General features: G+C 38.5%; 28 protein-coding genes, 10 long non-coding RNA genes and 1 pseudogene across 95 annotated transcripts; 16 read left to right on the top strand and 23 right to left on the bottom strand.

The window, feature by feature from the left end:
- Positions 1 to 8,209: 8,209 nt before the first annotated feature.
- On the top strand, positions 8,210 to 11,685 carry LOC112164997 (putative wall-associated receptor kinase-like 16). The gene is made up of 3 exons (XM_024301375.2): positions 8,210 to 9,194; positions 9,303 to 9,482; positions 10,062 to 11,685. The coding sequence occupies exons 1-3, from the start codon at positions 8,303 to 8,305 to the stop codon at positions 11,267 to 11,269; spliced, it is 2,280 nt and encodes a 759-aa protein (XP_024157143.1). The 5' UTR covers positions 8,210 to 8,302; the 3' UTR covers positions 11,270 to 11,685.
- Positions 11,686 to 19,067: 7,382 nt separating this feature from the next.
- On the top strand, positions 19,068 to 20,626 carry LOC121048807 (wall-associated receptor kinase 2-like). Its single transcript, XM_024301376.2, has 2 exons — positions 19,068 to 19,981; positions 20,193 to 20,626. Exons 1-2 carry the CDS (start codon positions 19,100 to 19,102, stop codon positions 20,214 to 20,216), a joined length of 906 nt encoding a protein of 301 aa, XP_024157144.1. The 5' UTR covers positions 19,068 to 19,099; the 3' UTR covers positions 20,217 to 20,626.
- Positions 19,976 to 21,747, top strand: LOC112164998 (wall-associated receptor kinase 3; the record flags this gene model as incomplete). Its single annotated transcript, XM_040505720.1, has 2 exons — positions 19,976 to 20,366; positions 20,582 to 21,747. A coding segment is annotated over exon 2 (1,119 nt), but the record flags the coding sequence as incomplete, so codon positions are not given.
- Positions 21,748 to 54,075: 32,328 nt separating this feature from the next.
- On the top strand, positions 54,076 to 58,091 carry LOC112166645 (wall-associated receptor kinase 1). Of its 2 annotated transcripts, XM_024303518.2 has the most exons (3): positions 54,076 to 55,187; positions 55,320 to 55,491; positions 55,984 to 58,091. In XM_024303518.2, the coding sequence occupies exons 2-3, from the start codon at positions 55,431 to 55,433 to the stop codon at positions 57,177 to 57,179; spliced, it is 1,257 nt and encodes a 418-aa protein (XP_024159286.1). In that variant the 5' UTR covers positions 54,076 to 55,187; positions 55,320 to 55,430; the 3' UTR covers positions 57,180 to 58,091. The 2 variants fall into 2 exon arrangements, with proteins under 2 accessions (XP_024159286.1, XP_024159287.1); XM_024303519.2 differs by having other exon boundaries at positions 54,076 to 55,491.
- Positions 54,299 to 55,198, top strand: LOC112203142 (wall-associated receptor kinase 2-like). The gene has a single exon (XM_024344154.1). The coding sequence runs from the start codon at positions 54,299 to 54,301 to the stop codon at positions 55,196 to 55,198; it is 900 nt and encodes a 299-aa protein (XP_024199922.1).
- On the bottom strand, positions 56,425 to 58,859 carry LOC121049027. Its single transcript, XR_005799153.1, has 3 exons — positions 58,614 to 58,859; positions 56,957 to 57,129; positions 56,425 to 56,702 (listed from the first exon to the last, which is right to left on the bottom strand). It is a non-coding gene; the product is annotated as an uncharacterized LOC121049027 (long non-coding RNA).
- Positions 58,860 to 62,130: 3,271 nt separating this feature from the next.
- On the bottom strand, positions 62,131 to 67,400 carry LOC121049578. 5 transcript variants are annotated; one of them, XR_005800808.1, is made up of 5 exons: positions 66,792 to 67,400; positions 66,059 to 66,176; positions 63,641 to 64,058; positions 62,562 to 63,540; positions 62,131 to 62,375 (listed from the first exon to the last, which is right to left on the bottom strand). It is a non-coding gene; the product is annotated as an uncharacterized LOC121049578 (long non-coding RNA). The 5 variants fall into 5 exon arrangements; XR_005800805.1 differs by having other exon boundaries at positions 62,562 to 63,693; positions 63,788 to 64,058; XR_005800804.1 differs by having other exon boundaries at positions 62,562 to 64,058.
- Positions 64,065 to 65,847, top strand: LOC112201449 (wall-associated receptor kinase 5-like). The gene has a single exon (XM_024342325.2). It carries the CDS (start codon positions 64,503 to 64,505, stop codon positions 65,640 to 65,642), a length of 1,140 nt encoding a protein of 379 aa, XP_024198093.1. The 5' UTR covers positions 64,065 to 64,502; the 3' UTR covers positions 65,643 to 65,847.
- A 5,815-nt stretch (positions 67,401 to 73,215) lies between the features above and the next one.
- LOC112166393 lies at positions 73,216 to 82,201 on the top strand. The gene is made up of 6 exons (XM_040505719.1): positions 73,216 to 74,183; positions 74,307 to 74,489; positions 74,882 to 75,991; positions 79,774 to 80,577; positions 80,702 to 80,884; positions 80,982 to 82,201. The coding sequence occupies exons 1-6, from the start codon at positions 73,244 to 73,246 to the stop codon at positions 82,199 to 82,201; spliced, it is 4,440 nt and encodes a 1,479-aa protein (XP_040361653.1). The 5' UTR covers positions 73,216 to 73,243.
- Positions 82,202 to 82,384: 183 nt separating this feature from the next.
- On the bottom strand, positions 82,385 to 88,263 carry LOC112166392 (coatomer subunit alpha-1). Its single transcript, XM_024303234.2, has 4 exons — positions 87,968 to 88,263; positions 87,631 to 87,838; positions 86,356 to 86,850; positions 82,385 to 85,672 (listed from the first exon to the last, which is right to left on the bottom strand). The coding sequence occupies exons 2-4, from the start codon at positions 87,836 to 87,838 to the stop codon at positions 82,722 to 82,724; spliced, it is 3,654 nt and encodes a 1,217-aa protein (XP_024159002.1). The 5' UTR covers positions 87,968 to 88,263; the 3' UTR covers positions 82,385 to 82,721.
- Positions 88,264 to 89,076: 813 nt separating this feature from the next.
- Positions 89,077 to 93,799, bottom strand: LOC112165486 (histidinol dehydrogenase, chloroplastic). Of its 2 annotated transcripts, none has more exons than XM_024302008.2 (14): positions 93,662 to 93,799; positions 92,981 to 93,102; positions 92,819 to 92,871; positions 92,596 to 92,668; positions 92,360 to 92,461; positions 92,191 to 92,292; positions 92,008 to 92,079; positions 91,870 to 91,932; positions 91,747 to 91,788; positions 91,416 to 91,475; positions 91,199 to 91,309; positions 90,683 to 90,853; positions 90,066 to 90,156; positions 89,077 to 89,663 (listed from the first exon to the last, which is right to left on the bottom strand). In XM_024302008.2, the coding sequence occupies exons 2-14, from the start codon at positions 93,071 to 93,073 to the stop codon at positions 89,380 to 89,382; spliced, it is 1,317 nt and encodes a 438-aa protein (XP_024157776.1). In that variant the 5' UTR covers positions 93,074 to 93,102; positions 93,662 to 93,799; the 3' UTR covers positions 89,077 to 89,379. The 2 variants fall into 2 exon arrangements, with proteins under 2 accessions (XP_024157776.1, XP_024157775.1); XM_024302007.2 differs by having other exon boundaries at positions 93,567 to 93,793.
- Positions 93,800 to 94,521: 722 nt separating this feature from the next.
- LOC112166621 lies at positions 94,522 to 98,771 on the bottom strand. Its single transcript, XM_024303499.2, has 5 exons — positions 98,308 to 98,771; positions 97,645 to 97,857; positions 96,538 to 96,686; positions 96,389 to 96,457; positions 94,522 to 96,260 (listed from the first exon to the last, which is right to left on the bottom strand). Exons 1-5 carry the CDS (start codon positions 98,509 to 98,511, stop codon positions 94,694 to 94,696), a joined length of 2,202 nt encoding a protein of 733 aa, XP_024159267.1. The 5' UTR covers positions 98,512 to 98,771; the 3' UTR covers positions 94,522 to 94,693.
- Positions 98,772 to 98,812: 41 nt separating this feature from the next.
- On the top strand, positions 98,813 to 100,094 carry LOC112201659. The gene is made up of 3 exons (XM_024342569.2): positions 98,813 to 99,615; positions 99,712 to 99,789; positions 99,884 to 100,094. The coding sequence occupies exons 1-2, from the start codon at positions 99,096 to 99,098 to the stop codon at positions 99,783 to 99,785; spliced, it is 594 nt and encodes a 197-aa protein (XP_024198337.1). The 5' UTR covers positions 98,813 to 99,095; the 3' UTR covers positions 99,786 to 99,789; positions 99,884 to 100,094.
- Positions 100,095 to 100,444: 350 nt separating this feature from the next.
- LOC112165894 (probable indole-3-pyruvate monooxygenase YUCCA10) lies at positions 100,445 to 103,362 on the bottom strand. 13 transcript variants are annotated; one of them, XM_040506854.1, is made up of 8 exons: positions 103,046 to 103,362; positions 102,691 to 102,818; positions 102,373 to 102,607; positions 102,103 to 102,228; positions 101,834 to 102,016; positions 101,285 to 101,369; positions 101,033 to 101,089; positions 100,445 to 100,930 (listed from the first exon to the last, which is right to left on the bottom strand). In XM_040506854.1, exons 3-8 carry the CDS (start codon positions 102,445 to 102,447, stop codon positions 100,887 to 100,889), a joined length of 570 nt encoding a protein of 189 aa, XP_040362788.1. In that variant the 5' UTR covers positions 102,448 to 102,607; positions 102,691 to 102,818; positions 103,046 to 103,362; the 3' UTR covers positions 100,445 to 100,886. The 13 variants fall into 13 exon arrangements, 9 of the variants coding, with proteins under 9 accessions (XP_040362788.1, XP_040362789.1, XP_024158360.1 ...); XM_040506855.1 differs by having other exon boundaries at positions 102,373 to 102,512; XM_024302592.1 differs by having other exon boundaries at positions 102,696 to 102,818.
- Positions 103,363 to 117,004: 13,642 nt separating this feature from the next.
- LOC112167649 (putative germin-like protein 2-2) lies at positions 117,005 to 117,821 on the bottom strand. The gene is made up of 2 exons (XM_024304700.2): positions 117,710 to 117,821; positions 117,005 to 117,543 (listed from the first exon to the last, which is right to left on the bottom strand). Exons 1-2 carry the CDS (start codon positions 117,819 to 117,821, stop codon positions 117,005 to 117,007), a joined length of 651 nt encoding a protein of 216 aa, XP_024160468.1.
- A 2,816-nt stretch (positions 117,822 to 120,637) lies between these two features.
- LOC112203141 lies at positions 120,638 to 125,038 on the bottom strand. Its single transcript, XM_024344153.2, has 5 exons — positions 123,832 to 125,038; positions 123,592 to 123,738; positions 123,445 to 123,515; positions 122,443 to 122,538; positions 120,638 to 121,963 (listed from the first exon to the last, which is right to left on the bottom strand). The coding sequence occupies exons 1-5, from the start codon at positions 125,036 to 125,038 to the stop codon at positions 121,061 to 121,063; spliced, it is 2,424 nt and encodes an 807-aa protein (XP_024199921.2). The 3' UTR covers positions 120,638 to 121,060.
- Positions 125,039 to 126,289: 1,251 nt separating this feature from the next.
- Positions 126,290 to 132,743, bottom strand: LOC112201437 (small RNA 2'-O-methyltransferase). Of its 2 annotated transcripts, none has more exons than XM_024342318.2 (10): positions 132,517 to 132,743; positions 131,385 to 131,707; positions 131,030 to 131,119; positions 130,304 to 130,806; positions 129,956 to 130,201; positions 128,850 to 129,799; positions 128,262 to 128,413; positions 128,058 to 128,174; positions 127,507 to 127,644; positions 126,290 to 126,974 (listed from the first exon to the last, which is right to left on the bottom strand). In XM_024342318.2, exons 2-10 carry the CDS (start codon positions 131,655 to 131,657, stop codon positions 126,498 to 126,500), a joined length of 2,946 nt encoding a protein of 981 aa, XP_024198086.1. In that variant the 5' UTR covers positions 131,658 to 131,707; positions 132,517 to 132,743; the 3' UTR covers positions 126,290 to 126,497. The 2 variants fall into 2 exon arrangements, with proteins under 2 accessions (XP_024198086.1, XP_024198087.1); XM_024342319.2 differs by having other exon boundaries at positions 131,385 to 131,672.
- Positions 132,744 to 133,770: 1,027 nt separating this feature from the next.
- LOC112203140 (MADS-box protein defh21) lies at positions 133,771 to 134,951 on the bottom strand. The gene is made up of 3 exons (XM_024344152.1): positions 134,460 to 134,951; positions 134,219 to 134,278; positions 133,771 to 134,004 (listed from the first exon to the last, which is right to left on the bottom strand). The coding sequence occupies exons 1-3, from the start codon at positions 134,949 to 134,951 to the stop codon at positions 133,771 to 133,773; spliced, it is 786 nt and encodes a 261-aa protein (XP_024199920.1).
- Positions 134,952 to 137,182: 2,231 nt separating this feature from the next.
- On the top strand, positions 137,183 to 140,994 carry LOC112203139 (F-box protein SKIP19). Its single transcript, XM_024344151.1, has 3 exons — positions 137,183 to 137,912; positions 140,639 to 140,710; positions 140,798 to 140,994. The coding sequence occupies exons 1-3, from the start codon at positions 137,183 to 137,185 to the stop codon at positions 140,992 to 140,994; spliced, it is 999 nt and encodes a 332-aa protein (XP_024199919.1).
- A 5,922-nt stretch (positions 140,995 to 146,916) lies between these two features.
- Positions 146,917 to 150,600, bottom strand: LOC112166404 (probable 3-hydroxyisobutyrate dehydrogenase, mitochondrial). 2 transcript variants are annotated; one of them, XM_024303245.2, is made up of 10 exons: positions 150,275 to 150,599; positions 149,785 to 149,873; positions 149,470 to 149,584; positions 149,047 to 149,197; positions 148,792 to 148,874; positions 148,526 to 148,621; positions 148,256 to 148,398; positions 147,998 to 148,082; positions 147,722 to 147,801; positions 146,917 to 147,143 (listed from the first exon to the last, which is right to left on the bottom strand). In XM_024303245.2, exons 1-10 carry the CDS (start codon positions 150,380 to 150,382, stop codon positions 147,056 to 147,058), a joined length of 1,038 nt encoding a protein of 345 aa, XP_024159013.1. In that variant the 5' UTR covers positions 150,383 to 150,599; the 3' UTR covers positions 146,917 to 147,055. The 2 variants fall into 2 exon arrangements, with proteins under 2 accessions (XP_024159013.1, XP_024159014.1); XM_024303246.2 differs by lacking the exon at positions 149,785 to 149,873 and having other exon boundaries at positions 150,275 to 150,600.
- Positions 150,601 to 151,345: 745 nt separating this feature from the next.
- LOC112201363 (LRR receptor-like serine/threonine-protein kinase GHR1) lies at positions 151,346 to 155,996 on the bottom strand. The gene is made up of 5 exons (XM_040506454.1): positions 155,794 to 155,996; positions 155,559 to 155,653; positions 153,906 to 154,975; positions 152,217 to 153,767; positions 151,346 to 151,999 (listed from the first exon to the last, which is right to left on the bottom strand). The coding sequence occupies exons 2-5, from the start codon at positions 155,570 to 155,572 to the stop codon at positions 151,416 to 151,418; spliced, it is 3,219 nt and encodes a 1,072-aa protein (XP_040362388.1). The 5' UTR covers positions 155,573 to 155,653; positions 155,794 to 155,996; the 3' UTR covers positions 151,346 to 151,415.
- Positions 155,997 to 156,970: 974 nt separating this feature from the next.
- On the bottom strand, positions 156,971 to 163,542 carry LOC112166576 (obg-like ATPase 1). Its single transcript, XM_024303450.2, has 12 exons — positions 163,310 to 163,542; positions 162,840 to 163,007; positions 162,309 to 162,432; positions 161,899 to 161,990; positions 161,547 to 161,645; positions 160,860 to 160,973; positions 160,367 to 160,431; positions 159,892 to 160,008; positions 159,484 to 159,559; positions 158,520 to 158,612; positions 157,949 to 157,999; positions 156,971 to 157,327 (listed from the first exon to the last, which is right to left on the bottom strand). Exons 1-12 carry the CDS (start codon positions 163,394 to 163,396, stop codon positions 157,229 to 157,231), a joined length of 1,185 nt encoding a protein of 394 aa, XP_024159218.1. The 5' UTR covers positions 163,397 to 163,542; the 3' UTR covers positions 156,971 to 157,228.
- A 1,897-nt stretch (positions 163,543 to 165,439) lies between these two features.
- LOC112167903 (GDP-L-galactose phosphorylase 1) lies at positions 165,440 to 167,976 on the top strand. The gene is made up of 7 exons (XM_024305003.2): positions 165,440 to 165,880; positions 165,960 to 166,087; positions 166,176 to 166,235; positions 166,320 to 166,544; positions 166,922 to 167,098; positions 167,212 to 167,460; positions 167,599 to 167,976. The coding sequence occupies exons 1-7, from the start codon at positions 165,814 to 165,816 to the stop codon at positions 167,794 to 167,796; spliced, it is 1,104 nt and encodes a 367-aa protein (XP_024160771.1). The 5' UTR covers positions 165,440 to 165,813; the 3' UTR covers positions 167,797 to 167,976.
- LOC112203138 lies at positions 167,869 to 169,236 on the top strand (annotated as a pseudogene).
- A 104-nt stretch (positions 169,237 to 169,340) lies between these two features.
- On the bottom strand, positions 169,341 to 172,740 carry LOC112167901 (probable receptor-like protein kinase At1g30570). Its single transcript, XM_024305002.2, has one exon. The coding sequence runs from the start codon at positions 172,056 to 172,058 to the stop codon at positions 169,512 to 169,514; it is 2,547 nt and encodes an 848-aa protein (XP_024160770.1). The 5' UTR covers positions 172,059 to 172,740; the 3' UTR covers positions 169,341 to 169,511.
- A 2,400-nt stretch (positions 172,741 to 175,140) lies between these two features.
- Positions 175,141 to 191,306, bottom strand: LOC112167900. The gene is given in 16 exon segments (XM_024305001.2): positions 175,141 to 175,599; positions 175,706 to 175,798; positions 176,006 to 176,864; positions 177,699 to 178,190; positions 178,318 to 178,763; positions 179,018 to 179,464; positions 179,720 to 180,166; positions 180,420 to 180,866; positions 181,120 to 181,566; positions 181,828 to 182,274; positions 182,532 to 182,978; positions 183,229 to 183,675; positions 184,682 to 186,307; positions 186,310 to 187,058; positions 187,152 to 187,263; positions 191,104 to 191,306. Coding segments are annotated over 11 exon segments (5,952 nt in total). The 5' UTR covers positions 187,057 to 187,058; positions 187,152 to 187,263; positions 191,104 to 191,306; the 3' UTR covers positions 175,141 to 175,599; positions 175,706 to 175,798; positions 176,006 to 176,864; positions 177,699 to 178,186.
- Positions 191,307 to 195,626: 4,320 nt separating this feature from the next.
- LOC112166630 lies at positions 195,627 to 196,865 on the bottom strand. The gene is made up of 2 exons (XR_002923347.2): positions 196,327 to 196,865; positions 195,627 to 196,084 (listed from the first exon to the last, which is right to left on the bottom strand). It is a non-coding gene; the product is annotated as an uncharacterized LOC112166630 (long non-coding RNA).
- Positions 196,866 to 198,378: 1,513 nt separating this feature from the next.
- LOC112166987 lies at positions 198,379 to 200,893 on the bottom strand. 3 transcript variants are annotated; one of them, XR_005800251.1, is made up of 4 exons: positions 200,232 to 200,893; positions 199,039 to 199,083; positions 198,697 to 198,801; positions 198,379 to 198,583 (listed from the first exon to the last, which is right to left on the bottom strand). It is a non-coding gene; the product is annotated as an uncharacterized LOC112166987 (long non-coding RNA). The 3 variants fall into 3 exon arrangements; XR_002923539.2 differs by having other exon boundaries at positions 198,379 to 198,801; XR_002923538.2 differs by having other exon boundaries at positions 198,379 to 198,796.
- A 202-nt stretch (positions 200,894 to 201,095) lies between these two features.
- LOC112203136 (zinc finger BED domain-containing protein RICESLEEPER 2) lies at positions 201,096 to 205,498 on the top strand. Of its 2 annotated transcripts, XM_040507190.1 has the most exons (4): positions 201,096 to 201,432; positions 202,062 to 204,305; positions 204,432 to 204,623; positions 205,001 to 205,498. In XM_040507190.1, the coding sequence occupies exon 2, from the start codon at positions 203,018 to 203,020 to the stop codon at positions 204,110 to 204,112; it is 1,095 nt and encodes a 364-aa protein (XP_040363124.1). In that variant the 5' UTR covers positions 201,096 to 201,432; positions 202,062 to 203,017; the 3' UTR covers positions 204,113 to 204,305; positions 204,432 to 204,623; positions 205,001 to 205,498. The 2 variants fall into 2 exon arrangements, with proteins under 2 accessions (XP_040363124.1, XP_040363123.1); XM_040507189.1 differs by lacking the exon at positions 205,001 to 205,498 and having other exon boundaries at positions 204,432 to 204,789.
- A 2,138-nt stretch (positions 205,499 to 207,636) lies between these two features.
- Positions 207,637 to 213,971, bottom strand: LOC112167868 (WPP domain-associated protein). The gene is made up of 3 exons (XM_024304960.2): positions 212,035 to 213,971; positions 211,026 to 211,152; positions 207,637 to 210,911 (listed from the first exon to the last, which is right to left on the bottom strand). The coding sequence occupies exons 1-3, from the start codon at positions 213,969 to 213,971 to the stop codon at positions 210,660 to 210,662; spliced, it is 2,316 nt and encodes a 771-aa protein (XP_024160728.1). The 3' UTR covers positions 207,637 to 210,659.
- A 6,951-nt stretch (positions 213,972 to 220,922) lies between these two features.
- On the top strand, positions 220,923 to 224,352 carry LOC112167869. Of its 10 annotated transcripts, none has more exons than XR_005800206.1 (9): positions 220,923 to 221,235; positions 221,962 to 222,084; positions 222,202 to 222,298; positions 222,441 to 222,474; positions 222,687 to 222,793; positions 222,892 to 222,994; positions 223,287 to 223,530; positions 223,609 to 223,702; positions 223,788 to 224,352. XR_005800206.1 is itself a non-coding variant. In XM_024304961.2 (8 exons), the coding sequence occupies exons 6-8, from the start codon at positions 223,474 to 223,476 to the stop codon at positions 224,162 to 224,164; spliced, it is 528 nt and encodes a 175-aa protein (XP_024160729.1). In that variant the 5' UTR covers positions 220,928 to 221,235; positions 221,962 to 222,084; positions 222,202 to 222,298; positions 222,441 to 222,474; positions 222,892 to 222,994; positions 223,436 to 223,473; the 3' UTR covers positions 224,165 to 224,352. The 10 variants fall into 10 exon arrangements, 3 of the variants coding, with proteins under 3 accessions (XP_040362717.1, XP_024160729.1, XP_040362716.1); XR_005800205.1 differs by having other exon boundaries at positions 220,925 to 221,235; positions 222,628 to 222,793; positions 223,436 to 223,530; XR_005800204.1 differs by having other exon boundaries at positions 220,928 to 221,235; positions 221,962 to 222,105; positions 222,628 to 222,793.
- A 132-nt stretch (positions 224,353 to 224,484) lies between these two features.
- LOC112167871 lies at positions 224,485 to 226,588 on the bottom strand. Of its 4 annotated transcripts, XR_005800213.1 has the most exons (6): positions 226,243 to 226,588; positions 226,016 to 226,153; positions 225,782 to 225,873; positions 225,061 to 225,564; positions 224,808 to 224,914; positions 224,485 to 224,739 (listed from the first exon to the last, which is right to left on the bottom strand). It is a non-coding gene; the product is annotated as an uncharacterized LOC112167871 (long non-coding RNA). The 4 variants fall into 4 exon arrangements; XR_005800212.1 differs by lacking the exon at positions 226,016 to 226,153; XR_005800215.1 differs by lacking the exon at positions 226,016 to 226,153 and having other exon boundaries at positions 225,352 to 225,564.
- A 3,640-nt stretch (positions 226,589 to 230,228) lies between these two features.
- Positions 230,229 to 234,211, bottom strand: LOC112167870. 5 transcript variants are annotated; one of them, XR_005800208.1, is made up of 5 exons: positions 233,842 to 234,211; positions 231,415 to 233,730; positions 230,926 to 231,266; positions 230,697 to 230,748; positions 230,229 to 230,606 (listed from the first exon to the last, which is right to left on the bottom strand). It is a non-coding gene; the product is annotated as an uncharacterized LOC112167870 (long non-coding RNA). The 5 variants fall into 5 exon arrangements; XR_005800210.1 differs by having other exon boundaries at positions 230,229 to 230,748; positions 231,415 to 232,900; positions 233,526 to 233,730; positions 233,842 to 234,210; XR_005800211.1 differs by having other exon boundaries at positions 230,229 to 230,748; positions 231,415 to 231,510; positions 233,526 to 233,730; positions 233,842 to 234,203.
- An 842-nt stretch (positions 234,212 to 235,053) lies between these two features.
- LOC112166663 (WPP domain-associated protein) lies at positions 235,054 to 250,114 on the top strand. Its single transcript, XM_024303535.2, has 6 exons — positions 235,054 to 235,381; positions 244,605 to 247,337; positions 248,199 to 248,325; positions 248,832 to 248,933; positions 249,510 to 249,585; positions 249,711 to 250,114. The coding sequence occupies exons 2-5, from the start codon at positions 244,723 to 244,725 to the stop codon at positions 249,567 to 249,569; spliced, it is 2,904 nt and encodes a 967-aa protein (XP_024159303.1). The 5' UTR covers positions 235,054 to 235,381; positions 244,605 to 244,722; the 3' UTR covers positions 249,570 to 249,585; positions 249,711 to 250,114.
- LOC112166664 lies at positions 238,353 to 241,201 on the bottom strand. Of its 3 annotated transcripts, none has more exons than XR_005800163.1 (3): positions 240,929 to 241,201; positions 239,540 to 239,734; positions 238,353 to 238,552 (listed from the first exon to the last, which is right to left on the bottom strand). It is a non-coding gene; the product is annotated as an uncharacterized LOC112166664 (long non-coding RNA). The 3 variants fall into 3 exon arrangements; XR_002923374.2 differs by having other exon boundaries at positions 238,353 to 238,597; positions 240,929 to 241,200; XR_002923373.2 differs by lacking the exon at positions 238,353 to 238,552 and having other exon boundaries at positions 239,404 to 239,734; positions 240,929 to 241,199.
- Positions 250,115 to 252,124: 2,010 nt separating the features above from the next.
- LOC112166662 lies at positions 252,125 to 254,126 on the bottom strand. The gene is made up of 2 exons (XR_002923372.2): positions 253,665 to 254,126; positions 252,125 to 252,336 (listed from the first exon to the last, which is right to left on the bottom strand). It is a non-coding gene; the product is annotated as an uncharacterized LOC112166662 (long non-coding RNA).
- A 5,550-nt stretch (positions 254,127 to 259,676) lies between these two features.
- Positions 259,677 to 263,725, top strand: LOC112166660. Of its 5 annotated transcripts, none has more exons than XR_005800156.1 (5): positions 259,677 to 260,131; positions 260,243 to 262,557; positions 262,688 to 263,028; positions 263,206 to 263,257; positions 263,348 to 263,725. It is a non-coding gene; the product is annotated as an uncharacterized LOC112166660 (long non-coding RNA). The 5 variants fall into 5 exon arrangements; XR_005800158.1 differs by having other exon boundaries at positions 259,681 to 260,131; positions 260,243 to 260,447; positions 261,073 to 262,557; positions 263,206 to 263,725; XR_002923364.2 differs by having other exon boundaries at positions 259,746 to 260,131; positions 260,243 to 260,447; positions 262,462 to 262,557; positions 263,206 to 263,725.
- An 8,767-nt stretch (positions 263,726 to 272,492) lies between these two features.
- LOC112166661 lies at positions 272,493 to 274,596 on the top strand. 4 transcript variants are annotated; one of them, XR_005800160.1, is made up of 6 exons: positions 272,493 to 272,838; positions 272,928 to 273,065; positions 273,208 to 273,299; positions 273,517 to 274,020; positions 274,167 to 274,273; positions 274,342 to 274,596. It is a non-coding gene; the product is annotated as an uncharacterized LOC112166661 (long non-coding RNA). The 4 variants fall into 4 exon arrangements; XR_005800162.1 differs by lacking the exon at positions 272,928 to 273,065 and having other exon boundaries at positions 273,562 to 274,020; XR_005800161.1 differs by lacking the exon at positions 272,928 to 273,065 and having other exon boundaries at positions 273,517 to 273,729.
- A 132-nt stretch (positions 274,597 to 274,728) lies between these two features.
- Positions 274,729 to 278,199, bottom strand: LOC112166659. 10 transcript variants are annotated; one of them, XR_005800153.1, is made up of 9 exons: positions 277,847 to 278,198; positions 276,997 to 277,119; positions 276,783 to 276,879; positions 276,607 to 276,640; positions 276,288 to 276,394; positions 276,087 to 276,189; positions 275,551 to 275,794; positions 275,379 to 275,472; positions 274,729 to 275,293 (listed from the first exon to the last, which is right to left on the bottom strand). XR_005800153.1 is itself a non-coding variant. In XM_024303533.2 (8 exons), the coding sequence occupies exons 6-8, from the start codon at positions 275,605 to 275,607 to the stop codon at positions 274,917 to 274,919; spliced, it is 528 nt and encodes a 175-aa protein (XP_024159301.1). In that variant the 5' UTR covers positions 275,608 to 275,645; positions 276,087 to 276,189; positions 276,607 to 276,640; positions 276,783 to 276,879; positions 276,997 to 277,119; positions 277,847 to 278,192; the 3' UTR covers positions 274,729 to 274,916. The 10 variants fall into 10 exon arrangements, 2 of the variants coding, with proteins under 2 accessions (XP_024159301.1, XP_040362693.1); XR_005800152.1 differs by having other exon boundaries at positions 275,551 to 275,645; positions 276,288 to 276,453; positions 277,847 to 278,197; XR_005800151.1 differs by having other exon boundaries at positions 276,288 to 276,453; positions 276,976 to 277,119; positions 277,847 to 278,193.
- Positions 278,200 to 278,510: the final 311 nt, after the last annotated feature.

The raw sequence follows: 278,510 nt of genomic DNA, 5'->3' as shown, positions 1-278,510 counted from the left end.
CGCCGTCGCAAAACAATAACTTATGCGACGGCAAGAGAATACAGTCGCAACAATCTTTTGCGATGGCATTTTACCGTCGCAAATAGATCTTGTGATGCCACCTATTGCAACGCCAACATTTCCGTTGCAAAAGGCTCAATTTTTCGTCGCAAAAGCTCAATTTGCCGTCTCAAAATAGGCGTTGCAAAAGCAATTGTTTTTAGTAGTGATACCCAGTAACCATCTGGGATGCAGAAAAGGGTTGAGTGTCAGTAGGCCTCAGACGAATGAGCACAGCTGCATGCAATATTGCATAGCCCCAAGCAGAAACAGGGAGATTAGTGCGCATAACCAATACTCTAGCAACCATTTGAAGTCTTTTAATGGTGGCTTCTGCGAGACCATTTTGGGTGTGAATGTGAGGAACAGGGTGTTCAACCTCAATCCCAATGGACATGCAATAGTCATCAAAAGTTTTTGATGTAAACTCTCCAGCATTGTCAAGACGAATTGACTTAATGGGATGATCAGGGTGGTGAGCCCTTAACTTAATGATTTGTGTGAGGAGTTTAGCAAATGCAGCATTTCTGGTGGACAAAAGCATGACATGTGACCAACGTGTCGATGCATCAACCAACACCATAAAATATCTAAATGGTCCGCAAGTTGGTTGGATAGGTCCACAAATATCACCTTGGATTCGTTGCAAGAAGGGAATATTTTGTTTAGTGTCCTTTGCATAGGATGGTCTCGATCCTAATTTTGCTGAAGAGCAGGCTTTGCAAAACGAAAGATGGACTTTAGAAGCAACCATGGAAGAATCTGGTTGAGCCACGAAGTCACAATTGACTTTATAAGTAGAGAAAGGAACCAAGGAGGCATTAGTGGTGTCAATACCACTGTTGGGCCGCAGGGGGTAGGCTGCTCTGGCCCTACCTTGGACCGAATTTTTGTTCTGACTTCTTTTCGTTTTGAAAAATGGATGTCCGGGTGAAGTATTTAGTATACGGATCATCATATCACAACCTGGGTGTCCCAGACGATCGTGCCAAAGCCTATATGTGTCAGAATCCCATAAGTCATCTCTCATGATATGGTTGGATTCAATGACTCGAATAGTGGTTGCATACAACCCACTAGAGCGACACATAAGTTTTTTCAATACTCGTTTATGTCCGTAGTCATTAGAGGTGATGCAAAGGAACTCTTGTCCATTCTCACAATGTGTTTCCACATGAAAACCATTGGCTCTTATATCTTTAAAACTCAATAGGGTCCTTCCAGCCCTAGGAGAATATAGAGATTTGGTGACATTAATACTTGTGCCATTTTGCAACATAAAATGAGCTAGTCCTCAACCATGAATCAATTGTGATGGTCCAGCCATCGTAGTCACAGAAGGTCGACTAGGAGTCATGCATAGAAATAGTTGCCTATGTCGCAATATAGTATGTGTGGTGCCACTATCAACAAGGCATTCCAACTCTCCAGGAAACATACTGAAAAATAATAAAGTTTGAAATTAAAAGCATGTCCATGACATTGAATAATACGATACTTTATTAATAAATGTAGCCAATGATTACATCAAATGGTCCAAAAAGGTCTAATCCAAAATAAAGAAAATCAAACTGAGACACATTGTAGTCACTCTATTCGTTTGGCAACTCCAATCAAATATGACCAGGAAAGTGGAGAGAGAGGTTGGTGGAGCGAGGCTCGCTTAAGTACCAATTATCTCAATGGCTTTCCTAGACATCATATATTATTGGGTACGCCACATAAGAAAGAGTTAATACAATTGCCATTTATTGACTATTACATGATTCTTGAAAAATAAAAAGGACTATTTCTAATCAAAGTCTGTAGCATCCTTGTGCACTTCATCTTCAGCTTCGAAGTCCTCTATGGTGAGATTAACGTCTCCACCATTTTCTTCTTCTTCTTCTGCAAGGTACACTTCTTGCTCCCTCAGGTCCCTGTATGCCCTGTATCTTGAAGCTAGTTGCTCGCTTGCCTTGCATTGCTTGAACCAATGCTCACTAGATCCACATCGATGACACATACCATTGTGGTTGCCTCCCTTCAATTGAGGTGCACGTTGTGGGCTTTCCCTAAGAGGATTGGCGCCTCCACCACGACCCATGGCAGCACCACCACGAGCCATGGCTCCAGTACCACGGATAGGGTTGCCACGATCCCCTCTCCCACGTGTGGCATTGCAACCACGTGTATCCGCTCCAAACTTGCGGTTTCCTTCCTGATTAGGGCAGTTATATGGACCTATACGTCCCTCATGTCCCTTATTCCTAGGGTTTCGCTCCTTGCGCCCTCTTTTGGGTGCATTATAATTCGCTTCATGAACGCTCTTAATTCCAATGGGCCTTGAATTATAATTTCTCACGAATATGTTATCATGTTTCTCAGCTACAGCTATGATATTAATAAGCTGATGAAACCTCGTGATTCGTCCAGCATTGACTTCAGTACGATATTGCTTTGATACCCCAATGGCTGAAACGGGGAAGGTGGAGAGAGTCTTCTCAATTAGCTCTTGCTCTGTGATAGGTTGTCAACAGAATCTCAACATGGATTGTAAGCGAAGAGCCTCTGAATTATATTCAGCAACAGACTTGAAGTCAGCAAAGCGCAGATTGTTCCATTGAACCTTCAAGTCAGGGAGGAGGGAATCTTGGACATTGCCAAAACGCTCTTCTAGAGCTACCCATAGCTCTCTTGCATCCTTGATCGACATATACTCCAATCTGAGTGTCTTGTCCATATGGCGTCGCATCAAGATAACTGCTTGAGCATGCTTTGAAGATGTTCGGATGAACACAAGATCCGGGTTAGGTGCCTGAATTATGGGTAATATTCCCTTGGAAGTGAGATGGTTCTCAACATCGGTTACCCAACTGTGGTAATCCGAGCCTGTTGAGTCAAGCATGGGAAAGTCGAGCCTAGGTTCATTCGACATCCTGAAAATAAGAAGAGAAAATATATTAGTTTCGGAGTTAAACTTCCACGAAAACTAAAATAATGAGATTTCCGAGCTATGCTACCAAGAAATCAATTTCCAAGAATCTCTTTTGGATTAGACCAAACAATAATGTTTTAATATGGTCACAATTTGATGCTTATGGACGCTCTTAGTCCAAGCATTGTGAACGCTCTTAGTTCACACGAACACTCTTAGTTCGTTTAATTACGAACACTCTTAGTTCATACGAACACTCTTAGTTCGTTAAGCGTGAATCCCCAGAATTCTAAGGAATAATCCCAAGGAATAATTGCCTATGTCAAGGTATGATGTGTGTAGCAGCAGTATCTGCGAGGCATTCTAGCTCTCTGGGAAACATACCTAAGTGAATAATGCTCGAAATTAAAAGAATCGACACTTTATTAATAATAGCCAACGATTACATCAAAGTTTCTTGATCAAATCTAATCCAAATAAAATGAAATATAGACAAATTATAGTCACTCAATCCTTTTGGTAATTCCAATTAAATATGACCAGGAAACTAAGAGGAGAGATCGGTGGAGCGAGGCTCGCTTAAGTACCACTAATCTCAACTTAGTTTCCTAGACATCATGTTTAATTGAGTACGCCTAGTGAGAAAGAGTTAAAACCAAATGTCATTTATTCATTAAGGCACAATTGCCATTACATAATTCTTGGAAAATGAAAGACTATTTAATCAAAATCTGCGGTATCAACATTGTTGTTTTCCTCGCCAAATTTGAAGTCCGTAATAATGAGATTGACGTCATTGTCATCTCCATCATCTCCTTTAGCTGCGAGATGAGCCTCATGCTCTCTCATATCTTTTATATACCTTGTATTGTGTAGCTTTGTTTTTCCACTCGCATTAGCGCTTAAACCAATGCTCTGAAGATCCACATCCATAGCATTACCTCACCCATTAATTGAGATGCACCTTGTGCATTTGGACATCTTCTAGGGATGTTGGTGGCGGTACCACCACTAACGGCGGCACCGGTTTTGCCTCTCCCACGTTAGCCAAAGTTGCCACGTGTTCGCGTATCTCCCGGTTTTTCTTCCTTTGTAGGGCTGTTCTTTGGACCCACACGTCCATTTTGTTGTCTCCTAACTTTTAGGGTTCCATTCCTTGCGCCATTCTTTCAGTGGGCTATTATAATTTGCCTCGTGAACGCTCTTAGTTCCAACGGGCCTTTGAATTATGGTTTTTCACGAGTATGCTGTCAACTTACTCAGTAACTGACATAAGTTGATGAAACCTCGTAATCCATCTAGCATTGCACACAAGCTTATATTGCTTTGCAACTAATAGTGCTGAGATAGGGAAGGTTGAGAGGATTTCTCAATTAATTCATATTCTGTGAGCTCTACTCCATAGAATCTCATTAGTAGTGAGGTGATTCTTGACGTTATTCACCCATCGGTGATAACAAATGTCATTTGAATCTGGTTTAGTGAAGTTGGGTTTTTGCATGTTTGCATTCGACATTCAAAGATGAAGGAGAATAGATTAGTTTCGGAGTAAAAACTTCCACGACAACTAATATAACGTTTTCGAGACTTAATGCTACCAAGAAACTGATTTCCAAGAATATTTGGATTAGACCGAAACAATGATGTTGATATGGTCAAATTCTCATGCTCACGGACGCTCTTAGTCTGTAGCTTACGAACGCTCTTAGTCCGTAATATTTTTATGCTCACGAACGCTCTTAGTTCGTAAAGCGTGAATCCCCACAATTCCACTTATTTAAATAATCGAACCATGTTCGTATTATACAAATCCTGCAGCAAAATAAAGGAATTTAAAAGACAAGAAAGTAGGAACTTTAATCTTAAAAACTTACTTGGTAATTTGAAGCTTTGCTTCACGATTCTTTATACACGCGCGTGTTGATGCAGGCGTGTAGCTAAAATAGGATTGCTGGAATCTGGTCGGAAATTGGTAGTTGGTGGGCTGCCCTTCTCCCTTCCTTTTCCTTTTTTTTTCTTTTTTTTTTCGCGGCCCAGGCCTGCTTCCTTTTTTTTTCTTTTCTTCTTCTAGGCTCACTCCTTCTCCCTCCTCCTTCTGTTTTTTGGGGTTTTTTTTTTCTTTCGACAGTAGGAGTTGCTGCTGCTTCTGGACTGCTACGTTTGGGAGTTGCTGCTGGTGGGGCAGACTGCAGGGGCTACGGGTGCGTAGGGGATGCAAGTGCGTGGCAGGGGCTGCTGTGCAAAGGCAGCAGCAGAGGTTAGCTGCTACGGGGGCATCATTGAAGGATTGCAGGCGCACGGGGCAAGCTGGGCAAGGTTGCAGGATTGTGGGCTGCAGCGCGGGGGGCAGCAAGCGGGCTGGGCAGGGTGGTGAGGCTTGCGGCAAAAGTCGAGCAGCAGCAGGGACTCAGCGCTGCGGTGAGGCTACAGGACTGCAACAGGTTGTAGGCGGATGCGTGCGGAGGCAACAGCGGAGGCAGGCAGCGGCAGGGCGTAGGGCTTAAGCTTGCAGCAGGGAGCAGCAGTGTGTGTGACTAGGGACTGCAGGGCTTGTGGCAGGACTGCAGCTCGGGGCAGTAGGCTCGGAAGGAGGTTGGGTCAACAAGGGCTGCAGGCTTGCGGCAATTTTGGTGAATAGGGTTTTTTTTTTTTTTTTTTTCCAGTTAGGGTTAGAGCTTGTGCTGATAACGTGTTTAAGGAAATTGGGATGCAGAGAATTGTATTGTATTATTGATAATAGGAGCCCTTTATATAAGGAGTTACAGAGTACATGAAAGGTAATAGAATCCGAACATAACTAGAATCTAGAACCTTCTCTTATTACAATTCTAAGACTAAAACCCTAATTTGAAGAGACACACATCATGTCAACATCCTTCAACAATATATATGTTGGTATGAATTCTTTCCCTACATTTTGTACGCAATGCAATAAAACAAGCAGGCATATAACAGTATTGATTTTTACGCTTAATTTTGAACTATACATCCTAATCAAGGGTGTAGTCTATCATCATGAACGGGCAGTCCTATGATTAATTTACTCTCAACATAGTTATCATTCTAGTAATAGTGAGGGACTTTCTGATCAAATAGTAGCCATTTGAAGGACTGGAACCAAATTAACAGACAAGTAAGTTGGACCGCCCCCTTCATCTAGAACCTTGCCTTGGGAAATCTCATACAATATGAGTCAGCGTGCCTGCAAAAGGTAATCCTTGTCAAAATATCATCTTTCCGACAACGAAGATGGTATGACAATATAGAAGCCATGCAATTTACAGATTTAAAGCTTCCCCATTCAATCTAATGAAGAATCACGGACCAACGAGAAAGCAAAAGTATGTATTTACATATAATCAAAAAGCTGAACTCAGCGAGAAGCTGAAGTGCATACTGCAATGTAGCTGACTACATTGAAACCAAAAACAGAGTGGGATAGCCTGCAAAGTTCCGGTTTAGTTTCCGGTTATCAGTTTCCTCAGAAACTCGCATCATACTAACAAAAACACTGCTGTATAGAAATTACAAACCTTTGATATTAGGAGATGGGATTTGGCTGCGAGACTCAGGGAGGAGGAGACGAAAGGACGACGGTTGTGGTCTCCCGCTTGTTTTGTTCCTCCGTACGGGAAGGAAGTATCGGAGGCGGTCTCTGTTCAGATATATCAGGCCCATCGGTATTGAGTTTGGGCGTTTGGGCCTTAATATTGGTATTCGATTGGGTAGCTCTTTTAGTTTTTGACTTGTTTTTTTTTCACTTTTGTTGTTTTAAGATGAAGAGACCTGTTCATTCTCAAAAAAGATGAAGAGACGTGTGGTTTCAAAAGATAGAGCCCAAAGCCAAGTGGATCCGGATTGTGTTTATTGTAGGCATGACAGAAGTTGCCATGAAGTTGCAGAGTACATTAATGAATCGAAACGTCACCAGCTCCTTACAGTTGCAAGCTAACTTGAAATAAGAATATTAATTTATCGAATTGGTCTATATCAATGTAGTAAGTACACAAATCTATCTAACGTAGGAGTCTATCGGAAAGCAAACACAGCTGAAAAACAAAACACACCAATTGTGAAAAGATTCATCTTAGGCACGTTAATTTCAGTAAAAATTGGGGACAACATAGCAAGTTCAACTAGTACATATTTCATAAAATAGGTGTTTTAAAGTTTTAAACAATGTAGAGAGGAAAAGAAACTTCTACTACTAGGTATTTCTTTACTGTAGGAAATCCTGTGGGCTGCATTCTGCAACCCTATTGAAAACCTACTGAATCTTCTTCCTTATTCTTTGTTTTGGCCAAGTCAACTAATGATTCTTCATTCTTCATTCTTCCATGAGATGTTTCGATACATGTATAATGAGAATATTAATCACCTCATCTTGACCACGCGATTAATTTTGGTTTAAGTCTTATTACAATTTATTTGTTTTCACTTTTCTAACCATTTATATATAGAGGATTGAAATTTTCATCTCCTTTTTTACAAATCACATCATTCTTCATTAGTAATTTTTTAAGAATATGATGGGGTGGTTGTGGTGTGTAGAAAAGAGGGTGTCAATTACACTAAAGGAAATATCTCTAAAGTTGTCTTTACGATCAACCCCGATAGAAAGGGAGGGTTAGGATCAGTCTAACTAATTATTGCAATAACTTTCGAAATAAATCCGTGATTGAATATACTATCTTGAAAGACAGAAATTTTAGTGAATTGAATATTAGAATTCTCCGAATCAATGCCCTCAATGCTCATCATTTCGTCTATCTATAGACAATTTGATAAAGCTCGTTTTGTTAACTATTGCATTTTGTATGCATTCATATTCTTTATATAGATTAGCAAAGTCATTTTTTTTTCTTTTTTAGATAATTCGACCAATATCAATACTTTTCGAAAAATTTCTTACATGATAAATCTACCTATATCTGCCATTACCTATATTTAAAACCTTGATTTTCTAGAAATCAGTAAGATCATAAACTTGTTGCTCTCATAAGAAGCAATACCTGGCTGATGTTGGAACCAATTTACCACACGTCCATGTATGCTGGTTCTGCACAACTTGTATTTATTTATTAAAGTTGGCTGCTCGTGTCTCGCCGTCCCTATTGACTCATCCTTTACCAAGTTGGATGTCCTGTCCTCTTGTATTTGCTTCTGGGAAATAACAGGACATTGCTGGTGTACGCACACAAATCAGTGCTACGAGGTAGAAGACTTCCATTAGCTGCACGGATACTACCAAGTCTTCCTTCCATATGCCTACAAAAAGACCTTGCTTGAATTTACTTTACTCGTAAGCAATACATTATTTTCCAGCTTTCCTCTGCGAGTGGTATCATGGCGACCTTTCAGGGTATCTTGCTCATCATCCAATTCTCATTCGTAATCATCGGAGTACTGATTGTATCAACAACAGCAGCAGCACCTCAAGCGCTGCCTAACTGCCCTGACAAATGTGGTAATCTTACAGTTCCTTACCCATTTGGCATGGCGGAAGGTTGTTACCGAGGAAATGCCTTCTTTGTCAATTGTAGTCAAGCAACCGATCCCCCAGTAGCATATTTGACCAAAAATGGCACCGTCATCATTACCAACATATCCTTTGCTGCGGGAGAGTTGCAAATATCAACTTTTATAGCTCGAGATTGCTATAGTTCCTCAGCTCTGAGAACCAGAAGGAACAGCCCTGTGCTACGGCTGCCTTCTCCTTACACCATCTCTGATACCAAAAACAAATTCATTGCCGTTGGTTGTGACACTTACGCAATTTTCAAAGGATTCCGGGGCACAGAACAGTCCATAACTGGGTGCATGTCAGTATGTAACAGCCTAGAAAGCGTTGATCAGAATTCTTGCTCCGGGGTTGGGTGTTGCCAAACAAACATTCCCAGTGGACTGCACAACCGTACTGTGACACTGGATAGCTATAGCAATCATTCAGGTATTTGGGACTTTAACCCTTGCAGCTTTGCATTCATTGTTGAAGAGACACAGTTCAAGTTCTCCGGGAACACAAGTTTTCAACAACTGAACAGCACTACACGGCTTCCAATGATTCTTAATTGGGCAATTGGGGATGAGCCAGACCCATGTGATGTAGCTCAAAAGAGGCAGGATTTCGTATGCAAGCAAAATAGCAAGTGTGTGAATCCCACAAATAGGAATGGTTACATTTGCCAGTGCTTGGAAGGTTATGAAGGGAACCCATACCACCCAGATGGGTGCCAAGGTGATCTTTACATATACACAACAAATGGGAAATAAAGCTCAAATTGCGATTTAACCTGAATTACCTGATCAACTAATCTGGTATATGTGTGTTTTCATTTGTTTTCAGATATTGATGAGTGCAAGGATCCAAATCTCTGCAACCACGGAGAGTGCAAAAATTTGGCGGGAAGTTACACTTGTTTGTGCTCAAAAGGATACAAGCTCGACAGCATGAATGACAAGAGTTGCATCAAAGAGAATCCCAAAAATAACTCAAAGATGACTCTCCTGCTTATTATTTCATTGAGTAAGTATACTTACATAGTAAAATGCATGCCCCTATCCTAGAATTCTAACATAAACTCATTCAACAGTAACTATGCATCCAAACTTAGTAACCTTAAGCCAATTTGAATCGTAGCCCAGGATTTCCATAATTTTTTTTTTAAAAAAAAGACAGTACGTAGTATAAACTGCTATGAGGTACACACTTGTTCCAATTTCAGTCACTTTCTTTCATATATTTCTCTCCAATTTCAGCACCAACCATTTTTAACAATTATATGGTTGAACTTTTTAAGAGAGAGAGAGGGAAAAAAGAAAGAAAGAGGGGATCTACTTCGCTGTGAAAAACATTTCTGCTCAAATAGGTAGAAACCAGAGTCTTTCTTTTGTCAAGAACATATTCCACTAGAAAAAACAGAATTTTAAGTTTTAACAAAAGGGGAAGGTAAAACCTACAAATCCTAAGCTCAATAGGCAAAGCCCAGCTAAACCAGACAGAAAATACTAAAACAAGAAGATAAACTATCTTTATGTCTCTTTAAAGTATACCACACAGACAAAATATTAAATCCAATTTGGCCGTGATCTCAATTACATGCAGGCGTAAGTATAGACTTATTGGTTTTATTTGTGGGGATTTCGTGGATATGTTGCGGGATAAAGAGAAGACAATACACAAAACTCAAAGAAAAGTACTTCAAAGAGAATGGTGGCTTATTGTTACTACAACAACTTGCTAGTCATGGAGGCACTGTGGAGACAACAAAAATCTTTTCCACAGAAGAACTTGAGAAGGGAACAAACAATTACCACGAAAGTAGAATCCTTGGAGAAGGAGGCTATGGAACAGTTTACAAAGGAATACTACCAGATGACAAAGTGGTGGCCATAAAGAAGTCAAAAGGTGGTGCCCCAACCCAAAGTGATCAGTTTGTTAACGAGGTGATTGTTCTTTCTCAAATAAACCACAGAAATGTGGTGAAGCTACTAGGTTGTTGTTTAGAGACAGAAGTGCCTTTACTAGTATATGAGTTCATCACCCATGGAACTCTCTATGAGCATATTCATAAAAAAAGATCATCACTGTCATTTGAATTACGAATGAAGATAGCAGTTGAAACGGCAGAAGCACTAGCATACTTACACTCCTCAACTTCAAATCCAATCATACATCGAGATGTGAAAGCAGAAAATATACTCTTAGATGATGCTTATACAGCAAAAGTATCAGACTTTGGAGCTTCAAGATTGATTCCATCAGGTCAAACTGAAATACAGACTTTAGTGCTAGGGACATTTGGTTACTTGGACCCTGAATATCTGCAATCGAACCAACTAACAGAAAAGAGTGACGTCTACAGCTTTGGTGTTGTCCTAGTGGAGCTACTAACAAGCAAAATGGCACTTTCTAAGGACAGTTGCTTAACAAGCATCTTTCTTTCTTCCATGGATGAAGATTGCTTGAATCAAATTCTTGATGATGACATTGTGAACGAGGGAAACATTGAGACAGTAAAGAATGTGGCCAGTCTTGCAAAAAGATGCTTGAGGGTAAAAGGGGAGGAAAGGCCTACCATGAAAGAAGTAGCAATGGAGCTAGAGGGAATGAGGATTACAGCAAAGCACCCATGGGGAACTAATGTTGGTTTCTGTCCAGAGGAAAATGAGTACTTGCTTGGGTCACTTGATTCAGATGCTTATGTTTTGGATGTTAGAGGAGGTGGTGGTAGTTCTAGTGGTTTAACTACTGGTACAGGGTATGACAGCATGCAAATACAAATGCTAATGCCTTATGGTGATGGACGATAGTTGATTGGCATGTCGCTCATTGTGTATTTATTCTGTATTATTTAGGAATGGTTTTTTGAATTAAAGCAGTCTCCATACAATAAAATCATATGTAAGCACACTGTAATGTGAAATGTAAGTTAATGTGACCCTGCGTTTTCATTCCCTGGTTTTGTACTTGGTGCAAAAGCAAGAAGGCATATATAGTAGTGTACACTATAGGAATTAAGATTTCAAACAAACACCCTACATCAAAAGATTTCTTCCATCTCAAGCCGGAATTCATATGAATCAGCAGAATCAAGGCAATGAACATAGTGTTGTGTTTTTGGTTCATTGATACAATCTGAAAATTAGGATGCAGAATTCAAATCCAAGTCTAGAAAGGAAAGAGGTTTGCGCGCAGCTTTTCTATAAGTTCTAGGAAAGTTAGTCTTTCAAGTTCTATTAGGATTTGTATTAAAAGCTTAGTCTATTAGGATTAGGAATCCTAATCCCATGTTGTATCAGCAGCCTCTATGACCTATAAATAGGAGCTGCAGTCAGTTTTCTGGAATTAAGACAGAAAGTGCAGAAAACTGAGAGTCAAGGTGATAGAGAGATAAGAACTAGTCAGAGGGGTTTGAGGGATCTGCAATAAGTACTTGTAAACACCTAAATTCTTCATAGTGCTAGTGAATCTCTCAAGAGAGATCACGAAGTGGACGTAGGCTAACGTTTTGGCTGACGTTTTGGCTGAACCACTATAAAATCTGCTGTGTTGTTTCTGTTTTCAGTTCATCTATTATTCTGATTTTGCTTAAGTAGTAAAACACAAAGATCCTAAAGGGGGGCTTACACAATAAGTGGTATCAAAGCTTAGGCTCAAGGTGTTTTGCGATGGTGAACGGCAAAGTCATTGTCGAAGCAGGAGATGTGAAACCGTCCATTAAGCCCTTTAATGGCAAGGACAACTTCACGCTTTGGCAAAGGAAGATGAAGAACGTTCTGGTTCAGCAAGAGGTTGATGAGGCAATTGGAGATAAGCCTGCAACAATGACTGAAGCAGATTATACGAAGAAGAATAAGAAAGCAAAGAGCTCCATCGAGCTGCATCTTGCCGATAATGTCTTGCTTCATATTGGTGAGAATATGACTGCAAAGGAAGCATGGGAGAAGCTTGAAAGCGTCTACAGGGGTAAAACTATTAGCAGCAAGTTGCTCTTGAAGGAACAGCTCTTTGGCCTCAAGATGGAGGAAGGGGATGATCTTAACGATCACATATGTAAGTTTCAGAATTGCATATCAAACTTGGAGAAGGTTGGGGCAAAGATGGATGACGAAGACACGGCTGTCATGTTACTTCATTCGCTTCCTCCTTCATTCAAGCACTTCAAAACCACCATGATATTCAAAGATACTATCACACTTTCTAAAGTGTGTGAGAACTTGGAATCATATGTCAAAATGGACAAAGATGAAGAAAGTTCTCAAGCACGGGGACTTCATGTCAGAGGCAAGGAGAGAGGAAGGTCCAGGAATAGAGGTGGTGGATTTGAAGAAAGAGGCAGGTCAAAATCCAAGGGAAAAGGAAAAGAAAAGAAGAATGGTTGCTTCGAATGTGGTTCACTCGACCACTGGAAGAGGAATTGCAAACAATGGAAGGAGAAAAAGGCGCAGATGTTAGGAGAAAGCTCCAAGTCAGCCAATGTCGTTACTGGAAATTATAGTGACGATGGAGAACTTCTAGCAGTAACAACCAGCTCCAGCGCGCTTAAATATTGGACCTTGGATACAGCCTGCACATTTCATATGTGTGCACACAGAGATTGGTACGACACATATGAAGAGAGGAACACCGGGGAAGTGTTGATGGGAGATGATTCACCTTGTAGGATTATGGGAATCGGAACAGTAAAGATCAAGATGCATGATGGAATTATCCGAACGCTGGAAAACGTCCGACATGTCCCAAAATTGAGCAGAAATCTGATTTCATTGAGCACTTTGGATAGGGCTGGATTTTGGTATAAATCTGAAAAAGGACAACTCAAGGTAGGAAAGGGACAAATGGTCTACATGAGGAGTGTGATGCAACCAGATAACATGTATAAACTTACGGGTTCTACGATGGTTGGTGGAGCTGCAGTTTGTACAGAGGAAGACAAGACTGAGCTTTGGCATAAACGGCTAGGGCACATGAGTCAGAGAGGGTTGCAGGAATTACACAAAAGGGATCAGCTGGAAGGTGTAATGAGCTGCAAACTTGAATTTTGCAAGTATTGCACACTCGGAAAGCAGACCAAGGTGACGTTCAATGTGGGCAGCAGTGAGAACAAATCCAAAGGAGTATTGGACTATATTCACACAGATGTTTGGGGGCCTACACCAACAAAATCAAAGGGTGGAGCCAGATACTTTGTCTCTTTCATAGATGATTTTTCAAGGAAGGTTTGGGTATACTTTATGAAAACTAAAGACCAAGTTTTCACTAAGTTCAAGGAGTGGAAAGCTGAGGTTGAAAACCAAACAGGCAGAAAAATCAAGTGTTTGAGAAGCGACAATGGAGGTGAATATAGAGATAATCAGTTCTTATAGCTGTGCAAGGATGCAGGCATCACAAGACACTTTACTGTTAAGAAGACTCCTCAACAAAACGGTGTTGCAGAAAGGATGAACAGAACTCTCATGGAGAGAGAAAGAAGCATGAGACTTCATGCAGGGTTGCCTGAAACTTTTTGGGCAGAAGCGGTTAATCATGCATGTTATTTGATTAATCGATCACCTTCTAGGGCTATTAACTTCAAGTGTGCAGAGGAGGTATGGTCTGGAAAGCTAGTTGATTATTCCAACTTGAGAGTGTTTGGTTGCAGTGCTTATGCACATATTCCCAGCGATGAAAGAACCAAACTGAAACCAAAGTCCCATGAGTGCTTGTTCATCGGCTTTGAGAAAGGGGTGAAAGGTTATAAGTTGTGGGATATAGTCAACGACAAAAGAGTGATCAGCAGGGATGTAATCTTTGATGAGAAGACTATGCCATTAAATGAGGAGGTTAATAGCAAGAAGGAGAAGATGGCTGTTGTTGAAGAAGAAGCAATCAAGATTTCATTAGCTAAACCATCAGATGAAGATTCCCAAGTTCAGGTGGAGCAAATTGAGCAAGTAGGGAATGATCAAGGAGCTATTGAAGAAACAGAGCAGCAACAACAGTCACCAGTTAGGGCTCAGGTGGAGCAATCCCCACAGAGGGGTCGAAATTCCCCTATCCCACAAGCACCTGAGTCATTTAAAAGAAGCATAGCACTTGACAAACCTAAGAGGAATCCAAGAAAAATACAAAGGTTTGGGTTCGAACCGGAAGAAGATGTGAGTCATGCTCTGAGTATAAGTCAAGGAGATCCAACTACTTATCAAGATGCCATAGAAAGCGAAGAACGGGCAGGTTGGATTGGTGCTATGATAGAAGAGATGGAATCTTTGCATAAGAATTCTGTGTGGGAGTTGGTTCCTAAACCCAAAGAAAGAAAACTTGTTGGCTGCAAGTGGGTGTTTAGGAAGAAAGAAGGAATACATGATGCTGATGCCATAAAGTATAAAGCACGTTTGGTGGCAAAAGGGTATTCGCAGAAAGAGGGAGTGGATTATGACGAGATTTTCTCTCCGGTCGTCAAACACACTTCAATTCGGTTATTGTTGTCTATAGCAGCTCAGTATGATATGGAGATTGAGCAGATGGATGTGAAAACTGCGTTTCTTCATGGGGACCTCAAAGAAGACATTTATATGTCGCAGCCGGAGGGTTTTGTCGAAACAGGAAAAGAGGATCTGGTTTGTCGGTTAAGGAAGTCCCTATATGGACTTAAGCAATCACCGAGGCAGTGGTATAAGCGTTTCGACACATACATGCTGAAAATAGGCTACACAAGGTGCCTATATGACTGCTGCGTTTACTACCATGTATTCGAAGATGGGGAAATTATTCTACTACTTTTGTATGTAGATGACATGCTAATTGCATGCAAGGATATGTCGAAAATTCAAGAGCTTAAGAAGAAATTGGGAGCTGAATTCAACATGAAGGATCTAGGAGCTGCACAAAAGATCCTTGGAATTGAAATAAGGCGGGATAGAAAAGCTGGGAAAATTTGGCAGTCACAAGAAAAGTACATTCTGAGAGTACTTGAACGCTTCAACATGGATGGAGCTAAGGTTGTTTCTATCCCATTAGCTGCACATCATCAGTTAAGTGCAAAGCAAAGGCCATCAAGTCAAAAAGAGATTGATGCGATGAAGGATGTTCCATATGCAAGTGCAGTAGGGTGTCTCATGTATGCGATGATTTGCACAAGACCAGATTTAGCTCAAGCATTGAGTGTTGTCTCTAAGTACATGTCAAATCCGGGTAAGCCCCATTGGGAAGCAGTGAAGTGGATTTTGAGGTATTTAAAAGGAACTAGGCAGCTTGGAATCATGTTTGAGAGGAAACAAGAAGTAGCATGCGTGGCTGGTTTTGTGGATGCAGATTATGCAGGAGACTTAGATAAAAGGAGGTCCACAACAGGTTATGTTTTTACTCGTGGAGGAGGACCTGTGAGCTGGAAATCAACTCTTCAAGCAGTCACAGCTCTATCTACTACTGAGGCAGAATATATGGCGTTAACAGAAGCTTCAAAGGAAGCTATTTGGTTGAATGGGCTAGCAAGTGAATTTGGAATTCACCAAGAAGGCGTGGTAGTGAAGTGTGACAGTCAAAGTGCCATTCACTTGGCAAAGAATCAAGTGTTTCATGTAAGGACGAAACACATTGATGTTCGCTATCACAGGATTCGAGATTGGGTAGAATCTGGAAATATCTTTGTGGAGAAGGTTCACACAAATGACAATGCTGCAGATTGTCTTACCAAGCCCGTTGCTGTAGAGAAGTTCAAGCATTGCTTGAACTTGCTCAGTGTCACAACATGCTGAGTTGTGGTGGAGCACCTCCTCACTTGAGGTGCGTTGAGGCAAGAAGAGTCTTGCCAAGGTGAAGGTTCTTGAAGGTTTGTTCGGGATTACTTCAAGAAGTTCAAGACATCCTGAAGGTTGCAGCAATCGTTTTGGTATCAACTCACCAAGGTAGAGATTGTTGTGTTTTTGGTTCATTGATACAATCTGAAAATTAGGATGCAGAATTCAAATCCAAGTCTAGAAAGGAAAGAGGTTTGCGCGCAGCTTTTCTATAAGTTCTAGGAAAGTTAGTCTTTCAAGTTCTATTAGGATTTGTATTAAAAGCTTAGTCTATTAGGATTAGGAATCCTAATCCCATGTTGTATCAGCAGCCTCTATGACCTATAAATAGGAGCTGCAGTCAGTTTTCTGGAATTAAGACAGAAAGTGCAGAAAACTGAGAGTCAAGGTGATAGAGAGATAAGAACTAGTCAGAGGGGTTTGAGGGATCTGCAATAAGTACTTGTAAACACCTAAATTCTTCATAGTGCTAGTGAATCTCTCAAGAGAGATCACAAAGTGGACGTAGGCTAAAGTTTTGGCTGAACCACTATAAAATTTGCTGTGTTGTTTCTGTTTTCAGTTCATCTATTATTCTGATTTTGCTTAAGTAGTAAAACACAAAGATCCTAAAGGGGGGCTTACACAATACATAGTTTCTAGTGATAGTGAAGAACTTACAGATCGTTGCCACTTGAATTGGGACACATTTTATTGGTAGCAAAGCACATATGCAAGCAATAAGGCATAGCATGCAGTGTATAAGATTTTAAACAAACACCTCACATTTAATAGATTTCTTTCATCACAAGCAGGAATTCCTATGAAACAGTAGACTCAAGTCACTCAACATAGTTTCTAGTTAGTGATAGTGAAGGACTTACAGATAGTTGCCACTCGAATTGGGACACATTTTATTGGAAGCACAGCTCATATGTAAGTAGCACCCAGATGACTGCGATCTTTCTGAGCCTGCAAACTGCCCAAGGTAATCCTTGTCAAAAAAATATCATCTTTTTGACAACCAAGATGTCATTACATGCAATTTATAAATTTTAAAGTTTCTGAGTTGCCCTCTTTGCATTCAATGTAATGGAGAATTCAAAGAAATGGACTTTCATGTAATCCAAATGGACATTATAGACCAACAAGAAAGCAAACAATGTACTTACATTTAATCAAAAAGCTTTGAATTAATTCTTGCCAACTGAAAAAGAAACCCAATTGCAAACTGCAATAAATGCAATTTTAGTCAGGGTTGGGGAAATTTTCTATCCATGTACTGAAACAGAATCAGATTGAGATCGAAAACATACTAATATAGCAAACAGCAAAATAGAAAGTTCAAACCTTTTTCTCTAAGGAGACGCCGAGACACGGAGAGGAAAGGACGACGGTTGTGGTCTCCCGCTTGTTTGTTAAGGAGATTTCAGAAGCAGTCTCTGTTCGTACTGGGCTGATTGTGGCATTGTGCGGAATTGGGTTTGGGCTTTCACACACGAGGAAACAGTGCTTATGAATTGTTAAATGTTTGATACAGCGAAAAAACCCAATCTTTATCCATACCTGAGGGTAAGTCCACCCGTAGTCAAGAAATGTCAAGGTCGAGAAGTCAAGAATTCGACCGGTCAAGTTACTATTTACTGCCACTGGACATGGGTTTGCACCCGTTGTTTTTCTTGCCCGGTCAATACTGTTCACCTTTTCACTGTTCACGCTACTGTTCATCTTTTCACTGTTCACCTTTTCACTGTTCAAGACAGATCGCGTCTGGCCACCACCTGCATCAGCCCTCTACCAGCTTCGGAGTATCCTCTGAATCGGATCAAGACCTGCAAAAGATAGTCCCCGACCACTGCTCCGCCATACCAATTGTCCCAAGACGCTGTACTACTAGCCACCACGCCCCGATCGGAACTGGAAATTCTCCCATCTCTGAACCACTGTAGATCAACTCGCATCCACCATCTTCGTGCAACCACTGCAGAGCACCACCTCGGATCTGGCCTTCCATTCGACCCGCCACATCGTTCTGCCAGAACGATACAGTACCCACCCCACCACAGCAACAATCCCTGCCACCGGACACCGAAACCTTCGATCTGGAGAAAAAACTCCCCCATCAACAATTGCGGCGCCACGCGTCAATGGGTTGTCCCTCACTTCCCAAGCTGGCGCGTCTCCTTCTCCCCTGTTTTGTTGACGTAGCCCACGTTCCCTTGCAGACTTCCTTCTCCAAACCGCTGGCCTGTTTGTTGCCTGGTCATGAAATTAGTCATGGGAATGACTAATTTCTTGGCTGTAGTCAAGAAGGAGTCAGTTTTGCCCGGGCAAAAAACCACCGGTGCAAGTATGAAAATTGCTCTCAAGGTCACCACATAGGATTTTTCTTGACTATGACCAGGCAAGGGCAAACCGCTGCACTTGCTCTAATACCTCTAATCTATACCTGCATGTCATAAATATCTGTGGGTTGTTATCCCAAAAAAAAAAAAAAAAATACAACATGTTTTTCGCGTGTTGATATTTACAGGACGACCACACGAACAACTTCCGGGAAATCGAAATTGCAGCATAATTGAGCAACAGTAACTTCAGTTTCCATTTGCACGTGTGAAAAATGGCTGGACGGAAATAGCGGAAAGTAAATCCCGCGCTGTGGTTATTGAACCGCCGACTTCCGGGCTGAATATGACAAATGGAGTTGCATGGTAATTGCACCTACTCGATGGAAATAAAAGGGACAACGACCTCGATCAACCTTCATGGACTTGAACCAATTACAATCAATTTCAGTTGCAATCACTTCAGCACACCTGAATTTCTACATTCTAAACCGAGCTCCGACCCTAGCCTGCTTGATTTGGGGTCGTAGATCAGATCATGGCGTTGCGACTCTCATTGGTGGCAGTCCTACTCCTGTTATTGGTGGCTAGTACTACTACAACAACAGCAGCTGCTGCTCAAGCCCTGCCTGGTTGCTCAGACAAGTGCGGCAATCTCACAATTCCATACCCATTTGGCATGGAGGAGGGTTGTTACCTGCGAGAAGAATTCTTTATCAATTGTAGCAATACCACCCAACCACCAACAGCATATTTAAGAGCCAGCAATATCATTGTTACTAACATTTCCCTTGATGAAGGTGAGTTGCAAATATCCAACAACGTGGCTGAAGCTTGCTATAACGAGCAGGGCAATGTGACATCCAGCAAGGATTATTCGCTCGACCTGCCCTTTCCTTATACGATATCCGATACCAAAAACAAGTTCTACACTGTTGGTTGTGACACTTATTCAATTTTACAAGGCTTCCTAGGGGAAGATGAGTTCGATACGGGGTGCATTTCCATATGCAACGGGCTTGACATTGTTGATCAATATTCTTGCTCTGGCGCTGGGTGTTGCCAGACCAACATCCCCAGAGGGTTGAAAAATACGACGGCTTCGTTGTATACCATCAACGGTCATGAGGATATATGGGAATTTAACCCCTGCAGCTACGCCTTTATTGCAGAGCAAGGACAGTTCAATTTCTCTGCTGCAAGTGTAAAGAAACAGGACAAAAACTACCGGCTTCCAGCGGTTCTTAATTGGGCTATTGGGAATGACACAGACTCCTGTGCTGAAGCTCAAAAGAGGAAGGGTTTTGCTTGCACGGCTAATAGCAGGTGCGCCAACGCGCCTATCAATGGGTCTGTAGGTACTTGTGCCAGTGCTTATCTGGTTATGAAGGAAACCCCTACCATCCAAATGGTTGCCAAGGTGTGATGATGATCAAAGATTTCATTTTCATATATAGTTGATAGATCAGTTTATTAGCATTGCAGTTTTACCAAATTAATTGATTCGTGACATATGTCTTTGCCTTTCCTAACTTACATATAGTTTGTTGCATTTGGAAACTAAAGCTGAAAATCGGGAATTTACATTATAGATATGTGATATAAATATCATATGATATAATTCTTTGCAGATATTGATGAGTGCACGGCTTTAAACCCCTGCAATGGACTGAATGAAGTATGTATTAATTCACTAGGGAATTACTCTTGTTTATGTCGCAATGGCTACAAAAACAATGGCCCGAATGGAAAGTGCATCAAAGACAATTCCAGCGACCGTCTCCTGCTCATAATTCTTTCATTGGGTATGCACTTAATATACTCTTTCTAGTTTTGTAAGACTTATTTTTTATTTTTTAGGGGCATCACCTAATAACCCCTTAATCTATTGACCTCTGTGATTTGCACATTCCTAATCCCTCCCGTAGTTATTCCTCATCATTACCAATTGAACTTTTACCTCAGGAAATTGTGGTATGCAAAAATAAATTATAATGACTGTTGAACTATATATGTGCAGGAATTTCTGTAGGCCTATTTGTGATTTTATTAGTTGGAAGTTTATGGATGTATTGGGGACTGAAGAAAAGGAAGTTCATAAAACTCAAAGAGAAGTACTTTACAGAAAATGGTGGTTTATTGTTAAAACAAAAACTCACTAGTCAAGGAGGATCTGTTGAGACAACCAAACTATTTACTGCAGAAGAACTTGAGAAGGCCACAAACAATTACCATGAAAGTAGAATCCTTGGTGAAGGAGGGTATGGAACAGTTTACAGAGGCATATTACCAGATAACCAAGTGGTTGCAATAAAAAAGTCCAAAGTTGGTGCCCCGACTCAAACTGATCAGTTTGTTAATGAGGTGATTGTTCTTTCTCAAGTCAACCATAGAAATGTAGTAAGGCTATTAGGTTGTTGTTTAGAGACAGAAGTCCCTTTACTAGTATACGAGTTCATCACCCAGGGCACTCTCTTTGAGCACATTCACAAGAAAAAGGGTAAAGGGTCATCACTTTCATGGGAACTCCGATTGAAGATAGCATCAGAAACTGCAGGAGCACTAGCATACTTGCACTCCTCCACTTCCACACCAATCATACACCGAGATGTGAAAACAATGAATATACTATTAGATGACAATTACACAGCCAAAGTGTCAGATTTTGGAGCTTCACGTTTCATTCCTATTGATCAAACTCAACTAGCAACAATGGTGCAAGGCACATTTGGATACTTGGACCCTGGATACTTCCATTCAAATCAACTAACAGAAAAGAGTGACGTCTATAGCTTTGGAGTGGTTCTAGCAGAGCTACTCACAAGTAAAGTGGCATTTTCTTTTGCAAGGGCTGAGGCAGAGAGATGCCTTGCACACTTTTTTGTTTGTTCGGTGGAAGATGGTCACTTGAACCAAATTCTATATGATGGCATTATTAAGGAAGGAGATATTGACCAGAGAGTAATAGAAAATGTGGCCCATCTTGCAAGAAGATGTTTGAGGGTAAAAGGGGAGGAAAGGCCTACCATGAGAGAAGTAGCCATGGAGCTAGAAGGAATGATTATGACAAAGCATCCACGGGGTTCTGCAGATCATTACTTCCCAGAAGAGACTACGCACTTGCTCGGATCACCTAATACTTCCAAGGATTATGTTGTGAATTTTGACGGTGATGGTGGTCCTGGTACAACCAGTGGGTGTGACAGCATGCAAATCGAAATGTTAATGTCATATGCTGATGGGCGATAGAGTTAGTAGACTTTTTAATAGTAATGCAGTGTTTGAAATGTAAACCTATATCAGTTTGTGTGGTGTTTAATTATATTGTATGCAACTTTTCTCTGTGTGTATGTGTACAAATACAAGTTTAACGTGGTCTTCTCCATAACTTCAGGTTTTTTAAGCATGCACTCTCCAAAAGAATTTACCCAACACCCAGATCCACATTCCACATAAGTGCAGATATTGAACCGATTACCATCCCATTATAATCAAGTGGAATAAGTAGACATCAATACAAGCAAAGATTTGATGGAACTATTTGTACAGGTTACTTTGTTCTGCCTCAGTGAGTTATATGACTATTTGTTCTTTATGCGAAAGCAAGAAGGCATAACTGTATTGATTCCGGGAAGGAAATTATAATTAGATTTCAAAAACGTCCAAAATTAAAGATATAGACTTTCATAACAAGGAGAAATTCCAATCAAGGTTATAATTCTAGCGATAGTGAAGGACTTACAGATATCAAGTAGTTGCCAGTCGAATTGGGAACACAGCAAAAGACACAAATAAAGTTGTAGCCTTTGTAAATTTCAAACAACATGAGTGGCAGCTTTTCGAGCCTGCAAATTTCAAAAGGTAATCCTTGTTAAGAGAATCAACAATAGTTGAATAACTCCAGAAGATAAGTGGAGCACATTTGGAATGGATCAAATGATACTGCAAATAGTATAACCAAAGAAGCTACTCGAATAATGCTTTTTTAACACTTTTTCAAGTTCATGAAATTGAAATGGAGAATAAAGTGACCACCTTCGAATTCAGCTGAATTTAAACCGTAAGCATTCAATCAGTGTTTACCAACTTGATAGTACAAATGAAGCCCAAAAACACACAATACAATTTTGGTCGTGTTCAGGAAATGAAGTAGGATATACAGAGAAGGGAAAAGATATACAAAGTGAGTAGACAAATCGAACCTGTTTCTGAAGAGATTGGCGGCTGCCGGAGATGAGAACAGAGAAGAATGTGGAGGGTTTAATCGGGTTGGTTGACCGTTGATGCTCTCCCGCTTTTTTTGGGAAAAGATATTTTCCTTTTCCAAGAGGATTTAATCACGACTCATGTCGGCCCGGCCCAGTATTGGTCCTCTTTAACATTTTCGTTCTTCACTCAGATACTCCGATACTCCCGGCGCCCATGATTGACAATGTTGAAAACAGAGAGTGATGGTAGAGTGATCCTGGTGGGAAAGAAGATGAGGTAGAGACCGTGTTGGGTATGGGTAGGAATATGGATCCAATTGGTGGCAGAAGAGAAGTTCCTTCAGATGTTTGGGGAAAAAAAATTGACACGTGTGGAGCTGTGGGAGAGACACATCATAATTGGTTAGTAGTGGCTAACCACATATAATCAGCCAATATTATCCCTCTTGGAGTCTTGGGTGGCCATGGAAAGCATTACTTTACTCTTGGGTTTATGTTGTAGGTGAGATTCAGTTCTTGGTCTGTTTGCTAATTAGTTGCATATATAGTCCATGGGGTTCGGCTTGCTCTGTTACATTTGGGATTTGTATTATCAAATAAATGATATCTCTGATATTTAGCCGTTGCCTGGGCTCTAGTTGAACTTGGGATATATAAATTGGAAGAGAAATCACCAAGAACCAATTATATTCTTGAAAAACACCATCGCTGAGGTAATGACAATAATTAAAGTTATTGAATTGCTTGAGTTCGCGACTGAAAGTATGCGTGGTTATTAGGTGATTTATCTCTTGTTCTCACATTCCTTTATTCTTCTTTTATGACACCTTGGCAGCCTAGAGTGGATGCAATGATTGTATTCTTGAGATTTCTTAATTGCATTAATTTTCTTAGAGCTAGAGCAATTAATCATGTTGTTGATGCTTTAGCTAATTTTAGTTCTTCATTTTGTACTTTCTGCAAATTTTGATCATTGCTCGAAGTTGTTATACTTACATTTGATGTCAAATTAACAACATCCTAATCAAAAGGAGTTAGACTTCCATCACGAACATGCATTTCTATGGAATAACGACACTACATTGTTTATCATTCTAGCGATAGTTATCGAAGGACATACAAATATCATGTAGTAGCAGCCATTTGAACTAGTACGGGCACCTCCAACCCTTTAGTCAAAAGCCAAAGTCATTTGGAAAATTTGACACCCCTATTCATTCATATTTTGCATCTCCAACCCCTTTTAATCAAAAGTCATAGCCATTTCATAATTTTAATCATTTTATATAATTATTTAGCTACAATATGAATTTATATATCATACATAATAATCTTATATAATATATCGTCGTTTAAAATTTTTTTAGAAACTTTTATTTTATTTTTTCAAGTGTTTTTTTGTTTAAAACTACATTACTTTATTATTAGCCGTTGAATTTAATTCATCGCATTTTTCTTACCGTCAGATTAGAAATTTAGTAATTATATATTTATTTTTTAATTTTTGTTATCAATTAATCTTGGCCTTCCATTTTGAATCGAGTTATTGAGGAGTGAATCAGAGCTGCTCATTTCCTAACTGTAGGAAGCCTACAACGGCTTCTGGAGCATGCGGCGCCAAGTGTCGGCCAACACCAACGTGCGACTCCATCTTGTCATTTGGGCATCTGGACCTTCTTTTCTCCCTTTGGCGCGTAATTGATCACGGCTACAAATTAGATAGTGGAAGGTGGGGCCCAGCCTTCTCCCCTAAGCCATTTTGGCTTTCTAGTTTCTACCTTCATTCCTTCGTCATTTTGACTCAAGGTATGACTTGTGCGGCTGCTCTCAAATCTTGATTAATGAAACTGCCAAATACAAGGGGTGGACATTAAGTCTAAACCCTTGATTAGATTAAGTATCTAGAGAACATTCCTGAATGATATCAGTAGTCTTTACAAAATATATGTATTTAACATGCACCTATTAGTAAAGAGCGCTCTATTGGATTCTATTTTCTTAGAGATAGTGGTGACATAATGAAAAGATAACTCGATTACAACGAAACATAATTACCAATCTCACGGCTTTCCTACTATGTTGCCACAGAAGAATAAATCCGACGACACTTATAGTTTCATCCTACCACTAGAAAGTTGCGACCATTTAACCAAAATGAATCGTCGCCTCGCTAAGCCCGGCAAGACACCTAGAGTGCATGCACATACATTCATTACTAAAAAAAATTGCAATTGCTTTGCCTTTTTACTTCGGCAACAGTTGCCGTCGCAATTGACACCTTATTGCCACGGAAATTGTTTCGTCGCGATTAAGCCTTATCATTTGCGACGGAAAATCTTTGCCGTAGTAATTTTGTGCTCAATTGTGACGCTTTCACTCCTTGCAATCACAAAACTTATATGTATATGTACTTTACAAAAAAAAAAAAAAAGGGAAAGAAACCGTGGCAACACAATAATGTCACTGTATTACTCTTTTTTAATACTGGTATGAGTGTGCTTGGACATAAAATAAAATTTTCAATTTTAATTATAAAGACATTGACCTATACCAATTTGCCTCCAAAAGTTGTTTGACTTATACATTGCATTTAAATTGTTGGTGTTCATTCTAAAGCAACCATGAAGTGGAAAATAAATTTGGAGAAATCAACCACTCGATGGAAAGATTGTAATGTTTTATAGTGCTTGTAAAAAATCCAGCAAATTTGGTTCTTGTTTCGAACTCGATCAACTAGGTCAAACTTAATTATTTTTATAAACCTATATTTATATATCATACACTCCAAAGGGCAACATCTATCAATTCAAAGAAAATAGGAAAACCGACTGTTGGATGAGATTATTACAATAAATTATGAGTGTGGTAAAAAATGTAGCCAATTTCACCATATTTTCGAATCCAATCGAATTGGTCAATTGTAGTCACTTGTATGTCTTCTTAGATGACCGATGGCGTGACGACCGTGAAACGTGCTTGTTTTTTCACATCATGTTTGTAAATATTCTATTAATACATGTGCGTGGACATAAGATAAAAATTTCAATTTTAATTACAAAGACATTGGCCTATACTAATTTGCCTCTTAAAGTTGTATGACCTAAACATTGCATTTAAATTGTTGAGGCTCATTCTAAAGTAACTATGAAGTGGAAAATGAATTTGGAGAAACCAACCACTTGATGGAGAGATTATAATGTTTTATGGTGGTTGTAAAAAATCCAGCTAATTTGGTTCTCGTTTCTAACTTGATCAACTAGGTCAAATTTAGTTACTTTTATAAACCTATATTTATATATTATACACTCCAAATGGCAACCTCTATCAATTCAAAGAAAATTGGAAAACCGACCGTTGAATGAGATCATTACAACAAATTATGAGTGTGGTAAAAAATTGAGCCAATTTTACCATATTTTTGAATCCGATCTAATTAGTCAACGGTAGTCTTAGCGCTAGATCAAAAACTTGCAATATTATTTCCAATTAAAGGCGTGCTCCCCTTCTATGCTGTGACTATGCTAAAAGCGCCAAAATTTTTGGCCAAATATTAAACTTCCCTCTCAAATGAAAAAGAAAGAGATTGAAGGCCGGTCAAATTCTGCTCACTCTTTCCCTCTCTCTCTCTCTCTCTCAAAATCCCCTCTGCTCCCAAAACCCTAACCATTGCCACTACTCCTTCTCCACTCGCAGCTCTATCCCCGCCGCCTAGCCTTCCTCCTCTTCTTCTCAGGCGGGACCTCCTGCAACGGCGTCGTCGAGGAGCTCAAGAATTTCCCCCTCGCTCCCCCACGTGCTTCACGTTTCCGCCGACGGAGGAAGCACCGCCAAGATTCTCTGCGCCCTCGGTAATTTCTAGTGTAATTTGTTTATGGGTTGGGATATTTTACGGATTGATTAAGGATTTGGTGTCTTGGTAGCTTGATCTGCTAAGAAGTGTGATCAATTTCATGACTGGGTTTAATGATTTGGATGTCGGAATTACTGTACGTTGCTGAGTTAGAATTGCTATATATTTTCAATTCCTTACTCCTTATAAATTGGGACAGTTCAATCTTCTCACGTTTCACATTGTATTGGGTCATTTCTTTGGTATAGGAATCAACCATAGAACAAATGGCCTTGTTCTGCTGAAAGTAAAGTTCCTCCACTTAGAACAAATGGCCAGTGTTATAGTGCAATTGGAGTTTTTCTTGTTTATTTCTTTAGTTTCTGTTTTCGTAGTTTTCTGTCCTTTGTTTTCTTTTAATTAATTAGCATAGCAAATGATCCCCAAAATCCCTAAAAATTTACCAGTATCCAGATTATTGTGTTAGCTTAGTGTCTATGAAATTTCATTGAAATCAGAGTAGTTTAGGTTAGGTTTTCTTTTCCGTTTTTGTTTCTGGTCAGAAGTTCCTTGGCAGTTATCTTGAGGTGCTTGAGAGTAACCCAGACATTGACCGGAATGAAACCTTGGGCCAGTTTATTGAGTCACATCACTACTCTAAACTATTTCTGAAGGCTTACCTTGTGAGTTATGCATGAATCACTAAAACATAGCTGTCTTAATCTGTAATATCTTTTTCTAAGTCACTACCTAATATTGCAGTTAAATTTATTAGTTACTTGGTGTTCACATTATTATGTGAAGAAGGTGCTAATCTTTTACTTTTGAGATAATTGATATTGCCTATAAGCTTATATACCTGATGCCTATAAGCTTACTCTTACTTCCAATATGTGTACTGGTATACATTTGTTTTCTCACTTGCACCTATTCAAATTAGTACCTCTATTGGCAGTGATATCTTCCTTCATCGTGACAAAACTTTAATGCCCCTAAATCTAGTAGCATGGAGTGCATTAAACTATCTTGGAAGTACTGACAACGAAGTATTGAAAGTGGAATACAACATGTTTGGCACTCCTAGAAGCAAAGCCAGCAACTCCGCATGCCGAGTAGAACTAGACATCATTACTGTGTGTCGAAAGCCCCCCAAAACAACTCCAACAAGCACACCTCCCAAACCTATTGGAACATGAAACTAGTTTGGAGAGCACAGCATCCAAAGGAATATATTCCAACAAGGACAATAAGCATCAGAATGTTGAGGACATAGAGCTCCTTTTTCGAAAAGCACATCATCAAATGGAAAATAATCCAAGGAGGACAACAGGCATCAAAATGTTGAGGACAGAGAGCTTGTGTCGGTCCCTTTTGATAATTCCAAGCACAGGTGCCTTGCATGAATCACACTTGTAGCATCACAAGTAGTTCTAAGGTACTTCTATTTTTCTGAGTTTCAAAGTTAATAGCTATCACAAGTAGTTCTTGTTCCATTGTGGATGTGCGCTTTGTTATTGCTATAGGTTCTGGAGCATGCTTCTGTATGTCTCTGTGAATTTTTCATATTGGCTCCTTATAACTGAAGTTCATTCCATGTTTTCTTTGTGTATATGTACACAAAACAGGTGCTATAATAAGACTTCACCTCTGCGTCTAGCTGAAATAGGTAAACGCCAAGTTGACTTCTTTGATTGATTGTGTCATATTTATCTTGAACATGTATAAGATGTCATATTTATCTGGTATCATTAACTCTGGATACACTGGTTATATGAATTTGAACCAAGTAGCAAGTAAGATGAGTGAATTTGCTGGAAATCTGCAGAAACTGTCCTGCAGTACAGCCTTCTTTGGTATTTCTTTTTCCTGACTTATTGACCTCCAAATGACTTGAAATTTTTATATGTTTTACTTCTGTTAGTTAGCAAAGGATTTGGAAAGTTTCATTACATTTTGACATAAAGTAAATGTTTTGTGAATTTTCCAAGTTTGGTCTGTAATAGAGAAAGTTCTAGAATTTTAAATGTTCCTCTGATTTTCTGTTTTGATTTGAACTTCTATTTGAATCATTTAACTTCTAGTTTTTCTGTGTATTGAACTAGACATCCCAGAGTTTTAAATGTTTGACAGGACCCGACCCAGATTTCACCCTGAAATCCGAGATGGCCATGCGGGGCCCACCTTAGAAGAAATTCTTCAAAAAATTTGGCAGAACTTCCCCTAAAATGGACTACCCAAAACCTGTAGAAAGGAAATTTACACTTCTAAGTCATTCCTCCTTATTCTCCTGGAGCCACCCTGCTCCCCAAATCACAACATCGTCCAATTCACATAACACAAAACACAACTTGAATAACATTAATCCCACAGGTAATCAGAGCAATTCTAATAGAAAGGTAAATCAGGGAAAACCTAATTCAAAGGCAAACGCGGAAGCCGTGCAGTTGACTATGCCTCAACTCCATGTACGCCCGACCTCAACTAATTTTGCCTGCAAACTGGGCATTTGAAACCGAAGGGCCCAGGGGAAAGTACACGAAAAACGTTAGCGTGAGTGGACAAAAATAAACAATTTTAAAAGGAAAAGAAATTCATACTTTCCCACATTTATTTCATTAAAAACCGATGCATGCAACAATTAGAAAACACAATTAGCTTTAAATCTGAGGATTTCAAACGATAAACCGACTAGCCTCGCTAGTCACAACATTCGAAAAGATATATCGTAAAACTGAAATCTCATTTCTCAAGAAATAAGACCAGCCCCGCTGGTTAAACAGAAAATCGGACTAGCCCCGCTAGTCAAGAATATAATGAGTAGGGGAAGATGATAGCCATACGAGTGAGCCTCCCCAGGCTCGGGTGATAGCCTCCCAGGCTAAAGTACTCCCATTACTCCTATAATATACCCTTACGCCACTATGTGTAGTGATAGGATACTGGGCTTGAGAATTACTGTCACAGAGACAGTAACCAGCGCCACAAAGGCGGAGGGCTTCGGTGATCCCATCACCTCGCCACAAAGGTGGAAGATCAATGCTAGCAATGATAATAGTCACCCAAAGTATGGCAACAGAAATCCGAAAACCAAGTAAATCCATAAATACATAAGGCTTCCCCATCTCTCGTAAAAGAATTTCCAATGACGTGTCCCACACGCCAAGATAATCTCAAATTCAAATAAATAGGAAGAAAATAATAATAAGCATGTTTTCCGTAAACCGAAACAAAACCAATTTCAAAATCATCATCAAGGCATTCCCAATGCCAAAACCGAAGTCGATAAATAAATAAGGAATATAACTCCATCGAAATCCCATTTCGAAAATCCTTTAAAAGTCTCAAATCGAAATAGATTATAATTAAGGGTATAATTCCGGAAATCACCTCGGAAATAAATAATTCGTCAAATAAGATTATAAATCATAATCAACTTCGGAAACAAATCATTATCGAAAGCACTTATATGAGATAAAGCGAAATCAATCTCTGAGATTAAAATCACACGCTCGAAATGTAAATTGATAAATAAATAGAGCATATTCAAAGAAATAAATGCATGCAACATTTACTTAAAAACAAAAGTCCACTCACAGTACTATTCCGACGATCACGTATACGAGTTCCTTCATCGAGCCAGAGCTCGGTACGTCGCCCTGCACACGATTATATTCCGTAAGCGTTAATTCGACAATTTAATACGAATCCCATAATCAAACCCTCACCGATCAACTCTCCACTTGTTCTCGGATTCAACCCAAATTTTACCTCTAATACAAATTCATTATCTTAAAGGTTCCAAGTCAGAACCGAGAGATATCCGATGGTCGGATTCTCGTAATTCGATAATCGAAACCCTAAACTTCAAAATTCATAATTAATTCCAAGTTTCTCCAAAAATTACCAAACTTCACATACAAGCCCTACACAATTTATAGGATTTAATGGGCTAAAAACCAGAATTAAAACACTGCCCTACACACCTCCACGCGCCACCAACAGTGGCAGCGCGTGGGCCCCACGAGCCACCGGCAACCACCTCCGATGGCCACCAAAATTTGGCAGCACCATCTACTCAACAAACCCAACCTCTTTCTCAACTACAACAAGTTCCAATTTTACCTGGAAGAGCTCCAATTTGGCCATTGAACACAAGCCCAGAAAACCCAAGAACCCTAGAATCGGGTTCTCCTTGATTCTCCTTCTACACTGCAAATCATGGCTCAAGGCTAGGGGCAAAACGATCCTTGGCAAAAACCGCGCCTTCGACAGTGGTTTGGTGGCCAGAAATGGCCGAAATCGCCGGAAATTGGGGGAAAACGTCAACTGCTACAGTAAATTTCCAAGCTTCAAATCGTGCTTCTCCGGCCAAATCGTGACAACCCACGACCACCAGCATGTAGAGGAGGAGGAGACGAGTCGGCAGCCACCAGGGTCTCGCCGATTGATGGCCGGACGACGGCAAATCGAAGAAGAAAGGGAAGAGGGCCGACGCGGGGAGAAAGAGGAAAGAGAGAGAAAATCTCGGGGGGGGGGGGGTTTCCGAAAATGGAAACCTACCACAGTAACTTTCCATATATATAGAAAGTTACCCTGAACAGTAACCGTGAACAGTAACTTTAATCTTTCGCTTATAACTTTCACGTACGAACTCCGATTTTTACGTACCACATATGCACGCGCTCGGTTTAATGTCCTCTACAACTTTCATGAAGAAAACCTTCTCAAATTTTGACCCGAACAAAAGGTCAACAATTTAGGGCCACTAAAGCTACCGAAAAAAAAAAAGTAAAGTAAAACAAATTGTCGTTTACTGTCCAAATGACTAGTAAACGGGTGAATTTAGATTCGGGACGTTATAATCTCCCCTCCTTATAAAAATTTCGTCCTCGAAATTTCATACCGCTGAGGAGTACACACCAACTCGAAGTACACATTATTAACACACCAATCTCACTACAGTGGGGATGGTAAGACTTTAACAATCCATAGAGTCTCCGACCATCCCAACTACTCCAGCAAGTCACAATAGGTATATAGCTCAGATAGCACAAGATATTGACATCACAAGTCATTTGGTTGGAAAGAGGTATCCATAATCTTTTCATATAACTTGTATGGTGAAGATCCACTCTGTTCACCAATAATGTGGTGATAACCACTAGGTGATCACTGTTAACCACAAGCCCAAGACAAGTAGTTCCTTAGCTACCACAAAAACAACACTTATTTAATATAATTACTGCTTCAACAATAACAATTTCAAAGACCATACTACGCGAACAAATATTGCACCACAATTTCTCAAACGCTGCCTACCTCACAAATTAAATCATAGGAAACTGAGGGTTCACACTCCTGCTGTCAATTTAATTTCCAATAAATCGTGGGTATATGCTCAGGCATGGAATTCGAGGAATATTGGGTTGTGTGCAATTCACCCCAAATCTTTCCTTGAAAAACAATTCAAGCTAAACAAGAAATAATGAGATCTGAAATTTCAACCTTGACCACTCCTCCTTTAAATACTCATAACCTGAGAAACCAAAGTCTGAAAGGAGTGTAAACTAGAAAATTCATTTCAATGGTTAGCTCAGATAACACATGGTACTGGCGTCACAAACCACCCTATTAAAATTATAGCATTCAAAACTTCCTCATAAAAATCGCTTAGTGAAAAACCAACCCATTCACCATCAATATTGTGATAACCACAAGATGGTCATTGCTAGTCAACAATTCCAAAACAAATGACTTCCTTGTTTGTTTGTGCCTGAATTCCTAATCGAAGGTCGTTCACATAAAGGTCCCCTAGTTGTCAACACACAAAAGTTAACCTCGAACGAACCCACAAGTTCTTAATCAAGTAGGTTATGGGGCCACTACACTTCCGCTGCGCAACTCTGACACTTGACAAAAATCATTGGTCCAGCCATAAGATGATGTTCTGAGTCGACTAGGAAAACTTATTTGATAGCTACCTTGCTAGCCACATTTATAACACCTCACTCGAAAACTTTTATAGATACAATAATGTGAAAAACTTTTCTAAATCAAAGGTGTCTCAAAAGATTTACTGGTTACCAATGTCTCCATTCAAAACTGCTACTATTTCTCACCAATTAGTACTCACTTAACTACCACGTCATGTACCAAGTCTTCAGAAATCCAGTGCAAGCAAGAATTATAACTACCAACTCTACTCCAGCTTAACGAATTAAATCCAGAAGAAGATGCATCACACTCAAGTTGTTCTTAGCCGAGACTACACTTCTTTAATAGTCATAGATCTGAAGTATAGTTAAGTCCATGTCGTTCTCGTTGATCTCTATTGCCCCCAAATTTTAATCTTAATTCATATACTCAGGTAATTCTAACTACCGAGGGCACCACAATCTGAATTATCAGATACTAGACTCGAATTTGATCAGTCCAACATAAAATAGCTTTCTTAATCAGCTAGGAAGGCACTCTCTTTTATAACTACTCCACCCCGCTCAGGTAGAACGTCTCTAACCAACTGTCTGACAAAACCTCATGACAATCTCATTATAGATACGACATTGCGGAATTTTCCAAACCTTGTATGTATCAAATCCTTTAAGGACTACGATGTCTCCAACAACATTAGTAGATGTTCCAAATATGATCCAAGAGTTGACCAACTAGATTAGAAAATCAATACTTGAAATGAACGATTCTCAAACTGAAACCTTGCCGGTCATAATAATTTGATCGATTCCATAACAACCCCGCCAAACTCAATCATTCCATAAGAACGGTTTACCTCCATTCGTGGCTGAAAAACCTTATGTTTGAAGCAACCTGTAAATGGTTCGATAAGTAAGCAAAAGTGCATCGTGTTACGTGAGCGTAGAGCACCTCAAATACTACAGAGAAGAAAATCGACTCGTGAATTAAGAAAAAGAGATATTGAAGCAATGACGTAATCCACAAACAGGAAAGAAATTCTTTCATAGTCCCCAAAAGACTTATCGAGAAATCCGTCATTGAATGCTACCGGAATCCCGAAACTTGTTGACTAGCGTCGCCTCGCACGGAAAACTACTACCAACCTTCGCCATAACTTATAGATTTTAAACTAAGATCATAACCATATCGCATAGTACTTCCACTTGAATTACTATGGACACCCCGTGGGGTCCCTACGACCATTTCTTGATCCCAAGTTCAACAATTTCGCCCAAATGGATATCCAATGACACTTAATAGTACCCTCATGCGCAAAAAAACGAGCGCAGCCGTCGTAAGACGATCCGAATGTCCTTGATTTCTGAATCCTTTCAAAACCTCAATACTCCCTTTTGTGCTTTTAATCGGTTCCAACTTCCAACTTTCGCTACATAGTTCATCCTCCGCTGACAACAACACTAGTTTTTTAAGATGAAGGACACCCGTCCAACATCTCGTATCACCTCCAGCGATACCAAGATCCGAAAGTGGTCCCACCACCTAACAATCAAAATCCAAGTTCAACCCATAAGGGGTTTAACTCAAAATGTAACTTAGGACTCTAGTCAAATATGACTTGAAAAACTTCCTGAACCAGCTGGGAAAACCCACGTCCTTAGAGTTACCCTACTTACTACTCTTATAAAATCTCAACCATTCAATCCATCAATTGCTCCATCAAAAACTTACTACATTTCAATTCCAATAACTCCCCGATTCGGAAATCGAATCAAACTCCATATCACATGTTAATTCCGTTTGGACTTCTAAGAACACCCAACTATGTCACTATCACTATTCCCCAAATTTATGTACAACCGTTTCACTCATAAATGGATAAGCAAAGGCATCCATTTGCATAATACCACGTACGAGGAGTTGATTTCAACTCTCCCAATTATTTACCGACCAAAGTCGTAACTCTACTATAAAACCTTAAGCATTCTTCCGATTTCTCGAACTTCAAGCACATGTCAACTTCAAAAGCCCACTCTTGTTCATCTCCCTACTCGTTACCATCCAAGACTCAGGAAGACAAAATTATAAGTTGTGGTATCTAAAATCAATTTCTTTTATTCCGAGCAAAACTATGCTCATACACCCTGGTTAGATCAACGACCCAAACCAACAATTTTTTTTTTAAAAAAATCTCCTTCTACTTACAATTCTCATTTACTGTTATCACTTCCCACTTATCAACATCAGTGACCATAGCCACTTGAAAACGTAGCTTCTAGCCATAACAACCCAGAATATTTCTTCAATTTTCCCTATTGTCTACCGGAGGGTGATGCGTACATGACGCCAACATAAGGTGTCCAGTTATGATACATTTCAATCTGGATTCTCTATAATTGATTTCCAACAATGAGATTCACAAAAAATCTCATTAATATTCCATATGCCGCTTACAGGGCCGATCGTACCAAGTAACACATTCTCCAAAACTCGGTTCAAGGTCAGAACCATCATTATTACTAATTTCAATTCTAACAACAATCCTGATTCTGAAAGAATTATAGTACTCAGCGACAGCCCAAAACAATGGTCGCTTATCTCTAACCATCGGGTACAAAATCAAACTCCAATCTCGCACCATAACCCTTGCCCCAACAAACTTGTTGGCATCGAGGAAGATATACCCACAACATTTCCTCGAATCATATTTCATAGTACAACTCGAATCTGTAGAGTAGCCTTACTCTACCATTACTAGGGGAAGGTGCATGACATGTACTCAATCCGATACGTAGTGAAATCCTGATGAGGTCGGCGTACAGGAGGCATAGATCCTAAAGGAAAACCACTAGACATGTACCGTACACACTTGATGAGTACAACAGCACCGAAGAGCATATGATGGGGAACCGCTGCAGTCGGGCCATCACTCGGGAGGTACTGAGTAACGTCAAGCATATACGGTAACAAGATATGAACAAGTCTAAAGAATCTGACAACCTAATGCTCTGATACCAACTGACAGGACCCGACCCAGATTTCACCCTGAAATCCAAGGTGGGCCCCGCAAATTTCACCTTAGAAGAAATTCTTCTAAAAATTTGGCAGAACTTCCCCTAAAATGGACTACCCAAAACCTGTAGAAAGGAAATTTACACTTCTAAGTCATTCATCCTTATTCTCCTGGAGCCACCCAGCTCCCCAAATCACAACATCGTCCAATTCAGATAACACAAAACACAACTTGAATAACATTAATCCCACAGGTAATCAGAGCAATTCTAATAGAAAGGTAAATCAGGGAAAACCTAATTCAAAGGCAAACGCGGAAGCCGTGCAGTTGACTATGCCTCAACTCCATGTACGCCCGACCTCAACTAATTTTGCCTGCAAACTGGGCATTTGAAACCAAAGGGCCTAGGGGAAAGTAGACGAAAAACGTTAGCGTGAGTGGACAAAAATAAACAATTTTAAAGGAAAAGAAATTCATACTTTCCCACATTTATTTCATTAAAAACCGATGCATGCAACAATTAGAAAACACAATTAGCTTTAAATCTGAGGATTTCAAACGATAAACCGACTAGCCTCACTAGTCACAACATTCGAAAAGATATATCGTAAAACTGAAATCTCATTTCTTAAGAAATAAGACCAGCCCCGCTGGTTAAACGGAAAATCGGACTAGCCCCGCTAGTCAAGAATATAATGAGTAGGGGAAGATGATAGCCATACGAGTGAGCCTCCCCAGGCTCGGGTGATAGCCTCCCAGGCTAAAGTACTCCCATTACTCCCGTAATATACCCTTACGCCACTATGTGTAGTGATAGGATACTGGGCTTGAGAATTACTGTCACAGAGACAGTAACCAGCGCCACAAAGGCGGAGGGCTTCGGTGATCCCATCACCTCGCCACAAAGGTGGAAGATCAATGCTAGCAATGATAATAGTCACCCAAAGTATGGCAACAAAAATCCGAAAACCAAGTAAATCCATAAATACATAAGGCTTCCCCATCTCTCGTAAAAGAATTTCCAATGACGTGTCCCACACGCTAAGATAATCTCAAATTCAAATAAATAGGAAGAAAATAATAATAAGCATGTTTTCCGTAAACCGAAACAAAACCAATTTCAAAATCATCATCAAGGCATTCCCAATGCCAAAACCGAAGTCGATAAATAAATAAGGAATATAACTCCATCGAAATCCCATTTCGAAAATCCTTTAAAAGTCTCAAATCGAAATAGATTATAATTAAGGATATAATTCCGGAAATCACCTCGGAAATAAATAATTCGTCAAATAAGATTATAAATCATAATCAACTTCGGAAACAAATCATTATCGAAAGCACTTATATGAGATAAAGCGAAATCAATCTCTGAGATTAAAATCACACGCTCGAAATGTAAATTGATAAATAAATAGAGCATATTCAAAGAAATAAATGCATGCATCATTTACTTAAAAACAAAAGTCCACTCACAGTACTATTCCGACGATCACGTATACGAGTTCCTTCATCGAGCCAGAGCTCGGTACGTCGCCCTGTACACGATTATATTCCGTAAGCGTTAATTCGACAATTTAATACGAATCCCATAATCAAACCCTCACCAATCAACTCTCCACTTGTTCTCGAATTCAACCCAAATTTTACCTCTAATACAAATTCATTATCTTAAAGGTTCCAAGTCAGAACCGAGAGATATCCGATGGTCGGATTCTCGTAATTCGATAATCGAAACCCTAAACTTCAAAATTCATAATTAATTCCAAGTTTCTCCAAAAATTACAAAACTTCACATACAAGCCCTACACAATTTATAGGATTTAATGGGCTAAAAACCGGAATTAAAACACTGCCCTACACGCCTCCACGCGCTGCCACTCCACGCGCCACCAACAGTGGCAGCGCGTGGGCCCCACGCGCCACCGGTAACCACCTACGATGGCCACCAAAATTTGGCAGCACCATCTACTCAACAAACCCAACCTCTTTCTCAACTACAACAAGTTCCAATTTTACCTGGAAGAGCTCCAATTTGGCCATTGAACACAAGCCCAGAAAACCCAAGAACCCTTGAATCGGGTTCTCCTTGATTCTCCTTCTACACTGCAAATCATGGCTCAAGGCTAGGGGCAAAACGATCCTTGGCAAAAACTGCGCCTTCGACAGTGGTTTGGTGGCCGGAAATGGCCAAAATGGCCGGAAAACGTCAACTGCTACAGTAAATTTTCAAGCTTCAAATCGTGCTTCTCCGGCCAAATCGTGACAACCCACGACCACAAGCATGTAGAGGAGGAGGAGGCGAGTCGGTAGCCACCAGGGTCTCGCCGATTGATGGCCGGACGACGGAAAATCGAAGGAGAAAGGGAAGTGGGCCAACGCGGGGAGAAAGAGGAAAGAGAGAGAAAATCTCGGGGGGGGGGGGTAGGTTTCCGAAAATGGAAACCTGCCACAGTAACTTTCCATATATATAGAAAGTTACCATGAACAGTAACTTTAATCTTTCGCTTATAACTTTCACGTACGAACTCCGATTTTTACGTACCACATATGCACGCGCTCGGTTTAACGTCCTCTGCAACTTTCATGAAGAAAACTTTCTCAAATTTTGACCCGAACAAAAGGTCAACAATTTAGGGCCACTAAAGCTACCGAAAAAAAAAAAGTAAAGGTAAAACAAATTGTCGTTTACTGTCAAAATGACTAGTAAACCGGTGAATTTAGATTCGGGACGTTATAATGTTCCTCTGATTTTTTGTTTTGATTTCAATGCCTTAATGTTTTTTGTTTTGTTTGTATGGACACCTTCACGAAAGAATATGTGCATTCTGTTGTCTATCTTGCTTACTGAACATTAAGCTAACATTGATTTTTCTATGTTTATATTACAGGTTCTCATGGCAAAAAGAGCAAAGCAAATGAAAACAAGTGTAAAACCCACAAGTAAAATGGTGCACTTGTGAGTGCGGTTATAATTTTCAATACTTGTAAATGACAACACATTTATTTTCATATTAGTGTTTGACTGTTTGTATTTGAATATGGTACGATGACTCAATGGATATTTTTAACTATATTTTTTATTAGTTAATGTTAATTTCCTATTTGATTTAATGGATGCAAATATTAAATTACTTAACTATTATTATTAATTATTTGTTGTTCAAGTAAAACCCTAATTTGTGTTTGGTCCAAACTCTAGGTTACTTGACCTAGTGGTAACAAGGTTTAATTAGAAGAATTTAGAGATTATATTTCCTTGTATGATTCAGACTCTATGCATATCCTCTATATAAAGAGGCCCCTATTATCAATGAGAATACACAACGATTTCCTCTCAATTTTAGTTTTTCTAAAACACGTTATCAGCACGAAGCCCTAATCCTGAAACCCTAAATTCGTAGCCTTCAAATCTCAGAAACCTCCGCCACCCACCTTGAAGCTCTCAATCTCAGGAGTCCAGAACCGGCGACGCCACCCCTAGAGCCGGCAAGAAAACGCCCGAACGGGCCGCAAGAAGATAACCAAAGTTCCCTGACCGGTTCACACTCTTCCAGTCTGCCTTCTACTGTGAATTTCTACAACCAGAGGCACCCAAAACCTAGAAGCTAGGAACCGGTGAAATTACGGTCAAAACCGGCTAGAAACATCCTGAACCGGCCGCAGAACCGCTGCACGCTGGTGAACCTTCAGCCTCCCTTCCTCCCTGCACCTGCACAGCAGCCAAGCCCAGGAGCCTTGCGCGCAGCCCACAAGCCAGAAGCCCTGCGAGCAGCCCAAAAACCCAGCGCCAGAAGCCCACTGATGCAGCCCCTGCCACGTCAGCAAGCTACATCAGCCAGCCCAGTCAGCGGCCACGTCATCCAGTCAGTGGCCACGTCAGCAGTCAGCACCAGTGCCACGTCAGCACAGTCACCCCGGTCAACTATGGTCAACGCCGGTTGATAGTTCTCAGTCAACTTTCTGGCCATTTTCTAACCACTTTTCCAGGCATTTTCCGGTGAGATTTTTAGGCGACTTTTTCCGGTCAAATTTCCGACAACCTATTTTGAGGTATTTTTTTCTAAAAGTTCCCGTTTTTAATTCAATTTCTCTTCTTTTCTCGGGGACTTGCAAACTCCCTTCTTCTACCCCCCTTTCTTCATCATAGGGGAGACCTAATTAAGCCGAACTGTGGGGGTTCGTGCTCCCTCTAAGCTTGGAGCTTGTTGAGATCTCCAAACTTAGAGTTTGTAGAGAATTTATGGATTGACCACTTACGTCATTGTTTCGATCTAATCCAATACCTCTTGGAATTAAATTTCTTGGAAGCGATTACGCTCGGAAATTCCTAATTTCTTGGAAGCGATTACGCTCAGGAATTTTATATGTTTTTGTGGTAGCTTTTTCTGCTCTGAAACTAACCCTTTTTCTTCTCTTTTAGGATGAGTAACCTGAACAGATTGGACATTGCTCCATTAGGAACAACTGGTGCTGGATATCACAGGTGGGTTCGTGATGTCCGCCAGCATCTCAAAGCAGATGGAATCCTAGATACGATTCTCGAGCCTATCCAGGACGTGCTAACTGTTGAGCAAGCTCAAGCTTTGGAAGCAAATAGAGTAGCCTTAGAGGCAAATAAGGTGAAAGTCATCATCCTAATGACTCGTCATATGGATGATTCTTTCCAGTACGAGTGTATGAATGAAGAAGACCCCAGAAGGCTGTGGGTCTCACTCGAAGAAAGATTTGGCAACGTCCGTGACTCCTTGCTTCCTGACCTAGAAGTGAGATGGCATAGCCTACGCTTCTGTGATTTCAAGTCAGTTCTTGACTACAACTCGGAAGCACTTCGCATTAAATCCTTAATGGAATTCTGTGGTAAAGAGATCATAGATGCGATGTTGATTGAGAAGACTCTCTCTACCTTCCCCATCTCTACATTGATGGTTGCTAAGAACTATCGAATCGATATTGCTGCAGGACGGATCATAAGGTTTCATGAGCTCATTGGAGCTATGAATGTCGCTCAAAAGCATGACAACATCCTTGTGAAGAACTATAATTCGAGATCCGTGGAAATAGAGCATATTCCGGAATCCAATTATAGTCGCACCCCTAAGAGAAGGGGCAAAGAGCGAAACCCTAACCTTAGGGATACTTCTGGACATTCTAGTCCATATAATCGCTACTTGGGAAGGTAACCGCCTATATAGGCGAACACGGAACCGAAGAGGTCAACGTGGAACGAGAGAGGGAGGCAACGTCTCTAGCCATGTTGGTGGCGCCACGAACACTAAGAGCATTCTAAATGACGCTTTCAATGCACCTCAATCAATGGAGTTTGAGCAAAGAGATGTATGTTCTCGATGTGGAGTGTCTGATCATTGGGCACACATTTATAGAGCTCGTGAAGAAATCGTCACCGCCTACAAAGCATATTGTGAAGCAAGAGATGCCCACTATATGGAACAAGAAGATCAAGAAGATGATCTAGAGTGAAGGGTTGAAGACTACAAATCTGGCTGGGATCAATAGATCGGCAATTCTGTTTAAGTCTTTATTTTTCCAAGAGATGTAATAGGCAATTGCCATATACTTTGTACTAAATGCCAATGGTTTAAGTCTTTCTTCAAAGTAGGCTCACCCAAAATAAGTGTAATCTCTAGGAATGTTATGAGATTAGTGGTACTTAAGCGAGCTTTGCTCCACCGACATCGCTCTACTCACCTGGTCACATTTATTTTGGAATTACCGAAAGAAGTTAGATGACTACCATTGTTTTGCATCAGCTAGCATTTTGGATTATATTTTCTTTGGTCAAAGAGACAATGATGTAACTCTGTTGGCTTATGAATAAAATTTCAAGTTCTTTATGACTCCATTGTGATTCTGAGCATATGACTTTTGTGACTACGATGGCTGGGTCATCAGTATTAATTCAACGACATGGAATAGCCCAAGTTCCACTTGCCAAATGACACCTTAATTACTGTCACAGAAACTCTCTACACTCCTAGGGCCAATCGCACCTATGAATAGCCAATGACTTCCATGCGAAAACGCATGTAGAGAACAGAAATGAGTTCATTTGCAATACCTCTAATGATTGCGAACAAAGAAGCATCTTAGAGAAATTTATGTGTCTCTCTAGTGGACTCTATGCCACTATTCGAGCTATAAAATCCAATAAAGTTATGAGAGAAGATCTCTTGGATTTAGACACATATTGGCTTTGTCACGACAGGATAGATTATCCTAGTCATGATATGATGATCCATCTACTAAAAACTTCACATGGACATCATTTCTTTTAAGCGAAACGAAGCATGAATCAAAAGTTGATTTCAGGACTAAGTGTGACGGACGAGCTGCCTAGGGCATCGCCTCCGTCCACCACCAGCTTAGGGCTGGAGCAGTCCCTATCCATGACGCCATGGATGACATCCATCATGGTGATGGTTCCCTAGGTGATGCTGCAACCACCAACTTGCTTCAAATAGCGTTTCAGACGCTCAGGCCCAACCAAATTCTCATTGGTTGCTTCTAAAGCCTCTCGCTCGTTTTACAAAGCCCGTTCCTTAGGGAAATTAGGACTGAGACCGTCCTACGCAAAGGATATAAAAATACTCATTATGTTCTTACATAGAATCCGTGGACTAGTTCAACCAACTTGCGGACGTTTAAATATCTCATGATGTTGGTTGACACGCAAACACGCTGGCCATGTGTTGTGCCATTGTCCACTTGTAAATGCTGCTTATGCTACACTCCTAGCAAATATCATATGACAACAGGCTCACTCCCCGGATCATCCTAATTCCGTCAATTGGACTTGACGATGCTAGAAAGTTTACATCGAAGACTTTCGATTGTTATTGTATTGGGACTGATGTTGGACATCATATTCCCATGAACACACCCAAACGGTCTCGCGGAAACGACTACGATGGTAGTCCAAACATTGGTAATACGCACCAATGTCCTCATATCCTCTCGGGGTGATGCAATATCACATACAGCTATGCTAATTCGTCTACGACCTACCGCCACTCAACCTACCTCTGCATTACAACTAGTGATTGGGTACAAGTATCGTACTTATGTATATTTGAGTGTGCCTTTATGTGCCAATTACGTCGCCACAGCGCTCTATGATGGGTCCTTACAGACGAATGGGCAACTACGTTGGATTTGAGATTCCAACAATCGCCTGCCACTTAAATGCCCTTGCTAGGCGAACTCCTTACCGCTAAATTTGTGGATGTCACTTTGATGAGACAGTCTTACCGCTAGACTTCATTTACCCAAGTCAAGTGGCTCTGGACCACGGAGCGCGTTTACAATAAGGTTGAAACGCTCACTAAGATGACTACTTGATTAGGAAGGGATATGCCCACGCGTTTCCATAACAAGTTTCAGATTCTATCGCGGTTCATGTTGGACATAATCTTCATTGGAAGCCCTTAAATGGTTAAGGGAAATCGCTGAACACTTGAAATCCGAGTTTGAGATGAAGGATTTGGAGAACACTATTATGCCTCGGTTTGGAACTTGAGCACCGTGTTGATAGATGCTTAGGCATTTTGACAAGGTCAAGCCTTCAAGCACCCCCATGCTCGTTCGTAGTTTTGATCCTGAAAATGATCCTCTTCGTCCAAAGGATGATGACGAAGATGTGCTAGAGGCAGGAGTGCCTTACTTGAGTACAATAGGCGCATTATTGTACTTAACTCAATGCACAAGACCGGACATCTCATTTGAAGTGAACTTGTTAGCTAAGGTATAGCTTTGCGCCAACGTGACGCCATTGGATTGGAGTAGAAGATATATTTCGATACTTGAGATGTACGATTGATATGGGCATGTTTTATCCCTATAGAGAGATGATGGATTCAGACCCATCACACACCAGAAATACTGCCAACACTGGCCTGCGTCCGTTATCCCCATCCCAAAACGACATGTGTTTTGGAAGGTTTTGCTGATAATATTGGGTATCTCTCTGACCCACACAAAGGTCGTTTCCAAACTGGTTAAGTGTGCACCATGGGTAAAGACCATGATGTCTTGGAGGTATACAGAACAGACCCTAGTCGCTATATCTTCTAACAATGCAGAGATTATTACTCTTCACGAAGTGATTCGTGAATGTATATGGATTGGATCCATAGTTATGCATGTTCGAACAATTGTGGTTTGAAGTCTACCATAGATGAGCCTACGAGCATATAGCATAATGCTGCTTGTTTTGAAGCAAGGCTGCATCAAAAGCGACAACCCCAAGGATAATCAGCAACAACAAACTCTCCTCAAGATCAAAGTGAACTAGGTTCAATCTGAGGACAGTGTGGCAGGCTTGCTCACTAGGTCATTGCCTAAATTCCACTTTTGAGGAATATGTTGGTAGCATCGTTTACGGAAGTTATCCGAACTCTCATGACCGTTGTCATTAGGGGGAGACGCAGACATCAGGGGGAGATGTTTAAATGTATGATCTCGAAACGTGAAGGGTGTTGTGCTCTTTTTTCCCTTCGACCGAGGTTATTTTTGTCCCACTGGGTTTTTGTTACTCGGCAAGGTTTTTAATGAGGCAACGAGAGAAGCACCGCGTTTAGGCAACACAAAGGGAAGTGTTCAAGTAAAACCCTAATTTGTGTTTGGCCCAAACTCTAGGTTACTTGACCTAGTGGTAATAGGGTTTAGGATTAAATTCAGTTTAGTCCCTCTGACTTTAGGCCAAACATCAGTTTGGTCCCTCATCTTTTTTTTTAATCAAACTCATCCCTGATCTCTCAAATTCCATCAACGTCATCCAAATTTTGAATCAAACACCAAAAGTGACGTCATGCGCTGAGCTGGACCCGACAAGGAGGGCCCACATTTCAGTTTCTAACCTAAATTTGTTTGAAATGTCTAAAATAACCCTACTGACCGTTTTCCCTCCATTACGGCCTCGATAACAATTCCCAAAGGAGCAAACCTAATCCCTAATTGAAATCGTAATCCCTTTTATCTCTCTCGAGCTCTCACTCTGTGTTTGTGAACCACCTAGAAAATTTGGACCCTAGATTGAAGAACCCACATCAACCTATTACTGGATTAGAGCATCGACATGGCTAAACCCGATGACTGGATACCTCGATTGGAAAATGGAGGCGAAGAAATTCCAAACTACGGTTAGTGTTGAAGTCGAAAATGAAGATTTCTGCCTTTTTTTTGGAGATTTTCTGTTTTGGGTTTGATTAAGAGGTTATTGGTTTTTCGATTTGGGGCCATGTTTGTTCTTAGGTATATCGTATTGCATTCAAATTGAAATTTATTGGCTGTTTGGTTACCTGATTTGGAAATTTATGGTTTGGAAGCTTCGAAGTACCTATGTGGTGATTTTAGGTTTAGATTTTGTCAGATAAGGGTTGGAAGCTTCTCATTTGGGGGTTTCAAGAATTAGGGTTTGGAATTGTATTTTGTGGTCTTATGTTTCTCTTTATATAAGAAATGAATTAAATATGCAAGGTTACATGTGTTTGTTGTTGAGTATGTGAATTACGGGATTTAAGACTGGGTCTGTCATCCTGCAGGGCCAGTGTTCCTACTAAAGAATTCATTTTTGGCCGGTTTTGGTTGTTGGAGATATTAAACTATGTTGTTGGCTTATTTACTGTGCTTATTGTTGTTTTATGCAACCGTACCATGTTTAGGGCTGTATTGTGGTTTACTTTTGACAAGGTGTTGTGGCTGTTTAGTTAGTGGTATGCTGTTCTAACAGTGTGTTTTATCACTTTCAGTTCACCCTGATTATTTTACCACCAAGGTATACCATGGTGGCTATATAGATCATATTGAAGGTAAGTACATTGGAGGAAGCATAAGTTACTACGATAACGTTGACAAAGACAAAATATCATTGACTGAAATGGATGGCATGGTGAGGGGCATCAACCCTAAATACGCTGGGACAAGGATAGATTACTGGTATTCCATTGGCAGTGAGGAGGATGGAAAGACAAAGCTGAGCTGTGATAGTGATGTGATCAGAATGTGTTGCCTGGTGCCTAAAGTAAGGCTGGTGATACTTTACCTTGACCATTTGGAGCTGGACCGTGCTTATGAAGACTCTCTGGATGATTTGTTTGTGTATGAAGACCAAATACCTGGTTGGAGTCAAGCTGCATCAAGCAATGTTGTCATAGAAGAGCTACCAGATTCACCAAGAAAGCCAAGAACAAGTGTCAAGATTGAGAAGCTACCTGATTCTCCTGATAAGCTACCTGATTCTCCTAAGAAGCAGCCTCAGGTGCCAAACCAAGTGAAGGACAAAAGGTATAAGATACAGGAAATTAGGAAGGCTTTGCCTGGTGTGAAAATTGATCATCAAGAGGATGTGCCAACTCAAGCAAGCAGAGTTCCTGTCATAGATCCTACTGATAAAGGAAAGGGTAAATTGGAGTTTGAGCAAGTTGATGGTGATAGTGATGATGACTAGCTATGATGGTGAGGTTTTAGGAGGACAATCTCATGGTGATGGGGAGGGTTTAGGGTTTAGAGATAATGGTGAGAATTTAGGAGGACAAGAGGGAGAGGATGTAGAAATTGAGGTTGAGGATGGCTGGGGATCAGGTGAGGATGAGGAGGAATGTGAGTCTGAAGGAGGATTGAAGTTTAGTTCAGAAGAAGATAGTCAAGATGATGACTATAACCCTGCTACTGATGATGATGATGTTGCAGCCTATGGAGTCGATGATGACTTCTTGTTTGACTGGTTAACAGACCCTTAGGGAGGTGAAAGGGCTTCAGAGGAGGGATGCGGTATTGCTTCTGTGGGGAGAAGTAATGTGGATGAACGAGCAGAGGATGAGGACAATGAGGGTATGTTTGGGGCTATTGACTCTGATGAAAAAGTAATAGGGCATGAACACAACTCTGATGATGATGGAGAGGGACCTAACTTTCCAGAATTCAACCCTAAGGTGGCATGAAGGACCCACATTTCTACAAGGGTATATATGTTGTTTGCTACCCCTCAAATCCTGAGAGCAGCTATAAGGGAGCAGGCAATTCAGAAGGGTTGGATCCTTATTTTTGTGAAGAATGACAAAAAAAGGCTGAGGGCTATTTGTAAAGCTGAGAACTGTGACTTTGAGCTGTATGCATCCAAGATGCAATATGAGAATACATTTCAGATGAAGACATACCAAAAAAAGCATAGCTGTGCAAGAGTTATTGACAACACTGCTGTTAGAACCCCATATCTGATTGAAAAGTTTGCTAACATGATACAACTTAATCCTGACATCTCAACAGGTAAATGTTAAAGTTCATTTCTATTTTGTTTACAAGTTTATTGAACTAAATATGTATTTTATGGCTGATTGCTTAAGTATATCTTGTTTTCTTGCAACAGAAGCACTTATGAAGTCCATGTCAGCTGGGGTAAAGGCAAGGGTGTCCTTTCAGCAAGCATACAGGACTAAGAAAGCTGCTGTGCAACAACTTGAAAATTCCTTGAAAGAACAGTATGCAAGGGTGCAAGAATATGCAATCTGAGAAGGGTAGACCCGGACACAACTGTTGAAATCAAGTGTGATTTCAACAATCCTGACAAGGCCCATGTCTTTAAAAGAATGTATATCTGCTTGGGTGCACTGAAGATGGGGGTTCAGGAGTGGTTGCAGACCCATTTTGGGTGTAGATGGCTGCCACTTGAAGAGTGCCTATGGAGGTCAACTTCTTGCTGCAGTGGGGCTGGATGCAAACAACACCACCTATGTGGTGGCTTACGCAATGGTAGAGCAGGAGAGCAAGGATTCTTGGCTCTGGTTTCTGAGGCTTTTACAAAAGGACCTAAATATCACTGGAGAAGGAAATGGATTTACATTTATTTCTGACAAGCAGAAGGGGTTGCTTCCTGCATGTGAAGAGGTTCTCCCTCTTGCTGATCATAGGTTCTGTGTCAGACACCTATAGACCAACTTCAACAAGGTGTTTCCCGGAAAAGCCATAAAGGACCAGCTTTGGTGAATTGCCAAATCCACTACTCTGGCTTATTTCTGGAAGGAGATGGTTCTGATTAAGCAGATGGATATAGCTGCTTATGACTGGTTAACTGGTAACTTGCTTCCTAAATTTTATTTGCTCAAGTTTGGTTAATTGTTATTGCTTGCTGCTAATTGTTTGTGTCTTTTACAAATTACAGATCTTGCACAACCTTCAAGCCCTAAGCACTGGTGTAGGTTTTAACACATTCTTGAAATGTGATGTGCTTCTGAACAATCTTTGTGAAAGTTTCAATGCTTTCAGATTACCAGCAAGATCCAAACCTGTGATTTCTAGCTTTGAAGAAATCAGGGTGAAGTTGATGAAGAGGATAGCATTAAGGAAAGAGAAGATGAGCAAAGTTGTGGATCCCATTTTCCCCAAGCCTAGGGAGATTTTAGAGAAGAATAAGGTTAAGTCTACAACTAATTGCATCCCTAGTGGTACTGGGAGCCCTAAAATAGAGGTGGAGAGCATTGGAGGAGGCAGGTATGTGGTTGATCTGCAAAGAAGGAGCTGTGCTTGCAGAAGATGGGATCTAACAAGTATACCTTGCAAGCATTCCTGCTCTGCTATCAACTTCATGAGAGAACAGCTTGAAGCATATGTGGATGCCTGCTATTTGACCAAGACCTACATGGACATTTACTCCCACACAGTGAAGCCTGTGAATGGGATGGACGTGTGGATGCCTTCTGAAGAACTTGCCATCCTCCCTCCTCAGTATAATAGACAGCCTGGTAGACCAAGGACAAAAAGAATCAAAGATGCATCTGAGAAGGGGACTGAAGGACCCAAGCTTGGAAGGGTCCAAAAATCTTTGAAGTGTGGCAACTGTGGCATATTGGGTCACAATGTCAAGACCTGTCATAGACATCTTCCACCCAAGACAGCAGCAGCTAATGGGACAAAGAAGAAAAGGCTAAACAGTGGAGAGGCATCATCTACTAAGGTATTCTATGGTTATGATTTAATCCTAATTTAAATGCAATTGATATGGTACTGAGCAGCTTACTTGGTGCAGGCAAAGGGTACCAAACCACCACCAAAAACAAAGAATGAGCTTAGGGCAAAAGTAAAGCAGATACAAATGGAAGAGAAGGTAACTGATGCAATTTTCTTAATTATGTTTGAAGACACATCATTTGCTCTTAGTTGATATTTTTCATGTTATTATTACAGGAAAAGAGAGATGCAAAGAGGGCAGCAACTAGACCTGCTACAAGCCAGGGCAGACCCCCAAAAGCTCCTACCAGCAAGGGTAAAGCCGCTTCGACTACTGCACAATCTTCACAAGCTTCATCAAGGTCATTTGCAAGGATTCGACAAAATGCACAGAATGCCGGAAAATGAGCATGTGAAGAGGGGGATAAGCAACTGAGGTTAGGATTTAGAGATGCAAAGTTGCAATTTTTTGTGCAAGGTTAGGATTTAGATATGCAAAGTTGCAATTTTTTGTGCAACCATGTGCTGTGTCACATGGTTGCCGGTCCTAATCTTTTGGTCAGATGATTAGGGCTATAATTTTATGCAACTTCTTCCAAACAGTGGTTTTTTGTTTGTTTGGATGTAAACAACACATTGCTGCATCTATTCTATTTGGTTGCTAATTATGAACAACATTTTCATCAAATTTTATGGTTTTGGTCAACTTATGGTAATTTTTTGGATTTTGTCAAATTCTCTTCATTTTCTGGAAAATTTGCAGGTTTGATACATATTTTATGGTTTGAAAATTCTTAATACCAAGACTTTAAGGATTATGCTAGCATTTTTAAAAAAATTGTAGAGGCAAACAGTTCAAAAAGACGATTCTCCCCTCCGGGGGGGTTAGAAACTGAAATGTGGGCCCTCCTTGTCAGGTCCAACTCAGCGCATGACGTCACTTTTGGCGCCGGATTCAAATTTTGGACTACATTGATGGAATTTGAGAGATTAGGGAAGAGTTTGATTAAAAAAAAAAAGATGAGGGACCAAACTAATGTTTGGCCTAAAGTCTAAGGGACTAAACTAAATTTAATCCTAGGTGATAGGAGCATTTTAATGCGACGTTTAATTGTTATTTCCTCATATTTACTTAGTTATTTCCTTAAATAAATCAGTTTTAATAAAGTTTCTATTTTTAGGTGCATTGGAATAAATGACAAGGAAATGAGCTGAAATGAAGAAATGGAGTTTTCCTAGTCCGACTAGGAATCCCAGTCAACGCAGGAATCCTGATGAGGCTAGGAAACCTGAAGGCATTAGGAGACCACATGATGACATGGGAGATATTTTGGGAGATTAAATCTGATTTTTGCATGGAAAATCAGGGAGATTACGTGGAGAATATCAAGGGAGAATTTTAAGGAAGAAAAGATTCAAAACAAGTCCAGATTCGTTCCTCAATTCCCTCAAGATATGTTAGCTGAAATTAGAGAATAAAATCTGCAATTTTAATGTGAAAATCAAGAGAAAATCAAGGGGAGGATGTTAAGGATAAAGCCATGGAGAGATTTAAGGAGAAAAGGTCCAAAATGAGTCCGGATACATTGTCTAGGTTCATGCCTAGATATTTGGCCGAAAATGGTGAATAAAATCAGATTAAATCTTGGGAAAATCAGCAATAATATATTTGAAAGATTATGGATTTATTTTGGAGCTTTTTGATTGGTTGAGTGACATGACAGAGCTGACGTGGCATTAATTCATTGGTTGGAGCTGTGTGGTGCAACCAGAAAATTCCTTAGAAATTAAATTCATGAAGCCTTGCCTACCCCTATATAAACCCCCCCTATGCTACACCACAAGACACACCTCTTCATTCAGAAAATAATTCCAAACATAAAAGCTCTCTCTCCCTCTCCATTCTCTAGTTACAAGTTCTGCGTCTTCAAGCAAGGAGAGGAAGAAGAAGAAGGAGCCGTGAAGATCTACCTCCATCATCCACCTTGAAGACTTGCTTCCAAGATTCAAGTTCCCAACGTCCAAGCTTTCCATCTCCATCTCCACTCACGGTGTACTTCATTCTTTTTACTTGTAATCATTTTTGGTTTCCTTGTTTGATTTCGTATGAATTTGCTTCTAGTTAACAATAACGTTTAGGGCAAAGTTTAAGCCCAATTTCTATGTTTAAATAAAGTTTTTCGAATTCTATGATTGTGATTCTAAGTTGCTTATGTGAGTTTGTTCGATTGAATTTGCTTTACAGAAAACTTTTATATGTTTATGTTCTTTGGTGGCCAACTTAGGATATATGCATGTAATTGGTGCTAGATTTAGGTAAACAATTCACCTAATAGTTTTGTGAACCTATTTCATAAGTAGTAAAGGCTTTGGACAAAGGTCGAGTTCAATTGAAGAGGATTGAAAATAGATGAACTTATTCATACTAGGTTGTACACTTAAGTTGATAACCTTTCTCTATGCTTCTTGCGTTGAACATGTTTTGATTAGCTAGCTTTCTAGACTTTGATTGCATGTTTAATAGGATTGATCTAGGTGCTTTCACTTAGATTAATTATTCAAGGAAAGTAAACTATGGGAAATCGTTTGCTTTCTAACGTTTCACATGGTCAACTTCTTTCTCATGACATAGAAGATCAACTATAGGAATTGTGATTGGATTTCATTCATATGATTATGGATTTGATCTTTGTTCCTTGCGTCCCACCCTTGTATATGTGTTTTTATATTTTCTTTCTTTTATTTATTTTAATTTTCAAAACTCTAATTCTTAAATCCCCCTTTTATTTAGTATTTGTATATATTTTGTAAATATTATACTTTGTATTTATTTTAATTCTTTATTTGTTTTTACAATGACAGGTGTACCCTCAATCCCCGGAATAGAACGATCCCTATTTACTATATACTAACGATGACATCTTATAGGGTTAAATTATGCGCTTGCTTTTGGGCGTATCACTAGGGTTTAATTAGAAGAATCTAGAGATTATCTTTCCTTGTATGATTCAGACTCTATGCATCATAATCCTCTATATAAAGAGAATACACAGCGATTTCCTCTCAATTTGTTTAATTTTGTGAAAATTGGTAAAAAATAATAATGATAATAATAATAAAACAAAATTAGCGTTTAGGACGATCATTTTAGCATCACAATTGGTATAAAATTATATAGTTTTATCTATTTATCAAAATATTTTAATAAAAATTTATAAATATATTTGCGATGGCAAACTAATCGTAGCAACTATTGTAGCAGGAAGATTTGGCGGTTATTTTGAAAATACACACATTGCGACTACATCATAGCCTTAGAAAATACTTCTACATGGGCTACCCTGATGGAAATTTTGCGATGGAAGCTTGCGTAGCAAATCGCCATAGCAAAACAATAACTGATGCGACTACAAGAGAATACCGTCGCAATTACCTTTTGCGAAGGCATTTTACCGTCGCAAATGGATCTTGTGACGCCACCTATTGCGATGCCAACATTTCCGTCGCAAAAGGCTTAATTTTCCGTCACGAAAAGTTTTTTCCGTCGCAAAAGCAATTGTTTTTAGTAGTGATTTAGCCTGTTTTTAGTAGTGATTTAGCCATATTAGCCTTACAAAATACATGCATGAACTTATTATACGCCAAAAGTGAGACAAAATTAAACAACTAAAATAAACAAAACTAAAATAAAAAATAAATAAAAACATAGCCTAGACGGGGCAAAAAAGATGGCCCAAGCTCAGGCAACAACCTTAGAGACAAGAAGATAACAAGCTGCCAGCCAAGTCCGGCCCAACCCACTATGGCTTCCATTAACGGACTTCCCACCTAATGGAGAGATCTATAATAAATCTTAATGTTGGCTCTTATTTAGTCTTTCCGCATTATGTGTTATTCTGTTTTTTATTTTTTATTTTTTTTATCAGATAAACATGCAACTTAAATGCTACAACTAGTATTTCGTGAGTCGAACTCATAACTTCCCACTTACAAAGGGGAGACTATGCCACTAGACCAAATAGTGTTGGGCATGTGTTCTTCTGTTTTATTATAGTATTCTTAAAAATAAATAAATAGAAGAGACAATAAAGTAAGGAATTTTCTAATGAAAAAATAAAATTGGCAAAATTAGAAATAAAATAAAATAAATTGGCAAAATTGGCAATTTGGAGCGTAGAATTCACCGATCCTGGTCTTGGTTAGCATGGTGATATCATATTCGTGTTAGGTTTGGACGTCATGAAATAACTTTTAAACTAGCGAGAGCGATTTCCGTGGGGCACCCGTACCACGTGGATATAGGGTTGATCAATCAACCCTCAGCTGGGGGTCTTTTGAGTATTACATTTTTAAAAAGCAGGGGCAGTTTCGGAACAAGGAAAAAAAATTCTGATGTCTGATTGACTTGCCCTATATTCACGTGGTGGGGAAGCCCCTACCTAAGAATTTCTCTAAACTAGCACATAAAATAAATAGGGTGTTTCTAAATGTACCCAGCAAAACACTCAGTACACCCAGCAAATTATTTATATTTAAATATTATTTTAATTAGATGTATTAAATCCAACAAGTTTCCCAAAGTACCCCCATCTTCATAGTTTTCCCAGCACAAAGTTCTTCACCAGCATCACTACTCTTCTCACAAGACAAATTAGACAATGGTTTTGTTGTAATGGTGATGTGAGGCTCGTTTAATTGTGTGTGTACTTGAGAGAAGAGTAGAAGTGTATGGAATGACCCAATTCAACCATCATAGCTTCAGAAACTTGCAAACAAGCACAAAGATCACGCTTCCTTTCTCTAATTTACAGAGGCAGGCAGAAAAGATGAATCGCACTACTTCAATTGCATGAAGAAGGGGCTAAAAAGGCGCAGAGGCCGCTGGCATGTTGACCTACCTGGAGTCCTCTATGCTTACCGAACTACAAGCTCCCCAACTGAAAAAACTCCATACCCTCAGCCAGAACTACAAGGAAGTCTATTGACTGCTGCAATTGTTAGATACGGATGTCATCTTATCATAACGAGTTCATACAATCATACTCCTCCTTTTTTCATAACGGCCGTAATCCCATCTATCCTCCCTATTTCGATTTGTTTATATGTTTATTCTTGCTGGGTACATGTTTGTTTGGGTGGTTATTTTGGAAATATTTGCTGGGTTTAATTAAATATTTTAAATATAATAAATTGCTGGGTATATTTAGAAGTTTGTTGGGTACATTTAGAAAAACCCAATAAATATGAAATGGTTTTTCTAACAACATGTTTCACGCCAAGTGGGGACGACCAAGTGGGGAAACACAAACATCATGACTGGTGGAGATGCTTGCAATCATTCATGGAAATAATTAAAAGGAACGACCTAGTTCCAGTTTAGAACACCTGGATTTCCAAGTGGGAACTCGAACACCGTAGTAGTGGAAATCAAAATTGCAGCATAATTAAGTGAGGTAAATTTCAATCAAGAAATGTCCTTTCAATGCAGGACATATGCCGTGTCCGACTATAGAGAGGAGAAAGTAAATCCGTGACTAATTGATTGAAGGTACATCACGATTCACGCGTCGTGATTATTGAATCGACGACCAAAGGGACACTATGACAGAGGAAGATGCATGGTAATTGCACCTACTCGTTGATATAAAAGGGACAACGACCTTGATCAACGTGCATGGACTTGAACCAGTTAACACTCAATTTAAGTTACAGTCACTTTAGCGTACACCTGAGTGTCTAAATTTTATACCCGAGCTCTGGCCCTAGCCTGCCTGATTTGGGGTCGTCGATCAGATCATGGCGTTGCGACTCTCTTTGGTGGCAGTCCTACTCCTGTTCTCGGCGGCTAGTACTACTACGACAACAGCAGCTGCTGCTCAAGCCCTCCCAGCTGACTGCCCAGACAAGTGCGGCAATCTCACAATTCCATATCCATTTGGCATGAAGAAGGGTTGTTACCTGCGAAAAGAATTCTTTATCAATTGTAAGAATACCACCCAAGGACCAACAGCATATTTGATGGAAGGGAATATCATTGTTACTAACATTTCCCTTGATGACGGTGAGTTGCAAATATTGGCCAACGTAGCTGAAGATTGCTATAACGCCGAGGGCAATAGGACGTCCAGCTTCCGTTCTTGGCTCGAGCTGCCTCTTCCTTACACGATCTCCGATTCCAAAAACAAGTTCTACGCCGTTGGTTGTGACACGTATGCAACCATGCACGGCTTACTATGGGAAGATGAATTCATTACTGGGTGCGTGTCAGTATGCTACACCCGCGGCAGTGTTGATAAGAAGTCTTGCTCTGGCGCTGGGTGTTGCCAGACTAACATCCCCAGTGGATTGTACAATCTCACTGTGAGGTTAAATAGCTACTTCAAACATTCGTATGTGCTGGACTTTAACCCCTGCAGCTACGCCTTCATTGCAGAGCAAGGGAAGTTCAATTTCTCCCCTACCAGTTTTGAACAACTGAATGGCACCGAAGGGCTTCCAATGGTTCTTAATTGGGCCATTGGGAATGAAAGAGACGCTTGTGATGGAGCTCAGAAAAGGAAGGATTTAGCATGCAGAGGTAATTATAGCATGTGCATAAACCGGCCTATCAATGAGTCAGGAGGTTACTTGTGCCGGTGCCTGCCTGATTATGAAGGAAACCCTTACCATCCAGATGGTTGCCAAGGTGGTCTTTAATTTATAATTTATATACTCGATCTATCAGCCAAAATATATGGAAAGCTAGCTCTACATTGCACTTTTACCAAATTCATTGATTTGTGATATATGGCTTTTACTTTCCTATCTTCCATTTCAGATATTGATGAGTGCAAGACTTCAAACCCCTGCCAGAATGGAAAGTGCTCAAATTCTCCTCCAGGAAACTACTCTTGTTCATGTCACAAAGGATACAAACACGACGGCATGAATGACAGGATCTGCATCAAAAAAACTCTCAAAGATGGAAGTCATGCTTATTGTTTCATTGGGTATGTATACTTCCATGTTATCTGCCCAAATTCCAACTCAAAATTGGATTAAACAGTAATTTCAGAAACAAATTTACCTTCAGCTACTTTTGGTTCCAAGTTTAAACTAACCCGACTTTCTCAAGCTTTTTTTTTTTTTTTTGTTTAAAAAAGGTAACAAAAACAGAATGAATATTTAAAGGTGGACGTTTTCCCTTGTGAATGTTAAAAGAGAGAGAATAGATAAGAGGCTCTGGCTCGGTTTGAGAAGCCTTTCTGCTCAAATAGAAGCACTTTTATTTTTGAGAAGATATTGCGTAAGAAAAAGAGAAACAACAAATTAAGGGGGAGAAGCATCAAAACCTAAAAAACATGCTCGATAAACAATGGGAGTTCCCAACTAGAATAAAAGGAAAACAAACGTAACAACCATCCGATACCTGTAAATTAACAATATAAGATCAAATATACAAAAGCAATTTATTGAATCAATGAATTTTCAAATATTTGCAGGTGTAAGTGCAGGCTTCTTGGTTTCATTCATTGGAATTGCATGGTTATGGTGGGGAAATAAAAAAAGAAAATTCATCAAACTGAAAGAAAAATACTTCCAAGAAAATGGAGGATTATTGTTACAACAACAGCTTGCCAGTCATGGAGGCGCCGTGGACACAACAAAAATTTTTAGCGCAGAAGAACTTCAGGAGGCTACAAACAATTTCCATGAAAGTAGAGTTCTTGGCAAAGGAGGCTATGGAATAGTATACAAAGGTATACTGCCAGATAACCAAGTGATTGCCATAAAGAAGTCAAAAGGTTGTGTCGGCAGTCAGAGTGAGCAATTTGTCAACGAGGTAATCATTCTTTCTCAAATCAACCACAGAAATGTTGTGAAGCTTTTGGGTTGTTGTTTAGAAACAGAAGTGCCTATACTTGTATACGAGTTCATCAGCCATGGCACTCTTCATGAGCACATTCATAAGAAAAGATCATCACTCTCATTTGAATTACGATTGAAGATAGCAGCTGAAGCAGCAGGAGCACTAGCCCATTTACACTCCTCAATTTCCACACCAATCATACATCGAGATGTCAAAGCAGCGAATATTCTGTTAGATGATAAGTATACGACGAAAGTGTCAGACTTTGGAGCTTCACGATTGGTTGCTTCAGGTGAAGCTGGAATACAAACTGTGGTGCTCGGGACAGTAGGATACCTGGACCCTGAATATCTGCATTCAAACCAACTAACAGAAAAGAGTGACGTTTACAGCTTTGGGGTTCTCTTGGCTGAGCTTTTAACAAGCAAAGTGGCAGTTTCTAAAGATGAATTCTTAGCAAGCATCTTTGTTGCTTCCATGGAAAAAGATTGCTTAAATCAAATGCTTGATGATGAGATAGTGAATGAAGGAACTATTGAGATGGTGAAAAATGTGGCCGAACTTGCAAGAAGATGTTTGAGGGTAAAAGGGGAGGAAAGGCCTACCATGAGAGAAGTAGCCATGGAGCTAGAAGGAATGATTATGACAAAGCATCCATGGGGTTCTGCAGATCATTACTTTCCAGAAGAGACAGAGCACTTGCTCGGATCACCCAATACTTCCAAGGATTACTCTGTGAATGTTGATGGTGGTGGTGGTCCTGGTACTGCCAGTGGGTCTAGCATGCAAATAGACATGTCAATGTCTTCATATGCTGATGGGCGATAGTCATTTGACTCGTTAACATTGATGTAGTGTTTGTAATGTAAATCTAGCTAGATATCAGTATGCTAAAACAGTATTTATCGGTATTAATCAAAGGCATTGCCAATAGGCCTTTTAGGCCATGCTGAGATAATTTCTGTAGTAGAAGTGTCTTCAGTTTAGGGCTCTGGACCTCTGGTATTGAATTTTGTTGGGACAGTGAAAAATTTGGTCAATTGTTAGGCCTTCAGTGGCTTTATGTTTTTCAGTCACCTTCTAGGCTTCTACCAAAATACGCAGAGGTTTGGATGCAATAGTTCCGTTAGTTTCTCAAAGTGAACTTTAGCTTCTCATAGTGAACTTCAGATTTTCGAATTGCAAATGCAAAATTAATTACTATCGTAGCATACCTTCGGGTGGAAATTAAAATACAGAGGGATAAAATAGAGTTCAAAGTTTAATAAAATTGAGATGTATATGCCTTAGTTATTCTAGCTTGGCTTGTCTAGACCTCTGGTGGTGACGGACAAGAAGAAGGGAAAACGAAAAACAAAAAAGACTTTTGCTGCAGATTGAGAAGGCAACAAACAACTAACATGGAAGAGTTCAGAGACAAAGTAAAGCTATGCTTGAGTAGCCAGCTGAGATAATGAAACTAAAAACCTACAGCTAGGATTTAATAGTAGAATTCAGCATAATTACAAGAACAGAACACATCAATCCAAGGTACATTACAGGTCAAGTAAAAGATACACATAAATTCTGATATCCGCTTACAGATTGGAAAGGAAAACAAAGTAGAAAAACATGACTACATGAATTATGTTTTCAAATTAAGCTTGGAATGGACTAAATCTTAGTTAAGTAACTATATATCTAACCACTCGTGCTTGACTTGGGACGCTAATGACTAGTACTCCAGCATAGAAGGGATGACCCAGCACAGCATACAGATTGATTAGAAATTTAGTAGAGAGGAAGCTCTCTGTGTGTATGACTGTGTGTGTATATATACAAGGAAGCTCTACAGAGAAAGCTCTCTGTTTGTATGTGTGTATATACAAGGTTAACCTGGTCTTCTTCATAATTTATGGATTTTTAAGCATGCACTCTCCAAAAGAATATACCCAACACTCGATCCCCATTCCATACAAGTGCAGCTATTGAACAGTTTAGCATCCCATTATAATCAAGTGGAATAAGTAGACATCAATACAAGCAAAGAATTGATGGAACTATTTGTACAGCTTACTTTGTTCTGCCTCAGCAAGTTATATGACTATTTGTTCTTTATGCAAAAGCAAGAAGGCAAAACTGTTTTGATTCTGGGAAGGAAATTATAATTAAATTTTAAATATGTCCAAACTTAAAGATATAGACTTTCATAACAAGGAGGAATTCCCATAAAATTATTGACTCTATCGTAGTTTATAATTCTAGTGATAGTGAAGGACTTACAGATATCAAGTAATTGCCAGTTGTATTGGGAACACATATTTGAGGTAAAAGACACAAGTAAAGTTGTAGCCTTTGTAAATTTCAAACAACATGAATGACAGATCTTCGAGCCTGCAAATTTCAAAAGGTAATCTTTATTAACAGAATCAACAATAGTTTAAAAAATCCAAAAGATAAGTGGATCACATTTGGAATGGATCAAATGATACTGCAGATAGTATAACTATAACCAAAGAAGCTACTCGAATAATGCTACTCAAAGTTTTTAACACCTACTCAAAAGTAAATAAGAATTCAACTTCATGAAATTGAATTGCACAAAAAAGTGACCACCTTCGAATTCAACTGAAGTTAAAACTGTAAGCATTGAATCAATGTTTACCAACTTATTGATAGTACAAACAATTTTGGTCGTCTTCAGGAAATTTTTCAATTGTAAGCAGAGAAATGACGTAGAATGATACACAGAGAAGGGAAAACGAAAGTGGTGATACACAGCGAGAGTAGACAAATCGAACCTGTTTCTGAAGAGATTGGCGGCTACCGGAGACGGAGGACAGGAGAAGAATGTGGAGGTTTTAATCGGGTTGGTGGACCGTTGATGGTCTCCCGCTTTTTTTTCTTTTCCTGGGAAATGACATTTTCCTTTCCCAATCACAACTCTTGCCGGCCCGGCCCAATTTATCTTAAAGGACCTTTTCATTTCTTGCTTAGAGCAGCTCCTAAAAATTATTTTTTATCAATGATGAGATTCCTTCACCATAGAATTTCAAGAAAAAATGGTGTTGACTTTGTTTGGCGTATTTTAACATGCCTCGAGTACCTCGGACATGTACACCTCCAAATTGCTAACCTTGAAATTTTCTCCGGTCATAATCTCACATTTTGTAAATAATGATGGTTAAGACTTTTTTTTTTTGGCAATTAAAGTAATTTATTAAATAACAAATAGTACCGAAGGAGGTGGACATGAAGCCAATACCCCTTAGAAGAAATAACAAAAAGCAAAGACAACCAAAACATAAGCATGATTAAGCAGAGCCGGTTGAATCAAAGATCAAGACACACAACAGGCATCCGATTGCGGGTAGAGTAAGGATCTCGTGAATCTCTTTTGGACTTTAATATTTTATTTTGAAATTTTGGGAGAGACTTAAGAAGATTCTCATTTTCCACAGTTGCTTCACCCTCATCAAACCAAGAACACATAGGACTTATCTCAGCCTGAGCATATGTATGATTACCAAGAGGTTCTTCATTTTCCAAATCAACCCCAACAAAACTTAGCTTTATGAACATCAGATTCTTTAAAAGACTGAGCCTTGTCTTTAGCTAACTCCTTAAGGGAATGAGTTTTGGAAATAGCATCCTCTTCAATGATAACATTTGCTCCATGTTGCACATCATCACTAGATTGTATCTCTATATATGGTCTCTCCCTCGCTATCAGTCACAGACTCATTTGCGAGGGCCTGAAAAACATTAACAGTAGGTACAGCTACAATACCTGCCAAACCTCCCACAGACAGAGGTCCTAGAATTGGTGAATGATAGGTAAAACTTGTTCTAAGTGACGGCACGAAAAATCTCAAAATAGTCCCGATTTGTACTGGAAAATGTGACCGTTTTTACAAAAAGATGTCCAAGTTTAAAAAGGGGATGAAAGGCCTACAAGGAAAGAAGTAGCCATGCATTGAGCTAGAATGTTGAGGCATGCACTTTCCAAAAAAAAAAAAATTGAACCAACACCTCTTATTCCACATAACTGCAGATATTGGCCGGAAATGTGCATTACTATACTATCATAGAGTGGAAGAAGTAGACATTAATTCTAGCAAAGAATTGATGGAAGTCGTGGAACTATCTAGCTAGAAATGTGTTTGATAACTTTGTTCAGCCTCAGTAAGTTATATGTTAGATATAGATTTTTGGAAAGGGGTTCACACACACAGACACACACATATTCATCACAAGGAGAGATCCAATGAAATAATCGATTCTAACTATAGTTTATCGTTCTATGTGTTTGATTATTCCTTGCAGCTTTTTAGGAAATTTCTTTTGATTTCCTTTGGTTCCTTTGGTTTTTATTTAGCTTTTGTGAGCCTTTTGAGCCTCCAATATGAGAAAGGTGATTCTTGTTAACAGAATCAACAATTACTTGAAAAACTCAAAAAGGTTGTACATGCTATTTACAATAGCATGACCAAGGAAGCTACTTGCACTCAAATTTATGAAAAAATCAAATTCATGAAACTGAAACGGTCAAACAAGTGATCAAGTTCGAGTTCTCAATTCAATTAGAGAAGAAAGCATCGCATTAATATTTACCAACTTGAGAGGACAAACGAAGCAGAACACAGTTTTGGCAAGATATTATTTGTATGCAGAACAATTAGAGGGTATCAATATTTAACCGAGTAGGTTTCTGACTTCTGTTGAACATCAATATCATTTGTATGCAAACCAATTAGGAGGCATAACCCTTTATTCTGAGAAAAAAATTTAAAGCTAAGCAACTAAATTGTAGTTACTAGGTTCCGGTTCTCCTCCGGCACAACTCGAGATGATACCACGAGAACAAATCAGGACACGAAACAACTATAGACCCCAATTTAACGGTCACATAGTATCGATCAGTTAGTAAACAAGACGCACAAGTCGTCTTTAGCAAATAGACTAAACGTGGTTAAACAATTATGCTCACAACCACTTCGGACACAACGTCACATCAAGTACAAAGATCGAGTGGGATCTTATTCTATTTGCTTCCAGGACTGCAACAAATCATTGGGCAAACTGAATTACAAACTTTGGTTCTAGGGACATGCGGATACCTAGACCCTGAGTATTTGCAGTCAAACCAACTAACAGAAAAGAGTGATGTTTGGAGCTGATAACAAGCAGAGTTGCCCTTTGTAAAGATAAATGCTTAGCAAGCATCTTTCTTTCTTACATGGAAAAGGATTCTTTGAAACAAATTCTTGATGATGGCCAGAATGAGGGAAATATTGAGACGCTAAAAGATGTAGCCAACCTTGCCAAAAGATGTTTGAGGGTAAAAGGGGAGGAAAGGCCTACTATGAAAGAAGTAACCATGGAGCTCGAGAGAATGAGAATTATGGAAAATCATCCTTGGGGAGAAAATGCTGGTTTCTGTCCAGAAAACAAGTACTTGCGTCGTCTAACTCAGACACGTACTTACATTGTAGATGTTTAAGGAGGTGATTCTTGTCCTCAAGATTTAACTACTGGTATGATTACTGGGTTTGGCAGCATGGCAATCCAACTGTTAAAGCCAAATGATGATGGACGATAGGTTATTTACATGTTGGTTATCATGAATTGTTTAGGAATTGTTGTTGCACTTTGAGGAGTGCCTCAATACAATCATATGATAGCATATATAGTGTAATACATTGATTCAATTACAGATAACTTACTGTGACTATTCTATTTATTTATGCACGGTATGAGCTTCCGATTTTGAGTTTATTAAAATTTTAAGAGGGAGGAGATGATCAAATGCTCATGAAATGGTTAAAGAGTTAGACAAATTCAGACGAGCCAAATGATTGACTCAACATGTGACTCAACATAGTTTATCAGTCTTGTCATAATGAATATCACCGAATGTAGTGAAGGACTTACAGATATCAAGTAGTTGCTAGTCGAATGAGGAACACATAATGGAAGCAAAACTCACAAATAAAGTTGTTTCCTTTGTAAGTTTTAAACAATATGAGTGGCATCCTTTTCACCCTGAAAATTGCAAAAAGTAGTCCCTTGTTAAAAATAATTCACAATAGTTTAGTGTTTCAACGAGGATAGAAAGTTCACATCTTAGCCTGGTGAAGTGAAACATAGATTGCTTTACATATTTGATGACTATCATCCCTGTTTAGAAATCACATAGCAGTAACAATTAAAAGAAGACATGGAACGTACCTTTCTCTGTTTTCTTTTTACCAGGTGATGACACAAAAGAAACGACCAAGTCTCTTCTCAAACAGAACCAAATTAAAAAATCAAGAGTCTCTCAGTCGGCAACCTTGCTTGGCATAAGTACTGTCTAGCTTGTCTGCTCAACTTTGTACACCCCGTCGCTTATGGACTATTACCAAGTTCCAAGTGGGATGTTTTATTTCATTGAATATTTTACATGGAGCCAATTCCCGTTTGGACCCTGTGAAGCTTGCTGTACCAAATCCAAGAACTCAGAAAGTGTTCAAGTAACATTCGAGTTTCTTTACTTGAACACTACATATAAGTGTATACTACTTTTGTAGATGGAATCGAGTAGTGGTGCCATGGCCTTGCATGTGATGTTCATTATGCAACTCTCATTGATGGGAGTACTACTGGTCGTATTAGCAGCAGCTGATCAAGCTCTCCTGCCTCAAGCTCTGCCTGGCTGCACTGACTGCTGCGGTGATCTCGTAATTCCATACCCATTTGGCATAGGTGAAGGTTGTTACCTTCGACAAGAATTTCAAATCACTTGTGACCAATCAACCCAACCCCCATCAGCAAACTGGACAGGCACTAATATCCGCATCGCAAACTTCTGGCTTGCAGAGGGTGAGTTGCAAATAAACAGTTACACCGCCCGAGATTGTTATGACCAGCAAGGCGAAAGAACCTACCACAACAGCCCTGAGTTATCGCTGGTTCTGCCTTACACCATATCCGATACCAAAAACAAGTTCATCGCAGTTGGATGCGACACTTATGCACTCTTTACAGGATACCAGGGGGAAGAAAGATACATAACCGGGTGCATGTCCTTGTGTAACAGCCTTGGCAGCGTCGATGGGTCTTGCTCTGGCATTGGATGTTGCCAAACCTCCATCCCTAGTGGAATAACAAACCGTACTGTCACTTTGAGTAGCTATTATAATCACTCTGATATATGGAGCTTCAACCCCTGCAGCTACGCATTCATTGTGCAAGAAGGCCAGTTTAGTTTCTCTAATACAAGTTTTCAAGAACTGAACATCACTAAGCAACTGCCGATGGTTCTTAACTGGGCAATTGGGAATGAACCAGACCCATGTGATGCAGCTGAAAAGAGGGAGGACTTCGCATGCAACAAAAATAGCAAGTATGTCAACCACAACAACAGGAATGGTTATGTTTGTGAATGTTTACCAGGCTACGAAGGCAATCCATACCTTCCAGATGGTTGCCAAGGTAATATATAAGTATATAGCTTGTATGGTCTCAGCATCAACATACATCATGTTAATTAATTTCTAGAGGGGGAGTAGCAAAACTGTGATTTCACCTACTCTGTGGCTTGTTAATCTTTCCTTTCTTTTCAGATATTGATGACTGCATGGATTCAAACCCATGCAAGATTGGAAAATGTGTAAATTCACCTCCGGGAGATTACTCTTGTTTATGTCCCAAAGCATACAGAAACGACGTCATGGATGAAAAGATCTGCATCAAAGAAAATCCCAAAAACCAATCAAAGATCACTCTCCTGCTTATTATTTCATTGAGTATGTATCACTTACATATTTGCATCAAGAGTATATTATATATAAGCCTAAAATTTCAAAGGCTAGAAGGATTGACTTATCTTTATCACACTAAGAAGAGCATGATTTAAATCACTGTAATGGGATTATTTACTGTTAATTACAGTCATATTCTTTGTCAATATCTCTATCGAAAAACCTTTGTGCTAAAAAAGAAAACACTAGATAACAAACAAAGTATACCAATCTACTCGATGTTTCTTCTACTTTTTAATATCCTGACCCATGTAACATTTAGCGATGCATCACATACTAATCAATTTTCGTTGTGATTTGTCAATGTCAAGGTGTCAGTCTAGGCTTCTTGGGTATATTGGTTGGAATTTCATGGATATATTGGGCAATGAAGAAAAGAGATTTCATCAAACTCAAAGAGAAGTACTTCAGAGAAAATGGTGGATTACTGTTACAGCAACAACTCGCTAGACATGGAATGGAGACAGCAAAACTCTATAGTGCAGAAGAACTTGAGAAGGCCACAAACTATTACCATGCAAGTACAGTCCTTGGTGAAGGAAGCTATGGAACAGTCTACAAAGGAATACTACCAGATAACAAAGAGGTCGCTATTAAAAAGTCCAAAATTGGTGCTCGTGCTCAGAGCGATCAGTTTGTTAATGAGGTGATAATTGTTTCTCAAATAAACCACAGAAATGTGGTGAGGTTATTAGGTTGTTGCTTAGAGACAGAAGTGCCTTTACTGGTTTATGAGTTCATCAGGTGTGGAACTCTTTCTGAGCACATTCATAAAGAAACCAAAGGAGCATCGCTGTCATTGGGTTTAAGACTGAAGATAGCAGCAGAAACCGCAGGAGCACTAGCATACTTACACTCGTCCACTTCCATGCCAATCATTCACCGAGATGTCAAAGCAACGAATATACTATTGGACGAAAATTACACAGCGAAAGTGTCAGATTTTGGAGCTTCACGATTGGTTCCTCTAGATCAAAACCAACTATCAACTTTAGTGCAAGGGACACTTGGATACCTAGACCCTGAATACTTACTTACCAATCAGCTAACAGAAAAGAGTGATGTTTATAGCTTTGGAGTTGTTCTTGTGGAACTGCTTACTAGTCAAGTTGCACTTTCTTTTGACCGCCGTGAGGAAGAGAGAAGCCTAGCAAGCTTCTTTGTTCGTTCAATAGAGCAGGATCACTTAAAAGAAATTCTTGATGGTGACATAGTTGATGATGGACATGTTGATGAGACACTAAAAAATATAGCTAATCTTGCAAAAAGATGTTTGAGACTAAAAGGCGAGGAAAGGCCTACCATGAAAGAAGTAGCCACAGAGCTAGATGGAATGAGAATTACGATAATGCATCCATGCGGTAAAGCTGATTTCGGTTCAGAAGAGACTGAGAATTTGGAGACGAATGCTGTTGCTGTTAAAGGTGACTATGGTTCTAGTAGTACAACTAGTTGGTATGACAGCATGCAAAAACAAATGTTAATGCCATATGATGATGGACGATAAGTAATTATCTAGCTGATAGTGTGTATATCATGTAGCGTTAGGAAATCACTTAACTATATTAGTGTGTTAGTCAGTGTCTCATAAAATAAAAGGAGATTAGCATACTAAATTGGGTAGTAAAGTTCTGTGATATTTTGCACTACCATCTGTTTATAGCTATTGTACTATAAATTCAGCATACCATTAAAATTATTGGAAAAAATTTATAATTGATAGTTCCAACAAAGATAAGAACATAAGGTAGGTTACCAAGTAGAAAACAAGAATAATTAAGAACCTAACTTCAAGCTCACAAAGACATCCAATTCCAACATGAATAGAGTTACAGTTCAATCATCACAATCAGAATTCCTAAATGAAATAATTGAATGGACATCGCTCAACATTCTAGTGAATAGTGATAATGAATGACTTACAGATAATCAAGTAGTTGCCAGTAGTGCATCAGAGAATGGAGCAGATGATGCTGAAGGTAAAATGAAACCAGAAGTCAACATTTAAAGATTCTGTTCACAATTACATTTGCACCCCAATCTGTTAAAGAAAAAGCACTTTCATGAAATTCAAATGGACCAACAAGAAAACAAAAAGTTTGTAAAATTATCAGAATGCATTTCAAATTAATGTGTTAACCAGTTAATAGGACAAATGAAGCACAAAACCAAATACAATCTAGCCAAACTTAAGTTGTTCATTGCAAACCAGATAGATCCAACACTAGAGACTGCTTCTATATATATAAAAATTCATATACATATTACACACACACACACAGATATATCTAATTTCAAGTTTCATGTTGACGCTTATGTACTTCGAAGATTGATCAAAGTACTTGATAGAGTAAATGAGTACTGCAACAGTAATTATATTCCAGGTTGTTTCCTGATAGACAATAGCTAGAGACTGCAATTATGATTGTAGTGTTAGTCATACGCCACCTTAAAAGGAATTAAACACATGATTGTCACATGGCGGATCAGCTTAGTTTATGCAAAATAACAAGGCAAAACAGGTAAGCAGATAATTATGAATAAACAAGTAGACTATGTTGAAGGATATCGACATAATGTGTGCCTCTACAAACTAGGGTTTAGAGTTGTAATAGGAATGTGTTTTAGGTATTCAATTGTAATCGGATTCTATTACCTTTTGGGTACCTTGTAACTCCCTATTTAAAGGGCTCCTATTATCAATGATAACACACAATTCTATTCTCCTACAACACGTTATCAGCACGAGTTCTAACCCTAGGCGAAAAAAAAAACAGTTTATCTCTCACAAAATCTGCCGCACACCTCCTGCAACCCCTGCTGCCTCAGCCCCCCGCAGCTCGCCCTGCACACCTACGCAGCCCGTGCTGCTGCCTGCACACCAGCCCAGCCTCCTCATCCTCACCAGCCCGCTGCAACCTCCCTGCCGCAACGCAGCCTCCTGCAGCCCAACCTTCAGCCAGCCTCCCTGCACAGCCCGCACTGCCCAGGCCGCTTTCTTTTACCTGCAGCCGCGCACGCCCCAGCCTCCTACCGCAAGCAGCCGCGCACTCCCTTCGCCCTGCAGCCAGCGCGCCCAGCAACCCACCACCTGCAGCCCGCGCGCCAAGCAGCACACGCTTCTGCCATCCCACCAGCCAACGCAGCCCAGCAGCCCTCAGCTTTGCAATTTCCTGCTGCACAGCCCGCGCAGCACCGAACGAAGAAAACAGAGGGAAGAAACGAAGAAGAAGAAGACCGAAAAAAAAACCAGAAAAAAGGAGGGACCCGGCCAAAGAAAAAAAAAGAAGAAAAAAGGAAAGGAAAGGGAGCGGGCTTGGGCCCGGAAAGAAAAAAAAAAGGAAAAGGGAGGAAAAGGAAAAAAAAGGAGGAGGAAAAGGGTTGGACCCGAAAAAAAAAAAGGAAAAAGGGGAAGGGAGAAGGGCAGCCCACTAACTGCCAATTTCCGATCAAATTCCAGCAATCCTATTTTAGCTACACGCCTGCATCAACACGCGCGTGTATAAAGAATCGTGAAGCAAAGCTTTAAATTATCAAGTAAGTTTTTATGATTAAGGTTGCTGCTTTCATGTATTTAAATTCCTTTTATTTTCTGTATAATATTGGAATATATGTTGCCAAGTGATTTTGAGTACTTAACAAAGCGGAATTGTGGGGATTCACGCTTAACGAACTAAGAGTGTTCGTATGAACTAAGAGTGTTCATAATTAAACGAACTAAGAGTGTTTGTGTGAACTAAGAGCGTTCACAATGCTTGGACTAAGAGCGTCCGTAAGCATCAAATTGTGACCATATTAAACATCATTGTTAGTCTAAAAGAGATTCTTGGAAAATGATTTCTTGGTAGCATAGCTCGGAAATCTTATTATTTTAGTTTTCGTGGAAGTTTAGCTCCGAAACTAATATATATTCTCTTCTTATTTTCAGGATGTCGAATGAACCTAGACTCGACTTTCCCATGCTTGACTCAACAGGCTCGGATTACCACAGTTGGGTAACCGATGTTGAGAACCATCTCACTTCAAAGGGAATATTACCCATAATCCAGGCACCTAACCCGGATCTTATGTTCAACCGAACATCTACAAAGCATGCTCAAGCAGTTATCTTGATGCGACGCCATATGGACAAGGCACTCAGATTGGAGTATATGTCGATCAAGGATGCAAGAGAGCTATGGGTAGCGCTAGAAGAGCGTTTTGGCAATGTCCAAGATTCCCTCCTCCCTGACTTGAAGGTTCAATGGAACAATCTGCGCTTTGCTGACTTCAAGTCTATTGCTGAATATAATTCAGAAGCTCTTCGCATACAGTCCATGTTGAGGTTTTGTGGACAACCTATCACAGAGCAAGAGCTAATTGAGAAAACTCTCTCCACCTTCCCCGTTTCAGCCATTGTGGTATCAAAGCAATACCGTACTGAAGTCAATGCTGGACGGATCACGAGGTTCCATCAGCTTATTAATATTATATCTGTAGCTGAGAAACATGATAACATACTCGTGAGGAATTATAATTCAAGGCCCATTGGAACTAAGAGCGTTCATGAGGCGAATTATAATGCACCCAAAGGAGGGCGCAAGGAGCGGTACCCTAAGAATGGGGGACATGAGGGACGTTTGGGCCCATATAACAGCCCTAACCAGGAAGGAAACCGTAAGTTTGGTGCGGATACACGTGGTGGTAATGCCACACGTGGGAGAGGGGGTCGTGGTATCCCTAGCCGTAATGGTGGCTCAATGGGTCGTGGTGGTGGAACCAACCCTCCTAGGGAACGCCCGCAACGTGCACAACGTGCACCTCAATTAAAGGGAGGCAACCGCAATGATGAGTGTCATCGATGTGGATCAATTGAGCATTGGTTCAAGCAATGCAAGGCAAGTGAGGAACTAGCTGAAAGATACAGGGCATATAGGAACCTGAGAGAGCAAGAAGTGTACCTTGCAGAAGAAGATGGTGGAGATGTCAATCTCACCATAGAGGACTTCAAAGCTGAAGATGAAGTGCACATGGATGCAACAGACTTTGATTAGATTAGTCCTTTTTATTTTTCCAAGAACTTTTGTAATGGCAATTTGCCTTAGTCAATAAATGACAATTGTATTAACTCTTTCTTATGTGGCAGACCCAATAAAATGTGATGTCTAGGAAAGTCATTGAGATTATTGGTACTTAAGAGAGCCTCGCTCCACTAACATCTCTCTCTACTTTCCTGGTCATATTTGATTGGAGTTACCAAACGGATAGAGTGACTACAATGTGTCTTACTTTGATTTTATTTTGGATTAGACTTTGGAAACTTTGATGTAATCATTGGCTATTAATAAAGTGTCAATTCGTTTACTTAATGTCTTGGACATACCTTAATTCGAACTTTATTATATAAGAGCCAATGGTTTTCATGTGGAAACACATTATGAGAATGGACAAGAGTTCCTTTGCATCACCTCTAATGACTACGGACATAAACGAGTATTAGAGAAACTTATGTGTCGCTCTAGTGGGTTGTATGCAACCACTATTTGAGTTATTGAGTTATTGAATCCAACCATGTCATGAGAGATGACTTATGGGATTTTGACACATATAGGCTTTGACATGATGATCCGTGTATTAAAGACTTTACACGGACATCCATTTTCAGAACGAAGAAAAGTAAGAACCAAGAATTGGTTCGAGGAGCTGCACATGCGCCTCATGGCGCCATGATTGTGCAAAGACAGGCCATACATGGCCAGTGCCGCCTACCCCCTGCGGCAAATACATGGCATTGACGCCATAAACTCCTCTCTCTACTTCTCAAGTCTATTGTGACACTATGGCTTCACCAAAACCTTTATTGGTTGATTATAAAGCCCATGTTTCGTTCTGTAAAGCCTGTTATTTAGGATTGAGACCATCCTATGCAAAGGAGATTGAGGAAATAATTCCATTCTCACAAAGAATCTAAGGGAATTCTATGGATTTGATCAACCAACTTGCGGACCATATAGATGTTTTATGGTGTTGGTTGATACGCAAACACGCTGGTCACGTGTTGTGCCATTATCCACTCGTAATGCTGCTTATACTGCACTCCTAGCACATAACATATGGCTACGGGCTCACTACCCAGATCATCCCACTAAGTCAATTTGACTTGATAATGCTAGAGAGTTTACATCGACAGTTTTCGATGACTATTGCATTTCATTGGGTATTGATATCAAGTATCATATTCCCATGAACACACCCAATTGGTCTCGCGGAAAAGCCACCATTAAACGACTATAATGGTAGCCCGGACATTGGTAATGCGCACCAATATTTCCGCTTGGGTTATGCAATAACGCATGCAGCTATGCTAATTCGTCTACGACTCATAGCAGCCACTCAACTTTTATTTGCGTTACAGCTAGTGACTGGGTTCGAGTTTAATATCTCGTATTTATGCATATTTGAGTGTGCGGTTCATGTGCCAATTGCGTCGCCACAGCGCATCAACATGAGTCATTGCAACGAATGCATATATATATTTGTTGGACATGAGTCTCCAACTATAAGTCCGCTATGTAGAACCCTTGACAGGCGATCTCTATTTCGCTGGATTTGCGAATTGTCACTTTGATGAGACAGTCTTCCCGTCGTTAGGGGGAGATTAGAACGTCAATGTTCAACAGGAACGACAGGAATTGTCGTGGTCTGTCCCCACTATGTCTCATCTTGATCCCCTAAAAGTGAAGAGATCACATATACCTGCTGCAAACATGCCTGCAAGGATTGATGTCCCCACAAGAGGACATGGTGCCACCCAGAGAAGATGGGTACTGCACCACTACCATGGATGGTAGTATGGTGACGCCACAAAAGTGGCATAATGGCGTCATAGGCCATGGGTTCCGCTAGAGAGAGTAGGAGACCCATAGGTTCGATGGATTCTCGCCCTAAAAAGAGAGCGAGTTTGGCACAACTTGATCCATTGATCATTGATACTCATAATCCGTCTCATGAGAATATTTTGGATTGTGGTTATGTCCAAGAGACATCGTTGGGGGACGCCTCAATGTTAGAACCAATTCCTAAGAATATAGAGATCTCTACGAACTACACTAGTGTACATGAGGACGTGGAATTATTGAGACCAATGACATCGAACCTTACTCCGTTGAAGAATGCCAACGTAGAGAAACTTGGCCTAAATGGAAAGATGCGATCCAGGTTGAATTGGATTCACTAACGAAGAGGAATGATTTAGGGCCTGAGATGCCAACACCTCCTAACATAAAACCTATTGACATTAATAGGTCTTCGTTAGATAGCGTGATGAGAAAAAGAGATGGTAATCTCGCCTTATGGCGCAAGGTTTCTCACAACGCCCTGGAATCGACTACGAGAAGACATATTATCTCGTAATGGATGTCATTGCACTCCACTACCTTGTCAGTTTGGTAGTTTCCAAATAACTGAACGTGCAGCTTACGAATGTGGTCACTACGTATCTCTATGGGGATCTAGATACAGAATATAATGAAAGTTCTTGTGGACTTTATTTACCCAAGTCAAGTGGCTCTAGACCACGGAGCGTATTTGCAACGAGGTTGAAATGCTCACTAAAATGACTACTTGATTGGGAAGGGATATGATGAACTATGCCCACGCGTTTCCATGACAAGTTCCGGATTTGCAATTGTCGCAGTTTATAATTGGAACCCTTGAGAGTTAAGGGAAACCGCTGAACACCTGAAATCCGAGTTTGAGAGGAAGGACCTTGGGAGAACACGGTTTTGTCTAAATTCAGAACTTGTATACCGTGTCAAGAGACATTTTGATAAAGTCAAAGATGCACCATGGTCGTCCGTAGTCTTGGCCCTAAAAGGGATCCGTTTCGTCCCAGGGATGATGACGAAAACGTGTTAATAGCGAAAGTGCTTACTTATGTACAATAGGCGCATTATTGTACTTAGCACAACACAAGACCGGACACCTCAATTATTATGAACTTGTTGGCTAGACATAGCCCCGCGCCAACGCAACGCCATTAGATTGGTATAAAGACAATCTTTCGATATTTGAGAGGTACGATTGATATGGGCTTGTTCTATCCCTACAGAGAAAGAGATGACGGAAGTGTGGGATCGGACCCCACTAGGCAGAATGCCACCTTCCGTGCTCCTCCTCCCCTCCATCAAAATGACAACAAGCACTTCTAAATAGTGAAGTGAGCCAAATCCGATAAGAGGATAATGTAGCGGACTTATTTACTAAGTCGTTACCAAAATCCACCTTCGAGAAACATGTGAAGAGCATCGGATTGAGAAAGTTATCCGAACTCCCATCATTGTAGCAATCAGGGGGAGATATTGACATCAGGGGGAGGCATGATGTCTACATGTTCGATCTCGAAGAGTGAAGGACGTGTTGTGCTCTTTTTGTCCTTCGACCAGGGTTATTTTTGTCCCACGGGGTTTTTGTTACCTGGCAAGGTTTTTAACGAGGCAACAATTAAAGCGTCATCACCAAGTTTGAGCGGCACAAGGGGGAGTGTTGAAGGATATCGACATAATGTGTGCCTCTACAAACTAGGGTTTAGAGTTGTAATAGGAATGTGTTTTAGGTATTCAATTGTAATCGGATTCTATTACCTTTTGGGTACCTTGTAACTCCCTATTTAAAGGGCTCCTATTATCAATGATAACACACAATTCTATTCTCCTACAACAGACTATAGTTTATTAGTATCTGGCACAAACAGAAGATAATAGCTAGGACCAGAACACATCAAAACTAATCTTTAAAAAGTAAAAATAAAAAAATAAAAAATCCAGACCGATTATCGTGATCAGACAGTATCAAGTAAAAGACGAACACGTTCTGACTTTGGAAAATGGTCTATTAATAAATTTCAAATGTCACCACCACTTGTGCTTAAACTTCGGGCACATCGTTGCAGCCTTGCTACATGTATTTGCTTCCAGGACTGCAACATTGCGGCCTGCATACAAATTTTGAGCATAGACAGGAATGATATTTCCAATATTCTTGTAAGCATAGAAAAGACTAGGCTTGCTACTTAAGTCAGTGGACTTCATTCATTATAAACATTACTTACAAAAAACAGGAGCTTCATATATGCATGTCATGGCATCGCACACCATGCTTATTATGCAACTGATCTCTTTAGCAATAGTGGGAGTACTGGTTGTAACAATAACAACTGAAACAATCACATCAGCAGAAGCAGCAGCTCAGTCCTTGCCAGGATGCAAAACCCATTGTGGTAATCTGATGATTCCTTACCCATTTGGCATAGGTGACGGTTGTTACTTGCGACCAGAATTCAACATCACTTGTGACCATTCCACCACACCTCCATCAGCAAACTTCACGAATTATAGCATACGTATTGCTCACATATCCCTTGCTGAGGGTGAGTTGCGAATAATGCAAGACGTAGGTGTAGAATGTTATGACACCCAGGGTCGTGAGACGGACTATAACTGGCCTTCTCTCCAGTTGCCTCCTCCTTATACCATCTCTGATACCAAAAACAAGTTCTTTGACATTGGCTGTGGCAGTGTAGCTATTTTTCAAGGTGACCGCACGCACCCTGGGCCAGATGAAGATAAGTCCACAGCGGGGTACACCATGGTCTTATGTGATGATCTGCTTGGCAAAGTACTCACAAACTCTTGCAATGGCGTTGGCTGTTCCCAGTTTCCTATCCCAAGTGGATTGCACAACTTTACAATAATTCTGAGTCCAATTGCGGATAATACAGGTACATGGTTGACTAGGTATCCTTGTAGCTATTCTTTCATTGTGGAAGTAGCCATGTTCACATTCTCCCCCGATACAAGTTTTGATTTACTGAATACCACCAGCCAGCTTCCACTCATTGTTAATTGGGGGATTGGGGATGAACCATGTGATGAAAAGAGCCAGAATTATGCATGCAAGGCAGAAAATAGCAAGTGTGTCAACCAGTCCATCATTAATGGGCCGTCTGGTTACATATGCCAATGCTTACCAGGCTACGAAGGGAATCCATACCTCGAAGATGGGTGCCAAGGTATATATATGTATATATACTTTTCATATCTTTGTTGTTGCACAACAAAATAAAAGCTTGATCAATGTTGGGATTTGGGAACTAACCTGATACATGTACGCGTTGTTTTCGCTTTCCTTTCAGATATTGATGAGTGCAAGGCTTCAAACCCCTGCAACATTGGAATGTGCATCAATTCACCTCCAGGAAATTACTCTTGTTTATGTCCCAAAGGATACAAAAATGATGGCACAAATCGACAGAGTTGCATCAAAGACGATACTAAAAACAACTCAAAGATAACTGTCCTGCTTGCTATCGCATTGAGTATGTATTACTTAAAAATTAGCATGCATCTTCCATATCATCATAGCCTGAACTTCTACCTGAGCATTTTCTGAACAGTTAGGCACCCAAATGTTTACGTTCAGCTAATTTTGGATTCTAATTCAATCCCAAAATTCTCTCAACTTTTTTCTTATAAATGAATGATAATTTGCAGGCTTGTTCCAATTTCAGTCACTATATAATACACACACACACACACATGCATACATGTGTGTGTGCGCACAAACACATGTTTTTTCCTCATCTTCGGCATCTTTCACAGTTTTTATTAAGAAGATCCAAATGTAATATAGATAAACAATTTTGTTTGGACTATATATATCCAATCTGATCGTGATATTTTTCAATTATATGTGCAGGTGTAACTGTAGGCTTCTTGGTTTTTTTCATTGGAATTTCATGGACATCTTGGGGAATAAAGAAAAGAAACTTCATTAAGCTCAAAGAGAGGTACTTTAAGGAAAATGGTGGTTTGTTATTGCAAAAACAACTCTTTCATCATGGAGGCTCTGTGGAGACAACAAGAATTTTTACAGCAGAAGAACTTGAGAAGGCCACAAACAATTACCATGAAAGTAGAGTCCTTGGTGAAGGAGGATATGGAACCGTTTATAAAGGCATACTACTAGATAACAAAGTGGTTGCCATTAAAAAGTCTAAAATTGCTGCCCCGGCACAGAGTGATCAATTTGTTAATGAGGTGATTGTTCTTTCTCAAATCAATCACAGAAATATAGTCAGGCTATTAGGTTGTTGCTTAGAGACAGAAACACCTTTACTGATTTATGAGTTCATCACCAATGGCACTCTTTATGAGCACATTCATAAGAAAAGATCACTACTTTCTTTGGAATTACGAATGAAGATAGCAGCTGAAACTGCAGGAGCACTAGCATACCTACATTCCTCAACTTCCATGCCAATTATACATCGAGATGTGAAAGCAATGAATATACTATTAGATGATAACTATACAGCAAAAGTGGCAGACTTTGGAGCGTCACGATTGATTCCTTTAGGTCAAACTGAATTAGAAACTTTAGTACTAGGGACATTTGGTTACCTCGACCCTGAATATTTGCAATCAAACCAACTAACAGAAAAGAGTGACGTTTACAGCTTTGGAGTTGTCCTGCTGGAGCTAATAACTAGCAAAGTGGCACTTTGTACAAATAGATGCTTAGCAAGCATCTTCATCTCTGCCATGGAAGAAGGTTGGCTGGATCAAATTCTTGATGATAATATAGTGAATGATGGAAATATGGAGATGGTAAAACTTGTAGCCAATCTTGCAAAAAGATGTTTAAGTGTAAAAGGGCAGGAGAGGCCAACCATGAAAGAGGTAGCGATGGAGCTAGAAGGAATGAGAATGATGGCAAAGCATCCATGGAGAAAAAATGCTGATTTCTGTCCAGAAGAGAACGAGAGTTTGCTCAGTTCACTTGATGCAAACACTCACGTGGTGGATATTAGAGGTGATGGTGGTTCTGGGCTTCTGGCAGTACAAGTGTACAACTACCAGGTATGACCATGCAAATCCAAATGTTGATTTCATACGAGGATGGATGATAGTTGATCGAAATGTAGCTTGGGATGTATATAATGAATTGTTGAGGATTTTCTAAAGATATATTGGTTTTGTTCCAATTGATTCTGTGCCTAACACAGTAAATGTCTGTTGACACTGTAATGCAGGTCACGTTATGTGCTATTCAGTTTCAATCTTTGTGTACGTGTGACTAATACTAGAAATTATATATCCTATTCAAAGTTGGTCTTCTGCATTAAAACAAAAATAAGAACTTTTAAGTTCAAGCTTCAGAAAACATATATACCACATGAAGAGAGTTAAACTTACGTCACAAGCATGAGACCTATCAAATAGGGAAAACAGTATAACATGCTATTCATAGTACAGTCTGTACAGAACTTACAAATATCAAGTATATGCTGCCAGCCCCTTTCAGAAAGAACTAAGTTTGCTAGAACTTTCAATGAAACCGTAGCGTTTGTGAATTCATCCAACCTGCAAAAATGAAGTTTTGGAGCCTCAGAGCCTGCAGCAAAAGGTGATCTCTGTCAAAATAACTAAAAGCCACTCCTTAACGTTACAGACCAGAATGGGAGCACATGCATGATACCAAAAATAATATGACAATGATCCTTCATGCGTAACTCCAAATTCAATTAGAAGACTTCATAGCTAGCTAGCAAAATCTCATTTGCATTCAAATCTATTGAAGAATTCGAATTCATGCACTTTGGTGAAATTTATTTGTTATATTTTGAATCAATAGGGACAATGAAGCTTTGAGAAAATGTTTGATTTGAGAACAAAAATATTAGAAATTAAAAAAGAGATTTCGGGGTCCTTTCTCGAACCAAACCACTGGATTGGTCTGATTTTCTAAGCAACCAAACAGAGAAAGAACGGCCAAAGCTTTGGCTACACACAGAGAATAAAAAACCAACCCTATTATTTTTGTACGAGTTCATTTCGTCGAAAAAGACTCATAAAAAAACCTCACGTAAGTTTGACGTAAGTTTAATCCTCGGCAAAATACTCGAGTTTTGTACGAGTTCAACGATTAGAGTTCGTTGGCCCGAGTTTGACGTAAGTATTTTGCCGATTAGACTTCGGCAAAATACTCCTCAGCAAAATACTCGGGCCAACGAAGTCTAATCGGCAAAGTCCTGCAATAAAAAAATGAAAACATTTTGGCTTGTCGGCAAAAGACTCCCGTAAAAAATCCCACTTTTAACTCTTGTTATATGCGTCGGCAACGTCGCCAAATGCCTCAAATAAAAATTAAAAAAAAAATAAAAAGGGATGCATTGGCTAAAAAGTCTCTCCATAGCTCCCTGTCAAGGGATTCTCTCATTAAATCCCTGTTCACAAATTATACAAAAAGAAAAATAAACAAATCACAACACAAGCAATAAGAGAATATCGAGATTTAATGAGGTTCATCAACACAAGTCCATGTCTATGTCTTCCGAGAAATACATGTTCCCCACTATGAGAATTAATCTTAGTATAATATACAATTGAGCTAAATGACAATAACCCAAATTTGCAACCCTTATACAGCCACACTCATAGAATTTACCACAAACAGACACTCTTCCAAGAGTTGTACTAACTCACCCTTGACATCTCTACTCCCTTACCCAAGGGATATATAAACTATCTTACTGTTAATCATATCAAGTATCGACCAACTTTGGTTTGCTACCCTTGCCTCCTATTTATAGGAACCCCAATTATAATCCAATTGGTTGCAGGAAAACTAACCTTCTCGTACAACAGAAAAGATCATATTCCTGGTAGGAATAAACTCCGACATTTAGGAAGTATACCCAAGTCATGTTGGAGAGGAAAGATCTCACATTGGAAAAGTGACAAATAAAATATAACTTATAAGTGGGTGGATCTCACCCAATTGTACCGAGGCCTTTTGTGATTAAAACTCAACACCTAACAGGTGGTTTAGTTGGGACAGTATCGGTACAATGGTGGGCCACAGGTCACACTTGTCGCTGTTTAACATGGTATCAGAGCCAGGTTCTTCTCCAATTGCGTCTCCACGTAGGCACGTATCATGAGCCCAAATTGGGGTTCCCTGTATTGCCATCGAAATTACCAAGTGTCACGTGAGGGGGCGTGTTGGAGAGGAAAGATCTCATATTGGAAAAGTGACAAATAAAATATAAGTGTCACGTGAGGGGGCGTGTTGGACAGGAAAGATCTCATATTGGAAAAGTGACAAATAAAATATAACTTATAAGTGGATGGATCTCACCCAATTGTACCGAGGCCTTTTGTGATTAAAACCCACACCTAACAGGTGGTTAAGTTGGGACAGTATCGGCACAATGGTGGGCCACAAGCCACGCTTGTCGCTGTTTAACAAGTCCAACTCATATTTACATTTCCTAATTAACTCTCATAGCCGATAATATGTCACAAACATCCTATAGAAAATTTCACATGTTTTGATGGTAGTTTCACAGGCAATAATCTCTAATAGAAAATAATATACAAAAGGATGCACCGTGCTAATGAATTATTTGTCGGAAAAAGCCTCTCAATTTCAATTCCAACTTCTTTGATTCTCTTCTCTATTTTTAAGTTGATATTAAAGGTTTGAAATTTTTTCATAGATAATTCTATTGTCATAGTATCTGACGAATTTGATTTTTTATGATTGAATAATTCATAATTTCACATGTTTCTCAGTTGGAGAAAAATTTTCTGATTGGAATACGTACAATAGTCATCTACTCGATCTGCTATTTTTTTTTTTTTTTTTACGTTCATTTAATAACTTTACATCACTTACTCAGAAAAAAAAAAAGGAAGAAGATTTATGTGTCTCAAACGCCATAAAATAAGGCAAACTTTGCCTTATATCTCAAATTTTCAGGACCTGCAAAGAATGTTGATTTGGTCTTCCAGCAGGCCGTTCATGTTAAGAAACGATCAATGCTGTTGATGAGTAGAATCCAGGCTGAATGTTATTGTCTTTTTGTTAGGCCGGCTCCTCCAATCAATTCGGCAGGCTCTCATTTTTTCATTCTCTTTAATTAGACAAAAAGAAAAAAAGGAACACTAATGCCACTTTTAGAATTCAGTCCCTAATAATTAATGACCTAAACTATTTTGCATCAAAATTATTTGCTGAAAATATTTGAGGATGCCAAAACAGGAAATAGCTAGGTTGTGGTTACTTGGAACTTTTAGTGTTTGGAAGTAAGATTTTGACAAATATGAGCTTGGAAGCTCCTGAATTTCAATAAGCTGGTTCTTTAGATCATTCCCCACGATATCTACTCTGTTTTGTTATTAATCTCTGTTTCCCTCTCATAAAATAACAGATATAAAGGACCCCATGGTTTCATGAAGTCAATATCGATCAAGTAATAGACATTTGATTTCATGGCCGGCAGGAAAAAAAAAAAAAAATCAATGGCTAATTTGGGGGTTAGTCTCTTTATTTGTCATCATCTATTGTTTCATTCTAGTTGACAAAATCAATGGCTAGTCTCAGTTGAAGGAGCAATGAAAATCAATGGCTAGGTATTACTTTGAAAAACAGCTAGAGCCAAAATCTTTGCTGCCTCTAGCATACAAATAAGTAATGGCATTAGCTTATTCCTCTCACTAGAAACACATCAACGAACTTTATGGCCTTTCTTCAAAAGATGCTTATTTTGCAGCTTTCAGTCTTTTCTGTAATATTAACAACTGCAACACCAGCAGTAGGTCAAGCTTTGCCCGGCTGCCCCGACCGCTGTGGCGATTTGTTAATTCCATACCCTTTTGGCATAGCTGAAGGTTGTCACTTGGGAGAGGAGTTCTTCATCAACTGCACTACTGAAGTGATAGGAACATCCCCAACACCATATCTGGCAGGAACTGAAATCCCAGTTTCCAACATTTTTCTTGATCAAGGTGAGTTACAAATAATGCAGTTTGTAGCCAGAGACTGTTATGACAGCCAGGGTTATTTAGATAAGAAACTCAGCAAAGTACGAATCTTGAGCCTCAATCCTCCTTTCACAATCTCTGGCACCAAAAACAAGTTCTTTGCTGTTGGTTGTGACACTTATGCTATCTTCGAAGGCTATCGAGGCCATGAAAGGTATATAACTGGCTGCATGTCCTTCTGTGAGAGCCTTGGGAGTGTTAATGAGTCTTGTTCTGGTATAGGGTGTTGCCAGACTTCAATCCCAACTGGACTGCAAAACCGCACAGTGAAGATGAATAGCTACTATAATCATGCTTTCATATGGGACTTTAACCCCTGCAGCTACTCCTTCATTGTGGAAGACGGCCAGTTTGAATTCTCTAGTAAAAGTTTTCAAGAACTAGACCGGACAAGCCGGCTTCCGATGGTTCTGAATTGGCAAATTGGGAATGAGACATGTGATGAAGCTCAAAAGAAGCAAGGTTATGCTTGTAAGGGAAATAGCACATGTGTCAACCCCATCAATCTGTCTGGTTACTTCTGTCAATGCTTGCCAGGTTATGAAGGGAATCCATACCTACCAGATGGTTGCCATGGTGAGTTTTTTTCAAAAAAAAAAAAAAAATAGTTTCGACATATTTGACATGTAAAATATGTGTCTAGTTAATTAGCTTATATATTTGCCAACTGTTATGGGATTTTTATGTTCTTAATTTTCAGATATAAATGAGTGCAAGAATTCAAACATCTGCAGTGAAGGAGCGTGTGTAAACTTCCCAGGAACTTATGCTTGTGTATGTCCCAAAGGGTTCGAAGGCGATGGAAGGAAAGCCGGAACGGGTTGCAGGAAAGACAATCCCATGAATCCTCATCAGACTTCTCGCTTGCTCATTATTTCGCTAGGTATGCATATTTCTACCCTGCTAAAATGCATATACTATACTCGTGACTTGTTTGTGAAGAATATGCACAAACTTATGTGATCAAACTTGGATTGCAGGTATGAGTGTAGCCTTCTTGTTCATAATGGTTGGAAGTTCATGGACATACTTGGGAGTGAAGAAAAGGAAATTCATCCAACTGAGAGAAAAGTATTTCAAAGAAAATGGTGGCTTATTGCTACAACAGAAACTTGCTAATCACGAAGGAGCTGTGCAGACAACAAAAATATTTACTGCAGAAGAACTTGAGAAGGCTACAAACAACTACCATGAAGATAGAGTTGTTGGTGAAGGAGGCTTTGGAACTGTTTACAAAGGGATATTAGCAGATGGCAAGGTGGTTGCTATAAAGAAGTCAAAAATCAGTGCCCCAAGCCAGAGTGAACAGTTTGTTAATGAGGTGATTGTTCTTTCTCAAGTCAACCATAGAAATGTGGTGAGGCTATTAGGATGTTGTTTCGAAACACCAGTGCCTCTATTGGTTTACGAGTTCATCACCAATGGCACTCTTTTTGAGCACATACATAATAACAAGGGCGAAAAATCACCACTTCCGTGGGAATTACGTTTGAAGATAGCAGCAGAAATTGCCGGAGCATTAGCATACTTACACTCCTCCATTTCCATGCCAATCATTCACCGAGACGTGAAAGCAACAAATGTACTGATAGATGACAATTACACCGCAAAAGTGTCGGATTTTGGAGCTTCAAGGTTGGTTCCTCTAGATCAAACTCAAATAACAACTTTGGTACAAGGGACACTCGGATACTTGGACCCCGAATACTTTCATTCAAACCAACTAACAGAAAAGAGTGACGTCTATAGCTTCGGAGTTGTCCTAGTGGAGCTACTTACAAGCAAATTAGCACTTTCTTTTACAAGGCCTGAGGCAGAGAGGAACCTAGCATGCTTCTTTGTTTGTTCACTGGAAGACGGTCACTTGAATCAAATTCTCGACCAAAACATACTCAATGAGGTGAATATTGAGATGCTAAGAGAAGTAGCCAACGTGGCAAGAAGATGTTTAAGGGTAACAAGGGAGGAAAGGCCTACCATGAAAGAAGTATCAATGGAGCTGGAGGGAATGAGGATCAGTGCAAAGCATCCATGGGGAAAGACTGGTTTCAGCCCCGAGGACACTGAACACTTGCTTGGATCACCTTCATTTTCCCATGTTAGAAGTGATTGTGGTCCGAATAGTGCAACCATCAGTGCAGCTAGTGTTTATGAAAGCATGCGAATGGAAATGTTAATGGCATATGATAACGGGCGATAATTAACCGTCTTGTTACGTAGGAAAATGTAAAAAGGAATATTTGTTTATTTAAACTTTGAGATTGCATCATAAAACCCAAGTACGAATAGCTTTACAAATGATTGATAATGAAAAACAAATTCAAAAATATATTTCAAAAGCACTATTAGCTTGTGATTTCTCAAGGTGAGAATCAAATACAAATTTTAACAAAGCAGGAAAATTTTGCTGTCTATCATATATGAAATTTCAATGTTACATATCTCGGGGAAGGCAATTAATTTGCCACCTCAATCTAATTTGTTTATTCTCAAAAGTCACAAGAATCACCTAGACCAAAATGCTCAACAAGTTCATTACAGTGAAAACCATATGATCATGAACCTTGCAATCAAATTTAAAATAGAAATACAAGAGAAACACATCCTAATCAAATCACTTTTTCAAAATAAAAATCCCCTGCTCAAGGAGATGAAAAAAACTAGCATTACCGTCGTTGTAGCTGAAGGTTGAAAAATGGCTCCTACCTGAGTAGCATAGATCATCTTATCTGGGATGGAGAGCAGAGTAACCCAGATGCATCAGATCCAACAACTGCAAGATCGCAAACAGTACAGAGCTGGCCTTCCTGAGCAGGAACAAACCGAGAACTACAGTACGGGCATGACACATCCTTCTGTCCTCGGTAAATAGGCACATATGTTGCCCCACAAACCACAAATGGATTTCTGAAATCATAATTGAGCTGGGTTGCATCATTCATGTTCTTCTCAGCAGCCTGCAGGACTTGCCTTGCAGTCTTTGCTTGGTTTTCATTTGTGGGATTGGTCTCCAATAGTCGCCTGGCAAAGTTACCAGCTGTGTTGAGATTACCAGCCTTGTAGCAAACAGTCATGGCGTTCAGTAATGCTAGTCTCAAGTGAGGCATCTGGAGGTTACAGTGGGTGAAGTAAGCTGCTAGCTCCTGTTGACGAACTGGATTATCTTTAACCTCCCTCCTCTTAAGCTCCATCTTCAAACCCAGAACATATTCCCTTACAATGATAATTAATTCCTTTACTTCATCAACCTCTCTCCTTGTATCAACTACAACCAGAGGAATAGTGTGCAGAATACCTAGTAGAAGTCGTAAAGCCTCAGTAAATTTCCCTGTAGTTGTGGCCTTGTAGCCCGCCTTAAGCTTCTCTTCCAGGTCTGAGAATTTAAAAACCAAAGCAGGAGGGCTCCTAACATTAGGGCTTACTGATTCACTCCATCCCCTCTCAATAGCCAAGGAGATCACAGGAGCTGTCGATAAGGCGCGTAAATATGAATGACTCCCCGTGTGCAAGTCAAGAAACAATTGTTTTAAAGGTGCAAAGTTCTTTATTCCCAGCTGCCGGCTCAATAATCGCATTGCAATATCAAAATTCCCAGCTGCTGCATGTTCAGCAGCAAGAGAAGATTTTTGGCTCCAAATTTGACTTACAGGCATACCTGGAGTTGGGGCAACAAACACGGAAGCACGGGCATTGTTGGCAGTTTTGGGAGTATCAATCTCCGGTGGAAGTTCAAGATCTTCAAGATCCCACCCTCCCTCTTCATTTTCCTCATGTGTGTCCTCATCTTCTAGCACTGCAGTAATGTCTCCATTCTGAATGTTTTCCACATCAACAATATCCAAATCCTCTCCCCAATCAGCATCTGCAGCCTCCTCATATTCTTCCTCAGCATTTCTGCCCACATTATCAAGACCACCCTCAAATATTCCTCTCATGACCCTCAACAAGGGCCAATCTCCACCACAGATAATTGGGCTAGGAGGTACCAGAAGAGATGGTGACTTTCCTTCAGGTAAAATAGGAACATTATCTCCCAGCTCACCTGCCAACCGTTCAGCAATATCTTGGAGGCCATGAGCTTTAGCTGTAGCATATGCAAGGGGTAAATGCCCAGCATTCTCCAATATCTTAACACGCTCCCCGATGTCACCCAAATATAGAGCATTGTGGAACTGGCCCATCACATCATTCTTCACTTCAGCGATTTTCAGCATTTTGGATAACTTATCCAAGTTTCCAGTAACAAGATATAGGAATGATAGCCTCTCAAAATTCTTTGTCCTCTGATATGCATATTCTACAATACCTGAATTACCTTGACGAAGAGCCTCAACTCCCAACCGATACCAGTGATCTTTCTCATCAATTTCCTTAGCAGAAGCAACAGCAATCTGTATGTTTCCACTCCCTAGTGCCAAGTTGAAGCGAGTCCTCTCATCCTTCACAAAATGAAGGGCGACCTCAGGGAAACCTTTCTGCTGTAGATATGCAATCATGGCCTGGCCACAGAGCTCAGAGCTCCTAATCATGCTCATAACCTGGTCGTACCTCTTCTTCAGTAAGGACAACTTAAAAACATATTCTGTTGCATCAACAACAATTGCACAGTTCTTCCCATCTCGATCCAAGCAATGTATGGTGCTTCCATACACCTTTGTTATATAAACGGGAACATCAAGGGTCCTAATGATTCCACTGTCCCCATTAGGAAGACAGTATTTGATATGGTTCAGAGTTGTATATATGAAGACACCATGGTCATCCCAAGCTCCACTCTTTACACGAATGGTCTCATGTAGGGTGCATTGATGAACGAGCTTCTTATTGGCTATCACAATGGAATGTTTGCTGAGTAAAGCAATGTTCTCCATGTCATTTGACCAAACTATGTACCTTACAAACGGAGTTTGAAGCTCCCCAAGAATAATTCTTTGCTGCAGGTCAAAAATGACAACTCTATCCTCTGCCCTGCAGAGCAAGTTTCCAGTTCCAGCATAGTATATTGCATCAGCAACAAAAGGAAGGGCGCTCTTCTTGATAATCTCATTTTTCAGATTTTTAACTAAGACTTGGTTTGTGCTTTTTTCAAGCACAGCAAATCTATTTCGAGCCACAAAAACCGCTGGCCCTCCAGCTCCTCTTTTTGCCTCCTGCACAGTATCACCCCGACCATAGCTTTCTTTGGGAATTATGTATAGTTCATAGGAACCGCCTTCCGTATCTGAACAGATCAAAACAGCATTTTCTGTAGGGCTATAAGATAGAGTTTTAGCCCCTTGATTCAAGGTGGAAGAACCGGGCCTTCGTATAGGGATAACCTGAGTGTCTCTCTGGTTTGAGAACTCATAAAAGCGGAGAAAACGATCTTTGACATAGTACATAGAATCAGCACTGACAGAAAAGGCAGGGCGTTCTCTCTCCAATTTAAAGACAATCATGCCACTATCATGACCAGCAGCCAAAAGGTTCATTTCAGGGTGTGCTGATAGAATCCAGAACCTATCATGCTCTCTGCGAAATGTCTGAAGACCAGTTCTTTTTGTGGCATCCCAGACTCGGATACTCCTATCCTCTGAATTGGAAACAATAATATCCTGCCTCGCATGGAATAAAACACATGATACATTGTTCATGTGCCCCCTTAAAGTGTCCACCTCCCAAGCCTTTGTATCTGAAATTGCAAAAAGAATGCTAGTTCAAATAAACAAATTCTTGTACCTCTAAAACTTCACATCATTCTAGTATACAGACACCAAGATTTTCTTTTTTTTATAACAGAAGTTAATGACAAGAGCTTTAATCAGCTGAATGCAGAACTGTTCACTATTTACTCACAAATATAGAAGCATGTATACAAAAGCAATTACGTGGCTATGATTCAATTCTACTGATATTAATTGTGAAACTCCCCAAGAATTCAAAGATCAGTGTGCTCTATCTAGTAGCCGAGGAGGTTGCAAGAGATGAGAAGATCTTAAGTAGGCTGATTAAAACTAAAAGCTCAGTACCTAAATATATTAACATTTTTCTTCCTCAACATAAGCTACATTTGGCCTCACAGAGATTGGATTTATGTCTTTTCAGAAGAAACAAAAACACATAATAGGTTCATTTATGCATTCTCACAGCAATTGGCATTGTTTTACAAACAAATAAAAAAAATATCAACACTTTGCTCATGTATTCTTACCTACTTTTGCACTAGGAAACAAGAACCACATGTGGAAGCATGACATCTTTTATTTTGTTAAAACCATTTTGGATGTGTATATTATACTGTGTGCTTAAAACTAATTTTTATTCCTCTGGAGATACCAAAATAAAACAACACAAAAGCGACTTAGAAAGACATACCATTCATTCGCCAAAGTTTCACTTGTCGATCATCAGCTCCAGACACAATCAGAGGGAGTGTAGGATGGAAGGAGGCCCAATTAACACCCCGATCATGGCCTTCCAAGACATACTTAACCACAGCATCAACTCCACCAAAGAAATCTGCATTCATTTGACTCAGTCGTAGGATGTCATCTGCAGGCGCAACTGTTTTCTTCCTGAGTGCACCAATATCCCAAACACGAACAGTTTGATCCAATGATGCCGAGACAACAAGATCCTCCTTGGGATGGAACAAGGCACACATGACATAATGGTTGTGTCCAGTGAGCACAGAAATACAAGTCCGGGACTGCCAATTCCATATTCTGATAGTCTGGTCATCACTGGCACTCACAATCCAAGGGTACTCATGATGGAATTGAACAGTACGGATGTAATCAAGGTGTCCAAGAAGAGTAAACAGGCACCTATGCAACTTATAATTCCACACCTTGATCTTGTAATCATCCCCTGTCATTTGAACATAAACAATAAATTAAGTTCCTTCAGGGCTCTCTCCGGAATCAGAGGGCCATTCACAATATGAAACAATTTTGAAAACAAGCAACGCTCATCAACTTGAAAACCAAGAACAACACAGGTATGAGTTAGGTTGTGCACAACACTTATAACAGTTTTCGAGTATAGAAACACTTCATGAAGGTAATAGGTTATAGTTTTTGTTTTTTATTTGCTAGCATCAAAAGAAAAAAAAATTAAAATTTTGTCTGTTATATTTATTCATTATCTTATCATCAATCTTAAACAAGTCTTTCCTTTGGAGTACTGAATCGATCAGTAGTTATCAATTGCAGTTAAATATACTTGATCTCAGGCCCGGCTTGGCCAAATGACAAATCAAGGTTATATTGCTCATGTCATGTTTAATTACAAAACTTTATATCGGATTACCATGCCAAACCATGAGATATAAACTATAGCTCTGTTACCAAGGCAGGAGAATTTATGTAGCAATCACACAACGAATCCTTATTCATACATCACTAAACACAATGAAAATTTTTTTGCCTTTTGCTTGTACTTAGTACTACTAGAGTTCAGACATCACTACCCCGAGCCTAAGTAATAAACAGCAGATGTTTCTACTTATCAGGGTCCGAAAACATATGCAAATAGCCTAGATCTAATTTACTCTGCAGAGCATCAAGAATATCCAAATCAACTAAACTGTCATCTCCAGTGAAACCACAATGTCATTAACAGAATCAAATTGAGATTGTGATGCCATACCTCCGGAGACGAAGAGAGGCTGAGAGGTGTGGAAATGGACGCCACGGACGGGGCCATCGTGCTCGTCAAAGCGGTCGATGAGAGTGCCCATGCGGTAATCCCAGAGCTGGATCACACCGCTGTGAAGACTCGCCAAGATCCATGGCCTCTTGCTGTGGAAGCTCAGCCCCTTGACACGGTTACTCTTGGTCTCGAATTTCGTCAGCATCTGAAAAAAAAATCCACACAAATTTCAAAATCAAGCAAAGCGAACTAAAATTCAAAGCAATCCGATTGCGATTCGTTTCGGATTCGGCGATTGAGGAGAGAGATCAAGGGAAATAGCGGGAGAGTGTACCTCAGATCTGGCAATGCGAAATGGCGATCGGTGAGGAGGAGGTAGGAGATTTGGTAATGCAGAGCAATAGGACGAATCGGACGTTGACGATCCAATGCGCCGGAGGGATTTAGGGAAGGTTCAGATCTGAATTCAGGTGCTGAAGATATCGGAAATTGAATTGCTGAGAGAGAAAGAGAGGGAGAGAGGAAGAGAGAGAGAGAGAGAGAGAGAGGAGGAGGAGGAGGAGGGAGGCGAGTACCACCAAGTTAGTGACCTTGCAGATCTATTTTCATTTTTACAAGCAAAAGCTTCTTTCTTTCTTTCTTTCGTTTGGTGGCTTACGTTGCGTTTATTTTACAATTCTACAAAAAACAATTATTTATTTATTTATTTTTATTTTTTGGGTTTTTGGACAGGGTCACACTGGTCACGTTTTATTCAATTTATTTCCTTGAAGCTGATGTATTGATGTAAGGATTTCCAACAGACAAAAAATATTTCTGCTAAAAATGATAGGACGAAAAATGATTTTTCATTTGGAAAATCATATGTTCGAGCTCCATCAAGAGTGAAAGTAGAGTGGGGTATATAAAAAAAATGATAGGGCGAAAAATAAATTTTCAAAGGTTTTCATGAATTTAAATGAACTGTTTCTCACACTCACAGAAGGAGGGAAAAATACACCTCTTCGATCATAAGTTTCATTTTTTTTTTTTATCATGTTGAAATTTAAATTTCCCTTCTTTTTTCTGCAGTGAATATGAAATTGAGAATCCAATACTAGATGACACATTGTTTTGTCGGCGGTGGGAGTCCCAGTACTACATCCAAAGCTGCTCAAATCAAAGGTTGACAGAGTTATATTCTATATAAAAATAAATAAAAAATAAAACCTGTACAAATTAGACTTCAGATGATCATATCTGCCAGGAACATAGCAAACTAGGAGGGTCAACATGATCCAAAAAATAGTCAACGCATCCAGAGAGCAAACTTTTGGCTTCAGACACTTGGGTAAAATTTTCAAAATGAGAATCAACAATAGGATATAAGAATGAGTTTCCAAGCCTTGGAAAACAAGAATTTGATGAGCATCTATTGCAGAGTTTAGAACAAAAGGGAACAGCTTCAAAAGAAGAAAAGATTAATGATTTGTAGTGTAATTCACAGACACCATTTCAACAACCTGATTGCTTCTACAGTTCTACTAATACATGGTAACAAAAGACCCAAAACATCAATCTTGGGGTCATATATTCAACCAAGTTTATAATATATAGGCCTAAACAAGATATATGTTCAAGAATCAAGACCCAATTCTGATCTAGATTACAACCAAAATTCAGTTCCGGTAATAGCTTTATGCTCGTAAATATGGCAATTCATTCCCCCAAAGGGGGGAACAAATTTCGCAAAAGGATGTGTGACAATCACCTGCTATTTGGAACCTGCCTAGCTTCAATATCTTTAAGTCTAAGGGTTACGGCTCTCTTGTGGGCATCTAATCCCTCAACTTCAGCCATCGTGGCTACATAGGGGCCAAGCTTTTGCAGACCTTCCTCTGTTAGAGATTGCACGGTCATGTACTTTAGGAAGGAGTCTAAAGACACACCACCATACATCCGCGCATAGCCATATGTTGGAAGGACATGGTTTGTCCCACTCGCATAATCTCCAACACTCTCTGGAGTCCAGGGCCCTAAAAACACAGAACCTGCAGGAGAAATATATCAAAGTTCAGAACTTCAGATATCCAATTGTTTACTGATAACCCAAGGGCGCAAAACACATTTACTGGCTTATGTCACGTCATATCCTAAAGGATATGATATCAAATAACTTAAAAGCATGATGATTAATGTTCAGAAACTCAGCCCAAAACATATCAGCAGCAACGGACTAGTATGATAGACATCAAATATGTGTTATATGGAATTGCGTGACTTAAATCCAGACATCAAATAGGGGGCAATAAAAAAGAAGGGTCAACAATCCAATGTTCATTCTGAAGCTTGTAAGTGACATATACTTTGGATGTTAGGTAAACTATGCTTATAACATGGCATTAATATACTGAAGCAATAACATAACAAAACAGTCTAAGAGAACTCTCTACCTGCATTCTCAATGAAACTCTCCCACTTTTCTGCATCATTGACATTGATGATCAGATGCTCGGGTGCATATAAGTTTGAAAAAGACACAGCCTGAGACAGCCATCATCATGTCTAGTTTCAGAATCTCCAATAACATATAAGTAAACAAGAATGCATGCATATACATTAATTTATTTATTTTGAGGAAAAGATACATCTACACTCTACATGCATATATTGACATAAGTTTCCTCAACAACATATAATAAGAAACCTCTTTATCTCCAAGGAAATATTCAAATATAGACCCAAATTTGAAATGAAAAATATTAAGTTAAAGAGTACATGAAACTCCTAAGGTACTATCTACAGCAAGACTAGTAATAAGGTAATACGAAGCGAATAACTTGTTTAAGTCATTCAAGCAAATTAAGTCAGAGACTCTAGAACTTGCTAGACAATGAAGCTCCAGGGGTAATTCAACAATGAGGAGATGAATTGCATTCTACAATTCCCTTGACCACTAATCACTACCCTTAATTGAATTTCCCATAAAACTAGTTATTCCAGTGATGCACATGAATTCACTTCCTAGGCTTGGTGATAGACACGTCAATATTAGGATGGAAGGACACACCTCAACCATATCACGAGCAATCACTGTGAAACTGTGGCTCAGTGCTTTTGAAGCAAAATCTCCCCTTGGTAGGCTGTCACACTGCTTCTTAACTTCCTCCTCTATAGCTTTAATATCAACACCATCCCCAGCAATAACAAGAACAACTTGACTATCAGGGCCATGCTCAGCCTGAAATTGCATCATTTACTCAATACATCAGTTTCTCACAAGCATTCCAATTATAAAATATTGAGATTTCATATAGCACGCTAAAATTTCTGAAAATAACAAATTAGATATCTACCCCATTATACTAAATTATTATACTAAAAAACTGGATATCATCTGCAATGGAATTGAAGAAGGAAAGGGATAAAAAAAAACAAAAGTAGTCCTGCAGCTCCTGCTTTAATTCACTTCAATAAACTGAAGTTGGTTTAATACTTAAATTGAGTCTTACAGAACAAACTGAACCTTTCACTGTGAAAGTGATCCATCACAAACTTATAGAAGAATTGCAGAACAAAAGAGCACCTGAGAAAGTAAATCTGCAGCTACATGGACAGGACTGGCATGCTTGTCTGCAATGACCAAAACTTCGGAAGGGCCAGCTGGCATGTCAATTGAGATCATGGCTTCACTATTCTGTTAACAGAATTAATGGAGGAAGGGGTGAAATCAGTTAAATGCAAATGGTTTTCACTCCACCATTTCATCTTTACAAAAATTATTTAACCATAAGTATACGTACTTGGAGAATCATTTTCGCTGCTGTGACATACTGGTTTCCAGGGCCAAAAACTTTTTCCACCTGAAAATCATGTGAAAATAGAAGTTAAAAAGAGAGGAAGACATATTACAAACTTTAATGAAATTAAGAAATTTAGAAGATAAATAAATTTCAAGGAAAAATTACAACAAAATAGATAATTTGGTTTTCAGCCTTTTCAGATACTACTGGTCCTCAGTTTTGTTAAAAGAAGTCATACATCATTGTTAAAGCCAACATGAGCTCAGACTATATGAGTTAAAAACTTAGTAACACTATGAGGACAAAGATAATGAGAGAGGGAGACTACTACCTTTGGGCAAGATTCTGTACCCCAAGCCATAGCAGATATCGCCTGTAGAGAAGAAAATTGTTAGGAGTAGTGTACTACTTTCTGTAATGAGATATCTAGGTAATTTTTGCAGTGTTTGCATACCTGAGCACCACCAGCTTTAAGGATGTGAGTTACACCAGCCTTCTTAGCACAGTAGAGTACTTCCTACGAGGCAAAACCGAAACAGCTCTCAAATCAGAATGTCCTCACAATGCATAGCCCCAAAGTAAAGAATCACACCTTGCATATAATGCCATCCCGACTTGGGGGAGTCGCAAGTACAACTGTTTTAGATCCAGCAATCTGAGCAGGCTGGCGGACATAATAAAGCAGATGTTCATTAAATCTTCGTAAAATCGGTAATCTACATTAACATCACAGGATGATCCACTATGAAAAAGAAAAGAAATACGATCAACTTACAACTGCAAGCATCAGAGCAGTAGAAGGTAAAACTGCAGTTCCTCCTGGAACATAAAGACCTACAGAACCAATACTTCTTGCTACTCGTTTACATTTGACACCCTGAAAAGTTTTGAGATACTTCAAGGAACTGTGTTCATAGAGAGAATTAACTAAAATATTGACTTGCCTTCATATTCTCAACAGTTCTCTCTGCTGACTTCTGAGCAAAATGAAATGCATATATATTGTCATATGCCACGTCAAATGCTTCTTTAACAGAAGGATCAAGCTGAAATGAGGAAACAATTAGCTTCACCAATTTAGAAATATATAATTATACATAGTTGTGTATATGCAATATAGAAAGATTCTTAATAACTAAGGAGATATCTTGTATCTAAACTCATGTCTAAATTGATATACCTCTGGATCTGGAAGCTCAGATACTTCTACAACTATCTTATCCAGTTCAACTTTGTCAAACTTTGCAGTATAGCTGTATGAGAAGACAGAACTAAAGATTTAACTCAATCCAAAAACTTTAATGATATCAAACATAAAATTAATTAGTAAAGTAGATGAGACCAAAAAAAAAAAAAAAATAGCAAACCAAGAAATTAATGAAAAGGATCAAAGCAGTACATACTCCTTAACAGCAGCATCACCTCTATTGCGAATATCATCTACAATTGGGTTGACCTAATCACGTATAGCACCTCTAACTGATGAGTTACTTCATTTACAAACACCTAATCAAGTTTCAGATTCTCAAGGAACAATCAAGACATAAGAACAAACAAAGGCTCACCGTGCTTAAAATTGAAGAGAAGTCAATCCTAGGACGAGCCTTGAGGTTCTGAACCTCAGCTGGCGTAAGTTCAGATAGCCTGTAAGACTTCATTTAGCAACTTGTCCCCTTGCAAGCAAACCCTGAGAACAGCACTAGTATTAATAAGAAACATAACTCCGATTCTGCGTCAGGAAACAAATTCCAAAGCTCAATCACCTCACACAGGTTAATCTCTAAACATCTATCACAGTCTACATAACTAGCCACCTACATATACATCATAGTAACTACACATATATAGCGCACAGATCAAGTGATACAACTGTAAATAACAATGTGATGCAGGACATATACGAAGCATTACGTAGAACAAGGTTTCCTCTGAAGATTCTAGGGTTTCAACAGCCCAAAAATGTTCAATTTCTTGTATGAACACACTTCATAAAGAGACCAACTTTAACAAAACACACATGGAATTGTTAGAGGCATTGCATTAGACTTCAAAATTTGACACTCACGGTGGTGGAGTCGAAGTCACTAAATTTCTGGTACCAAAATCAAAGACAAGAAAATAAACCAATCACCAGTGCAAGTACTTGATTACCTCGTCGAAAAGAAAGAAATGAACTTCCGTGAGCAGCAAGCAGTGTGTGAAATTGGAGACGCTGCGATTGAAACAACAGGACCAGTTAAGATTACCTGGAAAATTGGAAAACTGAGAGCGGCGACGGCGGTGACGTAAGCTTAAGGGTGGCTCTGACTAGCTACCGGAGTCGAAAAGTCAAAGTGTGTTTGTTCGGCGTCTTAATAAGACAAACTGACACTGGTGGCCTCGTGGGCTGTGACTGATAAAAGAAACCTGGTCCAATGCTCATTGGAAAAAAAAAAAAAAAACCGGTCTAACGTTCCAGAACCGGGGTTAGTGTTTAACGGGGTAACTTGGAAGATGATGACGTGGCACTCAGGTGTGCGCTTCGAACTTCTTTGCTAACTTCGTTTTTAGAAAAGAAGTTCGAGTGTCGCACAGTTTTTGTCGCATTTTTTTCTTAATGAGTGTTGGTGTTTTATTTTGATTGATTAAAACATTGGTAGTTAATTAGTTATGTGTTTACTCTCAAGTGTCAAAACTCTAGATAGAAACGTTAAAATGTGATCAATAGACATTGAAAATACTAACATCAAAAATTTATGAAAAGTTTGACTCGCGGCAAAGTTGAACAAGTACATTATCATGTATGATTGAGATAAATGAATGTAGCTCGAGTGATTTTAGTTTCCACCGTTTACTTCGAATCCAACAACAAACTGTCGAAAATCCTAGCGGCTTCATTAGAACTAGTCTATTGACACATTATTCAAAAGATATTTCAAGATTCTAGGCACTGGTAGAGAGTGTTCACCCATAATGTCGAGTTGAAATTCCTCCCTTCATATTATAGCCAAAAGGATGTTAAAACTCTAGGTTTTGTTACCTTACATCAAAGAAAGAAATAAGGAATCTACTTACTGATTGAGATCAACTACAGTCTACAAAGTATCTGAAGAACCAAAAAGCCATTGATTCCTTTCGATAAGCAAAGAATGAGTTGTACACTTTGCAATATGCAAGTGCATATATGACAGATTTACAAAAAAGTTGAAGCAACACTGATAAATGAGATGGGGAAAAATTACAGAATAGAATCAATGTAGAGAGATGAGATATCCCCCAAGTACCATGTATCTGGATAATCAGTTGGTTATATCCTGGAAACTCTGCAGCCTGTTTCGCATCTTCAGTTTCAAGTTCTTTCCGTAAATAGAGCCATTTCCATTCAAAGCCTCCTTTGCAACAGGAGATGAACTGATGTAATCTACTGATTCCAACTCCTGCTGCTGATCAAAAACCAAAGAACGGCGCATGGTAGGATTCCTTGCTGAACTAGCATTTCCAGATGTCACACCTTTTAGATCAATTGATTCAGCCTTTTTGCTCAAATCCTTTATTTGAGTTTGAAACTGAGGACTTCGAGGAGTCATTGTGTTGGGATTCCTGTTTTCATCATCAAACTCATCTCCAGTATTCCAACTATCAAAATACCCAGTTCTTCCACTTCGCAGCTCTTCTTCTTCTTCTTCCACCATATCTGCCCAGCTTTTCTTACCACTGTACTTCCAAAAATCAGGGGTTGGCTTTTCATTATCTGCTGGGGACTGATGGACATTATCCAATGTACCAGAACTGTTATCTCCCAAGCAATCTTCTTCCACAGAAGCATTCATGTTTTCCATGCTCCTTGAAACAGTTTTGTCAGTACTCTGATTCTCACCTCCATCAGTAGAAATTTCCAGTGCTTTTGCATTTTCATCAACCATTTGTGGTTCTGCAGCAGATTTCTTCATACCATCTTTATCCCAAGTAACCCATCTTCTATCACCATTTACTGTATGCTCTGAAGAATGGTCGATCATGGCTTCATTTCTCACTGAGAGATGGCCTTCATTCCCCCTAGAAGTCATACTTAATATAGGTTGTAAAACAGGTCTTGCCACTGCACCTCCTTGGGGCATCCTCCAATCTCTGCGACTTGGTGAAGAGAGAGTAGACTCTGACTTTCTAGTAGTTGAAGCAAGCAAGTCTACATTCAGATTTCGAACAACATGTGCTCTAACAATTCCTGTTGATCTTTCAGATGGAAGCTTTTTATTTGAACTGCCAACACCATGGCCCCATATCTCACTTCTCTGATGTCCGTCATTAAATCCCCATGGAGGTCTTCTTGGTTGTGTATATGGAACTGGAGAAGCATATGTTTTTTCATGTAGATTTACTTCTGTTCCTATCAAACCATCCTGATTTTCCTTCATTTTGCTCGAAAAACTAGGTCTGCTATCACCTGTGTTTTTGAGATCATAATCTTTCTTCCATTTATCAAAAGACTTTGCACAACTTCCAGGTCTGAATGACTCTCTATGCTGTTCATTCGCTATCACTGTCACACCTTCAGGTCCATCTGTCCACCTTCTGGGAGGCATAGGCATATAACCAGAAACAAAATCTCTGGGTGTTCTTGAAATTCCAGTGCAGTAGTTCTCGTTCTGTTGAATTGGTCTTAAAACTGATTGCTGCTCCAGTTCAGTCAGCATTTCAAAAGCACGTTCGAAGGACTTAGCATAAGATTCATCCATTGGTTTATTTCCAGATGAATCTCTTACAGCTTGAAGCAGATGCCTTGCTTCTATAATTCTGTTCATGTGCATCAAGCAGACTGCTAAGTTGCACTGCTTGTTCTTATCTGGCTCCAGTGACAGAGCATTCCTGAAATAAATGTTTAAGAATGAAGCAAATCAGGAATACTGAAAATATTTTCCTCAAAAAAAAAAAAATGAATAATGAAAATGTGGTTTCATATGTAGTTATATGAAGTAGGATATAGAAAAACTAACTTGTAATGTTCTTCAGCAGTTGTGTAATTGCCTTGCTGCATGTAAGCCCATGCCAAGTTTCCTAGTACTCTGCATTGATGGAAGAATTTATGTAAACGTGCAGAACTTTATGGTCAAATAAACAAGAAGAAAGAAGCTGTGATATCCACCTTGATCTCTCCTGTTCAACAGTAATTTGAACCTTCTTCCCCTGAGCTCTTGCAGTCTTTGTCCTCTTTCCGCTAAAGGCAATACCTTCATCCATACGTTTCAGTTTGGACTGAAGCATTTCAATCTCATCTTCAATCCTTCCTGCCCTCTGCAAAACCAGTACATGTACAAATAGAAACTTAGCAATGCATCAACACGCATGCACAAAAGAAGATACAATACCTTAGGGCTCGGTATCGAAATCATTAACCATGATAGTATATTGAGCAATAGATAATTGTAAAAGTTAAAAATTCATTGTAAAATCTAGATAGATTGTTTATTGACTAAATACTACTGATATACAACCAAGGGAAAGAAATAGAATATGGATTAAATGAAATATAACAAGGGATGAATTTATGATTTTCAATTTCCAATTCAAGTCCGCCAAGAAATATAACAACATTGCTTCTATATATAAGCTAATCCAAACATCAATTCAAAAGCAGATCCCATAATAACACCAATCAAAATTACGTTCCATAATCAATTCCGCTTGCTATCATTATCCATTAACTAGTTTCATGAACTTGTTGCGAAAATCTTAAATTAAGCCTTTGCAAAAGGTATATGATGACAAAAATGTCGCTCAGAGAAAAATGAGATGAACACGTAAGTGCTACGGATGAAAATAAAACCCTTCAAGTACTATAAATGAATCACTGCTGATATGTAGCATCAGAATCTATGCATTTTTCAGATATGGCATAGCTCCATCACTCTCCTATTCTATAACTTTTGTGCTTTTTACTTTTGTTTGCGCTTTCTTAAAGTGGCAACACCAACTCTAGTAACAGATATAATTTTGCTAAAGTTTTCTGTTTTTCTGTGCAGATCATTTTTTGGCTAGCAATTTAGTATATTAGATTAATGTGACCCCTTGGCCACTCATACTCCGGAGTCACATATGAGCACTAATCTTTCTAAATCATAAGATAAACATAAGCCTTAACAAAACTTTACATGTGTAGACTACTGTATTGATACACCTCCTACAATAACTGAGTTAAAACAGCATATGACAAAAAAGTAACCATGAAAGGAAAAAAGGGAGGTGCTTTTACCTTGTACAATTCCACCAGCACATTGTTAAGAGACTCCTGAGACTCATAGGGGCAGAGATGGCGAAAGGATTTAATCGCTTCAATCGCCTCTTCTGCTCGATCCAGTTGTTTCATGACCACCGCCATGTCTTTCAATGCACTACCAACTCGATCTCCGGCATTTATAGCAGCCCAAAAGAGGGATATGGCCTTGCTGGGGTTCTTGTCTATCAACTGCATTTAAAGCACAGAACAAACCAAATCAACCCAGCACAAGATACATCCCAAATCCATAAGCAAGAAATGGGGGCAGTTCCTAATCTTGAAAGATAATACCCAAACAAACATTGAATACCAAAACTACTGGAATCAAATCCCAATCTACCAATTGAAACTGTAATCCCTAAATCTTATTGATGTTTTAAGTAATCACAAACAAACAATGAATACCAAATCGCCCTAGAATCAAACCTCAATCTACTAATTGAAACTGTAATACCTAAATCTTATTGCAAGAACTGAAGTCATATCCACAAACACTTGGTGTGCACTTTTCTTTTATTTTGCAAGCAACCCAATTCAAAGCCAAAATTCAATAGGAAAAAGAAGACCCAAAACAAAACCAATCCCAACCCAACAATTCAAACGCTACCCAGAAAACCCAAAATCGAAAAAGGGCCTTACTTGAACTTGTTTGGCTCTGACGTACGGCGAGTCGCCGGCGGGAACTTTATGCGCAACGTGAAAAAGATCACACCTTGCCGCCGGCGAGACTCTCTTCCTCTCCGACATGGGCACCATCGGAGGAGGGTTCGCCGGCCCTGACTTCCGTGGCGGAGGCGGCGTGAAGAACCCGGCCGGTTGAAAGCTCCGGTCTCTGGCCCACATAGCGTAAAATGCTGAGGAATTCTCCGGCGAAATTCAATTTCTCGGTGAAATCTTGAGACCCTGTTCTTGAATCTCCAAGAAAGCGAGGTAAGAAAAACAAGTGGGGGTTTGTGGTTCCGGAAAGCTCTGTGGCTTTGTTATGGGTTTTATGAGAATCGGGGTTTCTAATCACACAGAAGAGTAGAGAGGTAAAGGGGCAAGAGAGAGAGAGAGAGAGAGTGAGATTAGGAAGACGCAGGTGAAAAATGATTAGTAGCCGTTGCGAATAGAGATTTGAACGTGCCAAAATTTCATCTCGGTTTTCCTTTATAAGCTGAAAATTAGAATATACGCGCGTGTGTGTATTCAAGGCACGTGCTGAACTCAGTCCGTTTAGTTTGCAACTGTTTTCTTTTTTGTTTTCTTTCCGATTTTCCCAGAGCTCTTCTTCTTCTTCCCAATTTTCTTCTCCTTCTTCCCAATTTTCCCAGAAAACCCATAGCCTCTGTCCCTTGATAAAAGAAACCCCTAAAATCTCTCTCGAAAACCATTTTTTCAGTTCTTCGTTCGCTCCCCAATCCATATATTCTCAATTCCTGCTATCAATGGATTCGGAGATGCAAGAGAGACTGAAGCTCAAGATTCAACATGTTCTGGATGCGGTTAAAGCCCTTCAAGAATTGGAGAAACAGGTCGACCTCTGCATAGCGCACGATGTCGGACCCATGGAATCCGACCCGGCCGGAGTTAGAACCGACGCCGGAAAAGCAAAAAAGTTACTGTATCATCATCTAACCGAGCTAATGGCGATGTTGATGAAGAGTCAAGAAGCGAGCTGCTTCTCCCTCCAAGTGCCGCAGACGGAGAGAGACATGGCTTTCTTAAAAATGGTGGCGGAAGTACTTATTGGTCGTTCGGAGGAAGAAGAAGATGCAGTCGCCAAGAAACGACACCGTTTCGTAAAGACCGATCAAGATGGAATTTTCAGTCGATGTGGAAAGTGGTTTCTTGGAAGGGCGGCCGTTTGTGGCCGAGAACTTACTGCGTTCTGCGACGTGTGGGTCGCCATATCCACCGTGCTTCTTGTCGTGAAACTCTATCAACAATTCTCGTCGGCCGACATGGGTATGATTCTTTCCTGGTTATTTGATTAACTTCATCGGTGTTGAATTCCGGCTTTAGATTAATTTGTTAATTTTTTTTTTTTTTTTACCTCACCAGCTGAATTGGCGAGAGAACCCCGGGAAGCCATGGAAAACGTGAAAGATCACATCAGCTTCACCGCCAAAAAATGATTTGGTAATTTTCTATCTTTTTTTACTTTTTTTCCGATGAATTCTTTTTTTACTCAAGTAATAAGTATTTACTGAGGCTAATTCTTAACTGACTGCAGATTTACTGGACTGGAGTCACTGACTGATTTTTTTACATACATTGTTATCTGTTTAATTTTTTTTTTTTTTAAACTGTTTAAATATTTTGTAAATAGAGGGGTTATAAGGCAGAGTATCCAAAAAAAAAAAAAAGGTGCTATAAGGGGAGAGCTGAAAGCGTATAAAAGTAGCTTAGCAAAACGATTTTGATGTGGGGGTTTGACTGCTGCAATTTTGACCATCTTTTAGTAATAACTAGTTGTTACACCCGCGCGTTGCTGCGGGGTTGTTTTTTTTTTTCTTGTCCCTTCCACTGCTTTTGGTTACAACATTATTTACCCTAAGTTTCAATAAAAAAAAAAAAAAAAGGTAAGAAAAGTGAGTACTCCATTTTTTGGTATATAAAAGAAACAAACTGCAGTTGAAGAGAGGGACACCCGACTTACTTCTAATGAAAGAAAAATTATAATTAACATGAAACTGAAAATGAAAGAGCACAAAACAAAGTGCAAATACAACTTAGAAAAATGCTCTGGACACCCAAGTAAAAATCCAAAATGGTCAAATGAAACTGGTAAAAATAAGTAACAACCATAAGCACCTTAAATAATTAAACCAACAGAGAACAAATATATACATAGACAATTAAGAGAAACAACACAAAGTCTTTACATTAGTGAGAGAACTAAGAGATCCGGCTAGAGCGCGTGTGCAGTGCTTGCTCTGTGTATAGGAAGTTAATGTCAATCTTTTGTTTATAAAGAAAATTAAAAATAAATCTTGGTCTTTGTTTCACAGCGAATATCCAATTGCTGCACTCGTAGAAAGAAATGACCAGCTGCTGCGCTACCCAAACACCAAGGTAAACAATGACAATCTGGTTTAAGCACATCATCAATAGAATGGTCCTCGTAGAAACAACCAAGGCACTGTCCCATTTTCTAATTCTGCCAAAGACAGTAGAATGGATACCGGCAAGCAGACTAAGATTACATCATGGTCTGTCTGCTTGCTAATTGCAGTCTAGAAAAGCCGATGGTTCTTTCTGGGACTTCTTGTGGAAACATCTGTAAATAGATTAGTAAAAGAATGAGTACTATATCCAGACTGTCGGGCAAAAAAAAAAATTGTAAATAGGATATTCGAGTAATTGCAGTTTAGTTCATCACCTGCAGTAGCATATAGTGAGTTGTAATGCACTTCGCTCCAAAAGCTCAGCCAAAGCTCTGAAAAACAACACAAAAGGGTGGTCAAGTTTGAAGAAAAAACAAAAGAACCCTCACTGACTTTTACTTGGAAGTTCTACTATAGCAATATAACACAAAGGCTGAACAGAAACTGACATATCTTATGCGTTCTGCATTCTCTTTCAAGTTTCAATGCAGCTTGACGTTAAGATGCAGTAAGCAAATGAGATATACCTTGTGTAGGATTCCTGTCTGTAGGAAGGATCTCAATGTAGCAAGTATCCCGAAGAGAGGTGATTAAACAAATTTTGGCTCCAAACTACAGATAAAACCATAAGGCGTTAGAAGCCAATCATTCTGGAAATATCATTAGAGCAAGAAATAATGAAACCATTGATGAATAAACAAAAATAATCAACAGATACCAAGACTTTATGTTTTATGAATTTGTACTTCATTCTAATTAGAACTACAGGTTTACTATTAAATCATAACTATAAACAAATGAAACAAAGATCAACTTGGATCGTGATTTCTGCAGAATTATACTATATTACTCGATGGAAAGCAGACAACAAAGAAGTGCATTTCAGGCCTGTGTATGAAATCAAAACCTGAAACTAAGTGAGGTTTTGCAGTGCAGACCAAGGATTTATGATCAGTGATGCTAATTAATTAATTGTGGTCCACCATTTCCTCACTTCTTATGATTACAATACAATTCACTTCTCATCTAGATGCAAGCGAACAATTACATGGAACATAAGATCATCCAAATCATGCCTTCACAAATAAATGGTTCAAGTGACGAAGAAAGTAGGCATCTTCACAAAATGACCACAGAACATATAAAAAAGGGAAATTGCTTCTTGATAGTCCCACACAATACAAACCCTTCTGTCCCTTTGAATGGTTTGGAGAACTTGGTCTTGGAATCCCATCTTCTTTCAAAAGATAATCATCTGCCTAGGAAAAACAAATAAATAAATCAATATGAATTGAGGCCAAAAAACAACTGCACTTTGTTAATTGTAATTGATTAGTATAATCACCTTGAGCCACAAACTTGTTGATGTCTTGAATCCGGTGCAGAAAACGATGGACTCAAACTGGTACGACTTCCCCTTTTTGAGTTCCACATCGCTTCCTCTTATGCTGCCTATTTCTGCGGGTAAAACCTGCATGGATAAAAAAAAAAAAAAGAAGCATTGCAAGTTGTAGTTTTAGACTTCTATTTAGTTATCTTGTTAATACAAACTCAAAACAAATGACAATAAAACCGAAAAATTGACGTATGAGGCAGAGGATCATGTTTTGTTTACCTGAATCTCGCCGGACTTGATCTTACTACAGGTGCCGACATCAATGGTCGGATACTTGCTGTAATTGATCTTCATAAAGAAAGGGCCCTCTTTTGGCCTGGGTATCCCGTACTTGGGTCAGGTCTCCATAAACCAGCTTGCTAAGCAAAACCATCAAAGAATCCACTTTGCTAAATCAAAGATATCTTAACAAAACCAAGGCCAAGTAAACCATCCTTCTTGACAAAAAATGAACCTGCATATCACATCATTTCATATAATATTAAGCTAAATCTTATATTTAACCACAAAATATCATACACGTCAGATTTTGACTACCTTACCGGGCTTTGAACAGTGATTGAAGTCTTTGCACCATCGTTTGCCAGATCCAAAGCAATTTCCATGCCGGAATTCCCAGAGCCAGCCTCGATTTAATGCACCCTCCGATCCTCAGATAGATAAACCTAATTTAATCTCACAGATAGGAATCACAGAATGTTCAGTTTACACTGATATTCAATTGCTGAAGCATAGAATCATCTAAACGTTCATAAGGAGTGTACTGAGTCCTAACATTATCAACACCAATGGCATTCACAAACCAAAATCAAGAACTCAATTATTTCAATACTGAATTAAAATTGAAACTGAAATCTCAATCATACTTGATTCTAGAAACTTAAAGTCTTACCGACCGTTCACTGTTGTCGAAGTTGTAGCTTGTAGCTTCTGAGATTTCTTCAAAAATTGATTGAAATTGGAAAACTCCATACAGTTCAGAGCAAGGACACTAAGGAGAGTGACCGAGCGAGAGAAAGGAAAGAAAGTAGATTGGGCGCAAACCGAAGAAGGATTTTATATCTAGGGCGGATGGCAAGGCTGTAAATTATTACAAAATAAGGACAAAATTGTAATTTTAATAATCGGCTCGGCTGGAGCTGGTACTGTTACTAAGCCGATGATGAACAGTGATTCACAATCCCTCCTTTAATATATAGTATAATATGCTAGTAATTTTGCTTTCCCTTTTTTTACTATGTCAAACCTTTTGAGAATTGATATGCAGGAGAAAATATATATGCAAAGCAAACACTGTTTAAGTATAATGTATTTGAGAGAGATTGATGAGAGAGATGTGTATTATTATTGAGAATAGGAGCCCTATATATAGGGATTACAAAGTGCTAGTTCTAATGTTACAAGGAATACCAATCCGTGTAGGATTGGGAAATCTAGAACCTTCTCTCCTATTGCTACTCCTAGTTTGATAAGGCACACTAAATCGATATTCCTTCAACACTCCCCCTTGTGCCGCTTCAAACTTGGTGGTGACGCTTCATCCGTTGCCTCGTTAAAAACCTTGCCAGGTAACAAAAACCCTGTGGGATAAAAATAACCCTGGTCGAAGGACAAAAAGAGCACAACACGTCCTTCACTCTTCGAGATCGAACATGTAGACATCATAACTCCCCCTGATGTCGATATCTCCCCCTGATTGCTATAATCATGGGAGTTCGGATAACTTTCTCAATCCGATGCTCTTCACATGTTTCTCGAAGGTGGATTTAGGTAACGACTTAGTGAATAAGTCCGCTACATTATCCTCTGATCGGATTTGATTCACTTCAATCTTTAGAAGTGATTGTTGTTGCTGATTATAAAAGAACTTAGGCGATATATGCTTGGTGTTGTCGCCCTTGATGAAACCTAACTTCATTTGTTCAATACAAGCTGCATTATCCTCATAAATGCATGTAGGTTCATTTGTGGTAGACTTCAAACCACAACTTCCTTGAATGTGTCGAATTACAGACCTTAGCCATACACATTCACGTACAGCTTCATGTAGAGCAATAATCTCTGCATGATTTGAGGAAGTAGCAACAAGGGTCTGTTTTGTAGACCTCCAAGATATCGCAGTGCTTCCCATGGTAAAGACATAACCAGTTTGGGAGCGGCCTTTGTGAGGGTCAGAGAGGTACCCTGCATCAGCAAAACCCATCAAGACATCATTGTCGTTTTGATGGAGGGAGATAGGAGAACGCCGGCCACCATGAGCGGTGGCGGCGCCGGCGGCGGCAACATGGCCGGCGGCCATTCCATGGACGGGGGCGTTTTGCCTTTTGGGGTCCAATCCCAATTTTCCGTCATTCCTTTTCTCTCTATAGGGATAGAATAGGCCCATATCAATCGTACCTCTTAGGTATCGAAAGATTGTCTTTATACCAATCCAATGGCGGCGTGTTGGCGCAGAGCTATGTCGAGCTAACAAGTTCACTGTGAATGAGATATCCGGTCTTGTGCATTGAGCTAAGTACAATAATACGCCTATTGCACTCAAATAGGGCACCTCGGCCTCTAATGGTTCTTCGTCCTCATCCCTTGGACGAAACGGATCTTTTCCGGGCTCAAGACTACGGCCGATCATGGGAGTACTCGTAGGCTTTGCTTTATCTTCATTAAAGCGCCTTAGGATTTTCTGAGTATATGCAGACTGATGGATCAAGATTCCATCACTACGGTGCTCGAGTTCTAAACCGAGACAAAACCGTGTTTTCCCAAGATCTTTCATCTCAAATTCGGATTTCAAGTATTTAGCAGTTTCCTTCAACTCATCTAGAGTTCCAATTAGGTTCATGTCATCGACATAAACTGCTACGATTGCAAATCCGGAACTTGTTCTTTTAATGAACACGCATGGGCATATTTCATTGTTAATATATCCCTTCCCAGTCAAGTAGTCACTTAGACGGTTATACCACATCCGTCCGGATTGTTTTAATCCATATAGTGAGCGTTTTAATCTTATTGAAAACGCGCTCCGTGGTTTAGAGCCACTTGATTTGGGTAATTGAAGTCCATCTGGAACCTTCATATATATCTCTGAATCTAGATCCCCATAGAGATATGCTGTAACCACATCCATAAGCTGCATGTCAAGTTTTTCGGAAACTACCAAACTGACAAGGTAGCGGAACGTTATAACGTCCATTACGGGAGAATATGTCTCCTCGTAGTCAATTCCAGGGCGTTGTGAGAAACCTTGCGCCACAAGGCGGGCTTTGTATCTAACAACCTCATTTTTCTCATTACGCTTTCTAACAAAGACCCATTTATGGCCAACAGGCTTTACATTTGGGGGTGTCTGCGTTACAGGCCCAAATACCTGTCTCTTTGTTAGTGAATCCAATTCAACCTGGATTGCATCTTTCCATTTAGGCCAATCCGCTCTTTGTTGACATTCTTCAACAGAGCGAGGTTCGATATCATCATATTCTATAATTCCTTTTGCAATATGATATGCAAATGCATCATCAATCGCCATAGAATTTCTATCCATCATCTCATGTACACTAGTGTAATTTATGGAGATCTCTCTATTATCTGGAGTTGGTTCTGACATTGGAGCGTCCCCCAATGATGTCTCTTGGACATAACCATAATCCGGAATATTCTCATGAGATGGATTATTTACATCGATGATTAATGGATTATTTTGTGCCGAACTCGCTTTCTTTCTTGGGCGAGAATCCATCGAACCTATGGGCCTCCCGCGCTTCTTGGCGGGAGCCGTGGGCCTAGCCACAACGTCACCATCATTGAGAGATGGGACGTTGGCGCCATGCTCATGCATTCTTGAGTTGGCGTCATGTCCTCTACTTTTAGGGACATCAATCCTTGCAGGCACGTTTGCAGCAGGTATGTGTGATCTCGTCACTTTAGCGATATCAGAAAACGCATCAGGCATCGAATCTGCTACGTTCTGAAGATCGAGAATTCTCCGCACTTCAATTTCTGACTGTGCGGTTCGGGGATCAAGATGAGACAGAGTGGGGACAGACCACGACAATTCCTGTCGTTCCTGTTGAACATTGATGTTCTTATCTCCCCCTAACGACGGGAAGACTGTCTCATCGAAGTGACAATCCGCAAATCTAGCGGTAAAGAGATCGCCTGTCAAGGGTTCTATGTAGCGGATAATCGTTGGAGAATCATATCCAACATAAAGGCCTAATCGTCCTTGAGGACCCATTTTGGTGCGCTGTGGCGGCGCAATAGGCACATAGACTGCACACCCAAATATGCGTAAGTGTGAGACATCAGGCTCATACCCAGTAACCATCTGGGACGCAGAGAAGGGTTGAGTGGCAGTGGGCCTCAGACGAATAAGCACAGCTGCATGCAATATTGCATAGCCCCAAGCAGAAATAGGGAGATTGGTGCGCATCACCAATGCTCGAGCAACCATTTGTAGTCGTTTAATGGTGGCTTCTGCGAGACCATTTTGGGATGTTCAACATCAATCCCAATGGACATGCAATAATCATCAAAAGCCTTTGATGTAAACTCCCCAGCATTGTCTAATCTTATAGACTTAATGAGATGATCAGGGTGGTGAGCCCGTAACTTAATTATTTGTGCTAGGAGTTTAGCAAATGCAGCGTTCCTTGTGGACAATAGCATGACATGTGACCAGCGTGTCGATGCATCAACCAACACCATAAAATATCTAAATGGTCCGCATGGTGGTTGAATAGGTCCACAAATATCACCTTGGATTCTTTGCAAGAATGGTATATTTTCTTTGGTGTCCTTTGCATAGGATGGTCTCGATCCTAACTTTGCTAAAGAGCAGGCTTTGCAGAACGAATGATGGGCTTTGGAAACAACCAATGAGGATTTTGGTTGAGCCATGAAGTCACAATGGACCTTAGAAGTAAAAATGGGAGTCAAGGGAGCAGGGGTGGCGTCAAAGCCACCCTTGGGCCGCAGGGGGATGGCGGCGCCGACCGGGGATGGCCGGACTTGAGGGGGAAAGGCGCCGTGAGGCGCAGGTGCTCCTCCTTGATCCAAATTTCGAGTTTTACTTCCTTTCGTTCTGAAAAAGGGATGTCCGTGTGAAGCCTTTAATATACGGATCATCATGTCACGACCTGGGTGTCCCAAACGGTCGTGCCAAAGCCTATACGTGTCGGAATCCCATAAATCATCTCTCATGACATGGTTGGATTCAATGACTTGAATAGTGGTTGCATACAACCCACTAGAGCGACACAGAAGTTTCTCTAATACTCGTTTATGTCCGTAGTCATTAGAGGTGATGCAAAGGAACTCTTGTCCATTCTCACAATGTGTTTCCACATGAAAACCATTGGCTCTTATATCTTTGAAATAATAAAGTTCGAAAAACATGTCTACGACATGAGATAAAATAAATCGATACTTTATTAATAATATCCAATGATGACACCAAAGTTTCGTGACCATAATCTAATCCAATATAAAAATCAAATCGTAGACAAATCGTAGTCACTCTATCCGTTCGGCAATTTCAATTTAGTTGTGACCAGGTAAGGTAAGGCGAGATTTTGGTGGAGCGTTGCTCACTTTTAAAACCGTTCTCTCAGATCAAACCTTGCCTAGACATCACAAGTACTCTTGAGTACGCCTAGAGGGAAAGAGTTAATACAATAAGTCATTTTATTGATATAAGGCATAATTGCCATGACATAATTCTTGGAAAAATAAAAGACTATAAATAAAAATCTGCGGTATTTTGTCTTCATCGCCAGATTTAAAGTCTTTGTGAACTCGAAGTCTTGATCACCATGATGCGACTACCTTCGTAGGTACATTGCAAATTCAGGTCCATTGATCAGACGTTCCATATCAGAAATAGACACCATAAAGAGGATTCTCCCTTGATTGAGGCGCATTGGGGCAATATGCATAGTCCCTAGGACTGGTGGCGTTGGAAAGTGGTGCCAATGGCCAACGTTGGCTCCATGGTTTCCAACCCTATTTCCCTCAAAATCACGCCTCCTACGGTCGTGGGATTGTCGCCTTGAGCGATTACCTTCTTGAGCATTTCGATCGTATGGATTATGACGTCGATGGCGACTTTCTCTAGCCATAGGACGATGCTCTTGATAGCTATCTTGAAGCCTATCAAATCTTCTTTTCACAAGTTCATTGCCATGTCTTTCAGTAGTGACCATAGCTTCAATAAGCTGTTGAAAACTTGTGATCCGCCTTGCATTTACATGAGTCCGGAATAAGTCAGAGGACCTCATAGCATAGACGGGGAAGGTATTGAGGGTTTTCTCAATCAATTGGTCTTCTGTGATTGTTTTTCCACAGAGACGCATCATTGCTCTGATGCTGAGAGCTTCCGAATAAAATTGCATGACAGTGTCAAATTCAGAAAAGCGAAGATGTTTCCATTCTGCTTCTGTATTCGGAAGTATGGAGTCACGAACATTGCCATATCGTTCGCGAAGCGCATGCCAAAGCTTTATGGCGCTATCCTCATTTATGAACTCAAACTGTAGGTCACTATCCATGTGACGTTTCATGAAGGCAAGTGCCTTGGAATTATCTTTCTCAGTTTGAGGGTCTGGAGCTGTTTCTATAGGACAAAGCTCTTGGATTGTATGCAATAAATCACGGGCAATGAGGTGGATCTCGACATCAATGGCCCAAATTAAGTACCTTTTGCCTGCATAATCCAATGGAACAAAATCGAGTTTGTTTGTGTTTGACATCCTGAAAGATGAAACAAAAACAAGTTAGTTTCGGAGTCAATGCTTCCACGAAAACTAAATAAGATTTCCGAGCTATGCTACCAAGAAATCGATTTCCAAGAATAATTGGATTAGACCGAAACAATGATGTTTATATGGTCGTTAATCGATGCTTACGGACGCTCTTAGTCCGAAGTCTTACGAACGCTCTTAGTTCGTTTAATTGCGTGAATCCCCACGATTCCGCTTTTCTCAAAGATCGAACCCACGTTATAAGAAAGGTGGGATGTAGAAGAAGGGAGGTTTTCAAGTCCCCGAGAAAAGAAGAAATATTTAAATTTCGAATTATAGGAACTTCAAAACTTACTCTTTTGAATACTTACTTGGTGAAAATTCGGAGCAGATTCTGTTCTGAACAGCTTGTACCTCGATTGGTGTACAGATCTCAATATGACTCCGATAAGGCTGAAATTCGGAGGTTAGATGGAAGAGACAGAGACGAACAACTTTGATGAAGAAAGTTTTTCGATCTGAGCTTCCGAACTAGACGTTTCGAGGCTTGAAAGAAGACGGATGTGCACAGGAACGGGAAAAAGATGCAGTGGGTGTGCGTTGGCTTGTTTGCGCAGCAGTGATGCTTCGATGGCAGCAGGCTGGAACGCAGGGCTGCAGGAAGGGGGGAAGCAGGGGCTGCTGTGCAAGGTTGCAAGCGCACGGGCGCGCGGGCTGCAGCGAAGGCTCGGCTAGCTCGGGCTAGGGGCTGCTTTGTGAATGAGTTTTGGTTTTCTGTTTTTGTGGTTAGAGTCGTGCTGATAACGTGTTTAAGTATAATGTATTTGAGAGAGATTGATGAGAGAGATGTGTATTATTATTGAGAATAGGAGCCCTATATATAGGGATTACAAAGTGCTAGTTCTAATGTTACAAGGAATACCAATCCGTGTAGGATTGGGAAATCTAGAACCTTCTCTCCTATTGCTACTCCTAGTTTGATAAGGCACACTAAATCGATATTCCTTCAACAAACACCAATTTTTTCAAAATTACAAATTTAAAGCCCGTGAAAGCAAACAAGCCGCCCTTAAAACTCATCCATTTTCTTTTCTTTAAATTAAAAAAAAAATCCATTTTTTGAATTGCAAATATACACTTTTTTAAGGCAGTAAAAGCAAACAAGCAGCCCTCAAATGCCATACATTTGATTTTGATTTTGTTAAATAAAGTTAAGTAAAATGCCATACATTTGATTTTGTCGTAGCTTGAACAAAGTCGCCATAACATTTTAAAGAAATAAGACTTCCTGTATAGCTGAAGATTCTCTTCTCAAATCCACTCCATAATTTTTCCATGCGTTTCATGGAAGCGCATTGTAGATCCAAAATGTAGTATACACTAGGACGATAACGGCCCCAACCCATATTTTCTTGTAAGAAGAATATGCCCTTCTCCCACTCGCCACAAGTGTAATATTCGAACATACCCATAGGTCGTTCAACAAACCTTTGAGTATCTATTTTATAGTCTAGTGACCACTCTTTCTTACCATAATTTTTCATTACCCATATCTCAACATACTTTCGTGATGAGATATCCACAATGGTCATAGATCCTTTTACATTAAGCAAGTAATAGTCATTAAGAGAGAGCAAATTATTACACACCTCGTGTAAGGTAGGATGAGGAGTCCAACAAAACTCCTCTTTCTTGAAATCAAAAGAAATTATATGGCTTCTTCCTCCTCCAATATCCCTATGACTTCCTTTCATAACCAACCAATGCATATCTCCATATGCACATACGCTTACTCTGCTCAAGTCACAAGGGGGAACTGCTTGTATGTCTCGCCAAAAACATGATCTTGGGCGCAATACATAAACATGGGCCGCCAGTTTATCATTCTTTCCATCTTTGTAAACATGAACAATTTTACAAGTGTTGATTGTACTATCAAATCCCATGCCGTACCAATCTACCAGATACCTGTCAGTTTCTGTTGTTGGGATCTTTAGAACTTCTCTTTTGAAAGGATTCAGCAAGTAGGATGGGCCTCCGAATATGGAATCCGTTTTAAAGAATACCAAGTTGTGAAAAATGAAATCTACATTGTAGATAGACTTTGACAAAATCTTTGAAACCGGAAAATTATAGTCGGATTTTGTCAAGTCGGACTTGCCATTGTATTTCAATGGTTGCAACTGTATCTCAAAATATTCCTTGGTCATAGATCGATCAAAAAGCATAAGTTGAGGTACTTCAGCAACAGAGTTCATACCATTGTTAAGTAATGCGGACATGTGCAGTGAAGCAAACAAGGAGCTGTCGATTATGCTTGAAAAGGCCTTAGAGGCACATAGGATGCAAAAAATTGATTTGGTGGGCAGCCTCAAAAGAATGTTCTCCTTGACGTCGTGAGGTAGATCGATCAACCTAGACTTCAAGTTTGCCTCTCTCATCCGATACTTCTTCCATCCTATTGATCATTCAAACCAAATCAACTAAATATATTAAATTGATGTAAAACAGATACAGAATTCAATAACTTATCCCAAAATAATCTCCAAATTCAGGAACCAAAGAGAATACCATGCTTCTTATATTTAAAAGGGAAAAAAATAAAAAATAAAAAATAAAAAGGGCTCAGTCCGAAAAGATAACATATATAGTGAAGTAAATTGTGACCAAAATAAACAAAGAGTACATTATAAGAAAACAAATGGTACTTACTTGTGATTGAAAACAATAAGAGAAGATACGGTGCCAGAGGTTTAAAACGATGGATGCATCTGTCTGAAAGTTTTGCGCCAATCCAGAAATTAGGAATGATAGCCATAGTCATGTCGATTCTAGCTATCAATTAATAGGTTTCTGTTGATCGATATATACTTTGATGGAGATTTCAGTACGTCGGATGCTGGTATGTTATACATTTATACACAAAACATATCCAAATCCTAATGGTACTTGTAGTTTTGCAAGATGTTTTATGTAAGCCTCTGCTCATTGAGAAGAGAAGTCAAATCGTGTTTGGCTAGAAAACAAACTCAATGCATGGGTTGGCAGAGCCAGCGATCTCAGTAAGAAAGCCCTAACAATTTATAACTGAATATTTTTAGCCATGTTTTTTTATTTTTTCTTCTCTTATTTAATGGATCCGTCAATGGAATTCTTTTTTTCTTTTTAAATAAATAGGAAATATGCAATATTAACTCTTCTGTGATTAGAGATAATATTGATTATTGCATCATACTCATGATCGATCAATGAATATCGTCGGATCCTTGGATTAATGGGTCAGTAATCTGTTATATAAATATGCTCTAACTAATCAGCTAGCTTGCCATCATACGATCTTTTTTGGGTGATCAAAAGCAGCCATCATGCTACATGACATTTCACGATCATTAACATCAACTTTAGTAGCAATCCGACGTCGTCGTAGTAGGCTTGATGGAGTTGTTGCCGCCACTTCATCCTTATGAACATAAACTTTTCTAACTTCAAGCTCGGCCACCACCCCAAAGCCCTTGTATCCAAAACTCTCCGCCTCTTGAACCACATACTTCTCTATTGATGGTGCCAAACACTCGCACAGGGATCCATCAATGCTTTCACTCGCGAGCGCCTTGAGGATGCAGCGCCGCCGCAATGGGGGCAAAGCTATGACATGTGGCGGCATTGCAAAGCAGTCGCTGGTCACCACGGGAGAGACCACCGCCTCGTGGACGAGAGTGAGTGGTAAACCAACAACGTTATTGTAGGTTTGGACATGGACTTCGCTCTTATATCTAATGCAAATTTGGAGAGTGGCCGTGGTGTTTTGCGTCGCGTTGTCGTTCTTGACGGAGTATGTCTTTAAAGTGAAGGTTTCAGAGGATGCCACTGATGGATCCATCAAAGAGAGGGAGCTTTCTAGTAATGGGTACTAGCTAGCTAAGAAAACTAGGAATAGTTGACAACGTACTTACCATATATTATATATAGCAACCTCACATTGTGATTTCCAAATTGACATGGGTGAACTATGACTTTAATTGTTCCAAAGTAACAATATCCAGGCTGTGCTGGCCGGCCCTTGTAGAACAGCAATATTAGCATGGAACTTATTATTTTTTTGGTCGGTGGAAACTGGAAATCACTTTTCTTTTTTTTTTTGAGGAAAGGAGAAAATTTCATTCAATTAACTATGGCCAGAAGGCACGTACATCGAATGCTGTCTTACACCAAAATCACAAATGGTATAAAGGACAGTTGACCCTCACTGCTAACACATGCGCTCACTTAATGAGCCTACATACAGGAGATCAAATCCTCACTACAAAGCCTCTCTTTGAAAAGTAAACCTAGTCACCTAGAGACCTCAATTGGTGATTTGGTGTACAACTAGAGAGAACTGAGAAGCAAATAGTAAAAGACTCAATTTCAAGTACTAGGCAAGGAGACCCGGGAACCAAAAGCTTCCCTTTGCCCTTGTCTCGAGAATCCTCCGTCGTTACTACTCTAGAGGATTTGCTAAAGGCACGAAAGTGCGTAATTCCCTAACAAAATTAGAAAGTAATACAAATCTAGGGTTCCCAAAGCAAGAAAACATAATAGTAACTAAAAAATAAAATATGAAATAAAACATCTTGAACCTAAAGTAAAACCCCAGGCCCAAGCTACGGCAGGCCCAGACCAGGCCCACCACCGGATTAGGGCCCAAGAGCTCCAGCCATTGAGCCCGGCCCACGACATGTGCTGCACAGACAGGCCAGCCAACACCAATGTGCTTCCAAACCCGTCACGCCGCCGCTTGCAGATCCCAACCTCCGGCGAAGTCACGTCGTCGATCAGCACTTCAAATCGCCCTCCACTGCACTCACCGAAGCCAGTCCATACCTGCTCTTCGCCGTCCTCCGTTGTAAGCACTGAGATCAATCCAAACTTCAATGATTTTATGGCAAGATCCGAATGGATCAAACCATAGAAACCACCAGCACATATAAGAAGCCCAGCCACAAACCCGGCGAATGCGGCAAGATCCGAAAGGATCCGATCAGGCTCCACCATCTGCCGCGAACCCTCTGCTTGTGTCGACACTGCCGCCAGCCAAAACCATGGCATAAGGAGCCCATTCAGCCCCAATCGCCGCTCACTCACACCAGCAACCCATCCGGCCTCACTCGACGATCGCCGACGAGGCCAGAAGCCATCGTCAACGCTGAGGCGCAGCCAGACAGGCACGGACTGCAACTTGTCTCTCTAGGTTTGAAACTGGAAAGTACTTGTTACCAAAAAAATTGTGTTTAGTTCAGTAATTAACTGTCCTTTAGAGTTTACAAAAATAAAAAATAAAAATAAAGTTTGTGGGACAATAAAGTTTGTGGGACTAAAAATATTACAATTTCTATCTTAATATTCTTTTTATGAGAATAATGCTTAAAATATGACATAAAATATCATTACTTTGATACTTTAATTTCCAAACCAAAAGCAAGCATCCTTGATGTTCTCACGTAAAACTTGGTAGTCAATCCCATGTAAACAAAGAAAATTGCCGGCCGTTTCTTAAACCATTGTAGTAATCTAAACCATTACTTTGACAAGTACATATGCGTAAATTATACGTTGTGTGTATAAGATGGATATTTGAGGCTAGTACAAGAAAATTTTCTAATAGATATAAGAAAATTAAGAAAGTTTTTGGTTTTGTTTTTGAATCTAAGGAGATCAGCCAATTTTATAATTCAGCAAGCAGTATCAGAAACGACACACCCTTGAGGGGCCAACAGAAAGAGTCGTCGACATATAAAGGACCTATTTAAAATAAAATAAAATAAAATAAATTATAAAAAAAAAACTCGCACTCCCGGGAACACCCATCTTTTAAGGAAGTTTACGCGCGCACATTTATTCCTGTTAGATGCTCATAAGCAAGTTAAATAAATATATCAACCGAGCAACTAGATTTTGCGACCCAAATGAATTTAAAAATTACTAGTTGAGGATGATGCACCTGCATCCTCTACATGTCCACTATCTCTAGTCCCCAGAAAGGCCCAATCCCTAACCAATGGCCCAAAAACTAGAACTTAGGAAAACCCTAACAAGCATGACGACCTCAGTCCTTGCAAAGTTGCCGCCACCGGCCTCACCTCCATCGTCAATTCCGGCATGACAACCGGCAATAGTATCGCCACCACAAAACCCGACTTGCGATTGGTTGTCTTCCACCACAGGACCACTACCACCATCACTCAGCTCCATCACCACCAAATCGAGATCCAGTCCCCCCGATTCGATCATCGTTGACAGAAATAGGAGACAGTCAGAAGCCTCGCTGCCCACCCTCCTTCCACCATCACCGAGCTACCAGCCAAAACCACATCACTGATAAACTTGAAACCATGACACGCCACCATAGAGCAAAGGTGCCTATGATCAACACAAGGATGACCAGATGTAGCAAAATCGGAGACACGATGAAACTGAAAGCCACCACCATCACCAGAAGAGTGAACAGAAGAGGGAAAATCCAACCACTGCAAGTGGTAGTGGTTCTTGCCTAGTTGGGTGTGCTCCCGAACCTAGGTTCGAACACCGAAGCTGTCAAAGTGGCCAAACATTGTGCTGCAATGCACAATTGGAGCATTTCACATGCGCCGAATGAGTTTATCTTGGGTCCAGGAAGTCTTTGGGTTTCTCTTGACAAGGTCAAAAAAAAAAAAAAGAGGGAAAATCCCACATTTCCGGTCATAGGTATACAGCTGCCACTAGAGTTAGATAGCCGCGAGCGGACATTCTCTTGTGAGAGAGTTAGAAAGAGAGATATTTTCCACCTCAATTGAGAGAAAGAAAACAGAGAATTACGAAAGTTAAGCACTTTAATTCCAAATCGAAATTCTTAAATTCATCTAATGACATGGTCGAGTTTATCATCATGTTCAAATAAAAGCTAGGCAAGACATGTATATATTATATCCGAATATTGAGCACACAAAGAAGGTTTTAACTTTCATTCCTTGAAACTAAGAAAATACTGCAGATACATTGATTATTTGATTTATTATTGTTTTATGTATGGATTACTAGTACTCTTAAGGCTTTCAGATCATTAACGTACATCAGCTTTGTGGCACAAATCCAATCTGGTTGTACTGTTCTGTTTTATGATCATAAACATATGCCTTTGTGACTTCAAGCTCCGCCACCACCCCAAAGCCCTTGTGCCCAAAAGTCTCTGCTGCCCGGAACACATACTTCTCTATTTTTGGTCCCAAACACTCACACAAGGACCCATCAATGTTCAGGCTTGCGAGTGCGTTGAGCACGCAGAGCCTGCGCAGTGGGAGCAGGGTTATGACCAGCGGAGGTATAGTGAAGGGATTGCTAATCACCTCTTCGGAGCATTCTTCGTCGAAGAAAGTGAGTGTATGTGTCCCGTCTTTGTTGTAGGTTTGGAGATGGACTTGGTACCAATGGCACATGCGAATTTGGAGAGTGGCTGCTGCCGGTTTCCCGGTTGGGTTGTCGTAGGTGAATGTGGTCATGTTCAGAGTGAAGGTCTGGTCAGAAGGTGCCATTGTGGTCTCAATCAAGTAAATTGGTCAGAGCCTACATATACTATTTGTATTAATAACGACGGTCTCATCACCTAATTCCTTATTTAATTAAGAAAATGGGATTCCCATTTCAAATAGGTAACCTCCTGTGTGAAATACTTTGTAATGGGATCTCCCATTTGAAATAGGCTAGGGAACCTGATGTGAAGTACAACTTCAATGAGATCTCTAATTTGAAACAGTGTTCATCTAACATAAACAGAAGATCAAATTAGGTTTGATTAGATCTTAATCGACATTCATGTACCAAGTTATTTGATTGTGACTTGTAATACTGCTCAAAATGCCAAGTGTTTAGTTTACTATAGTTAATGTAATTTGTCTCTTTTTAGTAAACTTCATATCAAGATCCAGATAAAATATGACATTGAGGACCACTTTAAAGTACATGCACAAACATTTTCAAGGAGATTTGGGTAGTCACTATTACTAATCTAAGTTCTAACTCAAGAAAGCAAATCAGTGAGATGAACAGAAGGCTAGTACTGCATACCGATACAAACCCGAAACTCTTTTCTACAAAATCATCTAAAATTTTGCTTGAAGATTACTAATTATGGATTTGTCCACCTGAAAAGCCTTGGATAGAACATCATCCGAAATTGAGGGATTCGCTCCAAAAACTGAATTAGCAATAGTGATGACTCCAGGGTTTTGGCTGCTCAGAGAAGAGAGTGAAACGGCAGTTCCATTACCCACATTTTGCTGGTAGTGAACTAGCCCAACAGGGAAAACAAACACATCACCCTTGTTGAGCACCTTAGAGATGAGCTTGTTGTCGGGGTTAGAGGTCACAAAACCAACAGCAACACGGCCTTCCAAGACTGTTAGAATTTCAGTGGCACGAGGATGAGTGTGAGGAGGGGTAACGCCCCACGGTGCATAGTCAATACGAGCAAGTGAGATGCCGAGGGTGTTGAGTCCTGGAATTTGAGCCACATTGACTGAAGTGATTTTAACTCCAAGAGGGTTTGAGGTGTTTCCGGCAAGGTGAAGCCCTCCGAAGAAGAAATGGTCAGCTTGTGCTAACTTGGAGTCTAAGCAAGGTAGGCCATTTACTCTTGGTACTGTGATGCACAAATATAATTGACAAACCAACACAAAAGTTAGCCATTGTAGGATGAAGTAATGAAGAAGACGAGTTTACATGTTCCCATATGCAAATCAAATTAAAGCTTAAATTGTTTAGCATAACAGCATAAATAAACTGATCAATTGATTTTCGAAACTAACCTGAGCTAGTAGTGTCAGCTACGCAGAAATCTTGCAGTGGACTAGGCTCAAAGGCAATGACCAAAGTACATGTCATGGCTAGGACTGTCAATACCAAAATTTGGTTTGCCATTTTAGAATTCTATGAGATTATGAAGTTACTTGCAAATGAAAGATTAAGAGGATTGAGAGTGTGAATTATTGGTTTAGAAATTGGTCATTTATAGAGAAGAGTAGGAGTAGCTAATGGGTTCTGAATGTGAAACAAACAGAGACTAGAACGAGCTGCCGGCCTTGAGTTATAGACACTACTCACACTAGAATAGTTTTGAACGTTTTAGATGAGCTAAATTTAGCATTAAGTCCAAATTATGTTCCTTACTTTCTTAATTTTCTATTCCTTGTAAATAATTGAATATGCATTAAGAAACTCATCATGCATATGCTAAACACATCAAGCCAAAGCATCATGCTAAAACATCTGGGCGCAAATTTATCGACTGGGTTAAATGGGGATACGTGTTGATATAAAAATGATTAGAGATTAAAAAAAAACCATAAAAATCTAGAAGCAGTAGCCGTTTACAGATTCTGAAGCTGTAGTAAGAACTCACTAAAGGCATATCCCTTTCTTTTTGTTTGCACACTCAGCTCCGGCTGGAGCTGATATGGTCAGATTATTAGCTAGATATGGGTTCAGATTTGTCCATTTGTAAATTCTAGTCAGTCTTTCATCTATAGGACTTGTCAAGAGTGTGAAAAAGAATTATTGTAATTATAAAGGAATGGAAGTTATCTTCTGTTTATGAAACTAAAATTGCTGACTAAACTCATGAGCATTTCCTTTAGTTGCAGGTGTTAAAGACTTCATGCCGAACAAACATGCCGGCGCAGCGTCTCCGAAGAACATACCAGAGAGCGTCTCCAAAGGCTTTCCATAGCAGTGTCTTTGAAAACTATACCAGAGTCTCGTGCGATTGAAGGCCATGCTGGAGTTGTGGTTCTAAAGATAATATTGGAATTCCGTGAGCAATTTTTGTTGCTGGCTTTTGACAAGAAGTCGGATATGTTCATGTCCTATCAGCCTTGAAAAAAAAAAATCACCAACAAAAGGAAGTCAGATTGGCTTTTGTCATTTTGTATTTTGTATTGTAGATTGTAAAACTATGATGATAAGATATTCAAAATGAAAACATAGTGTGGACTCTGAATTTCAATCCCCAAATCTAAAAATATTATATTAGTTATTTGTTCATATTCTCATCTCTTTGTATGAAAGGAGATAGATAGATGCTGCACTATGAAAAATACAAATTTTGAAGTGGAAGCACAGGAAGGGAATTAAGGCCAAGTCATGAAGAAAAAACAAAACAATTAAAAGTCAGTGAGCATTCCTTTTGTTCCACAAACAAGCAAGTAATGGAGCATGCTAACTCCGAGTCAGAAGCCTTTGGAGAATGCGAAATTTTGCCTTTATGACCTCACTTTTATGGTCAGCTTGCCAAGTTCTTGATTTATTCGGCATCCAGTCATTTCAGACTCAAGATCTGTTTGTCCGTCAAGGAATCAACTAGCGCAAACTTAATTTTCATCAGCAATATTTTGTTCTTGTGTCATCATACGCTCTTCCTCCTCTATCTCTACTCCCAAGTACCTTTATGTTTTCATCGAGTCGAGAAATTTCCTCTGCTCTTTGTATCACTGAAATTCGCGACGGCTTTGATTCCATTACTGCTTTAACCTGCTTATTCAGGACGTCCCTACTTTGTCCACCTTGACACATTTCGATACCTTATGACCCCCTTCGACACCATTAATTACTGCATGATTTACCATACCTCTGCCTCTAAGAGAATTTAATGCCCCTCTTGTGCTTGGAAATGGCCATCCTGAAGATCCTCCACCGAGCCTGCTCGAACCATGTTGGTAATAAGGGAATAAGCAGGATCATCTTTTGCAGGTTTGGAGGCCCCGACAGTTTTGGAAGTTGCTATAATATTTTCCAACACTTAAAACTTTTCATGGACATTGCCCTCTATTAATCCTTGAACTAGCGTGGTTGGCTCACTTGCAGCACCCAGCTCAAAACTGTCAAAACTGTTAGGTATAGAGGCAGCTTCAACGGCAGCATCGCCATACATTTGTTTACTTCCTAGCTCCACAGTTCCCATCAATGGCCCCTCAGTCTGTTCAGGTTCTTCAGTTTCGATTTTCTCAGCTCTTTTGGAGGTGTCGCTTGAAAAATCTGACATCAGCTTTTTCATAGTTCCGAAGGTCTGAAATGAGACTCGGTCTGTAATTTCAATATGTAATTAACAAAATCAGCACCTCAATATGTATAAGTCAATAGTATAGGAGGGAGCTTCTAATGAAGACTTCATGAGGGCTTTCAAATCAATGATTGTGAGCTTCTAATAAGGCAATTGAAGCACAGCTATAATCTGGATATAATCTGGGTGTTCAGATTATTCCAAGCTAATAGCAAAAAATTTGAGGACTTGTACAATTACACATCGTCAGAGAAAGATCATAGCCAGAGTTAGAACTACAATTAGGAAATGAACTGGCCAAGAAAAGGGCACGAAATTTCAGGTGTCACTACTACGCATGGTTCTCCAGAATATACTGCCAACCTATGTTGTACCAGCCACCAACACCGTGACAGGACATGATGAATACAGCAAATTTCAAAAAACTAGGAACACAATGTGTTGTATATTTCAAAAGTAATTTAGAATAAGGGGTTATGAATCAGCTTAGGTTAGAAGCTTATATTCAGGGTATGACGACCATCAATTTCCTCTGCCTCTTCATCATTGGATCCATTTGTCTTCATTCCAGATACTACAGCTTCAAGTTAAGCAACAGACTAAACTGTGAAGGGTATGTGAACCAACCTGTGACTTCAGTAGTTTTTCAGTAGTCTTCTGCCTAGTTGACACGGGAGCATTTGTGGTGCCTTTCCTCTTTCGATTCTTGTTGGTGGGGGTAAGAAATTCCTTGTATGCAGCCAAACTGCCTACTGAAATGGTTTGGCCGTAAAATTCAGTCTGGACTCCTCAATATTTACCAGTTTTGATCCCTCCGTAAAGCAGATCTCTCGGTACCACGACACTCGTTAGCACAGCTTTGTTTTTCCTCATCCAAGGCACTATCGGAGGTTGGACCATACAAATGAACTACCAAGTGATCATAGGAAAAAGAAAAGAAAAGAATAAAAAAAACATGAACTGAGTTTTTCTCTTGTTTTTTTTTTTTCCCGATGACAGAAAGAAAATACAAGAAACTAAGACACAAAACCTCTACTAACACCCTCTTCCAGCTGATCCAAGTGACTTGGGACACAGCAAGGGGTAAACATGAACTGAGGTTTTAGATATTAGAAAGTAGCTCGTTTATGGCCCGACGTATAGAGTCACTCCTCATGTCGTAAAGTTTATCCTTTATTTGGCAGGCAATCATTTCAGAACCACGATCGGGGAGCTTGGACATTTCAAGTTCAAAGGAACTAATGAGTGCAAATTTCTCATCAATAATATTTTTATCTAGTGCCATCATACGCTCTTCCTCCTCTCTCTCTGCTTTAAGTACCTTTATTTCTTCATCAAGTCGAGAAATTTCCTCCGCACTTTGTATTGCTGCAATTTGCAATTGCTTTCCTTCATTTGAAGCTTTATCCAGCTTATCCCTGATGTCCTTATCTCGTCGAACTTCATCTTCGAGCAACGTTAACTTATTGGAATTCATAGTCATTTTCGTCTGGGCGCAATTAAGCTCCTTAAAATACTCATCAAGAGCATCAATCAAAACATGGCTTAGCCAACTTCTGCCTCTAACATAATTTAATGCCTCTCTTAGGTATGTTGGGACCTGGCCATCATGAAAAATCGCCCTCGTGCCTCGAACCACCACATCGTCAATAACGGAATAAGCATGATCATCTTCAGCTTTGGAAGCTTCGACAGATGAGTTTGCCACACTATTTTCAATATTTTCAAACTTTTTCAACTTTTCCTCTCTTGAGAGGGTCCTCACATTGCCGTCTAGTAATCCTTGAACTGGCGTGGTTGGCTCACTTTGAGCTGGGTGCATACTGGTAAGTAAGGGGGCAGTTTCGAAGGCAGCAGCATCGCTATACATTTGTTTACTTCCTAACTCCCCAGTTCCCATCAATGGCCCTTCAGTCTGTTCAGGTTCTTCAGTTCCGATGTTATCAGCGTTTTCAGAAGTGTCACTTGAAAAATCTGACCTCAGCTTTTTCATAGATCTGAAGGTCTGAAATGAGACTTGGATGTAATTTCAATATATATGTAATTAACAAAAACAGCATCTCAATATGAATAAATCAATAGTACTGGAGAGACGCTAATCAATATGACTAATTCAGTGTATAAAATTGGAAGCTTTTGCTTTTCTCTAGTGTGATGCAACCAAACCTGTGTAATGCCTAGAAACCCTACTGGAGAGATGCTAATAGATTCTATCCTTATTTCCATAAAAGTTCTATTCTTCCTAAACAACTAGAATCCGCTGCATTAAAACTTAAAACCCTGGATTCTACACTAACAGGATTTTTCCCTACTTGTCCTGCATCAAAAAGGGCAGCAATTTGTAACTCTGTTGGTAATTTTAGAAGTTATGGCTGTTGATAACAGACATAACTGTAACCCTTTAAAAAATAAATAAATATTAAAAAAAGTTCAGATTCATAAATAAACAGAATATTGACATTAAAAGAGTCTGCCGGTACTTACATTTTTAGAAGTTGAAGTTATATATTTTGGCTTAACAACAGCATTTTGGTGGTCAACAGTGGATTCCTTAATTTGAGCTCCAGACAAGCCATCAACCTGCAGAAAGAGAAACTTTTGGTGCTCAGATAATTCCATGCTGAAACAGATGAGTGAAAGTATACACTGGCAAACCAGAGGAAGGCCAATTATCTATACACGATTGGTTTATCAGAACATCAAAGCATACAAGAACTACTAATGCCTTAAGTGCTTGAAGCCTATAGTTTTGAATCTACCAGAGAACTACTGAGTTCAGAATTGGAAATACATGGGAAGAAAAGCATTTCAAGACAAGCCATCCCTCTTGAGAAAGAGAAGCACTGGGTGCCTCAGCTATTCCATGCTAAATTTGAGGGAAAAACCAGAAGATGGATGATGATTTGTTATCTCACCTGTAGAAACAAGGCCAGATTTTTTCAAAGTCCAAGAGGGAAAAAGAAAGCCTGATTATTTTTTTCTGGGGAACAAAATTAGAACAGTACCCCAACTATAACTGACTCTAAACTTCCGCACCTCACCATCAAAGTCTGCATCACAATAGTACCTCTGGGTTTTAGTCTAACCTAACATTTAAGACGGTGTTAACAGTTACGCCAGGTGGCATATTTTCATGGGCATTTTCGTCTCTCCATGTCTTAGACCGACTCACAAGATGAGTTTTCTTCAGGGAAGAGTATGGTGAAACCTGAGTATGGTTCTTCAGTGCAGTGTCTAATATGGGAACCAATATGCAAAGCAACAATAATGCTGAACCCAACAGCAATGGTGGTTTCCAATCAGATCAGTATAGCAACTACAATAACAACAAGTGTACTTATGAAGCGAGGCGAGAATCCGCAAAGAAACACCGTGACAGGACATGATGAATATAGCAAATTTCAAAAAAGTAGCAAACAATGTGTTGTATATTTCAAAAGTAATTTAGAATAAGGGATTATGAATCAGCTTAGGTTAGAAGCTTACATTCAGGGTATGACGGCCATCAATTTCCTCTGCTTCTTCATTATTGGATCCATTTGTCTTCATTCCAGATACTACAGCTTCAAGTTAAACAACAGACTAAACTGTGCATAATCTAAACCCAGATAACAGAAGGGTATGTCAACCAACCTGTGACTTGAGTAGTCTTCTGCCTAGCTGATTTTGGAGCATTTGTGTTGCCTTTCCTCTTTCGATTCTTGTCAGTAGGGAGAGGGCTTTCAACTTTAGCTTCTCCCTCTTCACCTTCTTCCCTTTCTCCATCAGCAGGGGAAAAGCCTTCATAATTGAATGGAATGTATCATAAAATTAACGATAAAGTGTTTACAAAGGATGAGGCAACTTATGACAGGATATAAACAATTGGAATACCTGGAACTTCTAGATGATGGCTATCCCGGAACGGACAATGCATATATAAGATAGCAAAGGGCCCATCATGTTCTACCGAAAATCGATCTTTGGTTTGACTATGCCACCATTTGTCAAAGCCTGGGGTAGTTTCAGAGGTTAGCACATACCTGGTGAGGAATGGTTTCAACTTAGTGGAACGACTGGAATTTAACACGCCTCTGATTTCCGCAGCATCTTTTAGTACATCCCTCCATGAGGTATAACAATTAACGCTTTTATGACCAGAGTGAGGAATTCCTTGTAGGAAACGAAACTGCCTACTGAAATGGTTCGGGCCGTAAAATTCGGCCTGGACTCCATAATATCTACCATTTTTCATCCCTCCATACAGCAGATCTCTCTGCACCACCACACTCGTTAGCACAGCTTGTATTTCCTCATCTAAGGCACCATCAGAGGTTGGACCATCCATGAACCTATTCCTTAGGAAACCGGGATACCTTCTCGTCAAGGTGTGCGTCCAACATGGGTTTGATTTCAAACTCCACAACGTTGCAAAGCAATCACGAGGGGAGTGTGGTTTTGGGACTTGGTCTGTCAACCTAACCCCCATAACCTCCTCGGCAGGAAATGCACTAACCGGGCCTAGGTCTGGGAAGTAAATCTGTAACCACATTTGGAACAGCCAAAGTGGCCCCTCAGCTTTACCATCAAATGGGTTGACAGTGATTTTCTGCAAACCCCTGTACAGTGAGGCTAGCACCAACTCACCTAAGGCCACATCAGTTCCTCGATGCAAAACTTCTGCCAAATGAGACCACTCTTTACTAATCCCTGAAGGTACACAGAAGACATACCTACAGAGCCAGTAGAGGAGGAACGCTATGTGCTCTTGATCGACAACTTTGTTGCTTTTGTCACTATTATGATAGTCTATCCAACTCCCATATTCGAAGTGCCGACCACACCTAAACTTGGTTTTGGGCTTCAACGGAGCAGTGCAGTCATAAGCGGTGCCATGAGGCCTAAACCCAGCAATGGCAGCAACGTCAAGCAGACTCACACTCACCATCCCGAGAGGCAAGTCCATAGTGTTGGATGATGAGTTCCAAAAGCAAAACGCAGCGCTGAGGAGAGCCTTGTCGGGGAAGAAGCGCCTGGCGGAGAGCATTATTGGGTCGTAGATGTTGGCCTTCTTCCAGTGATCACCGTAATAAGGAAGCATCTTTGCGACCCAGGTGGTCCAGGCTTCATCGTGGGTTGGCCAACTTGGGAATGGCTTATCCGACCAATCATTCCATGAAATTTCTTCACCTCGACGACAGTGGACCGGAACAAGTCTTGAAGGCTCATCCTTGAGTAAGTCTTGATCGAACAGAAGCAGGGGGAAGCTTAGGCCAACAAGGACCAAGCTCGACTCTTTCGTCACAATTAACAGAAATCACCGAATCTGTTGCACTGTACGTGCGATCCAGACGGTCAGTAATGTCGTCCATTTTGTTTTTGAACCGCAGTGCGGTCAGTTTGGACAGTTCCGCCATGAGGATTTGGCGCGGGGGGGTGTTCCTTTCAGAATGGGGGCGGCTTTTGCCAACTCTCAGTAGCCTACTACACTCTTAACCCTACTAGTACCCTACACTGTTACGATCAAGCTGGGTCAGGTTCCCATCCCAAACTCCATTGGCGATTACAATTAATTGGACTGGCACTACCTTTTTTTTTCATTACAGTAATTTACTAACTTTTCGGTAGAAATAAACATAAAAAAAATGTTGGCTTACGCCTTAAAGAAATAAACTCTTTTTTTTTTTAATAAGGGATTTAGAACCCAGCCTAACTGGGAAGCTCGGCTCCACGCCTGGTTTCATTATTTAGGATAAGTTGGTTTATGCTTTTATGTGAGAATAAGCAGTTGCAAAATAAAACCTAAGACAGCGGCTAATTTTGAAAACCTACAATAGTAAATTTGCTAATTTTTGAAAATCTAAACTCTTAGAGTAGCAATTAGAGAGTGAAAAAAGAATATAATGCTCGGAAAATTTAGGAAATTTAGAATTATCTGTTCTTGTTCAACTTTTCTACTTTCACCATTTTCCTTGTTTTTTCAGTTATATATGATGTTCGGAAAGTAGGAAGATGAACAATTACGAGAGGAAAAACAGAAGATGAACAAATATTGCTACATAAGAAAATCTGCTTCTGTAAATGTAAAAAGGCCAACCTTTTAATAAAACAAACTGTTGTCATGAGATTGCATATCATTATCTTGAGTCCTTGACCTATTTCTAGCTGATACTCTTACAACTCCCACTTTGTATGATTCTTAACTTGGACTATATAATGAAAGGGCACCAGACGGGATAAAAGCTCAGTTTCATGGGATCTGAAATACTACATGGGTGTCATTGTCTCTTATGGAGCACATCTTGTGTTTAGGGTGACAACGCTAACCAGAAGATTAACAGTAGAAAATATATAAAAGAAGCAAAAGGAAATTCAGATATATTGATCGATGAGATAAGAAATACAAAGGTCCAGTTTATATAGGTCATCTTGGGCTACCACGGACACGTGTCCCCCATGTATTGGTTACAACTAATTGAAAGGCTAATTAGCAGCTTAACCCTAACGGACTCAATTAACGACTAAAGCGTACCAAGCACATGACAACTTAATGACTTCTCCTATCCGAAACAGGAAAACCATTTACGTAGGATTTCATAACATCTTGACCTATCGCTACTAGTCCATTCCCATATGACTTGGTAACGATGTTCCAAATCCGAGAGTTCAGGATAACCTTCCTGAGGTATGGCTCTCCGTCTGAATACAGCAATCTGGGAAGCAAAACCTGGTTCATCACCAGATCCACCAACCCCACTGAACTCAACACTGTAGTTGTGCCTCGTGGCCAATTCGGTTGCCCAGCAATTGAACTGCGCTCTCGTCCACTCAAACTTGTGGTCATGGTTACGAAACTTACAAGGTTGTGATTCATTTCTTTCATCAACATCATCTTCTGTGGTTGATAAAGTAGACTTCTGGAGTATGACATTATATTCATAGTTTGGTGTCGAGACAATGAGAATTTTAGGACGGAAATAACTCAATGCCACATTGCCAAAGAGATGTGCTTGATCTTCCTCCATATGCTCGATTACCTAGGATTCCAATCAGAGTCAAAAACAATAACCAAATGCTAAGGAATACAGACAGGATTATTTACAAGTACAGTGACTCAATGACATGGTGGCCAAAATTTTTCTTATGAACAAACATTTCAAAATCTCATCAAAAAGATAACTTTGAAATTCTCTCTCTATAAGTAATTCTTTTCAAGAATCTTATTTTTCTTTATATTAGATCTTTCCTCTCAAGTTTAGGTCTGACCAACACAGGATATCACAAGTCACATCCACAATTTCGATCATCATACATATGTACATCAAAGAATTCATTCATTTGTATACACATTCTTGGTCTTCAAAGTTGTAATGAAGAGAAAAGTCGAAACAGATGTACAAAGTTCCATAATCTAGTGAAAAGTACAAATTGGCAGAGATAAGAGGAATTAATGTTTGTATGTAGTTAGGAGAAAATAGCATGAGGCATTCAACGAAATTCAGTTTCTTTTTTCAGCGCAAAATAAACAACAATCTACATCATAAAGATTAAAGGAGGTATATTTATTACCTCTAAGCAAGTGCCTATATCAAACCCACACAATCGAGAATCATGATCTGTAACCGAACCATCATAAAGAATTGCAGATTTTAGGGGTGTACATGAGGTATCAGCACCTGAAGTCGAGTTTAATTTGGAATTAAGTATCTGCAATGGTAATAGAAAATTAAGAATCAACACCAAGGAAAGTGGTTAACTAGACAAACTTTAAGGTAGAAACATACAAACAAACAACTGAAATCTGCTTGAATCCAAACAAAGGATCATTTACACATCAAGAAAAACAACTCAAAACGCTTGCAACTTCAGTTGCATATCACTTTTAAGTTTTGACCAAATGTATCATATATATGTATTGGGAAGGCATCCATTCCTTGAATGTCTTGGCAACATGAGCTTTCTGGTGATAATATTTAGCAAATCTATCTATACTACTCCCGCCAAATCTATCAGGTATTTACTTCCCATTTTGGACAACTAAATTAATGAAAAGATAACACCAAAATGGATTATAATAAGCAAAGAAATACTATATACCGAAAATTCAGAGGTGTTCAGACCTTTGCCGCACGGGTAAGACTCTTTTGTGAAAGATCAACACCAGCAATTTTTTCCAGAGAAGTTGGATAATTTAATAAGGAATCCAACAAACTACCAGAGCCACATCCAAAGTCAACCTGCAACAATCAACAATCAACAAGGACATCAAACTGAATGTCTCATATAATTATTGTAAAGTCAAAAGAGAATGGAAATTCATTTACCAAAGTAGTAGCACAAGATTCTTTGATGCTTTGCACTGCATATTCCACTCGTTGTTTTGAAAGTGGAGGGCTGAACAAGGCCTGCTCCATTCTGTCCTCCAAGGGTTCTGTTACCCGCAACAACCTTATGGTGTACTCCAAGCAGCAGGTTTCTGAAGAACAATAACACAAACCAAATGAACAGTGTTAGATCTCGGAACAAAAGTCTCCCCAAAAGAGAAGTAACAAGAACAAGAATCAATCACAGATGTTTGTAATGAGAATCAATAACCAGGTTTTACTTTTCATTACTACTTATTATTGCAGGTCCAAACTGTCCAATTACAACCACTTTTTGATGAAATTATTAATAGCGGCTCGAATGGGAAGATCATGCATCTAATTATTTCTGATTATGACTATTGTGGTTGAAAAGAACTCATCATTCTCTACTCAATGGATTTTTTCTCTCATAAGTACCGCAAAAATTGAAGAAAATGAATTGCATGTCCTAATTTTAATCTAGAAATATTATTGAGTAAATTTCATGGAGTAACTAGCTATATGGAACCCTCTATAGAAGTTTGACATGGAAAATAAGCAACTCACTTGAAGACAATAAGGAAAGCATCCTTGCAGAATCATCAGCTGCAGCAAAAATCAACTCTCGAGGGGGTAAATCCACAATGAAACAAGCAGACTGATCGACCGACATCTGAATGAGAACTGATTCAAGATGTGGATTCACTGCTCCAGAAGCTATCTCAAACTCAAAGTCATCACTACTTTCCAGTTGTTCTCTTAGATGCTCTTCAGTCACTAGAGATGCAGAATAACTCACACATGATAAGGACCCATTAGATGGAGAAATACCAGAATCAGGGCCTTCTATATTCAGAGAACGAAGTCCGTGTCCAGACAGAACATTTGGCACATTCACAGAGTTGGGATATACTAATTTGCCTTCTTCAATCTCATTATGACCGACATTATGAAGAGATTGACAAAGCATAAATGCTTCAACAAAAATTTTCGGTTCAAATCTAATGTCAAGTCCATCAGCAGAAGCCTTTAATCTCTCGAAAGGCACATTTGGATCCCTAAAGTATATATCTAACCATAAGAGAACTTTCAAAGAGGCATTCTGGACAGAATCACTCTGCTTCTTAAAAGACTCTTTTGGTGAGCATTCTAAAATCAAATCCTGAAACTTAGAATATACTTTTATTTCACATCTAAAGCTACCTCCGGACTCCACTGTTTCCTTTGAACCAGCAGTAACAACACAACCATTTGCATGTTGTGTGTCTTTCGCAACCAAGTCTGTCGCCCTTAACTTCTTGTGTGATTGTGAGGAGTCAGATGATTCTTCTAGACTGCTTAAAGTAGAGAACATAGGCTGAGAAAGCCGATGCTGACGACAGAATGTACAGAGCATCTCCCTTGGTAAGGAACCCTTCCATTTTGCATTTGTAGTAAATGCCAAAGGTAACTCAGCTGCAAGTATTGCCCCTCTGGACAGCCTGTAAAGTCCACTTGGTGTCTTGCCAATAAGCATCCTGCAGAACTACATCTAAGTAAGACTAAATTATGCATGTTTCGCACCTAAATACAAAATGATGCACAAAAAGGAGTGGATATCACATCTGCTATGTATTTTTTCATATTTTTTTATGGTAAAATGAACATTTTATATAACATAAGTTAGAAAAGACCTGTAATATGATTTCACAGATACATCTTCATAGAAAAGGTCTTTGGACCTCCATGTGTAGCCAATGGTTGCCAAAATAGCATCACCATAGATATCTTGACCAGACAAGTAACTTGCTCTTGCATTCAAAGATCCTTCAAAACTACGAACTTCTTTGGCATGAAGAAGATCTGAAGAAATATCCAACAGATATTGCTTTGGAGCAGCAAAGTGCAGCCTTGTCTCAGAGGAAGCCTTACCTACAGGCCTGTCAAAGAATTCAAAGAATTTGTACTACACATTAAGCACAGACAATTACAGATCTACCAAACAGTCTTCCAAGATTTTTCAGGGTTAATTGTCCACATACCTTGAGATCATAAGGTCAGCAGCTTCCAACAACCCAAGTTGCTTTGCAATAACATCCAGGAAATAACCAGAAGATGTTAGATTAAGAATTACTCTTTCAACAGTCTTCTCTAGTGAACACGGTATATTTATGGCTTCAACCATAAGGATTTCAGGAGAGCCTGATTGCCGGTTAGATGGTGAGACTATAATTTCAGAATTGTTTGGATTTTGCTGGATAGATGATAACTCTATAATTTCTGGAGGGTATGGATTTTGCCTCCTAATCCAGAGCTCTCGCTCTGAACTAGCAATAAATCCAGATAATTTAGCAGCAGCCCTCATAACATATGATATTATCAAGAAGGGATTTGCTTCCACCTTAGGATCAATGGATTTACACAGATTACTTAGTGTTGCATCAAAGACGGCTATAGCACAAGCAGGGATCAAGCCAGCAAGATGACCTTCTCTTTGCAAAGCTGCTCTCAAATGACCACTCAGCGGATGAAGAGATGAAAGGAACTGTAACAGTGAAACACAAGAGAACAGGTTTGAGTGATACCTATAAAAGTTTGAACATGTAAGTTATCTCATAGACCCTAGTCCAATTAATTGTAACGATGTAATCAATATAGAACTTGAGGGAGGTGCTCACTATTATCCTATACATTTTTCATTGAAAAAAATTACATGCTTATTTATGTGGCAACAAACAATATTAGCTCTTAGCTCAAGGACTACAAACCTCTTCTGAAAATAAATATTTGACCCGAGAGACTAAACCATCCCATGCTTCTGGAAGAGAGGAACTTTTTGTGGCGGGGGTGATGCGCAGCTGCAGAAATGGAATAAATAATTACCAACCATAACCATAAGATAAGGAAAAAAAACAGTCTAAAAAGTATTTCAATGGGTATATTCATAGGCTGGAAAGATCTGAGTTGGGAAGCAACACCCATATGAAAATTTTCAATGCTATTTATATACATTGACCATGGAACAGAATGTTTACTAATCTTCATTGAACATCATCAATCCTGGTCTGGCAGCAACAACATCAGCAGAAATAAGAAACTAACAGAAAACAAAAGAAACCACACCTTTTCTAAGGCCAATTCAGCAGCAGATTGCTCAGCATCCTTCTTCTTTTTAAAGATTCCAGATACAACAGTAATTTCTGGAAGCTGCAAGGTACAGCGGTAAAGGCAAGGGCCTTTCTGCACAATGGCTAATCCTGGACATCCATTTTCAGCAGACTCATGCACTTCCTCATGTTTATAGCACGCATTGGTACCAAACTTTTGGTGTATAATAGCCTTAGGTGTACAGCTAGTCTTTCGAACTGTGACAGATGAGGCTCCTTCAGTTTCCATCAGCAACCAACAGGTCTACAAAAGGCCTATATCGCGTTAGATATGAGTTCCTGTATGAGAAAGACAATCAAGACCATAATTATTAACATAACTGTACAAGACACTACATGATCCCCAAAAAAGTGAGACATACTCCAAGAACATATAACATCATCCAAAGGACATTTTAGTTTTCTGACTAACAAAGAAAAAATAGAGGAAAGGTGCAAAACTTTTGGATGTGTTCAACCTTAGTGATAAGTTACCAAAACAAACTCAAACTCAGCCGATCAAGGTACAAGTTGATAAATCTGAGTGAGTTTTACAATGCTAATACTTTCATTCTGAATGGCAATCACCTCAAAACCGATGACTCAGACATTGAACCAAAAGAAAGCAAAAATATATCAAACGAAAAAAAAAAGCCCAGAATTTATGTATTATCTTCTCCGTTCCTCAACTAAAACAGCAACCAAAACCAACCTTGCCAACCTTTGATCACCAAATTCAACATTTTTCGACCATATTTAGTCCCTTGATGATCGAATAAGATATACAAGAAATTCGAAATTACAAAAGAAAAAAGGTCGAACCTTTCAACTAACTACTACAAAACAAAGCAATGCACCAAGCAATTAGAACAAAAAGTAGCCGAATAGTTAAAACTGAGCAGTAAAACGAAATGGGTTTCTAAACAAGAGACGAACCAAGCAAGTAAAGCATCAAATTTGCACAGAAAAGCAAAGCAAAACCGAAATTAGTTCCCAAATTGAAGACAGGCATGCAAACCCAAATCAGATAACCGAAAGAAAATGCCTATGGTAACGTAAACAAAGCAGTGAAATGGCAATAGGATCAAAGAAAAGAGTAAAGGTCGTACCTTTCGGCATTAACTACCTTCCTTCAATGTTTGAGAGAGAGAAACTGAGAGACTGAGAGAAGTGGGTTTTGGGGTTGCTTAGTTTAGTGTGGGTTGTACTATCCCAGAAGCGAGTTTTGTATGTTTTGGGGTTTCTGGGATTTTTTGGAGAGTGGTATTTGTATATATAAAAAGAGAAAGGAGGGAAAGGTTTCGGTTCCGAAACTTGTCCATGCCTACATGGTACATAGTGGAGTCGCCTTCATTTGATCCTGCCTTGCTTGGGAAGGAGCTTCTCTTGGCTAAATTACATTATTGATCCCCATAGTTTGGGTTTATTCTTCATTCGAATCCCTTTAAGGTTAATTAATTTTCAATAACTTAACTTTAATAAAATCGCACTAAACACGTCTTTAAACTCTCAAATTAAACTATAAACTAAAACTACATAGATGAGAATGAAGAGAATGAAAGTGTAGTTTGCATATTTGCTTAGATAGGTTATTCCGGATTTTCTTGTCGCATTTTTTATGTAAGTGTTTGTAAACTATAGCTTTTGGTTAATGATCTAATGATATCAATTTATCTTTAAAAAAAAGTTATGATGTATTTTACCACAATCATGATTGAAAATTCAAAATTTAAACTGATAGAAAATTTTGTATATGGTTTCATGCAGGTAGTTTAGGTAAGGAATCATCTTTCTTTTATTTCATTGATATTATCTCCCTTTTTTTATCAAAGGGCACCGATGAATGCATTGGGAATAGGAATGTCAAACTGGAGATGCACCGATGTGCATCAAAATGAAGATGCATTCCAAAGCCTTCATTTATGCATTTATTCATTTAAATTTCTTCTCTTCTTTTGTATGACAATTTTGGCCATTGGGCTATTTTCGCTTTCTTTTGAGATGATGAAGCTTTTTGATCCGAAAGAATGGTTAGGCTGACCAAAATAGCATTCATCCACGTTTGAGAGCATTTGAGCCTTACTGGTTGATCATATATAAACATCAAGCAATAGCAACACCAGAAGTCCAGAACGTTTATAAAATTATTAAAAGGGTCCATTCGAAACCATAAACATCAAGCAACACCAGTACGTACGTCATATTGGATCTCAAATATATAATCAAATTAAATTTGCAACCCTAGCTAGCAAAAGAATTAATGCTCTAAAAACAATAAATTCCTTAGGTTATTCGATTTCGTTGAGGTGATGTCTACTAGTGGTTTCCCAATAGTGTGCTGATATTCATCATCGTTGTCCAAACTAGCCTTTGAGATGCAAGAATTGGTTGGCATTATCAAACAAATAACTTGCGGACATTGGATACACAGTCTGCTGCGACGGGACGTGATTACATACTGTCAAATTTTCATTGATGTTTCCGTATTGCAGATGATTTTCACACTTCATAGCTGTACTTTGTTCGTCATAATTTGATCCGTTTGATGCTGATGGAGCACTCTGAATGCTGTAGTTCTGCCACGGCATGCCTGCATGCTGTTGTTAGTCATACCAGTTAAGTTGATGATCAAAATTAATGCAAAGTGTAGTACTTCTTAGATTCATCAGTACGTTTTACCGTTTCTGCCGTTCGTCATGATCGAACCGTAATTGTAATTATGGTGAAAATTGATTAGATTGTTCTGAAACAAGGCTTGGAGATTAGTTTGCTCTTCAGGCAAAGAGCTATCACTTGTGTACATCATCGAACCAGGTATTGGTTCAATGCAACCATTTGAGAATAGTCTACGTTGTTGTTTGGAAACAAGGCCTGCAAATGATTAATATAATTTAAAAACTATCAGTTAGTTTGTTTCATGTTACTCTAGTTTTGAATCAAATCCGTTGAAAGTGAAAAAATTCATAGTATGTTATATTCCGGAGTAACATGAAATTTCTACAATAATAAATCAAATAAACAAGTTAAAAGACGAGAATAGAAAAGCACACACCGTTTGTCGTAGTATACTGTCATCAATAACACATTGCTTATCATAATGCTTGTGCACGTCTTCGATTTTGTGCTCTAGTTTTTTCAAAAGAGCAAGCAATTGATCTAATGAAAAGTCATCTAGCATGTCATGCCATGAAGGAAACCGAGCTTCATTGTTCCTTTGGTGCAATTTGGCAGTCTCTTTCTTCACTTGCATGATTTGTTTGCCGAAAAAATCAGCCAAGTTTTCAACTTTCCTTACTTTGGCTGATTTGGAGACAAATCTATCAATAATTTGCTTGACCTCTTCAGGGTTTTCAGGATAGGTATCCGGCCGGACCAGTTGGCCATTTTTGTTCTCATAAATGATAACAGAACACTGCACATCACAAAGCTTGTTCAATTCATACGTCTTCTTCATCAATCCCTTCTTCCTCTTTCGAAAAGTGACATTGCGCGACTTCTCATTCTTTATTAGTTCCAAAGGCAACTTTGTATTACTGCGACCCATGATCTGAGAAAACATACATAGAAAATATGTAAAATGCATCAGTGATCGAACCAAAACTAACATTAACGAATTATTGGCGAATTAAAATTTAAAAAATGGACAATCATGCAGCATGAATCATCCTATAGTCCGATGCATGTTGCTTCTCAACATAAATTTTTTTTTTTTTTTTCACTTGATCAACATAAATTTTTTCCATAACCACAAGCCCCAACAAAGCTAAAATATAAATTTCTGGCGGATGCAACTCCCTTCCTCCATCTAGAACTCATGCCTTCAATTTTGATAGTGTAAGAACTTATTGGTTTCGAGGTTTTTGTTTCTAAATTTTACTGCTAATAAAAAAAACAAAGCTAAAATCTAAGAAATACTTCATGAGATAATCTTTTGAACTATCGTAACATCAACGGAGTACATACATATTTGCATGCATTACGTACGGTTAGATCTTTTCTGCTCTTACAGTTAACTAGACAAATAGAAAATCCTATAAAACAAGAACGAATTTTTTTTTTTTTTTCTTTTGGTCGATAATGAAAATTCATCAAGCCACAAAGGCGATCAGAGAAGGAAAAAGAGCAGAGGAAGAGCAACACAAAAGAAAAGGGAGGAAGTAGAATCCTATAAAACAAGAACGAACTAGAGTACCGCAAAAATATGAGAAGAAAAAGGCAAGAAAAAAGTTAGAACAAAGATACTGATTTGGAAGAACTAACCTGGTAGAATCGGAGAATCCTAGACGTATATAGAAAAACCCTAGCTAATATATATTGGAGGGAGATTGACTTGTTTGTAAAAAAAGAGCATTTATAATGGCTCAGTCTTTTCCTTTTTTATTTCAATTACTAATAAATTATTATTATTTTTCGGTAATGAAATTATTAATTGATTGATGACCACGTAAAATTAAGGGCTTAAAAAACGATCATCATCGCCATATCATGGGAAAAACCACCATTAGTTATTTACTTTTTAGTTAATTACAAAAATAAATCTCTTTTCATGGATGTTTCTAATATGTGAAAGTTGCTTAATAGGCATGAGTTCGGGAGAGATTTGATAAATTTTTTTTTTCCTCCCAATCTAGACGTTCTGATATGCAAAAGGGTACAATGAATCCTAAGAGATTTATGGCACGTTTACTTACTTGGAATGGAAAACAATCATGAATCGGAGACAAGTGGAATGGAAGAACAAAGGAATCGGTATTGCAATTCCTAAACCCATCTCTCCCCTTCGTAATCAAATTCCTGAATATTCAGGAATCGATTCCTGATAAATATGTGGGACCTACACCCATTCCGATTCCTTTATGTGTTAGTAAACACAAGAATTCTTTTACCCGGAATCATTCCGATTCCTTTATGTGTTAGTAAACACATGAGTGTTTTTACTCCGTAATCATTACATTCCATTCCAAGTAAGTAGCGTTTATTCTGGATAAGTTTAGGGGTTAATTTGCTCCTATTCATACCTCCCATGTGGTTATTCACTTATTTGACCTCCTCTTATTTTTGAACATTTTAAAACTCTATTTTACCCTTCTAGTAATCTGGATGAAAAAAAAAAATGGGAGGAGCACAAGTGGGACGATGATTGATGAACTATATATTAGAAAGGGAACGACCCCGTTTCGCTTATTGTCTCCTACAGTCAGACGGTGTAGGTTGAGTTGGGGGCTTGGGGCCTGGTTAACTAGTTTTCTTCTAAATAAGTCAAGCTAATAATACAGATGGAGATACTGAACCTGCAGCTAGCCCAAAGTCTGAACCCATATAAACCAACAAGAACACAAGAGTACTCATTATTTGCGAGGAATTCTACTCACAATTGGACATATCCTAGGAGCAACATTGATTAAGGTTTCATTAAGTGAAAGTACTAAGCCGTTTGATTTAAAAGAAGTCGAATTTTTTTGGGATTTCCATATTTTCTTTTTCTTGGTTAATGGATAATTAAGATGTTCCATGTATAACAAGAACTTAAATCTTGACTAGGATTCTTCTTCAAATAAGAAAAAACAAGGGTTCCTTCTTCAGTTGGGCTTGTTAAGGCGAGCCATATAAAGTGATCGAAAACAATTGTTTTCGTCTATCAAAATATTCGTGTGAACACGAGTTTGTTGTCGAAGCAATCAAATCCCCACGATCCATCGACCTATATATTGCCATAAAATTAAGACAAAGCACCCAACACGTAGTTCAAATTTTCTCTGAATCTTCAATATATCAATGGGAAGATCCTCATATGAAACCACCCAACACTGCCCGAAGCGAAGTTTCTCGGACACCCGAGAATCCTGCAGAGAGCGAAAGCTAGGCTGCCGAAACTGGTTGGATCTCCCGGAGGACATATCGGCGTCAATATTTTCAAGGTTGAAAGCTACAGAGATCTTGGATAATTGTCAGCTTGTGTGCAAGAGATGGTTGAAAATCTGCAAGGTTAACCCTCTGGTATGGCAAACCATCGACATGCATCATCTCCCTTCGGATCAGAATATCTACGGCAACATGGAGCATATGTGCCGCGATCTCATTGATCGTAGCTGTGGTGGTTTGGTCGATATCAACGTTGTGCGCTTCGGCACCGACAGGCTTCTTAAGTACATAACTGATAGTAGTTCATGTGGAATCAGGCGCCTCCGATTGGAATGTTGCCCCAAGATAACAAATGAGGGACTGTGTGGAGTGGCCTCGAAATTTGCGCGGTTAAAAGAGCTTGACATTTCAGTGTACTTTCTCTCGTGTAAAACTCTAGAAGTGATTGGAAGATCTTGCCCCCTTTTAGTATCATTGAACCTGAACCATCGATTCCGTGGGGCTAGCTACTCTATGTACGGAGACACTATAGCACGAACCATGCGCGGTTTACACAACCTTTCGCTTTCTGGATTTGTGCTAACTAATGATGAATTGAGGAAAATCCTCGAGTCCTGTCTTGGTCTTGAGACACTTGATTTGGGTGAGTGTTTTGTTCCAAATCTAGATGAAGATTTGAGAAGAAGATGTGTGGAACAAATTAGAAAAAAATTGCGGCTTCCCTACAACTTTGCTTATTATGACTTTCGTACAAGGACGAAAAATTTCCATCACATGCATAGAGTAACAACAGCTGAACGAAAACAAACCATGCGGACCATGCGTTTAGAGAGATATTTACGTAGAGCAAACGTACCACGTGGCTGGTAGGACTGTCCAATCAGTGAACATGCAAGGAAATGTTTTGGGTATTTCATTATAATAAGTATGGATAGTTTCGGAACACATTTAAATTTTTTTTTTCTAGGCTTTGATTGGGCTGCCTCACTGTCACTTGATATGTTTGCCCTATGTAAGAATTTCTCATGCGTTTATCAATGTATGTAACTCGATATGGGGATAAGTTTTTGCACTAGCGCGTTATATTTTGTTTTCATTTGAAATTATAATTTTATATTTTGTACCACATCTGATATATGGCAAACTCACATAAATTAATATCACTAAATAAACAAAATCCTTTTATTATTTGAAAACGTTCTGTTACATTTGCCCATTCATAATGTAAACATTCCTGCGCTAAGTGCCGCAATGGTGACGACATTCACATGATCAAAATCCAGATCATTTTTAGTGTTACCCACCTATTCCATTATACCCAAAAGAAGATATAATTAAAGGTATTAGTTAACATAGATTAAAGGTATTAGTTAACATAGACGGCTTCCACTAAGGGATCCATTTTTTTGGTCTTTTATAGGGATAGGCATTAGACCAACTTTTAGATCATATTTTCACATCTTAACCGTTCAGTTTTTAGGTCCTAATGTATAGATCACTTCTGCAAATTTTCAGCCAAATTGGTGATCGTTAAGATATCCAAAACTTCAATTTACATGAACGGACTGAATCTGTAGAACCGGAACCGTTTGTGTTTATAATGGTAAATTGCAGTTTTGAATGCCTTAACGATCATCAAATTGGCTGAAAATTTACAGAAGTGATCTATATATTAGGACCTAAAAACTGAATGGTTAAGATATGAAAATATGATCGAAAAGTTGGTTATCCCTATAAAAGACCCAAAAAATGGATCCCTCACTAGAAGGGCCCTGTTAGTTGATATATAAATAGTGATAAATGAACTTAAGAAAGATGAATGTACATTGGGGTTAATAGAGAACTGAGAGACCAACAGCCTGAGAAAGTGGGTTTTGGGTTGTTTAGTTGTACTATCTCGGAAGCGAGTTTTGTGTGTTTTGTGTTCTTGGGTTTCTATAATTTTTTGGAGAATTGTTTTTGTATACATAAAAAAAGGGAGTCATTCTAATGAAGATCACTTTAATAGTTGATGACTTTTAAATCCGGTTTGAGACACCTATTTTTCGATTATATTACGGCAAATTAATTCTTCAATGTTTATGTACTTTTGAAAATTTTCTTCCAAATTGCTAATCGTTAAGGTACCGAACTAGATCAAATTAATGGACGAACCAAATCTATCAAACATAAACCATTTATGTTCATAACTGATAAATCATTTTTTTGATGGAAATAGGTCAGCTCTTTCATTAAAATTCAGCAAGCAGTACAAAAACAAAACACCCCTATGGGGTCGACAGAAATAATCGTTCCTTACAGGGGCATAACCAGTCACAGGGCTGGTTGGGCTATAGCCCAATCCAGAATCAAGGAGAAAAAGCCCCAAGTATAGGTATTGCCCATAGTACTTAAAAAAAAATTTTTTAAAATAATATATATATATATATATAGACACACATCATATTAAATTATTAATCCTCAGTTCGCGACTTCCTTTAGTTCCTTACTAGAGAGTAGCCGACAACGTTCCTCTTCCTGACTTCCTCAGTACCTCTTCCTCATTTCCTAATCCTCAGCTCCTCCAACCGAGTTCGTCAGTTCGTAAGTTCCTCTTCCTCAGTTCCTCCAACCCGATTAGCTCCAGATCACCCACATAAAGGTACTTCTAAGTTCTAATTTCATATCTCCCAAGCCCCATTGATGGGTTTTGCTTGCAATTGACTGTGATCTTTGAATTTCAGAGGCTTCAATTGAAGTATTCGGAACTTCGTAAGAGATCATTGAATGGCAGAAGTCTGAAATCTTTCCAAATCCTGTCATTCCTATGAGTTCTCTCTTTCTAATTCTTTGCTTAATTGCTTTGAGGTCATGAGGTGGCCGGTGGATGTTCCGGTATATCTGTGGATTAGTGGATGTTTGAAATATATGATAGGGATGGCGGATGGGCTATTGATAAATGATAATCGGTATATTAGTTGCTTTGCGGTGGATTAATTGGTTTGCTGTGGCTATTGGAAGCTTGCAATATTAAATATGGATGTTTGAAATATGCAATATTATATGTGGTTGCTTTGGTAGATTTCTGCCGACTTAGGGAGGTCTTTATATATGCCAATATGTCATGTCCTGGTGTCCATTCTTTTGGTCATTAGAATATTAGGCTATTTATATAAATACTGTTCACTTGCTTCAATTGCTTAGTTTTTGTTTTTTGTTGTTTTTGTTTTGGTTATAAGTTATAACCTGGTGCTTGAATCTTGATGTTGGTTTTTAGTTTTTGTATATATGTATAATTTTAATAATGATACATTCAGATCTGAAGATGTTTGCAATCTTGCTTTGAAGTTTTATCCTATAGATTTTCATCATTTGATATGCTTGCTCTAGATATGGAGTGTGGATATTTTCTAACAAATATTCTGAGGGATCCAAGATTTGCCAAGACAACTTATGTGTCTGGTTTGTGTCGGCGGTTAGTTGAATCATGAAAGTCAACATTATTTCCTATGATTTATAGATTGATTTGTCTTGTGTTGACTCTGCCAGTTTCTACAGCAACAACAGAGAGAACATTTTCGGCTATGAACATCATCAAAAATAAACTTAGAAATAAGATGGAAGATGACTTTCTTGATGATTTGATGGTTCTCAACATTGAAAAAGAATTTGCTGATAGTATTGATAATGATTCTGTAATTGCTGAGTTTGAAATGAGTGGGCCTCGAATGGTACGATTTAGTTAGTTTTTACAACAAGTTTATGCTTGTAACTTTTAATTTAAGGGTTTTAGTTTTATGTCCCCCCCCCCCCCCCCCCCCCAATTTTATGTTTTGAATGATAATATTAAAGGCGTGAGGATGAGCTTCCCACTGGATTCCAAACCTCAAAAGAAAAAAAATTTACGAGCTTGCAAAATTTTTATGCACTTAAATCCAGCCCAACCCATATTCAGATCCTGGATACGCCACTGGTTCCTTAGAACCTCATGAAACCCTATTCTAGTAGAAAAACATCCCAGAAAATTCCGAGTGCACCCATCTTTTAGGAAATCTACGCACCATTATTCTAGCAAAAACCAAGAAACCTTGAAGTTGACATAAAATGATTCAACTAAGGCACTGGTTTTTGCGACCCAAACAAGAATTAAATTAAACTATTAGTATAAGGTGACATAGCACCTTCCACATCTCTCTCTGCAGTAGCAAACTCCACAATCTGCACAGTCCCACCCTCCACCTTGAAAAGAGGAATCATGACCCAACATAAAACCAACAAAAAGCCACTTTGCTGATGGGTCAAGAACTACCAAGTCCACCAACACAACATAAAACAGCCCACCAAGACCCCTAGCCCAAAGCAGCAAGCCCACTTGGAGGCCCAAGCCACCCACCAAGCCCAGCCTCCATCTTCCAGTCCCTGACCAGCCGTCAGGGAAGAGTTCACCGCCGTCACCGACGTAACCCGCTCGACCAGCATTCGGGATCCAAAGTGTCTCGATCTGGCAGCCAGAAATGGACGGCGCCACCAACAAATTATCAACCTCCTCCCCCTCTACCGCTTCTACTTGCCAAGGAGGAGCTCCATCGCAAGCAATGAAGAAAGCAGTCCCAAGATCGAAACGAAGCCGATCGGAGACGCCCAGCACAACCATAAAATCAACCACACTTAGATCGGTCCCCCGATCTTCTGGCCAGACCAGCCCAACTCTAGCGACTGTACGACGTTGCAGCGAATCACCGTTTCTGTCATCAGTTAAGACCCAGTCGATTCGATTAGATACAGACCACCACAAATCCACGCAATCAGAGCTTAGCCTCAAAGAAGCCACCAGAACACCAGACCTGCTATCCCAAACAACACCCGTCGGGAACCAAATCCAAGGCGGCGCTCCAAGCAACCACACGAAAGTAGTAAGAAAAAAGAAACAATTAGCCACAATGCTAGCAATAGCCAAGGCCATTGAAGTTTGGAAGTTTTGAGAATGTTGTCGAAGGTGAGAGGCAGGCAATAAACCCTAGCAGAGCGCTAGGTCATCATAATTGATAAATCATTATTATGAATGTCTTAAGGATTTTTTCAATTTAGTTGAAAAATTGCATAAATGATCTACACATGAATATCTAAACATCTAACTGTTAATTTACGGAAATGTGATAAAAAAAAATGAGTCTCACAAAAAAATCCTCAACTAAATCTTTAATAGTCATCGTTAAAAGGACTTCAAGGAGGGAAAGTTTTTGGTTTCGGAATATTGTCCATGCCTACAATAGTGGGGCCGACCGGCCGAAACTTCATTTGGTCCTGCATATGTTAGGGTTTTAAATATCTGCGATATTTCCGATATATCTCCCGATATCTCCCTTTTTCGACAGACTGATATATCTTAGGGGGTGAATATCTTATCTTCTACCATTTCTGCGAAATTTTTCTGACATTATCAAATATCCCCGATATATTAGATATTTGAGATATTTCCCCGATAAAGTGAAGAAATATCTGTAAAATATGATGAAAAAAAAATAAAAAATAGAAAAAACTAAGTGATTCTCTAAATGCAAATCTTTAGTAAATAGAGATCTCCTCAAGACAAATATGGGTGAGGAGAAATACCCTCAAGGCGAATCTAGGTGAGTAGAAAATCTCCTCAAGACGAATCTAGGTGAGGAGAAAATCCTCTCAAACCGATATTTAAAACAACTATTATGTGGTCAATGAAAACAACTATATAGATCTACTTCATATTGCAAGTGAGCCGCTTGATAATGTCATTGATCCACTTCATGATTGGATTATGCCTGCACACCTTGATGATGAAGCTGGAAGACCTCTTCCACAAGTTGTAGAAACTACAACTAATGCTGGAATCAACGTAAAGAGGGTCTTATCTAAAGAAGTTGTTAAAAACCCAGGAGATAATTAAGATAGTGATGATGCGTGGGGTGGTATAGCAATTCCGGATAGTTCTGATGATGGTGGAGAGGGTGGAAGCGAAATAGGTGGTGGAGGTGAAAAATATGAATATGGACAATCTTCTGTGGGTGGAAGATTAAACCAACTTACCTGTGAAGGTAATTTTGATCATACCTCCCAAGATGAAGACCACGGAGTGAGAACAGCTGGTCATGGTGCTCAAGAGAAGACCCGATATGGGAAGAGGACTAGATGTGCAACTAATGATCAAAGTACCCCATCTGATGTTTCGTCAATTGCCTTAAGTTTTGACTCTATCAGTTTAGGCACAGAGCGCAGTGGGATCTCAAATGAATCTCATGAAGGCAACAATCAATTTGGCTATGACGCTTATAGATATAATCAATATGGAGAAGTATATGATTAGTCAACTAGTTGGATTCATTCTTATTATCCCTTTATAGGGGAAACAATCAGTAGCTCTAAAGAGATCTATAACTATCATGTTCATCACATAGTGGGTCATTTGTCTTAGTGTGATTATTGCATTTTCGTAGACTAGCGAGAGGCTTTTCAACTACCTAGAGTCTGTTTTTGGATGTATATGAAGTTGATATTCATAGGTATTTATATGTAATTCTAATAAATTGACTCTTTCAAAAATGATATATTTTCTCCTATATCCCCGATATTTTCTATATCTATTTTTTTAATATTTAAAACCGATATTTAAAACCTTGGTCCTGCCTTGCTTTGGAAGGAGCTTAATTACACTTTTCATCCCCATAGTTTGAGTTTATTTTTCATTCCAGTCCCTATAGGGTAGGGCTGTCAATTTCGACACGACCCGATAACACGACTCGAAACCCGCACGAAATAAAGCGGGTTGAACCCGCACGATTAAAAAGCAGGTCAGCCATGGGTCAACCCGCTATGACCCATTTAATAAATGGGTCGGCCACGGGTCAACCCGCTAACACGAAGTGAACCCGTATAACCCGATTATGCAATACTTCTTCTTGAAATTTTAGACGTTGGGAGTATTTGATCATAGGATTAGACAATTTGAAATATTTTACTTCATAATTATTGGCTTTAATTATTTATGAATTATATATAATTATTTATATTCTTCGCCTTGTGGAGTTTTTAGTGAATTTAATCAATTTATGCATTTTTTTCGTTAAATAGGTCACATTATTAACCCTTAAATAGATCATTTTATCAAACACGACACAACCTATTTATTAAATGGGTTAAGCGGGTTGGAAACGGGTAACCCGTTTAATAAATAGGTTGGGTTTGGGTTTAAATTTTTGACACGATTATTAAATGGGTTGGGTTTTGGTTTGTATCTTGCGATACGACAGATACCTTGACCCGACACGACCCATTGACAGCCCTACTATAGGGTTATTTATTTTTTCAATCAACCTATCTCGGTCTTCCAAATTAAATAATTAATGAGATTAATGTTTTGGACATAATTGCTAGTTAATGAAACTGTGGGATTAACTTAAAATTAAACCACATGGATGAGAACGAACTCAACGAAGAGTTTTCGAAGACATTAAAAGAGTAGTTTAGCATTCTTTTACTAAACAAGTTATGTGTATATTATTACGTAAGACTACGATAAAATAGCTTTCAGTTTCAACTTGAAATGGGTTTGTGAGAATTTGTTTTTTGCCATAATCATTCTGCTTGTTTGAAAATTCAAAGGATTGAATTGATAAGTTCTGTTAATGGTAAAGAACCATCTTTCTTTCATTCATGCATCTTCCTTTCTTTTATATCAAAGAGCACCCATGTATGGATTGGGATTTGGGAATAGGAATCTTGAACCAAGGACCCCTTGCATCAAAATGGAGATGAATTCCAAAGCCTTGATTCTTGCATTTATTCATATTGAACTTTTTTCTTTTGTAGGATATTTATTCTTAGGGAGTTTCTATTCATACCTCCAAAAGTAGCATTTAGACCTCCTAACTTTTTTGAAAATTTTAAAATCCTACTTTGCATTTAAACCAAAAAAACTGCACCTTTGCAAACTTTTCAGACTCCCGCCACTACCTCTCGGATTCAAATTTGCTCACCACCAAAGTATTGGTGGTGATACCACCACTCAATATAAAATTGTTACGTGTTATAAAACATAATTATAGTTTATCATGATATTTTATTAAAAAATTATATTTTAAGTATTCAATTAATTCTAGATGACGTGGCAAGTTTTAATAGGGGGTGGTGATATCACCACAAAATAAAAGTGGTGAGCAAATTTGAATCCGAGATAACTTTTGCTTCTCTGCTGTCAATGTCACTATAGGGAAATATACTACCTTACCAATGGCTACCGTATATTTTATATATTCTAAACAAAAACTCTATTTCCTCCTATTAAGTTAGTTGGAGACATTCTCTTAACAACTTTATAATTGATTTATAGGTTTCTCCCTATCAGAACCCTAAGCTTCAATAGAATCATCTTATCTTTCAAATTCTATGATTTCTTTCTTTCTTTTGTTGTAATTTTTGTGTGATATTTCATGGATTCATCATTATCGAGTTATGGATCTTATTTACCAATACTGAAAGGTATTGATTCCCACATAACAAGATGATATAATCATATAGATTGGTGGGAAACTGGGAATGATAAAAGATTTTAAGGAGATGCGGTTAAAGGAGATGACCCAAGTATAGGCCTGGGAATTCAAAGCCGAGAAACCGATACCGATCCCGTCCGATCCGAGCCGAAACCAATCGGCTCGGTATGAAAAGATAGTTCTCCGGCATCTCGATCCGAACCGTACCGAAAACTATGTAAACGGGTCGGCACCGGTATGGGTCAAACACATACCGAATTATCCGAGCTGAGCCGAATCCAGATCATGACCTCCGGAGCTCCGTTGCCCGTGGCAGTTCTATCTCAGATAGAGTCGCTGGGATTCGTGGTGAGCCATGGATACGGTTTGACGGAGACGGCGGGGGTGGTGGTGTCGTGCGCATGGATGTGGTGGAGCTACCATGACTGGTCTGAGACCAATTATTGAGGATATGAACATGGGTTGATTCTTCTGCTTCTCCTTCTCCTTCTTCTTCTTCAACTAACAATTCCCACATCTCTTTGTCCCAAATCCCAATCCACCTCTGCACCTACAGCAGACCCACCTTCTTCCTTGCTCCAATCCACCTCTGCACCACCAATGCAGGAACCCAGTTCACGAAGTGAGTTCAACGATGAAAATGTGGAAAACCCATATCGTGAAAATGAAAATGTGGAATCCGATTGGTACCGAAACTATACCGAATCAATCGGTTTCGGAACCAATCGGTATCGTTGGCAAAATTCCAGCATCCCGAACCGATCTAAGCCGACCATAAAGTCGGTATCAGTGTCGGTATTGGCTCATTCCCGAGCCGAGCCAAACCGATCCCAGCCCTACCCAAGTATCAGTTAATAGTGATGGATCAAGAGAGATTAAACTAAATAACCATAATCTTCACTGAAATTCAACATCCCGTCCTAAGTTGCTATTTAAGTTTCAACCAAAATTGTGGTCGTTGTTTGAAAATCTCTAGAGGTTTTTTGGATTGTAGCAACTCGAGGATGGTGAGGTGAGAAGTGAGAAAAAAAAAATCCGAGGATAAATTTGGAACTTTAAAGCCAAAATTTTGAGAAGAGGTCCAAATACTATTATTGGAGGTATGAATAGAAACTCCCTTATTCTTATCATGGAAAAGAATTGTGATTTCAATGATTCCAAATAAGGTAAAAGAAAAAATGGTGCAATAACTTTTGTTTTACGTAATTCATTCAATCCACTGACAGTAGCACAGCTCTATTAATCTGCTACCAAGAAGTAGTACTATACAATAACAGTAGTCAAACTAAATCTCATTCTTGCCAGAGTAATAATGGCGGAATACGCAGGAGAAGTCCTTGGTTTCATGGCCATCCTCACAGAGCTCTGTATATCTGCAGAAGACATCAGTACATCAATTATATTGCATTATTCTTATAGAGAGGCTATAAATGTTGTCCATTACAATCCACTTTTACCAGTTTTAGGATCTAAATTGGATATTTGGATGCTAATGAAAGGCTTTATCAAACTTTGGCTGAACTTCAGACCAAAAGAAAAAAACTTGTTTTTTTTTAGGTTTGGACAACAGTAGTAACCACACACACCCTCATGCAGTGTATCCCAGCATAGCCGGACTAATCACTGCACCGCAGACGCACGAACCTCGGTGTTTAATAGACCTAGGTCCCTCAAATCTGCTAGCCACGGGGTGGAGTTGGGATTCGAACGCTAGACCTAGGGGTTCCAGACTAGGCCGCTCGACCAACACATCACACCACGTGGTTCAAAGGAAAAGAAAAAAACTTTGGCTGAACTTCATTCAAGTAAAGGCTAAGTGCCAAGTTATAAACGTTTAGAAGACCAACTGTAAACTTAAGAAACTGGACTTCAATGAAAAGCTAAAAGTAAACTTCGAATTCAAAGTAACCTATAATATGCGATTTACACTCAGAAAGGCAAAGGGATTTACATCTCTTGTGCTTGGGAAGTCAACGGGCATCGAAGACCAACCTCTTTGGCTGATGTTGCAGCAATATTTACGTCTTTAGCCTGCAATTGCAAGTCCATAAGTTCTCATCTTAGTAACCTAATCCAAATGATTAAGCGACTAACGCTAAATAGTACATGGACCCGGTTCCTATATATAACGTGTATGTTCTTGCTGGTACACACACCTGTACTATTACGAAGGCCCCTAAACCAACATAAGGGGAAATTATGAACTGGATTAAACTAGTTAACTTACCATTAGTTTGGATGCAAACCCACCATCATAGTTTCTCGAAGAGGGAACCCCTTCCATCACTCCCGGAACTGGATTGTAACTATCGCTGTCATATATTGAATGCCATATCCTTAGTGTTAGGCATTATGAACCAAATGCAAACAGAAATTTTCCCAAATATGAGCCAAAAAGCTGAAGATGTTACACATAGATGTGCAGGGGCAAGATATCACATAAATGAATGAATGGCACTACAACTGACAGTGTGCTCAAGAATACCTGCTCCAACAGCGAGCACTGGAAGAGTTAAACACTTTTGTTAGAGTACTGGCAGATATTCCTAGAGACTGACCAAGAGCAAGAGATTCTGAGACGCCAAGCATACTTATAGCCAGTGCCAGATTATTGCAAATCTTTGCTGCCTATATAGCAAACACATTAAGAGTTCTAATACTCAGCAGCAAATTCAGGACATCTAAGAACTAAGCATGAAAAGTTCACAATAAGCTGAATATAATGTATATTTGATGCAGTAATGATGGAACTTACTGAACCATTTCCTGCCCCACCACAATAAACTGTGTTCTTCCCCATCGAAAGGAACAAGGGTTCAGCCGCCATATAAGCTTCCTCAGATCCACCAACCTTAACACATGTCATCTCTTCATCAATACTTAGATATCTCCAAACTATTTACAAGCCCCGGTCACCCTTAAAAGCATATATCTCGTCTATACACATATATCACCAAACTAAGCACAATCCCAAACTACATCTAAGTCTACAAAATTTGGATTGCAGAACTGAAAAGATACCATGAAAGTAAGAGTCCCAGCTTCCGCTGCAAGGACACCTCCAGATACTGGAGCATCCAGCAAGGCAGGCTTCTTCCAATGATCTAAAAAAGATACAAAGTCTGGTCATATATAGGATACAATTTAATGCTCAATTTTATGTATCAATTACAAACTTCATTTTCTACCACTAGAATTCGCCATTAAAACATTTTGCTTTCCACAACCTCAACCATTCAATATCTAATATATGATTATGACAATCTGCTGTTATACCTTCTTTCTGTTCCTTTAGAGTACAGTTAGAGACGATGGTAGAAAGCTTTCTCGATGTTTGTGGATCAATAGTGGATGAATCTATAAATAGCCGTGGTCGCAAATTCCCTCCATAAAGTAAACCATTTGGTCCAGTATAAACATCATATACCTGCATGTGAAAAAAAAAATGAAAAAAAAGGTGTCACATTATGCAGTTCATTAATTTGGAAGCAGAACTCCTCAAAATTGCATACTATCTGATTTTTCTCATATGTTAGTCTTTGAGGAATCACAGATGAAACATCAAGGTGATGCTTTTGTGGCACTGAATTACAATTGACAAAGCTCTGATTCAATTTTCCTAATCTATGGAAGATCATGGCACTACATTAAAAGCAAAATACAATGTTTGCAGAAGATTATATGAATTACGGAACTCACATGAGATGATGTAGGGAGCATTGTGATTACAACATCACTAGCTTCTGCAACTTCAGTAGGTGTTTCTTTTGTTGCGGCTCCAATATCAGAGAACTTTTTCATGGCATTGCAGTTTCTGAAAACACAAATCCAAGGTCGCATCATCACTTGAGTACTTCACATTAAGTATGTTTAATGGTAACATTCCATGAAGAATTCAAGATAAACGTGTGGGACTTGTGGTGACTCAAATATTTCATACTGACGATTCTCAGTTTCAACATGTTTAATTGGATGAGGTCCAAATATTCAGTAGCAAAGATTTAAGTTCATTACATGTCATGAACAGCTACTCGGTATCCCGCCTTTATTAGATTGTTTGCCATTCTGGATCCCATATTTCCCAGTCCAATAAACCCTACAGTCTGCAAACCACCATTTAAGCACTATAATTTTACTGGAGCAACAAAATTGTACAATATAAGTTGCAATCTCTATAACATAATCAGTAAGTAGTTATATCCACGTAAAACAAATCCATGGCTTTAGAACTCAGTATACCCACAACAGATATATCATATATGCCTGTAATTTAAATTTTTCTTCTTTTTGAGTAATCCAATCACAAAACAAAAGAAAAAGGGGTAAGCCTTTAAAAGATGAAGAAGAAATAGAAAACCAAGAAGTAATCCAACAATTCTCTCACAAACCCAGTTGGGAATTAGCATAGATAACTCAAAAGCACTTTCAATTCTACTTCAAACTGTTCTGGGTCTTCAAGGAAAGTGTATCTACTGGTTAAAAACGAGAAAGATCAGAGCTTTACCTCAAATTGGGACGAGACTTGTGCCGAGTAAAATCTCCCCGGTAAAATTTTTGTGGAAATACATTTGGATAGATGATGTATTGATCTCACTCTGTACAAGACTGCCATGCTTGCTTATGTTTCTCGCTCTCTCTCTCTCTCTGAGTCTCACACTCTCATGATCACTCACTACTTGCAAAACGTGCTTATCAAATGGAATGATACAATACAAACAGCTATAATCTTTGCTTCGAATGAAAAGCCAAACAAGGAATATTTGTCTTTGTTATATGTTCATCTCCAGAAGCATTTCGTGTTCAGTCATATAACAAAATGACAAATGCCTCGTCAGCTAGGCTTTGCCGTCAGAGTGGATAAAACAAACAATAAGTTTTTCTTTTTCTTTTTTTCTTTCTAAATACTATATTATGTCATACTCCAAAGTACTATAAAACTTTCGCTGATTGAGCATTGACGTGTCTGTATTGTTACGAAGCATTGTAGGTTTAGTTTCAGCAGCCAAAATCCATGATCAACCTTTCACTTCGTACTGGAAATATGAAATATGATATATGATACAACGTGATATTGATATAGAGGGCAAAGAGCATAGGCATATTCAAGTAGCACTGCTCTTATGGTCATATCGTGTTACTTTACTTGCTTACTATAGCAAATGCAATGGTAGTTGGACTTGACAATTGAAAATCATGCTCCAATGGACCATAACATAGATTACAATTTCATGCAAAACCATTTGCTCCCTTGCAAGGCCTCTCTACAATCACATTCTTCGTTAGGCCCTTGCAAAGAGATGGCAGTTAATGTCATGGAAGCGATACAAAAGTAAAAAGAATTGCACCCTTTGAAACAAGCTCCATTTTCACAATGGTAGATTAAATACGCTGATCAAACTAGAAACCCGAAAGTTACAAAATGGAGGCCAATGAGATATTATATACCTCCCGAAAAATGAACATGTTCAGATTAGCTAACTCTAGGGCAAACTAAACTATATGGAAGAGAGATCCTCATATATAGTCTTAATACAACATGTTCAGATTAGCTAACTCTAGGGCAAACTAAACTATATGGAAGAGAGATCCTCATATATAGTCTTAATACAACATGTTCAGATTAGCTAACTCTAGGGCAAACTAAACTATATGGAAGATAGATCCTCATATATAGTCTTAATACCTGGCCTCTCAGAGACAGAACGTATACACCGTAATGATATTCCAAGGACTTCCTTCATTCCCTTCTCTGCTGCTGGATTTCCCATCTCAGTCACCAATGCAGCATCAAAACAATCTGACCCACGACCTTCTGCTACCCTCAACCGCACCCATTCTGTCAAATCTGCCCCGCCTCCTTCACCAGAGATCACATCACCAGCGCACCTTCCAGTTAAAAGTTCCAACAATATCACTCCAAAGGCGTAAACATCGGACTTGAAGGAGGGCAGTGGCTTCTTGGAAGCAGCCAGCTCTGGGGCGCGGTAACCTAAGACACCAGCATCAAGAATCTGTTCAATGGTGCCAGCTTGTGTCATGAGACGGTGGAGGCAGTAATCAGCAACTCGGGCATTCAGATCAGACCCATCCAACAGAATATTTGTTGCTTTGAGGTTACCGTGTGGAACAGCACGATCAAAATGGAGATAGTTCAGGCCACGTGCAACATCAACTGCAATTTTGAGCCTTTGGGCCCAGGTCAATGGTGGACCTTTTCTTCCTGGTCGATCTGAAGAATAATATAGGCTCATCAGAAATGAAAGTGGAGGTCACCATATATAAAAATGCACAAACAAAAACACCATATCTATATTTCCAGGATAAAATCTATAATACAAGTCATGCAATTTTTTCAAAGGAACTTATGCACTATGTTTCGTAAGTTTCTTTTTGGGGTAATAAAAGCAAGATATATAGGTTCAAGACAGCAAAGGAAAACTGCTTACCATAAAGAAAGCTTGCAAGACTTCCAGGTGAGATATAATCTGAAAGAATAAGCTTCTCATGCTGTGTAGGACCCCAATAGTACCCTCTCAAACCCACAACATTTGGATGCCTCATATTGGCAAATTTCTTAGCCTCCTTGGCAAACTCCTTTTTCTGCTTTGCCACCCCTTCTCTCAACCACTTAACTGTCAAGAACAGCCCGTTATCAAGTGTTGCCTTATAAGATGTGCCATGGCTGCTTCTTCCCAAAACTTCAGCAGGAGCCCTTGAAAGCTCCTCAGGTGTTAATGCAATTGTTTCATCAAGAAAATGAAGCTCACCAACCAATCTATCCGGTGATCTCACGTCCAGTCTGGCAAGGTTTTCTGCAGTGTAGGAATCTCCAGACTCTGGTGACCAAGAGAAATGGCTGTTCTTTGAAGGGGAGAAGTCACTTACAGCTGCGAGTTTTTCACCAGGGCTGATAATTTCAGAAGACGATCCTTTCCGTGAAGCCACAAGATCCCCAGCTGAAACAACCAAAGCACCACCACTCTCTGCTCCTCGAGCACCTGAGGGGTTTGGTGGAGCACGTTTGTGGATGTCTTTGTTTGCAGTATTCTCTGATGGGGTTCTCCTTGACATGCAGATGTAATGAATGAAGATACCAAGCAGAAGAAGAATGAAAACAGCAACCACACATGAAACTATAATGATAACTTTGACAAGTGTGCTGAATGGTTTCCTCTTTGAATGTTCAGATTCGGAATTGTTTGATCCAGGAGGACCACCACTTGGAAACCGCAAGCGCGTATTCCCTGGATAGAAGGAAGAACTCGGAAACTTTCTCAGATTTTCTGGGACATCCCCAGAAAGATCATTATATGAAGCATTAAAGAATACAAGACTGTTTGGCAAGTTGTTTGGAAGAGGACCTGTGAAATGATTCTGCGATATGTCTAATGAGCTTAGTGTGCTCATGTCAGATATGGAAGTTGGCAGAGAGCCAGAAAGATTATTTCTCCCAATATTGAGCACTTTAAGCCCATTCAGTGAACCAAATTGATCAGGAAAATAACCACTCAGCCGGTTCTGAGAAAGATCAAGAACCTGAAGATTGGATTGGTTGAACAAAGGAGATGAAATGTTGATAGACCCAGTGAGTAAATTATTTTCAAGGTGGAGCTCTTGCAGAGTAGGCATGCTTAGCAACTCAGCTAGAACTGTGCCATCTAACTGGTTAGAACTGAGATCAAGGACACTAATTTTTGGATACTGTGTTATAACACTTGCTATGGAACTACTAAGAGAATTATGGGAAAGATTGAGATAATTTAAACGCAAAAACTGTGGAGTGACATCAGGGATGGGTCCTGTCAAAAGATTTTGACTCAGGTCAAGGTATTCAATGTTCCCCCATTTCACCATCCTGGTTAAATTTCCCTCTAATTTGTTCTTGGATAGATCAAGTACAGCACAACTTCCAGTCAGCAATGGCAACTTACCAGTAAGCCCATTCGAGGAGAGATTAAGGATGCTCAGAGTTGTTGATGTCACCATAGTTATTGGTCCTGTGAGATCAACTTCAACATGAGAGACATACTAAAAACAATAAGCAAGAATAACTACAATAGAACACCTACATTTTAATTAAATGCAAGGCCATACCATGTGTAAACACAGAAGAAGAAAAGTAGTGGCAGAAGTACCTGAGAGATTGTTGCCACTCAGATCTAGTTCACTTAAAACCAGAGAATCTCCTTTTATTAGGCCATTGGGAACAACTCCAGTAAATCTGTTGTTGCTAAGTTTGAGGACCTGGAGGTCATAGACAAAATTAAATCCAGGCAATTCTCCTGACAGCTGGTTGTAGCTGAGATCCAACACCTTCAAGTCCTCAAATATCTGAAGCTCACTGCCACCTACCAGTGACCCAGTAAGCTGGTTGTGGGAAAGATTCAAGTACTTGATACTCTCGGAAAGACGAGGTAGAAACATCTGCTGCTGTGAACTGGAACTTGTAAACATATTGCCACTAAAATCAACATGCGTGGCAGTTGCTTCCATCAGAAATGCCTTATCCAGAGGACCATCAAGCATATTTCCATGCAAGTCGAGCACATCTAGACTTGACATTAGCTCAAACCCCTTAGGTAAGCTCTTGGTAAAGCCATTCAAAGAAAGATTTAGAGATACCAGACTGGACAGCTTTGTCAATGCGGACGGCATCGGCCCTGAAAAGGAGTTGCGACTTAAGTCCAACGACTGGATTGAGGAAAGCCCTGAAATGGAATCTGGAATGGAGCCCGAGAAGTTATTGCCAGCTAATGAGAGGTTCCTTAAGCTCCCCAACTTACCAATTCCAGGTGGTAAAGATGAAGCAAATAAATTGTTGGAGAGATCAAGAAACTGGAGGCTGTTGAAGTCTGCAATATTGTCAGGAATTTTCCCAGATATCGAATTGTTGGCCATGGAAAGTTTCAGAAGCTTGGTTAGATTCGAAAACACACTCAAGTCCACATCCGCAGAGAGACTCAAATTATCAAGGACAACTCCAGCGACATTTCCACCATTACATATAACCCCATTCCAAGAAGAAGGACAACCATTGAAGTCAATGGACTCATCATTCCAAGAATTGACGACAAAACCAGTAGGATCATGCTTGACACCCTTCTTGAACGCGAGCAGCGCCAAAATATCCTGCGAAGGAAGCTGTCCCATTGCAGAAAGGAAAAATAGGGACAGCACTAAAATCCCACCCAGCCTCATACTCATCCTATCAATTAGAACAAACTGTAAAACGTAAACCCTCCACAACCAACCAATCCAAGCAGGCACAACAATACAGAATCCCAGAATGCTTCCTTCGATTTCAATACAATGAGAAACAGCTACCGATGTTGTAAAGTAAATCTATTTTTGAGCTCTCAAATCCAAACAGCCAAAGAAACCCAACAAATCTTCAGACTGTTTTACAAAAACAACAAGGACAGTTCCTAAAGTAAATCAATGGCTTGGAATCACAGATAAAACCAGAACCAAATCTTTTCCAAACACTGGACCAAATCTTTGAGGTGTAGAGCTTCAAGGGTCTGATTCTCCTCCCCCAAACAAAAAACTAGCATCACTAAACCCCACTTCAGACTACAGAAAACTCAAAGCAGTAAATGGTAGAAATAAAGAAAACAAGCTGAGTCACCCAAAGAGATCTACAACAGATACAGCATTTCCCTACCAAGATCCCATCTTTATGAACAATGTGGCCCTTTTCTACCTCTCCCTCAATAAAGACTCAACCTTTGGAGCAACAAAGTCTGAAAACAGCTATGAAATTACAAAGGGGCATTACAACACCTTACCTCCTCCTCCACATTCCTTCAGAGAGCTCAGTAGTATCCAGCTACAGCAAACCCATGAAGAAACTAAAAGTGGGTCTTTAAAATTACCAACCTTGCTGCATTAAAAGAATGGGGACCCATGAACAATTTCACCATAAAAACCCTAAAGAAAGTACCTTTGGATTCTAAACAGTCCCGAAACCCCTCACACTATTCTTTAATGAAAATAAAACAAAAACCCTGAAAAAGGCCATACCTTTGAGCTTTCAGAGGGGCATGTGAAGACACTACAGTAAAAACCAAACTTTCTGCATTGGGTGACTAAACAAAAACCCTAGCTTTGCATTTTCTTTATCAAATTTTTAGGGGCATTGTCCCAACAACTGAGAAAGTAAGCGGGAAAATGCTATGGGTTTTTGGGGGCAATTTAGGGTCTTACCCGCCAAAGTAAGGGAAAAGAATCTCACTTTCCTAGTGGACGTCAAAGGTTTGTTCAATCCAGTTCAGGATTCTTTATTTTGGAGAAGGACATTGAGGATTGTGAGGTCAGTGCCACGTGGGACTGAGCGGGGTCCACCGATGCCCTTTTGACCAGGGGTCTCTTCAGTCTTCACATCTTTCAAGTTCCGATAAGACCCTTAGAGGTGAAGTAGGTGGAAGCATAATGATAGGCTGTGGCAAAGGGACCCTCTTGGCAAACAGCCAGCAGCACGTGATCATGCCGCGTGTACAAGAGACCCACCATTGATCTACAGTCTCTATCCTGTGATTGCAATTCTACAGGGTGGTTTTGTGGCTTGTTGGGTATTTAGATCAGGTGGACCACAGGAAATCACGAAAGTAGATGAACAGATGTGGCCATGGCAATTTGTCCTCTCTTTGGACAAAGCCAAGAGTTTTCAGTATAGAATAGTGGATTCAGAAGTGGGTGATAGGAAAAATCCAACTGCAAAATATTAACCCAGTGCTAGATTGTTGTTTTCTTTCTTTATCTTCCCCTAAACAACAAGAATGGTGTGTTTGCTTTTCAGTATCCGTAATTCAACTCTATATAATTATGTTTACCATTTGTGGACAGAGAACCAAAAAGTTTGAGGAACCAAGAAGCTCAGCTTGGTGAGTTAGTGAGGCAAAAAGGCCCGCAACATAATGCATATGGGATGTCGTATTGTGGGTCACAAAAACCAATCCACCAAAGTGTTGTGCACATTCAGTGGTGGATACTTGATACTGTGTAAACTTTATAGCTGGTCAAGAGCTTTCCATGATGGCTACTTGAATAGTTGAATCTCTTGAAGGATGTTTTCACTCATGAAATTGTAATTTAAAGCGAGCAAATGTTTCGGTTCAGGTAAAATCTCGACAAGAAAGTCGAAGAAAACAAGACAGCTCAATGACATAGATTTGCCTAGAGTTGAACTCTAAGTGACTGATAACGAGGAAATCTAATTTAGAATTAGTTAGATAAATGGGTAATGCTTGTATTCTCCATTCACTCTCCACAAGTCTACAACCAAAACTTAGAATACATGTTGAGGAGTGGCAGTTAAACTAAAGGAACCAAAAATTTGACGAGACAATACAAAACATGTTACAGGTATTTTACCATCTTGACGATGCAAGTATACAATCATAAAATGAACCATATACTCCCAGAATATAAATGAACACGTATGCTAGATATGTGAATCTCACTTCTTCCCACCTCCAGAAACATTGAACTTGAAGAATATTATGTCTCCATCTTGGACCACGTATGTCTTCCCTTCTTGTCTGTACTTACCGGCAGCCTGTGAACAAAATAAACAAGAAATCAGATAAAACAGGATACTCCCTCAAAGCAAATAGGTGCCATAGCATCAGAAGGTCCTATCTAAAGCAATTCAATTATTCCTTCTAAAATTCAGAACTATTGATATTAAACGCCTTGGAGAGACATCCTTTCACAGTTGAAGCATGCATGTGTGCCAGCCTTTGGTAATAGACTAAAGGCGTATTAACCCAAAAAAAGAAAAGAAAAAAAAAACGAAGGTTCTTGGGAGGTGCCTAAATTATGATCAGATCTCTTCACCATCTGATCCTCTCTTTGTTTACCAGTCCATTTATGCCATCAACAAAATATAATATGCTCAGATTAATGGTACACTAGCTTTATGTTCTCTTCTCCTTTTCTTGTCATGTAACTTTTTACTCTAATTCTGACCAGGTTACGGAAGAACCGAGAAAGAAAACTACTGGATGACTTAAATGGACAATGTGGAATTAGGCCCATCTTAGGGTCTGGAATTCATAGCAACATGATCCTGTAATTGATTCATGAACTTGAAGACCATATCAGGGAAGCAATGATATTGATCGGAATATAATTCTTATAGAGCATACATGGCGTTTTTTCAGAACATAGTGCATACCTTAACAGCTGGTTCGCTACCAAGTTCCTTTAGATCTTCAAACTTCATGACCTGTAAATCACAGGGTAGAAAAGCCAAGTAAACAGCCTTTAGAGATCCAGTAAATGCTCTACTCCAAACAATCAGCAGCACAGTAGTATATTCTTTCTAGCAGACAGGCAGGCAGTCGCAGCAACCGCTAGAGCTAGCTGACAGTATTATCATATCAAGTTGGAAATAACAGGGCCAGGGAAATGATAACTGGTATTATTGACTGTTGGATGTTGGTAAAAGGAATCATTTTGTTGAGGCATCAGACTGATACTTCAAATAGGAAAAGGAAAAGAGAAAAAAAGGCCAGGGCAAGGGAAGACATCTTTGACAGCAAGAAAGGAAAGACCGCAATCATGCCTAAGACAATGTTCACCCCTTAACTTTCTTTTTCACTAATTCATTTCTTTTCCCACGCATAACACAAAAGGGAAATGAATCTTTCATATCTGTGAACCTTGTGGAATTAGAGCTAGTAAAGACATTATTACTAAAGAAACAATAGTGCCAGACAAGAGTTAAAATGTAAGCTAGAAGCTACCTCAGCACAAATGAATCCTCTCTCAAAATCAGTATGGATGGTCCCTGCAGCTTGAGGAGCCTTTGAAAGCCGCCTAATTTGCCAGCATTTCACCTGCCAAAGGTAATAGTAGTTTAGACTCACATGAAGGTCATGGAAAGGAGCTCATGTAAACAGAGCAAGCCTAGATATGTGACACTATGTTCAAACACAATTATTAAATAAAACTCCTAACATACTTGAAGACTTAATACTCTAAACTTATTATGGTATTAGGATTAAGTTCAGACCACTCTTTCCTATGGACAGAGCTCGAGTCGCAAATGGAACCAGATCAAAGAGAGAAGGCAAAAGAAAAAGAAAAAAAAAGGACGAATGAAAAAGAGATTCATAGTATAATGGTCAATATGGTATTTTTGCAAACTCTGCATCTCTAACTATAATTGAATTCTCTTTTACTGGAACATAAAAAATTACTTGCATCATTCATGATATGAGTTGCCACTATATTTGCACAACTTCCAAAAGAATTGAGTCATGACCAGTCAAAAGGAAACTAAAGCCTTCTTGAAGCTGAGTTGCTTAACATGACCCGCCAAAATCATTCCACAGACATTTTCAAATACCAAATTACACTAACATCAACATTAAAAAAAATAATCCTAATTATGAAAAGGAAATACAAAGAACTTATGGTTCTGCTAGAACCTGCTGATGGCATGCTATGAGTTTTAGTACATCAATTATGACCTTTAATCCTTTCAGAATTTGTGTAAACTTATGGATGCACTTTGTTAACCAAACAGCAAGGTTACAAGGAAATAATCATATAGCCCAGGGGGGCACCATTGTCAAAAAGAAAGCAGTAAAAGAACAGAACAGTAGCATGAGTAACATATAAAAATAAATAAATAAAATTAAAAAAAAAAAGAGAGAGAAAAGAAGAAGAAGCTGTAATGGTAACAAGAATAGCAGATCATTTTACCTCATCAGGACCAGCCGTGAAAAAGTATATGAGATTAATGGCTGAAAATCCAGTCTTTATGATCTTCGGAAGGGCACTGTAGGAAAGTTGATCCAGTCAGCATAGTTACATGATATTAGTTATCCATTCTGTTGCTACACTGTAAAAATCTAATGACTTGGTGCTAGTACTCCAACTACACATGATTAAACTGATATTGGCAAATTAGAATATACAAACATATGGTTCAGGGCACACGTGGTATTAAATGAAAATTTCCTGAATGCAGTGCTAAGAAGAAAAGGTTAATAGTGCGTGCTTCTGCATTTCAGTAAATATTTTCTTCCAAGAAATGCATGATTTGAAGTATCATCCTTTCTGAAATAAAGAGTTAATTTAATAATTTCAGCAGTCATTCAGTTCATTTACCATTCCACTTTGTTCTCCTCACAATACTTTGCTGCTTCATCTGGTGGCAAATCAGCAAGATTCCTTTCCAGTGCACAGCTGAATGGAATAATTTTCTCACCTCCATGTTCCTGCACCCTAAAAGCATGAAAGGACAAGGGCACTCTCATTCATGATTATTCAATTAAAAATATAAAAATAACTAAGTTCTCTGTAAACAGCTGAATCAATTTATGAAGCATGACCATGGATTATCACTATATCATAGAGAAAAAGCCTTCCTTTACATTAACTGGCAGAATGAATCATTGATAGACTTATTCTGGCAAGGCATGATGGTAAGTAAACTTTGTGGAAATAGAAAAGAATGTCAAGCGTAAGCTCAAAACAAATACACTGAAGCATAAATAACACACTGACAAACACATGGCAAACCACAAAAGATAAATACAAACAAGAAACAATGAATAGAGACAAGATATGTTTCTTGACATACCATGCATGGATCTTTGGCAAGAACTTATTCTTCTTCCTTTGGTAATCTCTCTCATTCATGTTAACCTGTGGAAACATAAATGTTCAAATCCTCATCCACCAGCTAAAGGCAACCATATCTAAAATTTGAATAAATGAAAATCCTAGACCAAAATGTAGGGTCCTACATACTAGCAGTCAAGCCTTAGGGATTTTGGTGAATAAAATTCTGTACAAGTTTCATCACATTTTCTTTCTACAAGTATAGCAATGATTGTCTGTTCGAATTCCAAAAACAAGATAAATACTATACAACTGACTGCGCCTAATATTTGTTAATTTTCCCAAAACAGGTTCTCTGCTAATTACACTCCCATACAGATATACCAAGCATTCCTTCCGTTTACAAGGAAAACATATCAATAACATATGCTGATTGTAGAAATATATGAGTACAAGGTACTATAAATAACGCATGGTACTCCTGAAAACAGGTGAACAAGAGTTAAACTTACCAAGTAAACAACAGGCTTAGCTGTTAGCAATTGAAAGGTATTCAGGATCTCGACATCAGCAGCTTTCCAGTCCCCTAGACGGATATCTTTTCCATCCTCAAGCCATGCCTTGAGCTGTAGATCCAAGATCATTGGTCAACATTATAAAGGAAAAGGAAAAGTAAGATGACATTTAAAGCAACTTGTAAGAATTTGGATTTCTGTTAAATCAACCAAAGGTGCATCATTGTGATTATACAGATATACTCTCCTGGATTCAGATAAAGTAAGGACCACAAGTGTTTTGAAACTAATCAATCATGATTCATGTCCAATGCACTGCTACCACTAATTCAATTGTCTATCCACTATGTATCTTTTGATGGTAGCAAAAACTAATTCAAATGCACCAGACTCTCATCGGTCAGTACTCTACACAGTTTTACCAAGCATGTATAAGCATGTATAAATTGTCAAACCAAACCATAAAATGACAATCCTAGTTCCTTAACAGGCAAACCATGTGTTCACCAATCAAGGTTGAAAAAAGTGAATAGGGCAGATGTAATAATTAATATAAGAAAGAATTTATCAGAACATAAAAATGCATGACAATAACATACTTGAGGAGAGGTTGCACACACGCACAAATAAAAAAAAGGTTGCGCGAAGTCAAAGAATATAGGAGTAATTCATCCCAGAACATACCCTTCCACAAAGTTCATGCTCTACTTTTAGCTGCTTGTCATTGCTCCTCTTCATGCTCTTTTCAACATCCTCTATCCTCCTTTCCATGAATTCAATGTCCTGCAAAACACAAGATATAGCTCTCTTAAATTTTATAGATGAAGGAGTTGCATATCCCTAGATAGAAATATGATGAGCTCGGGAAATTCAGGAAGGTTAAACTTTCAAGTGGAGCTACACATCTAGACTATTGCTAAAACTCACAGACAGAGTCACAGAGGAGGTGTTGCATAGAGGCCATAAACAACAACCCACAATTAACTATAGTAAGGAAAAACAAAAAAAACAAAAAACATAGAGAAGTAAATCATACCTTAAGACGCAATTCTGCACTGATAATCTCTAAATCCCTCACAGGATCCACAGTATCATCGACATGGATGATATCCGGATCTTCAAATGCACCTGTAGAAAATTGTCAGCGGAAAACAGTGAGTAACTGTACATTCATTTAAGATAACTAATTCAATAAAAGAAGATTCTTTTCCCATTTCCCTCCCCCACAGAGAGAAAACTACTTATTTGCTTTTCTTAAACCCACGCCATTTTGCTCATTATCCTCAAGATAGACATGAGATAAAAAGGATACTACTGAACCAACTTAACCAAGGTAAGCAGTCTCCCCTTGATTCTCCAAGTTACTATTAGACTCATAAATTCATAATTTGGACTGTCATATGTCTTCTAAAATAGCAACATTCAAGCATAATATAAACAACTTACGTAAAACATGAAAAATGCCATCAACAGCACGGATATGGGATAAGAAACTGTTGCCCAACCCTTGTCCTTCATGAGCACCACGAACAAGTCCAGCTATATCATGGATTTCCAAAAAGGCTGATACCTATAAATAGAAAACAATTTCACATGATAAGAAAAGTTCACTAATCAATAACACTCCTAGATGTATGAATAAGCTTGCCTGCCAGATTAGAAATGACATTGACTTTGTGTAAAATGATACTGAAAATCATTGTATCAAAAAATCATTTTTCTAAGGAAATATATATATTTGGTTTCAGAATTGGTGATTAAAATTAACTTTGTAATCACGTGGGTACTTGGTCCCCTATGATTTCAACCCCAACATCCACGAAATAGGCCTTCCTATTAGCAGATACTCCTAACACCCTATTAGCTGCCCAGGTATGAAAGAACCTAATAAAAGCATCATGTAAATCAAGTCTACGCAGCAGTTGTACACACGCATAAAAGTCTGAACAAAATGCTTTGGGAACCTAAGAGACAAACCGCGCTTTTCGGCTTGTACAATTGGCAAAGCCAGTCAAACCGCTCATCAGGAATGTTGACCCTGGCTTCATTGGGTTCAATTGTGCAGAAAGGGAAGTTCTCAGCGGGTATCGACAACTTCGTGAGCGTGTTGAAAAGAGTAGATTTTCCAACATTCGGCAATCCAACCTAACCAAAAAAACAACAAAACAACACATTACAATCATCCCACCATTTGCAAACCACTCTGTTAACCCGAAACATAAAGCAACAATCTTTCTGATCCTCACAGTACAGTGACCAAAATTTAAAGCTAAAACTCAATCGAAAACAAAGAACTACATACACCTCTTGAAAATTTAAACTTTACAAGACCCAAAAAGGGCTTCACAGTCCAATTAGATACTAAACTGACTATCCCAAAGTACATGCATCAGTTCAGATTATGATTTTCGAAAAGAGGTGATAAATCGAGGAAGATGGGAGCTTACGATTCCAATCTTGAGGTGAGATGAGAATCGGCCGAGGATGGGTCGCTCAGCTGGGGCTTCCTTGCCTTTCGCAGACTTGGGAGGCATTTTGCGATGCTGAGCGAGAGACGCGAGGAAGACGAAAATGAGCTCCGATGAGTTTTCTAGGGTTTTGGATGGAGTGAGATGAAGAGAACAGTGAGAAAGTGTTCGCCGGTAAGTTCTGAGCTCTTTTATACCCAACGGTTCCAACCAACCCTAGAAACTGAGCAGTGACCCACTCGCGTTACCCAAACGCGCACGCTGTTACTTTTTTGGTGCGAAAGTGTGACAAAGCCCAGTGCTCAAGGCCCAAGATAAAATATCTGGGTGCTAAGGCCCTACTTTCTTTGTCTCTAATTTATTTTTTGTTTTTAAAGAAAATAATTTTAAGTGAATCATTTTGTTTTATCTTACCTTATGTAGCAACTGATGTGATAATGTCATATTATTTAGTGAAATGATCTAATATGTCGAGTTTTGTACTACATTAGTTATCACATAAGATAGGTGAGATACAAGTGGTACCTAAAAAAGTAATTCACCTAGCATTACACTTTTAAAGTGACAATGTGATATTCTTATCGTCTTTGAAAATTATATTTTGTACAAGTATTTGGCAATTTTATTTTTTAACATATCTCAACTCATATGGAAAGAATAACTTTACAAAACTATGTATTGTAGAATTTAGTACGCTTGAGATCATATTAACTTAAGTGCATTTGCAAACTTTGGTGTTTACTTTCCTTGTTTCATTCATCCACTATTAGGTGAAAGATTTTCAAACCACATTCATCTCAAATTAATTTTCTAACAATCTTTTCCTCTAAAATCTAGAGCTATCAATTTTGTTGTCAAAGATCATGGTCTTCATTTTCACCCCCTTGGTTCCCTTCTCAAGGGCTGCTCTAATATGATGATGACTGTGCAGAATGCACACCTAACCCATATCTTTAGGGAATGCAATACGACGGTTGATTCTTTAGTGAAAGATAGCATTAATTACGAGCTTAGCCTTATCACTTTTGAGAATCCGCCTATCCATGTTGCTCAGGCATATCTTGATGATATTTCTGCTGTTTCTAGAGCCAGGAGAAGCTCTTGCTTTAGCTCCTAGTTTCTTTTTTGTTTTTGTTTGGGTCTCTTAGGGCCCGACTGTAACCAAAAAAAAAAGATCATGGTCTTCATTATTACTATTGCAAAAACAATTAACATTTCGTAAGCTTTGATCATAGAAAGTGCTATTAGTATAACACCTCCCAAATAATTGGCGAGTTGCACACGTGGTAGATGCCACTCTTATCAAATACAGAGCGCTTCTGATATTCATCACGTTCTACCGTCTCATCAACTATATAATAATAAAAAAGCGGCCCCCTTTAATAGACCGAAAAATAAAATAACATATATACTAGTGGCCTGACCTCTGCGCAAAAAACTACTGTGAGTTTGCATTGGGAGAAACCCCCAATGAATTGGATTAAACTTAATGTTGATGGTGCCAGAAATCATGCAGGTATGATTAGTGCTGGTGGAGTTGTGAGGGATCATTCTGGGTCTTGGTTGTGTGGGTTCTTTGCTAACTCTGGGTGTGGTACTGTTCTGCAAGCTGAATTTTGGGGTCTCCTACTTGGTCTCAAAATGTCTATTGATGCTCATTATCAACATGTGTTGGTTGAATCTGATTCTGAAGTCCTTGTCAAGTTGATGAATGATGGTGTGGATGCTTTGCACCCTTTGAAGTCTGTGATTAATAGTTGTCAGGCTCTTCAAAGGCAGTTTCAAAGGTGTGAAATAAAGCATATCTACAGGGAAGTAAACAAGGTTGCTGATGTGTTGTCCAAGATTGGATTGGATTCTGAGATTGGAATGCACTTCATGATGCAGCCTCCTCCACAAGTTATCACTATTCTGTTGGATGATTCGTGTGAAACTCCTTGTTTTAGGAGCATACCTTGTATCTAGTTTCTGTTTGTTTTCTTTTGCTGGGCTTTTGGCCCCCATTTAATAAAAAAAAAAAAAAAAACATATTCCGACGGCTAAAAAGCAGCCGTACACACACATACGTCACCTTACACGCACAAAACAAAAGCTTTCGGCTTCAAACCAGCAAAACAAAACACAGAGACACCCAAAATTCCGATTCACATTCCGGTCAACACACTCGCATATTCCGTTTCCAGTTTCGTTGTCCGACTCAAGATTCCGAATTGCTGGTCCGGCCAGGGCTAGCCTCCGTTAATGCAACCACGGCTCCAACGAAACCAAGCGTAAAGATTTCAAGAAGAGAATGCATGGAAGCTTCCGCTAAGTCGTTGATTGCATGCCCTTCGTTCCACGGTGGTCGCGGTGCCCTCCCTTCCGCCGGTGGGCATCCCGCCGATCTCACCTTCCTCGCCGGCGGCGGCTGCTGAGTCCCACGGCGTCGTTTTGCGGTCGTTTCTCTTTCTGGTTTTCGCAAAAATTGATTTGTGTTTTGAACCATGGTTACCGTCGATCAGCTTCAGGGTGATAATTTCTCGTCGCAATGCGGACCTTTGTCTTTGAAAGGTTGGTTCTTTGTTGTTTGTTGATCATGGGTTTGAGTTTTTTTGATTGGTTTTGATCAAAAGTATGGAACTTTGAGCAGGTGTTAGAATCCCACTTTACCGATTTGGTTGCAATTCTGTTTTGGATGATGGTTGTGTTGGAGGAGATGCTTGTTTTTCAGAAGAGGAAGAAGAACAGAGTTTATTGGATTCGATTCTTCTTGCCCAGGTTTGAATCAGTACCAATTACATTGATGCTGATACTGATGGTGATGATGATAATGATAGATTTTTACTATTGATTTATATTTTTGCAGTGGGAGGATCGGATGTGGAAAGGTTTATTCAGATATGATGTGACAACCTCTGAAATTAAGGTCTGTTTTGTTGCATTGCTTGATGTTTTTGGATATAGATAGTTAAAGGTGCTTATAGTTGTAGATACTTTGTGGCTTATGTAGGTTATCGATGGGAGGAGAAAGTTTATTGCACAGTTTAATGAAGGATGCGGTACAGATTGTATACCCAAACTGGGCAAGAGCAAAATCAGCCAAGGATTGTTTGAGTTTAGCTGGCTGGATCGCCAGGAGGAATTACTATTTTCTGTTGCAAGGGGTGAACAGTCAAACCCGGAGCTTGTTCTTGCGGCTGATGTCCCTGATTCTGCCTTATTGATTACTGTAAATGTAAGGCAGAGTAATTCATTTTAAGTACCATGAATGGTGATAAATTAATGATCTCTATGATAGTGTCATGAGTCATGACACAGAAATATGATATCATGTGAAATGGGGATGTTTTAATTTTCTGTGCTGAGTTCGTATATGTAGACACAGAAGCTCTAAGTTTTTGAATTGGATTGATGAGATCAGGGGGTTGCCATTTAAATTGTACTTTAAATCCTCCATGAATTCTTAAGAAATATATCCCTGTTGTGAAAAAAAAAAAAAATCTGTTGGATGATGTCTGTGTGTCTGTGTGTCTTCATGTTAATAAATTTAGCTTTCTAAACATGCTGACAGCATTTACCTTGGCAAGTGGTTGATACTTTGTTCTTTTTCAGGCATCCCCTGTTGAATATGGCCATGTCTTCCTGATACCATATTGCTCGAACATTCTTTACCAGTTCCTGGATGCAAAATCCTTGGAATTGGCTCTATGCGTTGCTGTTGAAGTAAAGAACTACTCTTTTCGCCTGTTCTATGACTATTCACCCAGTGCTTCTCATATATATTTCCAGGTATAAAATTGCTTGTCAGATCTAAGTTGAGACTTGTTACTGTAGCTATATCTCAGATCAGAATTATATTCTTCCTGTTCTTGCAAATAACTTCATAGTTCATTTGTGTGCAGGCTTGCTATTTTCAAATCCCTTTACCTGTCGAGTTTATGCCTTCTGATACATTCTTCATTGATGGCCAAAAGGGGATGCTTATTTCTTCTGTTGCAGACTACCCCATTAAGACCCTTGTGTTTGAGAGCAACCACTTTAAGTTGATGTTGGAGGTTGTTGCTGAGATATGCTCTTCTTTACGGGGAAAGCTCATATTGTATAATCTGCTGATATCTGATCATGGCAGAAAGATCTTTTTGTTTCTTCAGGTAAATGGCATATGGTTTTATTTTTAGCTGCAAACTTCCTTCTTGTAACTTGTGGGTTATAATTTGCGTTATTGTCCTTTCCTTTTCTGCTACATATGATTTGCATTCTTATTATAAATAGGAATTTGTTTTATGCAGCAACAGACTTCAAAAACCTCTTGCACCCTTTCAGCTTGGGAATGTGGGGGCTACTTCTTGTTTAAATCAAGGTCTGCATTCGATCAATCTACTGAGAAGAATTTGCTAAAACAGCTAAGTACTGTCTCCATTGATGAGGAGGGTTTCCAAGCAGTTAAGCTGCTGTGTAGCAACATTGCGAGCAAGTTTACTTCCTGAATTTGGGAGCTGTGCTGTATATATACCATGAAAGATATTCTGCTCTAAGCCCTAAGAGAATACTAAAATCTGATGTACACTCTTGTTCATATTTGGTGTACTTGGCACACTCTACTGTAAACTGCTTATTGAAATAAAGAAATAAAGAAATTTTGGATTCTGAAAATCCATAGTCGAAAATTTTGCATGTTCAGGAAAACCAAAGAGTCTTTTTCCTTTGCCAGAAACAGTTGGGAGTATTTTCTATTCTTTCAAGAAGTCCTATTTTGTTTTCAGTAAGAAACTCTTTCTTTTTCAGTAACGAACTCTTTCTTATTCAATAAGAAATCCTATTCCATATAGGATCGGACTACCGCAATTGCCTTATAAAGGCCATTTTATAGCTATAAATTAAAAAGAATCAAATTCTAAAAGCAATTTTCATCAGAGCGAGGTGAAGTCCACAAAGAAGACACATGAGAAAACCGAAGACCATTTCGAAGGGACTTAAGTGTTGGACAGATTGAAGTTCTTCCTATCGCAGCTCTGATGATGAAAACATCCTTGTCAAGTAATGGCCTTAGGTATGTGGCCGGCTGCCGCAGTAAAATCCCAAGAATGAAACTTACACCAAGCACTACGGTTGTTATGGACATGACTACTTTGACTCATGAGACCTGTTCCACGACAAGTTGATCCAGTTGTGTACAACATGCTTCAAGAAGATCCAGGCAATGTGAGTTACTCGGCTATCTGATCAGATTCAAGATTTAAGGGAATCTATAGAGCTGCCTTTGATGAACCCTAAGCTATTTCATAGGGTGGGGAACTGGGGTTTAAGCTTCCCAAGGGCGTTCTTCTCTATGGACATTCGGGAACAGGAAAGACATTACTAGCTAGAGCAATTTTGTATCAAGTGCCATTGTTGACAGGTATGTTCGGTTGAGTGCTAGAGTGATAAGGGAAATGTTCAACTACGCAAGAGATCATCATTTTCATGGATGAGATTGATGTCATTGGTGGAGCAAGATTGAGTGAAGGTTGTAGCACGGACCATGAACTTCAGAGAATCCTCATGGAGTTGCTGTTCCAGCTGGATGGGTTTGATCAGCTTGGGAAGGTGAAAATCATTATGGCAACAAATAGACCAGATACTCTAGACTCTGCGCTCCTCCGGCCTGGGGGCCTGGACCAAAAGATGAAGGCTCCGTTGCCTAATGAGCAGTCTAAGAATGGAGATTCTTAAAATACATGCTGCTGGGATGGCCAAACACGAGGATGTTTATTATGAGGCAATTGTCAAGTTTGCTGAGGGCTTCAATGGGGCTGATCTTCAGACTCTCTGCCCCGAAGCTGGAATGTTTGCCATCCATGCTCAACGGGATTATAAATGTCATGCAAGAAGATATCTGTTTTTCTCATTTGGTAACTATGGTTGCTATATACCTATGTATGAGATGATTCAGGAGTTATTTGCTTCGGAAGCTCTTTCATTCAGCTACCTCAGGAATTAGTTGCTTCGAAATAGACGTTAGCAACTATAGATTAGTCTTTGAGAAACAATGGAAATTAATGGCCAAGAACTTGGTATAGGAGGACTATATTACAATGAATGAGTCGAAACCTAAAAGAAAATTACAACAGCAACTTAAAGTTCACATCGATTGAATCAAGTAAAACAAATTTGAAAGAATCTATAATGCAATATAATGAACACATTTCACTTCCTCACCATCTCAACTCTTTCTGCCTTCTGTAGTAGATTCATCAAGTCCTCTACTAGTAGACTCTCTGCTGAAACTAGTCTCTTCATCGAAACTGGTACCTTCCCTCTCTTCTGCTTCATCCACAGCTAAACCCCCAAATCCTTGACTACTTGTGAAAGAATTCTCTCCTGCAGTTTTCCGGATCCATGCTTCGTGGAGTTGCAAGACATACTCCAAGTGCCACAAAACTTCCCCCATCGTTGGCCGGCTCTTCCCCTCATCAGCAAGGCATTTCTCTGCTATGTCCCCAAACTTCTTCAAGGACTCAGGACAGTAGTTTCCTTCAAGACGAGGATCGATGATAGTTTCAAGTGACCTCTGCCTCTGCCATCTCATTGCCCATTCTGCAAGATTGATCTGATCTTTTGGCAAGGTTGGGTTTATGACTGGCCGAGAACAAACAGCTTCAAACAACACTACACCAAAAGAGTAGACATCCGATTTCTCTGTCAACTGCTGTCGTCGAAAATACTCAGGATCTAGATATCCAAAGCTTCCTTTAACTGCAGTACTAACATGGGTATGGTCCAAAGCAGGACCAGTTTTCGACAGTCCAAAGTCGGACATCTTCGCTACAAAGTTCTCATCTAGCAGTATGTTGGTTGTCTTAACATCCCTGTGGATTACCCCCCTATCTGCTCCGGTATGAAGGTAATGTAGTCCTCGAGCAGCACCAATGCATGCTTCTACTCGTTGCTTCCACGTCAACGGTGGGAGTTCGCTTCCAAAGAGATGACTTCTGAGAGTCCCATTTGCCATATACTCATAAACCAAGATCATCTCATTTTGCTCATCACAGAATCCAATCAAGGACACTAAATGCCTATGCCTGAGCTTTGAAAGCATCTCAATCTCCGTCTCGAATTCAGCCAGGCCTTGCTGGGATTGGGGGTTGGACCGCTTGATTGCTACAAGAGTGCCATCCTCAATCTCACCCTTGTAGACCTTTCCAAAGCCTCCAACTCCAATCACTAAACTTTCATCAAAATTATTAGTTGCTGCACGAATCTCAGGTAACAAGAACCGCTTGCCAGCTCTAGTAGAGGCCACAGAACCATACTGATTCTTGCTTCCTGCTGATCCCTTGGCATTGACAGTGCTGTTTACAAGGAACAATGGCCTCCATCCAGGGGGATTGGTTTTGGTGTCACTTGATTTTTCTCTTCGGCATTTGCAGAAACAAAAAATTAGAGTGGCTAGAATGGCAACAGTAGCTACACCTGCTCCAATTGCCCCCCAAAGAATTGCATTTTTCGAACTTGCTTTAGATGAATTGGCACTCGACTCATAGTTGTCCACATAAGCAAGATTCCCATTTCGGCTGATCTTGAAAATCTCCAAGCCATTCAATAGTGCATCAGTTCCTGCAGCCCCAACATTTGTGTCAGGACCCAACTGAATCCACAGTGTCTTGACTTTTGAAGACACCACATCAAAGAAATCCTGATGATATGCTTTGTTCATCCCTCCTGCTCGAACGAACACATTGTAATTATCTGCTGCAGTCCTGTTGTTGATGTAGACTCTGAATATCCTCTGGTTTGCCTTGTCAAAAACTAGCTCACAAAAATGTAGTCGGATCAAATAATCAAAACCAGGATCCACTTCAAACTTCCATGACATGTTGAACCTTTTCTCCAAGACTTCATTGTTGGACATCGTTCTTGCACTCTCATAGACAACAAGAGGAGCCAGTGAGGAGTCATTCACAGACGAATAGGTAATATTGGAACTGTTTTTGATTTCTACCCCAGCATTTGCTGTGATCATGTAGCTAGTATCCATCTCCCATTTTCTCCAAAGATCTGAATCCTGACTGGGACTAACTACAGAACCACCAACATTCAACCTGTACATAGTTTCGATCCCCTGCCAACTTACATTCACATTTGCACCATTTCCACCCACTTTACTAGCTGATCCTGCAAAGAGCTCATCTACAGCTGGAACAATCTCGATTGCATTAATAAACCCGAATGTCTCCCTGTCCGGGATGAACTCAATGACTAGTGCATCCCTATTGATTGCCAAAACATACTCCTTGACTATTGAAGAAGTTGAATTGCTTCCTGAACCCTGCAGGTATGCATTCTTGTGTAATAACTCACCTGGAACCTCGAATTTCTCAACCAGTTTCAGACCATTTGCCACAACTCCAAACGAAGACACATTTACATTGTAGTCATCAAAGGAGAAAGGACTGAAATGGAGCCTAACAAAATAGTCTCCCCTAACACCTTGGAATGTGTAGTTTAAGCTACTCTCAAACATTCGAGCTGTTTTATAGAGCTCTCCATATGTCGAATCATCAACACTTTTGACATCAGTGGAGGCAGGAATTCCACTGGAACTGAGAGTGATGTTATTGTTAGGGGATGAATCACCGACCCATTTCCTACCACTCACAGTGACACTGGAATTTGTACCACAGTTTATCAAAAAAGACCTTGATTGAGCTTCACAAGTCTTCGAAAACACAAAGACTATCACCAGAGAAAACAGCCAAAAGTTCTCCATCAACAATTTCTAATGGCCAAACAAGAACCAGCCCAATATCCACCAAGAAACACACAATTTGAGCTTAAAGCATGAAAAACCCAACTCCTAACTTACATCATCATCAAATCCTCATTCAAAAAAAAATGAAACACTTATATGAACAATATAGATTTGTGGGTGGCTCAACAACTTGAAGAAGGTGCATTCAGACTAGCAGCAACATAGTTACCTTCATCACCATCTCTGCTATGAAGAAAGACTGGTTTTTGAAACCCACCTGAGACTTTTTCTTCAAAACTCCACAGACCCAATTAACTTGCAGATCTGAATAATGAAGAGATTGGAAGATTTGGGCAAAATGGATAGTGAAAGATGGCAAAGATGACAACTTTCTACAAGAAAACCAGGAAGAAAGAACTTGAAAAAGAATTGAACTTGAGAAATGAGGAGAAGGAACATGGGTTGTTGGTGAAAACAGATTGGAAAAGTTCACATCATCCTGCTTTTGTTTTTGTATCTTTGAGAAAGAGCCAAGAATCTGACAAGTGACAGCAATAAGTTTCTGTACTTTATTAATAAACTCCAATGTAACTGCTGCAACAACAGGTGGAGTTTCTTATTGCAATTTCATTTTCTCTCAAGCAATAATTTTTTTTTCCTCCAAAACTCTTTTATTCTAAATTAAACATTTGTGAATATGAGAATGGCAGATGTTGGCTGCCTGAAATGGGGTTCCATTATTTATGAGGTGGGTCACATGCTCATGTCTAGAAGATGATAAACAGTGAATATTTAGTGTCATACTGTGTTTTGTTTATGCAATTATTCTTTGTGGCATTCCTATTCTACCCCTGATTAATGTACTTCTCGTCCGTACCAAGAGTACCCCCTAAAGAGTCCTTGTGAGGGACTCTGTGAAATATCGTCAGCAGTGAATCTTGCCATTATTCAAGCCATGTTTCTGTGTCTCTCTTTTTGTTCTTGGTTCTATGAACCTTCCTTGTCTATTTACATTTTTATGTTAGATTGCATAGACCTTAGTTTCTTGCCAAATTTAACTTTGGTAGGCTATCAAACAACCTAATTCACAGCTCATCAACTGATAACTAAAGTTGCCAGAATAGTGAATAATTTGGTGTTATGAGCTTTCAAAGGCCCAGTGCTTGTAGGTGCAAGTTGGTATTCAAAAATTAATAAAACTTTTATTTGTCTAAATCAGAGGCAGATTGAAATTGAAGGAACAATAAGTGTGTTTTGTTTATGCAATTATTCTTTGTGGCATTCCTATTCTACCCCTGATTTTCCCATTCTTGGAACAAATGTAAAATGTACTTCTCGTCTGTACCAAGAGTACCCCCTAAAGAGTCCTTGTTAAGAACTCTCTGAAATATCGTCAGCAGTGAATCTTGCCATTATTCAAGCCATGTTTCTGTGTCTCTCTTTTTGTTCTTGGTTCTATGAACCTTCCCTGTCTATTTACATTTTTATGTTAGATTGCATAGACCTTAGTTTCTTGCCAAATTTAACTTTGGTAGGCTATCAAACAACCTAATTCACAGCTCATCAACTGATAACTAAAGTTGCCAGAATAGTGAATAATTTGGTGTTATGAGCTTTCAAAGGCCAAATGCTTGTAGGTGCAAGTTGGTATTCAAAAATCAATATAACTTTTATTTGTCTAAATCAGAGGCAGATTGAATTTGAAGGATGAACAGATATTGTAGGCCTTTTTTATGTAGGGCAGCATTTGCTCTTATATCCAAGCTAAAGGTTGATGAAGATTCAATGAACCAAAAACTAAGATCCAAAAAGGAACCATTCCCACTCATTCAAGAAAACACCAAAAATGATAGATCAAACCAATAAGTTAACAACATAAATTCCATTAGGCAACAAATTAATAAGATCTGTTAGTTAATTGGTATAGAGCCTTTCAGCAAAAATTGAACTTAATATTTATCTAGTAATGATTGACTGAATTTCCTAATAAAGATCAGATCTCAGTCCTATAATTGATTATCACTTCAAGACAAACACCTCCTAATCATTTCATTAAGTGAGGGCACCATAATTAGCAATATGAGCTTCTGTTTAGTCTAGACCATTTGGTAGTATTTGAATCATTAAGTTGGTGGGAAAAAAACCTTCTAGTCTCTGAAATTTGGTACAGAATTCACAATCATGATTTACAAGCACCATAATGCAAAATTGCCACCGACTTTATGATTCCACTCCATCTCAATGCTTGTAATTTAAGATTTAATTTGTTGAAATTTCTTCAAAATCCATCATTGTCGAGGTTCTAGCATTATTTTAGGTAGAATTCTAGAAAGTTACTTAATACTAGAAAAGAAATATGGTTAGAATAATCTAATCAAGTCACTTCTTGGAGAAAGAGACTAATAAAACTGTATAGTATAGATTTGATATACCACCAACCTTGACTATTATCAGATTAATTGCTGCCTGATTTTATGAATCTTTCTGGTCTCTTATTTGCTAAAAGGGCAGGTTCATAGTATTATTGGAAAAAGATAAATCAATAGTGGTTGACAAATCATTAGCCAAAGGTTTATAGTTTTGATTTCTTGTTGATTCTTGTCCAACTTCATTATTTCTTCTCCATATTGTTTTTGTCTTCTGGAAATGCAGATTGAATTTAACCAGCAAGAGGTACAAAGCCCAAAGATAACAAAGCTAGCCCAGCCCCACAACACAAACACAAGGGTAAAGTAATGCTTCTATGGCCACCCAAGACTATTATTGGACACCCAAAGTTGGCTCAAGGAATTGGCCATTGTTGCTTAAGCTCATCTTCTTCCAATTAAAGTCCAAACTTTTTATAGGGTTCTTGCTCTTCTAAGCTGCCGCTCAAGTTCGAAATTCCAAATATTAATCATCACTCAATCGCTAGTGGCAACTCGATGGGAAGTAATTTAATGTTAACTTTGGTGATAATAGAGTTTATGACATTCATGTAATACTTCATCTGCTGGTTCATTAGGAATACTGGAATACTATGTTTTGGGCATGTAGCGGAGTTAAGTGACTGGGTTAGGATGATCATAATACTGAATTGCAACTCATCTTAGGTTTAGGATGATCACAACCTGGAGAAATTCTTTTACTAAAGAAGAGAGGAGAAAAGTCTACTCAATATTAGTGTATGGTACTTCATCTATCAGTCAGACATAATACAAAGAATTGAAGCACCAAATACAACACTAGAAGCAGTGAAAACACGCACACAAGGCATAGAAACATAAAGAAAAAGCGCAATCCAAACAAGAGAGGAGTCCCAAGGATCAATCACCGAGTGTCTCACTGTCTAAGCTGGGCAGGACCAGAGGCACACTTTGGAAGACCAGAGCTCTGATAACCATCACAGTGATCACACTGCTCTATGAGGGAGAAAATCAGATTTATATTTACAAATCACTTAAAAATCAAACTAATTTATGCATACGCGCAAGCAATATGTGCCGATCAGCAGGACCGGCATAGCTTGAACGAGATTAAGATCAGCAGCTACGCACATCAAGGGTGCCGAGGACTGCATCTGTTGAAGGTGGAACAAAGAGTTGGTCAGAATAAGAGTTGGCAACACTAGTGTAATTTATAGGATGCATGGTACTAAATGTATACTAGTTAATGAATAATAGTACATGAAAGAATGGTGCTTGCCAATTTTGAAATGGGTACTGTTGAAGCATCTAGAGAGCAGGCTCTTCTGATGATATTTTAGGAGTTCTCCGAGCCTTGCAAATAAACATACAACATTTATTTCAACATGCGAACTAACTATATAATTGTTATTTATTTTCATAAGCTGGCTAATATTAATTAATAATTACATATTAGTGATATTACATTAAAAGGATGATAAGATATTGAAAATCTGTAAAATAATGGGAATGATTATTAAAAAGATATATAGGATATTACTCAAGTGGATAACAGCTTACTGATTCAACATCATTTTTCTGTTGATCATCATCATCATTGTCAATATCATCATCTCCTTTTTGCTCACATTGATGATGATTGATCCTCTATTACTCTTAGGAGGACCCCATTAGGGGAAATCTTCAACTTGATCGGGCATGAATATACACTTAAGGTCACGGAGGATGGGAATTTGACTGTGCAATTTTCGGAGGAAACGCCTTGTAGCCTTGGTAGATTAAGTAGACCCAAATGTTGCAAGTGGCTGAAAACAATCTCATTTCCAGGGGCATCATCAGCATCATCGTCTCCCACATTGCTTGCCACTATCACTACAACACTTTGACAGGAGGCCACCTCCAATGTTTTGAGCTGCACTAAGCTTTTAGCCACCGAATAACTTGTTATATATTCAAATCCATCGCAATGCCATACTCTCAAAGTTGTAAGATTCCGGAAGGTTATTGCGGATGACTCTATACTTTTTAATCTGGAACAAAACCACAGCTCAAGGGTTTCCAAATTTGGAAGAAGTAGTGATTGGGAGTTGTCGTTCTCTAGATCCTTCAATTGGTCCATCCAGCGCAGCGTCAAACTCCTTACACTGGGGAGGGTCCCACTCCCAATTGCACCAACATGTATTTCTTCCCTAGTAGTGCAACCACTAATTCTTTCGTAAGAATTCTGTCGCATTGCAATTTCTTCAAGATTTTGTAAACTCTGGAGAAAAAGGACCGAAGCTTGCTTGGAGAAAGGTGCACAATTGCCATAAAAGCAGATTGATTTTAATTTGCTAAACACCAACTGATCCGCTGGGGGTGGTCCATCCCAAATTTCCATGCCAAACAATGATAAGCGTTCCAAGTCGAGGAACGAATCCTGAGATAAAGGAAATTCAAAATCATGGACGTTAACAATTAAGGAGGGGCCTCAATCATAAAATGTAATATTGCTTAGGCCAGCTGGCGGATACTTCATTTGACATGAATATATCTATTGATTGAAATCCCGAGTATCGATTAATTGCATCAATTATTAATAAAAATATATGAGAAAGTAAGTTCAGTCCAAAAAGTAATAAGTCGAAGAATTTAGAAAAGTCAACATGCATGCACCAAATTAATGATATTTCAACAACTAAAGAAGCTTATTTTAACTTTGGAAAATTGTAAAGATGGTTTCATTAAGGGAAAAACTTACAAACAGTACCTGAATTACGGGCCACTAATAACTTTCGTACCTCAACTTTAAAAATTATCACAATGGTACCCAGATTATCTAACACGACCTAACATTCATACATGCCGTCCACTTTGCCATTAACGGTGTTAAATTTACAAGGGTAAATCTGTCATTTCACTGTTCATCTCTCTTACCATGATACTGTTCATTTTTTAAAAAAAAATTTAATTTTTTTTTTTCTCTCCTCAGGGAGAGAGAGAGAGAGAAAGAAAAAAAAAAAAAAAACAGTACCATAGTAAGAGAGATGAACAGTGAAATGACAGATTTACCCTTTTAAATTTAACATCGTTAACGGCAAAGTGGATCCCAGGTATGAATCTTGGGTCGGGGTGAAAAGTCCAGGTACCAAAATAATAGTTTTTGAAGTTGAGGTACGAAAGTTATTAGTGGCCCATAGTTTAGGTACTGTTTGTATTTTTTTCCCTTTCATTAATTATAAGAAAGCTGCTAGCAGTGTAAAAGTACATGTACCTTGTCGGTTAGAAATAAAGGCTTTTGAGACGTCATTAGAGGTTCCATCTCATATTTCTTTCCAAAGTGAGAAAATTCTGCGGCAAAAATTCCCACTTTATCACATCCCCTCACCTCCAATCGTTTGAGTGATAGCAACTGTGAAGCATTTATGCAACCCGTAAGTTGAGGTAGATTACACAACTGCACGGATGTTATTTTTGGAAATACAAATAGAGGAGGTGTTGTTTCTACAACTTCTTGTTCCTTTTCTGTAACAACAATTTCCTCGCATACCACTTCTAGTGATTTGCACTCCCATGTCTTCAAGGTTTCGAGCGCATTCAATCTTTTCATGACACTAGGCGGAAACAAACTTATTAGATTGTCACATTCCCAAACCTCAACTTGCTTGAGTCTCCGAAAAGAGTATCGAGCAAGTTGGACATGCCATATTACCTTCAGCTCCCTTGCCCCAATGATGCTCAATCTCTCCAAGCTAGGAAATCCTACCTGCTTATATATTCAACTTATTAGGAACTCGCAGAAAATAATTCTTTATTTTCACAGAAGCAGACATAATAAGAAAATAAACACTGAAAGATTGAGAGGCATAGAGAAAGATCTCCATGTACATTACCTTTTTGTCAAAGAGGATATATTGCAAACCAGTCTCGCTCCAACATCAAGGTTTTCTTCCTCTTCCAAAATCCTCTGTTCAACTTCCTTGCAAATTCTAGTATATTTACTACTCGTAGCAACTTTATTGCCAATGAATTCCACCAATTTAACACAAGCAACTATCTCCAATTTTTCCAAGACCGGAAATTCAATATAATTTGCTGTGCCAAATCTAGCGAGGTTTGGAAGTGCTTTGAGTTCCAAACTATTAAGTTTGGAAAACATGTTATCCATATTTTCTTCACTGCATTCTCTTGTTGATGATACAATCTCTTGCAGAAGTTCACATGAGGATACTTTCAGGTGTTCGAGTAGTACAAGACTTCTAGCCACAGAAAATGAGAATAAAAATCTTAAATTATCACATCCATGCACCGTCAAGCTTACTAAATTTGGGAATACAACCTGCATATAGTACAATTCAAGTACTTTGTCATGAGAAATTTCTACCATTAACACACACACACACACAAGTTTGAAATCACGTGCTCTGCATGTGTAAAATAATAAGAAAATACACAATGAAAGACTGGGAGAAATAGAGAAAGTTATTAGGAACGTGCTGAAAAATAATTCTTTATTTTCACAGAAGCAGACATAATAAGAAAATAAACACTGAAAGATTGAGAGGCATAGAGAAAGATCTCCATGTACATTACCTTTTTGTCAAAGAGGATATATTGCACACCAGTCTCGCTCCGAACATCAAGATTTTCTTCCTCTTCCAAAATCCTCTGTTTAATTTCATTGCAGATTCTAGTATCTTTACTACTCGTAGCAACTTTATTGCCAATGAATTCCACCAATTTAACACAAGCAGCTATCTCAAATTTTTCCAAGACGGGAAATTCAATATAATTTGCTGTGCCAAATCTAGCAAGGTTTGGAAGTGCTTTGAGTTCCAAACTATTAAGTTTGGAAAACATGTTATCCATATTTTCTTCACTACATTCTCTTGTTGATGATACAATCTCTTGCAGAAGTTCACATGAGGATATTTTCAGGTGTTCGAGCAGTACAAGACTTCTAGCCACCAAAAATGAGAATAAAAATCTTAAATTATCACATCCATGCACCGTCAAGCTTACTAAATTTGGGAATACAACCTGCATATAGTACAATTCAAGTACTTTGTCATGAGAAATTTTTACCATTAACACACACACACACAAAAGTTTAAAATCACGTGCTCTGCATGTGCAAAAATAATAAGAAAATACACAATGAAAGACTGGGAAAAATAGAGAAAGTTATTAGGAACGTGCTGAAAAATAATTCTTTATTTTCACAAAAGCAGACATAATAAGAAAATAAACATTGAAAGATTGAGAGGCATAGAGAAAGATCTCCATGTACATTACCTTTTTGTCAAAGAGGATATATTGCACACCAGTCTCGCTCCGAACATCAAGGTTTTCTTCCTCTTCCAAAATCCTCTGTTCAATTTCCTTGCAGATTCTAGTATCTTTACTACTCGTAGCAACTTTATTGCCAATGAATTCCACCAATTTAACACAAGCAACTATCTCCAATTTTTCCAGGACGGGAAATTCAATATAATTTGCTGTGCCAAATCTGGCAAGGTTTGGAAGTGCTTTGAGTTCCAAACTATTAAGTTTGGAAAACATGTTATCCATATTTTCTTCACTGCATTCTCTAGTTGATGATACAATCTCTTGCAGAAGTTCACATAAGGATATTTTCAGGTGTTCGAGTAGTACAAGACTTCTAGCCACAGAAAATGAGAATAAAAATCTTAAATTATCACATCCATGCACCGTCAAGCTTACTAAATTTGGGAATACAACCTGCATATAGTACAATTCAAGTACTTTGTTATGAGAAATTTCTACCATTAACACACACACACAAAAGTTTGAAATCACGTGCTCTGCATGTGTAAAAATAATAAGAAAATATACAATGAAAGACTGGGAGAAATAGAGAAAGTTATTAGGAACGTGCTGAAAAATAATTCTTTATTTTCACAAAAGCAGACATAATAAGAAAATAAACACTGAAAGATTGAGAGGCATAGAGAAAGATCTCCATGTACATTACCTTTTTGTCAAAGAGGATATATTGCACACCAGTCTCACTCCGAACATCAAGCTTTTCTTCCTCTTCAAAAATCCTCTGTTCAATTTCCTTACAGATTCTAGTATCTTTACTACTCGTAGCAACTTTATTGTCAATGAATTCCACCAATTTAACACAAGCAACTATCTCCAATTTTTCCAAGACCGGAAATTCAATATAATTTGTTGTGCCAAATCTAGCAAGGTTTGGAAGTGCTTTGAGTTCCAAACTATTAAGTTTGGAAAACATGTTATCCATAATTTCTTCACTGCATTCTCTTGTTGATGATACAATCTCTTGCAGAAGTTCACATGAGGATATTTTCAGGTGTTCGAGTAGTACAAGACTTCTAGCCACATAAAATGAGAATAAAAATCTTAAATTATCACATCCATGCACCGTCAAGCTTACTAAATTTGGGAATACAACCTGCATATAGTACAATTCAAGTACTTTGTCATGAGAAATTTCTACCATTAACACACACACACACAAGTTTGAAATCACGCGCTCTGCATGTGTAAAAATAATAAGAAAATATACAATGAAAGACTGGGAGAAATAGAGAAAGTTATTAGGAACGTGCTGAAAAATAATTCTTTATTTTCACAGAAGTAGACATAATAAGAAAATAAACACTGAAAGATTGAGAGGCATCGAGAAAGATCTCCATGTACATTACCTTTTTGTCAAAGAGGATATATTGCACACTAGTCTCGCTCCGAACATCAAGGTTTTCTTCCTCTTCCAAAATCCTCTGTTCGATTTCCTTGCAGATTCTAGTATCTTTACTACTCGTAGCAACTTTATTGCCAATGAATTCCACCAATTTAACACAAGCAACTATCTCCAATTTTTCCAAGACCGGAAATTCAATATAATTTGCTGTGCTAAATCTAGCAAGGTTTGGAAGTGCTTTGAGTTCCAAACTATTAAGTTTGGAAAACATGTTATCCATATTTTCTTCACTGCATTCTCTTGTTGATGGTACAATCTCTTGCAAAAGTTTACATAAGGATATTCTCAGGTGTTCGAGTAGTACAAGACTTCTAGCCACCAAAAATGAGAATAAAAATCTTAAATTATCACATCCATGCACCGTCAAGCTTACTAAATTTGGGAATACAACCTGCATATATATATAGTACAATTCAAGTACTTTGTCATGAGAAATTTATACCATTAACACACACAAACACACAAGTTTGAAATCACGTGCTTTGCATGTGTAAAAATAATAAGAAAATACACAATGAAAGACCGGGAGAAATAGAGAAAGTTATTAGGAACGTGCTGAAAAATAATTCTTTATTTTCACAGAAGCAGACATAATAAGAAAATAAACACTGAAAGATTGAGAGGCATAGAGAAAGATCTCCATGTACATTACCTTTTTGTCAAAGAGGATATATTGCACACCAGTCTCGCTCCGAACATCAAGGTTTTCTTCCTCTTCCAAAATCCTCTGTTCAATTTCATTGCAGATTCTAGTATCTTTACTACTCGCAGCAACTTTATTGCCAATGAATTCCACCAATTTAACACAAGCAACTATCTCCAATTTTTCCAAGACCGGAAATTCAATATAATTTGCTGTGCCAAATCTAGCAAGGTTTGGAAGTGCTTTGAGTTCCAAACTATTAAGTTTGGAAAACATGTTATCCATATTTTCTTCACTGCATTCTCTTGTTGATGATACAATCTCTTGCAGAAGTTCACATAAGGATATTTTCAGGTGTTCGAGTAGTACAAGACTTCTAGCCACAGAAAATGAGAATAAAAATCTTAAATTATCACATCCATGCACCGTCAAGCTTACTAAATTTGGGAATACAACCTGCATATAGTACAATTCAAGTACTTTGTCATGAGAAATTTTTCCCATTAACACACACACACACACACAAGTTTGAAATCACGTGCTCTGCATGTGTAAAAATAATAAGAAAATACACAATGAAAGACTAGGAGAAATAGAGAAAGTTATTAGGAACGTGCTGAAAAATAATTCTTTATTTTTACAGAAGCAGACATAATAAGAAAATAAACACTGAAAGATTGAGAGGCATAGAGAAAGATCTCCATGTACATTACCTTTTTGTCAAAGAGGATATATTGCACACCAGTCTCGCTCCGAACATCAAGCTTTTCTTCCTCTTCCAAAATCCTCTGTTCAATTTCCTTGTAGATTCTAGTATCTTTACTACTCGCAGCAACTTTATTGCCAATGAATTCCACCAATTTAACACAAGCAACTATCTCCAATTTTTCCAAGACCGGAAATTCAATATAATTTGCTGTGCCAAATCTAGCAAGGTTTGGAAGTGCTTTGAGTTCCAAACTATTAAGTTTGGAAAACACGTTATCCATATTTTCTTCACTGCATTCTCTTGTTGATGATACAATCTCTTGCAGAAGTTCACATGAGGATATTTTCAGGTGTTCGAGTAGTACAAGACTTCTAGCCACAGAAAATGAGAATAAAAATCTTAAATTATCACATCCATGCACCGTCAAGCTTACTAAATTTGGGAATACAACCTGCATGTAGTACAATTCAAGTACTTTGTCATGAGAAATTTCTACCATTAACACACACACACACACACACAAGTTTGAAATCACGTGTGTAAAAATAATAAGAAAATACACAATGAAAGATTGGGAGAAATAGAGAATGTTATTAGGAACGTGCTGAAAAATAATTCTTTATTTTCACAGAAGCAGACATAATAAGAAAATAAACACTGAAAGATTGAGAGGCATAGAGAAAGATCTCCATGTACATTACCTTTTTGTCAAAGAGGATATATTGCACACCAGTCTCGCTCCGAACATCAAGGTTTTCTTCCTCTTCCAAAATCCTCTGTTCAATTTCATTGCAGATTCTAGTATCTTTACTACTCGCAGCAACTTTATTGCCAATGAATTCCGCCAATTTAACACAAGCAACTATCTCCAATTTTTCCAAGACTGGAAATTCAATATAATTTGCTGTGCCAAATCTAGCAAGGTTTGGAAGTGCTTTGAGTTCCAAACTATTAAGTTTGGAAAACATGTTATCCATATTTTCTTCACTGCATTCTCTTGTTGATGATACAATCTCTTGCAAAAGTTCACATGTGGATATTTTCAGCTGTTTGAGTAGCTTAAAACTTTTAGCAATAGAAAATGAGAACAAAAATCTTGAATTATCACATCCATGCACCTCCAAGGTTATCAGATTTGGGAATACAACCTGCATATAGTACACACTCAAATTACTTTGTCATGAGTTATATAGATATAGTTTGTGCGCGTTTGTATGAGAAGAGGGGTTGTTTCCTCACTTTGACCAATTCTTCCCATTGTACCCTTTTAACATTGGATACATTGATTAAATAAAAGTTATTATAGTAATTCAGATAAATTTTAAGTTTTAATATTTGTTTTTTTCTTCCACTTCATCTTTTTCTTCTTCATTCTTTCTCTCTCCTCATCTTTTCATGGTCTGAACAAATAAAACTAATTTTATCGGCACTTCTCTCTCTTCAACTTCTAACACCTGAAAATAAAAATCTAAAAAATAATAATTTTATGTGTATGGAGTCCGGCCATCTAGTGTGTGTGTATACTAGGGGTCATCAATGAACAGGATAGGACGGCCTTTGTCTACCTCATACCTTCTCCCCCCTCATCTTTTCAGGTTCAGGTTAAGACTAAAGAGCCAGCAAAACAAAATTCAACCTTCTCTAAACTCTGTACACGCCTGGCACTTCAAAATAAAAAAAATATATATATAATTCTCCATGGTCCATCTGGATCTAGTGTGTGTCTATATATACACAGAGACACACACGAATGTACCTAAATCTATTTGTGACTACTACGAATCTTTAGAAATTAGATGACATGTTGATAAAAATGAATAATCCTGAATCTAGTTATGTAATACTTTTATAAATCTCACAAAAGAAAAATAAATTTAATTCTCATGATCTCTCTCTCTCTATCACAAAAAAAAAAACTTAGAAAAAAAGTGCAAATTCATATTTGTTTCTGAAAAAAAAACAACAATCATAGTTGTATCTGCATGTATCATTTAAATTCAAAACCTTGCTGCCCTTGAATGAGATTACAAAAGAAACCAACAAAAAAAAATGTGAGGTTTTGAGCAAAGTAAAAATAACACTTCTCTAGAAATAAATTATTGATGATAAAATTAGACAGTTAGAAAAATACATAAAAAGACATGAGGAACATACCTTTCTATTAATGATATCTGCAAAGTCAATATTTTTTTGGAGTCGGAGTTGTTTCACATTCCCAAAATCTTTGGTATCCAATTGCTGGACAATATTAATAACACTCTGATCTAAGGACAAGTCCTCAGATCTCTTCACCAACGATTTTAGGCCTTCATCCAATCCATTGTTGTTAGTGAGCTTGAGTTTTAGTGTGTTACGAGTCACTTTAGTCTTATAATATCCCACATTCCATGCATCTCCAATAATAATATCATATCCCTCTAACTTGTGGGAGAACAAGTTTGCTGGAAGAATGTCAGCATTCGGAATATGTATTTCTAATGCGGATAGCTGAGACAAGTGCTTTAGCTCAGACAGGCTTGCATTACTATTTTCACCTTCAACCTCCCATTTGTTAAAGCTGTTTCTCATTCTCAAATCTTCCAATCTCACCAAGCTTGATATGACAGTAGGTGAGATCACTTTAAGTTGAGAACACCCAGATAAATCCAACAGCCGAAGCCGAGTCAATTGCCCTATTTCTCTAGGCAATTCTTTAACATTGGATCGTAAAAGGCTAAGAATTTCTAAGCTACTTAGCTGCCCGAGTAGAGTCATATCTCCCAGTGTGCATTGATCTAAGCACAACGTTTGAAGCGTCTTCAAGTATTGAAGAGATAAAGGCAATGATGGCATAAGCATATTGGTTAAATCCAGCACCTTGAGTTTCCGCATCTCACTAAAAAAGTTTGATGGGATTACCACCGAGTCATCTTCACTGTTCAAACAAAACAATTCTAGTTTTGGGCATTCCAAGGGTATTTCAGAAAGTGTGGGAATATTGCTCCTTCGGAGAGAGATTTTAGTGCAGATTTTCAAGCAATCCCTTTCTGGCCATCCCTTCAACTCACCTCCATATCCTACTGATAATATGTATTGATCTTTGCATGCAATCCAATTAGCAGCATCACATACAAGATCATGCATTCTGACCCATCCCTCAGTTTCACCGTCTAGCAACAAGCAAGAATCTTTCAGTTTTTCTATCAATGTATCCATGGAATCTTGTGCTTCTTCCAACGTAGAGATGTTTTTAAACAAGCCTAAACCCATACCATATTTCAGCAAGTCTTGCAAACAAATACTGTTCTGCACCACTAACATTCCGCAGAGCAAGAATATTGGTTTAAGCTCCTTGTCATCCAGTTGATTGTAACTCCACTCCAGAGCCAAATATGCCTTTTTTGTCGACTCTTCTTTATCAAAACTTTTAAGTCGTCTCAAGGCATCTTTCCATGCTTGAAATTTCTTTTTCTCTTTTAATGCACTTGCAATTGTGATGACTAATAAGGGCAAACCTCCACATTTTTCGGCTATTTGGATTGCTACATCTCGTACACGATGATTCTGTTCAACAACATCTCCTGCCATCTTCATAAACAAACTCCATGTCTCTTCTTTACCTAAAAGATCAAGATGAAACACTTTCTTCGCCTGCATGTCAAGCGATAAAACTTCTCGAGTTCTACATGTCAACAAAATTTTACAAGTTGGGAGACGGGGAACTCCCAAATCCTCCAACTCAATCTTTTCTTGAACGTCATCCAAAATTAGAAGAATCTTTTTGCCCTGTATCTTGGGCTCTTGGCACATAGCCGAGTCGCTCTTCCTTCTTTAGTTTCAGTTGGAAGAATCTCCATGCCCAGCTTTTCAACAATCTTCTTTTGAATTGCTTCCGGGTCTGGGTTACTTTTCACATCTAATAGGATAATCACATTATCAAATAATTTTTTATCTACTGAAGCTTGCTTGTAAACTTCTTTGACCAATGTGGTTTTACCCACTCCCCCAATTCCACACACCCCAATCCTCTGAATATCCAAGTCTTTCAGACTATCCATGATTTTCTTCACAATTAACATCCTTGATTCAAGGGCCTGGTAATCTCCGGTAGTTACATCCCATACCTCCTTCCGATGAAAACCACCTGAAACTTCAGAAATTAATCTACTTTTTCCATGGTGTTCGACAACCTCCTGTGCCAACTTTGTTGAGTTCCTGCTTAGTCGATGACGGACGGTCACATTAGGACAAAAGCCATGGAGGCATTTCAGCTTTGCTTGGCTTTCGTCATTCAACAATTCGTCTGTCTTTGCAGTGATCTCGTCCACTGTTGTCAGCCACAACTCGACATCAGGTCGTATTTTTTCACCTTTTGTTTCAGCTTCAACAAGCTTATCCTTTATCGTCTCTCTGGCAGCTTTCAATTCTTTCACTTGATGCTGTAGCTTTTGAATGTTGGTTCTGCAGTGAATTACATAACCCACTTGGCGTCCCAGTAGACGTCCAACAAGTTCAATCGGGTACTCCACAATCTTTGAAAGCAACTCCATTCCTGTTGAATCTCATTTAGAAGTAAGAACACAGAGTTTATAATAACAATTAAAAAGGACAAATGAAAACTAGGAAGCCTAAAGGCAATATATACCTATTATTTAGTTGGCTTTTTGCTTTTCTGGTTGGAGAAGTAGAGCAATCAAAGTAAAACTAAAGTTCGTTGATGCAACGAAACAAGCTGCAATTCCCAACCCACAACAAAGCTGCAGGATAAATGAAATTAAGTACAGATTAAAGCAAACGTTTTGTTATGCTGCGGCTTAGAATATATTAATCTCACATCATTCTAGCAAAGACAATCACGAACAAGAACAACATGGCAACTCTAATGCACTTGTAATTGAAAAGAAAAAATAGTCACATGATGAAATTTTGCATCCTTGGACGAATGATCACCAGATCAACTTGGGAAGGTTGATACGTAAAACTACTTATTAGTTTCTAGTCTTAATACCCGAACCATTAATTAGGAATCACAAAACAACAAACATCCCACAATGTTAAAAAAAAAAAAAAAAAAATCAAACAAAATTTTGATATATATATTTTTTTTATATAAACGGAAATATTTCTGATCAAAGGAAGCGAACTTGCATTAAAGGGACTGATGCCCAGTAAAAGTACAACCCAGAATAACAAACGTAATGTTGGGCCAAACCACTAAGGCCCAACATTACATGACTAAGGAACAAGCAGGCGGCCGAAACGGCCCAACACCCAAAAGTCCAAAACCCAACACATGAATATGAGCGACTTCCGTTGTATTTTTGCCGCCACCAAATAGCTTCCGACGATCTAGATCAGGGGATCCAGATCTGGGCCAGAGAGAACTGAAGCTTAGATCTTGTTTATCTGTCTAGGTTTTGGAGAGAGAAGCTCTCGACTCAACTCTTACTTCCACCAATTAAAAAAAAAACAACAGAATTATGTACATGCAGATTAGGCCTGACATTTAAACCCGTAAACCGCACACTAAAAACCCGCACAAACCCACCCGTTTATTAATCTAGGCTAAAAAAAGTCCGCACGCAAAAAACCCGCAAATTAACGGGTTTTGCGGGCTAAACCCATTGGAACCCGTTAACTCAAAATCCTTCCCAAAAACCCATTTCCCATTACCCATACGGGTTCCCCATTTTTTTTTTTTTTTTTTTTCAACCAGGGCATTTTTATAATTTTTCTTATTCCCCATGAGGATCCGACAGTTGGATCTTCGTATAATTGTGAAAAGACGATTCAAAATGAGATCCGTGAGGATTCGACCGTTGGATCGTCTTATAATTTTGTGAGGATGATTCTAAAGGCGATCTGGGACAATCCAACCGTTCGATCTTCATATAATTGTGCAAAGATGATTCAAAAGGCGATCCGTGAGGATCCGTCCGTTGGATAGTCATATAATTTTGTGAGGATGATTCTAAGGGCGATCCGGGACGATCCAACCGTTGGATCTTCGTATAATTTTGAGAGGATGAACCTAAGGGCGATCCGTGATGATTTGACCGTTGGATCATCGTATAAATCGGTAAAGATGATCATCTAGGTGATCAGTGAGGATCTGACCATTGGATCGTAGTATAATTTTGAGAGGATGAAACTAAGGGCAATCCGTGAGGATCTAACCGTTGGATCATCGTATAAATCGGTAAAGATGATCCTCCAGGTGATCCGACCGTTGGATCTTCGTATAATTTTGAGAGGATGAACCTAAGGGCGATCCGTGAGAATCCGACCGTTGAATCATCTTATAAATCTGTAAAGATGATCCTTTAGGTGATCTGTGAGGGTCCGACCGTTGGATCGTCGTATAATTGTGATTTGTGAATTATTTTTTGTCAAAAAAGGAAAGGAAAAAAATCTAAAAAGATAGAAAATAAAAAATTTCAACGAAAGTTAAAAAGATAGAAAATTAAAAATTTCGTTGTATACATAAGTCTTAATTGGTTTTAATTGCTTTGATAAAAAGTTTAAAAAAAAAAATGTTTACGGGTCTTAACGGGTTCCATCGGAAAAACCCGTTAAGCTAATGGGTTCTTACCGGGTCGGCCCGTTAAGAACCGCACCGTACCCGCACGTTGCCAGGCCTAATGCAGATATATAGGTGCCACTTCCCCAATGTTTGGAGCAAAACAAGTTCAAAAGTACCTTTGATCTTTTGCTCGTGACTTGTTGTCAGATCTGGCCGGAACTCGGGGAGGAGTACTGGAAATCAGAAGACTGTTCTCAAGTGAGCTAAACTCTCTTCCAGTTTGTAATGAGCGAAACTCTCTGAGGCTTTGGCTAACTTGGCTTTTTTCTTTTTGGGTGGGAATGAGTGACTCCAACAGTGAGCGAGTCTTTTCAATTATTGCTTCTTAGTCCCACACGGTTTCAATCTGATGATTTGATTCAATTATGGGAGCGTCTGAAATGTACCAGCACCAACTTTCCATGTTTATTTCAACGCTGTAAATCAATTTTGCCTTAATTCAGCCATCCACTCCTTACGTCTAGCCTTTACAAATCTCTATATTTTCTGAAATTTCGAAACGTAAAAAATAAAAAGCTTGTTTTTGATCAATTTGTATATTCACCCTTTTTTTTATTTTATTAATTTAGCTTGATGTCAATCACTTGAAAATCCAATTGAAATTGGTTCCATCACCCTTGTAATTGGTTGGGTGGGTCAGTCAGTGTGAACACAAATTTCATTTGGTTTTAACAGATTGATTGACTGATGTTGATGACTATCCAAATCTCAGTTTAGAATATAGGTATTTTGAAATCTTCTAGTTCCATATTTTGTAGCTAGCATCTGGGTATATTCCCTATTCATTTATTTATTCTGGGTTTTGATGTTCGTATACGTATTGGTTTTTCTACAAGACTGTAAATGTGAGTTTGCCTGATTCAACCTTTTGTTTTTAACATTTTTTCAAAGCCATCACAAACTCCGTCTGTTTGCAGCTTTTTGATTTATAAATTCAACAATTGAAATGTTTGGTCTGTAGTTGTTCACTTCTTTACCACATAAATCAGTACAATTTACTTTCGGTGCTAAATAGAAACTACTCGAAGAAAAGAAAAACTAATAAAAGTTGGTCTGAATAAATGTGTATAGTACAGATACGCCACCATCCTCGACTTTAATTGTTGTCTCTGATATTATGAATCTTTCTTATTTTTCTCCACATTGGTTTTGTCTTCTGGTAATGAAAAATGAATTTTAACCAGAAGAGGTACAGAAATAACTGCAAAGGCCAAAGATAACAAAACTACCCCAACCCTACAACATAACCTAGGAGCAAAGTAACGCTTCTTTATATGGCCACCCAAGAGTAATATTTGGACACCCAGAGTCGGCTCATGGAATAGGAATAGGCTATTATTGCTTAAGCTCAGCTCAGCTTCTTCTAATTAAAGTCCAAACTTGTTATAGGGCTCTTGTTCCTCTAAGCTGCTGCCCGAGTTCAAATTCCAAAAATTAATCATCACTCAATTGTCAGTCGCAACTCGAACGGAAGTGATTTATTAATGTTAACTTTGGTGACAATGGAGTTAATGGCACGCATGCAATGCTTACCTTTCAAAGCTTTACACACTCAATGTGCTGGTTCATTAGGAATACTATGTTTTGGGCAATATGGGAGTTAAGTGACTGGGTTAGTTTGATCATATTAATTGAAAATACTGACTTGCAGCGAAGACAATCATGAACAAGAACATGAAAGGCAAATCTAATGCATTTGTAACTGAAAAGAAAAAATAGTAACATGATGAAATTTTGCATCCTTGGACTAATGATCACCAAGATCAACTTGGGAAAGGTTGATAACGTAAAACTACTTACGAGTTTCTGGTATTAACACCCGAACCATTAATTAGGACACATGAAACAACTTACATGCCACAATGCATGTAAACATAAACGGGAAAAATAAATCAAATATAAAACAACAGAAGTATGTATATGCAGATATATAGGTGTACTTCACCAATGTTTGGAGTTAAGTAACTTCAAATGTTGCGATACAAGAGCAAATGAAATTGAAGGACTTACATACCTTGATCTTTTGCTCGTCACTTGTTGCCAGTTGAAAGGGAATTCAGGGAGGAATACTGAAATAGAAGACTTGAACAATGAGCTAAACTCTTTTTCAGTTTGTAATGATTGGAAGTCTCTGGGGCTTGGCTTGGATCGGATCACTGATACTTTTGGGAATGAGTGGCTGGGTGATTTCCTTTTTTGCTTTTTCGGTGTGAATGAGTGACTCGAACACTGAGTGAGCTTTGTCAATTATTGCTTCTTATCTTATCCCCACAGTCCCACACTGTTTCGATCTAATGATTTGATTCAATTATGGGAGCGTCTGAAATGTACCCGCACTAATTTTGGACCCCTTTTAATTTCACCTTTCCACGTTTAATTCATCGCAGTAAATTAATTTTGCCTTCAGCCACCTAGGCTTAGTTTGGGATTGCTGTACTGTAAGAGCAAGTTCACCCGTAGTCAAGAAATGTCAAAGTCGAGAAGTCAAGAATTCGACCAGTCAAGATACTGTTCACTGCCACTGGACATGGGTTAGCACCCGTTGTTTTTCTCGACCGGTCAAGACTGTTCATCGCGGACACTGTTCAATCATCACTGTTCACCAATTTCACTGTTCATTGTTTTTTTAGTTTGAATTCTGCACTGTTTATTTTTACTGTTCATTATTAATTTTTTTGGGTTCTTTTTTTTTTTTTTTTTTTATAAATAAAATATATTTGATGCTACTAACATGGATTTATGGATAATTAATGTCATAATTATGCAATTTTATTTGGTTTGTATTATGTTTATTAGGTGCTATGATTTTGATAAGAGGAATGTGCTTTAATAATAGGAATTTTAAAATACAACTTTTATTTCATTAAATAGTAGCTTACATAAATGAAAAACTATGAATAAATACAATACAATTAACAACATGCATAATCAACTAATTATTCAAATCATAATCATAATCCTCATCTTCTCTAGACATCCAATTTGCGTTTGAATGGTCATCATGAGGGTTAGGGTTGGTGGAATTATCCGTAGAGAAAGGTGAAAATTGTGGTTGTGTAGGATATCCCCCGGGGTAAGGTGGTTGCGGATAATATCCACCCATAGAAGCAGAGGGTTGTGGGAATCCACCCATAGAAGCAGAGGGTTGTGGGAATCCACCGGTGAAGGGAGGTGGTGGGAATCCACCGGTTAAGGGAGGTTGTGGGAATCCATCGGGGTAAGGTGGTTGTGGGTATGCACCGGGGTAAGGTGGTTGTGGGTATGCACCGGGGTAAGGAGGTTGTGGGTATGCACCACCAAAATTTGGTTGCGGATAGTATCCACCCATAGAAGGTGGCGGCTGCTCGTCAAGATCTTCTTTCTCCGCTATCTTCTTTTGTTTTCTTGACCAATAACGCTTTTTATTTGGCGTCATTTTACTTGTATCAATCTCCATAATACGCTCTTCCCTCTCTTTATTTCGCTCTTCCCTCTCGTTAATTCGATCTTGCCTTTCTTGAAATAAAAGTTGCTCTTTTCGTATTTCGATTTGCAAGAGGATACATGCTCTTTTCTCTTCCTCTTGGAGACTTCGAGCGAATTCGTCATCGAGTTTTTTCTTGCCCTTGGTTGCCTCTATTTGGTTGTTCGCTATACTCTCGAGACTGTTTGACAAAGGACTTTGATCTTTCGCTGCCTTCTTTCCTTTCCGTATTGCTTCTTTGGCAGCCTTCCTTCCTTGAGGCCTCACATTGGGATTTGCAGTTTCACCTGCAATTACCTCATCTACATCCATGTCCAAGTTGATGGGAGAATTTCCAGGAATTGGTTGTGTAGGTGTATGTTGATTTCCTTCATTTGATGTTCCTCCAGATGTATGACTAGGAATGTCTTTAAATTGTTGAAAACCCTCCACAAAAGCGTAACTAGCAAAACTCTGAAAATTGTGTTTTTTTGGCTTCTTTTTTCTCTTCATCCCGGCATGCCACAATTTATGTGCTTCATCTCGCTACGAAATAAATAAAAACAATTACTACTAACTAAAACGATATTATAATTATTACATTATTTATCAAGACATATTTTACTAAAATGTATCAATAAGATTTATCAACAAATATAAAGGTCATAATTTTAATGAAGACATATTTTAATTATAACGAAAAATAATTACTACAATTAAAACGATATTATAATTACTACATTATTTATCAAGACATATTTTACTAAAATGTATCAATAAGATTTATCAACAAATATAAAGGTAATAATTTTAATGAAGACATATTTTAATTATAACGAAAAATAATTACTACAATTAAAACGATATTATAATTACTACATTATTTATCAAGACATATTTTACTATAATGTATCAATAAGATTTATCAACAAATATAAAGGTCATAATTTTAATGAAGACATATTTTAATTATAACGAAAAATAATTACTACAATTAAAACGTATAATTACTACATTATTTATCAAGACATATTTTACTATAATGTATCAATAAGATTTATCAACAAATATAAAGGTCATAATTTTAATGAAGACATATTTTAATTATAACGAAAAATAATTACTACAATTAAAACGATATTATAATTACTACATAAAAAAATTAAATGATTTATTAAAAAATTCATACCTCATCAACCGCATTCGAACCGCTCTTGTACCAATTTTTCGCTTGCCTTAATGCACAATGCCACTCAAAGAGTTCAACCTTCAAAATTTTCCACCTTCCTTGCAAAGAGGAAGCTGATCGGCTTTGGGGCCAATTTGCGACAAAGTGTCGCGTCACACGCATCCATAAGTCGTTGTTTTTTTTATTTGTGCCCACAGCCGGATCTTGCCCAACAATTTTCCAAGACTTGCACAATTGAACATCTTCCTCATCCGTCCATCTCCTTTTGTCTTGGATATTATCATCTTCATTTTGATCTCCCTCTTGTCCGGCCACTGGACCTGTGTTTCCCCATACTTCAGCCATATTGGATATAAATAAATTTGGTAGATGAGAGCTATATGAAGAGGAGGAAGCACAAAATTGGGTTACTATGAAAGATAAATTTTTTGGTGTGAGTTGTAAAATAAATGCTAGGTATTTATAGAGAAATGTTTAGAATTTTTTAACATTTACTTTGTTACCGTTTGTTACCGTTTTATTACCGTTCATAACGTTACAAATATATATATATACATGTTAATTGTAAGCCGTAGGATTGCAAATTTGATTGAAATGAATGGCTGGGATTTCTTGACCGTTAGGCCCAAAATTCAAAACCCACCAACGGGAAGAATCCATGTGGCATGCAGCCCTTCTCTGGCGCGCTCCAGTTTCTGTCCCTTGAAGAGCCACGCGTCGATGCCGTGAAGCTCCACTCCCTCCCAGCGCGCGTCAACCACTCCTAAAAAGCTACTGACGTCAGCCACGATCCCTCCATCTCCTTGCTGGCTTCTGGGTTTCACCGGTCATGAAATTAGTCATCCTTGTGACTTATTTCTTGACTGTAGTCAAGAAAGCCAAAAACCACCCCAGTCAAAAAACCACCGGTGGAACTACCAAATTCCTTCTCAAGGTCATATAGTCATGTTTTTCATGACTATGCCCAGTCAAAAAACCACCAGTGGACTTGCTCTAAGAGGAAATACTTCCAAACTTATTGTGAGAGGAAATACTTCCGAACTTGCTGTGAGAGGAAGCACTTTCGAACTTGCTGTGAGAAGAAGTAGCTGAGGTGTTTGGTAAGCTGTCTTTAAAAGTGCTGTGATAATAAAAAACAATTTCTAAGTGTTTGGTAAGTTATAGGGCAAAAGTGTTTTGACTGGGTATAATTACCAAAATGGTCATGTTAAAATATGCCACTAAAATATATAATTTTATTTTTTTGATTATGTAACCATACCAACTTGAAAAAAATCTCATGTATTATCCTTGTACCCTTTCTGGACCAAATAAAAAATTTACTTTAAAATCTTCAACATGCATATTATATCTTACTATTACACAAAATCAGTTTGAAATATTTGGATTAATTTCCCCATCATAGTTCAACGGAAACCATTACACAAAATATATAAAAGTCACTTGAAATTTGCAACTAAATGCTAAATAGATGCATTCATTAGACTTTGTGCAAAAACAAATGAAGCTTACATAAAAAGGAATGTTACATTAATTTCATACATCTCAGTAATGTTCAAAACTCACAAAACTAAAACACAAAAAGCTCATGTCTGAATATCTGGCATACTGAAAACTGTAAACTCTAAAGTACTTGGGTGATTGGAAAGCTTCTTTTCCTCCATCTTCACTAAATTCTGGTGATTTTGAGAAGTTGCAGGTTGCCCTGGAAATCTGATTCAAATTGATATGTACAGACCCAAGTCTAATGAGTTTTGGAGAGTTTGAATATCTAGGACTAGGTGGGTTTCAGTACCTGTAGATTTCTTCTTTCCCATATGCTTTGTGTGATGGGAAAGAGAAGAAAAAAACAAAACAAAACAGCTCAGAACAAATATGCAAACCATAGAATTCAATGACCAATTTGTAATTGGAACTAGGCACCATAATATATCAGATTGCAGAAATTACAATCCAGATTTACAATTACAATCGTAGAACTAGGCACCATAATTGGAACGGCTCCAGCTTTACCTTTCCCTAATTCAAATAAGCAAAGCAAACTGCAAAATATAAGGGAGTAACATTATATTATGTTTGGAAGATTAGATTGCAGAAGAGATTGGAATTACAATTCAGCAGAGAGATAAACAAAAGGACAGATTTTCTTTTGCAATAACAAAAGGACATATTTTCTTTTGCAATCAACCCTGATTTGTGGTCTTCAACAGTCATACAACCTCTAACCCACTCTACTGACCCTTCACAGTAAACAGGATGTAAAGTAATCATCCAATCTTCACTTCCAATTCTGCAAACTTCCATAAGTATTACAGGATGTAAAGTATGCATCTGCAAACACTTACATCGCTTATGGATCTCCTCCTACAGATCAGCAACACAAACATGGAGATTTACATGGTCAGAAAAATCTAACAAATGGGTTCCACTATACTCTAAAGCATGAACTTAAGAACCGAACTTTAACTCTTCAATAGTTCAAATTCACATAAATTTTGAATCTCTAGTCCAAAACTCTAACCCAGTGGAATAAAGTTATCACCTTCAAAAACCCGAATGAAACATAGAGATACCCACAAGTTTCAAAGAAGAAAATAAGAGCTTACAGAGTCACTGAGCTCAAGGCCACCCTTGAAAAGCTCTCTACCACTCCTTGTAACTACGATGACCTTCATCTTCTGGAGCCAGAGAGAAAAAGACCCACTTCACAAAATTGAGCAAGCAACGAACCCTTAAGTTGCAGAATGGGAATCAACGAGGGGTGAGTGAGCCGTAGTTAGATCCAGAAATGGGTTTATGGGGGTGTCTTTAATAATGATGTGGGAATTCCAGTGTTCTTGAAGGTTGGTGAAGAGCTAAGAATTTTGGATCATCTCTGTTCGAGTTGTCGAAGAGGAGAAAGAATTGGGTAATCAATGTTCAATGTAAATTTTAGAAAAGGACGAGGACAAATAAGGCAATTCAGTCAACTTCATTAAAAGCTCCGTGTTTTTCATCTCGGTTCCGCAAAATCCACTTTCAAAAGCTAATAAAAGTAGCTTTCGATTTTCTGCTGTGGCCAGCAGCGCTTCTGCCCAGAAGCCAGAATATAGGAGTTTACCAAACAACCTCACCGAGTATCAGAAGTACTTTTAGACTAAAAGCAGGTTTCAAAAGCAATGCCAAATTGGGCCCTAGTCTTTACAAATTATTGTATATATAAAGCGTGAATAACACTGTTTTACTATTTTTAAGAAGAGGCGGAAAAGTCCTTTTTGTCCTCACTGTTCGAGGAGAATATCAAGCTGGTGGAAAAATCATTTCTATCCTTGCTTTTCTCTGTGTTGGATAGGGATCGTTGTCGGGTTTGGAATTCAGTCTCTATAGATTCTGAAATTTCGAAACATAAAAAATAAAACGCTGGTTTTTGATCAATTTGTATGTTCACCCTTGTTTTTTTATTAATTTAGCTTGATGTCAGTCAATTGAAAATCCAAATGAAATTGGTTTCATCACTACTTTGTATTGACTGCATCAGTACGATACAAATTTCATTTGGTTTTAACGGATTGATGGACTGATGTTGATTTATGTTGGCTTCAAGGACCATCCAAACCTCAGTTTAGAGTCTGGGTATTTTGAAATATGCTAGTTCCGTACTTTCTAGCATCTGGGCATTTTCCACATTTTCTATTCATTAACGTTCATATTGTTCTTCTGCAAGGCTGTAAATGTGAGTTTGCTTGAGTCAACCCTCGGTTTTTTACATTTCGGCAAAGCCATCACGGACAAACTCCGTCTGTTTCCAGCTTTTGATTTATTAATGGTTGTCTGCTTCTTTGCTTTCGGTGCAAAAGAATAATAAAAGTGTAAAGTAAAGATTTGATATACCACCAACCGTGACTAATTTATTAGATTAATAGCTGTCTTTTTTTTTTTCTTTTTTTTTGTCAATGAAAAATATGTATTAGATAGTCCAACTACATCCAAATACAAGAGGTATCTTTTGATCAAGAGGTACCTAGGCCCCAGCAACAAGAGGCATATAGGCTACACATTGGTTTTGTCTTTTGGCAAATGAAGAATGAACTTAACCAGTAAGAGGTACAAAGATCAAAAGATAATAAAACTAGCCCAACCCAACAACACAACCCAAGAGTATTACTTTACTATGGCCACCCAGGAGTAATATTTGGACACCCAAAGTTGGCTCATGGAATAGAAATAGGCCATTATTGCTTAAGCTCAGCCGCTTCTACTTAAAGTCCAAACTTTTTATTGGGCTCTTGTTCCTCCAAGCAGCTGCCCAAGTTCAAATTCCAAATATTAATCATCACTCGATTGCCAGTCGCAACTCGATCGGAAGTGATTTATTAATGTTAATTTTGGTGATAATGGAGTTAATGGCATGCATGCAGTGCTTACCCTTCAAAGCTTTACACACTCAATGTGCTGGTTCATTAGGAATAGTATGTTTTGCGCACCATGGGACTATGGGAGTTAAGTGACTGGGTTAGGATGATCATATTAATTAAAAATACTGAATTGCAGCTCACCTTAGGTTTAGGATGATCACAACCTGGAAATCCAATTACATACAGAACTCCCCTTCACTAAAGAAGAGAGGGGAAAAGTCTACTCAGTATTCAGTGTATAATACTTCATCTATTAATTGGCAGAAAAAAGATGGTGAATCTCCAAATTTCATAAGATCTATAAGCAACAAACTATATCTTACAAATACTGTGATCCATTGGTACAACAAATACAAATTACTAAGTTTGAATATGCCAATAACTAAAAGTTTTAACTACTCCCAAAATCAGAGTCCGTACGACTTACAAATAAGCTGTATGAAGAACTCCATCTTTCCTTCCGCTTTATCTAGAGCCAAAAGCTAAGCAGAATCAGCCATAAGAAGTTTAAAGGCTTTGATTCAATTTGTAGTTGAAAAGTTTATCTTCAGATATAGCAGTAGATTTCTGGTCTGGTTCTACCTTGGAATCAAATACATCAGCAAGCTCTTGGTTGTTAAGCTCTTGATTAACTTCCTCTATTGTAGGAGGCACTTTGGCAGCTTTTCCAATTGCATGTCCGCTTCACTTGCAAAAACAGCATTGTAACATTGTGCATTTTGGCAACAAAACATCAAAACTTTTCTTCTATCATAATCCAATCATGAAAAAGGTACCAAAAACAAGGGAAAAAAGAAAGTATGTAACAGAAAAATGTATAAATGAACGATGAACAATATTATATATATATATATATATATATATATATAGAGAGAGAGAGAGAGAGAGAGAGAGAGAGAGAGAGAGAGAGAGAGAGAGAGTTACGAGAAGCTAATTCATCATGTAATCTTGAAGCCATATAACCAAACTCTGCATCCAACAAAACACAATAACATTAATAATATGCCAAGTAATTGACACAGTATTCCAGAGCTTAATGATTCCGAATTACAGTTCAAAGCATCCATTCATCATCTTAATCCCTAGTCATTGTGTAAGTTGCATGTTGGTTCTGCATTGTTATTTATGATATGAAAAATATGTTGGCATTCACAAGAGTTATGAGATGGACTAATGGCAACGTTATTGCTGGAGGATCAGTCCCAAGCAGAGAAAACCAACCAGTTTTGGTATGAGATTACCTAGTTGGTTCCGACTAATGAATTAGATTAAACAAAAGAGTCAGAAGACTAAACCACAATGAACTCTACACATGCACAACAAACAAATATTGAAGAATAAGATGTTAAAATAGATACCTGTACAAAATAGAATTTTAGTACATTGTGCCTGTCTTCCTTACCCTCTAATAAATGGAAAGCTAGGAAAATAGAACTCGTCTTTCTTAACACCAAATTTCTTAGCTGATGTGCTTTTTCTTTTTTGGACGAATGGTGTTTCTAGAACCCTTTCTTTTATCGAAAAGATTTGGCAGACTAATCAGATATTGCTTGAGACAAAGTAATGGAGCAATAGTAAACCTTAAATCCTTGAACTGTGATGAAGTCAATATTTGACAATATAATTGTACCAGTGTAATTTACTTGATTTTGATACTACTGTTATATCGTATAACAAGATTTTATTCTTTTTAACTGAAGCACTGAGTTTGACCACAGCGAATAGGAAATTTCAGGGCCTAGGCTTGAGCAAAAGAGCATCTCACTAGTTCTCAACATATACATATGATTAGCTAATAATGCAATGAACCAAACAATAGGCTTTCCCTCAATTTGCAACATGGACATAAACATGAGAAGCCTTGGCTGCTAAAACCCATCAACATGAGAGTGAGATGTCACTTCCCAACAAGATTTGTTCAAAAAATGAACATCAACCATGAATCCCAGCAAACCAAATCTCAACTAATCAAAAATTAACATCACCAATGCCAGATGGAAGGGAAAGAAAACCCATTAATTTTACAGAGAAAGATCCATTGACGTTGAATATCAAAGAGAAAATAGCTGCTGCAAATGGCGAAGCACAAATGAGGTTAAAAATGAAGAGAGATTTACCTGAGAGACAGCAACAGGAGGTCAAATGGCCGCAGAGGGGCCAGAGCATTGTGACGGAGCATAGGAAGGTGAAGGTCGCAGAGGAAGGGAGAAGTTCTACGTTGTTGACGAGGCTGAAAGACGAAGAAATAAGTAGCAGGATTTAATCTTTCACACCATTTCAACAGGATTTCTTTTATCCATGTCTGATTGGATACAAAATTTCCGATGCTAACATATCTTGGGCTCCAAACATCACAAGTGATCTGATGGGATATATTTTTTCCTATCCACTCCTTTCATGAGGGAAAACAAACGGGGCCAAATGTATACTAGTTAATGAATGATAGTACGTGAAAGAATGGTGCTTACGAATTTTGAAATGGGGTACTGTTGAAGGCTTCGATTAGGGGGCCGACTAAAGGAGATGAGGGGTGACGGGAGAAAGAAAAGAAGCAGAGAGAAGAAGAGACAAAAAAAAGAAAGAAAGGAAAAACAAAGAAGAAGAGAGGATGGGGACGAAGAAAAAGACGGGAAAGGAAAGGAAGAAAGAGTCGGAGAGTGGGTTTTTGTCGAAGGCTATGATGTGGGGATTTTTGGATTTGAGGGGAGAGAAGCTAGAATGTTTCAGGCAAGGCCTGGGAACTCCAAACAGACAAACCGAGACCGAAACCGTCCGATCCGACCTGAGACCGATCGGGTCGGTTTGAAATTCCAGTTCCACATAATACCGAATCGTACCGTACCGAATAGTAAGTAAGCGGGTCGGCATCAGTATGGGTCAAATAGGTACCGTTTTGTCCGACCCGATCTGATTTTCTAATATTTTCACGACTTGTCGTATCATTCGTATATGATCAGCCACTCAGCTATCCAAAATCATTTCACATTTTTCCCTTCTGTCGTTCTCATTTCTCAACTCACAAACCCTAAATTCCTAAATTCTTCTCTGGCTCTCTGCCCTTCATCGAAGATTCGAAGGCCCAGAGAGGAGATTCAAATTCGAAGGCTCTCACTCCTCTCTGCCCTCCATCGAAGAATCGAAGTCTCTCACTCCTCTCTCCTCTCTCCCCTCCATCGAAGAATCAAAGTCTCTCACTCGGTCACTCCTCTCAGTCCTCTCACAGAGACCAAATCAGAGTTCAAGAGTGAAGAAGTAGCCTCGATTTGACTCAACTCGATTCTTCAAGCCTCCCACTCTGAATCGATGGGAAAACTGCGGGTAAGTCTCTCACTTTCTCAGATCTTTCTGTTTTCGTTCATGCATGATTGAATTTTGGGTTGATTAGTGGTTGGATTTAAAAAACCCCAGAAGCTCAGACCATCCATTTCTTTTTTTTTGTTTCTGTTTATGTGGAAAGCTTAAATTACCCCCCTCTAATTTCTCAATTCTTGGTAATCAGTGATTTAATTATTCCTAAATTAGAATAATCTTCTTGTCTTGAATCAATCCCCATTTCAGGTACCCAATTTCTTTCCTAATCTTCCTTCTAATTTTTACATTTGCAGCAAAAAAAAAGAGAAAAATCTGCTTCTGGGTTTTTGTTTTTCCTCCTTTTCTTCTGGGTTTTTAAAAGAGAAAAAGGAAAGCTAGATTAAAAATAAATGAATAATATTAATGATGGCAAAAAAGGTCACAAGGTCACAAATGGTAGTTTTTGGTGATATGTGTTGTGCCTGACTTTTGCAGAAACCGCAGAAGGTTTGTAGAAAAAGCCAAAGTCTTTGAGCCTCTCTGAGCCTCTGTACTTTCTGTTTTCGTGTTCATAACTTCAAAAGCTACATTGCATTGCATTTGCATGTTTATATGTAATTGAGTAATCTGACTGTTGTGTAATTTACTTGTTTCAGTTTAAAAGCAGTAAGAAGAGAGCTCAAGAAGGAGATTCTAGTCTAGTTGTTTCTTTAACTGGTACCTCTCCCTCAATCCCTGACAGAGCTGAAGAAGATGTCACTCAAGCAGGAGCTCCATCTTCCTCATCTGACAAGGTTAGTAACAATCCTCGAGCTGATAGAAAATGTAGTTGGGTGTGGGAGCACTTTAAGGAATATAAAGATGTAAAAGTCAATAAAGTAAAGGGTCAAGAAGATATTGTAGAAGAATTTAGGAGGGCTAAGTGTATATATTGTCCTAAGGGTCCTCTAGGAGACTATGCTTGTGATTCTTACAAAAATGGGACTCAAGGGATGATTAGGCACATAAACAAATCATGTAAGTATTATCCCGGAAGGAGAGCGATAGATAAAAATCAGAAAGTGCTTGCTGGTGATAAAAGTAAGGGTAATTCTATGAAAATGGTAGCATTTAATCCTGATGAAGTTATGAAAGCATGTGTTGAAATGGTAGTAGTTGATGAGCTTCCTTTTAGCTTCGTTGAAAAGCAAGGGTTTAGGCATTTTTGTCATGTTGCAGTGCCGATGTTTAAGGTCCCTTGTAGGAAAACTTTGGTTAAACATTTTCTTACATTGTATGATAAGACAAAGAAGAAGTTGAAAACTGATTTAGCACACTATAGGGTCTGCCTAACCACTGACACTTGGACAAGTGTTCAAAATTTCAACTACATGGTGCTAACAGCACACTTTATCGATGATAAGTGGGAAATGCATAAGAGGATAATCAATTTTTGCACTATTTCTAATCATAGTGGAATTTCCATAGGTCTTTTGATTGAGTCTTGTTTGCTTCAATGGGGGATTAGCAAGGTTTTAACCATCACAGTAGATAATGCAGCAGCCAATAAGTGTGCTATTGAGTTTTTTAGGTCCAAACTTAACAAAAGAGATCAATCTTAGAGGGTAAGTACATGCATGTTAGGTGTACTGCCCATAATTGTAATTTGATTGTTGGTAGTGGGCTGAAGAGACTAAATAGAGTAGTGTTGGCCATTAGAAATGCGGTGAAGTTTGTTAGGTCTTCACCAGCAAGGTTGGATAGTTTTAAGGCATGTGTAGAACATGAACAGATCCCTTGTAGAGGATTGGTTGTTATGGATGTTCCCACGAGGTGGAATTCAACATTCTTAATGTTGGAAGCTGCCTTGAAGTTCAAAGCAGCCTTTGCAAGGATGGAGGAGCAACCGGACTGCGGCTTTTCAGCCTATTTCAAAGAGCCTGAGGAAGAGTATGATGAGGAAGGAAATTTGGTTCCAAGTAAAAGCAAGAGGCCTAGAGTGGGGCCTCCATCCGCGGATGAATGGCATAAGGCGGAAGTGTTTGTGCAGTTTCTTAGGGTATTCTATGAAGTAACTCTAAGAGTTAGTGCAAGTAATAGGCCCACAATCCACACCACTTTTCATGATATGTTGTCAATCGAATCGGAGATTAGCAAGCTCTTCATAGAACCCAAAATTCCACCAGGCTCGGACACCGAGAAGGTTTTGAGTGATATGACAACAAATATGAGGTCCAAATTCATCAAGTATTATGGTGGCTTTCGGGATTTGAATCCCTTGGTGTTTATGGGGCTGATCCTTGATCCTAGATTCAAGCTAAGGCATGTAACTCATCTTTTGACAAATGAAGGGTTTGAATTGGAAGATGTGCAGACTAAAACGAGGGAGTTACGTGATGTGTTGATGTCCTTATATGAAGAGTATGCACCAAAGGAGACCCCTGCAAAGAAGAGAGGTCAAACAGAGGTTGAAAGCTCATCTTCACAAAGCACTGTAACAAGCACCAACAGCAGAGGAAGACAATCTTACATCAATGATTGGAGGAAAGTAGTTTCTGAGCTTGATGAGGTTGTGGTTTCACATGAAGTAGACAAATACTTGCTGGACCCTCTTGAATTCACAAATGAGAAGGAAGGGTTCGAGTTCCCGATTATGTTATGGTGGAAGATCAATGGAGCCAAGTACCCTATACTTCAAGCAATAGCCAAAGATGTGTTGGCTGTTTAAGTTTCGACAGTTGCATCGGAGTCCGCTTTTAGCACCGGAGGGAGAGTAATCGACAACTTTAGGAGTTCATTGACTCCTAAATCTGTCGAAGCATTGATTTGTCTACAAAGTTGGTTGAGGGGGAATGATATTAGCTGCATAGAAGATGAACCATGCATCAAAGATTATGAGTTCTATGAAAAGTGTGAGAAAGGTGCAGATTTTTAACTTTCTGTGTTTGTTTTTTAAGTTTTCAGTTTTCGCTTTTTACATTTCAGTTTCTACATTTATTTTTTACATTCTGACTATAGTTTCTTGTGTTTTGTACTTTGGTATGTAGATCACGTAACCTCAGCCTCTTCAACCTCTTGTCCTCCTCCAAAAGCTAAGGGAAAGAATGGTATTGGAACTGATGATGAAGTTGTTCAACTCAGTGAAGATGACTCCGATGATGAAATGGTGTCTGATGATTCAGAAAACAGTTGATGCCTAATTGCCTATTGCCTTGATGTGATCAGTTTCTGACTTTCTGGTATATGCCGCAAGGATGGACTCTTTCAGTTTTCATTTTTCAACTTGATTGTTTCATACTTTCATATTTTCATGAACTTATTTCAATTGCTAGTTTGCTACTGTGGTTTCACCGGTTTGTGAACATTTCCATGTAATATTAAGCTGATAGGCTTAGAACAGTGGGAACTGGGAACTATTTGGCTATTTGCAGTTATGCACTTCTGAGTTCTGATTTTATTATGTGATTTGTTAACCACTTATTTAGATATTTTAGTTATTTGTACTTTTGTAGTTCCAAGTTCTGCTTTGATTTGCATTTTGGACAGAAATGTGCATGAAGTTCATTGGAGAACTAATTAGAAAGGTTTGCAAATTTACAATGTTGCATTTTTTCAGGTTTCTGGAAATTTTGCTATTCAAAGCAAGTCAGGCCGATTGGTACCGAACCGATCTGATTCGGGCCTAGTTGGTATTGCAGATGATATTCCGGTGTCCCGAACCGAACTGAGCCGACTACAAACTCGGTATCGATATCGGTATAGGCATGTTCCCGAGCTGAGCCAAACCGATCCCAGACCTAGTTTCAGTTAATTTCCAGAAGCAAAGATGAAGAATTGAGAATCTGATCTCTTAGTGAAGGGCTTTAGTTTTGAGTTGGTTGGTTGTTTCCGTTCTGCTCTATGATTCGAAAAGCAAATTGTGGATGGAAGGAGGAGATTTAGGAGAGGTGTTAGCATGTTGCAGCCTTGTTATTCAAAGCTTTGAGCCTTGTGGGTTTTCCTTTCTTGGCTGTTCTAGTTTTGGGTCTGCTTAAGAATTGAGGTGACTGATTGTTCTTTTTTGTGTTATGTTTTATTTATGATTTTTCTTGGCTGATTTCTATGTTAAATTGAGATGTTGGTGTGGTTCAATGAGTGATTTCATACCTAGAGATATTACTTGTATTTATCTTTTATTAATGTTGGTTTTACTCTGGGATCTTTGAAGTCTGGTAAAGCTTTTGATTTGTAAACTAATTAGGCTGAATTGCATCTAAATAATAATAAGACTCTAATAATAATAGGGCTGTGACCACTTACCCAATTTTAACAAAAAAATTGCCCACTTGCTCCACTAAGAGTTTTTTACTCCCATCTACCCAATCTAATATCTATTGACAGTATTGCCCTTTTAATTAACAACCTACACCTTTCAGACTCCTCTCTCTCTCTCTCTCTCTCTCTCTCTCTCTCTCTCTCTTCATGTCTGCAGATCTGGATCGGCGGAAATTTCCGTTCATCCAACAAACATGAGGGAGAACAACGGGTTTGGGTTTGAATTACATAGCTTTAAGCAAACAGTTGCTACAGTACTTTGAGCGAGGCGTTTCAGCAGCTTGCCTCGGCCCTCCGGCATTGATCCCATAGCTTTAAGCAAACAGTTACTACAGTACTTTGAGTCGTACACCAAGCACCACTCCCTCTCCTTCAATCTGTTCCCTTTTCCACACCTGCTGCAAATCCCTCTCTTACTCTCTACCTTCCGCGGCGAAGCCCTAGCAACCGGTGATCCCACCGGCTCCGATTGCGGCAACGAGGACCGGTCGCCGTCGTCTTCCGTCTCCGATTCTCTCTGCGTGTTGAAAGTCACGACCGCCGCTCTCTTTCCTCCTCCGGCGTCTTCCTCGACCGGTTTCGACTCCGAGTTCGAGTCCTGAACTGAAAATTCAGAGCTGAAAACCTACCGAAAACTACGTCGAAGTCTGCCACCGAAAATCGGGCTCGTCCGGTAATTCGCCAGATAACCGATTGTAACTCACAAACAACTGCGCAAGCTTCTTGGCGTTTCCGATATCGGAAGTAATCGGACCTTCAATTTGATTCGAAGTGATGTCAATGATTGCCACATTCGGCAATCCCCAAAGTCCAGCCGGAACCACACCGGAGAGGGAGTTGTTGTTGATCCTGAACCAAGTCAGAGTCGTGCACTTCGCGTAGTTTGCCGGAATTTCGCCGGTCAACTTGTTCTGAAGCATGAGCAGCTCCTTCATCGTCCCTTTGTTGCTTGATTTCGTTTTTTTTTTTTTGGTAAATTTGGCAGAAGAATGAAAAAAAAAGTTTTATTGAGTAGTTATACATGTCTATTGCGGGGCAATAATAAGATTATTGGGAGGCAATAATATGAGTATTGGGGGGCAATAATATGCATATAAATTGATCAATTGTGTCTGTAGTGTATTCATTTTGGTTTTGGGAGTTTATGCAATTCACTGGAGGGTAATAATATGATTATTTAAGGCAATAATATGAGTATTGGGGGGCAGTAATATGGTTACTGGGGGGCAATAATATGATTACTAGGGGGTAATAATATGGTTACTGGGTATTATTAGGGGGCAATAAATTCAGACTCCGGAATCCGGTTAACAGTCCAGTGGCCGAATTTCGGATTTCGGATTCCGGTCATCGTTTGCCGGATTCCAGTCACTGGTCACTGAATTCCGGTCACCGGTGGCCGGAGTCCGCGGCAGGCCACTGGTCACCGGAGCACAGCAAGGTGGAGGATGACTTTTCTTTCTAAGTGAGAAAGAAGGAGAGGGCAAAAAAGTCCCAAAAATAAATAAAAAGAATAAAAAAAGAATTAATTGGGTAAAGGGGAAATAATCTCTTAGAGTGTTTTGGGTAAATGGGGTTAAAAAACTGTTAGTGGAGCAAGTGGACAAATTTTAAGCTAAAATTGGGTAAATGAGCATTTCCAATAATAATATAGTAGACCCAACAAACAAAAAAAGTTTGTAAACTTTTTGTTTTTTCTAGTTGTTCACCGGTGCATGAATCGAATTCGGAACTTTCAATTATAAGAGAGAAATCAAATAGTTTCCCGGGTCAGAGACTGCCTTCATTCCAAGAATAGAACTAAGCAAGTGGACTATGAGAGGATGAGTATTGGGGCTGAAAAACAGAGAAGATTTCTGAGTGCTTATCCGTTGACCAGAAGCACAACAATAGGAATGTATAATATCCGAGAAGATTTCACAATTCGCAAGCGTAGCCTTGAGAAAGAAAATCGAATCATCTGCTGAAACTCCTGTTATTATTCGGGATGTTCTCTATGAGGATGTTTCTAATGTTTCTAATGTTACACGGGGTTCAGGTTTTATGTCCCCCCCCCGTTGCAAAGTATTACTTCAATAAATAGAACTGGGCGTGGGGCTGAGTCTTCCAGCTAGGCTGGGTTCCAAACCCCTTTCAAAAAAAAAAAAAAAAAAAAAAATCGAATCATCTGCAAAGAACAAATGACTAACAAGAGGGCCAGCTGTGCCAATACAAACGGCATGAAGCAAATCATTCTGGCAAACCTTTCTGATCATGAGGGAAAGAACATCATTCACCAAGAGAAATAAATAAGGAGATAGAGGATCTCCCTGACGTATGCCTCTGGATGGAGTAAAGAATGGTCCTGGTTTACCATTAACCAAAACCGATAGTGATACTGAACGAACACAATTCATAATTAACCGTACCCAATGAGCAGCAAAACCCATTCTCAAAAGAACAGCCTCAAGAAAAGGCCACTCAATACGATCATAAGCTCTTGACACATCTAGCTTCATTGCAAAGGCACCATCAGACCCAGAACGTTGGAGTTTCAAATGATGGAAGAGTTCATGAGCCACTATAAGGTTATCCTGAATCTGTCGACCTCCAGCAAAAGCAGATTGATTCTCTGTGATCAATTCCGGCATAAAGGTTTTAACCTATTAGCCAAAATTTTGGACAGAATCTTGTAGGAAAAATTACACAACCCAATAGGACGAAAATCAGAGGCTACAGTTGGTGATGTCGTTTTAGGAATGAGGGCAATGTGTGTACGGTTCATAGATGCAAGAACCGAACAAGAGGAGAATGAGTCGGAAATGGAATCAGCAATAACCTTATTCAGAATGTCCCACTAACGCTGATAAAACACACCGGAGAAACCATCAAGGCCAGGGGGCTTTAAGCCTCCCAAATCAAAAACAGCAGCTCGAACTTCTGAAATATCAATAGGTTGCAGAAGGCTCAAATTCATGTCTGGAGTAACAATAGGATCCACAAATTGCAGAGCTTCAACCATATTAGAACAACCTTCAGATGTAAAGACACTCTGAAAATATTGACCCAAATGAGAAAGAATTGCAGATTCTGTATCTAACCAATGACCATTGCAGTTTTTCAAACGGAGAATCTAATTATATTGGCGCCGCTGAAGAGTTGATTGATGAAAAAAAGCTGTGTTCTGATCACCCAAAGATAACCACTTAATACGGGAGCACTGTTGCCAAAACATCTCTTCTAGCTTCCATAATTCAGCAATTTGATTAGTGACCCGAGTAATTTGAGAAACAGAGTCCGGAAGGTTACTTTGCTGAAGAGAATGTAACTTGTTGTAAAATGAAAGCAAAAGTGTTCAGAAAAAGAGAGAGTTTGGACGCATGGAGACAGAGTGTTTCAATTCATCTCACCATGAGAATGTAACTCAGATTTTAAAGAATCCTTGAACCTTAGTATGAGGGAAAAACTGTTTCGACCAAATGGAGAGAGTTTTCTGCCAAGTGACAAGGTTTCGTTCCCAAGTAGAAGCGGAGGAAGGTCCCGGAAAATAGGACCAACTATTTCAAATGACATTAGCACATCCAGTCTTAGTAACCCACATCTGTTCAAATCGAAAAGGACGAGGAGAATGCTGCTCTGAAGGATGAGAATCCAGTGATATAGGTCTATGATCAGACCCAATCCGGTGAAGATGAAAAACTTGAGACTTGGGAAAAACTAAGTTCCACTCTGAATTGCCCAGACATCTGTCAAGCCTCTCCTTCATTAGTAATCGACCATGTTGATAACAAAACCAAGTAAAAGGAGGTCACTGATAGTTAGGGTCTTGCAGATGTTGATAACAAATAAAGTTGAACGCCAGGTAGGCTGAGGAGAGCCACCCCATTTCTCATGGTGCCAAAGGATCTCATTAAAATCACCTAAACACAACCATGGTGAAGAAGAGGAAGAGAAACGCGTATACACAGCACGCCAAAATGATGTTTTCTCATTAACATGAGGAGTCCCATACATCCAAGTTATATAGTACAAGAGACTGCTTCTTGAACAAAAGTAACAAACGTATGTACATAGTTATGAGAACTACCAAGTACAGAAACTTGAACCGAGTTGTTCCAAAACAAAGCTAGACCACCACCAGTATTATGGGAGCCACTACAAAAAGGTGATCATACTTCAACTCAGTTTGCCAAGACTGAAGCACGCATTCAGGTTGACGAGGTGGGCGCAAAGAGTTACCTGTCAAGGATGGCCCTAATCCCTGACAATTCCACGATAGAAACCTCATTTTGGCTCCCTGACTGTATCCGGCCAGTCACCAACACCGTTTTCATTAGGAGACACAATTGTTGTCATCAATTGGAGGGGGAGCAGTACTCACAGATGAGGGGGCCGGCAGAGGAGGAACATCGAGGACATCCCCATTAGCAAACTGAGCCGGAATGGTTTTGAAGCAGCTGAGTCATTTGGGCCCAAAGTAAAGCACTTTCTTCATCAGAGAGAGGAGGGGGTATCGGGCCACCGATGGGGATTGGATTCTGCTCTAGGTAATTAAACTCCGGAACTGGGGAAGCTGATGGGTAGGGCCTGAATGATCTCAGATAGTCGAAGTTGAGTCGCAAGAAGATCCTCAATAGAAGCAACCTCAATTCCAGAAACAACAGTTTCAGGGGTTGTCACTGTGACCGTTGCTTGGCGTGCTCGAGACCCGCGGCCTCGGCCACCCCGAGCACGGGGGGCCGAAGTAGAAGCCCGTGAACCGCCGGGTTGTCGAGTGCGATGGACCAGAGGAGTGGGCGGAACTCCATGCTCTGCTTGTTGAATTGGAACAGGTGGGTCTCCAAGTTCTTCTTGTTGAGGAGGAAAAGCAGTAGGGTGCGAACTCTGAGCAGGTGGAGCGATTCGAGCAGAACGCCGGGGACGTTTAGAATGAGTTTGGAATTCCAGATCCTCATTAACCACAGTCTCAATCACCGATCTCTTTAAACGCAGGCGCTCCGAGTAAGATGAAATACTGAGAACCACAGTGGGTGGGAGAGGCAAGGGTCATCAGATGATGGTGGTAAAATGGGGTTTGGGGTAGGGGAGGTGATGGAGGAGTAGGTTGGGGTGTGAGGCGAAGAGAGAGTCGGCTGTGGAGTGAAGGGGACGTAATCATCATGGGTTGCAGTATTGGAAGGAAATGGAGAAGTGCCTAACCCAAATGAAGTAGAATATGGGCCGGGCACACCCATCTGCCAAGAGCGACCCACTGTTTAGTTCCATGAGCTCCATAGCATGAAATAGAAATACGAGGCTAAGAGATCAAGTTGAAATATATATGCATGTTACCCGTCTAATATCCATACCTCAGTTTCAGCTTTCTCAAGGTCAGAACATTTCTTTTCCAGTCTTTGCTTGTACAGCAATCCTCGTCTTACAAGTACGTCAGCTTTTTGTTTAAGCAAATGTGATTGAGAAGTCAAACTTTTCAACCTGAAAACACGACCATGCAAATAAAATCAGAACTTTATAACTAAGCTCTAAATTAAAATCAATCAGAACTTCCCCAAGTCCTTTAATTCAATCTAAATTAAAGTCAGTCATCAGCACTTTACAAATACAACAGAATTCAAACCATGAAAATGCAAAAAGAAAACACCAGACAATGGAGACATAACAGCCTCGAAATGTATTTTTCCTTGCACCGCAAAACTCTTGTATATATACTTATTCCTATCTAATGCCCCTGCAGGCTCAATTTTCTGGGTATGCCAATGCATTTTAAAAGATATAATTGCTCTAAGTTGCTCATATATCAAGCCTTCAAATTAAAAATATTCCAAGTAACTTCATCGGATTGCTCTATTCTATGATAAAAGATAGAAAGTCGACAAATTTGGCTAACTAATTAAGACCAAACAGCGAACAAAGACCAAGAGAAATTGATGCAGAAATGGAGAGAAAACATAGTAGAAGAAAGAACCTAAAGCGGGCGTAAACTCGATTTCAAACTTCTCCAATCAACATACTGAAATCTCATAATCCTATTATAATAAGCCTATCAAAACAGGCAATCCACAAATAATTAACAGGAGCTAGAAATTGTAACTTTTTGGACTGCATCCTAAAACGTACATTGTTACCTGATTGAACCAATTTGCCTGATATGTAGTTCTACCCACATACGTACCTCTTTCCAGGTACTCAAAAAATCAAACAACTATACTTAAGATACATGTATGCACATATGGCTTCAAATGTACAGAAGTCTTAAGAAACATGGAAGACTGTAGGATCGATTTGATATACAGAACTACAGCACAAAAAGAATAGACAAGAAAAGCATTCAAAGATAACAAAAGCTGTGCAAAGTACCTCGAACATTTCTCTGAAATATCTCGTGTCACTCTACATTCAAAATCAGTGAACGCTTTCAATAATTCACGGATATAGACAGCTATTGATTCAAATTTCTCGCTAAGCTCCCTTTCTTTTGCTTCGAACAATGATACAGCAATCTGCTTCTGTTGATAGAAATCTTCCTCAGCTTGCCTCAACTCTTTCACTGCTGCTCCAAGCTTTTGTTCTAACACACATATGTCTGCCCTGTGTCTTTCATTTTGCTCCAACGCCTCAACCAAATCACGCTTTGCAGCATTTGACTCTTCAACGCTTTCTGAAATCAATTTCTGATGTGGAAACGTCTCACCCCTTACTGCTTCAAGCTTTTGTTCTAACACACAAATGTCTGCCCTGTGTCTTTCATTTTGCTCCAACGCCTCAACCAAATCACTCTTTGCAGCATTTGACTCTTCAACGCTTTCTGAAATCAATTTCTGATGTTGAAACGTCTCACCCCTTAAATTTTCAACCTCTTGAGCAGCTAATTCATATATTTCTTTTTCGATTTCCAATGCAGCTGCTGCATCTCGTGCCAACTGCTCCTTTTCTTCTACCAGAAAATGTACTTCTTGCTGTAATCTCACTTTGTTTGCAACCTCCACTTCTAATTGTTTTTCCTTTTCTCGTTTGTCCATCTCCTGCAAAACCCGATGATCATATTCCTCAATATATTTAATGTTCAGCTCATTGAGTTTCTCTTCTGCATTCTTCAAAGCATCTTTGAATATAACACCACATACTTCTTGCGTGATGATGGACTCCATATCCAAATCTTCCAATTCACGTTTGGTAGCAAGTTCAGCTTCATGAGAAGCTTCTTTGAATTTGCTTTTGTAAATTTCATGCTTAGTACTGTTCTCCACCTGTGACTCTTCAGCAATGCATTTAATCTCATCCACCACTTCCCTGACAATACAAGAAAATAAATCTTCACCAATTAAAGCTTCAATATGCGCATCTTCCATAGCTGCTTTAACATTTCCAACTGTTTTCAATAACTTTGCCTCAGCCAGAGAGTGTTGTGACCGGTTCTTTGCAGCTTCAGAATCTTGTAGTGAAAGGCACTTAATTTGTCCATTCTTATCTTCAAGCAAATCTCTGAGTTGGTGGTTTTCTGAGAGGAGTGATTCCACTCCATCTTTCAAACTGCTGAGACTTTCTTCATTGCTGCCAAATGTATGAGGAAGCAATGTAGCTACTTCCTCCTTTTCTACAAGAATTTCATCTACTTTAGAAACCACCTCAGAGATTCTCTTTCTCAACATATCGAACTCCTTATTCTTCTCCAATGTTAAAGAGAATCTCCTTTCTCTCAGCACTTCCCTCATGTGGCCGAAATGCTGCTCAGTCAGATCTTGTACTTCTAACTCATGGTTTCTCTTCAATTTAGTAATCTTACTCTTACAATGGCTTATCAATTCTTCTTTCTTCATATGCTTAAGCAAGGCAGGATCTAAATCTTCTTCCATATTTGTTTCTAACTCATCATGTATACCATTTTCCTCGCAAAGAGATGAAGATGATGATGCTGATGGTGATGATGTTGTTGCTGTTGTTATTGGTGATGGTAATGATGATGATGATTTAAGATTGTTCAAAACCTTGGGGTGTGAACCGGCACCCTTATTACCGTTACCACTCTCTTCTTCAACTTCCAAGGATCCCTCTGAAGATAGCTGTCCATTGTCACAAACAGATAGTGATTTAGAAATAGCATCTAATTCATCGCGTATACTTGATATCTCCTTCTTCCTTCCATGCAAGTTCACATTTTTTGCACTATAAAAGCAATCCCACATGTTTCCTTCAACGCTCCAAATACAATTCATCATCACAAGCTCTTCAATTTTTGCTCTAAACTCCTGCTCCAGCTGCCATTCATGTACTGATGCCTTTGACAAGTGAACCATTTTTTCCACCTGTTGATAGAAAGTTTCTATTGTAGTCTTTAGACATTTGCAAGTGGTATGATTGTTTCTATGGATGGATAAACATGTTGTCTGTTTGTCCTTCGAAAATTCGTAATCTGCACAAGATTTGAGTTGCATGATTATTATATATGTCAACATAATAGAATAAGCTCAGTTTGACATGATAGAAACTCTTGTTGATTATGAATTCAGTTTTATTTTTAGTTCATTATTGTTTCTACGTCTCATTGTCTCCATATTACAATAGATTTCTTCTTCAGTCGTATAGTTCCTGCAGTGAGTTCTACCTAGCTACCCTTAATAATAATGAAAATATCTAAATCGGTCTGTGTGTAGGCAGTTACATTGCTCTGCTTATGCGTTGATTAAATTCCGCATAAGTGGGGCAGTTCTCTCTCGCTCTGCTTCTGTGATGTAGTTTGGCACAAGTAGGACAGTTTCTTTGATACGATTTGATAAAGTCATAGTTTTATTGAATATAATAGTTAATTGTCTATTGCTTGATTTTTTTTTTTCAAAGAAATTAAGTAGGGTGTTAACATGACTAGAAATTAGTGAGTTTGGGTGTGCTATGATAGTAATGAAGCACAAACGGCAGCTTCTTTCTAATCTACATGACTGTTTTGGATGTCTGATTAATATACTCGGTTGCAACAATTTACACACCTACAGTTGAATAGAACATTACCGGAATGATTATATTTTGTTTGATCTATTTTCCTAACTATGCACGATCAATTACATCATTAATTACTAAATAGCCTACGAGAGCATTTCGAAAGACTCATGAAAACTATGTAAGAATTTTTGGGATGCATAACAGTTGTGATAAAGCTTTCTTGAAATTATCTCCTTGGAAATCTTGGATCGAAGGGGACCAAGTCCTTCGAATGAAGACTACCCCATTGGTGAAAGTACTGTAGAGGAGCCATGTAGCAGAAGATGCTAAGTGGGAACTGGAGGAGCAAATGCGAGTGCAATACCTACATCTTTTTAGGTACTAAAATTTTGAGGACGAAATTTTCTTAAAGAAGGTAGATTGTAATACCCTAACCTAAAGAAGGTAAATTTCAGCCATTTTTTACTCTAGATAGTTCGAGAAGTTAATTGATTGTGTAGGGATGTGTTAAAGAATGAAAGGGGGGAATATATGTGAAAATTGATAGAATTTGGGATGGCCTCCTAGGGTGTTAACGGAAGCTTTAGTGGAGACGGCGGTGTGGTCTAGTGGGTGATGCGCTGACAGAGACCATAGCGGCGGGACGGCTGTGATAGAGGCTCGTGGTGCGGCAGTTACTGTGGTGACTGCGGTGATTGATGGTCTAACAGTAGGGGTCTATGGTGAAGGCCGTTTCTGGACCTCTCATTGCTCGGGGTTGGCGGTGGCGGTGGCATGGTGGCCAGCGAGTGGGTCAGGGCTGCTCGGACGACTGTTGGGCTGGCTGGAATTGGCATCTTAGATGGAGGCGCGGTTGTTTTGGTGGCTATCTGAGGTCCGGTTAGGGTTGCCCTACATGGACTTTTTGGGCTGTTGCTTTGCCCTGGAACGTTGATGTTAATTTTTGGGCGTGATATTCTTGGGTCCAGAAGGCCCATTGGGTTCGCTTTTTCTCATTGGTTAGGTGTTGATAGTAACGGGCAGGAGACTCTTTATTTTTTTATTTTTTTATTAATGAAGCTTCATTAATAATTACCAATGGGAGTATACCCAATGGAAGGTGCCCAAAATAAGGCTCAAGTACAAATAAACCCAATAAGGAAAATTACAACTCAATCATAATCCACATGGATAGGGCAAAAGAGTGTAACCCTAAAAATTAAATAAAACATCAACTCCTACAATACTAACACAGCCGCCGCCACCCAAACTCTTTCGAACAGCCGCTGCAATCGCCGCCGCAGCCGCTCCCAGAGGCAAAGAGGATGCAAGAAGTGCTAAATCGAGGTGATGAGTACCGAATAACCGTTGCCAGAACAATCCTAAAAAGCAGATCCAGTCAAAACCAAAGTTAAAGGGGATGAGAGAAATGAACTAACACCACACATTGACTCTCTCTTCTCCACCGGAGAGACTCAAACCGGGAAGGGAACAAATGCACCGAAATGGGACAGAAGCCAATAGCAAAGAAAAAATCCAGTGGTGAATGGGAGGTGAAACACTCATGCGTGAGCACCCATACTCCTTTTGGTAATTGATTCTCACTTTTAAGAGGTAGCCACGAAATCCTTCATGGAGCAGGTCTTTGGTAGATGGAGGGGAGCTGGTGTGAGGTGATGGGTGAGGGGAATCATGGAGTTTTTTGGATCTAAAATTTTTTTGGGTTGATCGGCACTGTTCTAAAGTCCTCTAGAACTGGACATGAGCCTACAAAATCACCACAAGATGGGTGTAAATCACCACAGTGGTGTGAGAAAAACAAGAGAAAAAGATGAAGAACAGAGGAACTGACAAAATAGAGAAGCCAAACGAGAGAGGCCGCCCCCAACTCTCAAGCCTTCGATCTAGATCCGGAGGTATCAAGATCTGGCAAGAGAGAAGGGGGAGGGAGATGAGTTTTTTTCAGATCTTTTTTCTCTCTCTAAAACCTAGAGAGAGACGCTCTACTCCAAACGTCATTATCTAAAATATTTTCAGTTTGTATAGCAATTAACGGGAAGGAGACTGTAGTTGTTTAGTTTTGCTCTATTTAGAATAATGTCTATACTAGTCTAAGTGTCTTTATGAGCCTTTGTAGAAGTATTTAGCATCAACGTACCACAATTGCTTGCTCGGCGTTTGAAATTAGGTAGAATATAGTGCCTACAAGGCGAAGTATTTTTGTTAGCATAGACTACTTTGCATTACTATTGTCCAAATAGTGTAGTCAATTCTTTGTACTGTTCTAATATATGAACCAGGGTCATACAATTGGTATGAACTCTTTACTTTCAAAAAAAAAATTCTACTTTCTAGTATTATTATGTCGGAACTATCAATTAGAAATATGTTTTTGCCGCCTTGCCATGATTTACCACATGGTTGACCAAGGAAAAAAAAAAACCAAAAAGTTAAGACTAAAAGTACTCCTTCAATGTTTAACTTTTAGTGTTAATAAAGTTTGAGCATGTTAAGAAGTAAGAACTAAACAAAAAGTTATCAAGGAACAACAAGAGCAAATGAAATTGGATTATGTACATTTGCCAGTCAAATGTTTTGCTTATGACTTGTTACAGACTTTTCTCGATGATTGCTCAATTTTTCTCTCACATAACAACTTCCTTACTCGCTTATTAAGAGTGTGTGGCTGGCATTGGGCGGGTTAGTCGGTTTTATCTTTAACCCACTGGCCAACCCAACAACTTTTGGTGACATTTGAAGAATCCATTTTCGCCTAAATTTATTCACAAACCGACCAACTCAACCCAATAATATTCGATTGAGTTGGTAGGTTATACAATTTCAAAGGCTTACGGTTTTATTCATTTAATTACTTTTGAGTTTCAATGTTTAACCTAATTAAAACTAGTAGCGCATTATTTGGTCTAGTCAAGGGTAAGTTATTTTATTCATGTTTGCAAGATTGAGTAATTAATTTTAAATTTTAATTACTAGTGTATTTGTATTACTATAGGTAAGATCATTAATGCAAAGCGCCGCTATGGACGCCAGAAACCCTAAAACCCACACCAAAACTGTTGCAAGGCACAATCGCGCTACTGCTACCCCAACCATGGAGGATGTGACGGCCTCCTTCGCGGCATCCCTTGCCCTTGCCACGAACGAAGTTGTTGATCTCTCCCGATCTGCGAACTCTGCTGCACGTCGAGGATCGCAAGCATACCTGCTGGCTCGGCCGCTCACCACCAAACCTACTCCACTGCAGGACCTTCGACGTTTCTTTCGTCGTGTGTGGGTTCTGGAAAAGGATTTTAAAATCCAAGAGAGGCCGGAAAATAGGTTCGTCATTGCTTTCGATCTCAAACAAGATCGTAACAAAGTGTTACGCGGAGGGCCTTGGCGCTTCAATCAAGCTCCGGTTGTCATACAGGAATATGACGGGATTGCACCGCCACACTCGGTAGCCTTGGATGCTTTGTTCTTCTGGGTGCGTATTACTAATATACCACCTCTCTTTGAAAACAAGGACACCATCAAAGACATTGCTGCCATTGCTGGCAGGTTTATCGAATTGGATGAGAAGCTGTTTGACACTATGGGCAATATTAGGGTTAGGGTTTCACATGCCCTATCCAAACCCTTCTTTCTGAAGAAGCGTGTGAAGTTGGCCCCGGGAGTTGAGGAAGAGATTGCTTTCTTCTTTGAGAACCTTATTGGTAAGTGCAACTATTGTGATTTGCTTTTCCATGAAAATGGGATCTGTCCTGCAACAGATAACAAAGTTCATCCAAAAATGGATATGAACCCTACGCAAAGAAGGCTGGAGATCATGGGTCCTTCTAGGAGCTTCGCACATAGTCAGTTTGCAAATGGGGTATTTACATTCCAGGGCATCCAGACTTCGATCCTACCCTTAGTTGCAAGATCTCTCTTTCACCCGAAAGAGCAGGGTGGCCGTAAGCCTGTCCTATTAAGGAGTTCGGACACCAGATCATCCCTCAGTCAAGACGAGGAGGCTCCCACTTTGGCTTTGGTCCCAGTTGAAGCAGGGGCTCCTTCCAAGCGTGGCAGGCAGCCTTCCGAGTATCAGTCCCCAAAAAAGCTCAAGATCCTTCTCTTGGAGTTATTCACATCTGTAGGTAGCGTTGCGGCTCCAACAAAAAAGCTGAAGAGGCCGGAGTTTACCTCCAAATTGAATGCTAGCTCATTGGGTTTGATTGAAGCTCCAGGCAGTATTCTAATACCAAAGTCTGAGGTGGCTGGTACTGCCGAAACAAAAAAGAAGCGTGGAAGACCACTTGGTGCAAAGAACAAGAACCCCTCCAAACAGAAAAAGGTTGCGGATGCACATGAAGCTTGCTTAGCTTTCCTCACCAAACCTCCTCGCCCTAGTGTCAAGGGTAAGGAGAAAATATAGGGTTTTTTTGTTTTTTTGGAGCTCAGCCTATTTCCTATGTTTTACTTCCATAGTTTATAGGCTTGCTTTTAATAAGTGAGCATGGGTGTTCGTTAATGAGTGGTACTAGTTCTATATACCACGTTTTCTTATTTGCCCTCTGTTTTTCAAGGCAGTGGAAAGGTATGTAATGTACTGCTCTAGCTTGAGACTATTAATGAGAAATATTGATTTCATTCAAAAAAAAAAAAAATAGGTAAGATCATGGGTGCAGCTATTGCCACCCTACCATTTTCTTTGTTCACCTTACAAATATTTGAATTATTGAAAGACTATATTACCCAAATGCAAAATGACTAATAAGTACACTAATTTTCTAAAATTTAAATCTTTAAGGAAAACTAAATACATAACTAATTAAATACAAAACTACTTAATTTCTCTTCTGATAACATTAATCTTCAACTTCTCCATCCAATTTTCAATTTATTACAATTTTCTTTTTATCTTTTTGTTGCGTCCTCATCGTTAATTTGTTATCCAATTCACAAAACCATTAGTGTTAACTTCATCAAAATCTTTATAATACCTTTATAAACACCGAAAGTAAAAAATTTAAAACACGAAAAAAAAATCAATCTTTTTTCATTGCTCATAGTAGCACTTACTAATTTTCTAATATGGATTGGAATAAACGAACATTGAAGCTGAATGGAAAAAATAAAAAATGGAAGTAAATCAAATTATGATTTTATTATGAAACTTTAATATATTTTAGGACTTTTTTAATTGATATAAATTAAATGAGAAATTTTCGTTAAACAAAATTTCTTTTTTAATTTGATATGTCATATGATGGAGGATATTCCTGGAAAGAGAAATGGGTTGGATAAGTAAATCTAATAATTGAAATTAAAATGTAGGGTGTAATGAGTAAGTAGGGTGAACAAAGAAAATTATAGGGTGGCAATAGCCTCACCCAAGATCATTAATTAAAAATTTACAATAATGCAGCATATAATAGAGGCTAGGTAGTGTAATTATATAACAGTTTAGCAAATCTCCATATGACACGTGTAAAATAAATAAAACTATTTATATATATTGGGAGGGTTGGGTTTAACTCAATTCCACCCACGTGTTGTTTGGGTTGGATGATTTCTCACCCAATTATTTTGTTTGTGTTTGACAAACCAACCCAACTAGCCCAAGAGTCAGTCGGTCAGGTGCTTGACCTGCAAAGATGCCCACCCCAGTGTGGGTAATAGTGGGCAGCTCACACTTTGGCAAAGAAAACTATTGTAGTTGGAGAGGATAGATTTTGGAAGGAGGCAGGTCTACCCTGACTTAATGAGGTTTTAGTGGCTGATTGTATGAATTGATGCTAGAGGGGTGTACTCTTTTTTACTGGCTTTGTTCAAGCAGAATTTCTAATGAGGCCACCTTAACCCCAAAAGTTATAATGACCTTATGTTATTAATAAAAACTTATATTTGATCAACAACAAAAATATAATAATTAAAAAATAACATGTAACTCCAAGTTAACCAACAAATAGGTTTCTACTTTCTAGCATTAAAATATGAAAACACGAACAGCTACTTAGAAACATAAAACTACTGCCATGCCATAATTTAAACATACATGCTTGAAAAAAATTTGTTACATGCGTACCTTGTCTGCCTTGATATTTTGCTTACAACTTGTTATAAAACTTTGCTAAGAACACAGCAAAGTAAGACAAAAAAAATTTTCTTTCTATATTTTTTTTTTGGCTTTCCAAATTTGAGAAGTGCAGTAGCGGTGCAATGATCAAAGTAAAACCAAACGATGAATGTTCAAGCGAGCAAACCTCCCTTTCAATTTTCTGATATATTTATATGGAGTAGGCTGCAATGAACCAACACATTTGTAGACCACCAGATGCCGTCTGCTTTTCTGTTAGACTGACCAAGTCAACTCACATAGGACAAGTTTGATGAAACTGTAAAGTATGAAGTTACCGCAGGGGCTTTTAGGGGAGAAGGGGAGAGGCAGCTGCATCGAGGAGGAGATAAGATTCCAAGAGCCGTCGTCCTTCATCTCTACAAAATGCCAATCTGCAAAGGATATCTCATTTTACCGAGAAGATTGCGACCTGCAAAGAAAGCCCACTGTATTTTGAAAACCGAGTTTCAGATTATCGAAATAGGGCGAAATAAGGCAAATCCTTGTAAGTATTGGCTGCCGGAAGGAAGGAGTAGACTCAGGTTTTGTGACTATCTCTGCTCCGATTTGTTGTTGTTAGTCTTTTTTTTTTTTTTTTGGTTGTTGTTAGTCGTTTAGTATATGGAGGAAATGTGAAATTGAAGGGAATAAGAAATTGCATCTGCCGATTTTGGGATTGAGCATGGAGTGGTTTGATTTCTGATATGGGAATCTGCATTCGATTAATTATGAAAATAGTATAGACATTATGCTTAATGATGAGATTCTGGGTTAGTCTCGATGTTAAGTGTTACATTACAAGTTCCTTGAATTGAGATTCTGGGTTATTTTGATATAACGCCGTGTCGTGTTAGATTCTACAATTTTCATATCGAATATAATAGTTTATGCCATGGATTTGATTAAGTTGTTCAAATTTGGTTGTGTTATTCATGCGTTTGTTTGATTTTGATGAAAGAATTTAGCTTTATGAAAACTTTGGTTATGTTAGTTGGCTTGGTGGTAGAATCAGTTTCATTGCATATGAGTGTGTTTTTGTATGATTCTGGTGGCTGTTTATCTGATGAACACTCTATTCTGGGTTTAATAGTGTTTTTGGTAGTCAGAAAAGTGTGAGTTTTATCTACAACTTATAGTTATCTATGAGCTTTAAAAAGTTTCAGAAGAAAAGTTATCTTTCATACCTGTGTGTTTTGTTTAGTATGTTTCGTTTTAGTATATGTCTGTGTGTTGGTTATGACCAGGCTGTGTATCTATTAAATTTATAGGGCTGCTCCAACTGCGCTGTCGAAGAGACATGCTGATGGTTCATTGCCAATTGAAGATTTCAACATAGTACTTGAAAATCAGAGTGGGAAGAAAGTACAAATGGGATCGGAGACTGATCAGCAGTATGATTTAATCAGGGTTCAGTAATTTCTGTTCTCAAGTTAGATCCTTCTATGAGAAATTAAGGGGATGCAATTCCATTTTGAGTTTGAAGTAAGATTTGAAATGTTGTTTGACAGGGCAATCATGATGAGCCTGATGTTACATACCAATGCAAAGCAACTGATTAAAGCACAAAATTACAAAGATGCAATGGAAGTGCTCAGCATGGAGGAGGTTTGTTACTGGTGCCTTTTTGCAACGATAGTTTCGTTCATATGAAATTTGCAAGTTACTTGGCTTGTCCATGCTTGTTACAGTAGCTTATGTCTCCTAAACTCTGTGGTTTGTATTTTCTTCCTTTTTTTCATTCTTGTAGGAGGCTTTCTCTCTGCGATCCATCGGTTATTAAGGTGAGTGAGTTACTTTATTGTAGACATTGTGTTACTATGAAGTACATGTGGCTGTGTAACTTTGACAGTTAAACTATATCAATCTGCCTTTCACTTTGTTAGATTGGTTTCAATATGAGTGTATAACATTCGCCATGTTTTGTTTGCTTTTAGCTGGTCGATAATCCTTCTATACTGCAAATCGATATGGTTTGGTGTTATTTCATGCTTAGAGACATCAACTGGCTCTCAGTGGCAAGAATTCGCCTTGAGAAAGCCAGAGAAGGTCTTGAACGAGCTCATGGAAAGGACTCTTCTCGTGTTAGACTCCTTCAGGCAGGTCGTTATCCAGAGCGTGCACTGTGACTACTTCTACTACATATCTGAATGTTTGTCTACACTACGCAGGTCTACTTACTTTGTTGATTCTCATTATAGATATTTGATACTGGAGCTGCTGGAAGGGGTGGCGGCGTATCACCGTGGTCAGGTTGATAAGTCAATGAAGGTGTTGACTTCTGTACAAGAGTTGTTCACCCAGGTAATTGGAAAGGAGAAGGGCCATGTCATGCACTGAATGTTTGCCTCTCGTAGATAGGATTATGGAGGTCCAAACTTATAAAATGTACTTCAATTTACAGTCAAGTCTTCTCTTCGTACAAATGCAAAGTGCACAAATTTTGTTTAAAAAAAAAAGATGGATTTCCTTTTTCAAGTTTCCACAGAATTTATCAAGCACATTTTGCTGGTATTCTATGTCTCCCACTTTTCTGAGTGAAACCATTAGTTTCAACAAAATCCAATTAACATGTATTTTTGGTTGTGGATTCCAGCTTCAGGTGCTGGATGAATCTCTTTCTCTTGTGATGATTATGGGCTTCAGAGAACGAGATACAAAAAGGGCACCGAGGATGAGCAATCAAGATGTTTCCATCAGCCCTGTATAGTCGTTAGTCATCCTAAGAGTTTCTTGACTTTGCAGGTTTGAAAAGGAGCTTGCTGCTGAAGCACTATGAGGAAATGACAGTGGAGAAGGCATTCGATTTGACAAATCCACAGACCAATTCTTCCATACAGGTGACTTGAACATTTTTGTTTGAACACTATTTGAAGTTTATTTAGAGAATGAACACTATTAAATTTATTTACTTGCAGCAACATCTTGAATCGAGGAAAAGTAAACTACAGTGCCAAGCAGTAGATGCTTCAGTTGAAGCTTTTGTACGCATGGCCTTTGACAGATCATTAGGTACATAAAACAGATGTTATTATACTTGGTTTATGTTTGTGAGGCCAAATCGTGCTCACTCTGATGTTTACAACTTTGTGTTCAGCAGTCTTAGCTTTGCAGGGTGGAGGGACAATGGACCAAGCAATCTGTCCACTGCTCTCGGGACAGGCACCAAACACCACAGATGCAGCTAACCAATCTGAGGCAATTCCTGCAGTCAATGCTAACAACAATAGTCAATCTGATGTTGCAATTGACATTGCAAATTCTCTTGCGTCAATGCTTGATAATCAAAATGGTCAAGTTGGAGGTCCTTCAACGTCTAGTAATGCATCAGAGCGTGATTCAGAAATGGAAAGCCAACTTGCTGAAGAACTAGCACAAGGAGATGCTTTCACTGACTATGATATTGAAGTTACTAGACAAGGTGAAGTCATAAGTGAGTACTTAGCTCTACTGAATTCAGCGGGAACAAAGTGAATATCACTCTGCCAATAAGAATTGCGACTTTAACAACCATGCATGTACATGTATAATAACAATAGGTCAAGGATCTAGTTATGGTGATGGTGTTCCAGATGATCAATGTCTTTGATCCGGCATTTTCCCGACCGTTCCAAGACTAATATTGGTGCCATGTAGTTTATCTAACCCGCCTTTCACCATTTCTGGAATTATAAAAAAGCATATTTGCTGCTTTTAAGTAAATGCGGTATAAACATGGTATAAACATTCTGATTTACTAGTATCAATTCAGGATGTGATATCCATCTCGAAATATAAGGGCAACAATGTTAGAGGACAGTCAATGACTTGTGAAAGGTGCAAAAGAATACAAGATTACATGAGGTTGCCTATCATTAGCATTCACAAAATTTTCTGAATTTATAAAATGTTATTTCTCAGATTCATCATTGGAATGAGATTCACTGTCTATGACCATAACTATCTGCTTAATTTTAGATTCTTCATCCTCAACTTGGGTTTCCTTGTAATCCTTGGGAAGTACATTACAATTAATGGTCTGCCATACCGGTCTCTCTGACTGGAATAATCTGTTGGTTGAAAGTAGCCATTAGATTCACTAAATAGGGAGACAGAGGGAAAAGAGATAGAGGCTTACGGATGCTTGCAAAGTGTGGGGCATTTAATTGCAACTGCATACTTGCAGGTGGATATCTATGTAATTGAACTAATCATAGCTCTCAGCTCTGAGCATACAAATCTCACCTGCAAAATGCATATAGAGTAAGGAGAAGAGGGATGGGAACAGAAAAATGAAAACTAAATAAAGTTCATAGCTTCATATTTCAGTATCTCGAAGCTGTTTTGTAAGATCACAAGTGGTTCCGTTCGTATATTAATGAGGATGATACCTGTATGAAAAGAGCATGTTGATAATGAGAATGTGTCCATCTATATCAACGATAACAAGAAAATGCGCATATATCAATCAATTCAGTTTTATTTCAATTATTTTGCATAAATCAGTTGTCACTTGTCAAAGACAAAGTTTTTTACAACTAAAGCAATTAGACCATGATCACAATGCGCTATCGGTTAATATTCACAGTCAAAACAATATTCAAAGTGGAAATACTATACAAACTAATTCCAAAGTCAAAAACTAAACATGGGTTTGTAACTTTCTGCAAGAAATTACAAACCTTAACATCAATAGCCACAACCATTTTCAGACATAATAAGCAAATTTGGGCAAAAAGGAATACCGATCAAAACACCAAGAAAGATTAACACTCCAAAGCAACCTTAGAAGCAGTATTGAAGAAACAGGAGGGAGATTTGCTGAAAGTACCAGTTGTCTTATTTAGCACCTGCAGTCACAACAGTGAAGATAGCTTCTTCCTCAAACCAGTCACCTAGAATATAGTCGTAACTCGTAAGAAAACATAGATAGGTCCAGTCTTGCATTCTCAAGCACTTTCCAAATCCGAATTAGGTATTTAAAGATCTTGAATTTACAGCAGAAGGATCCAATTCACAACGAACTGATGCTTGCTTTAGAAGAATGCATCCACAAAAGGCAGCAAAGGAAAAAAAAATATATATATGCCTCAGACTTGGACTGTGACTAACCTCAAAACCTTCTCAGTGTCTGGGCGATTCTTCTTCTTCTTCAGAGTAAGATCAAGGACTCAAAATCGATCAAAGCTTTCACCCCGTAATCACTGCAGGCAGAAGAGAACATTTCAAGACAGTCAATGATATGCAATTCTCAAAATTCCAAACACATACAACCTCTATAATTCTAGACACAAAACTAACAATCAACAACACTTTCGGTCAAACCATAGCACATCAAAATCATACCCCAAGGTCTAGCTGAACCAATAACCACAAACCACATTCCAAGCTAAGCAATTCTCAAAAGGCAAATCAGCATCAACTAGATTTGCTTAAAAATTAAAGCTCGCGTCTTGAAAAGTTGGTGCGTGTTCATCCTCAGATCTAAAAGAAACCCCAAAATCAAACTCAGAAAGAGATCCCAATTTGGGTTTTACCCATTACCTACAAATTGAAATGGAGAGAATGATTACCCATTCGTGCTGAGCGAATTTGCTTTGCTTAGACTGTGGGTGGTTTTGAAGAGGGTGGCGATTGTGCACTGGTTTTGGAAGATGTGGTGGTGCAGCACTGCAGCACAGGCAGTGGGCGGAGAGTATTGGAGTGCGATGAAATGATAACCCAGACCAAATTATAAAAGCGATATGCCATGGCTGATGGAGATCGGCAAGTAAGTGGAGGACTGTGGTGATGGGAAGAGAAAAGAAATGAAACTGATAGCTAAGCTAAAATGGGGGACTTGGAGGGAGGTCCAAAATTAAGAGGGAAGTGAAATTGCACAAGCTGCTGAACGCGGGATGTTGAAATGTTAAATTTGAATGCCTTTTCCAATTCGTTAGAGCAAGTGCACCCGTAGTCAAGAAAAGGCAAAGTCGAAAAGTCAAGAATTTGACCAGTCAAGTTACTATTCACTGCCACTGGACATGGGTTTACACCCGTTGTTTTTCTTGCCCGGTCAACACTGTTCATTATTATATAATTTTAGGGGGTCTCGAAAATCGACTTTTTACACATACATAATTTGGGAAAACTTCCTTCATGAAAGTTATAGAGATCGTTGATACAATCTCGTGCATACGTGGAACGCAATATTCGAAGTTCGTATGAATTTATTATGAATTTTTGAAATCTGAAAATTTTCCATAAATAGCCAAAAAAAAAAAATTCTATTTTGTTTAAAAGGATCTTAAATTTTCAGTTTTTCATTTCCCCCCCTCCAGTTCTCTCTCTCGCAGCTGCACCAGACGAAGGTCCGACCCGACCCGGATTTTTCTCCGTCCTCCGGCCAAGGACCCGGCCCCCCCCCGAGGTCGCCTCACCTCATCCGGCCGCTTCGTCGCCTCAGCCCGCCCAGACGCTGCCCCCAGGTGGAGATCGAAGCAACCCCAGGCGGGTATGCTTGCTGTTGCTGCTTCAGTGTCTGCTGCTGCTGCCCCCGAGGTCGCCTGACCTCTTCTCTCTCCTCCTCCTGTCACCCACGTTTGGGTGTGGGTCGAGCTAGCACAAGCCTTGGCTGGGCAAGGAAAATGTCATGGGTATGACTATTTTCTTGGCTGTAGTCAAGAAGGGGTGGGTTTTGCCCGGTTAAAAAACCAACGGTGCAAGTAGGGAAATTGAGAGCAAGGTCACCACATCAGATTTTTCTTGACTATGACTATGACTATGACCTCTGGTGGACTTGCTCTAAGCAAGTAATTTTTTTTTTTTTTTAACACTAGCATCAAGACTTTAAGAGTTATATGCTTGTCAGTTTGTCACTGTATGTGATTTTGATTATACATTGGTTTTGGGTCGGCAATTAACGTAATTAGTTAATTACCAATCACGGATCATTGGATGAAATAATTGTAATATTTTATGTCTACTGTAAAAAATTCAGTTAATTTTGTTTTCATATCGACTTCCATCAATTCGCTCTATGCCTCTATCATAATTTAATAGTACTATAATTATACATTAGATTCCTATAAGGATAACCGAGACTTATTATTAAATTTTGTAACTATTACGTTAACTGATGTCATATTTGCCAACAACCATGCCAATAGTTTCAAACGACATGTGTAATTACTCGGTTGATACATCTAAAATGTCAAAAATGAAATTTATCAATTTGGTTACTAAAAAGTAATATCAATGTGCCTACTTACCTACTAGTATTGTATAACGTGTTCATTACATATAAGAATATGTGGACTCTCAAAAGTGACAACGGGATGAAAACTTAATTTGGAAAAACCGACCGTTGGATGAGTGGATCACATTGTTTTATGGATGTGGTAACAAATTCAGCCAATTTAATCATAGCTTCGACTTCAATCCACTTGGTCAGCTGTAATTAAATTTATAAAACAATACCTATATTCTATATATATTAGGTTTCTCAAAGGGAAACCCTATCAAGACATATGGATACGGAGAAACCGACCACTAGAAGAGATGAGTGCAATATATAGGCCTCATCATATGGCCCTTGGGCTCCAAGCACGCCCGGCCCGGCCCTTCCATTAGGGCGGGCCGGCCCGACCCTTTCTCAAATAGGGTAGGGTAAGGGTCATGCAAATGAAACCCGGCCCTACCCTACTGCCCGGCCCGATTGAGCCCGAAAGGGCCAAGCCTAGCCCGGCCCGGCCCTAAAATTTATATTTTATTTTTATTATTTTTCTATATTACATATTTACATAAAAAGAAATAAGAAATATGTTATTTTAGAGAATGTGTATTAGATTGAACATTTGAACCCAATTAATTTATGTAAATCTAATTTTTATATCATACACTCCAAAGAGAATGGACACTAATTTTTTTTATAAATCTATATTTATAAATCATACACTCCAAAGAGCAACCTCTATCAATTCAAAGAAAATGAGAAAATCAACCGTTGGATGTGATTATTACAATAAATTATGCGTGTGATTAAAAATTTAGTCAATTTCACCATAGTTTCGAACCCGATCGGATTGGTCAACCATATTCACTTGTATGTTTTCTTGGTTGACAGATGGCGTGACAACCGCAAAATGTGCTAATTTTTTTACATCACATTTTTTTACATCACATTTTATCGATTTTTAGTTACGGATTTTTGGATCTCCCAAAATTCTCATATGACTAGTAATGGGGTCTAACTTGTTTATTAGGTGTATCACAAAATTATACCTTCCAACAGCAACATGGTGGAGGAAATATAATTTACCAAAATTGACCGTTGGATGTTATCATGATAAGAAGATATGGTTATGGTCAAAATTTCAATTGTTTTCATCATCGTTTGAGTCTTGATCTACTGGGTCAACTCTAAATCCTAAATACCACATAAAACTAATACGCTCATAACCTGTCCTTCGCAATTTATTTTTTTGATATGTCAGCTTTCTCACTCTCGTGGGTATGGGCTATATAAACTAATATAAAAATTTCTAGAAGTTTATTTCCTCCTGATATAGCTCCCCTTAGGGAAGTACAAGTATATAGAGAGTTGACCACTTTGTCAAATGTCGAAATGACGGCGGATCTGGTTAATTTTTTTACATTCTCTATGCTATAAATAGATGGGTAATTTCAAATTTACCGATTTCCAGTTACGAATTTTTAGATTGCACAAAATCCTTATATGCCTAATAATGTGGTATTACTTGTTTATTAGGTGTATTGACAAATTATACATTCCAAGGGCAACTTGGTGGAGGAGCATAATTTATCAAAATTGGCCGTTGGATGTTATTATGATAAGAAGATATGATTATGGTCAAAATTTCAGCTATTTTTGTCGTTTTTGGGTCTTAATCTATTAGGTCAACTTTAAACTCTAAATACCATATAAAACTAATATGCTCATAACCTATCCTTCGCAATTTATTTTTTCGATATGTCAGCTCTCACACTCTTGTGGATATGGGCTATATAAACTAATTTAAAATTTTCTAGAAGTTTATCTCCTCTTGGTATAGCTCTCCTTAGGGAAGTATAAGTATATAAAGAGTTGACCACTTTGTCTGATGTCAAAATGACCGCGGATCGGGTTTGTTACAAAGTACCTATAAATACGCTATAAATAGATGGGTAATCTCAAAGTTACCGATTTCCAGTTACGAATTTTTAGATCGCACAAAATCCTTATGTACCTAGTAATGTGGTAACTTGTTTTTGTTTTTGAGGTGTATTACAAAATTATATCTTCCAAGAGCTTGGGTTATCTTTCCTTTTATGGTCTGTGAACTCATCTGTCCATTGATGTTTATGTGCACCAAGTTCTTTTTATTTTTTTGTAATAAACTAATAATATAGATGAAATGTTTAATTGTGATTTAGTTATTAGTTGAAGCATTCATGTTTTGGAATTGATACAATAATTTCTTCTTGCTTTTGTTGCTCTTGTTGAAAATTGCCCTCGATCTACATCAGAACTTCAGAAGGGGAAAATGTAGTATCATGAAGATTGGAATTAATAGCCATGTTGGGATGCATCTGATGTATGATAAACTACTCCAATCCAAAAGCAAATTTTGAGAAAGCAAATTCCGACCAAATTACATCATGACAATTTTGTAATGTTTTACTGCTCGAAATAAAAGCCTTTTATAGGAATGTAAAGAATTTCCCAATAAATCATTCTAAGTCACCACTTGAGCTATGAACCAATTTTGTGCTTCTAAGCATCACATTGTCGAACTTGAGAGTGTTGAAAACAATTCTCTTCTTTTGTCAGATTCCACAGAAACATCCCCTAAAAGAAACCTTTGGAAAGGATGACAATCACTGATAGATCTTCATGAGTCTAAATGTAAAAATATAGCACCCATACACCATTATAATTTCTCATCCAAGGGATGGCCTGCCAACAAAACATTTCCCTAGTCACAACGACAAAGCTTGGTAAAAAAAGAACGTAAAACATGAGGTAGAGATTGGAATTAGGAAGTACGGCTGCATAGGTCCTATAATCTTGGCAAGAATGACAGATTCAATATGGGACTCTGCAAAAGTCAAAACCTGGTTTAAGCATCTATTCCATCTAGGAAGTACTAACTAAATATGCTAAAATTCAGTTCATAAAAGGGAACGCATGGCAGCAGATTTCACACGTTTGTTTTCTTTCTTATATAAGTGAAAATCTGGAAGTAGCTATCAAAAGTAAGTTAAAGATATATCACCTTCTCATACATCTTTATGGCTGGTGTGTTTGATGCTCTCAAAAAGATCAACAAGGGGTTTAACTCCAAGCCAAGCTGGAAGACAAATCTGGTTTGAGTCCATGCAAACACCCATGGAATTGCCCGAAGATGTCCAATTCCAGCAGAGCTCTTTCTTCTTGAGGGGCGGCTTCCTATGTTGAGGAAGCCAAGCTCAGCCTGGGGTAGCAACTTCTTCTATAATAAAATAAAAGCACATCTGGCGCAAGTCGAGCTTTCATTAATACCATCCCAAACGTAGCAACTCTTCGGATCAAATCAGCAAGCCGACCATCAGCTAGGATCCCAGATCCACATGATTGCTGCGAAAAAATGATGGTTGTCAACTTGTCATTCAACATTACATAAGAAGTCTATATGCATGCAGATATGGCACATTTGTGTCTGCACAGAGAGAGAGAGAGAGAGAGAGAGAGAGAGAGAGAGAGAGAGAGAGAGAGAGAGAGAGACTATAAGTTCATCTGATGTGTCATAATACTCCGATAGATTAAAATCGCAAGGAAGATCCTCTAGAAGAAGCTCCAATTGTCTTCGTGTCTTCATAAGCTGTACCCACAGAACATACACATGTCACAACCCCAAACTTGGGGTATGAGTTAAGGGGTTCTCAAGTAAGAGCAAATGTGAATAAGACCAAGATCGATACAATCTTAGCCTAAAAGTATGAAGTACGTCGGGATGGACTTTGATTTGAAGAAAGAAATGTAAGTAACATTAAACCAAATGAAACTATATGTTAATCAAGCAACAAATACATTATCTGAACTTGAAAACTGTAGATGAAGAACTGAAAGCTGATGCAATAGAGTTATAATGAAAGGGAGACATAAGTGGGCTGGAGAGTTAAGGCATGAACAACTTAACTTTGAAGATTTACTAAAACTTCATTTCTGCAGCAATGAACTTGAAACTTTCCAGACTAAAAGTAACCATGGTAAAGAAAGACATCCTAAATTTGCAAGCAAATCGGAGTTCGAGAAGGAAGGATGCAGATAGACTGAACTGCCAGGTTTTAGAAAAATATTGCAGCAGCAAAGGCCACCAAAAAAATTCATTGTAAGTCCAAATGACAAGAAATCAGTTTTGAAACGAGCATTGGGAAATATGGTTCAATATACATAAAAACCAGAGGTTAAATAATTCAAGTGGAAGTTCAAATCTCAACAGAAAATCAAAGGAGACATTTAGAGTGCTGGAACTTTTCCAAATGCAGACCAAATTTGGAAAAATCACTGAAAATTCACTACACATCGAAATAAGACGAAACTTTCCAGATCCTTTGTTAACCAACAGAAAAGAAATATGTCAAAATTTCAGAATATTTGGAGGCCAATAAGTTGAGAAACAGAAATACCGAAGAGGGTTATGCTGCAGGGCAGTTTTTGCAAAATTCCAGCTGACTGACTTTTCTTTTGGAAGGAGCTACGGGTTCAAATTTATTTTGTTTTGGACGAAACTTGTTTGGAGAAAGTGTTGGAATGTCCAATTTTAAAGAAAACACAGCTCAGCTGAAATCAATATTGAAGGATGAATCAAAATAATAACCAAAAATTATGCTGAGATATAACTAGAGATTTCAAAAGCCAAATGGTGTCTTTATGCAACACTTTCACTATCTGAACAGATGATACACAATCATATAAATTAACTCAATCAAACTGAAATCATGAATCTAGCAACTGACCCTCAACAAAGTTAAATTCATTACCCAAGCACAAAAGCTGCAATGGTCACTAGACTATATAACACACTTAGACACTACCTAATTAAATCTACTACTTGAGCTCTGATACCAATTTTCTTGGATGGAAAAGTGATGATACAAATCTGATGTAAGCAATGAACAGGGAGGAGTCTCCAAGAACCATCTCAATTTAAAGAGGACAACCGGACAAGCATTCTCACTAATTAAGTTTGGTGTCATTTGGAAACATATCTGAGGAGCAAAGAAAATAAAAGTGAATAACCATCAGGGATGCTTCACAGAACTCTAAAACTTTAAAGTCAAGTCTTTACTGGACTATACTCTTTGTCAAACTTATTAGTTCCAATGCAGTAGACATGATTACCCAGAACTCTTTGTCAGCTTATAGTAATAAAAGTATGTATCGGAATTTGAAAACCCAAAACCAATACTTCGATGAGAATATCAAGTAATCTCAATCAATGTGTAAAGCACAAGATCATAGTTACGAAAGAGTTCAAACGGTTCATTTTCAAAATCCCCTAGGCTGAACTGTTGCTGCCTTAAGGTTACACTTCAATTGTGTCAAATTTGGTCTTTTTCTAAATTTCTCTTACTTGAGAACCCCTTAAGTCACACCCCCGGGTTTGGGGTGTGACAACACATGCATAAGTAACATAACAAAAACAAATGACTGTATAATCATTCCCTTTCAATCAATCTTCTAAACAAGCAAACATTGTCAGAATAAACAAGCTGTTCCAGAAAAAGGGTGGTACCACCCCAAACCAGCATCACAAAAATATAAACCAATCAAGCTTAGCTATGTATCCGCTAACAACAACTTGCTTGACATATTCAAAGCAAATAAACATACCTTGTCTTTTTATATTACCAAGAACAATTCTATAAGGAGTAATTGCAGATCTCTGAGTGGGCTTTGGCTCCAAAAGCTTATGGAAACTGGAACTTCCAACCTGGGACTCAGCAAACATTTTCCTTTTGGCAACGAGACTAGCATTACGAAGAGAGTTCTGGGATGGAGACTTTGCTATTGGAGATTTTGGAGATTCCGGACCATCCTAGCAAATGAGATAGTATAAAGATGACAACATATTGAGTTACTGCTACAAATTCCAGATTCAATACAATCATCCAAAAAGGAAAGGAATTTAGAGAATATGGGAACGAACCTGTATAGACGAAATTGTGCTCTGGTGGTGAGGTGAGGTGAGGTTTTCGGGGTCCGAGTGTCCATTGCCGCCTACAAATTGCCGTCATCGACTTACCAACACAGCTGCCAAACCATCCAAAATCAAACTGAATGACAATAATCAAAACCATCCGGATAACAAGAATGAGAGACCCAGAGTCGGAGGTAATTAGGCTGATTGGTGCCGGGATTGGTTTGCTCTCTCTCTCTCTCTCTGCTTTTAATCAGCTTCCGTTAAGGGGAAGAGATAACTCGAATGACAGATTAGCGAGGCAAATGACTTCAATACGAACCTGGGTTCGGAGATATTTCCGCAGGGAAAATACTAGAAACCCCTCCTCATTTTACCATCACGGCACAAAACTTACAATTAATAGAGACTTACCAGTCAACAAAAAATCAGCACTCTTTGTGGATCATAATTGGCCACGTCAGTGGGGCCCCTTTGGTCTACAAAACGTTTGGTTCATTGCAGACTCTTCCATCAAACAAATCAAACAAAAAAGAGCTCAACCAAAAGTTGATTGTTTAAACTTTAAAGATTCGGATTCTCTCATCAGCAAGTAATCCTTGTTACACAAGTTCCGTATGCATTAAGTTTGCACCAACCAATACAAGGTTATTATACCAAATCGATTTGTGTAAGATAACAACAAATGAGGTTAAGAAGAAATAATTTTTTCTCATCTAAACATGAAAAAGAAAAATATATTTAGTTCATTTATTAAATTAGATGGGAAATTTCATCTATTCTCTAACAGTAAACTCACAATCACACATATTATAACATGAGCCAAATCAAAACAAAATGCTAAAAATCAATATCATGATAAGAAAAACTATGGTTCAACATAAAATGCACTTTCTCTCAAAAATTTTATTGATTAAATATCTGTTAGCAATATAAAACTTGGTCGAATAGTAAAATTTGAGCAACATTTTAAAATGAAAGTATTGACTTACATTATCAATAATTATCATTGGTAATTGGTCTTGACCAAACATATTTATCTTTCATATAATGTGTAGGGCATTAGATGCCCAGTAGTTTCTAGGTTTCTTAATTTATATGAGATCTTCTATTTCTTAGGAAAGCAAAAGCCAAGCATAAATTAAAGAGTGTACTAGGGAAAGTACTTTTGAAAAAAAAAAAAACAGTACTAGGGAAAGTACCTTTGAAAGGCATAAACTCATGGTCATTCATCCCTTCTTAGAGTCATTACCCACCCAGGAAGGAAAAGATAAAGTCAGCCTCACTCACTCTCCTAAGAGATTGTGATCTAAGCCCCAGAAAAGCACCATCTCAGACTTTGTTATATATATCAGAAATTGAAAGGGAGTTTTGCTCGCTTGAACAATCCTCTTTTAGTTTTACTTTGATCATTGCACCTCTACTGCACTTCTCAAATTTGGAAGCCCAAAAAAGAAAATACAGGAAGAAACAAAAATATTGCCTTACTTTCCTGTGTTCGAAGCAGAGTTTTATAACAAGTCGTAAGCAAAAAATCGAAGCAGACAAGGTACGCACGTAGCAAATTTTTATCAAAGTGTGTATGTTTAAATTATGTCATGGCAGTAGTTTTGTGTTTCTAATTAACTGTTCGTGTTTTCATACATTAATGCTAGGAAGTAGAGTTGGTTAATTTGGAGTTGCATGTTATTTTTTAATTATTCTTTTTTTGTTGTTAATCAAATATAAATTTTCATTAATAACCTTCCTTCGGAATTAAGGTGGCCTCATTAGAAATTCTGTTTGATCAGAGCTAGTAAAAACGAGTACACCCCTCTAGCATCAATTCATACAATCAGCTAATAAAACCTCATTAAGTCAGGGTGCACCTGTCTCCTTCCAGAATCTGTCGTCTCCAACTACAATGGTTTTCTTTGCCAAAGTGTGAGCTGCCTAGTATTACTCACACTGGGGTGGGCATCTTTGCAGGTCAACCACCTGACCGACTCACTTTTGGGCTAGTTGGGTTGGTTTGTCAAACATAAAGTCATAAACAAAATAATTGGGTCAGAAATCATCCAACCCAAACAACATGTGGTGCATTTGGGTTAAACCCAACCCTCCCAATATATATATAAATAGTTTTATTTATTTTACACGTGTCATATGGAGATTTGCTAAACTGTTATATAATTGCACTACCTAGCCTCTATTGTATGCTTCATTATTGTAAATTTTTAATTAATGATCTTACCTATAGTAATACAAATACACTAGTAATTAAATTTAAAATTAATTACTCAATCTTGCAAACATGAATAAATGAACTCACCCTTGACTAGAAAAAATTTATTTTCCTCATATACGAAGGAGAGTGTCTGAACCAAATTAATTATGTTAAACATTGAAACTCAAAAGTAATTAAGTGAATAAAAACGCAAGCATTTGAAATCGTATAACTTACCCAACTCAATCGAATATTATTTGATTGAGTGGGTCGATTTGTGAATAAATTGAGGCGAAAATGGGTTCTTCAAATGTCGACCTGAAGCTGTTGGATTGACCAGTGGGTTAAAGATAAAACCAACTAACTCGCCCAATGCCAGCCATACATACTCTTAATATGCGAGTAAGGAAGTTGTTTTGTGAGAGAAAAATTGAGGATTCATCAAGAAAAGTCTGTAACAAGTCATAAGCAAAACATGACTGGCAAATGTACATAATCCAATTTCATTTGCTCTTGTTGTTCCTTGATAACTTTTTGCTTAGTTCTTCTTAACATGCTCAAACTTTCGTAACACTAAATGTTAAAGATTAAGGGAGTACTTTTAGTTTTAACTTTTCGGGTTTTTTTTTTCTTTGGTCAACCATAAGTTTAAATGATGGCAAGGCGGTAAAACATATTTCTAATTGATGGTTCCAATTATTATTATTATTAAGAATGAACTTTATTAATACTAGCTTTGAGGTAATAATAGTCCCTAAATTGGAGAGCTGCCCCTTCAAGCTGTTACACTATAGTTGCATCAAGTAAATCAGTTAGCCAAAAAGGACCAACCTCTTGACAATACATTGATTGAACTAGACTTAAAGCTTTCTGATCCAAGCCATGGGCAACCCGATTCTTTTTCTTTCAAACATATGTTTAAATGATGGCGTGGTAAAAACATATTTCTAATTGATGGTTTAGATTTTGGAATAATAATACTAGAAAGTAGAAACCTTTTTTTTATTAAGTAAAGAGTTCAACCAATTTTATGACCCTAGTTCATAGATTAGAATAGTACAAAGAATGGACTACTCTGTTTGGACAATGGTAACGCAGAGTAGTCTATGCTAACAAAAATACCTTGCCTCGTATGCACTATATTCTACCTAACTTCAAACACCGAGCACATAATTGTGGTATGTGAAAGCTAAATATTTCTACAAAGACTCATAAAGACACTTATACTAGCATAGACATTATTCTAAATAGAGCCAAACTAAACAACTAGAGTCTCCTTCCCGTTAGGGAATGAACTATCAACACCTAAACAATGAGAAAAGAGCACCCAATGGACCTTCTGGACCCAAGAATATTAAGCTAAAAAATTAACAGCAACATTCCAGGCCAAAACAACCGCCCAAAAAGCCCATCTAGGGAAAACCCTGGCTGCACCTTAGATAGCCACCAAAACAACCGCGCCTCCATCTAAGATGTCAATTCCGGCTGGCCCAACAGTCATCCGACCAGCCATGACCCACTCGCCGGCCGCCACCGCTGTCACTGCCAACCCCAAGCAGTGGGAGGTCCAGAAACGACTTTCACCACAGAACCCCTACTGTTAGACCATCAATCACCGCAGTAGCCGCTGCACCATGAGCCTCTATCACAGCCGCCCTGTTGCTATGGCCTCTGTCAGCGCATTGCCCACTAGACCACACCGCATCTGCACCAAAGCTTCCACTAATACCAGTCAATCGACGCCGAGCCAAAACCCTGAGAGTCCATCCCAACAAGGCCGTCCCACCATCAGAAGCCCAAGAGGGTTGTATAACATCCCAAATTCTATCAATTTTCACATATTTTTCCCCATTTCATTCTTTAACATATCCTTACACTAGAAGTGGCGGAGCCGTAGTAGATTATGGTGGCAGCAACTGTCACTTCTCAATACTTTACAAAAATTTGCAAAATTAGAGTAAATAGAAAGCCTAGAGGACATACAACAACTTTATACCTCGGGGTTTCGTTGGAATGCTCACCGTTTGACCGGAAAATGCAAAACTTTCAACGAAAAACCCAAATGCTTTCTTTATTTGATTCGTCATTTATAGAGGGAGATTGGGTGGGAAACTTATATGAATGTGTTGCTGTTGACATGAGGAAGAGATTGATATGAAAATCTCGACCGGAGGTGGCCAGAATTAGCAGCGGTGGTCGGAAAACACGGACGGTGCAAAAGTGCAAACTGACTTCAACGACCTTTTTTATTTTTTTAACGTAAATGAAACCTCATAACCAAAAGCAATATTATCAAACATAACAAAACTTCTACTAAAGGGAAATTTATTTATGATTTAGGTCAGGTATTACAAAATACCTCCTTAAGACCTCCAAATTTTCGTACTAAAAAGACGTAGATACTAGATACTATACTCGCATTTGCTCCTCCAGTTCCCACTCAGCATCTTCTACTACATGGCTCCTCTGCAATTCTTTCACCAATGGGATAGTCTTCGTTCGAGGACTTAGTCCCTTCGATCCAAGATTTCCAAGGAGATAATTTCAAGAAAGTCACAACTGTTATGCATCCCAGAAATTCTTACTTACATAGTTTTCATATGAGTCTTTCGAAATGCTGTAGGTTATTTAGTAATTAATGATGTAATTGATTGTGCATAGCAAGGAAAATTGATCAGCCATAATACCATCATTCTACTAATATTCTATTCTAATGTAGATGTGTAAATTGTTGCAACCGAGTATATTAATGAGACATCCAAAACAGTAGATTAGAAAGGAGCTGCCGTTTGTCCTTCATTACTATCATAGCACACCCAAACTCACTAATTTCTATTCATGTTAACACCCTTCTCAATTTCTTTTGATCACTTAATTTCTTTAAAAATAAATCAAACAATACACAATACACAATTAACTATTATATTCAATAAAACTATGACTTAATCAAATCGTGTCAAAGAAATTGTCCTACTTGTGCCAAACCATCTGACACAAGCAGAGCATAACTGTCATACTTTTGCGGAACTACATCGCACAAGCAGAGCATAACTATCGTACTTGTGACAAACTACATCGCACAAGCAGAGCGAGAGACAACTGTCCTACTTATGCGGAATTTAATCAACGCATAAGCAAAGCGATGTAACTGTCCTACTTGTGCGGAATTTAATCACGCACAAGCAGAGCGAGATAACTGTCCTACTTGTGTGGAATCTAATCAACGCACAAGCAGAGCAAGAGAGAAACTACGTGCACATATCTCACTTTTCAATTACTTCCTTTCTTTCTTGTCTTTTTATTTTTATCTCAAGTAATGTATTCATATACTAATTTTATCTCAAGCATATATATACAAACCAAAGAAAGAAATAATAAGCATCTGAATATATCATGGTGGCTAACAATCATTCTGCAAAACTCAATTTTCTGCTATGACAAGTATGTGCGTGATAAATAAATAAATAAATAAATAAATAAAAAAGAAAAGAGATAACTCACTTAATTGGGAGAGCAGTAAAGAAAATAATGCTTATTGAAATTGATCATACTCTTCCGCAAACCCCGAAACCAGTTGTTCACTTCTCTCTATTGGAACTGGAAACACAAACCCCCCTTTTTTTTTGTTTCAAAATGTAAAGTAATATGTATGCTGGAACTGGACTTTCATTCCAACAATATGTATGCTGCACCCCACTGAACAAAAGAGAATTAGTTACCAAATAAATTAACAGGCTATATATGAAAGCAAAAGTGTTCAGCACCCAGCTAAAAAAAAACATGTATTATGCAGAACTCCGATCCCAATCATACCAACCACTACAGAACATGATAAGGCTTGCCAGACCTTTTGTCTCAGGTGTTTCTCATCTATTATCATCCTTAATTGTATTACAGAGGCTAATTAATAAATATGAGTATATAAATTATAGAGATAATTAACGACATTACCATCAAGTTCAAGACCACACAAATGATTGAGAACTAAGCAGCTTCAAGACTAAAGTATAAAGACATAACTTGACTGATAAATATAACATAAACAGGATGACAAGGTAACCCACATAAACCTGGTCAATAACTCCTTAAAATATAAAGTTCCGAAATAAACAAGCACAAGTTCCTATATATCTTTGGCTCTTTGTTGTCGACTGAAAGATTTAGAAACCATAAAATTATTACCAAACCAAATATCAGAATGAATGGCAATTGTGCTGTCACCAATATTTGAAGTTGAACATACTTTTACCTAATATTCAGTTAGTAAACCTAGTCGCTGTAAGAATCAGAGAAAGCAAGAGAGAGATCATCACTAAAGCATCATCATCAAAACAGTAAGCAAAAGGTAAAATGCTGTATAAGGTAAAATGTCAAACTGAGCTTATTCAATTATGTTGACATATATAATAATCATGCAACTCAAATCTTGTGCAGATTACGAATTTTCTAAGGATAAACAGACAACATGTTTGTCCATCCATACAAACAATCATACCACTCACAACTATCAAATGTTGACAAACATCACAGGTTCATCGAAATCAATAACAACTATTACCACTAATCTGACTGAGATCATCGAATTCAACATGCTCTACCCACCCCAACAGGTTATATTCTACAATCTAATCCCCGCTCTGATACCATTTATAACATCCCAAATTCTATCAATTTTCATATATTTTTCCCCATTTCATTCTTTAACACATCCCTACACAAACAATTAACTTCTCTAACTATCTAAAGAGTTAAAAATGGCTGAACAAGCCACTAGAAGTGGCGGAGCCGCAGTAGATTATGGTGGCAGCAACTGCCACTTCTCAATACTTGACAAAAATTTGAAAAATTATAGTGAATAGAAAGCCCAGAGGGCATAGAACAACTTTCTACCTTCGGGGGTTTCGTCGGAATGCTCACCGTTTGGCCGGAAAACGCCATCGGAAAAACCAAATGCTTTCTTCCTTGGATTCGTCATTTACAGAGGGAGATAGAGTGGGAAACTTATTATATGGATGGGACGAACCTGGTACTTCGAACGAGGTCGGCGAAAAGTGCCGACATGATGCCCAGCTAGGATTTTAAGAGGGAGAGGCAGCAAAGCTCTATTCATTTGGTTTATCATATAATTAGAGTTCCCCCATCTCATTAGAAAGTAGAAACCTATTGTTGGTTAATCTAGCTAGGATTACATATTATTATTATTTTTAATTAGGGGAAATTACTGGTCACTCCCTCAACTTTTGGGGCGTCGACAGTTCAGTCCCTCGTATCATAATTTTAACAAATAACTCCCTGAACATTCAAATTTCACACAATTTAGTCCAAAATGATCATTTTACCCCTCACTTCCTCTTTTTTTTTTTTTTTTTATCTTCTCTCTCTTTTTTTTTGTTATTTTTTCTGCTTCTCTCTCTCTCTGTCTCTCTCTCGGCAACCATCTTACCAAAATGCATTCCGACATGCCCCTCATGATACCTCAACAATGTACCCATCAACCTAATGCATTCCTTTCGAACAGCACTCTTTTGTTCCAAATCTGTATCTAAAATACACGACAGAAATGGATGGGTTCAAGCACTCCGCAATTTTCTCAAGCTCCTCGACACCTATTTGGGAAGCATCCCAATCATCAACCACCTTTTGCTTGAGCTCGAAAACCACCTGTTGCACAGTGAGTCTCCCATTTCCTCTCCCTTCAGCATGCGTCTTCATCTTGATCATCGAATCCTTACTCAATAGCCCCAAATTCCACCTATTCCCTCCACAATCAAGAACCCCACTTCCTAACTATAGGAATCAAATCACTAAAATCCTGCAAAATTGAAAGCAAAACAAGATTAATTTCAACAACCCAAACCAACATTATTGATTCCCACACCATAATGAACCTAACATAACCTATACTAAATAAAGATCAAAACTTTCTTTCTCTAACTCTATAGAAACTTGCCCAGATGAACAGCAAGCTTCAGCGTGGTGGAATCAGAGCGAAGTATGGGAGCTTCGTCCTGTTCTTCCGCCATTTTCTCAAGCTCCATGACTGAAAGGGTGTCGAAATCGAGCTTGCCAGCTGCTAATCGGATCACGGGGACTCCTGCTTGGCTAATCGGCTAATCGCAACCTCTGAATCTTCCAGTGCCGTCAATCTGAGCCGAGAGAGAGAGAGAGAGAGAGAGACCTAATGTTCGACAATGAGTCTAGTCGAAGAAGAGGATGCGGGGCGATGACGAGGCTTTCTAATTTGTTTGAAGATTCCGACGATGAAGGGCAATGGTGGCTGCCTGGCTACAGAGCAGGCAAGCAAGATCGGAGTCATCCTATGCTCGACTGGGTCACAAACGGCCCCGTGATTGGTTTGAGTTGGTGTGGCAAGATCGGGTGGCAGCTTCGCTGTGATCTTCTGGCATCAAGTTGGCAGCGGGACGACGAGGGAGGCTCAGGCGAGTTGGCGAGAGAAGAGAGAGAGAGAGAGAGAGAGAGAGAGAGAGAGAGAGAGAGTAGAGAGAGACGGCATCGTCTTTTTGAGCTGAGAAGATGGGGGAGAGAAGCAGAAAAAATAACAAAAAAAAATAGAGAGAAGAATTAAAAAAAGAAAGAAAAAAAGAAAAAAAAAGAGGAAGTGAGGGGTAAAATGGTCATTTTGGACCAAATTGTGTGAAATTTGAATGTTCAGGGAGTTATTTGTTAAAATTAAGATGTGATGGACTGAACTGTCGAGTCACCCAAAGTATAGGGTGTGACTAGTAATTTCCCCTTTTAATTACTATTATGCCTCCAAAATAATGAACTTATCTAGATGGGAATGGTAGTACCATAGTACGGAAAAATTCTGCCAAGATGAGAATGAGAAGACAAACCTGCTTCTATTAGTTCTAGCATTGTTCCCACATGCATGCTCTAGATGAGCAAGCAATTTAAGAACAGAAATGTATTAGGATTTTTCATGAAAAAAGAAAAAGGAATTTTTTTTTTCTATTGCAAAAAAAATGTATATGTAAATTAACTTAGTATCCTTTAAAAGATAAATAAGTGTTTGACCCATAAGGGCGGATCGGAATGATTGGCAAGGAAGTTATGTAGATAAAACATATTTCTATTCTATTAGAAAATAGAAGAGTGTAATCTTTTTTCCTTTTTTTTTTTTTTGAGTGTAATCTTTATTAGATTTTTATAATGTGAAAAGGTTTCTAGTAGAAGAATTCACAAAATATGAGAGACAACAACTCTTAAAGTTCAGTTTTCAAAATACCTGAAATTGTCCTTTCTTTATCTAAATCTATATTAGTATATATTATGAAAACTCACTTTGTCAGCCAATTAAAGTGAGTGTAAAATAACATAAATATTCTTAGATGATATGTTAATTTTAAATAATTTTTAATATACGAAGGATATTATGGTAATAAAAAATGAAAATGAAAATTCAGTCAAGAAGAAAACAAAGAATAACTATCCATCCCATATTCTGCACATATAAACTTTTCATCCCACATAGTGCTGATATAAGTATATAACTTCCCAATCCCACTATCTACAAATATAACTTTCCATATCCTACATATATAACTTCCTACTTTTTTCCCTCCAAAACGTAAAAATAAAAATAAAATTGTTTCACATGCATCGCATGTGACAATAAAGACTAATTGTATTTAAGAAAAGAACGTTTGTTCACCATAACTGAATTTTTTTACGATACGTTGTAGCCCTCAAATATTGGTAAAAAAAAAATCTTTAAAATTGAATCATTCAAGAAAAAAAATTCAATTTATAAAATAATAATAATAATAAAAAACGTTATCCAATTCTTCACAAAATAAAAAAATAAAAATGAGCAGTTTTCTCCACATTCTGTAAAGGAAAATAATTGTTAGCCTTAATGAGGCCTAAGATTTATGACCTCAATTTTAGGTGTCATGTCATGTCACCTACACATATCACCTATTTGCCAAATCATGTCATGTAATTGTTGAAAAAATAAGATCATCTTATCATTTCAAAATATAATAACTCTAAATTATTTTGACTGTCTTTTAAAAAGTGGTGGTTCTAGTTGGACCTCCAAATTTACTATTTGGACCTCCCATACTTAGTACACCTCTAATTTACTTTTTGGAATACTTGAAAAGCTAAGTAAACCTCCTTATTTTTACCAAAACGCCCTTGAACATGAGATACAATAATCTATTACTCTACTTTTATCTCTATTTTTAACTACGAAAAGAATAATGAATCAAAATCACATTATATTGCTATCTTATGCGTAAGTCTCTCATCCACAAAAATTAATAAGTGAGTTAGTTCTCGATCTTGATATGTTGTTGAAATCTCTTTGAATTTGCTAAAAGAAGGATTTCAAGGGTTTTGGATTGGAAGATCGAATAATAATTATATCATAATAGTTTAAGAAAATTTCAAATCATATTGTTTTGAATTTATTTTTGTATTAAATGATGGACCATGTATAGAAATTATTATTTTTACTTAATTATTTTAGGTAAATTATAAAACTATAAAAGGAAATATCTCTGGGTGTGCTTATGATTTTGTTTCTGAATGTTTGCAGTTTTGTGAATGTGCACGGTATTTTGACGGTTCTGGTGGCTTAAGTTAGTGATTGGTTTTCTGTAATTTGGTACTTGGTGGTGATGTTATTTCGATATATGTGAAGAACATAAGAGGCTATGGAGATTTTAGAAGTCATGGATAATGATGTTAAATCGTGCAATGGTGGGATGGGGAGTTTAGAGGTCATGCGTAATGGTTTTCAATCATGCAATGGTTTGTTGGTGCAGCATAATTATAGTGTGAAAGAAAATGAGAATCCGGATGTTGATCTTCTTGAGGATTTGGACTCTTACATGGAAGATATCAACGAACGGTTGACCATATCAAGGATGGTGAGTGACACGGTCATCAAGGGTATGGTGAATGCAGTAACAGAAGAGGCAGCTGAGAAAATTGCTCAGAAAGAACAAGAGGTGACTAAATTGAAGGAAATGTTACATATTTATCACGTGGATGTTCATGAGAACGAATTCTCGGGGTCTTTAGTAATGCTCCGAGAGTCAAGAGGTACCCAATACGGACTTACTCATATGGGTAGCAAAGATCGAATGCAGCAGCCTACTTCATTTGAAGCTGTTGCTGGGCATGATAGAATAGCAGAAACTTTGGTCCACTTAAGAGGGACTACTAATGAGGAATTCAAGAAGCTCAAAAAAGAAATTGATAGCATAAGAGAGCGTAATTCAATGAAGAGGATTAGTTCCAGTTCTGGTTTGGGTGACATACTGCAAGATAAAGTATCTGACAGGTGGGATGTGGATAGAACCTTGGATAGTCTAAAGACTACAATAGAAAGTGTCTATCAACAGGTGGAAGAAATGGTTCACTTGTCAAAGGCATCAGTATATGAGTGGCAGGTGGAGCAGGAGTTTAAAGAAAAAATTGAAGGAGAAATTGAAGCGCTTGTGATGAGGAATTGTATTTGGAGCGTTGAAGAAAACATGTGGGATTGCTTTTCTGGTGCAAAAAATGTGAACTGGGATGGAAGGATCAAAGGGATATCAAGTATACGTGACGAATTAGATGCTATTTCTAAATCACTATCTGTCTCTGACAATGGGCAGCTATCTTCTCATGGATCCTTGGAAGGTGAAGAAGAGAGTAGCAATGGTAAAAAGGGTGCCGGTTCTTACCGCGAGGTATTGAACAATCTTAAATCAGCATCATCATTACCATCAACAATAACAACAACAGCAACAACATTATCACCATCAGCATCATCATCTTCATCTGTTCGGGAAGAAAATGGTATACATGATGAGTCAGAAATAAATATGGAAGAAGATTTAGATCCAGCTGCCTTGCTTAAGCATATGAAGAAATGTAAGAATGAGATTACTGAATTGAAGAGAAATCATGAGTTAGAAATACAAGATCTGACTGAGCAGCATTTCAGCCACATGAAGGAATTGCTGAAAGAAAGGAGACCGTCTTTAACATTGAAGAATAAGTTCGATATGTTGAGAAAGAGAATCTCTGAGGTGATTTCTAAAGTAGATGAAATTCTTGTAGAAAGGGAACAAGTAGCTACATTGCTTCCCCATACATTTGGCAGCAATGAAGAAAGTGTCAGCAGTTTGAAAGATAGACTGGAATCCCTCCTCTCAGAAAACCACCAACTCAGAGATTTGCTTGAAGATAAGAAGAAAGAAATTAATTGCCTTTCACTACAAGTTTCTGAAGCTGCAGAGAAGCTGTCGCAACACTCTCTGGCTGAGGCAGAGTTATTGAAAACAGCTGGAAATCTTAAAGCAGCTATGGAAGATGCGTGTATTGAATCTTCACTTGGTGAAGATTTACTTGCTGGTATTGTTAGGGAAGTGGTGGATGAGATTAAACGCATTGCTGAAGAGTCACAGTTGGAGAATAGTATTATGAATGAAGATTTGAATATGGAGTCCATCATCACGCAAGAACTATGTGGTGTTATGTTCAAAGATGATGAGGAGAAACTCAGTGAGCTGAACATTAAATATATTGAGGAATATGAACTTTGGGTTTTGCAGGAGATGGACAAACGAGAAAAGGAAAAACAATTAGAAGTGGAGGTTGCAAACAAAGTGAGATTACAGAAAGAAGTACATTTTCTGGTAGAAGAAAAGGAGCAGTTGGCACGAAATGCAGCAGCTGCATTGGAAATCGAAATAGAAAGATATGAATCAGCTGCTCAAGAGGTTGAAAATTTAAGGGGCGAGACGTGTCAACATCAGAAATTGATTTCAGAAAGCGTTGAAGAGTCAAATGCTGCAAAGCGTGATTTGGCTGAGGCGTTGGAGCAAAATGAAGAAAAGGAGCAGTTGGCGCGAGATGCAGCAGCTGCATTGGCAATCGAAAAAGAAAGATATGAATCAGCTGCTCAAGAGGTTGAAAATTTAAGGGGTGAGATATGTCAACATCAGAAATTGATTTCAGAAAGCGTTGAAAAGTCAAATGCTGCAAAGCATGATTTGGCTGAGGCGTTGGGGCAAAATGAAAGACACAAGGCAGACATATGTAAGTTAGAACAAAAGCTTGAAGCAGCAGTGAAAGTGCTGAGGCAAGTTGAGGAAGACAGAAGGAGGCTTCTTGATGTCAACCAAGAGAAGCAGAATGCTGTATCTTTGTTCGAAGCAAAAGAAAGGGAGCTTAGCGAGCAACTGAAATCAATAGCTGTCCATATCAGTGGATTATTGAAAGCGTTCACTTATTTTGAATGTAGAGTGACACAAGATATTTCAGGGAAATGTTCGAGGTACTTTCCACAGCTTTTATTATCTTTGAATGCTTTTCTTGTCTATTCCTTTTGTGCCGTAATTCTGTATATAAAACCGATCCTACAGTCTTGCATGTTACTTGAGACTTCTCTACATTTGAAGCCATATGTGCATACATCTTAAGTAGTTTGATTTTTTGAGTACCTGGAAAGAGGTAGGTATGTGGGTAGAACTACAAATCAGGCCAATTCGTTCAATTAGTTAGGTAACAATGTTTTAGGATGCAGTCCAAAAAGTTCGACAATTTCTAGCTCCTGTTAATTATTTGTGGATTGCCTATTTTGATAGGCTTATTATAATAGGATTATGAGATTTCAGTTTGTTCATTGGAGAAGTTTGAAATCGAGTTTACCCCCACTTTAGGTTCTTTCTTCTACTATGTTTTCTATCCATTTCTGCATCAATTTCTCTTGGTCTTTGTTCGCTGTTTGGTCTTAGTTAGCCAAATTTGTCGACTTTCTATCTTTTATCATAGAATAGAGCATTCCGATGAAGTTACTTGGAATATTTTTAATTTGAAGGCTTGATATATGAGCAACTTAGAGCAATTATATCTTTTAAAATGCATTGGCATACCCAGAAAATTGAGCCTGCAGGGGCATTAGATAGGAATAAGTATATATACAAGAGTTTTGCGGTGCAAGGAAAAATACATATAAGTCTCCATTGTCTGGTGTTTTCTTTTTGCATGTTCATGGTTTGAATTCTGTTGTATTTGTAAAGTGCTGATGACTGACTTTAATTTAGATTGAATTAAAGGACTTGGGGAAGTTCTGATTGATTTTAATTTAGAGCTTAGTTATAAAGTTCTGATTTTATTTGCATGGTCGTGTTTTCAGGTTGAAAAGTTTGACTTCTCAATCACATTTGCTTAAACAAAAAGCTGATGTACTTGTAAGACGAGGATTGCTGTACAAGCAAAGACTGGAAAAGAAATGTTCTGACCTTGAGAAAGCTGAAACTGAGGTATGGATATTAGACGGGTAACATGCATATATATATATATATATATATATATATATATATATATATATTTCTACTTGATCTCTTAGCCTCGTATTTCTATTTCATGCTATGGAGCTCATGGAACTAAATAGTCTAAATTGACTGCATATAATTGAGATGCATTGGGGGATATACGATTGGACGTTATCTTTCCTTCTTCGCCGCGATATGCCTTCCATTTCAGTGTAAAGCCTTAATTTTGTATTGTGTCGTGTCATATTTGAACATGTACTATCACTTGGCTATTTTTAAATACTTCTCTGTCTGATGGATTAAAGTAGATAAAAAGGACTGAATTTGTATACCTAATCAATCACCTATTACATGCAGGCTTGCCTCTTATATGTGACAGGAGGTCTTGTATATCCTTCAAAACACTTAGCAATGCTATAAAATACGAATAACTGAATAAGTCTGTTATTTATTTTTGAATTGTATATAATGGAGTGCATATCATCGGATTTCAGGTCGATCTTTTGGGGGATAAGCTGGACACTCAGTTGAATCTTGTCGAAAAAATATACATTGCCCTTGATCATTATTCACCAATATTGCAGCATTATCCTGGAGTAAGACACTTTCTTCTATTCCCATGATGTCATGTTAGCTCTATGTGTTCTTCTATATTTTAGGAGACCGTGTGCAAGGATGAAAAGGTTGGAGGGGCGACTGTGTGCAAGGATGAAAATGTGGGTGTTAGTGGAGATACTATTGCATCATTTGCATGTATTTGAATTTTTGATACCCTTAAAGATATCGGTAAAAATCGATGGAAACCGCGAAAACTTCTCAAAATATAAAAAATTTGAAAAAAAAAAAATAGTAAAACCAATAAGTAATTCATCAACTACTCTAATATGCACAGAATACTGTGTATGGCATAAGGTGAATGTAGTGGTGCCTGATAACAAACTTTGGGACTTGGTGAAAAACATCTCTGTTTACTGAAATTATGCACTACATTTACATGATGATCTGAATCTCATTTACATTAAATAATAGTAACTAAAAATAAATTTACATAACTCTAGAGCAAATAGGTTATGAACTTAACAAAAATAGTAGTATCACTATGAAAGTCCCAAACTCCCAATTGTGTGTCTGTAAGCTCTGTATTAATCCAGCCTTTTCTCTTGCTTTTGCAGATAACTGAGATCTTGGAGCTGTTAAGAAAGGAATTAAGTGCAAAATTTAGATCTGTTTGATCTGCCCTTTGACTTGGTAATGTTTCCTCTCTTCTAACCATGTCATTTGATATGATATGATTGGGTTTTTAACTTTTTATGTTTAGTTGTTTTTGACATTTTTCGTTCCTATGCTTAATCGTTCTGCATTTTATGTTACAGGGATATTGATTGCCTTATTCAAAACAACCAAAATCGAAAGAAATGCTTGAAAGATATTGTATTGATTATGTGATTATATTGTGATAATACAATTATATAGGAGCAAGCGAATTGTTTTTAAAGAAAAGAATATTCTACTCTAGACAATTATATTCTAGAGATAGAAACAATATAATGATAATGATTTGTTTCATTTTATGTCTCAACACTCCCCCTCAAGTTGGAGAGTGAATATTGTGAACTCCCAAATTGCCAACAATATATTCAAAAGAAGATTTGCCCAAAGGTTTGGTGAAGATATCTGCAATCTGTTGTGAGGAAGGTGTGTAGGTTGTCTGTATCTTCCTTGACTTCATGTATCGCCGCACCACATGGCAACCTAAGTCAATATGATTGGTTCTCTCATGAAATACTGGATTTACTGCAATATATAGTGCTGATTGATTGTCACAATACAATCTTGCTGGGCTTGAATAATCAATGCCAATATCTTTCAAAATATATTGTAGCCAAACAAGCTCACAACTAGCTTATGCCATTAACTGATATTCTGCTTCTATGGTTGATCATGCAACTGTATCTTGCTTTTTTGTCTTCCAAGAAATTAAGAAAATCCCCAAAAATGTGCAATACCCAGTGACTGACCTTCTTGTGGTTGGACAACTAGCTTAGTCTAAATCAAAAGGCATTTTAATTCAAGAGGATTGTCCACTGAAAATAAGAGTTCTTGTCCTGGAGTTCCCTTCAAATAATGTAGGACCCCAAGTGCAGCTTCTAAGTGTGGCTTTCTTGGTTGGTGCATGACATGGCTTAATATATGGATAGAGAATACAATGCCAGACCGTGTTACTGTAAGATAAATGAGGCGTCCTACTAACATTCGGTAACACGAGGGATCATGTAGCAATTCTCCATTAGTGGTAGAAAGTTTCAAGTGTTGCTCTATAGGAAACCCAATAGGACGTGCTCTATGAAGTCCAGCATCATCAATCACATCTAAGGCATAGTTTCTTTGAGAGATGAAAAAATTCCTCTCTTAGAACGTGCCACATCTATGCCCAAAGAATATATCAAATAGCCAAGATCTTTAATGTGAAAGCATATATTGGTGAAGGAAATCCTTCAGAGACTGGATAGATGTAAGATTATTTCCTGTAATTACAATGCCATCCACATAAATCAAGATGGCAGTAAATGAGGAGTTAGTGGACCTGGTAAATAATGAATAATCAGCTAAGGATTGTTTGAAACCAGCTTCTTGAAGGGTAATAGTAAATTTCTCAAACCATTTCCTGGATGCCTATTTTAAGCCATATAATGATTAATTTAGTCGACACACCAAATTCTCCTTTTGTCAACTAAATCCAGGAGGTGGGAGCATGTAAACTTCTTCATCCAAATCACCATGGAGGAATGCATTTTGAACATCAAGTTTATGAAGAGGATAATGACGCACAACTACAATAGCAAGCAAACACCTAAAAGTGAATAACTTTGCTGTAGGAGAAAAGGTCTCTTTGTAGTGGAAGCCTTCTTTTTTAGTATAACCTTTCGCCATGAGGTGTGCCTTATAACTCTCAATTGAACCATCAGAGTTGTATTTGATATTGTAGACCCATTGCAACCAATAGTTTTCTGTCCAACAGGCAAAAATGTGAGTGTTCAAGTCTGATTTTGCTCAAGGGCCTGTATCTCCATGTTCATCGCCTCAGCCATTTAGGATCTATCTCAACTTAGGCAAAAGAAGTGGGCTTTATATTTTGAGAAATAGTGGCTACAAAAGAGCGGTAAGTGGAAGATAGTTTATGATAGTTAAGAAAATCAGAAAATGGGTAACAAGTGCTTTTACTTTTTGCAGAAGTGGAACTCAATGAAGATATTAGATTGGAAGAAGTCTGGTAACAATGGAAATCTTTAAGAAGAACATACTGTGGCGAACTCTCTCAGAACGACAAGTTGGTTCTGGTGGTGGTGATGGAGATGGTAGGATAGCAAATGGTACTGCAATCCCTTCTATGGGTAACAAAGAATGAGGACTTGCAGGTAGAATCGAAAGGTAGCTTTCAATCCTTAATGGTGATGACTGGAGTGAAGGCTGAATGTTTTGCTGAGAAGATGGTACTGTGGGTGGTGAAGAGGAATCTGAAGTTGGCTCTTCATGGAGGGGTAACGGTAGGACTGTGTCTTCTGATGTAAGGATATGATTATCCATTTGAAATGAAAAGTATCTTTATGGAAAAAAAAAAAAAAAACATCTCTACTAGAAAAGAATTTGTGAGTGGTTGTAAACGATAAGCTTTCTGCCCAAAATGATAATCAACAAAAATACACTTTCGCGCTCTATGATCAAATTTGTGAAAAGGTGTAAGATTAGTGGCATAACAAAGACAAGTTGAAATGCCCCGATCCCGAAATTGACTAAAACATTATTATTGGATGAATTAGATTTCAAATAACACAAGTGAGAAATCTACAAAAATAAAAAGATAACAAGAATACCAACTAAATCATGTAAAGTACTTCAAATAGTGCTTACAACCTTTTCTTAAATAACAGACATTGGAAAAGAAAATTCTACTCTCCAAATACTGCCTTTACAATCTCTTGAATAGAAATCTAAAGTGACCTGCAAACACAATTAAATGAAAAATGAGCAAAAGCAAACTCAGTGATCGACTCAAGTATTAATTCAGTCACAAAATATCATTCTTGAATACCACAAGTGTAACAATAATCAAGAAATCAAAGCTGTTAAATAAACACCATCCAGGTACACACTTTTAACAAAGTTGTCTCACAACAAGTCACTGAGATATTAATGGTTTAATAACCAACACACACACACCCACGTGAAACACAATGAACAAAAGATCAAAAATCTTTACCGAAGAGTTGCTAAGGTAATCCATAAATCAAATTAGGATGTCACTTCAACCCATTCTCGTAATAATATTAGGCTGCAAATCATGCCCGTTAGCTATGTCTTGGCTAATCCAGCTCGAGTTACCTAAGCTCAATGATTGTGCCACTTATCCCACCATAAGTAATGTGCACATTGCCAACATCACCACTTTCTTATTAGCTAGAAGATTCTACACACACACACACACAGTCCTTCTTAGCTAAGGATATCCTTACCTAAGCTTATGGAACATATTTCCAATTTTTGGCCACTTTTCGATCACATATTCACATCTTAACTGTTCAGTTTTTAGATCCTAATGTATAGATCATCTCTGCAAAATTTCAGCCAAATTGATGATCGTTAAGGCATTTAAAACTGCAATTTACAATAATGTACACGAATGGTTCCGGTTCGACAGATTCAATTCGTTGGTGTAAATGGCAGTTTTGAATGCCTTAACAATCATCAATTTGGCTGAAATTTTGTAGAGATAATCTATACATTATGACCTAAAAATTAAACGGTTAAGATGTGAATATGTGATCAAAAAGAACCAAAAACTAGAAATCCGTTCCATAAGCTATCCTTACCTAAGAAAAATCTTATATATATACACACACACACACACAAAATCTCAGTCCGTAAACAATACAAACGAGTATCATACTCTGGTACACACATCGAGTTCCTTTTGAAACATATGCAAAAGACCATAACACAATTGAATCTCAAGTAATTGTCCTCGACACCTAATAGAAAACAAAGTATCTAAAATAACAAAGCAAAAGCTCATAATGAAAGATATCAGAAATCAAACCAATTCCAAACTCATGATATCAAACACCCAACCTAACCAATTAGTTTACAAATCAAAAGCTTTACCAGACTTCAAAGATCCCAAAGCAAAACCAACATCGATAAAATAAATACAAGTAATATCTCTAGGTACGAAATCACTCATTGAACCACACCAACATCTCAATTTAACATAGAAATCAGCTAAGAAAAATCATAAATAAAACATATTGCAAGAAAGAACAGTCACTCACCTCAGTTTTTAAGCAGACCCAAAACAAGAACAACCAAGAAAGGAAAACCCACAAGGCTCAAAGCTTTGAATACCAGCAAAAAAAATAATAATAATAACAAAGGCTGCAACACGCGAACACCTCTCCTCAATCTCCTCCTTCCATCCACAGTTTTGCTTTTGGAATCATAGAGCAGAACGGAAACAACTAACCAAACTCAAAGCTAAAACCCTTCACTAAGAGATCAGATTCGCAATTCTTCATCTTTGCTTCTGAAAATCAACTGAAACCTTCTAGCTTCTCTCCCTCAAGTCCAAAAATCCCCAAATCATAGCCTTCCTTTCCCGTCTCTTTCTTCGTCCCCATCCTCTCTTCTTCTTTTATTTTTTTTTTGTCTCTTCTTCTCTCTGTTTTTCTTTTCTTTCTCCCGTCCCCCCTCATCTCCTTTTGTCGGCCCCCTTATCGAAGCCTTCAACAGTACCCCATTTCAAAATTGGGAAGCACCATATTCTTTCACGTACTATCATTCATTAACTAGTATACATTTTAGGCCCCGTTTGTTTTCCCTCATGAAAGGAGTGGATAGGAAAAAAATATATCCTATCAGATCACTTGTGATGTTTGGAGCCCAAGATATGTTGGGATCGGAAATTTTGTATCCAATCAGTTCTTTTATCCATGTATCCTGTTGAAATGGTGTGATCGATTAAATCCTGCTACTTATTTCTTCGTCTTTCAGCCTCGTCGACAACGTAGAACTTCTCTCTTCCTCTGCGACCTTCACCTTCCGAAGCTCTCCGTCACAATGCTCTGGCCCTTGCGGCCATTTGACCTCCTGTTGCTGTCTCTCAGGTAAATCTCTCTTCATTTTTAACCTCATTAATTTGTGTTTCGCGATTTGCAGCAGCTATTTTCTCTTTGATATTCAACGTCAATGGATCTTTCTCTGTACAATTAATGGGTTTTATTTCCCTTTCTCTTTGATGTTAATTTTTGATTAGTTGAGATTTGGTTTGCTGGGATTCATGGTTGATGTTCATTTTTTGAACAAATCTTGTTGGGAAGTGACATCTCACTCTCTTGTTGATGGGTTTTAGCAGCCAAGGCTTCTCATGTTTATGTCTATGTTGCAAATTGTGGTAAAGCCTGTTGTTTGGTTCATTGCATTATTAGGTAATGATATGTATATGTAGAGAACTAGTGAGATGCTCTTTTGCTCAAGCCTAGGCTCTGAAATTTCCTATTATCTGTGGTCAAACTCAGTGCTTGAGTTAATAAGTATAAAATCTTGTTATACAATATAACAGTAGTATCAAAATCAAGTAAATTACACCAGTACAATTATATTGTCAAATATTGACTTCATCAGAGTTCAAGGATTTAAGGTTTATTATTGCTCCATTACTTTATCTCAAGCAATATCTGATTAATCTGCCAAATATTTTCGATGAAAGAAAGGGTTCTAGAAACACCATTCGTCCAAAAAAGAAAAAGCACATGGGCCAAGTAATTTGGTGTTAAGAAAGACAAGTTCTATTTTCCTAGCTTTCCATTTATTGGAGGTTAAGAAAGACCAGTAGGCACAATGTACTAAAATTCTATTTTGTACAGGTATCTATTTTAACATCTTATGCTTCAATATTTGTTTGTTGTGCATATGTAGAGTTCATTGTGGTTTAGCCTTCTAACTCTTGTGTTTAATCTAATTCATTAGTTGGAACCAACTAGGTTTCAAATGAGCTTTATGTATATCTTGAGCTCTCAGAGCTTTATATATCCTCTCACTCGCACCACTTTATCATCAGCCTAGGCTTCCCAATCATCACCATTTTTATCATCTCAATTGAGTTTGAATTTGTGATGAATGATAATGATCAGGTGGATATATATAGAGTACAGTAATCTCATACCAAAACTGGTTGGTTTTCTCTGCAAGGGACCAGTCCTTCAGCAATAACGTTGCCAGTAGTCCATCTCGTAACTCTTGTGAATGCCAACATATTTTTGATATCATAAATAACAATGCAGAAACAACATGCAACTTGAACGATGACTAGGGGTTAAGATGATGAATGGATGCTTTGAACTGTAATTAGGAATCATTAAGCTCTGGAATACTGTGTCAATTACTTGGCATATTTTTAATGTTATTGTGTTTTGTTGGATGCAGAGTTTGGTCATATGGCTTCAAGATTACGTAATGAATTATCTTCAGTAGATGCTGTCCTAGGCACCCTTGATGTGCGTAGCGACTGATCTTAATCTCATTCAAGATATGACGGTCCTGCTAATCGGCACATGTTGCTTGCTCATATGCATAAGATAGTTTGGTTTTGAAGTGACTTGTAAGATAAATCTGAGTTTCTTCCTCATAGAGGAAGTGTGATCGTTATCAGAGATCTGCTCAAGTGTGCCTTTGGTCCTGCCCAACTTAGACAGTGAGACACTTGATGATCGATCCTTGAGACTCCTCTCTTGTTTAGATTGTGCTTTTCCTTTATGTGCTTTTACTTTGTGACTTTGTGTGCGTGCTTGCACTGCTTCTTTGTATTCTTACTGATGGATGAAGTATTATACAGTAAATATTTAGTCTTTTCCCGTTTCTTCTTTAGTGATAGAGAGTTCTGCATGGTAATTGGATTTCCAGGTTGTGATCATCCTAAACCTGAGGTGAGCTGCAATTCAGTATTTTTAATTGACATGATAATCCTAACCCAGTCACTTGACTCCCCTGTTGCCCAAAACTGAGTATTCCAAATGAACCAGCACATTAAGTGTGTAAAGCTTTGAAAGGTAAGCATGCATGCTATTAACTCCATTTTCACCAAAGTTTACACTAATAAATCACTTCGTTGCGAATGGCAATTGAGTGATGATAAATATTTGAAATTTGAACTTGGGCAGCAGCTCAGCGGAACAAGAGCCCTATAAAAAATGTGGACTTTAATTAGAAGAAGCTGAGCTTAAGCAATGTATGCCTATTAGCCAACTTTGGGTGCCCAAATTTCTCTCTTGGGTGGCCTTAGAGGCATTTCTCTACTCTTGGGTTGTGTGGTAGGGTTGGGCTAGTTTTGAGCCTTGGACCTCTTGCTGGTGAAATTCATTCTTCATTTGACAAAAGACAAAGCCAATGCATAGAAGAAACGAGAAAGATTCGTTAAATCAAAGGGCCTGGGCCTGAGTAGAATTGGGTGGGCCAGAGCCTTTAGTGGGACTTGGGCTTCCACTTTTGTTTGGATTTGTTTTGTTGTTTTTAATTTTCTTTTTTATTTAGTCAATATGGATCGGGAATCTGCGAACTCTCTGCTTGCTTAGACGAGATATCGCCAAGGTTGGTTATGCTATCTATGCCTCTTTGATGCCCCATGGGTAGTGATGACTAGATTTTGGATGCGCTTCATGGGATTTTAAAATGTTGAATTGCTTATGTAATGACTTTTTTTGTGGGCAGGTCGTTATGTAATCCCGCTGGATTATAAAAAAGTTGACAGATCGTTATAAAAATAAAAAAAATTAAAAGTACATTTTACCAAACATACAACAACTTAATTTCACATCCAATTATTTTCACAATATAGTAAAAGCTGTTTATTTTAAAAGCACTGTTATTTCAAACTAGGTCGAAGTATATGCACAACTGCCACATCATATATATGCTTGATCCATTGAGCATCTGAGCCTACTTTAATTTATTTTTATTTTTTGAGAAAAGGAGATAACTTCATTCAAATATCCATGGCCAGAAGGCTCGTACATCCAATACTGTCTTACACCAAAATCATAAATGATCTAAGCTATCAGACAAAGGACACGTGACCTTCACTGCTAAACACATGCGCTCACTTAGTGATCCTACATACAAGAGATCAAATCCTCACTACAAGCCTCTCTTTGAAAAGTAAACCTAATCGCCTAGAGACCTCAATTGGTATACAACTAGAGAGAACTAAGAAGTAAATAGAAAAGAACTTAATTTCAAGTACTAGGCAAGGAGACCCGGGAACCAAAAGCTTCCATTTGCCCTTATCTCGAGAATCCTCCGTTGTTACTACTCTAAAGGATTTGCTAGAGGCACGAAAGTGCGTAGTTCCCTAACAAAATAGAGAGTAATACTAACCTAGGGTTCCCAAAAGTAAACTAACCTAGAAACAAGAAAACACAAGGCAGGGCCCAAAGAGAAACCCCAACCCAAACTTCAGCCGAAAAAGGCCCACAACCAGTGCCCAAGGCCAGGAGGTCAAAACTACAAGGTGGGTCGTACCCAGCCCTCCCGGCCCAAGTCGTAGATCACCTTGCCGCGCCTCTACCTCCGCCTCCCAACCAGTGGCATCGAACCAAGCAACACGACACCATCGCCGCCCGATCAACGATAAGTGACCGCGAACCTGATCCCACACCAAACTGCCTTTGCCTGAAGATCCGAACCAACATCTGATAACCGTCGACAGCCAACCAACCAACAATCGTAAAACCACAACCCAGCCTGCCGACGGCCGACCACCACCAGACATCCCTCCGCCCCGGCGAGGTCGCATACCCGCTCCAATCCAATCCCACCGCCACGACACATCCACTAGCTTCAACCGGGAGAGAGGAGGGAGAAACACCCACCGATCTCATCCTCCGAGCCTAAAGCCCGCCTCCGAAACTAAATTACCCTTCCGGCCACACCTAAACGTGCGCCGGCTAGGCCAGAGGCCGCATCCAACAGCGTTCTAGAGAGAGAGAGAGATTGGTTCTGAGTCTTCTTGGTTAAGTCTCTGCGGAGGTGTAGCCTACTTTAATTTATTGTAGCATGAGCATAGGGATTAATTGGCTGTCAAAAGATTACTCAATGGAAGTCGAAGCAGCTATAATTAAGTTTGCACCATAATTTGCTTTGCTTCAACCGGAGTTAAGTAACATGAGCATGAGCTTTCATTAGGTCTCGTCTAAACGCAAAAGCAAAAGCAAAAGCTTCAATGATTAAAGGCATATATTAAAAAGTTAGTATAAGGACTATGGAGACTGTAAAGGCGCGGACTCACCTTCACTCAAAATGAGTCATTGCTATATCCCAAAAAACAAAAAAAGTCATTGCCCACTCAAAAGTGCATAGACTCTCAGCATGGTGACTCAAGGTCTCAAGCTCAACCAAAAGTTGATGGTTTAAACTTTAAAGATTCGGATTCTTCATCAGCAAGTAATCCTTGTTACACAAGTTCTGCATGCATTAAGTTTGCACCAACCAATACGAGGTTATAATACCAAAACGATTTGAGTAAAGTAACAACAAATACGGTTAAGAAGAAATAATTTTTTCTCATCTAAACATGAAAAAGAAAAATCCATTAGTTCATTTATTAGTCTGGATCTGGATGAGAAATTTCATCTATTTTCCAACAGTAAATTTTAGTTTTAGATATTTTTAAATATAAAATTTCCATACTCACAATCTCACATATTACAACATGAGCCAAATCAAAACAAAAATGTTAAAGGTCAATATCATGATATATAAGAAAAACTCTGGTTCAACATAAAATGCACTTTTACTCAAAAAATTTATTGATTAAATGTCTGTTGCAATACAAAACTTGGTCAAATAGTAAAATTTGAGCAATTTAAAATGAAAGTATTGACTTACATTATCAATAACGTTAGGTAATTGGTCTTGTCTAAACATATCTATCTTTTGTATAGGGTATTACCGTATTAGATGTCCGGTAAGTTTCTAGGTTTCTTAATTTATATGAGATCTTCTATTTCTTAGGAAAGCAAAAAGCCAAGCATAAAATTAACGAGTACTAGGGAAAGTACTTTTGAAAAAAAGAGTACTAGGGTACTTTTGAAAGGCATAAACTCATGGTCATTCATTCCTTCTCAGAGTCATTACCCACCCAGGAAGGAAAAGATAAAGTCAGCCTCAGTCATTCTTTTAAGAGATTGAGATCAAAGTTGGCTGAGCCCCAGAAAAGCACCATCTCAGCCTTTGTTATATAAATAGGAAGAGTCTGCAATGAACCAAACGTTTTGTAGACCAAAGGGGCCCCACTGACGTGGCCAATTATGATCCACAAAGAGTGCTGATTTTTTGTTGACTGGTAAGTCTCTGTTAATTGTAAGTTTTGTGCCGTGATGGTAAAATGAGGAGGGGTTTCTAGTATTTTCCCTGCGGAAATATCTCCGAACCCAGGTTCGTATTGAAGTCATTTGCCTCGCTAATCTGTCATTCGAGTTATCTCTTCCCCTTAACGGAAGCTGATTAAAAGCAGAGAGAGAGAGAGAGAGCAAACCAATCCCGGCACCAATCAGCCTAATTACCTCCGACTCTGGGTCTCTCATTCTTGTTATCCGGATGGTTTTGATTATTGTCATTCAGTTTGATTTTGGATGGTTTGGCAGCTGTGTTGGTAAGTCGATGACGGCAATTTGTAGGCGGCAATGGACACTCGGACCCCGAAAACCTCACCTCACCTCACCACCAGAGCACAATTTCGTCTATACAGGTTCGTTCCCATATTCTCTAAATTCCTTTCCTTTTTGGATGATTGTATTGAATCTGGAATTTGTAGCAGTAACTCAATATGTTGTCATCTTTATACTATCTCATTTGCTAGGATGGTCCGGAATCTCCAAAATCTCCAATAGCAAAGTCTCCATCCCAGAACTCTCTTCGTAATGCTAGTCTCGTTGCCAAAAGGAAAATGTTTGCTGAGTCCCAGGTTGGAAGTTCCAGTTTCCATAAGCTTTTGGAGCCAAAGCCCACTCAGAGATCTGCAATTACTCCTTATAGAATTGTTCTTGGTAATATAAAAAGACAAGGTATGTTTATTTGCTTTGAATATGTCAAGCAAGTTGTTGTTAGCGGATACATAGCTAAGCTTGATTGGTTTATATTTTTGTGATGCTGGTTTGGGGTGGTACCACCCTTTTTCTGGAACAGCTTGTTTATTCTGACAATGTTTGCTTGTTTAGAAGATTGATTGAAAGGGAATGATTATACAGTCATTTGTTTTTGTTATGTTACTTATGCATGTGTTGTCACACCCCAAACCCGGGGGTGTGACTTAAGGGGTTCTCAAGTAAGAGAAATTTAGAAAAAGACCAAATTTGACACAATTGAAGTGTAACCTTAAGGCAGCAACAGTTCAGCCTAGGGGATTTTGAAAATGAACCGTTTGAACTCTTTCGTAACTATGATCTTGTGCTTTACACATTGATTGAGATTACTTGATATTCTCATCGAAGTATTGGTTTTGGGTTTTCAAATTCCGATACATACTTTTATTACTATAAGCTGACAAAGAGTTCTGGGTAATCATGTCTACTGCATTGGAACTAATAAGTTTGACAAAGAGTATAGTCCAGTAAAGACTTGACTTTAAAGTTTTAGAGTTCTGTGAAGCATCCCTGATGGTTATTCACTTTTATTTTCTTTGCTCCTCAGATATGTTTCCAAATGACACCAAACTTAATTAGTGAGAATGCTTGTCCGGTTGTCCTCTTTAAATTGAGATGGTTCTTGGAGACTCCTCCCTGTTCATTGCTTACATCAGATTTGTATCATCACTTTTCCATCCAAGAAAATTGGTATCAGAGCTCAAGTAGTAGATTTAATTAGGTAGTGTCTAAGTGTGTTATATAGTCTAGTGACCATTGCAGCTTTTGTGCTTGGGTAATGAATTTAACTTTGTTGAGGGTCAGTTGCTAGATTCATGATTTCAGTTTGATTGAGTTAATTTATATGATTGTGTATCATCTGTTCAGATAGTGAAAGTGTTGCATAAAGACACCATTTGGCTTTTGAAATCTCTAGTTATATCTCAGCATAATTTTTGGTTATTATTTTGATTCATCCTTCAATATTGATTTCAGCTGAGCTGTGTTTTCTTTAAAATTGGACATTCCAACACTTTCTCCAAACAAGTTTCGTCCAAAACAAAATAAATTTGAACCCGTAGCTCCTTCCAAAAGAAAAGTCAGTCAGCTGGAATTTTGCAAAAACTGCCCTGCAGCATAACCCTCTTCGGTATTTCTGTTTCTCAACTTATTGGCCTCCAAATATTCTGAAATTTTGACATATTTCTTTTCTGTTGGTTAACAAAGGATCTGGAAAGTTTCGTCTTATTTCGATGTGTAGTGAATTTTCAGTGATTTTTCCAAATTTGGTCTGCATTTGGAAAAGTTCCAGCACTCTAAATGTCTCCTTTGATTTTCTGTTGAGATTTGAACTTCCACTTGAATTATTTAACCTCTGGTTTTTATGTATATTGAACCATATTTCCCAATGCTCGTTTCAAAACTGATTTCTTGTCATTTGGACTTACAATGAATTTTTTGGTGGCCTTTGCTGCTGCAATATTTTTCTAAAACCTGGCAGTTCAGTCTATCTGCATCCTTCCTTCTCGAACTCCGATTTGCTTGCAAATTTAGGATGTCTTTCTTTACCATGGTTACTTTTAGTCTGGAAAGTTTCAAGTTCATTGCTGCAGAAATGAAGTTTTAGTAAATCTTCAAAGTTAAGTTGTTCATGCCTTAACTCTCCAGCCCACTTATGTCTCCCTTTCATTATAACTCTATTGCATCAGCTTTCAGTTCTTCATCTACAGTTTTCAAGTTCAGATAATGTATTTGTTGCTTGATTAACATATAGTTTCATTTGGTTTAATGTTACTTACATTTCTTTCTTCAAATCAAAGTCCATCCCGACGTACTTCATACTTTTAGGCTAAGATTGTATCGATCTTGGTCTTATTCACATTTGCTCTTACTTGAGAACCCCTTAACTCATACCCCAAGTTTGGGGTTGTGACATGTGTATGTTCTGTGGGTACAGCTTATGAAGACACGAAGACAATTGGAGCTTCTTCTAGAGGATCTTCCTTGCGATTTTAATCTATCGGAGTATTATGACACATCAGATGAACTTATAGTCTCTCTCTCTCTCTCTCTCTCTCTCTCTCTCTCTCTCTCTGTGCAGACACAAATGTGCCATATCTGCATGCATATAGACTTCTTATGTAATGTTGAATGACAAGTTGACAACCATCATTTTTTCGCAGCAATCATGTGGATCTGGGATCCTAGCTGATGGTCGGCTTGCTGATTTGATCCGAAGAGTTGCTACGTTTGGGATGGTATTAATGAAAGCTCGACTTGCGCCAGATGTGCTTTTATTTTATTATAGAAGAAGTTGCTACCCCAGGCTGAGCTTGGCTTCCTCAACATAGGAAGCCGCCCCTCAAGAAGAAAGAGCTCTGCTGGAATTGGACATCTTCGGGCAATTCCATGGGTGTTTGCATGGACTCAAACCAGATTTGTCTTCCAGCTTGGCTTGGAGTTAAACCCCTTGTTGATCTTTTTGAGAGCATCAAACACACCAGCCATAAAGATGTATGAGAAGGTGATATATCTTTAACTTACTTTTGATAGCTACTTCCAGATTTTCACTTATATAAGAAAGAAAACAAACGTGTGAAATCTGCTGCCATGCGTTCCCTTTTATGAACTGAATTTTAGCATATTTAGTTAGTACTTCCTAGATGGAATAGATGCTTAAACCAGGTTTTGACTTTTGCAGAGTCCCATATTGAATCTGTCATTCTTGCCAAGATTATAGGACCTATGCAGCCGTACTTCCTAATTCCAATCTCTACCTCATGTTTTACGTTCTTTTTTTACCAAGCTTTGTCGTTGTGACTAGGGAAATGTTTTGTTGGCAGGCCATCCCTTGGATGAGAAATTATAATGGTGTATGGGTGCTATATTTTTACATTTAGACTCATGAAGATCTATCAGTGATTGTCATCCTTTCCAAAGGTTTCTTTTAGGGGATGTTTCTGTGGAATCTGACAAAAGAAGAGAATTGTTTTCAACACTCTCAAGTTCGACAATGTGATGCTTAGAAGCACAAAATTGGTTCATAGCTCAAGTGGTGACTTAGAATGATTTATTGGGAAATTCTTTACATTCCTATAAAAGGCTTTTATTTCGAGCAGTAAAACATTACAAAATTGTCATGATGTAATTTGGTCGGAATTTGCTTTCTCAAAATTTGCTTTTGGATTGGAGTAGTTTATCATACATCAGATGCATCCCAACATGGCTATTAATTCCAATCTTCATGATACTACATTTTCCCCTTCTGAAGTTCTGATGTAGATCGAGGGCAATTTTCAACAAGAGCAACAAAAGCAAGAAGAAATTATTGTATCAATTCCAAAACATGAATGCTTCAACTAATAACTAAATCACAATTAAACATTTCATCTATATTATTAGTTTATTACAAAAAATAAAAAGAACTTGGTGCACATAAACATCAATGGACAGATGAGTTCACAGACCATAAAAGGAAAGATAACCCAAGCTCTTGGAAGATATAATTTTGTAATACACCTCAAAAACAAAAACAAGTTACCACATTACTAGGTACATAAGGATTTTGTGCGATCTAAAAATTCGTAACTGGAAATCGGTAACTTTGAGATTACCCATCTATTTATAGCGTATTTATAGGTACTTTGTAACAAACCCGATCCGCGGTCATTTTGACATCAGACAAAGTGGTCAACTCTTTATATACTTATACTTCCCTAAGGAGAGCTATACCAAGAGGAGATAAACTTCTAGAAAATTTTAAATTAGTTTATATAGCCCATATCCACAAGAGTGTGAGAGCTGACATATCGAAAAAATAAATTGCGAAGGATAGGTTATGAGCATATTAGTTTTATATGGTATTTAGAGTTTAAAGTTGACCTAATAGATTAAGACCCAAAAACGACAAAAATAGCTGAAATTTTGACCATAATCATATCTTCTTATCATAATAACATCCAACGGCCAATTTTGATAAATTATGCTCCTCCACCAAGTTGCCCTTGGAATGTATAATTTGTCAATACACCTAATAAACAAGTAATACCACATTATTAGGCATATAAGGATTTTGTGCAATCTAAAAATTCGTAACTGGAAATCGGTAAATTTGAAATTACCCATCTATTTATAGCATAGAGAATGTAAAAAAATTAACCAGATCCGCCGTCATTTCGACATTTGACAAAGTGGTCAACTCTCTATATACTTGTACTTCCCTAAGGGGAGCTATATCAGGAGGAAATAAACTTCTAGAAATTTTTATATTAGTTTATATAGCCCATACCCACGAGAGTGAGAAAGCTGACATATCAAAAAAATAAATTGCGAAGGACAGGTTATGAGCGTATTAGTTTTATGTGGTATTTAGGATTTAGAGTTGACCCAGTAGATCAAGACTCAAACGATGATGAAAACAATTGAAATTTTGACCATAACCATATCTTCTTATCATGATAACATCCAACGGTCAATTTTGGTAAATTATATTTCCTCCACCATGTTGCTGTTGGAAGGTATAATTTTGTGATACACCTAATAAACAAGTTAGACCCCATTACTAGTCATATGAGAATTTTGGGAGATCCAAAAATCCGTAACTAAAAATCGATAAATTTGAGATTACCCATCTATTTACAGCGTATTAATAGGTACATCAAACAAAGCGGTCAACTCTTTATATACTTATATTTCCCTAAGGAAAGCTATACGAGGAGGAGATAAACTTGCAGAAGTTTTTACATTAGTTTATATAGCCCATATCCACGAGAGTGTGAGAGCTGACAGATCAAAAAAATAAATTGCGAAGGACCGGCTATAAGCATATTAGTTTTATGTGGTATTTGGGGTTCAGAATTGACCCAGTAGATCGAGACGCCAATGACGACGAAAATAGCTGAAATTTTGACCATAACCATATCTTCTTATCATGATAACATCCAATGGCCAATTTTGATAAATTATATTTTCTCCACCATGTTGCTCTTGGAAGGTATAATTTTGTAATACATCTAAGAAACAAGTTGGACCACATTACTAGGCATATAAGGATTTTGTGCAATCTAAAAATTCATAACTAGAAATTGGTAAATTTGAAATTACCTATCTATTTATAATGTATTAATGGGTACTGTGTAAAAAAATTAACCCGATCCGCCGTCAATTCAACATCAAACAAAGAGGTCAACTCTTTATACACTTATACTTTCCTAAGGAGGGCTATACCAGGATGAGATAAACTTCTAGAAATTTTTACATTAGTTTATATCCCATACCCACGATAGTGTGAGAGCTGACATATCGAAAAAATAAATTGTGAAGGACCGGTTATGAGCATATTAGTTTTATGTGGTATTTAAGGTTTAGAGTTGACCCAATAGATCGAGACCCAAACGACAATGAAAATAGCTGAAATTTTCACCATATCCATATCTTCTTATCATGATAACATCCAACGGCCAATTTTGATAAATTATATTTCCTCCACTATGTTGCTCTTGAAAGGTATAATTTTGTAATACACCTAAGAAACAAGTTAGACCCCATTACTAGGCATATAAGAACTTTGTGCAATCTAAAAATTTGTAACTGAAAATTGGTAAATTTGAGATTACCCGTCTATTTATAGTGTATTAATAGGTACTGTGTAAAAATTTAACCCGATCTGCCGTCATTTCGACATCAAACAAAACGGTAAACTCTTTTTACACTTATACTTCCCTAAGGGCAGCTATATCAGGAGGAGGTAAACTTTCAGAAATGTTTACATTAGTTTATATAGCCCATACCCATGAGAGTGTCAGAGCTGACAGATCAAAAAAATAAATTGCGAAGGACTGGTTATGAGCATATTAGTTTTATGTGGTATTTAAGGTTTAGAGTTGACCCAATAGATCGAGATCCAAACGACAATGAAAATAGCTGAAATTTTCACCATATCCATATCTTCTTATCATGATAACATCCAACGGCCAATTTTGATAAATTATATTTCCTCCACTATGTTGCTCTTGAAAGGTATAATTTTGTAATACACCTAAGAAACAAGTTAGACCTCATTACTAGGCATATAAGAACTTTGTGCAATCTAAAAATTTGTAACTGAAAATTGGTAAATTTGAGATTACCCGTCTATTTATAGTGTATTAATAGGTACTGTGTAAAAAATTTAACCCGATCTGCCGTCATTTCGACATCAAACAAAACGGTAAACTCTTTTTACACTTATACTTCCCTAAGGGCAGCTATATCAGGAGGAGGTAAACTTTCAGAAATGTTTACATTAGTTTATATAGCCCATACCCATGAGAGTGTCAGAGCTGACAGATCAAAAAATAAATTGCGAAGGACTGGTTATGAGCATATTAGTTTTATGTGGTATTTAAGGTTTAGAGTTGACCCAATAGATCGAGATCCAAACGACAATGAAAATAGCTGAAATTTTCACCATATCCATATCTTCTTATCATGATAACATCCAACGGCCAATTTTGATAAATTATATTTCCTCCACCATGTTGCTCTTGGAAGGCATCATTTTGTAACACACCTAAAAAACAAGTTAAGACCACATTACTAGGCATATAAGGATTTTGTGCAATCTAAAAATTCGTAACTAGAAATTGGTAAATTTGAGATTACGCGTCTATTTATATTGTATTAATAGGTACTATGTAAAAGAACTAACCCGATCCGCCGTCAATTCGACATCAAACAAATATGTCAACTCTTTATATACTTATACTTCCCTAAAGAGAGCTATACCAGGACGAGATAAATTTCTAGAAATTTTTACACTAGTTTATATATCCCATACCCACGACAGTGTGAGAGCTAACAGATCGAAAAAATAAATTGCAAATGACCAATTATGAGCATATTAGTTTTATGTGGTATTTAGGATTTAGAGTTGACCCAGTAGATCGAGACTTAAAGGATGACGAAAATAGCTAAAATTTTGACCATAACCATATCTTCTTATCATGATAACATCCAACGGTCGATTTTGATAAATTCTATTTCCTCCACCTTGTTGCTCATGGAATGTATACTTTTTGATATAACTAAAAAATATTTATATATTAGATTGCTTAAAAGGTTCGAGATTTATTATGTAATCTCGGTAATTATATTAGATGTTTGATTTTTTTTTCTTCCAAATTAACCTTTCATCGTGTTGTCGCTTTTGAAAGTCCACATATTATAATGAACAAGTTATACAACACTAATAGGCACATTGATTTTACTTTCTAAAAACCAAATCAAAATTGATAAATTTCTTTTTCGACCTTATAGATGTATACACTGAGTAGTTACACACGTCATGTGAAATTATTGGCATGGTTGTTGGTGATACGACATCTGTCAACCTAATAGTCATAAAACTAACTTTGGTTTGACGAAATGGATCGAAGTCAAAACATTGATGAAATTGGCTGATTTTCCTACAGAAAGCATAGTATATTGCTAGGGGTCATCATGGGCCGGGCTAGGGCCGGCCCTACCCTAAATTTTAGGGCTTAGGGTCGGGCCGGGCCGGGCCTGGCCTAGTCAAAGTCAACAAAATTTAGGGCCGGGTAGGGTCGGGCCGGGGCTTAAATATGTTAACCTTTACCCGCCCGAAAAGCCCGATCCGTTAGGGCCGAAAGGGCCGGGTCGGGCCGGCCCTCAAATAGGGCCAAATAGGGCCGAAATGGGCCAAAAAGGGCCTTATTTGTTTAACAAAAAAAAAACATTATTTTTTTTCTTCTCAAAATATGGCTTAATGGTATATATTGGTGATAAAAGACTCATTGTTTTTTATTGAACATATTTTATATTCATATAATACTTGTAACTTATAACATTTATTAATATTACTTAAGGTGGTTATATTCAATTAACTATCTATATAAATCTCCCAGTATTAATTGTTGTGTAAGAAAGAAAATAGAAATTAAAGAAAACAAAACTTATGAAATCAATTACAAAGAAAGAGATAAATTGCATATTATAGAAAAAAGAGAAATGTAATTAAAAAATAGAAAAAATAAAAAAAAATTATGGCTTATTCGAGTGTGCCAAAAATTTCGAAATGGAAATTGATCAATCTGACAATGCTCATGGAGGGTAGCAAGCCTAATAAACTAGTTATACTACATTACAAGGCATATAAGGATTATGTGCGATCCAAAAATTTTGAAATGAAAATCGACTAATCTGAAAATTCTCATATGTTTATACAACATTGATAGGTATTGTGTAAAGAAATTAGGCCGACCTGCCGTGAATAAGGCGTCCAACGTAGCGGTCAACGCTTTGCACAAGCAAACTTCCCTAAGGGGAGCGGCACCATGCGCGGACAAACGTTGCGGAATTTTGACATCCGTAAGTAGACCCCATACCCATGAGAGTGTGGGAGCTGAAAGATCGAAAAAAGTGAATTGCCAAGGACCAGTTAAGAGCATATTTGTTTTATGTTCTATTTAGGGTATTGAATTGACCAGGTAGATCGAGGTCCAACCGAAGGCGGAAATTGCTGAAATTTCTACCACTAACATATATTCATATGAAAACAACATCCAGCGGTTCATTTTAAAAAATTCCATTTCGTCCCCCATTTTGCTCATGGAGGGTAACAAGCCTAATAAACTAGTTATACTACATTACAAGGCATATAAGGATTATGTGCGATCCAAAAATTTTGAAATGAAAATCGACTAATCTGAAAATTCTCATATGTTTATACAACATTGATAGGTATTGTGTAAAGAAATTAGGCCGATCTGCCGTGAATAAGGCGTCCAACGTAGCGGTTAACGCTTTGCACAAGCAAACTTCCCTAAGGGGAGCGGCACCATGCGTGGACAAACGTTGCGGAATTTTGACATCCGTAAGTAGACCCCATACCTATGAGAGTGTGGGAGCTGAAAGATCGAAAAAAGTGAATTGCCAAGGACCAGTTAAGAGCATATTTGTTTTATGTTCTATTTAGGGTATTGAGTTGACCAGGTAGATCGAGGTCCAACCGAAGGCGGAAATTGCTGAAATTTCTACCACTAAAATATATTCATATGAAAACAACATCCAGCGGTTCATTTTAAAAAATTCCATTTCGTCCCCCATTTTGCTCATGGAGGGTAACAAGCCTAATAAACTTGTTATACTATATTACAAGGCATATAAGGATTATGTGCGATCCAAAAATTTTGAAATGAAAATCGACCAATCTGAAAATTCTCATATGTTTATACAACATTGATAGGTATTGTGTAAAGAAATTAGGCCGATCTGCTGTGAATAAGGCGTCCAACGTAGCGGTCAACGCTTTGCACAAGCAAACTTCCCTAAGGGGAGCGGCACCATGCGCGGACAAACGTTGCGGAATTTTGACATCCGTAAGTAGACCCCCTACCCATGAGAGTGTGGGAGCTGAAAGATAGAAAAAAGTGAATTGCCAAGGACCGGTTAAGAGCATATTTGTTTTATGTTCTATTTAGGGTATTAAGTTGACCGGGTAGATCGAGGTCCAACCGAAGGCGGAAATTGCTGAAATTTCTACCACTAACATATATTCATATGAAAACAACATCCAGCGGTTTATTTTAAAAAATTCCATTTCGTCCCCCATTTTGCTCATGGAGGGTAACCTCAATCATTTAAATGCAATGTATAAGTCATACAACTTTAGGAGGCAAATTGGTATAGACCAACATATTTGTAATTAAATTTGAAATTTTTATCTTATATCTACGCACATCCATTGATGAAATATTTAAAAATGTGATGTAAAAAAATTAGCACATTTTGCGGTTGTCACGCCATCTGTCAACCAAGAAAACATACAAGTGAATATGGTTGACCAATCCGATCGGGTTCGAAACTATGGTGAAATTGACTAAATTTTTAATCACACGCATAATTTATTGTAATAATCACATCCAACGGTTGATTTTCTCATTTTCTTTGAATTGATAGAGGTTGCTCTTTGGAGTGTATGATTTATAAATATAGATTTATAAAAAAAATTAGTGTCCATTCTCTTTGGAGTGTATGATATAAAAATTAGATTTACATAAATTAATTGGGTTCAAATGTTCAATCTAATACACATTCTCTAAAATAACATATTTCTTATTTCTTTTTATGTAAATATGTAATATAGAAAAATAATAAAAATAAAATATAAATTTTAGGGCCGGGCCGGGCTAGGCTTGGCCCTTTCGGGCTCAATCGGGCCGGGCAGTAGGGTAGGGCTGGGTTTCATTTGCATGACCCTTACCCTACCCTATTTGAGAAAGGGTCGGGCCGGCCCGCCCTAATGGAAGGGCCGGGCCGGGCGTGCTTGGAGCCCAAGGGCCATATGATGAGGCCTATATATTGCACTCATCTCTTCTAGTGGTCGGTTTCTCCGTATCCATATGTCTTGATAGGGTTTCCCTTTGAGAAACCTAATATATATAGAATATAGGTATTGTTTTATAAATTTAATTACAGCTGACCAAGTGGATTGAAGTCGAAGCTATGATTAAATTGGCTGAATTTGTTACCACATCCATAAAACAATGTGATCCACTCATCCAACGGTCGGTTTTTCCAAATTAAGTTTTCATCCCGTTGTCACTTTTGAGAGTCCACATATTCTTATATGTAATGAACACGTTATACAATACTAGTAGGTAAGTAGGCACATTGATATTACTTTTTAGTAACCAAATTGATAAATTTCATTTTTGACATTTTAGATGTATCAACCGAGTAATTACACATGTCGTTTGAAACTATTGGCATGGTTGTTGGCAAATATGACATCAGTTAACGTAATAGTTACAAAATTTAATAATAAGTCTCGGTTATCCTTATAGGAATCTAATGTATAATTATAGTACTATTAAATTATGATAGAGGCATAGAGCGAATTGATGGAAGTCGATATGAAAACAAAATTAACTGAATTTTTTACAGTAGACATAAAATATTACAATTATTTCATCCAATGATCCGTGATTGGTAATTAACTAATTACGTTAATTGCCGACCCAAAACCAATGTATAATCAAAATCACATACAGTGACAAACTGACAAGCATATAACTCTTAAAGTCTTGATGCTAGTGTTAAAAAAAAAAAAAAATTACTTGCTTAGAGCAAGTCCACCAGAGGTCATAGTCATAGTCATAGTCAAGAAAAATCTGATGTGGTGACCTTGCTCTCAATTTCCCTACTTGCACCGTTGGTTTTTTAACCGGGCAAAACCCACCCCTTCTTGACTACAGCCAAGAAAATAGTCATACCCATGACATTTTCCTTGCCCAGCCAAGGCTTGTGCTAGCTCGACCCACACCCAAACGTGGGTGACAGGAGGAGGAGAGAGAAGAGGTCAGGCGACCTCGGGGGCAGCAGCAGCAGACACTGAAGCAGCAACAGCAAGCATACCCGCCTGGGGTTGCTTCGATCTCCACCTGGGGGCAGCGTCTGGGCGGGCTGAGGCGACGAAGCGGCCGGATGAGGTGAGGCGACCTCGGGGGGGGCCGGGTCCTTGGCCGGAGGACGGAGAAAAATCCGGGTCGGGTCGGACCTTCGTCTGGTGCAGCTGCGAGAGAGAGAACTGGAGGGGGGGAAATGAAAAACTGAAAATTTAAGATCCTTTTAAACAAAATAGAATTTTTTTTTTTTGGCTATTTATGGAAAATTTTCAGATTTCAAAAATTCATAATAAATTCATACGAACTTCGAATATTGCGTTCCACGTATGCACGAGATTGTATCAACGATCTCTATAACTTTCATGAAGGAAGTTTTCCCAAATTATGTATGTGTAAAAAGTCGATTTTCGAGACCCCCTAAAATTATATAATAATGAACAGTGTTGACCGGGCAAGAAAAACAACGGGTGTAAACCCATGTCCAGTGGCAGTGAATAGTAACTTGACTGGTCAAATTCTTGACTTTTCGACTTTGCCTTTTCTTGACTACGGGTGCACTTGCTCTAACGAATTGGAAAAGGCATTCAAATTTAACATTTCAACATCCCGCGTTCAGCAGCTTGTGCAATTTCACTTCCCTCTTAATTTTGGACCTCCCTCCAAGTCCCCCATTTTAGCTTAGCTATCAGTTTCATTTCTTTTCTCTTCCCATCACCACAGTCCTCCACTTACTTGCCGATCTCCATCAGCCATGGCATATCGCTTTTATAATTTGGTCTGGGTTATCATTTCATCGCACTCCAATACTCTCCGCCCACTGCCTGTGCTGCAGTGCTGCACCACCACATCTTCCAAAACCAGTGCACAATCGCCACCCTCTTCAAAACCACCCACAGTCTAAGCAAAGCAAATTCGCTCAGCACGAATGGGTAATCATTCTCTCCATTTCAATTTGTAGGTAATGGGTAAAACCCAAATTGGGATCTCTTTCTGAGTTTGATTTTGGGGTTTCTTTTAGATCTGAGGATGAACACGCACCAACTTTTCAAGACGCGAGCTTTAATTTTTAAGCAAATCTAGTTGATGCTGATTTGCCTTTTGAGAATTGCTTAGCTTGGAATGTGGTTTGTGGTTATTGGTTCAGCTAGACCTTGGGGTATGATTTTGATGTGCTATGGTTTGACCGAAAGTGTTGTTGATTGTTAGTTTTGTGTCTAGAATTATAGAGGTTGTATGTGTTTGGAATTTTGAGAATTGCATATCATTGACTGTCTTGAAATGTTCTCTTCTGCCTGCAGTGATTACGGGGTGAAAGCTTTGATCGATTTTGAGTCCTTGATCTTACTCTGAAGAAGAAGAAGAATCGCCCAGACACTGAGAAGGTTTTGAGGTTAGTCACAGTCCAAGTCTGAGGCATATATATATTTTTTTTTCCTTTGCTGCCTTTTGTGGATGCATTCTTCTAAAGCAAGCATCAGTTCGTTGTGAATTGGATCCTTCTGCTGTAAATTCAAGATCTTTAAATACCTAATTCGGATTTGGAAAGTGCTTGAGAATGCAAGACTGGACCTATCTATGTTTTCTTACGAGTTACGACTATATTCTAGGTGACTGGTTTGAGGAAGAAGCTATCTTCACTGTTGTGACTGCAGGTGCTAAATAAGACAACTGGTACTTTCAGCAAATCTCCCTCCTGTTTCTTCAATACTGCTTCTAAGGTTGCTTTGGAGTGTTAATCTTTCTTGGTGTTTTGATCGGTATTCCTTTTTGCCCAAATTTGCTTATTATGTCTGAAAATGGTTGTGGCTATTGATGTTAAGGTTTGTAATTTCTTGCAGAAAGTTACAAACCCATGTTTAGTTTTTGACTTTGGAATTAGTTTGTATAGTATTTCCACTTTGAATATTGTTTTGACTGTGAATATTAACCGATAGCGCATTGTGATCATGGTCTAATTGCTTTAGTTGTAAAAAACTTTGTCTTTGACAAGTGACAACTGATTTATGCAAAATAATTGAAATAAAACTGAATTGATTGATATATGCGCATTTTCTTGTTATCGTTGATATAGATGGACACATTCTCATTATCAACATGCTCTTTTCATACAGGTATCATCCTCATTAATATACGAACGGAACCACTTGTGATCTTACAAAACAGCTTCGAGATACTGAAATATGAAGCTATGAACTTTATTTAGTTTTCATTTTTCTGTTCCCATCCCTCTTCTCCTTACTCTATATGCATTTTGCAGGTGAGATTTGTATGCTCAGAGCTGAGAGCTATGATTAGTTCAATTACATAGATATCCACCTGCAAGTATGCAGTTGCAATTAAATGCCCCACACTTTGCAAGCATCCGTAAGCCTCTATCTCTTTTCCCTCTGTCTCCCTATTTAGTGAATCTAATGGCTACTTTCAACCAACAGATTATTCCAGTCAGAGAGACCGGTATGGCAGACCATTAATTGTAATGTACTTCCCAAGGATTACAAGGAAACCCAAGTTGAGGATGAAGAATCTAAAATTAAGCAGATAGTTATGGTCATAGACAGTGAATCTCATTCCAATGATGAATCTGAGAAATAACATTTTATAAATTCAGAAAATTTTGTGAATGCTAATGATAGGCAACCTCATGTAATCTTGTATTCTTTTGCACCTTTCACAAGTCATTGACTGTCCTCTAACATTGTTGCCCTTATATTTCGAGATGGATATCACATCCTGAATTGATACTAGTAAATCAGAATGTTTATACCATGTTTATACCGCATTTACTTAAAAGCAGCAAATATGCTTTTTTATAATTCCAGAAATGGTGAAAGGCGGGTTAGATAAACTACATGGCACCAATATTAGTCTTGGAACGGTCGGGAAAATGCCGGATCAAAGACATTGATCATCTGGAACACCATCACCATAACTAGATCCTTGACCTATTGTTATTATACATGTACATGCATGGTTGTTAAAGTCGCAATTCTTATTGGCAGAGTGATATTCACTTTGTTCCCGCTGAATTCAGTAGAGCTAAGTACTCACTTATGACTTCACCTTGTCTAGTAACTTCAATATCATAGTCAGTGAAAGCATCTCCTTGTGCTAGTTCTTCAGCAAGTTGGCTTTCCATTTCTGAATCACGCTCTGATGCATTACTAGACGTTGAAGGACCTCCAACTTGACCATTTTGATTATCAAGCATTGACGCAAGAGAATTTGCAATGTCAATTGCAACATCAGATTGACTATTGTTGTTAGCATTGACTGCAGGAATTGCCTCAGATTGGTTAGCTGCATCTGTGGTGTTTGGTGCCTGTCCCGAGAGCAGTGGACAGATTGCTTGGTCCATTGTCCCTCCACCCTGCAAAGCTAAGACTGCTGAACACAAAGTTGTAAACATCAGAGTGAGCACGATTTGGCCTCACAAACATAAACCAAGTATAATAACATCTGTTTTATGTACCTAATGATCTGTCAAAGGCCATGCGTACAAAAGCTTCAACTGAAGCATCTACTGCTTGGCACTGTAGTTTACTTTTCCTCGATTCAAGATGTTGCTGCAAGTAAATAAATTTAATAGTGTTCATTCTCTAAATAAACTTCAAATAGTGTTCAAACAAAAATGTTCAAGTCACCTGTATGGAAGAATTGGTCTGTGGATTTGTCAAATCGAATGCCTTCTCCACTGTCATTTCCTCATAGTGCTTCAGCAGCAAGCTCCTTTTCAAACCTGCAAAGTCAAGAAACTCTTAGGATGACTAACGACTATACAGGGCTGATGGAAACATCTTGATTGCTCATCCTCGGTGCCCTTTTTGTATCTCGTTCTCTGAAGCCCATAATCATCACAAGAGAAAGAGATTCATCCAGCACCTGAAGCTGGAATCCACAACCAAAAATACATGTTAATTGGATTTTGTTGAAACTAATGGTTTCACTCAGAAAAGTGGGAGACATAGAATACCAGCAAAATGTGCTTGATAAATTCTGTGGAAACTTGAAAAAGGAAATCCATCTTTTTTTTTTAAACAAAATTTGTGCACTTTGCATTTGTACGAAGAGAAGACTTGACTGTAAATTGAAGTACATTTTATAAGTTTGGACCTCCATAATCCTATCTACGAGAGGCAAACATTCAGTGCATGACATGGCCCTTCTCCTTTCCAATTACCTGGGTGAACAACTCTTGTACAGAAGTCAACACCTTCATTGACTTATCAACCTGACCACGGTGATACGCCGCCACCCCTTCCAGCAGCTCCAGTATCAAATATCTATAATGAGAATCAACAAAGTAAGTAGACCTGCGTAGTGTAGACAAACATTCAGATATGTAGTAGAAGTAGTCACAGTGCACGCTCTGGATAACGACCTGCCTGAAGGAGTCTAACACGAGAAGAGTCCTTTCCATGAGCTCGTTCAAGACCTTCTCTGGCTTTCTCAAGGCGAATTCTTGCCACTGAGAGCCAGTTGATGTCTCTAAGCATGAAATAACACCAAACCATATCGATTTGCAGTATAGAAGGATTATCGACCAGCTAAAAGCAAACAAAACATGGCGAATGTTATACACTCATATTGAAACCAATCTAACAAAGTGAAAGGCAGATTGATATAGTTTAACTGTCAAAGTTACACAGCCACATGTACTTCATAGTAACACAATGTCTACAATAAAGTAACTCACTCACCTTAATAACCGATGGATCGCAGAGAGAAAGCCTCCTACAAGAATGAAAAAAAGGAAGAAAATACAAACCACAGAGTTTAGGAGACATAAGCTACTGTAACAAGCATGGACAAGCCAAGTAACTTGCAAATTTCATATGAACGAAACTATCGTTGCAAAAAGGCACCAGTAACAAACCTCCTCCATGCTGAGCACTTCCATTGCATCTTTGTAATTTTGTGCTTTAATCAGTTGCTTTGCATTGGTATGTAACATCAGGCTCATCATGATTGCCCTGTCAAACAACATTTCAAATCTTACTTCAAACTCAAAATGGAATTGCATCCCCTTAATTTCTCATAGAAGGATCTAACTTGAGAACAGAAATTACTGAACCCTGATTAAATCATACTGCTGATCAGTCTCCGATCCCATTTGTACTTTCTTCCCACTCTGATTTTCAAGTACTATGTTGAAATCTTCAATTGGCAATGAACCATCAGCATGTCTCTTCGACAGCGCAGTTGGAGCAGCCCTATAAATTTAATAGATACACAGCCTGGTCATAACCAACACACAGACATATACTAAAACGAAACATACTAAACAAAACACACAGGTATGAAATATAACTTTTCTTCTGAAACTTTTTTAAAGCTCATAGATAACTATAAGTTGTAGATAAAACTCACACTTTTCTGACTACCAAAAACACTATTAAACCCAGAATAGAGTGTTCATCAGATAAACAGCCACCAGAATCATACAAAAACACACTCATATGCAATGAAACTGATTCTACCACCAAGCCAACTAACATAACCAAAGTTTTCATAAAGCTAAATTCTTTCATCAAAATCAAACAAACGCATGAATAACACAACCAAATTTGAACAACTTAATCAAATCCATGGCATAAACTATTATATTCGATATGAAAATTGTAGAATCTAACACGACACGGCGTTATATCAAAATAACCCAGAATCTCAATTCAAGGAACTTGTAATGTAACACTTAACATCGAGACTAACCCAGAATCTCATCATTAAGCATAATGTCTATACTATTTTCATAATTAATCGAATGCAGATTCCCATATCAGAAATCAAACCACTCCATGCTCAATCCCAAAATCGGCAGATGCAATTTCTTATTCCCTTCAATTTCACATTTCCTCCATATACTAAACGACTAACAACAACCAAAAAAAAAAAAAAAAGACTAACAACAACAAATCGGAGCAGAGATAGTCACAAAACCTGAGTCTACTCCTTCCTTCCGGCAGCCAATACTTACAAGGATTTGCCTTATTTCGCCCTATTTCGATAATCTGAAACTCGGTTTTCAAAATACAGTGGGCTTTCTTTGCAGGTCGCAATCTTCTCGGTAAAATGAGATATCCTTTGCAGATTGGCATTTTGTAGAGATGAAGGACGACGGCTCTTGGAATCTTATCTCCTCCTCGATGCAGCTGCCTCTCCCCTTCTCCCCTAAAAGCCCCTGCGGTAACTTCATACTTTACAGTTTCATCAAACTTGTCCTATGTGAGTTGACTTGGTCAGTCTAACAGAAAAGCAGACGGCATCTGGTGGTCTACAAATGTGTTGGTTCATTGCAGCCTACTCCTTGTTTGATTACTAACTTTTGGTTGAGCTTGAGACATTGAGTCACGTACGATGAGAATCTATATACTTTTGAGTGGGCAATGACTCAAAATGAGGGAGTGAAGGTGAGTCTACGCCATTACAAAGTCTCGATAGTCCATTTACTTTCTAATATATGCCTTTAATCATTGAAGCTTTTGCTTTTGCTTTTCCTTTTCCTTTTGGGAGGAAATCACATGTCCCCAATAAGTCTGTCCAAACTCTGTCACTGCTCCTATCTCGTGATACCTGTCCATCAACTTAATAGAGATTAACACCG

The sequence above is a fragment of the Rosa chinensis genome, chromosome 5 (assembly GCF_002994745.2).
Source record: "Rosa chinensis cultivar Old Blush chromosome 5, RchiOBHm-V2, whole genome shotgun sequence".
In the NCBI taxonomy this organism is placed as follows: Eukaryota; Viridiplantae; Streptophyta; class Magnoliopsida; order Rosales; family Rosaceae; genus Rosa; species Rosa chinensis.
This window is presented reverse-complemented; position numbering and strand designations above follow the sequence as displayed.

What these genes read in the sequence shown, in the direction of transcription:
- LOC112203139 (XM_024344151.1), top strand. Translation starts at nt 137,183, where the DNA reads ATGGGAAGATCCTCATATGAAACCACCCAACACTGCCCGAAGCGAAGT. An exon ending in TCTTGAGACACTTGATTTGG is followed by an intron (nt 137,913 to 140,638) that starts GTGAGTGTTTTG and finishes TGCTTGCTCTAG; the next exon opens with ATATGGAGTGTGGATATTTT. An exon ending in CAAGACAACTTATGTGTCTG is followed by an intron (nt 140,711 to 140,797) that starts GTTTGTGTCGGC and finishes TGACTCTGCCAG; the next exon opens with TTTCTACAGCAACAACAGAG.
- LOC112203142 (XM_024344154.1), top strand. Translation starts at nt 54,299, where the DNA reads ATGGCGTTGCGACTCTCTTTGGTGGCAGTCCTACTCCTGTTCTCGGCG.
- LOC112203140 (XM_024344152.1), bottom strand. Translation starts at nt 134,951, where the DNA reads ATGGGTCGCAGTAATACAAAGTTGCCTTTGGAACTAATAAAGAATGAG. An exon ending in ACAGTATACTACGACAAACG is followed by an intron (nt 134,279 to 134,459) that starts GTGTGTGCTTTT and finishes AATCATTTGCAG; the next exon opens with GCCTTGTTTCCAAACAACAA. An exon ending in TTGCATTGAACCAATACCTG is followed by an intron (nt 134,005 to 134,218) that starts GTTCGATGATGT and finishes GACTAACAACAG; the next exon opens with CATGCAGGCATGCCGTGGCA.
- LOC112201659 (XM_024342569.2), top strand. Translation starts at nt 99,096, where the DNA reads ATGGATTCGGAGATGCAAGAGAGACTGAAGCTCAAGATTCAACATGTT. An exon ending in ATTCTCGTCGGCCGACATGG is followed by an intron (nt 99,616 to 99,711) that starts GTATGATTCTTT and finishes TTACCTCACCAG; the next exon opens with CTGAATTGGCGAGAGAACCC.
- LOC112165486 (XM_024302008.2), bottom strand. Translation starts at nt 93,073, where the DNA reads ATGAAGTCTTACAGGCTATCTGAACTTACGCCAGCTGAGGTTCAGAAC. An exon ending in GTACAGAATCTTGCCCAAAG is followed by an intron (nt 91,476 to 91,746) that starts GTAGTAGTCTCC and finishes CATGATTTTCAG; the next exon opens with GTGGAAAAAGTTTTTGGCCC. An exon ending in CAGCGAAAATGATTCTCCAA is followed by an intron (nt 91,310 to 91,415) that starts GTACGTATACTT and finishes TTCTGTTAACAG; the next exon opens with AATAGTGAAGCCATGATCTC.
- LOC112166645 (XM_024303518.2), top strand. Translation starts at nt 55,431, where the DNA reads ATGACAGGATCTGCATCAAAAAAACTCTCAAAGATGGAAGTCATGCTT. An exon ending in CATGCTTATTGTTTCATTGG is followed by an intron (nt 55,492 to 55,983) that starts GTATGTATACTT and finishes AAATATTTGCAG; the next exon opens with GTGTAAGTGCAGGCTTCTTG.
- LOC112167901 (XM_024305002.2), bottom strand. Translation starts at nt 172,058, where the DNA reads ATGGAGAACTTTTGGCTGTTTTCTCTGGTGATAGTCTTTGTGTTTTCG.
- LOC112165894 (XM_024302595.1), bottom strand. Translation starts at nt 102,447, where the DNA reads ATGAAGATCAATTACAGCAAGTATCCGACCATTGATGTCGGCACCTGT. An exon ending in TGAACCATTTATTTGTGAAG is followed by an intron (nt 101,370 to 101,833) that starts GCATGATTTGGA and finishes TTTTATCTGTAG; the next exon opens with TTTGGAGCCAAAATTTGTTT. An exon ending in CTCACTATATGCTACTGCAG is followed by an intron (nt 100,931 to 101,032) that starts GTGATGAACTAA and finishes ATCTATTTACAG; the next exon opens with ATGTTTCCACAAGAAGTCCC.
- LOC112166404 (XM_024303245.2), bottom strand. Translation starts at nt 150,382, where the DNA reads ATGGCAGTCTTGTACAGAGTGAGATCAATACATCATCTATCCAAATGT. An exon ending in TCTAAAGGAACAGAAAGAAG is followed by an intron (nt 148,875 to 149,046) that starts GTATAACAGCAG and finishes TATCTTTTTTAG; the next exon opens with ATCATTGGAAGAAGCCTGCC. An exon ending in ACTTCCCAAGCACAAGAGAT is followed by an intron (nt 147,144 to 147,721) that starts GTAAATCCCTTT and finishes TGTCTTCTGCAG; the next exon opens with ATATACAGAGCTCTGTGAGG.
- LOC112164997 (XM_024301375.2), top strand. Translation starts at nt 8,303, where the DNA reads ATGGCGACCTTTCAGGGTATCTTGCTCATCATCCAATTCTCATTCGTA. An exon ending in CCACCCAGATGGGTGCCAAG is followed by an intron (nt 9,195 to 9,302) that starts GTGATCTTTACA and finishes ATTTGTTTTCAG; the next exon opens with ATATTGATGAGTGCAAGGAT. An exon ending in CCTGCTTATTATTTCATTGA is followed by an intron (nt 9,483 to 10,061) that starts GTAAGTATACTT and finishes AATTACATGCAG; the next exon opens with GCGTAAGTATAGACTTATTG.
- LOC112166393 (XM_040505719.1), top strand. Translation starts at nt 73,244, where the DNA reads ATGCATGTCATGGCATCGCACACCATGCTTATTATGCAACTGATCTCT. An exon ending in CCTGCTTGCTATCGCATTGA is followed by an intron (nt 74,490 to 74,881) that starts GTATGTATTACT and finishes GTGTAACTGTAG; the next exon opens with GCTTCTTGGTTTTTTTCATT. An exon ending in CTTGCTCATTATTTCGCTAG is followed by an intron (nt 80,885 to 80,981) that starts GTATGCATATTT and finishes CTTGGATTGCAG; the next exon opens with GTATGAGTGTAGCCTTCTTG.
- LOC112167649 (XM_024304700.2), bottom strand. Translation starts at nt 117,821, where the DNA reads ATGGCAAACCAAATTTTGGTATTGACAGTCCTAGCCATGACATGTACT. An exon ending in AGCTGACACTACTAGCTCAG is followed by an intron (nt 117,544 to 117,709) that starts GTTAGTTTCGAA and finishes TGTGCATCACAG; the next exon opens with TACCAAGAGTAAATGGCCTA.
- LOC112166392 (XM_024303234.2), bottom strand. Translation starts at nt 87,838, where the DNA reads ATGCTGACGAAATTCGAGACCAAGAGTAACCGTGTCAAGGGGCTGAGC. An exon ending in GCCTCTCTTCGTCTCCGGAG is followed by an intron (nt 86,851 to 87,630) that starts GTATGGCATCAC and finishes TTCAAATGACAG; the next exon opens with GGGATGATTACAAGATCAAG. An exon ending in GAAACTTTGGCGAATGAATG is followed by an intron (nt 85,673 to 86,355) that starts GTATGTCTTTCT and finishes TTGCAATTTCAG; the next exon opens with ATACAAAGGCTTGGGAGGTG.
- LOC112166663 (XM_024303535.2), top strand. Translation starts at nt 244,723, where the DNA reads ATGGAGATTTTAGAAGTCATGGATAATGATGTTAAATCGTGCAATGGT. An exon ending in TTGAGAAAGCTGAAACTGAG is followed by an intron (nt 248,326 to 248,831) that starts GTATGGATATTA and finishes ATCGGATTTCAG; the next exon opens with GTCGATCTTTTGGGGGATAA. An exon ending in TATTGCAGCATTATCCTGGA is followed by an intron (nt 248,934 to 249,509) that starts GTAAGACACTTT and finishes TTGCTTTTGCAG; the next exon opens with ATAACTGAGATCTTGGAGCT.
- LOC112203141 (XM_024344153.2), bottom strand. Translation starts at nt 125,038, where the DNA reads ATGCTTCCTTATTACGGTGATCACTGGAAGAAGGCCAACATCTACGAC. An exon ending in GAAGACTACTCAAGTCACAG is followed by an intron (nt 123,516 to 123,591) that starts GTTGGTTGACAT and finishes TTGAAGCTGTAG; the next exon opens with TATCTGGAATGAAGACAAAT. An exon ending in TAACTTCAACTTCTAAAAAT is followed by an intron (nt 121,964 to 122,442) that starts GTAAGTACCGGC and finishes GTCTCATTTCAG; the next exon opens with ACCTTCAGATCTATGAAAAA.
- LOC112166576 (XM_024303450.2), bottom strand. Translation starts at nt 163,396, where the DNA reads ATGCCTCCCAAGTCTGCGAAAGGCAAGGAAGCCCCAGCTGAGCGACCC. An exon ending in TGTACAAGCCGAAAAGCGCG is followed by an intron (nt 162,433 to 162,839) that starts GTTTGTCTCTTA and finishes TTCTATTTATAG; the next exon opens with GTATCAGCCTTTTTGGAAAT. An exon ending in GAGGAGAACAAAGTGGAATG is followed by an intron (nt 159,560 to 159,891) that starts GTAAATGAACTG and finishes ACTTTCCTACAG; the next exon opens with TGCCCTTCCGAAGATCATAA.
- LOC112167869 (XM_024304961.2), top strand. Translation starts at nt 223,474, where the DNA reads ATGACAGTGGAGAAGGCATTCGATTTGACAAATCCACAGACCAATTCT. An exon ending in AGACCAATTCTTCCATACAG is followed by an intron (nt 223,531 to 223,608) that starts GTGACTTGAACA and finishes ATTTACTTGCAG; the next exon opens with CAACATCTTGAATCGAGGAA. An exon ending in GGCCTTTGACAGATCATTAG is followed by an intron (nt 223,703 to 223,787) that starts GTACATAAAACA and finishes CTTTGTGTTCAG; the next exon opens with CAGTCTTAGCTTTGCAGGGT.
- LOC112201437 (XM_024342318.2), bottom strand. Translation starts at nt 131,657, where the DNA reads ATGGAAACTGAAGGAGCCTCATCTGTCACAGTTCGAAAGACTAGCTGT. An exon ending in CTGAATTGGCCTTAGAAAAG is followed by an intron (nt 131,120 to 131,384) that starts GTGTGGTTTCTT and finishes CCATTTCTGCAG; the next exon opens with CTGCGCATCACCCCCGCCAC. An exon ending in ATATAGGCACTTGCTTAGAG is followed by an intron (nt 126,975 to 127,506) that starts GTAATAAATATA and finishes TTGGAATCCTAG; the next exon opens with GTAATCGAGCATATGGAGGA.
- LOC112201363 (XM_040506454.1), bottom strand. An exon ending in GAGTGGCAACAATCTCTCAG is followed by an intron (nt 153,768 to 153,905) that starts GTACTTCTGCCA and finishes TTGATCTCACAG; the next exon opens with GACCAATAACTATGGTGACA. An exon ending in TCTTGCAAGCTTTCTTTATG is followed by an intron (nt 152,000 to 152,216) that starts GTAAGCAGTTTT and finishes ATTATTCTTCAG; the next exon opens with ATCGACCAGGAAGAAAAGGT.
- LOC112203136 (XM_040507190.1), top strand. Translation starts at nt 203,018, where the DNA reads ATGCATGTTAGGTGTACTGCCCATAATTGTAATTTGATTGTTGGTAGT.
- LOC112201449 (XM_024342325.2), top strand. Translation starts at nt 64,503, where the DNA reads ATGAAGAAAAGAGATTTCATCAAACTCAAAGAGAAGTACTTCAGAGAA.
- LOC112167868 (XM_024304960.2), bottom strand. Translation starts at nt 213,971, where the DNA reads ATGGTTCACTTGTCAAAGGCATCAGTACATGAATGGCAGCTGGAGCAG. An exon ending in ATTTCAGAGAAATGTTCGAG is followed by an intron (nt 211,153 to 212,034) that starts GTACTTTGCACA and finishes TCGTGTTTTCAG; the next exon opens with GTTGAAAAGTTTGACTTCTC. An exon ending in TTGAGAAAGCTGAAACTGAG is followed by an intron (nt 210,912 to 211,025) that starts GTATGGATATTA and finishes CGCTCTTGGCAG; the next exon opens with ATGGGTGTGCCCGGCCCATA.
- LOC121048807 (XM_024301376.2), top strand. Translation starts at nt 19,100, where the DNA reads ATGGCGTTGCGACTCTCATTGGTGGCAGTCCTACTCCTGTTATTGGTG. An exon ending in CCATCCAAATGGTTGCCAAG is followed by an intron (nt 19,982 to 20,192) that starts GTGTGATGATGA and finishes AATTCTTTGCAG; the next exon opens with ATATTGATGAGTGCACGGCT.
- LOC112167903 (XM_024305003.2), top strand. Translation starts at nt 165,814, where the DNA reads ATGGTTACCGTCGATCAGCTTCAGGGTGATAATTTCTCGTCGCAATGC. An exon ending in CGGACCTTTGTCTTTGAAAG is followed by an intron (nt 165,881 to 165,959) that starts GTTGGTTCTTTG and finishes AACTTTGAGCAG; the next exon opens with GTGTTAGAATCCCACTTTAC. An exon ending in AGATCTTTTTGTTTCTTCAG is followed by an intron (nt 167,461 to 167,598) that starts GTAAATGGCATA and finishes TGTTTTATGCAG; the next exon opens with CAACAGACTTCAAAAACCTC.
- LOC112166621 (XM_024303499.2), bottom strand. Translation starts at nt 98,511, where the DNA reads ATGTGGGCCAGAGACCGGAGCTTTCAACCGGCCGGGTTCTTCACGCCG. An exon ending in TCAGAGCCAAACAAGTTCAA is followed by an intron (nt 97,858 to 98,307) that starts GTAAGGCCCTTT and finishes CTTTAAATGCAG; the next exon opens with TTGATAGACAAGAACCCCAG. An exon ending in GTTGAACAGGAGAGATCAAG is followed by an intron (nt 96,458 to 96,537) that starts GTGGATATCACA and finishes CCATCAATGCAG; the next exon opens with AGTACTAGGAAACTTGGCAT.
- LOC112166659 (XM_024303533.2), bottom strand. Translation starts at nt 275,607, where the DNA reads ATGACAGTGGAGAAGGCATTCGATTTGACAAATCCACAGACCAATTCT. An exon ending in AGACCAATTCTTCCATACAG is followed by an intron (nt 275,473 to 275,550) that starts GTGACTTGAACA and finishes ATTTACTTGCAG; the next exon opens with CAACATCTTGAATCGAGGAA. An exon ending in GGCCTTTGACAGATCATTAG is followed by an intron (nt 275,294 to 275,378) that starts GTACATAAAACA and finishes CTTTGTGTTCAG; the next exon opens with CAGTCTTAGCTTTGCAGGGT.